The sequence below is a fragment of the Globicephala melas genome, chromosome 7 (genome assembly GCF_963455315.2).
Source record: "Globicephala melas chromosome 7, mGloMel1.2, whole genome shotgun sequence".
Lineage (NCBI taxonomy): Eukaryota > Metazoa > Chordata > Mammalia > Artiodactyla > Delphinidae > Globicephala > Globicephala melas.
Genome location: NC_083320.1, coordinates 27822436 through 28110793, shown reverse-complemented (window position 1 = coordinate 28110793; position 288358 = coordinate 27822436). Strand labels below are relative to the sequence as shown.

Here is a 288358-nt window from a genome sequence, read left to right as displayed (position 1 = left end):
TCTTTTGGTTGATGTTTAGAGTTTAAATGTTTGTTTGAAAACTTATACTGCAATTCGAGATACATCTCTTGTTCCTTAAACATGCAGTGTTCTCTTTTGCCTCAGGACTTTTGACACTGGGTTTCCTCTGATGAGAGCTGTCACCCCTGCCCCATCCCTTTAGCCTGGCCAACTTCTTGCTTTTTAAGAAGCAAGTGGCATCACACCTCTCCTGGAAATCTCTGACAGAGAAACCGGATCCTTTAAACATGCCCAGAGGAACTCACATGTTCCTCTATAAATGCACTCATCACATTGTGCCAAATTCATCTATATACTCATTAGTCTTCCCAGGCCACTGATTCTCAAACTTCAGCATGTAATAGAATCTTCTAGAATAGTGCTTCTCAAACTTTAATGTGTGGGGATCCTGTTAAAATGCAGATCATGATTCAAGGGGTCTATGGTGGGGCCTTTGCACCTCTAGTGAACTCCCAGGTGATGCCACATTTTGAGAGTCAAGGCTCTTGGACGCATGTTAAAAATTCAAATTCTTGGGTCATGCACCCAGTCTGGGGTGGGGGGGCGGCCCGAGGGTGGGGGGAGATTGCCAATTATAGGGGAAATTGACGTCAGGTTGGCTCATGGGTTACCAGAGAAACCAGCAGAGGGGCACGCCCCTCACCACCCCTCGGATCAGAACAATCACCAGCTGGGACCTGGGGCAAGTGCACAGGAAGGTCAGTCATGTGAGCAGGGTGTAGGTGCAGCAGGCACTGGTCGAGCAGAGGGTATACAGAGAGCAAGAGAACAGCCATCTTGAGTGGCCCGACCAGACACCCGTAGATTCTCATTCTGGAGGTCTACAAAAAGTCCTGAATTCTGTTATTTTAGCAAGTGCCTCAAAGTGCTCCTTATTGGACTATTCTTTGAGAAAAACTATACCAGTCTATGGAGTTGGAGGGCAGGGCCAATGCTTTGTGATTTATTTCCCACCATGCATTAAGCACAGGGTCTGGCACATTAAACAGCCACATTTACAGAATGACTGGATTTACTCATTATCACTAATATAGATTCTCAGTGCGATCCCAGAAAAGGGATGAAAAGTCAAAGGCTGAGAACGATCTCAGCTGGGCAGTTGCTGGCTCTCAGGCCTCCATTTGGTCAGCAGGGGTCATTTTGCTCCTCTGAATTTAAATATTTAAATTCACATCTCTATTCAAAAGCCCCAGCTGCTTTTTTTTTTTTTATATAGACTTTATTTTGTAGAGAATGAGCAGAGAAGTACAGAGTTCCCAGATACCCGCTGCCCCAAAACACGCACAACCTCTCCCACTATCAACATCTTGCACTACGGTAATACATTTGTTACAGCTGATGACCCTATCTTGACACATCATTATTACCCCACATAGGTATACATAGGGCCACCTATGTATACCTTCTAGACCTTGCAGTTATACTGCCAATTAAATCCCTGTTTGCTAAAGGTGGTTTGCATTGGTCTCCGTCATTTACAACTGAAAGCATCCTAATACTCCACCATTCCAGACTTATCTCCAGAATACTTCTTTTCTCCCACTCTATACTCCAGACTTACATTTTTTTACCACTCCTGGATACTCTTCCATTCATTCCCATTATCCTGCTTTAGGATCCCCCATTATATCCCCTCTGCATCCCCTGAAGGGCAGGGAGCTTGCCTTATTCATCTTTGTATTCTCCACACCACTTACGGTACCTAGGAAATGATCTTAATAAATGTGCATTAAAACAAAGTGAAATACCAAATGACATGTAAGGAGATTTTATTATTGTATCTCTTCATTAAAATTTTTTCAACTTAGCTTTCCTTTATAAAATAATGGTCAAGTCCAGATCAATAAAGCAATACTGTCTTCCAAGAAATAAAACAAAAGTTGCATCAAAAAATATTTTAAACTTAATCAGAAAATGTTGGTTCTATTTATAGCCTAGAATTTGCAAGCCAAGTATACTTCACCCCATGTGCACAGATATGCCCAGGTAAAGATGATTGGGATACTCACTGAGAGCAATATCATAATATTTTTTTGTCTCATTAGGTAAATTAAAAGCGTTTGAGATGTAGAATACTAAAGTCATAAATGGAGCAGCTTAGAAGTACAACTGAGCTTGCTACTCAGCTGGGAGGCACCCGCAAAGGCATCCCATTGCTGAAATATTGAAACAGTTGCATACAAGCTGGTAACTAGCTTCTGTCCCTAAGCTTCCTAAGTGTCCCAAGTCTCTTTCCAAGGAATTCCCTCCTCACCCATCCTAAGATTCAACACCCAAAGGATTGATACCTGACCCTTCTCTTGCATGAGAGGCAGGGTTCTTTCTGATTAGCCAATGATCAGGCCATATAGGTTTTTGAGTCTTTTGCTATCACTTCTACAAGTAGGCAAACAGAAAAAAATAGTGAAAAGCCTTCAACGAAGCAAAATATTCAGTGATTCCCCACCCTATTACCACATACTATGTCTTTTTTAACCAGAAAGATCAAGAATAAGTGATAGACTCTTACCAAAAAAGTCTTTAATTGGGCAATTTGAATGTGCTTCATTTTAGTCATTCAACAAGCACATAGTACAGGAATTCAGTGTTCTCCGGGTAGGTGGTTCATGGGCTCATGGTGGCTTGTATGATGGTTAGTACCAACCAGAGGCCTCCATTAAGAGCTTACCTGTTGATGGAATGGTCCAGAAAGTTAAAACCTTGTAAAAGGAAAACTTCTTCAATCTTGACATGGGACAGAACCTTTTTGTATGATATATTCTAAACTTCCTTCTGGGAAAACCTAGCATTCCTGATAAAATGCCTAAGAAATCTGCAAAGTTAGGTAAACTTTAACAGCATTAGGAGCTGCAGGAGTTGCTGCCCTTCAACACCTGGCCTGAAAGCTATCTGAGAAGTTTTCTCCCTGGCTATAGTCCTCATTTTGCCCCAAATAAAACTTAACTTAACAAAAAAAAAAAAAAAAGAGTTGCAGGTTGAGTTCCCAGGAAGCAAACTCAGAGAGAGTTCAGCATGCAGGGAGTGCCCGTGGGATCAGCACGTGTGTATGGGAGGGGTGAGAGCCAAACTGGGCAGAGGGAAAGGTAGAGTTGTAAGGCCCAACAGCAGCCTTGCCACCCCCATGAAGACCTCTGAGACAGAGGGGCCTGTCAGAGGCTTTAGAATAGTCCTGAATCGGGCCAAGAACAAGTGGTGTGCTGGCAAATTGACTCTGAAAAAACAAAAGGCCTGATTTGTTACTGTCTGCCAATTTCCATGGTGTAAACACCACACAATGCCTAATTTCAAGTTCTGGATGTCGTGTCACTGAACATGGGGTTGGAGATGTGCACAGTCAGGTCTCAAGGGCCAGCAGAAGCTGGCTCCAGCACACCACTGGCCAAGACGGCCAGGTCTTTCCATGTCCACATCCATCAGTCAGTGGATGTGGGCTACTCTGAGAGGGAGCACGGTCTTAGGCAAGGTGGCCCTCTGCAGTTGATACAGTCCTTGGAGGGTTTGACCACTGAAGGCAATCTACTGCCACCACTTCCAGCAGCTGGGGCAATGAGTCCTTTTTTGATAGGGGATCTGGGCAGCCCATCACAGAGTCCACCGTACTTGCTCTGGGAAACAAGTCACCTGCCTACTCAACTGTCAGTCAAGAGTCTAGTCATCTTTAACCTCTAGATGGAAAGATGTCCAGCGGTCCAAAACAGTAAATACCCAACAAGTGATAAAGGCAGAAGAAATTCCAGAAGTTCAGAAGATTAGAGGGAGGATGGAGCCACTCAGACAGGCCTCTACAAAAAACCAAGGGCTTGAGCCTACCTTGAAGGATAAGTAGAATTGGGGTAGAAAAGCAAAGGAGACTGAATGGAAGCCGCCTTGTCTTGTAATTAGAATCCTGGCTCTGGCGCTTATTCATTCTCAGGTCTTCACAAATTATTTTACTTCTCTGTGCCTCAGTTTCCCCATAGGTAAAATGGGGATGGTGACAATAATAATAATGTAATAATAGCAATAATATTATCTACCTCAAAGCGTTTTGAATAAGTTAGTTTACAGTAAAAGTTTGTATTAGTGTTTGGCAATAAGTGAGCTGTTATTTCATGGAGCTAAATGTGAAGATATTACATTGCACAGTAGTGGGAAAAAAAAAAATTACACACACATATACATACATACAAAGTTCATTTCACCAGAACCGGGGAGCTGAGCAGGTATACCCTGATATTTACAAGAGCCAGGGCAAGAAAACAAATGGATGCCTTCAGTTTCCCAGCCCAGACCCTGTCCTGCACCACAAAGCCCCAAATATGTTCATGCAGACATCCCGGCTGCCATGCCTAACTTTATTGACAGCTTTCCCAGCCATAGTCACTCCTCAGGCTTTTGAGAACACCCTGGCAGCTGGATTAGCACCCAGGAAGCCCTGGGGAAAAAGCCTGTACAGCTCTAGAGATAGACTCTTGGCTTTGGTACAGGGAATTCTGATGCCCCGGCAACCTGGTCTAGAAGGAGGAAGCTCTAGGTAGTCACCTTCTTGTCCAGAAAGAGATGTAGCCAGAGGAGGACCTAAAGCACAGAGCCCAGGTCAGTAGCCCAGTTGCCCAGATCTAAGGGTAGTACTTGGTAGTTCTACTGGGGATCAACCCTTATAATGCAATATTCCATCTTTAGTACTTATGCAATTATGATAAAGTAATCATGTCGTAAAAGAGGCTTTGCTATACTAGAAAAGGCACTGGATTGGGGATCAGGACCTCTGAATTATGACCTAGCCACAAAGTCTAGGATGATGGATTATGTTTATTATACTCGTTATAACTCACAGCACCAAACACCATGATAGTGCACAGTAAGATCTAATGACAAATTTATATTTGTAATGTCGAAGACTATTGAGTTCCAGAATTCAATTTGGTTTTAAGAGTAATTTTTAAGGTTGTTTTTTGTTTGTTTGATAAATTTATTTATTTATGTTTGTCTGCGTTGCGTCTTAGTAGCTGCGCCCAGGCTTTCTTTAGTTATGTTAAGCGCAGGCGGATTCTTAACCACTGCACCACCAGGGAAGCCCAAGCTTGTTTTTTTAAAAAAACTCTAACCCAAGGTTCAAGCCTATCCCTAAGAGCTGGATCCCCTTTTCCTTTCTTATCTGTTCTAAAAGTTCTCTCTCCTTCCCCACACACCCACATGAACTTTCACACTATTCAGTCCTTTTCACCAGAATGGGAATCACTGATACAAAAGAGCCCCAAGGCCCAAAACGCTTTCTTCAGTTCCTGCAGGAGGAGTCCTTATTTCACACATTTTAACGAATTGTAATGCAAATGAAGCCATTACCCAACAGGTAGATTGTTAATGGTGCATGTACTAGAAACCAACATCTCTCAGATAGATATCACTTTGTAAATTCATGCTTTTGAAACTAAATAACATCAGAAATTAAATTATTCAGAAGGAACCCTACACATAAGCTGTTCACAGTCACTAAAATGAAAGGTAGATGTTAAAATGAATGAGAATGGAATGGAACATCCTCTTACTTTTTCCAAGCAGAATATTTCCTGGCCTGTGGTGCCTTTCTAGAACCCAGAATGAGAAAATAGCTTTTACCCTGTTGGCTGCAGTGTAATTGTTCTTTCCAGAAGTTGTCAAACAGGGTGTGTGTGTGTGTGTGTGTGTGTGTGTGCTGGGGACGCTTTGTGAGACTCGCTGAGCTGCGCATAACTCACTCCCATGTATTTGTGTAACTGGAGTCATCCCACTTTGTTATGCTGGCCTGTTTTCACACTCTGTTCAAAAACTTGAATTAGACCATTCTGGAACCCCTGAAAAAGTCCTGTAGGCAAAGAGCAGGTTCCAGCCAGAGTTGACTCACTTCTGTGTATCTGAATGCTGTTGTACACATTTTTATTACAAAGTTGCTCATGACTGAACTTCTTTATACTTTCACGTGGGAGCATTTGACCCTTCCCAAATAAATGAAACTTGCCCTTTTTCCACATGCTCTGCCCAGGACATAATTTGTTTTTAAATATAACTACATGGTTGTGAAATAAAATTCATATTTTATGGCAAGACAAGAAAAATTTAAACAAAAAAAATTCTTCTCTGCCTTTTGGCCTCCCCTCTCCCCCACTGTGCATTATGTATCCGCATCACGCATCGACCAAACCTCCCCCATGGGCAGGAATACCTGCTCAACCATAAAGAGCAACATTCTGCCAGCATCAACAAGACAACTCCTGAAAGAGAACATTCCTTCCTGATCTTGTAAGTGGTCACATGACCCCCCACAATGATGCTTAAATCTAGATTATGTGAACTGTCAATAACACGCCTTTTGATGTACAGCCCTCTGTCTCAAAAATCTTACTGTGCCTTTACTTCTAACGGGGGTGGGGAACAGTTCTCGGAGATATCGGAGATGCTCTTCTTGGGTTATAATCCTCAAATTTGGCTTGAATAAAATTTTCCATTTCTTTCTTAGATCGACTGATTAATTTTTTTCAACATTGTTAGAAAAAAGAGTTGCAAGCATCAGGAGAGAGGGCCCTCCTATTAGTTTTGTCTTCTACTCTTTTTCTTCCACAATTATAAAGCTTTTCAGCTTTGAACAGTAGACGTGTATTGGGGTGACTATATTCTTTGCATGATTGTGGTTCAGGACTTGAAGTTTTTAGAGGGCAGAGATAAGTTGAAAATCACATCCCACAGAGAAGTGCTTAGTAAATAAGAATGACAGGCATCTTCTGCAACCATTTGAGGGGGTCCCTTGCCATTTTCAGGAATAGATTTTCACCCAGTAGATGACCTAGTAAACACAGTGATACCTTTGATTCCTGGGAGGGATGGGTTTATAAAGGAAGGGAGGAAAAGAGGAAGGAAGCAACATTTAAACCTGATCTCTACCCTGAGCTCCTCAACACACACACTCACACATACACACTCACTCACTCATTGGCACACAGAGTTTGCTATTCTTCAGCTAATGGGATTGGCACCGCTTAAAGCAGATTGCTAGGTCATTGTCTGCGACCACCGCAAGAGAAACATTATTTAAAGGCCATTCAGACCCTAAAAGAAGCGGCTGAGCAGAGCAATTATCGGAGACTCTCCATTAACTAGGGCATCCTTGCTCTTTGTCTGAGTTGGTTTAATAAGGCCCGCTAATGGAGCTGTGCGGGAGGGGGCCTGCTAATGGTTCTAGAAAAGCCCCTTCTTGGCCCCTTTATTTCTGGGGACCGTCTTTAGAGATGCTGACAGTAAAGCCATACTGCAAAATGACCTTCGCAAAAACTTGGTGTGGACCCCTCCTGCTCAGGACTCCGGTTTTCAAAACGAGGAAACATCTTTGTCTTTTTCTTTTTTATTCCAAGGTGATTTTCCCTCATTTCCTCTTACTGGTTTGTGGCCGTTTGGGTTTTGGGAAACTTGTCATTGAAAACAGCAGCACTCAGTGAGAATAAAGCAGAATGACACCCCAAGCAATTCCCCCTTTAGCTCTCCGCTTCTACTCATCTTCCAGGGGTCTACTTCTCCAGAAAAATCACTTATCCTATTACTCCTTTTAAGTCTGTCGGGCACTTACATTTCAAACTTAGGATGGCCCCCTGGATTCAAACTGCCGTATTATAATTAGCCAGCTTTATCAGCCTCCCAATTCTTTCTCCCTACAGCGGCCAGAGCAACTCTTTCAAAACAGAAATCTAAACACCTCAGTGGCTTCCTATTATGCGTAAGAATTCTTGATATTATCTATGAGACTCAGCATGGTTTGGACCTTTCTTCCTCTCTAGCAACGTCTTGCATCATGCTTCTTTCAGCTATTCGATCCGGCCACTGGGATCTTTTCCAGTGATTATGTCCTGCTCATTCCTGCCACAGGTCCTTTGTACCTCTTTCTGCCCAGTGAACTTTTTGCCTCTTATCCTCCATTCATCCTTCAGCTCTCAGCTCAGTAGTCAGATCTTCAGGAAAGTCTTCCCTTACTACCCTTTCTAGGTCGACAACTTTTTTTTAAACGCTTATTAATTTATTTATTTTGGCTGCGCCGAGTCTTAGTTGCAGCACGCGGCATCTTCGTTGAGGCATGCGGGATCTTTTTAGTTGTGACATGTGGGCTTCTTAGTTGCAACATGCGAACTCTTAGTTGCGGCATGCATGTGGGATCTAGCTCCCGACCAGGGACCAAACCTGGGCCCCCTGCATTGGGAGCGTGGAGTCTTACCCACTGGACCACCAGGGAAGTCCTGACAACTTCTATTTAATGCATTTATAACAACATATACTACTCCTTCACAGCACTTACTGTAATTAAACTTTTACATTTATTTGAATGGCTTACGTTATTTATAGTTACCTCCTCATGAGACTGTAAATGTCATGAGAATAATAAGCTCTATAAGCAATAACTATGTCTGGTTTTGTATATCATTATATCCTCAGTGCTGAGAACAATGTCTATGACCTGAGTGCCTGCCTATTTTCAATTTTTCAAACAAAGTTTGTTGCCTTAGAGGTTCCCATGACTATTATCTTTGAGAATTACCAATATCCCATATTTTCCCATATCAGTATAGAGGCCTGTGCTCCTTTCCTATGAGATTAAAGACTAATTTTCCAGTTTCAGGGGTAGAACTAAAAGCACATTCTTATTCCCCTAATGAGTGGATCTTTATGCAGTAGCATAGATTCACAAGGCACAGATAAACACACACAAGATTTAATGATGCCTCCTGTCTCATCAAGACCCAGTGGGAAAGAGAATACGGTGTATAGCCAAAGAGGGGAGTCAAGGATTAGAGATTCTCAGCACTCCAGACATACTGGGACAGAGATGGGATGGGTGGGTAGGATTGTTCCAATTGTCTTTGGTCCCCATGAAAACTGGGGACTTTCTCTACTGGTTGGAGAAAGAAGGGTGGACCTCGGCAGATGCAGAGTAGCAGCACGGATTGGGTGTGTATTCTGTTGCTTGGGCTGTTCTGCAGAGATGGCCACCAAGGCTGCCCTATATGGGGCCAGCTGAGTGTCCCTTGACTTGCACTGAGTGGCATCAGACATTCAAAGAGTGGGCTGACCAAGCCCATCAGTCCTTTTAAAAACTTAGGCTAGAAGTCAATCTCACACTTGCATTTTTCACACTTAGTTCTAGCCACCTAAATTCAGACTGCTCTATTATATTCAAGTTGCATCAGCCAGACTTGGGATTCCACTAATTAAGAACAGTTTGGTAATTAAAGAAAGAAAGTCATACTATAAAGTTGTGTTTTCAGAGAATCTGAGGCTCCCTAAAGAAACTGTCCCCTTGAGGATGGCATGTCTGTTGTCCCTTAACCTATGTAAATTCACATGGTCACATGCATGGATCCCAGATGCATTCAAGTTCAGAACCAGGATCAGAAAGTTTTCTGGACCTGGTAATAGTGCAAATTGTTACATAATCTCTACCCCTGACTAAATTACTGAGAAAACCTGCAGACCTCCAAGCCTCAGTTAACATGTATCCTATGAACAGCTCTTGGCTCTCAAGCTGCAGAGGACACAGAAGAGAGTAACACAAGGTGCCCCCTATTACAGAGAACTGACAATCTATAGAAAAAGGTACATGCTCTATAAAATAAATGGGGCAAGAGATATAATGAGTCCTAAGTTGTTGGGTTCTAGTCTAGTGTCTCTATAAATGTGGTCCACAACCTGTAGCATCAACATCACTTGGGAGTATCGTTAGAAATGCAGACTTGGGGGCCCTACCACGGTCCCACTGACTTGGAATCTCTGGGGGTGGGGAAACAGCAGGTTGACAATCTCTCCAGCGGATTCTTAAACACACTGAAATTTGAAAGGCATTATAAAAGTTGGGGAAAGTAGTCTGAATGAACTGAGAGCTGGGGGAAGAGTTTCAAGGAAACCCTTGAATTCAAGGGCCATCCTTGAAGGTCAGGTGAGTAGAATTTGGAATAATTAAGGGCTCAGGGGAGGGCATTCCAGGCAGAAGGAGGGGAAAATGAGCATGGCATGGAAGGGGTTGATTGAAGCCGAAGGTCTGGGGGTGGTATGGAGGCAAAGCCAGATCTTGTAAGGAAGTGAGTTTTAGAAAACATGTTACGCATAAAATACGAATATATGTATGCATATATATTCACATCTAGTTTTTTTCTCATTTCAAAGGTAATATATATTTTTTGAATAAAACGTAAGACATTAGAGAAGCATGTAACATAGAAAAAATAGAATGTTTCCCCATGACCTCTTCAAAAGGAAAAAAAAGGTAACATTTTGATGTAGATTCCCTTAGAATTTTTTCTATGCATACTCTAATCATCTCTCCCCCACACAAAAAACAACAAAGTCTCCTCTGTTCACAGCTATGCAACTTCCTTTGCTCACTTCACAACACAATTCTCCATATCTGTGTCAGTCTTTCTCTGTTAGTCCTAAAGATCTACCTCATTCTTTCAAATGGTCCCATAGTATTCACTGTATAATGAGGTAGCAATGAAGCACCATGCTTTGTCACTGTTGGTTCTTATGCTGGGAATAATCTGATGAGGGGGTGTTTTAGAATATAGTTGTGAAGATGGCTATGCTATGTGATGTGCTCAAGCTTTTAGAAGATCAGCTGGCGTGGAGGCCTGGGTGTCCAAAGCCAGCTCTTTACTGGAGTAATCATAGTCTACTATATCTATATATCTACATCTATATCTGTTTGTATATGTATGTATATACCTTATACATATATGTACATGATATTTATATCTATTCTGTATCAATATATGTATATCTTATATATATGTACATCTATGTATCCATGTATATCTTATATGTATGTGTATACATATACGTATTGTATATGTATATCTATCTAGCGTTAAATTCCACATAAAAGCAAAATGGGGACCCTTACCCAGGGTTTTTTTTCATTTCTTTTTATGGCTGAGTAATATTCCATTGTATATATGTGCTACATCTTCTTTATCCATTCATCTGTTGATGGACACTTAGGTTGCTTCCATGTCCTGGCTATTGTAAATAGAGCTGCAATGAACATTGTGGTACATGGCTCTTTTTGAATTACGGTTTTCTCAGGGTATATGCCCAGTAGTAGTGGGATTGCTGGGTTGTATGGTAGTTCTATTTTTAGTTTTTTAAAGAACCTTCATACTGTTCTCCAGAGTGGCTGTATCAATTTACATTCCTACCAACAGTGCAAGAGGGCTCCCTTTTCTCCACACCCTCTCCAGCATTTATTGTTTGTAGATTTTTTGGTGATGGCCATTCTGACTGGTGTGAGGTGATACCTCATTGTAGTTTTGATTTGCATTTCTCTAATGATTAGTGATGTTGAGCATTCTTTCATGTGTTTGTTGGCAATCTCTATATCTTCTTGGGAGAAATGTCTATTTAGGTCTTTTGCCCATTTTGGATTGGGTTGTTTGTTTTTTTGATATTGAGCTGCATGAGCTGCTTGTATATTTTGGAGATTAATCCTTTGTCAGTTGCTTCATTTGCAAATATTTTCTCCCATTCTGAGGGTTGCCTTTTCATCTTGTTTATGGTTTCCTTTGCTCTACAAAAGCTTTTGTTTCATTAGGTCCCGTTTGTTTATTTTTGTTTTTGTTTCCACCTCTCTAGGAAGTGGGTCAAAAAGGATCTTGCTGTGATTTATGTCATACAGTGTTCTGCCCATGTTTTCCTCTAAGAGTTTGATAGTGTTTGGCCTTACATTTAGGTCTTTAATCCATTTTGAGTTTATTTTTGTGTTTGGTGTTAGGGAGTGTGCTAATTTCATTCTTTTACATGTAGCTGTCCAGTTTTCCCAGTACCACTTATTGAAGAGGCTGTCTTTTCTCCATGATATATTCTTGCCTCCTTTATCAAAGATAAGGTGCCTGTATGTGTGTGGGTTTATCTCTGGGCTTTGTATCCTGTTCCATTGATCTATATTTCTGTTTTTTTGTGCCAGTACCATACTGTCTTGATTACTGTAGCTTTGTAGTATGAAGTCAGAGGGCCTGATTCCTCCAGCTCCGTTTTTCTTTCTCAAGATTGTTTTGGCTATTTGGGGTCTTTTGTGTTTCCATACAAATTGAGAAATTTTTTGTTCTAGTTCTGTGAAAAATGCCATTGGTAGTTTGATAAGGATTGCATTGAATCTGTAGATCACCCAGAGTTTTTGAGAAGGGTCTTTTTAAGAAAGACCATTCTCAGCTCCACAAATTTGTCTCCAACAAGTGGTGGTTTCTTTAGCTTGGCGGTGGAGACTTTTTGCCCCCGCCCGCTCCCCCCCTAGAAGTTTGGAAGTCTTTACAATCAGAAACTTCTTTCACTCTTTATTGCTGCAGCATGTGAGACTTTTCTTCTAGCATCTTTTTTCCTGAGTTCATCCTTCATGCCATTTTCCGAGGTGGGAGACATTAAGAAAACATATCTGATCATGCAAATTTTCACCAAAAAATATGTTCTTCACTTCACAACAAGAAAACAAGGGCAAAACAAGAAAACAAGGGCCTAATACTGAAAGGGAAAGCCCTAGACTGGATGAAATGAAGAACTTCCTCAATGTTAGGGAGCTCTAGCATTAAAAACACCATCCAAAGAATGACCATTGCTTCTCTCCTTCCTCCCACAAGTTGCTTTGCAGGTGGGACCAATGACTCATAAGTGAATGGCAAGTAATAAATAGTGCTACCGGGGCCACAGCTGCTTTTAACTCTAGGCAAATTCAAGAACTTGAAAGACAGGTGGACAGAAAAAGGGATGTCAGTATTTACCTTTGCAGCAGACTGCTTCTGGATTTAATAGTCTTTAGAACTTATACTCATGGTGATTGAATAAGGTAATATACTGCTTTATTTTTTCTTGGTCACAGAAAAGGAAAGTAACAAGGGGAAAAATACTAAAATACAAAATATATTAAATTTTTTTTAAAGTAGAAACATGAAGTATTGTGACCCAGAGCAATTCTAATTTCTACTACAACAGAATTAAGCATCTTTCAAAAAATGGTTTGTTTATGAATATGCTGGGAAGAATCTGATGAGGGGGTGTTTTAGAATATAGTTGTGAAGATGGCTATGGTTGTTTTTTTTGTGGGGGAGAGATGATTAGAGTATGCATAGAAAAAATTCTAAGGGAATCTACATCAAAATGTTACCTTTTTTTTCCTTTTGAAGAGGTCATGGGGAAACATTCTATTTTTTCTATGTTACATGCTTCTCTAAAAATGGATGGTCCATTCAGATTATTATAACAAAATGTCACAGAGTAAGTAGCTTTCAAACAACAGAAATTTGTTTCTTACCATTCTGGAGGCTGGGAAGTCCAAGATCTTGGCACCCTCAGATTTGGAGTCTGGTTAGGTCCACTTCCTCATAGAAGGCAACTTCTCCCTGTGTCCTCACATGGTGGAAGGGGCAAGGGAGCTCTCTCGGGTCTCTTTTATAAGGGCACTAATCCCCTCACTCATGGAAGCTCCACCCTCATGACCTAATTACCTCCCAAAGGCCCCACCTCATAAGACCTTCATCTTTGAGGTTAGGATTTCAACATATGAACTTTAGGGGACGTACACATTCAGAACATAGCATGGATTTTTCTCCTGTTATAGCACTGGAACTATGTATTAAAATTATAGTGATTCTTAACCACAGGTTTCTCCTTTTGGGAAATTCAACTATACCCCAAGTTTGTTTATTTCAGTACTTTTATAGCAACAAAAGAATTTAATAGCTAGCCCTTAATCTCCAGAGGGTTTACCTAAATGATATCCATTCTTCCCTGTCAAAAAAAAGCCCAGTTTTATTTGGGATGGCAATGAGCCCAGTTAAAAACAAAAACAAAACCAAACACTTTATTTCCCACTCTTTCTTGCAATTAGGATAACGAGTTCTGGCCAATGAGATGTAAGCAGAAATCTGACGAATGAGGCTTCTAGGAAAGCTACTGTTTTCCTCATTAAAAAAAAAAAGACAGATTGGCTTGTTATGAGCATTTTGCCTGTGCTTTTCCTGCTGCACATTGAGGGGAATGTCAGCGCAGGATCTTGAGGTTTAGAAGCTACTTGTTGAACTTAAGGGAAAAAGACAGAAGTGAAGGATGTTGACACAAAAAACTAGAGGGAGCATGCATCACTGATGGCAACACGGAGATACTCTACAGCCGTGCACTGTCCATTACGAGAAAAAAATATTCCCCTCACTTGCTTAAACCACTGTACTGGCTTCCTGATACATGGAGTGAGGGCATAATGCTAACTGATTAAACCACAGTCCTTTCTTTGGAGGATAATTTGGAAAAGAGAGACCTAGGGCCTGGCATTCAGTTTTACCCCCAGATTTACAGAATTATTAAAACCAGCGGTCGCCCAAGGGCAGAGCAGTGGGAGCATAATGAAACCAACAAAAAGTTGTCTGCTTTTTATTATCACCATGTTCCAGCAAATGTTACAGCCAGTGATAAAATACTCCTCCCTGAAAAATATCTTCGGCCTAAATCCTAAACAATTGCTGAGGTTCCTGAATTTTAATAAGACACATATAGACATCAACTTAGCACATTTTATGACTTGTCCTTTAGTAAACGTTGTATTCTACATGGGCAACAATTACAAGAATTCTTAGTTATATACTGGGCTTCCAACACACGGACACACACAAGCTCATTGAAAGGTAACTTTATAACGGTTCAGGATTTTTCCAACTCACTTTAGGGACCGAGTTTGTGTTTCCAACCCCTGTGGTACCACAAATGCCTGTGTTTAAGCAGTACATTTGACATAAGTATCACGGTGATTGCAAAGACGAAGAATCAGAACATGGGTTGACTTCTGTCATTCTTTGTGACTATTTGAACTTTTGGTATTTAAAATAGAAAGGAGTGAAACAGTGCAAACTGCAAGGTGAATATTTCTGATTGGCAAGTGCAAAATTTAGTTTATACATGAAATGTTTTACTGAATTCTAATATTATCTTTAAAATAAAACTTTCTTCTTGTTTTTAACCTTGTTAGTCTTTTGCAATTATTATTAAATTGTAATGGGTTTTTTGTCTTCATTATATATATTTTATTCATAATTTTGTTTATGCGTTTATTTTAGTATCTTTTATGGTTCTGGTAGTATAAGTTATATCCTTTATAAAAGCCTTGCAATATTCTTACTAGAAGTCAAGATAAAACAATACCAAATCAAACTAGCCAAGGATCTAAGTTATCCATCTACTGAGTTTTAGTAAAAATACAGGATTAGGATTATTTTCCTTTGGAGAGTCAAACCTGAGACACTTGCCATCAGACTGACATTAAATTGTAATGTTTTAATTCATTACTGTGACTCACCAATATGTAGGTACAAGTTATTTCCTTTTTTGACCAAAAACACACATCATTGTAATTTAAAAATATTAATCCATATTTCTCTTTTTTTGTAATGTAATTTTTTTTTTTTTCTTTTTTTTTGCGGTACGCGGGCCTTTCAGTGTTGTGGCCTCTCCCGTTGCGGAGCACGGGCTCCGGACGCGCAGGCTCAGCGGCCATGGCTCACGGGCCCAGCTGCTTCGCGGGATATGGGATCTTCCCGGATCGGGGCACGAACCTGTGTCCTCTGCATCGGCAAGCAGACTCTCAACCACTGTGCCACCAGGGAAGCCCGCTATTCCCTTTTTCTAATGACTCATAACCTTTCCCTTTTAAAAAGTCCATTTGGGACCTACTAAGGCTATCAGTTCCCTGAAGTTTTCAGTAGTCTACAGTGGATCAATTCCTGGAGCAAGCTCTTCTCAGGAGGCTCCTAGAAGTTGCTTCCTTTCTCCTATTCTGCAAAAGGTTTTTCCTAGGCTGTTGTGTTTTATTCTCCTTACTCGTCCTTGAATAAGGTAAGCTATGCTCAGACTGAAGCTTTATCACCAGACATGTTTTTGAATTAATTCCTTGTCAAGCGGAATAAAGCTGAATCCTCTTCTCAGACACATCTGGGGCAGAGGTCTCACTCACAGCTCTCACATTAGTTCCAGGGTTTTGCCTGCTTCCACCTGTGCTCTCCTGCAGCAACATCTCTCACTGGTGCTCCCTTCTTCTTCTTCTTTTTTCTTTTTGGCCACCCGGTGCAGCCTGTGGAACTTCCCTGACCGGGGAGGGAACCCGTGCCCCCTGCAGTGGAAGCACGGACTCTTAACCAGTGGACAGCCAGGGAAGTCAGTGCTGCCCTCTTTTTTTTTTTTTTTTTTTTCGGTACGCGGGCCTCTCACTGCCGTGGCCTCTCCCGTTGCGGAGCACAGGCTCCGGACGCGCAGGCCCAGCGGTCATGGCTCACGGGCCCAGCCGCGCCGCGGCATGTGGGATCTTCCCGGACCGGGGCACGAACCCGCGTCCCCTGCATCGGCAGTCGGACTCTCAATCACTGCGCCACCAGGGAAGCCCTGTGCTGCCTTCTTGATTGTGCCTCAGCTCATCCCATCTCTTCCTTCCCTCTAAGAACTAACACTGTGCCAACACTTGTCATAATCATTTCCTTGCTTTTATTTTATAATTTTATTACCTATGTGGCAATGCATTCCGAAATAAGTTAATTAGTATTGACTTTTATTAACCACATTTAAAAGGAAGTTTATATCTTTTCGTGACTTGCTTCTTTCACTTAATTTTAAGCATCAGTGCCCTCCACTCAAACAGGCATATGCTCCCGCAGTTGAGGAAGTCGGATTTATTCCTGGTTGCGGTGAGGGAGAACGCACAGCATGAGGAAGCAGGGGACATCTCAGTAAGAAGATGACCAGATTTATTATAGGATTTCGTCTTGTGTTAGGTGATTCGAGACAGAGAGTTTAAGGAAGCAGAGCTTTGCTCTGGTTTGAATCCCCCTGGCAAGGAAATGGGGGTGATTCTGTGACTGGGTATTACACCACATCTTACCTAGAAGAAAGGAAGACTTGGGAGAGATTGAAGGCTTTTGCCCAAGGAAGTGAGGCGACATGACGAAACAAACCAATATTTAATGAATATTGAACCAACAGTGTTTCAAGCTAAACTGCAGTAAGGCCTGGGCATGAGCAAGCCATGCATAGCTGAGTTAGAAAGAAAAAGAAGGGTCAGGTCTTAGACACCCTAAGACAGGAAAATTAGATCTGTAAACTGGCTATTTCGTTTAAGGAAGAGACCAAAAGAAGGAAGGTCAGTCATTCAGTCAGATATGCTGAGTTGACCTTTGATTTATCATATCTAAAAATGTCAGACAAGTCCTGTTTGTGTTTTACTGGATTATGGCTTTGGCAAAGTGGTTCAAATCAGTAATGGAGACATGGAACCATAAGTCATAGAAACTAACTAAACATTAACTCCCCTCCTTTTCCCCCCAAAACTATCTCATTCTCTAGGAGTTTTTGTCAATTTGCCTTCTTGTAACCAATCAAGAGGCAGTTTAGTGTGGTGCAAAGATCATTTATTTTTTTCAGAAAAATTAAAACCTTCAAACATGTGGGAAAAAATACAAGAATTAATATAACAAATTTATGTGTACCCACTATCAGAATTAACAAATGTTAATATTTTGTGATATTTGCCTTTGATATTTTATTAAGAAAAAATTATGGATTCAACCCAGTTCCATTCTCCTTCCTCCATTCTTAGAGGCAGCCATGATCACACACTTGATGTTTACTCTTTGCTGTCTGTAAGTTTTGTTTTTTCTTTTTCTTTTGAACAGTGTTTCTCCCCATTTTAAAAAAAATTATTTATTTATTTATTTTATTTTTGCCTGTGTTGTGTCTTCATTGCTGCATGCGGGCTTTCTCTAGTTGCGGCGAGCGGGGGCTACTCTTCATTGTGGTGCGTGGGCTTCTCATTGTGGTGGCTTCTCTTGTTGTGGAGCATGGGCTCTAGGTATGCAGGCTTCAGTAGCTGTGACACGTGGGCTCAGTAGTTGTGGCTCGCGGGCTCTAGAGTGCAGGCTCAGTAGTTGTGGCACAAGGGCTTAGTTGCTCTGCAGCATGTGGGATCTTCCTGGACCAGGGCTCAAACCCATGTTCCCTGCGTTGGCAGGTGGACTCTCAACCACTGTGCCACCAGGGAAGCCCTCTATAAGTTTTAAAAATTAACAATTGTATGTATTTAAGGTGTACCACATGATGATTTGATGTTCATATATCCATAATAAAATGATTACTAGAGTCAGGTTAATTAACATATTATTTCTTCACATAGTTACCATTTTTTGGTGTGTGATAAGAGCACCTGAAATATACTTTCTTTGCAAACTTCTAGTATTCAATACAGTATTATTAATTATAGTTATCATGCTATACATTCTATGATTTTTATACTGCTACCATATATATGGGTCCCTATCCAATATACAATATTATTCAGTATGTTTTAAAAGTTTACAGGAGGGAGGTCCCTGGTGGGCCAGTCGTTAGGACTCAGCACTTTCACTGCTGTGGCCCTGGGTTCAATCCCTGGTCAGGGAACGAAGATCCCACAAGCTGTGCGATATGGCCAAAAAAAAGTTTACAGGAATGTAACTTATGTAAAATGCATATTGTTGTTGCTACATATATTATATAATTAATGTCATTACAATTTCTCAATTTTATGTTTTTATTATTATCCATGTTGTTACGTATAAATTTGGTTCATTTGTTTTAATTTTTATGATGTTAATTTTTATAGAAGTATAATATACAGAAAAGTATACAAATTTTAAACATACCACTTGATGAATTTTCACAAAGTGAAAATACCTTGTAACAAGAAGCTAGATCAAGGAAAAGAACATTAACAGTGCTCAAAATACCCTTGTGTGAATGACATAATGCCATTTGCAGCAACATGGATGGATGTAGAGATTATCATACTAAGAGAAGTCAGTCAGAAGGAGAAAGATAAGTATCAAATGATATCACTTACATGTGGAATATAAAATATGACAAAAATGAACCTATATATGAACCAGAAACAGACTCACAGACATAAAGAACAGACTTGTGGTTGCCAAGGGAAAGGTGGGGTGGGGGAGAGATGTATTGAGAGTCTGGGATTAGCAGATGCAAACTATTATATATAGAATGGATAAACAACAAAGTCTTACAGTATAGCACAAGGAACTATATTCAATATCCTGTGATAAACCATAATGGGAAGGAATATGGAAAGGAATATATATATGTATAACTGAATCACAGTGTTGTACAACAGAAACTAACACAACATTGTAAATCAACTATACTTCAATTAAAAAATTAAAAAAACCAAAAACCAGAAGTGTACACTTCTGTTCATTATGTTCCTCCCCCAGAGTAATCACCCCATCAACATAGATTTGTTTTATCTCTGTTTAAACTTTTTAGGAATGTAATCAAAACAGAGTACTTTTTCTGTATCTGACTTCTTTTGCTCAACATTACGTTTGTAGGATTCATCTATATTGGTATTTGTAGGTATAGTTCATATCTTTCCATTGCTTTATGAATAAACTGTGTATCATTGCTTTATCTATTGTTTGAATACACCACATTTCATTTATCTGTTTTACTGTTGATGGGTATTTGAGTTGTTTGAAAATTTGTGCCATTATAAATAATGCTGCTATGAACGTGTATTTTGGTGACTAGATGCATGCATTTCTGTTGGGTATATAGAATTAGAATTGCTGAGTCCAGCTTTTTTTTTTTTTAATAAATTTATTTATTTTATTTATTTATTTTTGGCTGCATTGGGTCTTTGTTGCTGCGCGTGGGCTTTCTCTAGTTGCAGTGAGTGGGGGCTACTCTTCCTTGTGGTACGTGGGCTTCTCATTGCAGTGGCTTCTCTTTTTGCAGAGCACGGGCTCTAGGCACGTGGGCTTCAGTAGTTGTGGCTCACGGGGTCTAGAGCACAGGCTCAGTAGTTGTGGAGCACGGGCTTAGTTGTTCCGTGGCATGTGGGATCTTCCCGGACCAGGGCTTGAACCCATGTCTCCTGCATTGGCAGGTGGATTCCTACCTGCTGTGCCACCAGAGAAGCCCACTGAGTCCAGCTTTAACAGATATTGCCAAACAGTTCTCTAAAGTGGATGTACCAATTTACAATCAGCACAATCCTAACAGTCATATATGAGAGTTCCAGTTGCTCCATATTTTCACCAATACATGGCATTGTCAGTCCTTTTCTTTTTAGTTACTCTGGTAATAGGTAGGGGTGTCTTGTTCTAATTTGTATTTGCTTGTTGACTGGTGAGTTTTAATACATTTTCCTGTGTTTATTGTACCTCTGGATTCCTCCTTTGAGAAGTTCCTGTTCAAATCTTTTGTCTGTTTTGTATTTTGTTGTGTTTTTTAAAGAATCGATTTGTAGGATAAATGCATTGCTGATAATTTCATTTATCTGTGGTTTACCTTTTCATTTTCCTAGGGATGTCTTTTAATGAATAGCAGTTCTTAATTTTAATATAGCCCTATTTATTAGGCTTTTTCCTCTTTATGGTTAATTTTTTGTGTGTGCTATTTAAGAAATCTTTTCTTATCTCAAGGTCATAACGAAGCTTTATTTTAAAATTTTTTAAAATAAATGTATTTGTTTATTTATTTATTTATTTATGGCTGCATTGGGTCTTGGTTGCTGTGAGCAGGCTTTCTCTAGTTGTGGTGAGCGGGGGGCTACTCTTCATTGCAGTGCATTGGCTTCTCATTGCGGTGGCTTCTCCTGCTGTGGAGCATGTGCTCTAGGCATGTGGGCTTCAGAAGTTGTGGTCTGCGGGCTCCACAGCACAGCTCAGTAGTTGTGGCACAAGGGCTTAGTTGCTCTGCGGCATGTGGGATCTTCCCGGACCAGGGCTCGAACCCGTGTTCCCTGCATTGACAGGTGGATTCTTAACCACTGTGCCACTAGGGAAGTCCCAGAAGCTTTATTTTTAAACCAGGGTTATTTTTTTAAACTGATGTATAATATTTCATCTGCTGATGGATATTTACATTGTATCCAATTTCTTGCTGGGGTATATATATTTGTAAGAGCATAGGCTTTGGACTCAGATTTGGGTTTAGATCCCACAGTGTCATTTCACTGCTCTGTAATATTAGGCAATTCACTTAAACTTTCTGATTTATTTTACCTCATCCGAAAAATGGAGATAAAAATGGAGGTAACAGGGGCTTCCCTGGTGCAGGGAAGACATGGGTTCTAGCCCTGGTCCGGGAAGATCCCACACGCCACGGAGCAACTAAGCCCGTGTGCCACAACTACTGAGCCCATGCGCCACAATAACTGAAGCCCGCGTGCCTAGAGCCCATGCTCTGCAACAAAAGAAGCCACCGCAATGCGAAGCCCGCACACCACAAGGAAGAGTCGCCCCCGCTTGCCACAACTAAAAAAAGAAAGTCTGCTTGCAGCCACGAGGACGCAATGCAGCCAAAAATAAATAAATTTATTTTTTTTAAAAATGGAGGTAACAGAGCCTATTGCTTGTTGTAGGCAAATCATATTACTTTTTCAAAGCAGAAATAGCCCCCTTTCTATAGCCCAGAATCTTTAGATATTAGAATACAAATTTGGGGGACTTGAGGTTTTAAAATCTCTTTATTGAAATAAAGTAAATATCACATGATAAATTATTTAAGCAATACAAAAATATATAAAATACAGAGCAAAAACTTTCTCTTTGCTATTCAGTCCTTCTCTCTTCAATAGTTACTTATGTATGCTTCTAGAATGAGAAATTAACTATAAATCCATATTGACAGATCTATAGATAGCTACCTTAAAATTGTATGCAAATGAGTTTGAATTCTTTTCTACCACGGTGGAGCTCTGTAATCTTGGGCAAGTTACTTAAACCCACCTGTGCTTTTCTAGTGTTGTCATCTATAAAATGGAGGTAATAATAATATTAAGAATATAGGATTGCAAAAAGGATTCGGTGGGTCATTGCAGGTAAAGCACTTAGAAGAGAATTTGGCACATAGCTAGCGCTCAATAAATAATAGTTACTTTTATTGTTTTCTTGGAGATATTTCCATGCTAGTCCATATAACTTCATGATCTTTTTTTTTTTTTTTTTTTTTTTATTTATTTTTGGCTGTGTTGGGTCTTCGTTTCTGTGCGAGGGCTTTCTCCAATTGCGGCGAGCGGGGGCCACTCTTCATCGCGGTGCGCGGGCCTCTCACTGTCGCGGCCTCTCTTGTTGAGGAGCACAGGCTCCAGATGTGCAGGCTCAGTAGTTGTGGCTCACGGGCCTAGTTGCTCCGCGGCATGTGGGGTCTTCCCAGACCAGGGCTCGAACCCGTGTCCCCTGCATCGGCAGGCAGATTCTCAACCACTGCGCCACCAGGGAAGCCCCATGATCTTTTTTAAAGGCCGTATGTACAAAACTTAAATGGGTACCTCCAGATTTTCAGATTTTCCTATTACACACGATTTCCTTCTATACACAGCTTGGCAAGTTTTTGCAACTATATCAGTAGAGTAATTATTTGAGTTTGAATTGCAGAATCAAAAGATGTGGTGTATTTAAATTTTGAAAGATACTGCTAAATTGTCCTCAAAAAAGGGTACCAATTTGTACTTCCACCAATTGAGTACAAGAATGCCTGTGTCCTATACTATTAACAATATTCATTATTTATTGAGTTTTGTAATGTGATGAACAAATTCAATATACCTCATTTAAAAAAATAAGATTAAAAAAATAACAGCTTTATTGAGATATGTCACATATCAGACAATCTGCATATTTAAAGTACACATTTCAATGGTTTTAGTATATTCACAGAAATGTGTAATCATGATCACAATTTTCATGACCTCAATAAAAACTCTGTAACCATTAGTAGTCACTCCCATTTTCCCCCAACTTCCACTCCCCTAGCCCTAGGCAATTATTATTCTACATTTTATCTCTCCAGGTTTGCCTATTCTGGGGATTTCATGTAATTAGAGTCACACAGCATGTTCTTTTGTGTCTGCCATCTTTCATTTAGCATAATGTTTTCAAGGTTCATTCATGTTGTAGCAGTTATCAGTACTTCGTTCTTCTTTATGGCTGAATAATATTCTGTTGTATGGATATACCACATTTTGTTTATCCATTTATCTGTTGACAAGTACTTGGGTTGTTTAGTCTTTTTGGCTATTATAAATTATGCTACATTTTATTGCTAAAAATATTTCATTGTATGGATATACTCTTGTTTTAATATGTAATTATTTAATTGTGAAAGAGATGATTTTAATATATTTGACCATTTTCCATTTGATTTGCTTTTACTCATTGAGTTGTACAAAGTGTTGTATATTAATGACTGTATCTCTTTGTTTGCCAACTATATTGCAATAGCTTTTTCCAGTCTGTATATGTTCAGGTTTATTTTTCTCTTCCTATAAGACTTTAGGATTATGTGTCTTACTTAGAAAGTCTTTTTATATGCCAATATTATTCAGCAAAGAAATTCATCAAAGTTCTGAACTCTTTCAAAGACTATTATAATTTTATTTTTTTAACACTTACAGTCTTTAAATCTTCTGGAAATTTTTGGGTTATAAAGAGTGTGATAAAGGACCTATTTTATTTTACTTTTTATTCCTAGCCTGTTTACCTGTCACTATTTATTAACGAATGCATCTTCCCTTCTTTTCATCTACCCCAAATTTGACACATCTACCTTTTCATATATTAAATTCACATATGTATTTAGATTTATTTCTGATCTTTCTATTCTAGTCTATTGAGCTATCTATTTCTTCTCTAGAATATTTTGATTATTATAATGTTATCATATATTTTAATATATGGTTGTATTAATTACTTCCCCATTATTCTTATTTTTCAGAATTTTTCTAATTCTCCATTAACATTCTTGATGAACTTTAGTATTAGTCACGTTCAAAAAAATCATCTTGATGCTTTATTTGTCTTTGCATTGAATTTATAGATCAGTTAAAGAAATTAATGCTTTATAATAGCAAATAGTCTTCTCTCTTAATCCTGCAAGCAAAGAAGGAAAATCTGAAGTGGAAAAGGAAAAGGAAGATAAGGAAGAAGAGACCATTTTTCTCATAAATCACATCATAAAATGTAATGTAAAGTGCATTTTCCCTCTGAATAGTGCAAAACACTTTAAAAATATTACCTCAATCTCTAAAACATCCCAACATTATGCAATCACTATTTCTGTCTTTCTTTTTTCTGGCCTTGCTGCATGGCTTGTGGGACCTTAATTCCGCAGCCAGGGATTGAACCTGGGCCCCGGCATTGAAAGCGCCAGGTCCTGACCACTGGACTGCCGGAGAATTCCCTGCAATTACTATTTGTAATTTATAGACTGAAAGTGCAAGGCAGAATCTTGACCAAGTTCTTTAACTTTTATATATTTATTCTTAAATGATTTCCTTTCTTTTTTTTAGTATATATGAAGAACTGAAGGTAAATGTTTCCTGCCTTGAGGCTTTTGGCAGCTTCTGCCAGAGTAAAATGAAATAATAGATGGAGTTAAGAGAAAAGCTACCTGGGCTTCCCTGGTGGCTCAGTGGTTAAGAATCTGCCTGCCAATGCAGGGCATACATGTTCGAGCCCTGGTCTGGGAAGATCCCACATGCTGCAGAACAACTAAGCCCATGTGTCACAACTACTGAGCCCGTGTGCCACAACTACTGAGCCTGCACTCTAGAGCCCGCGAGCCACAACTACTGAGCCTGCGTACCACAACTACTGAACCCCGTGCTCCTAGAGCCCGTGCTCCACAAGAGAAGCCACCGCAATGAGAAACCCACGCACCACAACGAAGAGTAGCCGCCGCTCGCCACAACTAGAGAAAGCCTGCATGCAGCAACGAAGACCCAACACAGCCAAAAATAAAAACAAATAAACAAATTTATAAAAAAAAGAGAAAAGCTATCTATCTATCAATACAGATGGAGGTGGAGTTAATAGTGATTTTATTCTGATACAAGCCACTTTATGTAAATTTGACTCTTATCACAACTTTGACTCTTATGCCACTGTCAAAATTATTTCCAGGTTATCCAAAGTGATGTGTAATAAACAGAAAAATAAATTAGCTCTTTCTTAGCTTCTCATACCTCTTAATTTTGAACAGTTTCTTTTGGAGTATCATGAAATTAAAGGTTATTTTCCTGCAATTTTTTTCCTCCTAAATATTTGGATAACATACTGGGGTGACTAAATAGATAGTTCACATCTACCATGAAGACAGCCAATCTGTAAAGAAAAGCTAAGAGAACAGGGAGTCCAAATGCACTTGGAGTACCTGGAAATTACACCTGGCAGCCAGCAACCTTTTGTGCTTCTTTGTTGTACTGTATTTTCTGGCAGCGGGCTTTCAAGGGAACCTTTATTTCACTGATTACTAAATTAGTGTTGGATTTAATGAGAGAGATCTGTCCTTTTATTTGTGCCTTTTTTCCTTCTTCTTCTTACTTAAAAAAAAAAAAAAAGGATCAGCATCACAAAAGCTTTGTACATTTCTAGTTTGCTTTTGATGATGTGACCATTTGCTCCCATCTATCTCCATGGTAATAAGCTTCTTCCAACCCCACTTTTCGAAGCCTCGGATACTTAGGAAGCTTCGGTACTGGAATAGAGTTGCATGCTAAAATAATACTGAGAAACAAATTGGTCTCTGTAAATAGGCCCCATCTTCAAAGCATTCAAATATTCTTCAAAATGTGATCCATTTTTCTTTGCTTGAAAACAGGTATATTTTAGATAAAATATTGGAAAGTAAAATTTGGCATCTCAGGAAATACATCTTAGTAAGTGCCCATAGTCCAAAACCAGACTTAGACAGAACTTCAAAATTAGAAGAGGCCTCAGCCTTCATCTAGTCCAAGATTTTTACTGCACGCTTGAGGAAACTGAGGCTTAACAAAGTTCATTGTCTTTTTCTAATCATAACTTGGGACTGTCTCCCAGCAAGGTATTCTCTCCTCTGTTACCAGTATTTCGACAATAGTAATAATTATTATTAATGTTATTAATAACAATCATTATTATTAGTAGTAATAAAAGAGATAATGCACAGAAAATGTTCTATGTTCTATAAAGTGCAAATAACTATTATTATGTCTATGCTAGGCAAATTTTCACTATAACTTTAAGTTCTTTAGAAGTTGATCTTTCAGCTTTCAAATCATATTCTTTTTTAAAATAAATTTATTTATTTTATTTATTTATTTTTCACTGCACTGGGTCTTCGTTGCTACACACGGGCTTTCTCTAGTTGCGGTGAGCAGGGTCCACTCTTTGTTGCAGTGCGCGGACCTCTCGTTGCGGTGGTATCTCTTGTTGCAGAGCACGGGCTCTAAAGTGCAGGCTGTGGTGCACGGGCCCAGTTGCTCTGGGGCATGTGGGATCTTCCCGGACCAGGGCTCGAACCCATGTCCCCTGCATTGGCAGGCAGATTCCCAACCACTGTGCCACCAGGGAAGCCCCTATATTCTCTTTTCTTTAATTTTAATTTATTTATTTTTGGCCGCACAGCACGGGCTTGCGGGATCTTAGTTCCCTGACCAGGGATCGAACTCGTGCTCCCTGCAATGGAAGTGTGGATTCTTAACCACTGGACCACCAGGGAAGCCCCTCAAATCATATTCTCTTAAAGAATATACTCATAGGGACTTCCCTGGTGACGCAGTAGGTAAGAATCCTGCCAACGTGGGGGACACGGGTTCGAGCCCTGGTCCAGGAAGATCCCACATGCCGTGGAGAAACTAAGCCCATGCACCACAACTACTGAGCCTGCACTCTAGAGCCATGAGCCACAACTACTGAGCCCATGTGCCACAACTACTGAAGCCCGCGCACCTAGAGCCCGTGCTCTGCAACAAGAGAAGCCACTGCAATGAGAAGCCCACGCACTACAGTGAAGAGTAGCCCCTGCTTGTGACAACTAGAGAAAGCCCGTGCACAGCAATGAAGACTCAATGCAGCCAAAAATAAATAAATACATAAATTTATTTTAAAAAAAGAATATACTCATAGAAGCCAATATTCCAAATATATATACACACACGCACATATATATACACACATATATAGTTGTAGCATATAAATAAAATATAACAGTGGTAATCTCTGAGTAGTGGTTATGATTGTTTTCTTTTTTATAATTTTCTGTATTAAAATACATTTCTTATAAGAAAAAAAGTTTTTTAATTTTAGAAAAATTTGCACATTTGTTGCTTAAGATGTAAATCATTCATGTTTGGCCCATGCCACTGTTCTTTTCCCACAAAAACCAAAATAATTTATGGTTCACAATAGATACAGATATTCTGCTCTGCTTTACCTACTAAGACTCAGTGCTGGGGCCTGCAATGACTGTGCTTCTTCAGAATTCACAAAATATCAAGGATTCTCACTTAGCAAGGAAAGAATCGACAGCAAACCCAAGGTCTTCATAAAGAATATCCTCTTCACGTTTTTTTTTTTTTTTTTTACCCACGTTTGGCTTATTGTTTTGTTGAAGAGCTACTTTTAAGGTAAAGATAACATTAAATAGTACTCCTATGAGCTGTTTAACCCCTCAAAGTACTTCACATACCTTAACCCATTTATGGTTTCATTAACGGATGTGTTTGATCTTGGAGACTCATCACAGTTCCACAGACAAAATGCAATGATTAATTGTATCTTGGAAATCATGGGAAACTCTCTGGGAACAAAGAGATGTCCAAGAATAACAACAGATGGGCCACGGTATCTGACATGGCGACTGTCTCCAGCACAGCATCCTACCTATGGCAGATGCTGAGAAAGTGTTCCATGACTAAGAGACTCCAAATTAGAGATCACATCAGGTCTTGGTTATCATTTAAAGCATCTGCTTCCCAGTTAACTAACACCCATGGGCCTGAGCCAGTTGCAAGCTATAAGTTCATCTCTGCTCTTGGCCACGTATAACATTGCAAACAACCGAGATTAACTTCCATTAATTTTTCCCTGCTTGATTGCAAGTGAAATCAACTAGATCCAAAGAGCTTTTATTAAGTTAACAGTAAGAGTGATTTAATTCTCTTTATAGAAGGATAATGCTTGAGACCTTGAGAAATGATCAAATGGTCATTTACCCTCCCTTCTTTTACACCTGGCTTTAACATCTTTCTGGGAACAACTCTAACTGGAGACTACAGAAGAATAGAAAAGGAACATGCAGTTTATGCTGGGATGTTAAAAACTAATGGGGAGTAATCACGTATCTTGAAACAATGTGTCTAATATAGATCTCTAGATTTTTGCCCTTTTCCATCTATGGTACTTCTATTCACTGGGTTAAGTCCAAAATCACAGTCATCCTCAGCTCCTGTCCTTCCTTCACCCCTAAATTCAGTCCATCAGCAAGTCCTGTTGGCTCCACTTCCAAAAAAATTCCCCACATTCCTCTACTCCACTTCTCTTCCTCTTCACAGCTGTCCCCTAGTTCATGCTCCTGTCATCTGTCACAGGAACAACACCATGACTCCTAACCAGTCCCCCGTTTCAACTCTCACTGTGATCTGGTCTCCCCATAGCAGGCAAATTCAGCACATAAATCAGATCATGCATGTCATGCCTCTGCCAAAAGCATCCCGTCTCACGGAACAAAATCCAAACTCCTTTTTGCCTAGAGCTCCTACCTGATCTAAGCACTGCCCACCTCATACTTTTTCTCCTAGTCTCTCCCTTGCTCTCTCCTCTGGCTGTGTTGGCCCCCATGATGTCCCTAGCTCTGCAGTTGCTCCCATGTGCCCAGAAGGCTCATCTCCAAGGACCTTCACGTGATTTCCCCATTCATGTCATTCAAGACTCTGCCCAGTTGCTTTCTCCTCCCAAGGAGGGCTTTCCCTCACTATCCTATCTAAGATGGTACTTTTGCTCTTCATCTCCTTGACTTGCCTTACTCTTCCTCATAGCTCCTATCACTACTTGACATTATATCTTAAGTGTTTGTTTTTTGCCTCTGCCTCTAGGATGAAATCATCACAAGAGGGATGTGGTCTTTCTTGCTCTCTACTATGATCTCAGCTCCAAGAGCAGTTCCTCACATATAGAAGGCACTCAGTAAGTATCTTTAGAATGAATAAATGGTCTCATCTTAATTCTTCTCCTGCGAAAGAGACCACTATGGGGATGAAGATCAATGTTAGAGGGGATCAGGATACCTGGAGAATATGGAATCAGCATGCAGTGTATACACGAGCAAACAAAATGCGTTTCTACCATGGATCACCATGGATATATGTAAGCACTTAACATGGGTATTTGCGCTGTAGATTTCTGTGGCTACACAGAGAGGTGCTAACCCAACAGATACACTGTATTAAATGCTATGTAAGGCTCACTGCTGTCTTTTATATGTGTTTATCGCCCCCTTCAGGTGGTTTTGTTCCTAAGGGTAGAGACGGTGGCTTGCTCATCTCCCTATATTTTATTGCAAATAGTAGGTAATATGTAAATACTTGCTGATCTGAATGAAGTCCTTTCCACATCTGGCATAAATTTTTAGAGAACTGCATATCTCCCAAGTCTGATCACTTTTTAGATTCTGGTGTGTGTGTGTGCGTGTATATATGTGTGTGTGTGTACCCATTCAAAACAAAAACACCTATTCTGAAGTGATCAGACTTTTTAATAAATGGTGCTGGGACTAGTTGGAGAAAGATAAAATTAAACCCATACCTCACACCAGAGTCAAGAATCATTTCAAAATGGTCAGGGATCTAAACATAGAATACTAAATCATACAAGTACTAGAAGACAATAGGAGTGAATTCTTTAACCTTGGTGCAGGAAAAGACTCAAAAGCTAAAAGCAATGAAAGAATACATTTAAATATATCTGAATATATAAAACATTAAAAAAATTGTTTTTGCATGGCTTAAACAGCTAACAAATTGGGAGAAAATATTTGTAAGATATATTACAGATAATGAGCTAATGTTCTTAATACATAAGGAACTCTAAAAGGTGAGGGACAAGGACGAAAAACATGATAGGAAAATGGGAAAAATACATTGATAGACAATTCTGGTAAGAAAAGAGGGGGAAGTTTTAGTCTATTCATTTTATAAGAAATAGACCATCTATACCAATCTCCATCAGCAAACAGAAGACCCAAATAGAATAACTGAGGAGAATTTAATAAAGAGTCAGGGTGAAGGGAAACTAAAACCTTATGGTGCAGCACCCTGGAGCTAGCAAGAGCTAGGGAGCCATTACTACCCTAGGTCAGCTGAATGGAGGAGGCTGCCTGGGGAGCCACGGAGTCAAACCACAATGACTCAGCGGGGAGGGAGCTCGAGGAGTAAATACTGTGACTTCATTCACTACCCCCACCCCAGCCATGGATCTCTTGCTGCTATCGCCTAGTGGCTTGACCCAACCAGAAGTCTCCTGGGGCACAGAGCAGGAGAAGAAAGGTGAAGATATTATATGGAGAGATGAATGGGGAATGTTCAGAACACCAATTATTTCAAGCACAGTGTGTACCACATTCAGAACTAAGGGTCTCAAATGCTCCCAGGATGACCCTCTGTAGAATGTAAGAACCTGAGGCTACTCCCCTTTAAGAACATGGACTAGGCAGGAGTTAAGTTACACTTGAATTTCTGTTATCATGAAGTTTTTACTATATTATTATCACCCTAGGAATAAAAGTGTGGTAGATGGAAGATAACTAGAGATTTTTGACACTATTCTCATTGAGAAATGGAACCTATGTCTGCTCCCCTTGATTTCAGGTGAGTTCTGACTGCTTTGATCAGAAGAGTATTCTGGAAATGGCAGTTTCCAGGTGTGCCCTTCAGAGACTGACAACTTCCATTCCTGTCTCTTGGGACATTGACTGGAGCCCTGAGCTGCCATGTAAGAAGACTAACTGTCCAGAGGCTGCCATCAAATAAGGAAGCCTAAGCTAGCCACATGAAGAAACCCCCTGCAGAAGGAAAGAGGGATCCAGAGAGAAAAAGAGATACCTGACCAGCTTCCAGTTGCTCTAGCCTCCCAGATATTCAACTCACTGCAGGTGAGGTTCCAGGCATTCTGGAGTAAAAATGGGCTGTCCCTTACTGTGCCCTGTTCAAATATAGTAATAATAAGTTGTTGTTTCAAGCCACTAAGTTTACTGTGCAGCAATAGATAACTTGAACAGAATTTGGTCCTTGGGGGAATTTCCTGGTGGTCTGGTGGTTAGGACTCTGTGCTTCCACTGCCTGGGGCCCAGGTTTGATCCCTGGTTGGGGAACTAAGATCCCACAAGCCATGTGGCACAGCCAAAAAAAAAAAAGAAGAAGAAGAAGAAAAGAATTCCCTCCTTGGAAGTGGATGCTGTCCTAACAAATACCTAAACCATATGACACTGGCTTTGGGACAGGGTGTCAGGAAGAAGAAGAAAAGGGCATGAGGAGACTCTGGTGAGGGGGTGAAGGACGATGGAGGCTGGAAAACAGAGGACCCTTTAAATGTAGTGGCACAAAGTGTGGCAACACTGTCACCTGTAGGAAGGTGAAAAATACAAAGGCTGCTTAATTAACTCATGGGGTCGGTGGGGGAGATGTCCGAGTGGAATGTAGAAAGTGCCAACTGGCTTTTCCTGGTGGCCTATGATAAAATACAAGATGGGAGAGATGATCTAATGAAGAAATCATTCACGTTTTTGGCAGAATTGGAAGGAAACACAAAGAAACTAAGATTCACTGGGTTCTGAAATAAAACTGTCTTTCATCCCCAGTCACTCCCATTAAAAGATTCTTAAACAAGAAATGCCTTCAGGGCTAAGATCAAATCCAGAGTGTGCCTATAAGATGCTCTGTCAGAGAAATTCAGGGCAGGCCTGGGAGTACTTCTAAGAATCTTAAAAGCATGTCTCATAGGCCATCTCAGTAAACCATGGAGCTTTCAGGAATTTTAAAGGCCTCAAAGAAGGCCCATACCAGCCTCAAAGAAGACCCTGGATTTCTTAAGTGTAAATGGACAACATTTTACCTCACAGGACTGCTGGGACTATTGAACAAAATAACATTAATTCATTTGAAATATATGCTGAGTGTCTACTCTGTGCCAGGTACTGTACCAGGGTTTGCAAATTCCTGATACATACTAATCTTCAGGATTCTGGAAGAAGAAATTGGAATTCCCAGGAATTCTTGGGAATCAAAATCATAAATTATTCTGTATTTTTCCATAATACCTTCTTTACATGTTTTTAAATAATGAATGACTCTATAGTAAACAGTACACCATTTTTCTGTGAAAGGGTTATACTAAAAGTTTCTGAAGTTTTCTGCAAAAAAGAAAAAGGTAATAATAAATGCATGGTTTATTATTATGGACATATATATTGATGCAAGATTATACTACATTTTGTAAAAAAAATTAATAAACAGAAACCTCAATTAAAATAGAGTCAGGGGGCTTCCCTGGTGGCGCAGTGGTTGAGGGTCCGCCTGCTGATGCAGGGGACACGGGTTCGTGCCCCGGTCCGGGAAGATGCCACATGCCGCGGAGCGGCTGGGCCCGTGAGCCGTGGCCGCTGAGCCTGCGTGTCCGGAGCCTGTGCTCCGCAACGGGAGAGGCCACAACAGTGAGAGGCCCGCGTACCACAAAACAAACAAACAAACAAAAACAAAACAAAACAAAAATAGAGTCAGGAGACCAGAAGGGAGAGCTGTCATGCCATAGATGATAGCTGAGCCCAACAAGAGGAAGAAAGACTCCTCTCTTTTTCCTGGCAAGAGCTCAGCCAGTGAGAGACTGTCACAACTCAGCCAATGAAAAGCCACTAGACTTCAAACTCTCAATTCCTCCAATGAACTCTTTGTTTACTATCACCCCTTCCCCCTTCCCACCAGCTTCCTTTTCCCTCTTTAAAACAGTTCTCCACTCCACTTTTGCTGGGGACCGGTATGTGCACCGTGGTTGCAGACCCCAAATTACAATTCTTTGCTGACTTCAAATAAACCTATTTTTGTTGGAGGTATAACTGCAGTCTATTTGTTTTAAGTCAACAATTTTAGTGACATGTAAAAATGATCTCTACCTGATATAGACATTTGATAATAGAAAACATTAAAAGAAGGGAATATCACCACAAAACAAATGCCAAATAAAGTGATTTTCGAATTTGAAAAATAATACCACAAACATTTAAATTTTAAGAATTATCATTCTTCTTTTAATTTTTAAAAAAATTATATTTATTTATTTATTTTTGGCTGTGTTGGGTCTTCGTTGCTGCCCATGTACTTTCTCTAGTTGTGGCGAGTGGGGGCTACTCTTCCTTGCGGTGCATAGGCTTCTCATTGCGGTGGCTCCTTTTGTTGCAGAGCACGGGCTCTAGGCGCACAGGCTCGGTAGTTGTGGCTTGCAGGCTCTAGAGCGCAGGCTCAGTAGCTGTGGCGCATGGGCTTAGTTGCTCCGCGGCATGTGGGATCTTCCCGGACCAGGGCTTGAACCCGTGTCCCCTGCATTGGCAGAAGGATTCTTAACCACTGGACCACCAGGGAAGTCCCATCCTTCTTTTAAATTGAAGTATAGTTGATTTACAATGTTGTGTTAGTTTGTGGTGTACAGCAAAGTGATTCAGTTATACATGTATATATATTCTTTTTCATATTCTTTTCCATTATGGTTTATGAAAGATATTGAGTATACTTCCCTGTGCTATACAGTAGGACCTTGATGTTTATCTATTTTGTATATAGTAGTATGTATCCCCCATCCCCTTTGGTAACAATAAGTTTGTTTTCTATGTCTGTGAGACTGTTTCTGTTAAAAATTATCATTCTTAAAATGAAATTTTAAAAACACATAAAGCATGAATTGCCCTGATTGTCTTGGTCTTTGTTTTATGACAAATATTCCAGATATTGAATGTTCTTTCATTTTGTGTTGACAGTTGAATTGCTGAGAGTATGTTTAGAAGCGTCTTCAAGTTGGTTGTTAAGGTACATGTTGTTTGTTTATTATAAATTCATTCCCTTTTTTAAATGATTAAAATATTCTTTCTCTGATTTTGATTTTTGCCCTTGAAGTTCATATTATTCTTGCTAATTCAGATTTTAGACCAGTTTCAGACTTCATGATGGTTAGTCCACAAAAATATATACTCTTCTTTGCATTTCTTCTGATAAGGCATATTCTCCTTCACAAAAGTCTTTCCAGTAATGATTTTGCTAATTGAGCGATTTTGTTCTTGTTTGCCAAAGCAAAAATCTGTCCACTTAATATAAACTACTAACATTGCTTAAATGTTTAATGAGGGGTATTAGATCTCTTTTTCTGAATTAAGCAATTTGATTCTAATTTTTTTTTAAGCAGAATTCTGTTTTTGCTTAGAAGAGTTGCACCATGGTTACTTAATGCTTCAACTGCTAATCAAGCCAGTTTCAAGCAATTTAATATCTCTCTCACAATTTCATAATATTTCTCTTTGCAAATAAGTATTCTAACTTCAGTGGGCCTAAAATCATTTTTCTGATTTAGGGCTTTTAAAAATCTCTTGATTGTTATTTTTGTGTGTGTGTGTTCCAGAGTGTTTTGCAGTCCAAAATGACCTGTAAGTTGTTTTTTTTTTTTTTCCCCACTCTTGTTGCAAAAGAGAATTTCTCACTGGAGAAAATGTAAACAGTATTATAATTTTTCTTATTCTAAAAACTGTCAGAAGGACATCAGCTTGCAGATCATACTGATTAGCTCCAGCTACATCATCTGGATCTGTGCTAATTGCTTTCATCTTTCTCATGTTCAGAATCTGCATTGTGTATGCTTCCTCTGCTAGTTGTTTTTGATGCTTTCACCTTTCAAGGCTTTAACTAAAACACTTTTGTTACAACCAAGTGAAGTAGCACAATTGCTGGAAACTTTCCAGATTTTTCCATTACTGCCACGGCATCACTAGTTTTTGATATTGGTGGATTCCTTCAAACCAGTAACATCTCCATGCACATTATTAAACTTTATTTCTTGTAGGAAGAATTATAATATTTTCCCCTCATTTCTCAATGGATTTTTCTCAGAATTCAGAAAAATATCAATGCTCCAAGAATTTCTGGAAAAGAATGGAAATACTACACTGCTCCAGGTGCTGGGGTTACTGCAGTGAACAAGACTGACCAGGTCCCTGCTCTCATGTAAACACAAACGAATGAGCTATTTCAGGTAGTAAAAGGGCACTGAAGACAATAGGGTGGTGTGTCTGGGGGTGGGTGTGGTATGTTAGTATTGAGGTGTGGCGCTATGTAATCGTAAAACTACAAGGAGCAGTGGTGCAAATAAGTTTATTTCTCTCTCATATAAAAGATACCTAGGGGACTTCCCTGGTGGTGCAGTGGTTGAGAGTCCGCCTGCCAATGCGGGGGACACAGGTTCGGGCCCTGGTCCAGGAGGGTCCCACATGCTGCGGAGAGGTTAGGCCCATGTGCCACAAATGCTGGGCCTGCGCTCTGGATCCCGTGAACCACGATTGCTGAGCCAGAAGTGCCACAACTGCTCAGGCCTGCGTGCCTAGAGCCCACGAGAGGCCCCCCTCTCACTGCAACTGGAGAGGGCCCGCGCGCAGCAGGGGGGACCCAGGAAAGAAAGAAAGAAAGAAAGGAAGGAAGGAAGGAAGGAAGGAGAGGGAGGGAGGGAGGGAGGGAGGGAGGGAGGGAGGAAGAAAGAACATCTTAAAAAAAAAAAGATACCTAGAGGCTGGTACTGCACGCCCCTTTCCCACCCCACAGCACCATTCGCTTTCCAGGCCCCTATCTGCCCTGCTTCCCATCCTCACTGCCATCTCAACATCCAAGATGTTTCCAGAAGCTGCAGTTATTACATCTGCATTCCAGACAGTAGGAGAGGAGAAAATAAGAAGGGCTTCTTTGCTTCCCCTTGCTTCTAGGAAGTCTCACTCAACATTTCCACTTACAACCCATTAACAAGACACATCCAGCTGCCAGCACTGGCTAGGAAATATGGACCAGTATATTGGGCATCAAAGGGCCCAGCTAAAGATTGGGGTTCTGTGGGGAAGGGCAGCCAGGAGTGCCAGGTTCAGGAAGTCTTCTCCTAGGAAGTGCCAATTCATTTGGAACTTGAAGGATAAAAAGCCTCTTGTTAGAGGATGGAGCAGGACATCTCAGGCAAGGGAAACAGCAAATGAAAAAATGAAGTTATGGGAAATGCACAATGTTTGGTGACTTCATGGAAACGAGTAGAGTGAGACTGGAGAACAGTAAGGAAAGGAGGAGAGGAGTCCCAGAGACAGACAATGGCTGGACCATACAGGCCTTCACCTGTTGCCAGGAGAGATTTGCTTTCATTTAAAAAAAAATTTAAAAGATTTTAATTGCCCTGGAAATTAGTTTTAAAGGCAAGGAGTGCCATGCCTTAAATGCTTACTGGAATGCTTGGGTGCTAAAGAAATCTTACTCATTAATACACTGGAAATGTCTTGGTTCTGATTTCATCACTGATCATTTAATAGGATATGACAAATTATTGCTTATTCTGCCTTTGTGTGTTGGAAGGCAACAGGTAAACTTCTTTTTGCTTATTAGCTGCCTCAGTGAGAAACAGGCAATATCATGTAGCAGATCCTCAGTGGAGTACTTACTGTAGGGGCCTGAGGTACAGCAGATGTGAGGGACTTGGGTGTGGAAGGTACTAATGAATAAGCAATAGTAATAGCATATCTGTGACTTGTGGGCAGCTCTTTCAGGATATGTAAAAGCTGAGAAGGATTCTTTTAACCATTGCTTTTCGACTTTTTATCTTTTTTCTTTTTAAGGCCATTAGACATTTGGTAGGAATCTGCTTATACTGTTAGGCAAGACTACACAGCAACATTTACATATGTAAATTGACACTTGATTGTTAGCTTCTGTTAGATATTTTGTGTTCCCCTAACACTGTAGGAGTTAAAGTTGAGCAAAAGCTATGAGAACTTTTCAGCCTCGGTTCTGGAATTGCCGCAGATGCCTGTCTGTGGTCGCCCTCTAGTGGCCCAGTTAAGCCTAACATTTAAACGCCACCTGACAATCAATCTTTTCTAATATCCTCATCTACCAACAGCTACTCACCCCTCCGGTCTCAGAGAGGCCTTTGCCAGCGTTACCCCTCCCTCCTCACCGTCTCTTATAAATTGATTTGTGTGATTATTTGATTGACATCCATCTCCTCCCCCCTCTAACTAGACTTTAGTGCCTGACCCCATTCTTCAATAAACATGTGTAAATTGAACGAATAACTGAGCAGGGCTTGAATGTCAAGAGCCTTTCATACGTCTTCACTCCAGCCGGCTGCAGTCATTATGAGAAAATAGAAGTTCAAGGTTTCTGTGCTGGACATTTACCTAAAGCACCTGATGTTATTTAAATGTTTTTAAAAATTAAAGTATAACATATATACCAAACAGTGCACAAATTGTAAGTATACAGTTCAATGATTTTTCACAAACTGATCATACCCATGTAACCAGTCCCTGGATCAAGAAACAGAACATTACCAGAAACCCAGAGACACACCTGTGCCTCTTCTCATCGCTACCCTACCCAACGTATAGGGTAACATCATCGAATCATTTTGCCTGTTTTCCTAGTTTATAAAAATGGAATCATACACTATGGACATTTTGTATCTGGCTTCTTTTGCACCATATTACATTTGTGAGTTTCATCCATGTTACTTTTTGAAAATACACTCCAAAGATCAAAAATGACACTTCCGAAAAAATTCCAAAAGACTGCTTAAATGACCCTAAGTGACACAGCCATGTCTCTTAAGCTGAGCACAGTCCCCCCAAACACTTGGGCAGCCAAAGAAACAAGCGATAAAAATGAGATCCAGGTTTTTAAAGCAATGACTCAGAACCCTCTGTTCCTCCCCTCAATCCATTTTATTCCAACTTTTAAGGCAATTTTTCTCCTAGTTCAAATGTTTGGACTAATGTCCACACCCTTCTCTGAGTCCCCTGAATTTTTTTCCTTTCTTCCTGTTTTTTGACCTGTATGCTTCTTCTCATGTGTGTGTGTGTGTGTGTGTGTGTGTGTGTGTGTGTGTCCCATTTCCTGCTTGATGGTGGATGGAGGATTGAAGTGGGAACTGTGAACCTTAGTGTTGGACATAAAGAAGTGAAAAGGGATCCAGGATGGAAAAAATGGAAGCCAGAAATGACATACAGATGAAACAAATATTGTCTCAGGAAATACTTCCATAATCTGAAGATGAAGCAAATATTTTCTCAAGAAATACTTCCATAATCTGAAGGAAAAATAGATTAATTACAAAGGAATAAAAATCCACGAAATAAGCCATAACTATTAAAGGAAAAAATAAGATTTCGTTTCTCTCAAAGGAAGGCAGCCTAAGCCTTCAATGAACGAACTTCTATCCACATTTATGAAAATATTCAAATACGAATAGCTGCCACTTGGGGGAGAGTCTAGGAATGTGTTTGAAGTTGAGTGGCTCTGTAAGCAGCAGTGTTATTATAGAATAACTCCATGTGTCTACCTTACAATAAAGTAGAACACTTGATAGTTTAAATATTGGCTTCCTGAACATGCTCATATTTGCGTCTCACAAAAGTCTGGTGAGGTAGATAGGGCAGGAATTCTTATAGGTATTTGAGAGAAAAGGAAACAGGTTCACAGAGCATAAAGCCATGCAACTAACAAGAAGCACATTGGATGGGGAGGTAATGGACAGCACGGTGACTACAGATAATAACACCATATTGTGTATTTGAAAGGTGCTAAGAGAGTAGACCTTAAGAGTTCTCACCACAATAAAAAAAAACAACGTTGTAACTGTGTGTGGTGATGGACTAGATTTGTGGTGATCATTTCACAATATATACAAATATCAAATAATTACGTTGTGCACCTGAAACTAACATAATGGTCTATGTCAATTATATCTCAATAAAAATTAAAATAAAGCACATATGAGACCAAAAAAAAAAAAAAGGACACTGGAAGTTTGAATTCAAAGATCTTGACCCCAAATCTAAACCTTTTCTTGCTGCACAATCCTACTGTTACAAGCAGGAGCTTTACAAAGCTTTGGTTTAAGAAATTTACAGAAGTCCAAAGTCTGGTTTTCAAAATGACGTAATAGACTAAAGGACCATATTAGGTGTTATGGTTATGGGGAGACCTGGCCAGTCAAAGGAATGCGATTATTTGGCAGCTCACTCTAAGACTTGCCCTTAGGAGATCAGCAAGTTCATTGCCCCTATTTTTTAGACAATTCATGGTACAACAATCTTAACTTTACCCAATAATTCCATTCCAGGGTCTACTCACTTTTATCAACAGGATAGTTTGTACCTAATCCTAAATCCTCCCAATAGCAAGTTCAAAAAAAAAAAAAAAGCATTCTAAGTTCCAAGGAAGAAAAAAAATCACATTTTGCTTCATAAAGTCAAAGTGGACAATGCTGACCTGAGAAAGCAAAGGTGCCAGCAATAGACTCCACTCTCAGCTTGTCTTCCTAGTAATGATGGAGCTGGCAGCTAGTTTGCGCATTTGTTAGCAGGGCTGTTTGCTACATGCTGTGCCACAAATTAAGTTACCAGTTTTCTCTGAATTTTGTAGTGGGTGGCACGGGCCCCTGGGGGGCAGGCATCTGTGTTTTTTTTCCTGCTTGGAATCCATTCCACTTTCCAGTATCCCTCTTTCCTTAGGTGAGCACTTCCTCATTCTCAAACCTTGTGGTCTTGCTCATTCTATCCCTAACTCCAGGGATACGCTCGGGCTTCATTTCAGCCACTTAGAATATTCTATTCTACGGGCCACAGTGACCAGGTCAGGAAGAGGGAAATTAAATCAAACCTGGCCAGTGAGACGCAAAGCAAAGACTTTGTAAGAACTCCCCTTCGGGATTCTGAGCTACAGTATGCTGTGTGCCTGGAGCTGTGCAGGTCCACCACGTGGAAAGAGCCTGTTGAGAGCAAAGCCAACACAGAGGAAAACAGAGCTGAGGAAGACAGAAGGCTACAAAGAATGACTTCTGATGATCTCACTTGAACCCCTGCATGCAGTCATGCCCAAGGCTTGTCGATCACGTGCACCCACACATCCTTTTTGTTAAAGCTTGTGTGGGTGAGTTTGCAGTCACTTGCAATTGGAAGAGTCCTGCCCAGTGCAATATAAGTGATCTCAGTTCAGAGTTATCTGCATTCTGACCCCATGTAGGCTGATCTTTCCTTTCCTATTTTGCAAGAAGACAGAAATATAACCCAAGTATCAGTCAGACATAACAGCTGCTGCTAATCTTTTTTTTTTTTTTAAAGAATTTATGTATTTAGAGCCTACCTGGCTCTTTGGTGGGGCTGGTGGCGGACTCTGGGAGGACTCACACCAAGGAGTACTTCCCGGAACTTCTGCTGCCGGTGTCCTTGTCCCCATGGTGAGCCACAGCGGCCCCCCGCCTCTGCAGGAGACCCTCCAACATTAGCAGCTTCTACTTTGTCTTTGGATATGGGGTATCTTTTTTGGTATTTTCTTGGATGGGAGGGGAAATGAAAAATCTGATAGAGAGAATGGTTCTTCTTCTTGGCTACTGTTGGAAGCTGTGGGTCCTTGAGCTTCTGCAGACTTTGGAAGAGGGAATCCTTAGCTGAAACTTTCAAGAACCAGGGGGCGTCCCAGAGAGCCCACAGAACGATTAGAAGAATCTTTGCCGACCCACCAGAGATCCCTGGATTCCACATGGAGAACCATCGATCTAAAAAGCGACATCTTGATTTCAGAATCCTTCTTTTTTATAAATAAATAAATAATTTACTTATTTTTGGCTGCGGTGGGTCTTCGTTGTGGTGCGCAGGCTTCTCATTGCGGTGGCTTCTCTTGCTGTGGAGCACGGACTCTAGGCGCGCAGACTTCAGTATTTGTGGCACGTGGGCTCAGTAGTTGTGGCTCGCAGGCTCTAGAGTGCAGGCTCAGTAGCTGTGGCGCACGGGCTTAGTTGCTCCGTGGTATGTGGGGTCTTCCCAGACCAGAACTCGAACCCGTGTCTCCTGCGTTGGGGGTCGGATTCTTAACTGCTATGCCACCAGGGAAGCCCTGCTGCTAATCTTCTACTGAAGGCTCTCTGAGCAAAGTTGGATCCAGGATATTTGGGAGATTAAGTGTAAATCATTAAACACTTATCTTTAGCAAGTGAGATATTTGTTCATACAGGCTTCTTTAAACAGTCAGCTTTATCTCTAATTTTAAGTTTAGGTTAGGTTTTTTAAATGTCTACAAATCTCCATTGTTGAAAATGTAGGCTTGAAAACGTCTGCTAAGTTAAAAACTTATTTGCAAGACTTTAAAGGAAGGGAAAGAAATGCAGCTCATTAAAAAATGAGCCTTCTATTCTTGAGGAAAAGGTTCGATGAATTTCAGGTCCATATTTTCTGGTTTGAGGATAAATAATGCCGTTAATTTTTTTCTTTTCTTACTACTATGGGTATCAAAACTAGAGAAATATGAGTTAATTTTTTTAATTTAAAAATAATTTTTAATTAAAAATTTTTAATTAAAATATTTTTTAATTAAAGGAAAAATTTTTAATTAAAAATAATTTTTTTAATTAACAATAAAAAATTTTTTAAATTTGGCAGCACTGCACGGCATGCAGGATCTTAGTTCCCCAACCAGGGATCGAACATGGGCCCCGACAGTGAAAGCTCTGAGTCCTAACCACTGCATTGCCAGGGAATTCCCAAGTTAATCTTTTTATTTTATTTATTTATTTTATTTATTTATATTTTTTGCGGTACGCGGGCCTCTCACTGTTGTGGCCTCTCTCTTTGCGGAGCACAGGCTCCTGATGCGCAGGCCCAGCGGCCATGGCTCACGGGCGCAGCCGCTCCGCGGCATGTGGGATCCTCCCGGACCGGGGCACAAACCCGTATTCCCAGCATCGGCAGGCGGACTCTCAACCACTGCGCCACCAGGGAAGCCCCCAAGTTAACCTTTTTAAAGATTATAGTGGTTATTTGTGGTGCTTTGAATCTTAAAGAAACTCAACTTATGAAAATGCGAGTAACAGCATTAACCACACAATAACACAATATACAATAATGATAATACAATAGATATAACAGCAATAGAAGCTTACATATGTTGAACATTTATTATATGCCCAGTCCTGTGCTAAAGGCTCAACATGCATTATTTAATTTATGCCTCACAACAACCCCATTAACCATCTTGTGTAATGAGGCACAGAGTGGCTAAATATTCAGTAACTTAGCCCTGGCCTCCTGGTTGCTTATTGGGAAAACCTGAATTCAAACCCAGGGCTGTCTGACTGCAGGGCTTAATTACCAAACTATACTACCTGGATTTCCAATCCTTCCTTTGTTCCTAAATGTGCATAAATTTAACTGAGGGTGTTTTGCTTGCCTGATTGTCATGATTTATAAAATTTTAAATCAGTATTACAGATTGTGTGGTGGGTGCACTGTGAACATCAGAATGCACAGTTTTAGATTTTCATGAAAACTTGGAAGTTCTGGCCACCCGGCCCCTCCTTTTCCCAAGGAGGGAGGCAGGGATTATGTCCAGCTGCCCCCTGTTGATGGGGCAGTTCCACTCCAAGCTGGCCCAGTTCTCTGTAAATGCTCTTGCCGCTCCCCGGCTTTCCTGCTTCCATCCCTCCTCCCAACTGCCTGTCCTTTGTCTTTAAGGAAATGCAGGTCCAATTGCATGAAGCCTGCTGAATGCCTTCCAGGGTCTCCAATTACCTGAAAGCACTTCATACCCTGCTCCACCCCACCGTTTTTTTTTTTTTTTTTAACATCTTTATTGGGGTATAATTGCTTTACAATGGTGTGTTAGTGTCTGCTTTATAACAAAGTGAATCAGTTATACATATACATATGTTCCCATTTCTCTTCCCTCTTGCGTCTCCCTCCCTCCCACCCTCCCTATCACACCCCTCCAGAAGACCAAAAGACAACCCTCAGAATGGGAGAAAATATTTGCGAATGAAGCAACTGACAAAGGATTAATTTCCAAAATTTACAAGCAGCTCATGCAGCTCAATAACAAAAAAACAAACAACACAATCCAAAAATGGGCAGAAGACCTAAATAGACATTTCTCCAAAGAAGATATACAGACTGCCAACAAACACATGAAAGAATGCTCAACATCATTAATCATTAGGGAAATGCAAATCAAAACTACAATGAGAAAAAAAAAAAAACTACAATGAGGTATCATCTCACACCAGTCAGAATGACCATCATCAAAAAATCTAGAAACAATAAATGCTGGAGAGGGTGTGAAGAAAAGGGAACACTCCTGCACTGCTGGTGGGAATGTGAATTGGTACAGCCACTATGGAGAACAGTATGGAGGTTCCTTAAAAAACTACAAATAGAACTACCATATGACCCAGCAATCCCACTCCACCGTTTTAGTGTCTTGTCTGGCCTTTGTCTCCACCCACTCCTTATATTCTGTCCTCTGGCCATGCTGGGTTTCTCACTGTCCACCCAACGCACCGTGCCCTGTCATGCCTCTGTGTGTTCACGCCTTTCTCGTGCTGTTCTGCTGCTATCATGTCCGTCTGCTCTTTCTCAATGGTTAAATTCTTATAATTTAAAACCCATCTCCAATGTTATCTCCTCAGGAGACAGAGAATCCTCCTCGGGAATTCTCCTTACTTACCCAGGAAGAACTCACAAATTTCTTCTTCTGTGCCTCTGTAGCCCTTCACATCCTCAGCTCCTACCCAGTTAACCACATTTTACTGCATCAAATTAATTGTGGGTCTGGCTTTCCTACTAGACTCTGAGCTCCTGAAGGGGAAAGGCCCCGTCTTGGTCCTCTGTATTCCCAGAACCTGATACAGTGATTGGCACAGAGTGGGGACTCCAGCAATCTTAGCTCCTTCCCGCCATCTCCTTGATGGCTGTCTTACCATCTCCAAAATTTCTCTGCTTAACTCAGCAGCACTGGGACCCGGGACATAAAAAGCGCTCAATTAACCTGTTTTGAACTATCCATTAACTCTGTGGCTGGCACAGCAGGTCTCAACCTGTGTCTGACCCCATATTGACCTTAGCCTTCTCAGTATCCCTCTTAGTTAATTTCCCCAGCTGCCAGCAATACCTGTGACCTGCAGGCTCTGCCCTTCTAATCATTAAGCCAATGAGGAGGTCGGCAAGCTAAGACGTTAGGAAGCTTGACTACTCAGGAGCCAACATGTGTTATGGCCAGTAGTTTCAGAAGCAATAGTGGTGAACAAAATCCCAGCTTTCCACCCGACCTCAGGCTACTTCTGCCCACCAGTCTGTCTGTCCCTCTAGTGGGAAGTAGGGCTTGACTGGCCTCACTTCTTGTCTGAGTTTCCTACCAGGACAGAAACCCGGATCGAAGCAGCATCCTCGGGGCTGTGGGTTCCTGGCACCTAGCCGAATTCTCAGCGTCCATCTTCTTGGCTCCCATCGTCCCTTTTATTGACGCAGCATCAGGCACTGCTCCGAAAGTTCTGCCTCCATGCTCTTGTCTGGTTTCCGGGAACACAGATGAGAACCCACTAGCATTTGTTCTTCCCTCTGGAACCTGGTGGCATATGCAGTAAACCTTCCCTTGGAGTAGGGCACCCTTCCCTGCTCCTGTCCTCGTGACTGCGGCCAGCTCCAGGCTACCTGCTCCAGCCTGAGCTCAGCCGGCCCTCCAGAGTGGTGTCAGCTCTGCCCCTGGGTCTTCTCAGCCTCTACTTCCAAGTCGATCTTTTTCCTTTTGTTTTCTGTCTGCTAAAGATTGATCTTGGATTTCCTAGTCCTTCCTGCACCTATCTAGGTACACTTGCCCTTCTATTAAAAAGCAAAAAAAAAAGGCCTTCTTATTTTCAACTCAAGGGAATGAATAATAATCATATGCTAACTGTACGGGTTTTCAGTCCTGGGCTGATAAGATTTCTTTTCTTTTCCTTTTTTTTTTTTTAAAGTTTCACAGGGAAACCACCCCCATCTCTAAATCTCTGTATTGCAGAAGGGGTCTATGGCCACTTTCACAGATATGAGCTAGTCCCGTTGCTTCTAAAGCGGTAAAGTGACTCAAGTCTCTTGTTACTAATAGGATGCTTGACCGAAGCGCCATCCTGCATTCGTTTTCCTTTTCTGATCAGCAGCCCAGGGAGACAGGTTTCCTCTGCTCCCTAATAGGAACACTGGGAAGCACCCTTAGGTGCTCTGTGAGAATTATTCCACACGTACTTTTTTTTTTTTTTTTTTTGCGGTACGTGGGCCTCTCACTGTTGCGGCCTCTCCCGTTGCGGAGCACAGGCTCCGGACGCGCAGGCTCAGCGGCCATGGCTCACGGGCCCAGCCGCTCCGAGGCGTGTGGGATCCTCCCAGATCGGGGCACGAACCCGCGTCCCCTGCAGGTGGACTCTCAACCACTGCGCCACCAGGGAAGCCCGTAGATGTATTTTTGATCCTTTTGTGGGAGGAGGTAAGTTTCACATTCTTCTATTCTGCCATCTTGATCTCCCTCCTGGAGAGCGTCCTTCATGTTTCCTGATGGAGAGCCACTTACCGGCATGTTGCAGCATTTTCCATGCTTTCATTCTCTTCCTTGTTTAACTTGTACAAATAGTCTTTTTTGAGAAGAGCCTGCCAGTGACTTATGGTATCGTGCCCTAGATCTGTGGTGGTTTATCGAACCCCTTCCTCCCCAAATGAAGGCAGGATTGTCATGGAGGACAAACCACTGTTGTAACTGGAAGTGGGGGTCTGGCAGCTCGCTGCTCAAAAGCCAATAAAGAGGCAAGATTGGTGGAAAGGAAAGTTTGCTTTGTTTTGGATGCCGGCAACCGCGGGGGAGGGCGGACTCTTGTCCAAAGGCCGACTCCCCACCGCGTCCCCCCAGACAAGCAGGGGCAAGAGCCTTTATAGACGGAGGGAGGAGGCTACATGTAGAAACAGCACAGTCAGCTCTGACCGTCATGTCGAAGTTGGAAATGCAGTGGTCTGACCAGCATCATCTTGATTGTTTTAAGTACAGTTAATCTCCAGTTCCAGGGTTGGTTTGTTCCCATTTTCTTGAGGTTAATTCTCAGAATTGTGGCAGTTTATGTCATGACTACAATCTGGTCATCACGTAGTTAACTTCTTCCACCTGGTGGGGCTTTTAGTATCTATAAGAGCTCACAAGCTCACAGGATATGGCTCAGAATATTCTCTATAGCCCTTGAGGAGGAGCTGAAGGTCCTTGACTGTGTTTGCTGACTGAACTATGATTATTCAGTCTTGTTGGACTGTTTTCCTTTGTTTCTGTACTTTCTCATTTCTCTGATTAAACTTATTCATTGGCTGAAGTTTTTCCACAGACAAAAGGCAGGCTGAGGACACGGGGGGCTAGACCACAGGGTCCTGCTCCCTTTCACTATGAGGCCGGCAAACTCCCTTTCACTGTGGGACCTGTTGGCAGCAGGGAGCCCCCCCAGTCACACCCTCCTTTATGGTCTTGCTGGCGACCTTGTCTAAAATGACGGAAGCTACTATAGCCAGTCTGGTTTCATGAGTGTTGCTTTTGAGTTTCAAGATCCCTTTTTCCTGTTTCCAGCCGTCTAGGTGGGACCCTTTTCCCGCCTCTCCCTCTGCCTCTTTTCTCCTCATTTAGGATGAGATTACAACCTTTAAGTAAATTATTGCTACAAATGGCACGTCCAGGCAATAGTATACAGTTGCCCCTTGACCGACACAGTTTTGAACTGCTTGAGTCCACTTCTACATCAATGTTTTTCCATAAACATACAGTTGGCCATCTACATCCACAGGTTCTGCATCCAGGGCATCCAATTTCAACCAGCAGCTGGTTGAATCTTCAGATGCCAAACCCGCGGATGAGGTCGGTCGACCGTGCCAGCCTTTTTATAGGAGGGACTTGGGCATCTTGGTATCCCCAGGGACTCCTGCAACCCATCCCCTGCAGATACTGAGGATCAACTGTACATGTTTCTGACCCTTCCAACCACCCCCCCACCCAAGTCTTCCTTTGTCAAAGCGTGTCCTTATCCTGCCAGAGGCAGAGCCGTATAACCTAATGGTGAACCGCGAGGATTCCGGAGTCAGAGAAATCTGGCTTCAAATCCTGGCTCTGCTCCTTCCATTTGTATGTGGCGCTGGATTAATCATTTAACTGTTATGAACTGGTATCCTTGTTAAATGCAGATACTGCCAGTACCTAACTCATATGGCTGTTGTGAAAAGATTGGAACAAGCAAATGGATGTGACGTGATTGGCACTGTGCCTGCCACACTGGAAACGCTGTAAATGTTGTCAATTATTATTGGCTACATGGCAGAGAGAAACATTGTCAAAGTAGCAGGACAGCCTTCCAACGCTGTTGTCCTTTCAGCAGCTGCTTGATCCCTGGTCACTGATGCGGGAGTTATATTACACAGTGCCACCAAGTCAGCTTTCCATGTCTGGATGTATATTCCAGATGTTTAAAGAATTTCAATATCTTCCTGTCATAAAGCATCAGCGGAGACTCGTCTGAACAGTGCCAATTAAGTCTTATCTCTAAAATTATAATAATGTGTATTATACCTCATGGGGAATTTTTTTGTTTGCTTCTGAGCTAATGAAGATATTAAAACTGATAGGTCCAATGAGGAAGTGGGTAGAGAAGAGGCTGCTTCCCACCATGTCGCCATGTTAAAAAGCTCCCTGTAGGGCAGCAGTTACAATGAATCCTCACTAGCCCAGGACAAGCTGAGACATAACGGTTTAAATGGTTCCAGCTTCTGTCATTAGGATCACCATTGGGTTGGCACCTGTGTCTCTCCCTTTGATTTTTTTAGTATTTTCTTATTTTCTCATACCACAAAATGTTCCATACTCACATTTATTTTCCCTGCTCCTGTCTTGGAATTAACCACTTGTCCTAGGAGCCCTGGTTCCCTTTATTGGAGAAGGGTGCTTAGATATAAAGAAAAAACATGCTATTGTTTTCCCTACACCACACACAATACTCCAAAAGCTCTGTACTCTGGTCCCCAAATGTGTGGAGGTTCCCCCCCATCCTCTGCATCAAGCAATTCTGCAGCACCAACTGGGTTTCATACAATATAACTCAATTTTGACACTACCCAGAGATAGCATCAGATCCCGTGGGTTAAGGGCTCAGTCTTTTAAGACTGCCTGCATCCTCTTCAGATGCCAATCGCACCCAGGTTATCAACTGTGCTTCTGACCTACTGGCTATAAATTGGAGGTTCCCACAACCTCCTCCCTGAATTTCGTTAATTTGCTAGACTGGCTCAGAGAACTCAGAGAAACAGTTTATTTACTAGATTACAGGTTTATTAGGAAAGGATATTTTTTAATAAAAGGACTTTTAAGAGGTTTTAGTCTTAATTTGTTTAAGGAGTATAAGTAGTGGTTTAAAGAAAAGACTTTTGCTAAAAATAGCTGGTGATAAGATCATGGCTATTAAACTCGTTTCTTTCACAGGAAGTGGCTACTCTTTTGTTTCTGAAAATTTGTTAGGACAGATTTAGTATTCTAAAGAGTCTAAAGTTATATATATGTCATTGTTGTCACTTAAAAATCTTGGGCAGAACAGCCAGATGGAAGAGCTGCATAGGGCAAGGTGTGGGGAAAGGGGCTCAGAGTATCCATGCCCTTGCCTGGTGCATAACCCTCCCAGCACCTCCATATGTTCACCAACCTGGAAGCTCTCCAAACCTCATCCTTTTGGGTGTTAAGTAGGCTTCATTACACAGACATGGTTGGTGATATTACTGACCACCTCTCCCTTCCCCACAGGTGGCTGGTGGCAGTGGGGCTGGATGTTTCAAACTTCTAATTACAGGTTGGTCCCCCTGGCTATCAGTCCCCATCATTATGGACTTTCCAAAAGTCACCAAAGTTCCCAGGACACAAAATGAGACAAACAGGAAAGCAATAGTTGTTCCTGGGAAGGAAAGAATCAATAACCAATGGGTAGCCCCAAACCAAATGCACGACAGTCACAATTCAAAGAACTAATTCTTACAAATGGTTTTCTCCACTCATCTGAATTTGTAAAGAAAGGTCAGATTAAGCCTATGTAAACTCATATTTCCATCTGCGGTTCATCTGCACCAAACTGAACCCAACTGACTCCTACTTTCCACTAGTTATTCCTAGAAAGAATTTCTAGATTACTTTGATAATTATAGTCATCTATTCTTATAAACCTCTTAGAGAAGAAAAATATGGACCTATAAAGAAAAACGTTTACAAAAGGGAAAATAAGGTTTTGTCCATACTTTACCTCTGTGAATAATGGATAATACCTTACAGAAGAAGAGGATTTCTTGGGGTCATCCAGGGACTTTGCAGGCATAATTGTTCACATCTACGTATTCAAGCCTCCCCTTGTAGCAGATATCTGTTATTTTTGTCAGCCCTACATCTCTTCTCTTTGAGAACTGCTCCTCCACAGGTAGAGCTAGTAATCCCAAGGTCCTATCTCCCCAACACATGGTGGTCATGTGACCAAGGCTGGCTAATTAGAATATGCCACCCTCTAGGAAGCACTCATGGTTCAGGGCTGGCAACTCACCCCTGCAGGACTAACAGGAATCCTTTTAAGAGACCAGATCTAAATGTTCAGGGAGAGAGATGGGGATTTTGAACACTAGTGATCTGGTAATCCTGGATTCCTGTGGACTGTCTCATGGGAAAGCCTGTTTAAGGATGAAGCCCACATGAAGGAAAGGATATCATTGTTTGAACCCTTGAATACATTTCGGCACGACAACAGCTGTGACTTCCTAGTTCTAATCCTGTTTCAGTTTAAACTCTTTTTTTTTTGCGGTACGCGGGCCTCTCACCGCCGCGGCCTCTCCCGTTGCGGAGCACAAGCTCCGGACGCGCAGGCTCAGCGGCCATGGCTCACGGGCCCAGCCGCTCCGCGGCATGTGGGATCCTCGCGGACCGGGGCACGAACCCGTGTCCCCTGCATCGGCAGGCGAACTCTCAACCACTGCGCCACCAGGGAAGCCCAGTTTAAACTCTTTTGAGTTGACGATCTGTCACTTGCAACAGAAGGCATCTACTCCACCTCCCTAGAATTGGATAAATAAACTCCCATGAGTAAGAAGGGATGCTCAGGGTTAAGTTCAATTCCCACCTGCACAGAAACACTATTATTCGGTGGATGCCTGAGCCCCTCAAAGAACAGGATGGTCACTACCCTGTGCCTATTACATTGCCGCTATTTCTACCTACTTTAAAGTCTTTTTTGTGTTGAGCTGATAGCAGTCTCCCCATAAATCATACCCATTGGTGTTGCTTCTGTACTGGACTCAGAACATTAGTCTGGGCTCTTTTTCACATGGGATCCTTTTAAATATCTGAAAATACTTTTTCTCTACAGTTTCAGTAGTCCCAGTTTCTTTACTCTTAGGAGATGGTTTTTAGACTCTTCACAATTCTGGTATCCTCTTTAGAAAATGTGACGTTAGTAATGATACCTTTACAATGTATTGCCTAGAAATGAGAAATTTATTTGACTAGTTTGGAGAACAGTAGATCTATTATTTCCTGTATTCTAGGTACTATAGCTCCCTTACATATTCTTATAATTACATTATTTTTAGCCAAGCTTTGGGCTTCTTGATAATTTTTAAAAGTCCACAACAAGTACAAAATACAATACTTAGGACAATAAAAAGATAAATAAAATGTAACAACAATAGTTAACATTTAATGAGTTACTATATGTCAGGCATTTTATAGCATTATGTTATTATTCACATCTTACAAATGCCCCATGATCTGGCTTCTATGATTAGCCCCATTACAGTTGAGAGGTTAAGTGCTTGCTTGATGTCTCACAACTAGTGGATGGTAATGTTAGTATCTAAGTCTGATTCCCAAAATTAGCTCTTGAGAATTCAGGAGCAATGCTTCTAACAGAAAACCAGCTAGAGGGTTATGGTAAACTGTTAACTGTGAAACCTGAAGCATTTTAAAAGTTGTAATGATTATTAGTTAATTTAAATTTGTTGAGTTGAAATCTGTCGCTGCTGCCGCTTTTTTTTTTTTTTTCTACTGCTGATGCTTCTTAGAGGCAAAATTGAGTACTGTGAATCCTTGAATGGAGGATTATAATGGAGGATGAAGGGGGAAAAGAAACATTTTAAATAAAGCCTGATTAAGGGACTTGCCTGGTGGTCCAGTGGTTAAGACTCTGCCCTTCCAGTGCAGGGGGTACGGGTTCGATCCCCGGTTGGGAACTAATATCCCACATGTCATGTGGTGCGACCAAAAAAATAAAAATAAATAAAAGGGAAGTTCTTTAAAAAAAAAAATAAAGCCAGATTAAGTAAGTATTAAAGAGGAAGAGTTTTCAAGAACAAAAGAGGTGCAAAAAGTGAGTTGTAGGACCTGGAAACCATGGTGAAGAATCTGGTGAGACTTAGTTTAGAATGGACTAGTCTGATTTCAAGGAAAGAAAAGATGATGAGGTACAACAGGGTTTATCTTATTTTCCAAGCCAGGACCCTGAGAGGGTGAGGCAGGTGGCCACAAAGTCTGAGTCAGTGGGAACAGGGAAGTTTCCAAGTGGGAGTGTGGTAGACCCTGGTGGGTCTCTGGGATCTGGGCTGATTTGCAGCGGTCCCCTTTCATGTGGTACGTGTGGTGAAAGTTTTCTGGAACTCTTAACAAAGCCCAAAGGCTATGAGAACAGGAGCTATATTTATGCACTCTATCAACAGTTCCCAATTCCCACCTTTGAGACCAGCATAAGCTGGCAGTGGGATGATTCAGGCAGAAAGACAAACATCGTTTGGAGGATACTGCTCAAAGCAGCCTCAAGATGCGAGCTTGGGTGTTATTCTAAAGAGCCAAGGTCGTGGCTTTCAAATGCAAGGATGGGCAGAGGAGCTGCCCTACACACTGTTCATCATCTCTGAATACACCTAGATTGATCTGAGACATTTTAAGACCAGTGGGTTATGAACAACCATATATGTCTGTAGACACTGAGAGAGGGATAGAGACACAGAGGAAGTCAGCCAATGACATGTGGCATAGCTGTCCCTGTTTTCTAAAAGAGATGAATCAATATTCTGGTAAAAGAACTACTCATATACAATGGTAAGAAAAAATGTAAAAAAGAGTTGGTTGAGAAATCATAAGTAAATAGGTGTTGAGCTTGAAGGTGAAAGTGAAGGAAGTATTTGAACAAGGGTATGGGATCTATCTTACCCATGAACTCAAAGTTTCATAAATTAGAAATGGATCTGTCAGATGTTGGGAGATGGAGGAGAAGACATAGGCTCTGTGAAAAGGCACAAACAAATGCTGGATTCCCTTCTCCGAAGGGCCACAGCCGCTCCGGTGAACACAGACCAACCAACATGCCTTTCTTCACCTTCTCTTAGGAAATACCTATGCTGTGTCACAAAGCTCTCAAACACTGCTATTTGAGTACAATTTACACTTACTTAATAAGCTCTTCGGCTAAGTTATAAGTTTATCTTGCCTACACGGCATAACAGTATATTTAAAAGGTGCAAAATAATCTCTTAGTAATTGTGATGTTGGGACAAACTTTTAAACCATAACTGCCTTCCTTCTGGTGAGCACTGGGTGGTGCTCTCATCTAAGAGGAAGTAAATCTAGGCAGTTGTGCACCAGGCCTCTGTCGCTCTGCCTACCACAGCTTCGAAGTCCTTAATCTCTCTCTCTTAGTAATTCTAAATGTGGGTGCATAGGCACCCTGGTATTTTTTGTTTGTTTGTTTATAACAGCTTTATTCATAATCACATTTATGTTCAAACTGAAGGAGATTTATAGATGTATACAGGGCATCCTGGTATTTTTAAGTATTCATTACAATTTTCCAAATTTCCTTGAAGAATCTGTATGTAGTGCTTTTTAATATAATGGGCAAAAAATTAAAAGTGATATAAAACAATTAGATTCCACTTCTCTAATTATATTGGCATTGTTCCTGCTGACTTCAATGTTTCTGGATGTATCTGTTCTGAAGAACTAGCTAAAAAGTCATTATGTTAAAAACAAAACCAAAAAACCTCTGTTTATTGTTTAACATTTTATTTTATTATTTTTTTAAATGAAAGATAAAACTTTTATTGTGTAAGTCACTGAACTGTTGGTGCTCTTTGTTACAGCATTTAGCTTTCCCTGACCCATACATTCTTCTTTGTCTTGTGCTCTTAAAGCTGGAGTGCACCCCAGGCTTCTCACCTACACACACTCCCTTGGGCATCCTGTTCAGGCTTATAACTTTCAATACCATCTACCCACCAATGACTTACAAAAGTAGATCTCCAGCCCAGCCTCTCTCCTGAACTCCAGGTTAGTATAACCAGTTGCCTGGTTAACAATTCTGCTTAGATGTTCACAGACACCTCAAACTCATCTTGTCCAAAATGGGACCTCCTGGTTTTCCTCCACAAACCTGCTCCTCAGCAGTTCTCCCTGTTTGGGTTGACTGCAACTCCTTCCTTCCAGTTGCTCAGACCAAACCTCTCTCTCACCTCCACATTGAATCCAGCAAGACTTTTTGTTGGCTCCACCTTCAGAATATGTTCAGAATCTCACCACTTTTCACCTCCATAAATGCCACACCCTGTCCTGAGACACCATTCTCTCACCGCTAGTATCTCTCTGTTTTCTTCCTCTCCCCTTCCTCTTTCTTTTTATTTTCAAGTTTCTTCAAATAACCTTAGCAATTAATCCTAACAGAAGCAACGCATATGCCCAAACAATGTATTCAATATTCTAGTTTTGTTCTTAGAGAAAAAAAGTTGTTTTTTAACGAGAGCTGGAAGGGCCGAGGAGAAAGTAACTAAGTTAAGAAGTTATTGGAATAGTTTTGATGAAAGGTAATGTGAGAAGGAGTGGCAGTGAAAATGTAAAGGTTTTAAATAGCTTGTGTTGATTATTACACAACCACCTTTTCTTTTTTTAAAAAAATTTATTTTATTTATTTTTGGCTGCGTTGGGTCTTCGTTGCTGTGTGTGGACTTTCTCTAGTTGCGGCGAGTGGAGGCTACACTTTGTTGTGCGGTGTGGGCTTCTCATTGCGGTGGCTTCTCTTGTTGCGGAGCATGGGCTCTAGGCGTGTGGGCTTCAGTAGTTGTAGCACACGGGCTCAGTAGTTGTGGCTCATGGGCTCTAGAGCGCAGGCTCAGTAGTTGTGGCGCATGGGCTTAGTTGCTCTGCGGCACGTGGGATCTTCTCTGACCAGGGCTCAAACACGTGCTCCCTGTGCCACCAGGGAAGCCCCTACACAATCACATTTTCCAGTTCACAGGTCTGAGTAGGCAGCTAGCTTCGGCCTCTTGGAGGAGAATGGGGTCACGTTGCTTGTGGAGGAAGAAGCAGTGTTAGTGTTCTGTACTAATGCTTCTCCTTTACTGGTTTTTGCTTATGTGGATTTGAAATAATTTTGCTTGTTCCATTGCTCTCCTTTTATTTTTTAAAATGCTTTTGACTTTAGAGCTCAGGTTCTAGATGCTGGTTCTGAGCCTACTGACAATATCACTTCTGTCTCAGCCAAGGTCTGATGACTAATGCTGTTTCCCTCCCAGATCTGGTCTTAACTATCAGACCACCTTCTCTCTTACTTCTCTGGGCTCTTCATACTTTGGTCAACTCAAATTACTCATTGTTTCCCTCGTATGTGCCATGCTTTCTTCCCTGTGGGACAAGATTAGTTCATGGTGTTTCCACAACATTTATATCCATTTCTCCCAAATCCATAGAACTTAATAATAATGATGATGATGATAATAATAATTGTAGACAGTTGGTGAGCACTTACCATGTGCCAGGCACTGTACTTAGTGTTTACAGGCTTTATATCATTTTAACCTCACACCATGCAAGGGAGGGACTTTTACTATCCCTATTATACTGACGAGGTACACTCTGCCCAGATCCTTTCAGGCCTTCTTTCCAGCTCTGAGTGCCCAGCTTCGGCAGGCTTTGCTGCTAACGCTTGCCCTGCAACCTTCTGACGATTGCCCCTCACCAGCCAGTGAGGAGAGTCCAAAGGCTCTGGGAGTTTTGTGTCTCCCTTGCCCTGTGATCAATGGCAAAGGGGACTGTTGTCAGATAACCAGCCCCCAGATCCTTTGCCTCCAGGCGGGAGAAACTCGGAGGTATGGTCCGTGCTTTGAGGCTCTCCAAGGGATCCGGCTAAGTTGGCATTTTCTTCCCCATCTTGCTTCTTCAACTCCCTCACCTTTCCTTGTGGGAGCACTTCCCCATAAGTCACTTTTCCTGAATTCTTGGTTCATGATCTGTGTCTGGGGGAACCCGATCTGAGACTCTTGCCTGGCTCGTACAAGATACAGTTGAGATTCAAACTAATGCAGTCTAAGTGCAGTCATATTTTAGAGTTCTAATCCCTTTGTTATATTGCTTGTCATGTCGGTATGATCATCTGTTTCAATCTCTTTCTCCTAGCATTCTGTTAGAAATTTTACCAGAAGGATTTTGGAGCCGGGTCTTTGATAGTTCTCGGTGTGGTGGTGGGAATTCAAAGTCCTTCCTAGGGATGGATGAAGTTGCAGTAGGAGCGTCTCAGATACTCTGACAAGTATCTTGGGCTTCTTCCTCAATGCTCCCACAGTCGTGTAGACATACATGCAACAACCATGCTGCTGGGATGATTATTTTAAAAATTCTGTTGGATATTCTGCTCCCTCACTAGACTGTAAGCTCTTGGGGACAAGGACCCACTTCTGCTCATTGTTGTTTCCTGGTACAGAGCCCAGTGTCTAAAAATGGAGGTGTTCAATCTTTTCAGATGTAATTCTGTAGTACAGGAAACTAGATTTAGAACTGCAGTTCTTAAATTTCATTTGCATATGAATCACCTGTGGGGTGGGGTTTAGGATTCTGTCTTTTAACTGGTGTCGCAGGTGATCCTCAACCCATTACTGATACTTTGAAAACACTGATGTACAAGGTCCAGATACTCAGTAATAACTAAGGAACACTTACGTTGTAAGTTCTTATTATATATCAGTTGCTTTGTGCCTGGCATCCTTGTAAGAGAATTATGGCTCTTAACTTAATTAAGCCACATTTAACTTCTATGAAGAGAAAAGTATTATTACCCCCTTTTTTTACAAATTAGAAAACTGAGACACAAAAATGTTAAAAGTGCTAACTTGCTCCATTGCCTATAGCTAGTAAGTGGATGTGGACCCAGGCATTCTGGCTCCAGAGCCTGTCCTCTTAACTGCTTCCCCACACTACCCTTTCCGCTGATACATGTAAGAAAATCCACGTTATCCCCAGCTTTATTTTTGCTGAGCCTTTCTTTCCAAGGAATCTGAAAGGAAAAGAAAGCTACGTAACTGCAGGAGACACACAGGAAATATTTTATTAGCTTCCAGATGGAGAAAACAGTAGAGTAAAAGTATTTCAGTAGAAATCCACGGCCCTCCTCAGGGAGCCCACTCTGGCATCCAGGGCCCCCCAGTCGTGGTAGTGCCTGTAGTCCCCCGGCCTCACCAGGTACTGCCGCCCGCGGTAGTTGGGCATCTCATAGAGGACCCACCAGCCCTCCAGCACGTGAAGGGAGCGGATCTCATTGAAGTGGAAGCGGTCGCGGAGCGAGGAGCAGTCTTCCGTGAGCTCCGCCACCTGGCCTCGGTAGTCCTCTCGTTCGTACATCCTCAGCCGGTGGGAGCTGGTCTGGGTTCAGCAATCAGCAGATGGGAAGGGTCAGAAAACCTAGCCTTTAGCAACCAATCACTCACACTGCTGGGGGAATGGGCATTTTTTTAATCTTTTCTATATCAAAGATGACAAATTAAAAAGACAACCAACACCAGGGCCATTGGGTATAGTTGGGTAGATTGCACACTGCAAAACTGAAGAGGGGGCCATTCACACAGATCAAGACATTTATGGTGCTCCATAGTTTTCTAGGGCCACAACCTACACGAATCATATTTAGTACCTACTTAGTACCATTCTTAAGTGACAATTTTTATATATAATTTTTGCTCTCTCCTTTATAGACTTAAACAGTGGTCTGGAGCTCTCCTTGGAGGATATAAAAATAATTAGATATTAAAATAAAAAGACAAATATATCCCTGGCAAAAGGCATTATTTTCAATCTCGATAGCATTAGAAGAGGCTGGGAAGAGAGGAAGTCGAATTGCTTTCCCCAAAGTGAAGCACAGGAGGTGGCAGTCCAGCCCAGGCAACTCCTTAATCCCTTCCTTTCTGCTTTGAGTCCTGCTATTCTAAAATCCCGAGAAGCAAGAGCCATCGTAACGATTAGGTTTCAGTTCTCACCTCTAATATATGGTCTGGCAAAACACTTTTAGGTAATTAATAAAAATAGAAGCTCAAGATCATGAAGGAGGCCTGTCTAGATCAATAGATTATAAAACCTTTAGAAAAATGTAAGGGCAGGCTGTCAGTCCTGGGCAAATCCTGTCTGTCTCTTCCTGAGCACTTGTTCTTTTATCTGCTTGTTCCTTCCCAGCAGGTACCCACTCAATTCCTTCTTCCTTCTTCCACCATTAAATCCTCGTTAGGAAAGGTTCTCATAAGCAGTTCATTCTGAGGTATAAAAAACTGCTAATAAGGTATCTTCCATGGTTTGCAAAAGACTCACGTGTGCGTTGTCTAATTTGATCTTCACAACAGCCTGACACACGTGGAGCAACCATTCTTAGTCTTTTCTTCTTTTAAGTGAAACTAATGACTAGAGCTTTCAGGCTGTAATCAAAGGGTCAGGGCTGGAAAGTAAAAGTCCAGATTTCCAGGCTCCTAATGCCAGTCTGGGTCCTATCAAGGCTTTCAACCCTCTGAGGGGATTTCAAATTTCCCCAGAGTGGTACATTTTCCATAGGACTCTGTCATAGGCAAATAAAAGCCTCCCTAACTGTAGAATTCCAGGCTGCTCAGGCTTTACTTGGGTAGCAGTGGGCTTTGCAGGTGCTACTAGAATCACATTGTTGGTTATTTGTTTTGCCTAATCAAAAAACAGAACTTGAGGGACCCTTGATATTCATAATGGTTAATATTTGGAGGAGGGGTTAGTTTGCCAGGTGCTGGGCAATCTCCTTTTGACCTCATCACAGCTCGATGAACCAACTGCCCTTATTAACCCCGCTTTACAGATGAGGAAGGAGAGAAGTAGCCCAGTAACTAGCCTAAGGGCACCTGGGTGTGAGGAGTTCACCTGTTGCTTATTCCTCAGCGGTGGCACAGACGCTCTAAACTAATGCCGTGCACCACTTTTGCCCAGTAGAGGTGAGCTTAATTTTAGCAAAGGAGAATACAATTTCAATTAAGAGCATTGCATCACTCAATTTTTCGGTGGAAAGAAACCTTAAAGACATTAATAAAGGGAAAGAGAACCCGGTTAGAGCCAGCAAAAGAAGGCCACCGTCCTGCAACCTGACCACTGTGTCTGGAGCACTGGTGTGACCCGAGGGCACGGCAGGCCGAGGGGAACCGGACTCACGTGGGGGATGAGGCGGCAGGAGCGGACGGAGTCGTTGAGGCCCATCCACTGCTGGTAGTCAGGGTAGTCGCCGCGCCGCAGGAAGTACTGGTGGCCCTGGTAGTCGGGCTGCTCGTAGAGCATCCAACAGCCGCTGTCCACCCGGATGGAGTTGCAGCGGCCGAAGCAGGGCTGCAGGTTGGAGTGGTCGCTGCTGCACTCGTAGTGGCGGCCCTGGAAGCCCCGGTCCTCGTAGAAGGTGATCTGCAGGGAAGGGAAGGACAGGGCTCAGAGGCCTGGGCTCCAGCCCGGCTGCGGGCCCCTCCCGCCGGCGCGGGGCTCACCTTCCCCATGGCTGCTGGATGCGGGGATGCGAGTTCAGTGCGGTGGGGCGGGCGCGCGGGTCTATATAGCAGGAGGGCTGCTGCGTTGGCAGGAACGACACAAAAGGGGCCCCCGCGTGAGGAGGATTTCCTCTCTCTCTTCTATATAATGACGGCGGGGGTGGGCGGGGGACTTATTGTATGTTTTCTCTTAGACTCTCCAGAGCTTTCGAACTGATGACCCGCGTAAAACTGTCACTTGGTGCCTCTGGGGCCTTTAAATGAAGCCTATTCAGGAGATTGGAAGCGAGCAAAAGTGCCTAACGGGGTTAATGCTTGTAATGAAACATTTTTTAACCTTTTTGAATTTCGAAATGATCTCTTTTTGAGGAACAACACCGGGTAGTGACCGGGTCAGAGGTCAGGATGGGCTCCAGCGGGAGGCGTTTAGATGAGAGAGCGTTTCCTTGGTGTGAGGATGTGGGACGTGGGATGCACCTGCCTTCTCCGCAGGATGTTTGAAGGAGGATGGGATTCTCCTCTAAGAGAACCTCCTACCAGCCTCCCCGCTGATGAGCGGGTGCAGCAGACAACACACCGGAGGAAAGGTGATGGGGGTTGGACTCCGAGGAAACCCTCTTTAAGCACCTGGCTCGGCTCTGCTCCCTGGAGACTGGACCAGGGCCGCCTCCAGACTCAGCTGCTGCCTCCGGCCCACCAGCAGGAAGCCCGCAACTTTGGAGTTCATGAGGGGACTAACGGGTGGTTATTACTCACACTGTAACTTTTTATTTAACCAATAATTTTGCAAACCAGGTGCTAAAGTTAATTAGTTCTAGCTGCTGAAAATTCAAGTTAACATGCAAATGTAACAGATTTAAAATCCTACAATCTTGGGAAGATTCTGCTTTCTGTACCTTCCCCAGCCCTGAACAAGCCTGGTTGCTCCCTAGTTAATGCTCTGGTTCCAGGCGCTAGAGTCTTCCTTCCTTACCACCCACCCCCCATCCCCCCAGCAGCTTCTGGGGCTCCACTCTTTAGAACAGGATTTCACAACCTCATACTATTTGCATTACTCTCAAGGTTGTGACAACCAAAAAATATTTCCAGACATTGCCAAATGTCCCCTGGGGGAGTGAAATCAACCCTGGCTGCAAACCACTGCTTTAGAAGGAGCTGGTCCTCAAACAGATGTAACCGTGATACACCTGTCTCATTCCTTAGTGTGGATTCTTGCTATTTAAGTCTAATGCTAATAAATTGTTTGCCCTGAACAATTTTATTTGAAACACATAAATTTAATAAGCCTGATTCACATTTTTTCTTTTAAAAATTCTAATTTTATAGAAAATTGGAAACTACAGAGAAGTAGAAAGGAGGAAAAAATTCAAACCATAGTACCGTATTTTAAAGATCACTGTGGATGAATATTTTAAAACCTCCTTTCAGTTCTGCAAGATGAAAAAGTTCTAGAGATCTTTGCACAAGGACATCCACGTAGTTAACACTACTGTACTGTGGTTACAAAAATGGTTAAGATGGTAAATTTAATGTTATGTGGGTTTTTTTGTTTGTTTTGTTTTGTTTTGTGGTACGTGGGCCTCTCACTGCTGCGGCCTCTCCCGCTGCGGAGCACAGGCCCCGGATGCGCAGGCCCAGCGGCCACGGCCCACGGGCCCAGCTGCTCCGCGGCATGCGGGATCTTCCCGGACCGGGGCACAAACCCGCGTCCCCCGCATCGGCAGGCGGACTCTCAGCCACTGCGCCATCAGGGAAGCCCTGTTATGTGTTTTTTGTCACAATAAAAAAGACACCTCATTCCTCCCCTGCAAAAAAAACCTTCTTAATTTTCATTTCTTTGATCTAATACTTTCATTTCTAAGAATTTGTCCAAAGGAAATAGCTAAAGGTACATGAAAATATTATGCACAGTGGCATTTTATCAGACCACTGTTTATAATATAAAAAACTAGATACAAATAAAATGTCCACATAAGGCATTAATTAGGTAAGTTACAGAACATCTCTTTGATGAGATGCTACACAGCTACCAAAAATCATGTTCTCAAAGAATTTATTTAATGATATGGAAAATGCTCACCATATGTTAAAATTTAAACATGAGTATATTATACACTGAAAACTACAAAACATTGCTGAAGAAAAGAAGATATAGGGGCTTCCCTAGTGACGCAGTGGTTGAGAGTCTGCCTGCCGATGCGGGGGACACGGGTTCGTGCCCCGGTCCGGGAAGATCCCACATGCCGCGGAGCGGCTGGGCCCGTGAGCCGTGGCCGCTGAGCCTGTGCGTCCGTAGCCTGTGCTCCGCAACGGGAGAGGCCACAACAGTGAGAGGCCCACGTACCGCCAAAAAACAAAAAACAAAAAAAAAAAACAACAAAAAAAAGAAAAGAAGATATAAATAAATGGAAAAACATCTTGTGTTCATGGATTGGAAGATTTAATATTGTTCAGATATGAATACTTCCCAAAGTGGTCTACAGATATAATGCAATCCCCATAAAATTCTAATGTTATTTTCTGTGGCAGTAGAAAAACCCACTCTAAAATTTATATAGAATCTCAAAGGATCCCAAATACCTCAAACAATCTATTTTTGTGTGTGTGAAGCCATTTTTAATTTTTATTTATTTATTTAATTTTGGCCTCACCGAGAGGTTTGCAGGATCTCATTTCCTGGACCAGGGATTGAACCCGGACCACCACAGTGAAAGCACTGAAGCCTAACCACTAGACCACCAGTGGACTCCCCCAAAACAATCTTGAAAAAGAAGAACAAAGCTGGAGAACTCACACTTTCTCATTTCAAAACTTACTACAAAATTTACAGTAATCAAAACAGTGTGGTACTGGCATAAAAATAGACATACAGACAAATGGAATAGAATAGAGAACACAGACACAAACCCTTACACATATGGTCAAATGATTTTTGAGAAGGTTGTCAAGACCATTCAATGGAGAAAAGACAGTCTTTTCAACAATGGTACTGGGAAAACTGGATATCCACATGCAGAAGAATGATGTTGGACCCTTACCTTACACCACATACAAAAACTGACTCAAAATGGGTTAAAGAACTAAAACTATAAAACTCTTAGAAGAAAACGTAGAGGAAAATCTTCATGAGATTAGAATTGGCAGTGATTTCTTGGATATAACACCAAAGCATAGGCAATAGATAAATTGGAGTTCATCAAAATGAAAACTTTTGTGCATCAAAGGAGACTATCAACAGAGTGAAGGGGACACCAATAGGATGTGAGAAAGTATTTGCAAATCATATATGATAAAGGATTGATATTCAAAATGTATAAAGAACTGCTGTAACTCAACAACAATAAAACACCCACCTCCAAAAAAAAAAAAACCCAATTGAAAAACAAGGCTTGAATAGACACTTCTCCAAAGAAAATAATACAATGGCCAATAAGCACATGGAAAGATGCTCAACATCACTAATCATTAGGGATATGCAATCAAAACTACAATGAGATACTACTCCACAACCATTAGGATGGCTAGTATAAAAAGCAAAATCAAAACAGAAAACAAGTCTTAGAGAGGATGTGGAGAAATTGGAAAGCTTGTGCATTGCTGATGGGCATGTAAATTGGTACAGCCACTGTGGAAGACTGTATGGTAGTTCGTTAAAGATTAAACATCAAATTACCATATGATTTAGCAATTCCACTTCTAGGCATATACCCGAAAGAATTGGTAGCAGGGACTTGAACAGCTCTTTGTACCCCAATGATCATAGCAGCATTCTTTATTACACCCAAAAGGAAGAAACAATTCAAATGCCCATTTAAGAACAGTTGGGTACACAAAATGTGGTATAGGCATAGAATGGAATATTAATCAGCATTAAAAAGGAATGAAATTTTGATAAATGCCACAACGTGAACAAATCTTGAAAACACTATGCTAAGTGAAATGAGCCAGACACAGGACAAATATTATATGATTCAATGCATTTGAGATACCTAGAATAGTCAGATTTATAAAGAAAGAAAGTAGAAGGGTGGTTACCAGGGGTTGGGGGAAGGTGGGAATGGGGAGTTATTGTTTAATGAATACAGAGTTTCAGTTTGGGATGATGAAAAATTTCTGAAGATGAATAGTGCTGGTGGTTGCACAATGATGTGAACGTGCTTTATGCCACTGAATTGTACACTTAAAACGGTTATAATGGTAAATTTTATGTTATGTATATTTTACTACAATTTAAAGCATCTTCCGTGAGCAACAAGAAAAGGGAATCAATATGAATTTTTTCAATATTAATTTCTTGATTTCAATAATGCTACTGTGGGTTAGGACTCCACGCTCTCACTGCCAAGAGCCCAGGTTCAATCCCTGGTTGGGGAAGTAAGATCTCACAAGCCGCACAGTGCAGCACACACACACACACACACACACACACACACACACACACACACAAAATCTACTGTGGTTGTAAGAAAACATTAAAATCGGATAACTCCTAGTGGTTGAAAGGGAATTAAAAAGCATTTAAAACAGAGTTTATTTTAACTGACTTATAGTCCTCTTACTTTATAAGAAGGGAATAATTAATATAATTAATGTCTTAAAATTTTTTTTACATTTCCCTTCTTGGGCTTTCTTCCTCTTTCTCCCTTTATTCATTCCATTCTGACTATCTTACACCACCAAAGCTTACATTCAAGAACTGATAATATTTCAAGGTCCTCTTTAATCTTGGGAATTAGTGCTCTGGGCACAGTTGTGCTGTAGGCAAAGCTTGTTGGTTGATTTCCTTCACCCAACCTTCCTTGTGTATTGCCCTGCTTGCAGCTAGCAGCTATGGTTTCCAGGGACACCAGCTTCAGGTTGATGATATGGTGGGAGATGGACAAAACTTGGAGCCCTGACGATATTGTTGAGCTGCTGAACTAACCATTCCTAAATTCCGTGCTACCCTAGGACTTCCTATCATGTGAGCTAATAGATTTCCACATTGTTTATCCATTGCTATGGTGTTTTGGCTACTTTCGGTCTAATGTATGCTAACTGATTCAGATCCATTTTTGGCCAAGGGATTGGGGTGAATTCTGATCAAACTTTGGAGATGAGTAGCTTACTGGGTAGAAGGTGGGGAAAAGTAATCCGGATGAGGAAAAGATGTGAGCAAACTCAGAGATTGGATGTGATTGGATGACTTGGATGAGATTGGATGTGATTGGATGACTTAACGTGATTGGATGACTTGGATGAGATGGAGTAAAGGACAACTGGGGTCGGGTAATAAGAGAGGAAGTAGGTAGGCTGGGGCCAGTTTCTTGAAAAAGGTAGAATTTTTCCCTGTGGTCAGTGGAGCAATATCAAAGGTTTTTAATCAGGGAACTGACTTGATCAGATCAGTCTTTGAGTACAAACGTAGTCGCCACTCCTTTCTAAGATTCTAGCAATGAGGGTGCAAGTAAGAAAACAAGCAGTAGAAGAACTAATGTAAGTGAATATAGTGTTATACTTCCCTATAACCTTACACAGGCAATATACTAACACACACAGATACACACACATATGGAGAGTGTATGTATACAGTTATATAAATATATATTACTGTGTGTGTATCATGTGTGCATTTATATGGACAGAGAATGCAGCTTTGGATTATCCTATATATTTAATTCAGTTCCTTGTTGGTTGGTTGCTTACCTCATGGTAAGAATCTGTAAGCTGGTGCTGTCGTTATTTTGACAAGCATCTTCCTGATTCCACAATGGAAAAGCACTGATTTTCTGAGCTGTGAGTTCTGAATTCTGATGCCACTTCTATTATTAACTGTTTGAAATTAGAATTGAACCTTAGTTTACCTTACATAAAATGAGTGATCTAGGTTAGATGACCTCCAGGTCTGAAATATGTTAAACACCACATTACTTCGTTGTGCTGCAGTGACTTGCTTTCCTCCCTCCCTCCCTCTCTTCCTTCTTCTTGGCGGGGGGGATTTTCCATTAGGAATTTCTTTGAGACTCTGAATAAAGTTCTAAACAGTCACCTCGGAAAAAGTCACATTTGCTCTGTGTCAGCTAGACATGTGTATTGAACTACAAATAAAAGAACACCCAATGGTGGTGCTGTAATCAAATGTGGGTTTATTTTACTCCCATTACAAGAAGTCTCAAGGTAAAGTGTTGCTGGCATTGTGTGATGGTTAATTTTATGTCAGCTTGACTGGGCTAAGGGACGCCCAGATAGCTGGTAAAACATTATTTCTAGGTGTGTCTGGGAGGGTATTTCCGGGAGAGATTAGGATTTGGGTCAGTATACTGAGTAGAGAAGACCATCCAATCTGCTGAGGGCCTGAATAGAACAAAAAGGAGAAGGAAGGATGAACTCCCTCTTCCTTCTGCCCTCAGACATCAGCATTCCTGGCTCTCAGGCCTCTGGACTCAGACTGATTTATTCCACCAGCTTTCCTGATTCTCTAGCTTGCAGATAATGGGACTTCTCAATTTCTATAATCACATGAGCCAATTCCTATAATAAATCTCCTCATCTATATCTATATAGATCCTATGGGTTCTGTTTCTCTGGAGAGCCCTGACTAATAAACATTGATTCAGGGGCTTGACCACATCAAGGCCAGCATTTCTGAAACTGTGACATTTCCCTCGTACTTGTCAGCTCTTGAGTGTAAATGTCTGAAATAAGAGGGAATTGTGGCACCAGGGCAGCTGCTCCCTTTCATTAGGAAGGCAAACATTTTTCCAGAACCATCTCCTCTCTCCCCATCAGCATTCCTCCACTGAATGTTTCAATGTCCAGAGAGTGTCATGAGACCAGTTCAGCATCAAAATCAAACGGGAAAGAAAAAAAAAAAAAGGCAAAATAATGAAAGGAGAAAAAAAAAAAAAGAGTCCGCCTTCCAGAGATTTGTGAACTCAATTTTGCATACAATTTAGGGAATTAAAAAATCTTCTGAAGCCCATTGTAGCCAGCTTCAGAATCCCTGATTTAAGAAGTGGGTCACGCTATCTCTGAACCTCAGCTTTCAGATCCTCACTCCTCAAAGAAAAACTGAAGAGATATCTCACTATCTGGTTTGAAGAAGCAACGTGTTTAAAGGCCAGAGAATCAAGTAAGATAATGTATTATGAAGTGTTTTGTAAACTGTAAAGCTCTGCTTCATTTGAAAGCATAGTTCTATTGTGAGAATTTTCTTTGTTACCCGTAGATCATACACCTTGATTTCCACGTGCATCTCGTACGTATGTGCGTGTGTGTGTGTGTGAGTGTATAAATAAAATAATAAATGTAGGACAAAAGGAAAAACACAAGCAAACCATTGCCAGGAAAACAGAAAATATTTTATTACTTTCCAGATTGAGAAATGATGCACGTATTTCAGTAGAAATCTATGACTCTCCTCAAGGAGCCCACTTTAGCATTCACAGCCCCCCAGTCATGGTAGCGCCTGTGGTCCCCCGGCCTCAGCAGATACTGCCTTCCCCGGTAGCTGGGCAACTCATAGAGGACCCAGGAGCCCTCCAGCACATTGAGAGAGTAAATCTCATTGAAGTGGAAGCGGTCCTGAAGAGAGGAGCAGTCCTCAGTGATCTCTATCATCTGGCCTCTGTAATCTTCCCTCTCATAAAGTCTGATCCTGTGAGAGCCAGCCTGGCCCATCCGGAGGTGGAAAGAGGAGAAAAGCAAACCATGAAATGATTCCAACACATTCATACCATTCAGTTTGGTGAGGACCAGCTCAAGCCATTTTCAAATATATGGTAAAAATGAATTATTTCTGAATCTTTGTATACTCTTCATTTTCCAAAGGTGGAGATTCAGTACCTTTCCAAGATCATAAAGTGTGACTAAAAATTAAGAAGGAAATCTCACTCTTTAATATATTCAAATATTTCCCAGGATGAACTGTTAATCACACTCAGGACACTGTACCATAGAGAAACCCAAATCCTTAACAGCTTATGACTATTTTTGCCATTTTGAAGAATTATTTTAAATTTTCAAGCATGTGTCTTTGAACAGTAAAGTCAGTTTATGAAATGAATTACTCTACATTGAGTTTAAAATAAATCTTGGAAAAATCACCAAGGGCTTAGATGCTTTTGTTTCTGTGGAAAGCAAAGTGAAACATCTGAAATCTCTCAGTTACATACTTGATTTTCATTTAGTAATTTATGAATAGAATGAGGAAAAATGGGAAAGAAAAATGAGTAAGCCCAAGGACTAATTTTTAAAAAACTTAGTGTTTTAAGACACATATGAATTATTTGTAGCCTGTGTATAAAATCTCTGCATTGCTCTCTACTGAGAAAAAGTACTTTTATTTGTACAGGTGGGGAAAACCAAAACATGCAATTGGGAGGCAAAAAGGGGAAAGAGTCTTACAAGAATGAACCCTTGTAAAATTTTCCTTTTCAACTCCTGTCAGCTCAGAAACTCACTAGCACCTAATTATTTTTCTGTTGGATATTAGTGTTTTTTCTACAACTCCATTGTAAATGATTCCAGGTCAGGACCTCTATTTTATACATGCCCGGGGCAGCGGATACATTCTTACTCAATAAATATTTGTTGATTAACTGGTACCTGGGCAACAATTTACTTCTGTTCAAGGCAAATTATATTGAACTAATATACCACAGCTTGCCTTTTCCCCAAACTCTCAATTATTCTAAATGATCACTACTCCAAATGTTTAACCTTTGCTTGAAACTATCCATTCTGGGTCCAAAGTGAACCAGAATGATATGGAACTGGACTCACGTGGGGGATGAGGCGGCAGGAGCGGACGGAGTCGTTGAGGCCCATCCACTGCTGGTAGTCGGGGTAGTCGCCGCGCCGCAGGAAGTACTGGCAGCCCAGGTAGTTGGGCTGCTCATAGATCATCCAGCTGCCGCTGTCCACACGCACTGAGTTGCAGCGGCCCAAGTAAGGCTGCAGGTTGGAGTGGTCGCTGCTGCACTCGTAGTGGCGGCCCTGGAAGCCCCGGTCCTCGTAGAAGGTGATCTGCAGGGAAGGGAAGGACAGGGCTCAGAGCCCTGGGCTCCAGCCCGGCTGCGGGCCCCTCCCGCCGGCGTGGGGCTCACCTTCCCCATGGCTGCTGGATGCGGGGATGCGAGTTCAGTGCGGTGGGGCGGGCGCGCGGGTCTATATAGCAGGAGGGCTGCTGCGTTGGCAGGAACGACACAAAAGGGGCCCCCGGGTGAGGAGGGGATTTTCGTGTACTCTTTTTTCTCTTTGCTGTCAGAATCCATGGGGCTCATTGTGGGTTTTGGTCCCATTCTCTCTGGAGTTTCTATCACTAGCTGATGCTATTGAGACAGTTTGGAGAAAAAAAAAAAAAGTAATTTGGGACATTGTCTATTTAATAATAGAAGTAGAACTTCAGCCATTTCATATATAGTCCACTCTTTTATTTGTATGGGTTGGGGAAAAACAAAACAAAACAAAAAGCGGTGGAGCAAAAAAGTCAGAGTCTTAATACGGCGAATATAAACTGACCTGTACGAAGTATGTGCCATAATATTGAATACGAAGGTTAATAAGAAGGAAATGACCTGCACTGAATACTGAAAATTTCAAATTAGTCTTTTAAGAGAGCTTCCTCATTAAAGGGTGCAAGAAATTGGAATGTTTTACCAAGAAGGTTCACAAAATTTCAAACTTTCAGTGTGGTTAAAAAAAAAACAAAAACAGCAAATGCAGATCTTTATTATTTGGTCTGATTTTGTTGCAGTCATACGTGGAAGTAGACTGAAGATTGGAGGTTTTATCTTGGTTACTTGTAATTCAAAAGGGAGAATAGTTTTAAGATGATTAATCTCAGAAAGAAGAACGAAAAGGGAAATTTCTAAAAGCTTAAGGAAATAAGAAAAAGTAATGCTTTTAAAATACAAAATCAGATTACCTCTTAGGTTATTTATAAAAGAAAACCAAATTCCTAAGAAACCCATTTCTGGTAGGATCTAGATACACGTTTGTTCTATGGGGAACAAGAGTACACAAAGCTTTTGACTTAGAGGAAATTAACTGCACGAACACAAAGAGGAGCTATAGCTGGAATGGTGTAGCGAGAGGGAGGAATAAACATCTAGAAGGTTGGACTCTAGGAAGGCTTTAGAAAATATCAGCCTGGAAGAGGATAGTCTGATGGACTGGAAAGAGCGCTGGAGGGGAAGATGACCTATGCCTTTAGCCTCTTTGATGTTCAAAGAATTAGTCACAGTCCTATGTTGACTCATTGAAATACTTTGTCTTTCCTTTGGGTCATAAATCTTTGTAAGTTGATATTTATCAATTAGACACCAACTATGTATAATATGGTGTTTCAGTTCTTGTTATCCAGTATGTAAAGGCATGTATTTGCAGAGTTACTTATGTTAGCCTAGTGGAATATATGCAGCCAGAATCTAAAGAATAAAAATCATTTTAATTAAAAATGAAAAAAATAAGAATGAAAAATAATAATAAATTAAAAAAAACCCCATCATTTTGCTCAGAGCTGTTTCTCTGGGGAGTGTGTTCATGGGTGAAAGCAGTAGAACATGAGAACCCTAATGCAGAGTCCCAGAGAGCGTCTAGAGGAGCAGCATGGGGGTGTCAGTGGGGACCACCACTTCAGCTGACATGCAGCTACAGCCGAAATTTAGGATCCAACTGGAGGACCAAAACAAGGGCACTTTGGGCTTGGCTTTTTCATTAACTGGGAAGACGGAAGGCTTTATTTCAGCCTGGGGAAAGAAATCGGGAAAACCCCCTACTCTTCTCATAGAATTGAAATGTGAATGCTGTGGGCCAAAATGTGGCTTAATTTCAGTGCTCTACAGAAAATTCTGGGAGTGACAGTTGTGTATAAAACCTAAGTCCCAAATTGTACTTAGTGTGCTAAGTGAACATAGGTTGAGACCTGACACTCCTTGCACCTGTGGCACAGAAGCAGCGCTCTACACCAGTTTCCTGGAATGAATGATGGCAACTGTCTTTGCAGGGAGAACAAGAGAGAAGAAACACCCTGTTGTCCTGAGCTCTGGTCCAGGAAGTAACCCTTTGTCACTCTATAAATATTCACATGGTTTCAAACAAAAGTGAAGAAAAAAGAGACTAGTTCAGGTTCAGATTTTGCTGCATGCAGGGTTAATGATTTGTGTAGCTAGTGTAAATAGTCTACAAAATGAAGTGTATAAGAAATACCACTTTCCTTATTTTCTGTAACTCAGAATATTTTATGAATCTAAGTCTCATTCCACTGGGATGGAGAGAAAATTTAACTTCACTCATTGTTGGGATTTCCTCTCCTCACTTACCCAGGCTCTATGGTTGGGTTTCGAGGGCTTACATGGTACCAAGGCGTTTCATGGTGGGGGAGGATTCACTGGAAACTACTGTGATGTCCATTGTTGGTGGATCTTCCCAGTTTTCACACCAATGTGGAAATAAGAACAGCCTTGAGGGCTGTGGACTTGGAGATGTATTTCGCTTGGCTGACACAGTGTTTAGATGTTTTTGGTAATGCTTTAGGTTGGTTCATTCTTTCCACAGTTCACCATACTACCCATTACTCCTTGTCATCTTTTTTTTTCCATCTTTATTGGAGTATAATTGCTTTACAATGGTGTGTTAGTTTCTGCTTTATAACAAAGTGAATAAGCTATACATATACATATGTTCCCATATCTCTTCCCTCTTGCTTCTCCCTCCCTCCCACCCTCCCTATCCCACCCCTCCAGGCGGTCACAAAGAACCAAGCTGATCTCCCTGTGCTATGCGGCTGCTTCCCACTAGCTATCTACCTTACGTTTGGTAGTGTATATATGTCCATGCCTCTCTCTCGCTTTGTCACAGCTTACCCTTCCCCCTCCCCATATCCTCAAGTCTCTAGTAGGTCTGTCTTACCCCTAGGTTCTTCATGACATTTTTTTTTCTTAACTTCCATATATATGTGTTAGCATACGCTATTTGTCTTGCTCTTTCTGACTTACTTCACTCTGTATGACAGACTCTAGGTCTATCCACCTCATTACAAATAGCTCAATTTCGTTTCTTTTTATGGCTGAGTAATATTCCATTGTATATATGTGCCACATCTTTATCCATTCATCCGATGATGAACACTTAGGTTGTTTCCATCTCCGGGCTATTATAAATAGAGCTGCAATGAACATTTTGGTACATGACTCTTTTTGAATTATGGTTTTCTCCGGGTATATGCCCAGTAGTGGGATTGCTGGGTCATATGGTAGTTCTATTTGTAGTTTTTTAAGGAACCTCCATACTGTTCTCCACAGTGGCTGTATCAATTTACATTCCCACCAACAGTGCAAGAGGGTTCCCTTTTCTCCACACCCTCTCCAGCATTTACTGTTTGTAGATTTTTTGATGATGGCCATCTGACTGGTGTGAGATGATATCTCATTGTAGTTTTGATTTCCATTTCTCTAATGATTAATGATGTTGAGCATTCTTTCATGTGTTTGTTGGCAGTCTGTATTTCTTCTTGTGAGAAATGTCTATTTAGGTCTTCTGCCCATTTTTGGATTGGGTTGTTTGTTTTTTTGTTATTGAGCTGTATGAGCTGCTTATAAATTTTGGAGATTAATCCTTTGTCAGCTGCTTCATTTGCAAATATTTTCTCCCATTCTGAGGGTTGTCTTTTGGTCTTATTTATGGTTTCCTTTGCTGTACGAAAGCTTTGAAGTTTCATTAGGTCCCATTTGTTTATTTTTGTTTTTATTTCCATTTCTCTAGGAGGTGGGTCAAAAAGGATCTTGCTGTGATTTATGTCATAGAGTGTTCTGCCTATGTTTTCCTCTAAGAGTTTGATAGTTTCTGGCCTTACATTTAGGTCTTTAGGTCATTTAGGTCATCGACTTAGGTCATTTAGGTCAATGACTTAGGTCATTTAGGTCATTTTGAGCTTATTTTTGTGTATGGTGTTAGGGAGTGATCTAATCTCATACTTTTACATGTACCTGTCCAGTTTTCCCAGCACCACTTATTGAAGAGGCTGTCCTTTCTCCACTGTGCATTCCTGCCTCCTTTATCAAAGATAAGGTGACCATATGTGCGTGGGTTTATCTCTGGGCTTTCTATCCTGTTCCATTGATCTATCTTTCTGTTTTTGTGCCAGTACCATACTGTCTTGATTACTGTAGCTTTCTAGTATAGTCTGAAGTCAGGGAGCCTGATTCCTCCAGCTCCGTTTTTCGTTCTCAAGATTGCTTTGGCTATTCGGGATCTTTTGTGTTTCCATACAAATTGTGAAATTTTTTGTTCTAGTTCTGTGAAAAATACCAGTGGTAGTTTCATAGGGATTGCATTGAATCTGTAGATTGCTTTGGGTAGTATAGTCATTTTCACAATGTTGATTCTTCCAATCCAAGAACATGGTATATCTCTCCATCTATTTGTATCATCTTTAATTTCTTTCATCAGTGTCTTATAATTTTCTGCATACAGGTCTTTTGTCTCCTTAGGTAGGTTTATTCCTAGATATTTTATTCTTTTTGTTGCAGTGGTAAATGGAGTGTTTTCTTGATTTCACTTTCAGATTTTTCATCATTAGTGTATAGGAATGCCAGGAATTTCCGTGCATTAATTTTGAATCCTGCTACTTTACCAAATTCATTGATTAGCTCTAGTAGTTTTCTGGTAGCATCTTTAGGATTCTCTATGTATAGTATCATGTCATCTGCAAAGTGACAGCTTTACTTCTTCTTTTCCGATTTGGATTCCTTTTATTTCCTTTTCTTCTCTGATTGCTGTGGCTAAAACTTCCAAAACTATGTTGAATAAGAGTGGTGAGAGTGGGCAACCTCATCTTGTTCCTGATCTTAGTGGAAATGTTTTCAGTTTTTCACCATTGAGGACGATGTTGGCTGTGGGTTTGTCATATATGGCCTTTATTATGTTGAGGAAAGTTCCCTCTATGCCTAGTTTCTGGAGGGTTTTTATCATAAATGGGTGTTGAATTTTGTCGAAAGATTTCTCTGCATCTATTGAGATAATCATATGGTTTTTCTCCTTCAATTGTTAATATGGTGTATCACATTCATTGATTTGTGTATATTGAAGAATCCTTGCATTCCTGGAATAAACCCCACTTGATCATGGTGTATGATCTGTTTAACGTGCTGTTGGATTCTGTTTGCTAGTATTTTGTTGAGGATTTTTGCATCTATGTTCATCAGTGATATTGGCCTGTAGTTTTCTTTCTTTGTGACATCCTTGTCTGGTGTTGGTATCAGGGTAATGGTGGCCTCGTAGAATGAGTTTGGGAGTGTTCCTCCCTTTGCTATATTTTGGAAGAGTTTGAGAAGGATAGGTGTTAGCTCTTCTCTAAATATTTGATAGAATTCGCCTGTGAAGCCATCTGGTCCTGGGCTTTTGTTTGTTGGAAGATTTTTAATCACAGTTTCAATTTCAGTGCTTATGATTGGTCTGTTCATATTTTCTATTTCTTCCTGATTCAGTCTTGGCAGCTTGTGCATTTCTAAGAATTTGTCCATTTCTTCCAGGTTGTCCATTTTATTGGCATAGAGTTGCTTGTAGTAATCTCTCATGATCTTTTGTATTTCTGCAGTGTCAGTTGTTACTTCTCCTTTTTCATTTCTAATTCTATTGATTTGAGTCTTCTCCCTTTTTTTCTTGATAAGGCTGGCTAATGGTTTATCAATTTTGTTTATCTTCTCAAAGAACCAACTTTTATTGATCTTTGCTATTGTTTCCTTCATTTCTTTTTCATTTATTTCTGATCTGATTTTTATGATTTCTTTCCTTCTGCTTAACTTAGGGGTTTTTTTGTTCTTCTTTCTCTAATTGCTTTAGGTGCAAGGTTTTGTTTTTTATTCGAGATATTTCCTGTTTCTTAAGGTAGGATTGTATTGCTATAAAGTTCCCTCTTAGAACTGCTTTTGCTGCATCCCATAGATTTTGGGTAGTTGTGTCTCCATTGTCATTTGTTTCTAGGTATTTTTTAATTTCCTCTTTGATTTCTTCAGTGATTACTTCGTTATTAAGTATTATATTGTTTAGCCTCCATGGGTTTGTATTTTTTACAGATCTTTTCCTGTAATTGATATCTAGTCTCATAGCATTGTGGTCGGAAAAGATACTTGATACAATTTCAATTTTCTTAAATTTACCAAGGCTTGATTTGTCACCCAAGATATGGTCTATCCTGGAGAATGTTCCATGAGCACTTGAGAAAAATGTGTATTCTGTTGTTTTTGGATGGAGTGTCCTATAAATATCAATTAAGTCCATCTTGTTTAAGGTATCATTTAGAGCTTGTGTTTCCTTATTTATTTTCATTTTGGATGATCTGTCCATTGGTGAAAGTGGGGTGTTAAAGTCCCCTACTATGAATGTGTTACTGTCGATTTCCCCTTTTATGGCTGTTAGTATTTGCCTTATGTATTGAGGTGCTCCTATGTTGGGTGCAAAAATATTTACAATTGTTATATCTTCTTCTTGGATCGATCCCTTGATCATTATGTAGTGTCCTTCTTTGTCTCTTCTAATAGACTTTATTTTAAAGTCTATTTTGTCTGATATGAGAATTGCTACTCCAGCTTTCTTTTGGTTTCCATTTCTATGAAATATCTTTTTCCATCCCCATACTTTCAGTCTGTATGTGTCTCTAGGTCTGAAGTGGGTCTCTTTTAGACAGCAAATATATGGGTCTTGTTTTTGTATCCATTCAGCCAATCTGTGTCTTTTGGTGGGAGCATTTAGTCCATTTACATTTAAGGTAATTATCGATATGTATGTTCCTATTCCCATTTTCTTCATTGTTTTGGGTTTGTTATTGTAGGTCTTTTCCTTCTCTAGTGTTTCTTGCCTAGAGAAATTCCTTTAGCAGTTGTTGTAAAGCTGGTTTGGTGGTGCTGAACTCTCTCAGCTTTTGCTTGTCTGTAAAGGTTTTAATTTCTCCATTGAATCTGAATGAGATCCTTGCTGGGTAGAGTAATCTTGGTTGCAGGTTTTTCTCCTTCATCACTTTAAGTATGTCCTGCCAGTCCCTTCTGGCTTGCAGAGTTTCTGCTGAAAGATCAGCTATTAACCTGATGGGGATTCCCTTGTGTTTTATTTGTTGTTTTTCCCTTGCTGCTTTTAATATGTTTTCTTTGTATTTAATTTTTGACAGTTTGATTAATATGTGTCTTGGCGTATTTCTCCTTGCATTTATCCTGTATGGGACTCTCTGTGCTTTCTGGACTTGATTAACTGTTTCCTTTCCCACATTAGGGAAGTTTTCAACTATAATCTCTTCAAATATTTTCTCAGTCCCTTTCTTTTTCTCTTCTTCTTCTGGAACCCCTATAATTCGAATGTTGGTGCTTGTAATATTGTCCCAGAGGTCTCTGAGACTGTCCTCAGTTCTTTTCATTCTTTTTTCTTTATTATGCTCTGCAGTAGTTATTTCCACTATTTTATCTTCCAGGTCACTTATCCGTTCTTCTGCCTCAGTTATTCTGCTATTGATCCCATCTAGAGTATTTTTAATTTCATTTATTGTGTTGTTCATCGTTGCTTGTTTCATCTTTAGTTCTTCTAGCTCCTTGTTAAATGTTTCTTGCATTTTGTCCATTCTATTTCCAAGATTTTGGATCATCTTTACTATCATTATTCTGAATTCTTTTTCAGGTAGACTGCCTATTTCCTCTTCATTTGTTAGGTCTGGTGGGTTTTTATCTTGCTCCTTCATCTGCTGTGTGTTTTTCTGTCTTCTCATTTTGCTTATCTTACTGTGTTTGGGATCTCGTTATTGCAGGCTGCAGGTTCGTAGTTCCCATTGTTTTTGGTGTCTGTCCCCAGTGGCTAAGGTTAGTTCAGTGGGTTGTGTAGGCTTCCTGGTGGAGGGGCTAGTGCCTGTGTTCTGGTGGATGAGGCTGGATCTTGTCTTTCTGGTGGGCAGGTCCACGTCTGGTGGTGTGTTTTGGGGTGTCTGTGGACTTATTATGATTTTAGGCGGCCTCTCTGCTAATGGGTGGGGTTGTGTTCCTGTCTTGCTAGTTGTTTGGCATAGGATGTCCAGCACTGTAGCTTGAGTGAAGCTGGGTGTTGGTGTTGAGATGGAGATCTCTGGGAGATTTTTGCCGTTTGATATTATGTGGAGCTGGGAGGTCCCTTGTGGACCAGTGTCCTGAAGTTGGCTCTCCCACCTCAGAGGCACAGCACTGACTCCTGGCTGCAGCACCAAGAGCCTTTCATCCACACGGCTCAGAATAAAAGGGAGAAAAAGTAGACAGAATTAGTAGAAGTAGAAAGAAAGAAAGAAAGAAGGGAGGGAGGGAGGGAGGAAGGAAGGAAGGAGGGAAGGAAGGATAAAAAGAAAGAAGATAAAGTAAAATAAAATAAAGTAAGATAAAATATAATAAAGTTATTAAAATAAACAAATAATTATTAAGAAAGAAAAAAAAATAAAACGGACGGATAGAACCCTAGGACAAATGGTGGAAGCAAAGCTATACAGACATAATCTCACACAGAAGCATACTCTTACACACTCACAAAAAGAGGAAAAGGGGAAAAAATCATAAATCTTGCTCTCAAAGTCCACCTCAATTTGGGATGATTCATTGTCTATTCATGTATCCCACAGATGCAGGGTACATCAAGTTGACTGTGGAGATTTAATCCGCTGCTCCTGAGGCTGCTGGGAGAAATTTCCCTTTCTCTTCTTTGTTCTCACAGCTCCCAGGGGCTCAGCTTTGGATTTGGCCCCACCTCTGCGTGTAGGTCGCCTGAGGGCGTCTGTTCTTCGCTCAGACCGGACGGAGTTAAAGGAGCCGCTCACTCGGGGGCTCTGGCGCACTCAGGCTGGGGGGAGGGAGGGGCACGGAGTGCGGGGCGGAGCCTGAGGTGGCAGAGGCCGGCGTGACGTTGCACCAGCCTGAGGCGCGCCGTGCGTTCTCCCCGGGGAGTTGTCCGTGGAGCATGGGACCCTGGCAGTGGCGGGCTGCACAGGCTCCCCGGAAGCGGGGTGTGGATAGTGACCTGTGCTCACACACAGCCTTCTTGGTGGCGGCAGCAGCAGCCTTAGCGTCTCATGCCCGTCTCTGGGGTCCGCGCTGATAGCCGCGGCTCGTGCCCGTCTCTGGAGCTCCTTTAAGCAGCGCTCTTAATCCCCTCCCCTCGCGCACCAGGAAACAAAGAGGGAAGAAAAAGTCTCTTGCCTCTTCGGCAGGTCCAGACTTTTCCCCGGACTCCCTCCCGGCCAGCTGTGGCGCACTAGCCCCTTCAGGCTGTGTTCACGCCGCCAACCCCAGTCCTCTCCCTGCGCTCCGACCGAAGCCGGAGCCTCAGCTCGCAGCCTTGCCCGCCCCGGCGGGGGAGCAGACAAGCCTCTCGCGCTGGTGAGTGCCGGTCGGCCCTGATCCTCTGTGCGGGAATCTCTCTGCTTTGCCCCCCGCACCCCTGTTGCTGTGCTCTCCCCCGCGGCTCTTAAGCTTTCCGCCTCCGCCACCCGCAGTCTCCACCCGAGAAGGGGCTTCCTAGTGTGTGGAAACATTTCCTCCTTCACGGCTCCCTCCCACTGCTGCAGGTCCCGTCCCTATTCTTTTGTCTCTGTTTTTTCTTTTGCCCTACCCAGGTACGTGGGGGGTTTCTTGCCTTTTGGGAGGTCTGAGGTCTTCTGCCAGCGTTCAGTAGGTGTTCTGTAGGAGTTGTTCCACGTGTAGATGTATTTCTGGTGTATCTGTGGGGAGGAAGGTGATCTCCGCGTCTTACTCTTCCGCCATCTTCCCGGAAGCCTTACTCCTTGTCGTCTTAAAGAAGGTGTTTCGCTTACAGGCATACCTCATTTTTTTGTGCTTTGCTTTGATGAGTTATGCAGATACTGTGTTTTTTACAAATTGAACATTTGTGGCAGCCCTGCATTGAGCAAGTCTAGCAGGGTCATTTTTCCAACGGCATTTGTTCATTTAAAGTGTCTGTATCACATTTTGGTAATTCTCACAATATTTCAAACTTTTTCATCATTATTATATTTGTTATGGTGAACTGTGATCAGTGATCTTTGATGTTATTATTGTAATTGGGGGCACCATGAACTGCACCTATATAAGACAGAGAACTTAATCCATAAATGTTGTGTGTCCTGACTGCTCCACCGACAGACTGTTCCCCATCTCTCTCCCCGCCTTGGGCCTCCTTATTCCCTGAGACACAGTAGTATTGAAATTAGGTCAGTTAATAACCCTACAATAGTCTCTAAGTCGTCAAGTGAAAGGAAGAGTCACGTGTATCTCACTTTTAATCAAAAGCTAGAAATGATTATGCTTAGTGAGGAAGGCATACGCTGGTTGAAAGGTAAGACAGGCTGAAAGCTAGGCCTCTTGCCCCAAACAGTTAGCCAAGTTGTGAATGTAGCGGGAAAATTACTGAAGGAAATTAAAAGTGCTACTCCAGTGAACACACTAATGAAGAAACTGAAACAGCCTTATTGCCTATATGGATAAAGTTTGAGTGGTCTGGATAGAAGATCAGACCAACCACTACATTCTCTTAAGCCAAAGCCTAAACCAGAGCAAGGAGAACCTAACTCTCTTCAATGCTATGAAGATTGAGAGAGGCGAGGAAACTGCAGAAGAAAAGTTTGAAGTTAGCAGAGGTGGTTCATGAGGCTTAAGGAAAGAAGCTGTCTCCATAACATAAAAGTACAAGGTGAAACAGCAAGTGCTGTTGTAAAAATTGCAGCAAGTTATCCAGAAGATCTAGCTCAGATAATTAATGAAGGTGGCTACACTAACCAACAGATTTTCAGTGTAGATGAAACAACCTTATATTGGAAGAAGATGCCATCTAGCACTTTTATAGCTAGAGAAGAGAAGTCAATGTCTGGCTTCAAAGCTTCAAAGGACAGGATGAGTTTCTTTATAGGAGCTAATGCAGCTGGTGACTTTAAATTGAAGCCAGTTCTCCTTTGCCGTTTTGAAAATCATAGTCTTTTATAATTATGCTAAATTTACTCTGCCTGTGTTCTATAAATGGAACAACAAAGCCTGGGTGACAGAACATCTTTTTACAACATGGTTTACTGAATACTTTAAGCTCACAGTTGAGACCTACTGCTCCATGAAAAGATTCTTTTCAAAATATTACTGTCAATAACAGTGCACCTGGTCACCCTGGAGCTCTGATAGAGATGTACAATGAAATTAATGTTATTCTCATGCCTGTTCATACGACATCCATTCTGCAGCCCATGGATCAAGGAGTAATTTCGACTTTAAAGTCATATTATTTAGGAAATATATATCATAAGGCTATAGCTACCATAAATAGTGATTCCACGGATGGATCTGGGCAAAGTCAATTAAAAACCTTCTGGAAAGAATTTACCATTCTAGATGCCATGAAGAGCATTCATGATCCGTGGGAAAAAATCAAAATATCAACAATAACAGGAGTTTGGAAGAAGTTGATTCCAACCCTCCTGGATGACTTTGAGGGATTCAAGACTTCAGTGGAGGAAGTAACCACAGATATGGTGGAAATAGCAAAAGAACTAGAATTAGAAGTGGGCCTGAGGATGGGACTGAATTGCTGCAATCTCATGATAAAACTTTAATGGATGAGGAGTTGTTTCCTATGGATGAGCAAAGAAAGTGATTTCTTGAGATGGAATCTATTCCTGGTGAAAATGCTGTGAAGATTGTTGAAATGACAACAAAGGATTTAGAATATTACATGAACTTGGTAACATGAACTTGATAAAGCAGTGGTAGGGGTTGAGAGGATTGACTCCAATTTTGAAAGAAGCTCTACTGTAGGTAAAATGCTATCAAAGAGCATTGCATGCTACAGAGAAATTGTTTGTTAAAGGAGGAGCCGTCAATCCATATGACAAACTTCATTGTTGTCTTATTTTAAGAAACTGCCACAGCCAGCCCAGCCTTTAGCAACCATCACCCTGATCAGTCAGCAGCCATCAGCACGAGGCAAGACCCTCCACAGGCAAAAAGATTATGGCTTGCTAAAGGCTCAGATGATGGTTAGCCTCTTTTAGCAATAAAGTATTTTTCATTTTATTTATTTATTTTTTTGCGGTACGCGGGCCTCTCACTGTTGTGGCCTCTCCCGTTGCGGAGCACAGGCTCTGGACGCGCAGGCTCAGCGGCCATGGCTCACGGGCCTAGCCGCTCCGCGGCATGTGGGATCTTCCCGGACGGGGGCACAAACCCGTGTCCCCTGCATCGGCAGGCAGACTCTCAACCACTGCGCCACCAGGGAAGCCCAGCAATAAAGTATTTTTAATTAAGATATGTACATTGGTTTTTTTTTAGACACAATGCTGTTGTACTCTTAATGGATTATAGTATAGTGTAAACATAACTTTTTTTTTTTTTCGGTACGCGGGCCACTCACTGTTGTGGCCTCTCCCGTTGCGGAGCACAGGCTCCGGACGCGCAGGCTCAGCGGCCATGGCTCACGGGCCCAGCCGCTCCGCGGCATGTGGGATCTTCCCGGACCGGGGCACGAACCCGTGTCCCCTGCATCGGCAGGCGGACTCTCAACCATTGCGCCACCAGGGAATCCCTAAACATAACTTTTATATGCACTGGGAAACCAAAATTTCATGTAACCCATTTTATTGCGATATTTGCATTATTGTCATGGTCTGGAACTGAACCCACAGTGTTTGTGAGGTATGCCTGTATTTACATCATCTCCCTGACCCTTGAAGGTATTGAGTTGCAACCTCAGACAAGAGTCTTCAAACTCTGCTCAGTTTCTACTAGTTTTTGCCAAATAAAAAAGCCTATGAATCAAAGCAATATTCTCAAGCATTCTTTCTTGCTCTGAACCACACTTTATTAGAAACTTGTGTATTTGAGAGGATTGAAATATTCTTTTTTAAATGTATTTTTTAAAAATATAAAATGATGTAATAATGGATAGTGCTTAGTTTTGAATTTTTGTTTTGTTTTTAATTTCAAATGTCCTTGCTTGGCAAAATAAAAATCTGCAGTCCTATTTAAAGAAAATTGGTCTGGGAAATCTAAATTATTAAGAACCCCTCGATTTTAAAAATGTGAAAATATAATGAGCAAGTTTTGGGGGGGTCTTGTTTTTTTATGATATTGATACTTCAAAATCTTGTCCTAGAGTTATTCCAGAAATTATCCCTCCAAGGGAGGTGGGACAAATTTAATCCCTCCAAGGGAGGAGGGATTAAAAGATACAAACTACTATGTATAAAATAGATAAGAAACAAGGATATATTGTACGACACAGGGAATTATAGACATTATCTTGTAATAAGTTTTCAAGGCCTATAATCTGTAAAAATACTGAATCACTATGTCGTACACCTAAAACTAATATGGTAAATCAACAATTCTTCAGTAAAATAGATCTAACAAAAAAAGAAAGAAAGGAAGGAAGAAAGAAAGAAAGATAGAAAGAAAGTTATCCCTGCGTAGAACTCCCCACATTAGGATAAGCATAGCAGTAAAGGACATGCTACAGTCCCATCCTTGCTTCTTACTGTGGGACACTGGATGTGGGCTTTTTTAAAATAAATTTTTATTGGAGTATAGTTGCTTTACAAGGTTGTGTTAGTTTCTACCATACAGCAAAGTGAATCAGCTATATGTACACATATGTGCCTCTTTTTTTGGATTTCCTTCCCATTTAGGTCACCACAGAGCATTGAGTAGAGTTCCCTGAGCTATACAGTAGGTTCTCATTGGCTATCTATTTTATACATAGTATCAATTGTGTATATATGTCAATCCCAATCTCCCAATTCATCCCACCCCCCTGGATGTGTTACTAAGTTTAATTTAGCCCCCATTTTTTAATAAGTGTTGTAAATAAAAGGCTTAATTTGTCCAATATATAAGCTTTTTATGTGATTGAGCTAATTTTTTTTCAACTTCAAGATAATGTCCATCAAATGGAGCTTATACTAGAAAACTATCATACTCTTCTTGTGTCACATGACATTTTCATTTTAAATAAAGTAGAGTTACTCAAGCATTTTCATCCCTGTCTGCTACCACTATCATTAACCATAATGAATCTTTATTCTTCTCAGAATCCTTTACTAAAGATGTATGATTCACCAGTAAAGGCACAAAACCGACTGTAAAAGTGATTGGAACCTGGTTCCTCAATATTTCTCTTTTGGAATTCTAAAGAAGAAAAAGTCCACTTCTTTTTGGGTTGCAAGCTCCCTGTGATTTTGTGTGAGAGAAAAAGAGAGAAAATAAGACATTTATAAAATGTTTGGATTGTTATTAGAATTGCTATATGTGCATCTTAAGCGTGTTTAGCATAAGAAAAAGGCAGATTTTGTAGTTCTGGATTGTTAAAATTTCTCCTGCAGGACAGGAGAGACGTTGGAGGATTCCAATGGAGGCTTGTACCTCAAGACCAGTGGGCTCGAGAAAGGAATAAAGGGGCAGAAATTTAGGGGGTGGAGGTTGGGGTGAGGTGGGAGGAGGGGCGAGAAAAAAGGAGGTCAGCTGGAGAAGGTCATGGTAGAGAAACAGTGACCTGTGCCTTCCTGGTCTCCCATTCCCCAGCCAAAAGGCCAGAGGCTGGAACTGGCTACTCCTGCGATGCAACATTTTGTCTGCTGTGTCAAAAACAGTTTTTTTCCTATTCACAGGAAACTGTTTTCATTGGCGGTGTTGTTCCAAAACAGGAAAAAAAAAAAAGTGTCACAGAAAGGTAAGGTATGTAATTAAGTTCTAAATGTGTATGTCATGCCAAGAAAACACTTTCCCTCCCCAAATGTTAAGGAATAAAAACACATCTCACGAGAAATATATAAATAAATATTGCTCCATTTTTCCCCCTAGAAATGCGTCATGGGATGCCTTAAAACTTCTTAGCAACAGTACTTGATAAGCAAGTGATTACATATGTATTATTTAGCACTTGGGAAGTACTTGACCAAAAAAAGTGATTATGTATTTATTGTTTAGTGTCAGTATTTAGTATTATTTCTGTGTAGAGTTCTGTGGCGGTAGGGACAATGCCTTCTGTTTGTTTGTTTTGTTTGTTTTTTCATCCCCAGTGCTGTACATGGCAAGCCTATGGTAGGTGCTCAGTAAATGGTGATGCCCCTAACTCAAAGAAGGTAGGCTCCTTGGTGGCTAATAATTGGGCAGTCCATTAAAAGAAAAAATAACTTGCACTATGAGTGGGCAGTCTCACTTCTAGGTCTCTATCCTCCAGAAACTATGGCGTGTGTCGATAAAGGTATATGTATGACAATATTCGTTGCAGCCTTGTTTGGAAAAGCAAAATTGGAAAAGCCCAATCACCAGTGAATAAATGGTTAAATAATCTAGGGAACCTCCAACAATGGAACACAATGCAGCCATTAACAGAATAAGGTACTGACCTAGATAGATGTCCATACCACATTACATTTTATTGATAAAAGCAAGTTGAAGACTAATATGTACAGCATGATTTCATTTTTGTAAAGAAATAAAAATATGTGTTTCATGAGATATCTATATAAATGAGGGAAAATTCAAGAAGGGTACCCACCAAATGTGCAGAAGGGCTAGCGATGAAGTGGGGGATCAGAGGGACCCCTCCACTTCTTTCTTGATAGGATGTGTAAAGTAGTAAGATTATGGGCGACTATCACTTTGGAGGGAACACTTCAAGTTAAAAATAAACTAATTTTCTACTGATGAAAGAATTTTCAATTTTTTTTTAATGTGCAGGGCTTCCCTTGTGAGCAAGCAGAGTTTACTTCAATCAGAGGGCTTTAGAAATTATTTCTTTCTTCAGTGTGCCTTTAAATTTGAGCCTGCTTTTTTGTAGCAAAGAACTTTTTATTGTTTGTGGTACACTATATCAGGCAAATCTATTTAAAATATTAATGTGTATCTCATTAATTTATTTGCATTAGCTGAGCACTGTGAAGAGCTGTGCAGTTTCTAAAATTCACTCAGTGTTTGGTCCAGCAGCTGTACTGGCCAAGAGGTGCACCCTGGTCGGGAGCTGTTTTAGAATAAGAAGGAGGGTCTTCAGCTGAGTCCAAAAGTATGGCAATGGCTGATGGCAGCCCTGGCATTAGTTATATATTACTGTGCTTGAAAGAAAACAAAAGTATAATTCCTTATAGAGTCTAATCAGGCTTTTTCCAAATGAGCTGTCCTCACCACTCATCTGTGACTCTGTGGCTTACAGCTACTTCTTGGGTCCGATGGAAACTCCTGGAATGCTCTTCCTTAGGCCCTCAGCTGAATGCCTCCCTTCTCACCAGTCACCCTCTCCCATTTCTCTCGCTTTGATCTGCCTTTATTTCTCAGACAGGCTCTCTCCTTTCTCCACCCCCACTTCTGAGCCTTGTTCAAAACTCATTCTACCTTGATGCTCTTCTGGAACAGACCCCACCTCCTCTTATCCACCCCTCAACCTTTAAGAGGGAGTATTTACAGGTGAATTAATTGGCACACAATGAAAGAAAAACAGAAGCCAGCGATTGCCAACAATACAGACTAAATACTTTATTAGGTTCCAAATGAGAAAATGGTAGTGTGAAACTATTTTAGTATAAATCCACCACCCTCCGCAAAGAGCCGGCCTTAGCATCCATGGCCCCCCAGTCGTGGTAGCGCCTGTACTCTTGGGGTCGCAGTAGGTACTGCCGGCCGCAGTAGTTCGGCATCTCATAGAGGACCCAGCAGCCCTCCAGCACGTGGAGGGAGCGGACCTCATTCAGGTGGAAGCGGTCCTGGATACAGGAGCAGTCCTCGCTCAGCTCCACCATGAGGCCTTTGTGATCCTCTCTCTCATACAGCCGCAGCCTGTGGGAGCTTGTCTGCTTGGTCCACAAAGAGAAAGAGCAGAAAAAGCAACCAAACAAGAGATGAACTTGGCAGGTTGGGGCATGAGGTTGTCAGTGTCAAAACTGAGACTCTGAAATTGCTGTGAACGCTTCATGTGGATCTGTGTTCCACTAGCATTTAACAAATGCTCATTTTCTACTTCTTGTGTGAGAGATGGAATTTTTAAGAAGTTCAAGGTCTGGGTTAGAATCCATCACAAGCTCAAATATCTTGATTCCTAATTCTTAATTCCATAATTTCTTGATTCCTAGGTGATAAACCTACATTTTGGGGGAAAACGATAAGTATTTTGCCTATATTTTAATATGAGTGTTATCTCCAAAAGTTATATACATATACATTTACCACTAAAACAGGATTTTAAAAAATCACATCCTTTGGTGGAAAATTTGTGTAAATAGTTGAAACGAGAATTCAACTGATTTTCCAAATTAAAAAAAATTACCTTTTCCAAAATTGGAAGATAGCTTTGAATAGCCTATATTAACAACAGAGTTTTCCATTTTTACTAGTCTGCAGTGGAAAATATCTAATTTGTTCATTATCAATTCCTTTACTATAGGTAAAAGTTAATTTGTTAGAAATACTGCCTTCTTATGCCTAAACAGCTTCCCACTTGCAAGTTTGTTTTATATCCCATTGTGATATTACATTTGTCACAGACAAGCTTTGACTGACCTAATGGCAGCAAAGATTAAAAACAAAATTCTTTCCCTAAGTGAATTCTTCCTTATATTCTCAGCTGTTTTTGTGCCGGGATCTACCTGGGCTTTGGCAGATACCCAAAGCCCACTTAACCTTAAGGTGTATTTAAAGGAAAACTTCCCTCGCCCTAACACCCATCACTAACAGAGTGAGGACACTCAGGTGGCATGATTGAAATCAAGCTGAACTCACTTGGGGGATGAGACAGCAGGAGCGGATGGAGTCGTTGAAGCCCATCCACTGCTGGTAGTCGGGGTAGTCGCCGCGCCGCAGGAAGTACTGGTGGCCCTGGTAGTTGGGGCGCTCATAGAGCATCCAGCAGCCGCTGTCCACCCGGATGGAGTTGCAGCGGCTGAAGTAGGGCTGCAGGTTGGGGCAGTCGCTGCTGCACTCGTAGCAGCGGCCCTGGAAGCCCCGGTCCTCGTAGAAGGTGATCTGCAAAGGAAGTATAATTCAAAATGAAATCATTTGCTCCCCGTAATAGATCTTGTATAGAGGCATTTTTCCCCGCTCCATTTTATTTCACTTGTGTTCCGTTTACCTTCCCCATGGCTGGTTGACACGATGATGTGAGTTCAGTGTGATGGGGCCCCGGCAGCACAGCGGGTCTATATAGCAGGACGGCTGCTGTGTTGGCAAGAACAACACAAAAGGGGCCCCGGGGGTGAGTAAGGGGGTTTTATGGATCCCTTTTGCATGCTGCATTCAGTGGAAATGCCTGTCTAGTCTGCCCTCATTCTCTGGTATATTCTAACGCTGTCTGTTCAGGCTCTGGATGAGTCCCTAGAGTTGCTTTTATTTGGATTCTTAGTGTTTTATAAATTTATCAGCACATCAGTCTGAACTTTTGACCTGAAACTCACGTCTCTATACATATGATTCGTTTATGCCCTGTGAATTTTGGGGGAAAAAAAATCCATGTCTTTATGGAAGTGCCCCAGAATTCCAGAGAGGCTGTGGGTGAAGCAGAATGCCACAAGCACTGATTTTCCTGGACCACGCAGACCCCTCTATCTTAAAACTGTTTTCTTCATAGGACTTGTCAATCCAGTACAGGACACAAATCTGGATTCTCATTTTTGCTGGTTTTGACAACGCTTTAAGGCATAGCTTTTAACTTCCTCTTTGGTGAGTACGCTTCATATAACTGGAAACCAGCCCATCGTAGCCGACTTGTGATAAGAACCAAAAGAAAGGTTTTTATGACCACGGGGTTCAAGACTGAGAAGTATATTGCTTTATAGATTGCTTTCCCTTTACCAGGGGAAGGCAGTAAAGCCTCGTGGACTCAGAATGTCCACTTAGTAGCCACATGAACTTGGCAAGCCACACAACCTCTCAGAGCAGGAGTTATTTCATAATACTTATCTCATGGGATATAGTATGTTGTATGAGAGAGAGAAAGAAAGAAAGAAAGAGAGAAAGAAAGAAAGAAAGAAGGAAGGGGCCTGCAGCCTCTGATATTTGAAAGCTGGTCTGGCCCTCAGAGCTAGGCCATATTTCCCTATTAGACATAAACAATCTCACAGAATACCAACTGAGGCAAGGTTACCCTGAGGCCATGATGAAATGAGACAAAATAAGGCGACTTCGTAATTTTGTCTAAGCATAGGCGAAAACAAAGTAAAGGTGCCACCCACAGAACCCCAGACACAGGCCCTCTCTCAGCCAAAATGATTAACTGCTGCTTCTATGTCAATTGCAGCTTAATCCTTGTTCTTTGCTCCCTTCCCCATGAGTAGAACTATTAAGATATCCAATCATAAAATTACCCTTGCTGTCTGACAACATCCAATTTAGTGAACTCCTGCTTTTTATTTTATTGTTTATTTTATGTTTTTTTGGCCGTACCGCGCAGCATGTGGGGTCTTAGCTCCCCGACCAGGGATTGAACCCGTGCCCCCTGCGGTGGAAGTGCGGAGTCCTAACCTCTGTACCACTAGGGAAGCCCAACATCTGCCTTTTTAGGCACTTCCCCGGGTCACCCAACCAAAGTACAAGTCCTATCATAGTTCTTTCTAACCCTCTTACGGAGACAGTCCATGCTTCCCCATGGTGTATGTTCTCTCCGTCACTGTAACCAGTAACAAATCCCTTTGTTTCATAACAGGTGTGTCTGGTAGCTTTTGGCTAAAGGACGTTGACCTGAATAAATGGGGTTATGTGTTTAATGTGTTTGGCACATACTTGGCAGAAATGAGCATTGAATAAACTTTTTTTTTTTTTTTTTGCGGTACGCGGGCCTCTCACTGTTGTGGCCTCTCCCGTTGCGGAGCACAGGCTCCGGACGCGCAGGCTCAGCGGCCATGGCTCACGGGCCCAGCCGCTCCGCGGCATGTGGGATCTTCCCGGACCGGGGCACGAACCCGTGTCCCCTGCATCGGCAGGCGGACTCTCAATCACTGCACCACAAGGGAAGCCCTGAATAAACATTTGATATTAGTAATAGTGAGACATTATTAAGGATGACTTCAGCCCATTTGTCTCTCTCAAAAATGTTCAATCTTCTCAAAGATGCCTGAAAAATGTCTCCACCACAAAGCTGTTTTGTGGTAAAAATGTAGATTTGGAAGGAACTTAGAAATCATCTAGTGTTCTTCGAACTCCAGGGTGCATTAAGAATCACCTGTGCTTATTAAAAATGCTAATTGCCAGGCTCTACCCTCTTCTGAGACGCTGCATCATTAGATCTGGAAGGGACTCTAGGAATCTGTATATTTAACTGACAGCAGCAGGTTGTTCTTGACCACACTTTGAAAAACACTACTCTGATTTATTCCTTCTTCTTTTCTTTTCCATTCTTTTCCTTGTGTGTGTGTGTGTGTGTGTGTGTGTGGTGGGTGTGTGTGTGTGTGTGTAGCTGATTTACGGTGTTTTGTTAGTTTCAGGTGTAGCGATTCAGTTATACATATATTTATATCTATTCTTTTTCAGATGCTTTTCCCTTATGGGTTATTGAGTATAGTCCCCTGTGCTATATATGAGGTCCTTGTTGTTTACTATTTTATGTATAGTAATGTGTATATGTTAATCCCAAACTCCTAATTTATCTCCCCGCCCCTCCGCCCTGCCATCCATCTTTACTTTTGTATTCTCACTAACTGGAAAAATGAACTGGCCCGTAAAGTTTACTCAATAAATGTCTGGGGGATATGAACGTTATTCCCTCGTCTGAAATTCATCGTTGTAATAGTCCACGGGACCTCTTTCAAAGGCTCAGCACAACAGGCCTACACACTCGCATCAAAGTTCAGCATTTGCAGCTTTCAATGTGTAGGATGACATAAGCACCCTGCATTTGATCTATTTAATGGGCATTTATAATAGGCGAGATGAGTAAGCAAAAGAGAGAAAACAGAACTGTGCTGTCCCCTAAGCCCTCTGCTCCTTCGTAATTCTAATTGTATGTCTCCTGAGATGCCAAGTTACTGTTACAACAGCAGTGTCCAATTCCGGAGTTTTGCTAGTGTCTGAGGTCCAATCAACTGTCCACCTTACTACCCACATGCTTGCTTCCTAGTACTGATAATTAACGTAGCATTTGTATCATATACGTGCTTGGTTAAATGAGAAGAGGTCATTTGGTTGGCGGCCATGTAGACCAAACTCTCCCAAACAAGGAGACTGGGTAAGGACCCGGAGGTCACCATCATAGCACCAGCCTCTGGTTCTGTTTCTCGGCTTGTCTTTCTCGGCCATTCATTAACTGACGTGAAGACAGGAAGCAATCATTGACCCACCTCTGCTTAACTCCTATGGCATTCCTCTTGGAACAAATGAATTTTCATGTTAAAAATGTGAAATAAAATTCATATTTTATGGTAAAGCAAGAAAAATTTCAACATAAAAATTCTTTTCTGCCCTTTGGCCTCCCCTCTCCCCCCCCACATTGTGTATCTGCATTATACATCAACCAGACCTCCCCCATCATCAAGAATGCCTGCTCAACCATAAACAGCAACATTCTCCTAGCGCCAAAAAGGCAACTCCTTAAAAAATAACATTCCTTCTTTTTGGTTTTCATTTTTAAATAAATATTTATTTATTTTTGGCTGTGTTGGGTGTTTCTTGCTGTGCGCAGGCTTTCTCTAGTTGTGGCGAGCGGGGGCTACTCTTCATTACGGTGTGCGGGCTTCTCATCGCTGTGGCCTCTCTTGTTGTGGAGCACGGGCTCTAGGCGTACGGGCTTCAGTAGTTGTGGCTTGTAGGCTTCAGTATTTGTGGCTGGAGGGCTCTAGAGCGTACGCTCAGTAGTTGTAGCACACAGGCTTATTTACTCTGTGCTATGTGGGATATTCCGGGACCAAGGCTCGAACCAGTGTCCCCTGCATTGGCAGGTGGATTCTTAACCACTGTGCCACCAGAGAACTCCAACATTCCTTCTAGAGCTTGTAAAGGGTCATGTGACCCACCACGATGGCGCTTAAATCTGGATTATGTAAACTGTCAATAATATGTCATTTAATGTACATCACTGTGTCTCAGAAAACTTATATATACACTGTGTCTTGACTTCTAACAGGCAGAACAGTTCTCAGAGCTTCCTGAGGTGCTCTTCCCAGGTTATAATACTCAAATTTGGCTCGAATAAAATTTTCCAATTCTTTCTTAAATTGACTGATTAATTTTTCATCAACAAGAACAATACATCTCGGGACTTCCCCCATGGTCCAATGACTAAGACTCCATGCTCCCAATGCAGGGGGCCAGAGTTCCATCCGTGGTCGGGGAACTAGATCCCACATGCACGCTGCAACTAAGAGTTCACATGCTGCAACAAAGAAGTCTGCATGCTGCAGTGAACATCCTGCGTGCCATAACTAAGATCTGGTGCAGTCCAAAATAAATAAACAAAAATAAAATAAATATTTGAAAAAAAGGAGCAAAAACAATATGCCTTCTTGTTTAAGCAACAGGTGGTTGTGACTGTCAGTTTTGCTTTAATAAACCCACAAAGAAGAAAATTTGAACTCCAAAAGTCCAGAGGGAATGGAATAAGACACCTGCTTACATCAGGACCTACGCCTTGAAAATGGGGAAGGGAAACTGGAGAGGGGACCCATAGCGAGGAGAATATTTTGAGGGTGTAGCTCAATAGAGTGGGGTCTTGAAACTTTTATGGAATAGCTAGCTGCTACTTCAGTTTCTGTGCTTGGTGGAACTTTTGTAAGGTTAGTCCAGAAGACACTGTGGATTCAAAGGGAGAAAAGAGGAAAAAAAGGGAAGAAAAAGCTTTAAAATCTGACTTATAACAAGCTAGGATATATAGGAAATACTAGTGTGTGTAGGGCATGTAGGATGATACCAGGGTTATCGAATTGTTGGTTCATCTTCATGGGGAGAAGTTTAGTGGGATCCTGTAGGGTATCCCTTCTCTGCTTTCACCTCAGACACTCATCTCTTCAAGGTCCCAGTGTTTAGAGAGAGGATAGAGAGAATGAGGAAGGGTAGATTAGGAGATAGTTTGGGCATAATGTCTTCCCCCGGCAACTCCCCACTGTTGACCTTTTCTTTAAATTGGGATTAGAGGGTGGATAGCATTCTCTTTGCTTGTGCCCCAGGAAGGGAAGCAACTTGCAAACTTGATCAATGAGATCCAGGGTCTCTAGTTTTATGTGCCTTCAGTTCAGGTGTTTCACATAATTTCCATGTCTGATGCCTGTGAGTTTATGCCTACTAGGCAAATAATGTAAAACTTGGCACTCCAAGAAGTTTTTGGCTTTCTCATTCATGTTTGCTGTATTATTATTGGCAAACAGAGGATGCTGGCTAATGTCTCCAGGAAGCCAACAGTAGTTTTGGGAATTTAAAGGTTAAAGAACTGAGATTTAGGAACAATTAATATCAAATAATACAAGAATCTATTTTCCAGGGAAGGAACCTTTATAAAGAGCCTTACCATGTGCCCCAGTTTGCCTGGAACGGTCCTGCTTCATGCCTCTTGCTCCAGTGTAATCCTTAATAGAACACACTCACTCTCAAAAATGACTCAGGATAAGCAACACATTATATGCTTGTCCTGGTAATAAGCCACTTGGGTGGTGGATATGGAGCCCTTGATGTGTGAGATGGAAGGAGACTCTACAGAGAATGAACAAACATGTGGGTACATCTAAGGACAGAGAAGAGAGGAGCAAGGAAGGGAAAGACCAGGCCGCCCAGCAGCAGGTTGGAGCTTGCAGACCAGAGCAGGGTCATCCAATATTAAACTTGATATTGTTGTGCTATTGTGATCTAAACTTGCATCTCTCCCCTCACAACCTCTGTAACAAAGCTGGCTGCACACATTAATGCTTTATGTGAGAAATGGTTCAGGAGTTCAAGGAAAAGGCACTATGTCTCCACTTTGGGTCAGTGTGGATCCACTCAATGACAAGGCAGGAGTTCAGAGTGGAGAGTAACTGGGAAAAGCATAAACAACTCGTCTCCGCATAAACAACTCGTCTCCTCTCCAGAATTCCAAGAAACATTGGGTATATGTGTGTTGGAAGAAGTGGGTACTAAGTCTCCCACCTGCTGTGAGATGAGCTTTGAGCCATTTATTAGAATCTCAAAGGATGGGGTACTTCAGAAGAATTTTGACCTGAAGCTGTCAGCTTCACTGGGGAACTTTACAAGAAACAGTCCTAAGAGCCATATTTAATTATCGCAGGATGTTATTGAGGACGTTGTTTACTCAGTATCTTCTTTACTAGGACCCACAAGAAAATTTTCTTTTAGGTTTCAGTACTGGGAATGGTTAGGCTAGTCTTGAATAATTAATTTGTCTTATGGACTCTGTCAGTCATGGAACTGATCATGTTTCCTTCTATGTCTTGGCTGCTGGATCCAAATCTGGTTCTAACTTCAGCCACCAAAGTGCCTTTATAGCACCCAGTTTGGGTTCAAACTTCACTCCTGGCTCCATCTCTCCCTCTCACTCACTCTTGTGTTTCTTCCGACCCAATTTTTTCATTCACCTATTTTTAATTTCTTTAATTTATTATGTTGTAATTCTTTATTAGTGACCTTAATCTATGTTTTTAAAATAAAGAAAACAACTGAATCAAACAAGCAAACTTCTCCAGAAAATTTTAGTGCCCTATTTTTGATTTAGTATTATTTTTCTTTTTGCTGCATTGGTCTTCATTGCTGCACATGGGCTTTCTCTAGTTGTGGCCAGCAGGGGCTACTCTTCGTTGTGGTGCCCAGGCTTCTCATTGCGGTGGCTTCTCTTGTTGTGGAGCATGGGCTCTAGGCACATGGGCTTCAGTACTTGTGGCATGCGGGCACTAGAGCTCAGGCTCAGTAGTTATGGTGCACGGGCTTAGTTGCTCCGTGGCACGTGTGATCTTCTCAGCCCAGGGATTGAACCTGTATCCCCTGCATAGGCAGGAGGATTTTTAACCACTGCGCCACCAGGAAAGTCCCTTATTTTTCATGTATGGTCACAGTACTTTACTCCCATTAAAATGATGGGAGGCAGGGACTTCCCTGGCCATCCAGTCGTTAAGACTCCGTGCTTCCACTGTAGGGGGTGTGGGTTCGATCCCTTGAAGGGGACCTAAGGCCCACATAGAGCGTGGCCAGGAAAAAAAAAAAAAGGATAGGAGGCAGAGTTTTCCTATGTGCATATGGTTTTTGGTAAAAATCCTGAAAATTTTGTACAAAGCACGTACAGCAAAGAGACAGGGAATTCTATTGGGAAATCTCATGGAGGTATGAGGTATTGGAAATGGGAGAAAGGGGATGGAGGCTGTTAGAAGGATAAGGAGTGCAGTAGGTGAGAGGACAGGTTCATTTGTTTGTTTGTTTATGGAGCTAAAGTAAGAGTCTAGATGAGAATTGCTTTCCTTATCAATTAAGACTTGGACTATATAGGGAAGATGGTGGGGATAACCTGGAGGGGTAACTTGAGGTGTTTCAATAAGTACTTGTTTATTATTGTAACTGTTTATTTATGTAACTTGTTTATTATTGTAACTTGTAAGATTAACCACAAATGGGTTGAGCCCAGTTGAACTGAACTTTGAGCCCACGTGGCCTAGCCTTTAAAAGAACGCTGGCAATAATATCCTCTACTCACTTCCCCTTATAAGAGGTTGTTCCCCATCTTGAAAGCATATGTTATCATGTCTGGTCAAGTGCCATTATTGCTTTTGAAGGCCTAATAGATTAAAAGAAAGACAGGACTCTGTTAGTGCCAGAAACACAAGCTAAATCTTTTATTAGATTCTAAAGGAGAAAAGTGGAGAATGAAAATACTTCAATAAAAATCTGTCACCCGTCTTAGAGAACCAGCCTTGGCATTCATCGCCCCCCAGTCAAGATATCTCCTGTACTCCCCTGGCCTCAGGAGGTACTGCCTTCCCCTGTAGTTGGGCAGCTCGTAAAGGACCCAGGAGCCCTCCAGCACATTGAGGGAGTGGATCTCATTGAGGTGGAAGCGGTCCTGAAGAGAGAGACAATCGTCTGTGATCTCTGACATTTGTCCTCTGAAGTCATCTCTCTCATAGATTCTCATTCTGAAAGTGCCGGAGTGCTAGGGTGGCAGACAGAGAAGAAAAAGTAAGTGAACACAAATAGAGAGAAATTAAAGTTCCCTTAGTCCAAGTCTGCTTTCACCACAACCATGTCGCAGAGTTAAGGAGCCTTCCTGGTCCCCAACGCCCACCCGTGAATCTCACGGTGGATGGGCTAAGCTAGGAACAGAACTTAGCAGCTCTTCAACTGCTATGCACCAGTCTCTGTCCTTGGGAATTTAGGTTTGTCTAAAATAAAATTGATCATTTTAGTGCTTCTTATTGGAGAACGTCCCTCTCAAAGGAGAAAAGTGAGCATCATTGGAAAGTGAAGCCTCATTTGATATATTACCCTTGTTATAAAGGAATCAACGTTTAGCTATTTTCTGTAGGACTAATGTTTTGGTTTTCATGCATACTATGGATTATTAAGCCCTTGCAAAAAAGTAAGATGACACATCTTCCCTACCTCCGTTTTCATAACTTCATTTTCAGTTCAAATTTCCACCTATGTGACTCTTAAGCTTCCTTTCTGGCCTCCTACCCTTCACTTCCTCATTCCCTCAGCAGCAGGAATGGTCTTCTTGCAGCTCTGTTTGGATGACACCATATCTCATGCTCCTGCACTTCTACACATTCTTCTAAGAACTCTGCCATCACTCTCTAGGAAAGACTGAATCTCAAACTGTAGTTTTGGATGTGGCCTTTCCTCTAATTTCTACCTCTAGGTGAGCTAATAGGTACTGCCTACAAAATCAGAATAGAAGCCAGGATGCCTGTCTTCTCTAGGAGGATAATCAATTAGAAAAGTAAGCCAAAGCAAGCAAAAGTATTTTTATCAACTAAACGGAACCAGATTGTATTTATAAGTTGTGATATATTGGATTTCTGCGTTGATATGGCTTGCAATGACCACTTTAAGAAATTATATGTTGGAGTGGGAGTTTAGGGTTAGCAGAGGCAAACTGTTATATATAGGATGGATAAACAACAAGGTCCTACTGTACAGCCCAGAGACCATAATCACTGTCTGGTGAAAAACCGTAATGGAAAAGAATATAAAAAAAAGAATGTCTGTATGTATGACTGAATCACTTTGCTGTACAGCAGACATTAACAGAACATTGTAACTCAACTATACTTCAATACAAAAAAAAGAAATTATACCTCGAACAGATGATAACTTCAGTCTCTTCTATGTTCTGCCTTTTGTTAATGAGTCTTTTCATTTTTGATTCCATTTAAAACATGAAAAACTGGGAATATGTGATTTTAAAAAAAACACCAGAGTTCATGAAGAATGGCTTGCTATCTGGGACACCCTTCTAGAATGGACTGCATGCACTGGGCTCACTCCCCCTTTCTGCTCTCCAGTTGGAACCGTTTGGTTGAAGGATGACAGTTTTTAATGGCTTTGATTTCCAAAGAGAGGAAGGCAAAGACAGAACCATACTCACTGTGGGGATGAGGCGGCAGGAGCGGACGGAGTCGTTGAAGCCCATCCACTGCTGGTAGTCGGGGTAGTCGCCACGCCGCAGGAAGTACTGGTGGCCCTGGTAGTTGGGGCGCTCATAGAGCATCCAGCAGCCGCTGTCCACCCGGATGGAGTTGCAGCGGCTGAAGTAGGGCTGCAGGTTGGGGCAGTCGCTGCTGCACTCGTAGCAGCGGCCCTGGAAGCCCCGGTCCTCATAGAAGGTGATCTGCAAAGGAAGTATAATTCAAAATGAAATTATTTGCTCCCCATAATAGATCTTGTATAGAGGCATTTTTCCCCGCTCCATTTTATTTCACTTGTGTTCCGTTTACCTTCCCCATGGCTGGTTGACACGATGATGTGAGTTCAGTGTGATGGGGCCCCGGCAGCGCAGCGGGTCTATATAGCAGGACGGCTGCTGTGTTGGCAAGAACAACACAAAAGGGGCCCCGGGGGTGCGTAAGGGGGTTTTATGGATCCCTTTTGCATGCTGCATTCAGTGGAAATGCCTGTCTAGTCTGCCCTCATTCTCTGGTATATTCTAACGCTGTCTGTTCGGGCTCTGGATGAGTCCCTAGAGTTGCTTTTATTTGGATTCTTAGTGTTTTATAAATTTATCAGCACATCAGTCTGAACTTTTGACCTGAAACTCACGTCTCTATACATATGATTCGTTTATGCCCTGTGTATTTTGGGGGAAGAAATCCATGTCTTTATGGAAGTGCCCCAGAATTCCAGAGAGGCTGTGGGTGAAGCAGAATGCCACAAGCACTGATTTTCCTGGACCACGGAGACCCCTCTATCTTAAAACTGCTTTCTTCATAGGACTTGTCAATCTAGTACAGGACACAAATCTGGATTCTGATTCTTGCTAGTTTTGACAACGCTTTAAGGCATAGCTTTTAACTTCCTCTTTGGTGAGTACGCTTCATATAACTGGAAACCAGCCCATCGTAGCCGACTTGTGATAAGAACCAAAAGAAAGGTTTTTATGACCATTGGGTTCAAGACTGAGAAGTATATTGCTTTATAGATTGCTTTCCCTTTACCAGGGGAAGGCAGTAAAGCCTCGTGGACTCAGAATGTCCACTTAGTAGCCACATGAACGTGGCAAGCCACACAACCTCTCAGAGCAGGAGTTATTTCATAATACTTATCTCATGAGATATAGTATGTTGAATGAGAGAGAGAGAAAGAGAGAGAGAGAGAGAAAAGAAAGACAAAGAAAGAGAAAGAAAGAAAGAAAGGAAGGAAGGAAGGAAAGAAAAGAAAGAAAGGAGAGAGGGAGGGAGGGAGGAAGGGAGGAAGGAAGGAAGGAAGGAAAAAGGAAGGGGCCTGCAGCCTCTGATATTTGAAAGCTGGTCTGGCCCTCAGAGCTAGGCCATATTTCCCTATTAGACATAAACAATCTCACGAAATACCAACTGAGGCCAGGTTACCCTGAGACCATGATGAAATGAGACAAAATAAGGCGACTTCGTAATTTTGTCTAAGCATAGGCGAAAACAAAGCGAATGTGCCACCCACAGAACCCCAGACACAGGCCCTCTCTCAGCCAAAATGATTAACTGCTGCTTCTATATGAATTGCAGCTTAATCCTTGTTCTTTGCTCCCTTCCCCATGAGTAGAACTATTAAGATATCCAATCATAAAATTACCCTTGCTGTCTGACAACATCCAATTTAGTGAGCTCCTGCTTTTTATTTTATTGTTTATTTTATGTTTTTTTGGCCGCACCGCGCAGCATGTGGGGTCTTAGTTCCCCGACCAGGGATTGAACCCGTGCCCCCTGCGGTGGAAGTGCGGAGTCCTAACCCCTGTACCACCAGGGAAGCCCAACATCTGCCTTTTTAGGCACTTCCCCAAGTCACCCAACCAAAGTACAAGTCCTATCATAGTTCTTTCTAACCCTCTTACGGAGACAGTCCATGCTTCCCCATGGTGTATGTTCTCTCCGTCACTGTAACCAGTAACAAACCCCTTTGTTTCACAACAGGTGTGTCTGGTGGCTTTTGGCTAAAGGACATTGACCTGAATAAATGGGATTATGTGTTTAATGTGTTTGGCACATACCTGGCACAAATGAGCACTGAATAAACGTTTGATATTAGTAATAGTGAGACATTATTAAGGATGACTTCAGCCCAATTGTCTCTCTCAAAAATGTTCAGTTCTCTCAAAGATGCCTGAAAAGTGTCTCCACCACAAAGCCATTTTGTGGTAAAAATGTAGATTTGGAAGGAACTTTAGAAATCATCTAGTGTTCTTCAAACTCCAGGGAGCATTAAGAATCACCTGTGCTTATTAAAAATGCTAATTGCCAGGCTCTACGCTCTTCTGAGACGCAGCATCATTAGATCTGGAAGGGACTCTAGGAATCTGTATTTTTAACTGGCAGCAGCAGGTTGTTCTTAACCAAACTTTGAAAAACACTACTCTGATTTATTCCTTCTTCTTTTCTTTTCCATTCTTTTCCTTGTGTGTGTGTGTGTGTGTGTGTGTGGTGGGTGTGTGTGTGTGTGTGTAGCTGATTTACGGTGTTTTGTTAGTTTCAGGTGTAGCGATTCAGTTATACATATATTTATATCTATTCTTTTTCAGATGCTTTTCCCTTATGGGTTATTGAGTATAGTCCCCTGTGCTATATATGAGGTCCTTGTTGTTTACTATTTTATGTATAATAATGTGTATATGTTAATCCCAAACTCCTAATTTATCTCCCCGCCCCTCCGCCCTGCCATCCATCTTTACTTTTGTATTCTCACTAACTGGAAAAATGAACTGGCCCGTAAAGTTTACTCAATAAATGTCTGGGGGATATGAACGTTATTCCCTCGTCTGAAATTCATCATGTAATAGTCCACGGGACCTCTTTCAAAGGCTCAGCACAACAGGCCTACACACTCGCATCAAAGTTCAGCATTTGCAGCTTTCAATGTGTAGGATGACATAAGCACCCTGCATTTGATCTATTTAATGGGCATTTATAATAGGCGAGATGAGTAAGCAAAAGAGAGAAAACAGAACTGTGCTGTCCCCTAAGCCCTCTGCTCCTTCGTAATTCTAATTGTATGTCTCCTGAGATGCCAAGTTACTGTTACAACAGCAGTGTCCAATTCCGGAGTTTTGCTAGTGTCTGAGGTCCAATCAACTGTCCACCTTACTACCCACATGCTTGCTTCCTAGTACTGATAATTAACGTAGCATTTGTATCATATACGTGCTTGGTTAAATGAGAAGAGGTCATTTGGTTGGCGGCCATGTAGACCAAACTCTCCCAAACAAGGAGACTGGGTAAGGACCCGGAGGTCACCATCATAGCACCAGCCTCTGGTTCTGTTTCTCGGCTTGTCTTTCTCGGCCATTCATTAACTGACGTGAAGACAGGAAGCAATCATTGACCCACCTCTGCTTAACTCCTATGGCATTCCTCTTGGAACAAATGAATTTTCATGTTAAAAATGTGAAATAAAATTCATATTTTATGGTAAAGCAAGAAAAATATCAACATAAAAATTCTTTTCTGCCCTTTGGCCTCCCCTCTCCCCCCCGCATTGTGTATCTGCATTATACATCAACCAGACCTCTCCCATCATCAAGAATGCCTGCTCGGGCTTCCCTGGTGGCGCAGTGGTTGGGAGTCTGCCTGCCGATGCAGAGGACACGGGTTCATGTCCCGGTCTGGGGGGATCCCACGTGCCGTGGAGCGGCTGGGCCCCTGAGCCATGGCCGCTGAGCCTGCGCGTCTGGAGCCTGTGCTCCGCAACGGGAGAAGCCACAACAGTGAGAGGCCCGCATACCGCAAAAAAAAAAAAAAAAAGAATGCCTGCTCAACCATAAACAGCAACATTCTCCTAGCACCAAAAAGGCAACTCCTTAAAAGATAACATTCCCTCTTTTTGGTTTTCCATTTTAAATTTTTATTTATTTATTTATTTATTTATTTATTTTTGGCTGTGTTGGGTCTTTCTTGCTGTGCACAGGCTTTCTCTAGTTGTGGCGAGCGGTGTCTATTCTTTGTTACAGTGTGCGGGCTTCTCATCGCTGTGGCCTCTCTTGTTGTGGAGCACGGACTCTAGGCGCACGGGCTTCAGTAGTTGTGGCTTGTGGGCTTCAGTAGTTGTGGCTCGAGGGCTCTAGAGCGTACGCTCATTAGTTGTGGCACACAGGCTTATTTACTCTGCGCCATGTGGGATCTTCCCGGACCAGGGCTCGAACCTGTGTCCCCTGCATTGGCAGGTGGATTCTTAACCACTGTGCCACTAGAGAAGTCCAACACTCCTTCTAGAGCTTGTAAAGGGTCACGTGACCCACCACGATGGCGCTTAAATCTGGATTATGTAAACTGTCAATAATATGTCATTTAATGTGCATCCCTGTGTCTCAGAAAACTTATATATACACGGTGTCTTGACTTCTAACAGGCAGAACAGTTCTCAGAGCTTCCTGAGGTGCTCTTCCCAGGTTATAATCCTCAAATTTGGCTCGAATAAAATTTTCCAATTCTTTCTTAAATTGACTGATTAATTTTTCGTCAACAAGAACAGTACATCTCAGGACTTCCCTGGTGGTCCAATGGCTAAGACCCCACGCTCCCAATGTCGGGGGCCAGAGCTTGATCCGTCGTCGGGGAACTAGATCCCACATGCATGTTGCAACTAAGAGTTCGTATGCTGCTACAAAGAAGTCTGCATGCTGCAACAAACATCCCACGTGCTGTAACTAAGACCCCGCACAACCCAAAATAAATAAACAAAAATAAAATAAATATTTTAAGAAAACAGAACAAAAACAATACGCTTTCTTGTTTAAGCAACAGGTGGTTGTGATTGTCAGTTTTGTTTTAACAAACCCACAAAGAAGAAAATTTGAACTCCAAATGTCCAGAGGGAATGGAATAAGACACCTGCTTACATCAGGACCTACCCCTTGAAAATGGGGAAGGGAAACTGGAGAGGGGACCCATAGCGAGGAGAACATTTTGAGGGTGTAGCTCAATAGAGTGGGATCTTGAAACTTTTATGGAATAGCTAGCTGCTACTTCAGTTTCTGTGCTTGGTGGAACTTTTGTAAGGTTAGTCCAGAAGACACTGTGGATTCAAAGGGAGAAAAGAGGGAAAAAAGGGAAGAAAAAGCTTTAAAATCTGGACTTATAACAAGCTAGGATATATAGGAAATACTAGCGTGTGTAGGGCATGTAGGATGATACCAGGGTTATCTTGAATTGTTGGTTCATCTTCATGGGGAGAAGTTTAGTGGGATCCTGTAGGGTATCCCTTCTCTGCTTTCACCTCAGACACTCATCTCTTCAAGGTCCCAGTGTTTAGAGAGAGGATAGAGAGAAGGAGGAAGGGTAGATTAGGAGTTAGTTTGGGCATAATGTCTTCCCCCGGCAACTCCCCACTGTTGACCTTTTCTTTAAATTGGGATTAGTGGGTGGATTGCATTCTCTTTGCCTGTGCCCCAGGAAGGGAAGCAACTTGCAAGCTTGATCAATGAGATCCAGGGTCTCTAGTTTTATGTGCCTTCAGTTCAGGTGTTTCACATAATTTCCATGTCTGATGCCTGTGAGTTTATGCCTACTAGGCAAATAATGTAAAACTTGGCACTCCAAGAAGTTTTTGGCTTTCTCATTCATGTTTGCTGTATTATTATTGGCAAACAGAGGATGCTGGCTAATGTCTCCAGGAAGCCAACAGTAGTTTTGGGAATTTAAAGGTTAAAGAACTGAGATTTAGGAACAGTTAATATCAAATATTACAAGAATCTATTTTCCAGGGAAGGAGCCTTTATAAAGAGCCTTACCACGTGCCCCAGTTTGCCTGGAACGGTCCTGCTTCATGCCTCTTGCTCCAGTGTAATCCTTAATAGAACACACTCACTCTCAAAAATGACTCAGGATAAGCAACACATTATATGCTTGTCCTGGTAATAAGCCACTTGGGTGGTGGATATGGAGCCCTTGATGTGTGAGATGGAAGGAGACTCTACAGAGAATGAACAAACATGTGGGTACATCTAAGGACAGAGAAGAGAGGAGCAAGGAAGGGAAAGACAGGCCGCCCAGCAGCAGGTTGGAGCTTGCAGACCAGAGCAGGGTCATCCAATATTAAACTTGATATTGTTGTGCTATTGTGATCTAAACTTGCATCTCTCCCCTCACAACCTCTGTAACAAAGCTGGCTGCACACATTAATGCTTTATGTGAGAAATGGTTCAGGAGTTCAAGGAAAAGGCACTATGTCTCCACTTTGGGTCAGTGTGGATCCACTCAATGACAAGGCAGGAGTTCAGAGTGGAGAGTAACTGGGAAAAGCATAAACAACTCGTCTCCGCATAAACAACTCGTCTCCTCTCCAGAATTCCAAGAAACATTGGGTATATGTGTGTTGGAAGAAGTGGGTACTAAGTCTCCCACCTGCTGTGAGATGAGCTTTGAGCCATTTATTAGAATCTCAAAGGATGGGGTACTTCAGAAGAATTTTGACCTGAAGCTGTCAGCTTCACTGGGGAACTTTACAAGAAACAGTCCTAAGAACCATATGTAATTATCGCAGGATGTTATTGAGGACGTTGTTTACTCAGTATCTTCTTTACTAGGACCCACAAGAAAATTTTCTTTTAGGTTTCAGTACTGGGAATGGTTAGGCTAGTCTTGAATAATTAATTTATTTGTCTTATGGACTCTGTCAGTCATGGAACTGATCATGTTTCCTTCTATGTCTTGGCTGCTGGATCCAAATCTGGTTCTAACTTCAGCCACCAAAGTGCCTTTATAGCACCCAGTTTGGGCTCAAACGTCACTCCTGGCTCCACCACTTTCTCTCTCTCTCTCTCTCTCGTTTTTCTTCTGACCCAATTTTTTCATTCACCTATTTTTAATTTCTTTAATTTATTATGTTGTAATTTTTTATTAGTGACCTTAATCTATGTTTATTTAAAAAAGAAAACAACTGAATCAAACAAGCAAACTTCTCCAGAAAATTTTAATGCCCTTTTTTTGATTTAGTATTATTTTTCTTTATTATTATTTTTATTTTGGCTGCATTGGGTCTTCATTGCTGCATGCGGGCTTTCCCTAGTTGTGGCCAGCAGGGGCTACTTCTCATTGTGGTGCCCAGGATTCTCATTGCGGTGGCTTCTCTTGTTGCAGAACACGTTCTCTAGGCGCATGGGCTTCAGTAGTTGCAGCACACAGGCTCAGTAGTTGCATGATGCGAGCCCTAGAGCGTGCAAGTTTCAGTACTTGTGGCATGCGGGCTCTAGAGCTCAGGCTCAATAATTGTGGTGCACAGGTTTAGTTACTCCGTGGCACGTGTGATCTTCTCAGCCCAGGGATTGAACCCTTATCCCCTGCATTGGCAGGAGGATTCTTCACCACTGCACCACCAGGGAAGTCCCTTATTTTTCATATATGGTCACAGTACTTTACTCCTATTAAAATGATGGGAGGCAGGGACTTCCCTGACATTCTAGGAGTTAAGACACCATGCTGCCACTGCAGGGGGTGTGGTTTCGATCCTTGGTAGGGGAACTAAGGCCCACATGCAGCGTGGCCAGAAAAAAAAAAAAAAATGATAGGAGGCAGAGTTTTCCTATGTGCATATGGTTTTTCGTAAAAATCCTGAAAATTTTGTACAAAGCACATACAGCAAAGAGACAGTGAATTCTATTGGAAAATCTCATGGAGGTATGAGGTATTGGAAATGGGAGAAAAGGGATGGAGGCTGTTAGAAGGATAAGGAGTGCAGTAGGTGAGAGGACAGGTTCATTTATTTGTTTGTTTATGGAGCTAAAGTAAGAGTCTAGATGAGAATTGCTTTCCTTATCAATTAAGACTTGGACTATATAGGGAAGATGGTGGGGATAACCTGGAGGGGTAACTTGAGGTGTTTCAATAAGTACTTGTTTATTATTGTAACTGTTTATTTATGTAACTTGTTTATTATTGTAACTTGTAAGATTAACCACAAATGGGTTGAGCCCAGTTGAACTGAACTTTGAGCCCACATGGCCTAGCCTTTAAAAGAACGCTGGCAATAATATCCTCTACTCACTTCCCCTTATAAGAGGTTGTTCCCCATCTTGAAAGCATATGTTATCATGTCTGGTCAAGTGCCATTATTGCTTTTGAAGGCCTAATAGATTAAAAGAAAGACAGGACTCTGTTAGTGCCAGAAACACAAGCTAAATCTTTTATTAGATTCTAAAGGAGAAAAGTGGAGAATGAAAATACTTCAATAAAAATCTGTCACCCGTCTTAGAGAACCAGCCTTGGCATTCATCGCCCCCCAGTCAAGATATCTCCTGTACTCCCCTGGCCTCAGGAGGTACTGCCTTCCCCTGTAGTTGGGCAGCTCGTAAAGGACCCAGGAGCCCTCCAGCACATTGAGGGAGTGGATCTCATTGAGGTGGAAGCGGTCCTGAAGAGACAGACAATCATCTGTGATCTCTGACATTTGTCCTCTGAAGTCATCTCTCTCATAGATTCTCATTCTGAAAGTGCCGGAGTGCTAGGGTGGCAGACAGAGAAGAAAAAGTAAGTGAACACAAATAGAGAGAAATTAAAGTTCCCTTAGTCCAAGTCTGCTTTCACCACAACCATGTCGCAGAGTTAAGGAGCCTTCCTGGTCCCCAACGCCCACCCGTGAATCTCACGGTGGATGGGCTAAGCTAGGAACAGAACTTAGCAGCTCTTCAACTGCTATGCACCAGTCTCTGTCCTTGGGAATTTAGGTTTGTCTAAAATAAAATTGATCATTTTAGTGCTTCTTATTGGAGAACGTCCCTCTCAAAGGAGAAAAGTGAGCATCATTGGAAAGTGAAGCCTCATTTGATATATTACCCTTGTTATAAAGGAATCAACGTTTAGCTATTTTCTGTAGGACTAATGTTTTGGTTTTCATGCATACTATGGATTATTAAGCCCTTGCAAAAAAGTAAGACGACACATCTTCCCTACCTCCGTTTTCATAACTTCATTTTCAGTTCAAATTTCCACCTATGTGACTCTTAAGCTTCCTTTCTGGCCTCCTACCCTTCACTTCCTCATTCCCTCAGCAGCAGGAATGGTCTTCTTGCAGCTCTGTTTGGATGACACCATATCTCATGCTCCTGCACTTCTACACATTCTTCTAAGAACTCTGCCATCACTCTCTAGGAAAGACTGAATCTCAAACTGTAGTTTTGGATGTGGCCTTTCCTCTAATTTCTACCTCTAGGTGTGCTAATAGGTACTGCCTACAAAATCAGAATAGAAGCCAGGGTGCCTGTCTTCTCTAGGAGGATAATCAATTAGAAAAGTAAGCCAAAGCAAGCAAAAGTATTTTTATCAACTAAACGGAACCAGATTGTATTTATAAGTTGTGATATATTGGATTTCTGCGTTGATATGGCTTGCAATGACCACTTTAAGAAATTATATGTTGGAGTGGGAGTTTAGGGTTAGCAGAGGCAAACTGTTATATATAGGATGGATAAACAACAAGGTCCTACTGTACAGACCAGAGAACCATATTCAGTGTCTGGTGAAAAACCATAATGGAAAAGAATATAAAAAAACAATGTCTGTATGTATGACTGAATCACTTTGCTGTACAGCAGACATTAACAGAACATTGTAACTCAACTATACTTCAATACAAAAAAAGGAAATTATATCTCGAACAGATAACTTCAGTCTCTTCTATGTTCTGCTTTTTGTTAATGAGTCTTTTCATTTTTGATTCCATTTAAAGCATGAAAAACTGGGAATATGTGATTTTAAAAAAAACACCAGAGTTCATGAAGAATGGCTTGCTATCTGGGACACCCTTCTAGAATGGACTGCATGCACTGGGCTCACTCCCCCTTTCTGCTCTCCAGTTGGAACCGTTGGTTGAAGGATGACAGTTTTTAATGGCTTAGATTTCCAAAGAGAGGAAGGCAAAGACAGAGCCACACTCACAGTGGGGATGAGGCGGCAGGAGCGGACGGAGTCATTGAAGCCCATCCACTGCTGGTAGTCGGGGTAGTCGCCGCGCCGCAGGAAGTACTGGTGGCCCTGGTAGTTGGGGCGCTCATAGAGCATCCAGCAGCCGCTGTCCACCCGGATGGAGTTGCAGCGGCTGACGTAGGGCTGCAGGTTGGGGCAGTCGCTGCTGCACTCGTAGCAGCGGCCCTGGAAGCCCCGGTCCTCGTAGAAGGTGATCTGCAAAATGGAAGATGTGGAAGCATGAAGCGATTTGCAGCCCCGCTGAAGATGCCGCGACCCGGCAAAGGTTGAGCATCAGGTACCCAGCACTTACCTTTCCCATTCTGGAGAGAGGAAGCAGGAGGTGTTCGCTGGATGTTGTGTGCGACTAGGGGGAGGGCCGCTGTATAAATAGCAGCCCTGACTGCTGCCTCCGCAGGAAATCACACAAAAGGAGCCCATTTCGGTGAGTAAGGGGATTTGCAAGCTCTCCGCCCTCCCTCCCCCTGGTCACTGCGGTTAGCTGAATGTTTACTCTTATTCTTTCTGGTAGGTTCGGGTTGTTCTAATTCACAAAAGCTGTTGTTGCCACCAAAATGAAAAGTCTTTAACGTAGAAGGATGAGCGGAATTCTATCCCCATGCTTTTATTTTATAGCCTAGTCTGCTTAATTGACTCCTTAAAGGTAATTAAACTAAACCATGTGTTCTGCTCAGGGACTGGTGTTTAAAAACAAAACAGAACAAAAATACTTCTTGAAAACCAGAATTTAAATAATAAGAAATCTTAAGGAAGAGGGAATCAAGTAATCTGTGAAAATGCTTTGAAAAGCATAAAGCGTAATTCAAATTCAAGATTCTGTGATTGAAAGCAGATTGTTGTGGCCTTCCTTTCTCACATCTCCCTTGGAGCCTACATCCTTCCTTCTGCTGGCGGCTGCCCAGAGACTTGCTCGCTCTTTGGGGTCCCTGGCCTCCTTCAAATGTCCTAAGATCTATCTTTTCTCTTCACCCTGATAAACTCTTGTTCACTTGGTAAGGGTGATTTGAGTTAGTGTAAGGAGTAATGTAGAAACCCTCAAGGTACAACACCCTCTACTTCCTCAGACTTTTGAGATGCTAGACAGCACCAGACAACAGAGCATCTTGATACCAGGCCAGACAACAGGGTATCTTTTTTTTTTTTTTTTTGCGGTGTGCGGGCCTCTCACTGTTGTGGCCTCTCCCGTTGCAGAGCACAGGCTCAGGACGCGCAGGCTCAGTGGCCATGGCTCACGGGCCTAGCCGCTCCGCGGCATGTGGGATCTTCCCAGACCGGGGCACGAACCCGTGTCCCCTGCATCGGCAGGCGGACTCTCAACCACTGTGCCACCAGGGAAGCCCCAACAGGGTATCTTGATAGTATGGATTTCACAGTGTGATATGGGGACCTCTAAGGTCCCCAAGACACTTTCAAGGGGTTCATATGGTCAGAACAGTTTTCATAACAATACCAAGATGTTATTTGCCCTTTTCACTCTTATTCCTTCACAAGTGTACAGTGGAGTTTTTCCAGAGGCTATATGACATTAAAGAGATTTGGTAAAATGTAAAGCAATTGCAGTCTTTTCATTGTTTTTGCTTTGGAAAGTATGGTTATTATTCATAAAATATGTTATTTATGTTAACATGTAATAGGTTTACTAAGGCTCTTCCTATAAAAAGTGAGTAGGAGTCCCTCTATTGGAATAGAACCAACACAGTATCCAGCAGATACCCAGGCCCTGACATGACCCTCCATGGGACGATAAAGAGTATAGGTGGCTACAGGCTGGCCCCAGTCTATTTCATAGCCTATGTCATATGACATTGTAGAATTCATCCTGACCTCTTGCAAAACTGGTGGCAGCACTAACAGAGCCCTGAGGCAAACAATTATATTAACACATTTTAGGGATCAAATAAAATACTAGAAATAGAGCAGGCCGTCCCTCGGTATCCGTGGGATTGCTTCCAGAACTCCTGTGGATACCAAAATCTGCAGATGCTCAAGTCCCTTATACAAAATGGAGTAGTATTTGCATATAACCTACACAATCTTCCCATATACTTTAAATCATCTCTAGATTACTTATAATACCTACTACAATGTAAATGCTGTGTAAGTAGTTGTGAATACAGTGTAAATGATATGTAAATAGTTGCCACCCTCTAGGTGGTCACAAAGCACTGAGCTGATCTCCCTGTGCTATGCGGCTGCTTCCCACAAGCTATGTATTTTACATTTGGTAGTGTGTATATGTCCATGCCACTCTCTCACTTCGTCCCAGCTTACCCTTCCCCCTCCCCGTGTCCTCAAGTCATTCTCTATGTTTGCGTCTTTATTCCCGTCCTGCTCCTAGGTTCTTCAGAACCTTTTTTTTTTTCCAGATTCCATATATATGTGTTAGCATACGTATTTGTTTTTCTCCTTCTGACTTACTTCACTCTTTACGACAGACTCTAGGTCCATCCACCTCACTACAAATAACTCAATTTCGTTTCTTTTTATGGCTGAGTAATATTCCATTGTATATATGTGCCACATCTTCTTTATCCATTCATCTGTCGATGGACACTTAGGTTGCTTCCATGTCCTACCTATTGTAAATAGTGCTGCAATGAACATTGTGGTACATGACTCTTTTGGAATTATGGTTTTCTCAGGGTATGTACCCAGTAGTGGGATTGCTGGGTCGTATGGTAGTTCTATGTTTAGTTTTTTAAGGAACCTCCATACTGTTCTCCAGATTGGCTGTATCAAGTTACATTCTCACCAACAGTGCAAGAGGGTTCCCTTTTCTCTACACCCTCTCCAACATTTACTGTTTGTAGATATTTTTTTTTTTTTTTTTTGCAGTACGTGGGCCTCTCACTGTTGTGGCCTCTCCCATTGCGGAGCACAGGCTCCGGACGCGCAGGCTCAGTGGCCATGGCTCACAGGCCCAGCCGCTCCGCAGCATGTGGGATCTTCCCATACCGGGGCATGAACCCGTGTCCCCTGCATCGGCAGGCGGACTCTCAACCACTGCGCCACCAGGAAGCCCTGTTTGTAGATATTTTGATGATGGCCATTTTGACCGGTGTGAGGTGATACCTCATTGTAGTTTTGATTTGCATTTCTCTAATGATTAGTGATGTTGAGCATTCTTTCATGTGTTTGTTGGCAATCTGTATATCTTCTTCGGAGAAATGTCGATTTAGGTCTTCTGCCCATTTTTGGACTGGGTTGTTTGTTTTTTTGATATTGAGGTGCATGAGCTGCTTGTATACTTTGGAGTTAATCCTTTGTCAGTTGCTTCATTTGCAAATATTTTCTCCCATTCTGAGGGTTGCCTTTTCGTCTTGTTTGTGGTTTCCTTTGCTGTGCAAAAGCTTTGAAGTTTCATTAGGTCCCATTTGTTTATTTTTGGTTTTATTTCCATTTCTCTAGGAGGTGGGTCAAAAAGGATCTTGCTGTGATTTATGTCATAGAGTGTTCTGCCTATGTTTTCCTCTAAGAGTTTGATAGTGTCTGGCCTTACATTTAGGTCTGTAATCCATTTTGAGTTTATTTTTTGTGTATGGTGTTAGGGAGTGTTCTAATTTCATTCGTTTATATGTAGCTGTCCAGTTTTCCCAGCCTGGTTTAGTGTCTTCAACAAGGTAATAACCTTAAGGGTAAGGGCCATGTCACACTTCTCTATCCCCCATGATTATTTACTAATTAATTATATGGATAGAGTCCTGGAAACAAGAAAAACAGTTAAGCAAGTGATGCCCATTTTATTGCAAATGATTCTGATTTTATTTTGGAGAACAATAACTCACCCACATGAGGTCACCTATGTGGATGTTCAGAGACACAGCCATCATTCTCTCCCACTCAGTCCTCTACCACGTCCCCTGGTTCTGATAGCCTCCACTCCTGTCTGGTCCTTGGTGACCTGGGAAAACTTGAAGGGAGGTAAAAATGGCCCAGAAATTGGGCAGGCTGGTGTAGGCTGGCAGCAGGGAGGCCTTCCTGAGGGGAGGGGAGGTGTTAGAGCACCACTAGAGCTCTCCCGTGAAGGTCTCAGAACTTACCTTTAACTGCTAAAGGAGAGATGGCCTGAGAAAGAGAACAAAAATGAAAGAAAAGGTGATGAGCAACATTTTTGTGAAGAAAAATAATGAGATCCCCAGTCACTTCCTTGCATTTTAGAAGATGGATGAGTCAATGGAATAAGTCATTGGGTCCCGGATGCTGCAAGACATGCTTTGTTCTGTCTCTTTGTAGTATCAGCCAACACCCCAGTCTAAAATATGTGGGAGATTAAGGGACTGAGCCAATGAGCCTTTTAGCACAAATATTTGAATACCAAGTTTAAAGTTACATACAAGTTTTTTCTTTTTCCTTTAAAAAGAAGTGCAAAACTTGTTTTAAAAAAGACAGGTCTCATTTAAATTTTAAAAAATTAAAAAAAAAATTAAAAACCATTTAAAGTTCTTTAGGAACTCATGGTTAAACAAACTCGTATATCAAAATACATAGACTTGCATGTCAAAATATTTGAATGGATCTGATATAACCCTGGTTTCTTCCCAAAAAAAATAGTTCATTTAAGAGCCATTAAGGGACTTCCCTGGTGGTCCATTGGTAAAGAATCCGCCTTACAGTGCAGGGGACGTGGGTTTGATCCCTGGTCAGGGAACTAAGGTCCCACATGCCGCGGGGCAACAAAGCCCACGTGCCACAACTACTGAGCTTGTGTGCCTCAACTAGAGAGCTCATGTGCCACAGCTACAGAGCCCATGTGCCCTGGAGCCTGTGTGCCACAACTAGAGAGAGAAAAACCCACAACTAGAGAGAAGCCCGCGTGCTGCAACGAACAGCTCTCTCGCCTCAACTAAGACCCAACAGAGCCAAAAATAAATAAATCTTTAAAAAAAAAAAAGAGCCATTAAAGTTACCTGGGGCCTGTTAGAAGGCTCTGTGGAAATAGTTCATTACCCTCCCTGCCTCCCTTCCCCCATGCCAATGTTTTAGTTTGTCAGCTGGGTTTTCCTGAAGTGTTTGCAGACTTCTTTCTCTGATAACCACTTATGTGTCTCCCAGATGAAACCTCTTGAGTTCATCAGCACATCATTGACATGACCCTGCTGAAGGAAGCCACATCTGCTCTCACTTAAGTAGGTAGGATTGAACCTGTAGCAAACTTTACAGCACTCACTTGGCTCATGATGATGGAAATAATAATAGTTAATAATGACAGCCTACTGTATGAAGAGTGTTTAGTGTGTTCTAGACATTGTACCAGGAATCTTATATAGAGTACGTCATGTAGCTAACACAGCACAATTATTATCAGTACTTCCCCAAATATTTGAGAGATCCAGGGCAAGAGCATAAATAGAGGCCCCCTCTACCACCCCATGGACCGCCCTCCTCACTTCTCACTCCCTCACATGTCCAAGCTCCACCCCCGCATCCCGACCATGCCCCCAAACAGCTGCCCTTTGAGTACCAGTGTCCTTGGGTGGGTGAGTGAAGACTCTCTCTTAGATTTTGGAAGCAAGGGTGTAAATGGAGGAAATTCTGGAGCTCCAGGTATAAGGAGTGTGGTCTAGAAGACGTGTGGGCATGTCCCTGTTGTTCCACACATTCCTGTCCTGTGGGGAAGATTGTATCTGGAGGAGGCCAGAGGAGGCTCTCTGAACACCCATTCCAAGCCAGGGTCCCCAGCTGACCAAGTCTAATCACGTACTGATCACTATGAGAAACAAATTCAAAAAGGTACACACAGCTAGTAAGTAGAGGCACTGGGAACTGAACTCAGGTCTGTCAGTCTTGAAGGCCTAAACTGATTGTTTCTGCATATAACAATGACTTGTTTTAGAGGTTATGTTTCCAGATATGCATAGCTTATATTCTCCCTAATTATACACTTCTCATAGTAGGTTCAATGTCGTTCTTTTTTTTTTTTTTTTTACCTTGCAAAGGGCCTAGCACCAAAGTAGCCTGTTCTCCCTACCAACCTTGAAAATATTTGGCTTTAACAGGAATTCTGGTAAATTCTAGTGAATTCTTCAATTGACTGATTGCTGCCAGGCTGATTTCTTCAGCCTGGCTCTAGGATCTCAGCATTAACTGACTGCAAAGGGTTCCTAAATCCCTGTGTCACTGATTTATATGTAGCCTTCTAAGACAGCAGTAATGGGTGACTATTAAAAGGACATTGAGGATTTTCACATTTCCTTGAATTAGAGAATTTTTTTTAGAAAATAGCTAATTTACTTTGCCCCCCTCCCTTTTTTTATGAAGTCCATATATATAGCATAACAAGGTAAAACTGATGGAGGGATGACTGCTGCTTATTGAGCTTCTTTACAGGAGGCATCTCATTTATTCCTCATAAGAACATGCAAGTGGGAAAACTGAGGCTTAGGGAGCATAAGTAACTTGCTCAAGGTCACACAGCCATTAGGTGGCCAAGCCAGAAACCATGTCCATGGACCTCAAGGCCTACATTGGTAACCATTGAGATGCTCTACGTTGAAACCTAATACAGTCTTAAAGAATCAGAGCTGGAAGGAAACATGGAGCTCCTCTTGTCCACACCCCTTATTTTATAGAGAAGAAAACTTGTGGCACACCGAGCTTTCTTAGATAAAAGGCTGTTCTCTAAACCCTTAAGTTCACTAGATTAAAGCAAAACAAAACAAAACCTCAGTTTAAAATTGTTTTCAGTGAGACATCTCACCTGGGTTTTACTTTTTTTTAAAAAAAAGCAGAGCTCATATTTCATTAGTCACCCAACAAAGGACAACACACCATGGTTTAACTAAGCTAGCGGCAAAACAAATCTTTCTGTATATTTGGTATTGGTAAGAGCCACAGCAGTTTAGTAATATGTGTATCTTCATATTTATAATTTATACCATATGTTCCTTCAGCAAGAAGGAATCTTATTCTAAAAGATTATTTATTACTTAAGGTTCTGTGCCGGGCATTATTATTTTTAAACAGCTTTGTTGAGATATAATTTACATACCATATAGTTTACCCATTTAAAGTGTATAATTCAGTGGTTTTAGTATATTCACAGTTATGTGCAACCATCACCACAGTGAATTTTAGAGCATCCTCATCCCACAGTGAGAAGTCCTGTACCCTTTAGTTTTCATTCCTTTATCCACCCATCCCCCATACTTAAGCAACCCATGAATCCACTTACTGTCTCTAGATTTGCCTATTCAGGTTATTTCATATAAATGAATCCTATAATATGTGGTATTATGTGACTGGCTTCTTTCACTTAGCCTAATGTTTTCAAGGTTCATCCATGTTGTAGCATGTATCAGTACATCATTCCTTTCTATGGCCAAATAATATTCCATTGTTTGGATATATCACATTTCATTTGTCCAATCATCCACTGATAGACATTTGGGTTGTTTTCACCTTCTGGCTACCGTGGATAGTGCTGCTATGAACATTCATGTATACTTTTTTTAAAAATATATTTATTTATTTATTGGCTGCTTTGGGTTTTCATTGCTGGGCACGGGCTTTCTCTAGTTGCAGCGAGCAGGGGCTAATCTTCGTTGCAGTGCGCACGCTTCTCGTTGTGGTGGCTTCTCTTGTTGCAGAGCATGAGCTCGAGGCACGCGGGCTTCAGTAGTTGTGGCACACGGACTCAGTAGTTGTGGCTCGTCGGCTCTAGAGTGCAGGCTCAGTAGTGGTGGCGCACGGGCTTAGTTGCTCCACGGCAAGTGGGATCTTCCTGAATCAGGGCTTGAACCCGTGTCCCCTGCATTGGCAGGCAGATTCTTAACCATTGCACCACTAGGGAAGTCCCCATGTATACGTTTTTGTTTGAACACCCATTTTCAATTCTTTGGAGTATAAACATCAGAGTGGAATTGCTGAGTCATATAACTCTATTTAACTATTTGAGGAAATACCAAACCGTTTTCCACGGTGGCTGCAACATTTTCCATTCCCACCAGCTATTTATGAGAGTTCCAATCTCTCCACGTCCTTACTAACATTTGTTATTTTCTGGTTTTTTTTCCCTAAAATTATTATAACCATCCTAGTGGGTATTAAGTGCTACCCTACTGTGGTTTGATTTGAATTTCCCTAATGACTAACAATGCTGAACATCTTCAGTAGCTTCTTGGCTATTTGTATATCTTCTTCATAAAGATGTATATTCAAATCTTTTGCCCATTTTTAAATTATGTTGTTTATCTTTCTGTTGTTGTTTTAAGAGTTTTTATATATTCTGGTTACTAGACTTTTACCAGATAAAAAGTTTGTAAATATTTTCTCCCATTCAGTGGGCTGTCTTTTCACTTTCTTGATAGTATCCTTTGATTCATAAAAGGTTTTAATTTTGATGAAGTCCAATTTATTTTTTTATTGTTGTTGCTTGTGCTTTTGGTCATATTTAACATATCATTGCCTAATAAAAGATCACAGAGATGGGGCTTCCCTGGTGGAGCAGTGGTTGAGAGTCTGCTTGCTGATGCAGGGGACGTGGGTTTGTGCCCCGGTCCGGGAAGATCCCACTTGCCGCGGAGTGGCTGGGCCTGTGAGCCATGGCCGATGGGCCTGCGCATCCGGAGCCTGTGCTCCGCAATGGGAGAGGCCACAACGGTGAGAGGCCCGCATACCGCCAAAAGAAAAAAAGAAAAAGATGTATGTCTCTGTTTTCTTCTAAGAGTTTTATAGTTTGAGTTCTTTGATTTATTTTGAGTTAATTTTTATATGTGGTATGAAATGGAGGTCTAACTTTATTCTTTTGCATTTGGATATCCAGTAGTCCCAGCACCATTTGTTGAAAAGCTATTCTTTCCCCATTGAATGGTCTTAGCACCCTTGGCAAAAATCAGTTGAGCATAGACATATGGGTTTATTTCTAGACCCTCAAGTCTATTCCATTCATCTCTATGTCTACCCTGTGCCAGTACCCTGCTGTCTTGATTACTGTTGCTTTGTTGTAAGTTTTGAAATTAGGAAGTGTGAGTTCTCCTACTCTGTTCTTTTTTCAAGAATGTTTCGGCTATTCTGGGTCCCTTGCAATTCCATATGAATTTTAAAATTAGCTTCTCAATTTCTATAAAGAAGTTAACTGGGACAGAGCACTATTTTTGCTTATGTAAATTTGTGAAAAGAATTAGCATTCTGGGAGAGCAGCTCTACTCTAGTGGAAAGAAATGTCAGAGGTATGCAGGATAATAAATATTCTTACTTCACTCTGCATAGTTGAGTCTTCCATAATTGAATCTTGATAAAAGTTCATACTGGAGTCCAAAATAAAGATGATTATACTGTACTGTTGAATTTGAGGAAACCCTGAGAATACATTAATTTCTTACATTTATATTTGTACAAACATTTAAAGATAACAAAGTGTGTTCACAATCTTTCCCCAGCTTTTCATCATAGTTATCCTGGAAATTAGTGAGACAGGAATTTATTATTGCCTGTAGTTTTCAATAAGGCAATTTAGGCACAGTGAATAAGAAATGACTTGCTCGAAGAGATAAGCTAGGAAGTGGAGTAACCAACCGTCCTAGTTTACCTGAGACTGAGGGGCATTTTATTAGTAAGTAGCAGAGGCAGGATAACAACTCAGGCCCTTTAACTCTTTTTTTAAAAAATTAATTAATTAATTAATTAATTAATTTTTGGCTGAGTTGGGTCTTTGTTGCTGTGCACGGGCTTTCTCTGGTTGCGACGAGCCCCGGGTCCTTTAACTCTTAATTTAACACTTCTCCTCCCAGATGACCTCATCATGTGTACTTGACCTTCTCTGCTTCGGGAATTCCGCTTAAAACTTCTCTTTTCACTCAGCTTTTCTTGACTAATCTTATCTGAAACTTCAGCTGCCCTAACCTCTCCAGCAATCCTTTGTCTTTGGTATCCCAACCACAACTGGTTCTATATTTTCTCCTGTATATGGGTTTCATAGTTTTTCATTATGTTTCTTTCCTCTCTCCCTCAGATCGTGGGTCATAGAGGCAGACAGTGTTTCTCCCTCCTTCCCATGACATGAGTGGGGACTTCATAATTACTGCTGCCTGACCAGCAGGAAGTAAGTAGACATTCAAGACACTTGACCTTCAGGGTCAGATAAGTTGCCAAGGGTCACCATTTATTAAAATTCAGTTATCATTTAAGATGAACAAGAATCACTTAGTGCCAGGAACACAATCTGTATATTTAGTGCAACTCTATGTGGATTATAATAAGGAAAACACAGCCTCGTACAAATCGATGATGCATCTCAGAGAGCCGACTTTGGCATCCAGGCCTCCCCGGTCATGGTAGCTCCTTTAGTCCCCTGGCCTCAGCAAGTACTACCACCCCTGGTAGTTGGGCATCTCGCAGAGGACCCACCAGCCCTCCAGCATGTGGAGTGAGTGGAGCTCATTGAGCTGGAAGTGGTCATGCATGCAGGAGCAGTCCTCTGTGAGCTCGGACACCAGGCCTCCGTAGCCATGTCTCTCATACAGCTTTATCCTGTGAGAGCTAGTCTGTTGTGACAATAAACCAAAGATGAAAAATAAGTTGTGGGCATCCTTGATGTCAGTAAAAGTGACTCAATCAGCCTGCAGCTTCATGAAGCAGGGTTTTCAAACCATCCTGTCATATATGTATCCTTTCCTTACATGGTTGTTCTAACAAATTAGGGAGAGTATTAAAATAAAACTGACCTGACCAGGGGTCTATCCTGTGGAAGAAACAAGAATTGAAATAAAGTCAATAAAAGGGATTCCTTTCTAAAAAAAAAACAACTGTCACAACTGTATTTAGTTCAGTCTGCAGAGAGGATTTTAACTCCGTTTACCATTATGACTGTGTATCACTGAATCCTATCAAGCTTGGTTTTGGTTTTTTTGTATTTTTTTTGATTGGAGTATAATTGCTTTACAACGTTGTGTTAGTTTCTGCTGTAGAAAAAAGTGAATCAACTATATGTATACATATATCCCCTCCCTCCTGAGCCTCTCTCCTCCCGCCATCCCACCCCTCTAGGTCATCACAGAGCACTGAGCTGAGCTCCTCAAGCTTGTTTTTAAATATTTTTATTTTGGAATTTATTTATTTTTGGCTGTGTTGGGTCTTCATTGCTGTGCGAGGGCTTTCTCTAGTTGCGGTGAGCAGGGGCACCTCTAGGCATGCGGGCTTCAGTAGTTGTGGCATGTGGGCTCAGCAGTTGTGGCTCAAGGGCTCTAGAGCGCAGCCTCAGTAGTTGGGTTTAATGGCTCTGCAGCATGTGGGATCTTCCCGGACCAGGGCTAGAACCCATGTCCCCTGCATTGGCAGGCAGATTCTCAACCACTGTGCCACCAGGGAAGCCCCTCAAGCTTGTTTTTAAGTCACTTTTGTACTCATCATGTACAACAATTCATATTTACTCTGAGTCCACATGTCCAACATTTTGCCAAGTCACTTGTAAGTTGAGTTTCTTGCCTCAAAGAAATTTCTGTCTTATTTGTACCTCTTTTTGCATCTGCAAATTTCTGCAGCCGAATTTTGGTTTCACTTCTTGAATCTGCTTGTCATGACACATAATTTGGTGTCATCAGAATGTAGAAATACAAATTCCACATGATTGAAAAACATTAAGCAGCATTTTGGTGAGGACCATGTCCCATGAAATCCTAATTAATGATCTTTTTCTGACCCTTGTAAAAAACTAGTTGATAATGACTGCTGAATACAAGGAGCCACCTGCAAGCGAACTGTTCTAGTTTCTAGATCCGTAGGTCATAAAGAAGGTATTGAAAATAATCGCCAGTACAGTCAGAATACATTATACTTATGTTGTTCTCCCATAGTCTGTCAGTGTTCATTAAGAAATAATGATCTAGATAGATTTTTTTCTTTACTGAACAAGGTAGTTTTTATTTAGAAATTAGGGATCAGCTAGATACTTCCAAATTCAACTTTAGAAGCTATATTGTTGTGATTTCTTGTGCCTAAAAACAATCTGCCCATTTTTAATGCTTTATTGAAATGAGTTTTAATGTTTCCATATGAGAGCGTAGTAAAGGCAATCAATTTTTTGTTAAATGCTTGAGAGTTGGGCTTTGCTATTTCACCGTGAACACTAGTCCTGAGTTGAAACAAACTGACTTTTATGAACAGGAATTTATGGCCATGGATCAGTGATGCTTTCACATGAGTCGTGTTGAACTAAGACTCACGTAAGGAATTGTGTGGCAGGGGCGGACGGAGTCGTTGAGGCCCATCCACTGCTGGTAGTCGGGGTAGTCGCCGCGCCGCAGGAAGCACTGGTGGCCCTGGTAGTTGGGGCGCTCGTAGAGCATCCAGCAGCTGCTGTCCACCCGGATGGAGTTGCAGCGGCTGAAGTAGGGCTGCAGGTTGGGGCAGTCGCTGCTGCACTCGTAGCGGCGGCCCTGGAAGCCCCAGTCCTCGTAGATGGTGATCTGCAGGTGGAAAGCAAGGTGACAGCAGGGAGTCAGCTGGGAGGTACATCCCCCCCACCCCACAGTAGATACCCAGCAGACACGCTGTGGCGTATGTTTATGTAGGAAAAAAAAGATTATAACAGTGTATGTATAAGCCCAAATGTCAATCTTGGTTATCAATGAACGGCAAGATTATAGGTCTTAATTTTATGTTTTTATTTCTCCTTTTTGTTGTTTTCAATTGCTTTAATTTGTTGTTACATAAATATATATTACTTTCATGAGATGAAAAAATAAAATCAATTTGTAAATGTATAACTTTGAGTTACTGGTGAAAAGCAGCAAATTTTGTAAATAGCCACATTTTGTCTTGAGATTAAACACTTCTCCTTGGGCTAAAAAGCAAGAGGTCTCCCAAGACTCTCTGAGACGCTCCAGGAGTAGGAAAATATACAGAATCCTCCCATTCCCCTCTCCCCTCAACCCAGCTTCTAGGGATGCTTTTTGTTTTCAAAACTAGCATCATGTGGACCTAGAGTCTGTCATACAGAGTGAGGTAAGTCAGAAAGAGAAAAACAAATACCGTATGCTAACACATATATATGGAATCTAAAAAAAAAAAAAAGAAAAGAAAAAAATCGTTCTGAAGAACCTAGGGGCAGGACAGGAATAAAGACGCAGACATAGAGAATGGACTTGAGGACACGGTGGTGGGGGGAAGGGTAAACTGGGACAAAGTGAGAGAGAGGCATGAACATATATACACTACCAAATGTAAAACAGATAGCTAGTGGGAAGCAGCCACATATCACAGGGAGATCAGCTCGGTGCTTTGTGACCACCTAGAGGGGTGGGGTAGGGAGGGTGGGAGGGAGACACAAGAGGGAGGGGGTATGGGGATATATGTATGTGTATAGCTGATTCACTTTGTTATACAGCAGAAACTAACACACCATTGTAAAGCGATTATGCTTCAATAAAGATGTTAAAAAAAAAAAAGCTAGCATCGTGATTTTCCTGAGTTTTCCCTCCCTGAAGCAACACTGTTTCATAGGACCCAGGTGACTGCTTGAAAGCTTTTCCCATCGCTGCCAACCTATTGATTTAGAAGCACTCTCAGATATTCAGCGGTAGAGGGTGACCCCAATCCCCAACTCATCCCGTGTGTATGTAGAAAGATGAAATCAAACACCTTCATGGTTCATGACCCAGGGAGGGACATCCACCTACAGCTGGCAATATGTCCACAATGCATTTGTAAAAGTCCTCAGGCAGCATGTAAAGAACATGTGCAGATGCTAAGAGGAGAGAAATTAATAGCCACAAAGAAAAAGTGTTCCCCTGCAAGTAGCAGAGCTAGACAAAAGAAAACTGGGCAGAGTCCTATGAAGTTAGACAGTATACCCAGGGACCAGAGGATATACCTAATGTGGCAGGTGTACTGGTAAACTTCAGTTACAGCTGTAATTGAACCAGTGTGGGAAAGGCTGCATTGGTCTCCCCAGCTACAAAACCACATCGGAATACACCACCATTTTCAGCAAAAGTCAACAAATCACACACCAGTTTTGGCACATGTTAAAGAAAACTGTTCTGCAGAAAGGTGACACATCAAAACCATAAGGTGGTATAATTTATACTTACATTCACTTGGTCAAATTGTTACTACATGTATTTATAAGCTCAACTATGTGCCTAATCAGAATTTTGGAAATGTGTTGAAAGACCAGATCATTTTCATTTCCTAGTAGTCCTTATATTCTACTGAAAGAAAGCCCGGACCTGTTTTTCTTTTAAGGCTTTATTGAAATGAGTTTAAATATTTCCATGTGAGAACATAGTAAGGGCAATCGATGACAGGTTAATTTAATTCGGATTGAAACTTTGGAAAATTGCCTCCTACTCCACCATTCTGAAATGTTCAGTGCTAAACATTTGTAAAATGTCCTACAAAGCCAGTCTGCTCTGACACAGAAATAGTATATATTCTCCAAATCCTCCAACCAACAATCTTCTAGTCATAATGAAGTAGCATAAGATACATACTTGTTTTTTTAACCACAATATGGCCAAACAATGTGATTCTAAGAAAGCTCAACACCTGAAAAAACACTTCAATGCACTTTGTATCAAAAGCTAATTGCAAAGAAAAATATGCCAGCAAGAGTTGGAATTTTAAGATGATGCAGAAACTTTTCTTCTCCCAGAGACTTTATTACGAACTCCCATGGTGCAATTCCAAGTTTCTAAGTGACCTGTAGAATAAAAAGATAATTTTTGTATCAAGCACATCAATTTAACATGGACACAGATATTAGCTTTCAATCTATAGGGAGTTAAGGTCAAATATCAGATACCAAATTACTGACAAAGATGAATTAAAATAAAAGTGGGTGCAAAAGAATTTCCATGGAATTTTTCTCAGACATTTGGAAATTGAGTTATATTTCTCAATTAAATACAATATATGATCCCACACAGGGAAAAATATATAAAAAAGGACAGTATTGGTCAATTGACAAAATTGATACCTATATGGTAAAGTATCAATGTTAAATTTTCTGAAGTTGATAAGCATCCTGTAGTTATTTAAGAGAGTGACTTTATTCTTAGGAAATACACTCTGAAGTATATAGGGGTAAAGTGATATGGTGTATATAACTTCAGATGGCTTAGAAAAAGTTTTATATACTCAGTATAAAATGTATACTGAGGGGCTTCCCTGGTGGCACAGTGGTTGAGAGTCGGCCTGCCGATGCAGGGAACATGGGTTCATGCCCCGGTCCGGGAAGATCCCACATGCCGCAGAGCAGCTGGGCCCGTGAGCCATAGCCACTAAGCCTGCACGTCCGGAGCCTGTGCTCCGCAATGGAAGAGGCCACAACAGTGAGAGACCCGCGTACCGCAATAAATAAATAAATAAATAAATAAAATATATACTGAGAGAGAAACAAAGAGAGAAGAGAATAAAAGAGTGGGACAGAGACAGAGAGAGAAAAATGGTAAAGATAATGAAGCAAAATGTTATGGTAACAATTAGCAAAGGTGAGTAAAATGTATATGAGAGCTCTTTGTACTATTTTTGCAACTTTTCTCTAAGCTTGCAATTATTTCCAAATTAAAAAAATAATAAAAATAATACTTCTTTTCACTAACCATGACCAAAGCAAATCATTTCTTTGCCCCGCAGCAGTTGTGTATTGTGCCTGCACTATACTATTTTGAATTTCTTATATATTGCTTTGAATTTAAACTTATATTGCCCTCTTTCCATTTCTGATAGAGAAGTGTTAGTCTCCAACTATGAAAATGGAATCATTGATTTCTCTCTGCAATTCTAATAGTTTTTACCTCACATAGTTGGATGTTCTGTTGTTTGATGCGCACATGTTAAGGATTGTTACGTCTTCTTGGAGAATTGACCCCTTTATCATTATGTAATGCCCTTCTTTATCCCTAATAACTTTCCTTGCTTCTAAGTCAGCTTTGTCTGAAACTAATATAGCTAATTTTCTTTTTTAAATTAGTTCTAGCGTGATTTATTGTTCTCCATCCATTTACTTTTTTTTTTTTTTTTGCTGTGCTGTGTAGCTCGCAAGATCTTAGTTCCCTGACCAGGGATTGAACCCAGGCCACCTCAGTCAAAGCACCAAATCCTAACCACTGGACTGCCAGGGAATTCCCTACATCCATTTACTTTTAATCTATATATGTCTTTATGTTAAGAGGGTGCCTTATAGGCACCATATAATTGGGTCTTGTTTTTTGATCCACTCTGACAATTTCTGTCTTTGTTTTCTTCTTCATAATTGTATTATAAAAATTTTCATACAGAAACGTTGAAAGAATTGTACAATGAAGATACATATGCCCACCACCTGGATTCTGCAGTTAAGAGTTTGCTACATATATGTCTAACTGAATCTCTTTGCTGTACACTAACACAACATTGTAAATCAGCTGTACTTCAATTTAAAAGTTTGCCATATTTGCTATATTTTCTTTAACATACATCTTTAACACATCTGCAGTGATGGGAATGCTCTGTGCTGTCCAGATACAGTAGTCTGTGGCTATTGAGTTCTGTCTTTTAATTGGTGCATTTAGACCTTTGATGATCAAAATGATTATTGATATAGTAGAATTAATATCTATCTTAATTGTTAATGTTTTCTATTTTTTGCCCTTGTTCTTATTTGTCTTTCACTCTTTTTCTGCCTTTCCAAGGATATGGCGTTGCTCATACCCATTTTGACTAATAAATGAGCTACTAATACCAATACAGTACAAAAGAAATCTTGAAAATTGTTTTCTAGAATACCTGGATTGTTAAAAAATAATTTCTCTTTTTCCCTTATTGAAGAAATTCAGTGACTGGAATCGAAATTTCTGAATAAGGCATTGATATCTTGCAGTTAAAAAAAATGTTCATCAGCTAAAAGACATGATACAGTATCCATAAGCCACAAAAGAAAAGACTAAGAAGCTTAAACATATAAATGAAAAATTTCTTCAAACAATAAACTGTGAAAGTGTATTTTTCATACATTTAATAAACTATTTAATTTATTTATTTGTTATTTCTAACAAACTAGATAGATGTGCGTGTATGTATATGTACATGTATGGCAAATATTTGAATTGAAAATTATTAATAGTTGTTATTTCTGAGGAGTAGGACAAGGATATGGGAAAGTGAGGATTCTTTTACTTTTCATTATCTATATTTTGTACTTTTGAAATTTTTACTGTAAGCATGTATTACTATTATAGTTGAAAAACTACTTTACAACCCGATCAAAAAATGGGCGGAAGAACTAAATAGACATTTCTCCAAAGAAGACATACAGATGGCCAAGAGGCACATGAAAAGCTGCTCAACATCACTAATTATTAGAGAAATGCAAATCAAAACTACAACGAGGTATCACCTCACACCGGTCAGAATGGCCATCATCAAAAAATCTACAAACAATAAATGCTGGAGAGGGTGCAAAGAAAAGGGAACCCTCTTGCACTGTTGATAGGAATGTAAATTGATACAGTTCTATGGAGAACAGTATGGAGGTTCCTTAAAAAAACTAAAAATAGAATTACCAAATAACCCAGCAATCCCACTACTGGGCATATACCTGGAGAAAACCATAATTCAAAAAGACACATGCACCCCAATGTTCATTGCAGCACTATTTACAATAGCCAGGTCATGGAAGCAACCTAAGTGTCCGTAGATTGATGAATGGATAAAGAAGATGTGGTACATATATACAATGGCATGTTACTCAGCCATAAAAAGGAATGAAATTGGGTCATTTGGAGAGATGTGGATGGACCTAGAGATTGTCATACAGAGTGAAGTAAGTCAGAAAGAGAAAGACAAATACCATATATTAACGCATATATGTGGAATCTAGAAAAATGGTACAGATGAACCGGTTTGCAAGGCAGAAATAGAGACACAGACATAGAGAACAAACGTATGGACACCAAGCGGGGAAAGGAGGTATGGGATGAATTGGGAGATTGGGATTGACATATACATACTAATATGTATATAATAGATAGTTAATGAGAACCTGCTGTGTAGCGCAGGGAACTCTATTTAGTGCCCTTTGGTGACCTAAATGGGAAGGAAATCCAAAAAAGAGGGGATATATGTATACATATGGCTGATTCACTTTGCTGTACAATAGAAACTAACACAACATTGTAAAGCAACTATACCCCAATAAAAATTTTAAAAAAAGAAAAAGAAAAACTACTTTATTAAGTACATTCCTCAAGAGTTGGAAGAGATGCCTAAAGTACACAAATAATAAAGCATGAAAAACCCTCACGAATGTGGTTTCTGCTGTTTGATTGTCAAGAAGGGGCCTTATGAGAGGGATTCATGTCAGGATCTGATCCTATTGCAAAATGGGCACTTATTCTTTTGACACTCCTGGGCTTACAAGTATCGATTAGCCTATAGAAATGGTTGGTCCCTAAAATGAGCCTCTCAGGCAGTATGGGTAGGGCACAGTGGTTTGAAAGCACTCACCTAAGGACCATTCACTTACTGCCAATTCACTAATCAGTAATAATTACTGAATATTACTGCCTGCAAAGCATTTTATACACATGTAGGAAATAATAAGGAAATAAAAGATCTGCTTCCATCAAGAAGCCAACAGTCTTCAACGGTTATGGAAAAAAACATACAAGGAATGAAATTATACGTTCAAAATAACATACCAATGAGCAATCTTGAGAGCCAGATTTTCAGTACATAGGTGCATAGATGAGCCTCAAGGGGCTATGAACCTCTGTCTCAGAGATCTATTTTTTCATGATTAAGGTGTAGATTATCAGTGTATGTGTGTATGTGTGTGGATGTACGTATATGTTATTTCTGGAGTTATTACTGTTTTTTGATTTTCTGCTGTCTATTTTACTTTCTAAAGCTTGCTATCCCCAGACTGACATCTTAAAAATTAACATCATCTTACTCAAAAGGATCTTAAGTAACAAAGATATAGTTCTAGAAAAGCTATACCTTCAAATCTCATTATAACAAAGACCTTTAAAAGAAAACTCAATATCATAAATATTTCCTAATAGCATGAGTTTTGTTACTAGAATAACACGTATTAAAGCCCTGATGTGACTAAAGATTTCAGGCAGTTCTTAAAGCATTTGCTATGATAAAGTTACATTTCTAATCAGTCAGTAGTTTGCCTCAGAAAATCTGAATAAACCCTGAGCCCTGTGTGACCCAGTCTATTCAGAGATTCACATTTTAAAAATGCATAGTATAGCAACCGAACTACATAAAAAGGAATTTCAGTTTTCACTTGTGTTTCTTGAAGCAAACCCAATTCATAACCCAGTGGTTCTGTTTTCAAAATTCCCCTTTCCCTTTCCTACCTTACAACCCTCCAGCTGACCCAGAGTCTCTCATTCAACAAAACCCTAAAACATCCCAGCCAGCCAGTCTGTACCACTTTTCTGATTCTTTCCCTGCTCAGCTTTGGTCTCTCTGACTTTTAAAATTTCCTTTTCACTTTGCACATTGCAATTGAGAATGCAGAGCTGGAACGGCAAAGAACCCTCCTTTCTTTCTCCTTACTTTCCAGCCCTGTCCATCTCTGACCATTCTCTGAATTCTGAAGCATAAATGTCAAAGGAATTAGATGGGCAGGGCAGAAGCAACAGAGATGCAAAACAGACAAAGATAAAATTTTCATTAGTGAGAAAGGGACCGAGAATAGGAACGTTTGACACAGATATTAATACAAATCCTCTCCTCAACACACTTATTTGAATCAACAGAATAATAGCTGATTAACTGTAGATAGTATTTCTCAAATGCTATAAAGATAATAATGGTCAATATTTATTTAGGATTTACTCTGTTCTCATCTCTCTCTCTCTTTTTTTTTCTTTTTTTTTTTTGCTGTACGCTGGCCTCTCACTGTTGTGGCCTCTCCCGTTGCAGAGCACAGGCTCTCGACGCACAGGCTCTGCGGCCATGGCTCACGGGCCCAGCCGCTCCGTGGCATGTGGGATCTTCCCGGACCGGGACACGAATCCGTGTCCCCTGCATCGGCAGACAGACTCTCAACCACTGCGCCACCAGGGAAGCCCTCTTTTATTTTTGTTCTAATCTCTTAACATGCATAATATCAGTTAATCATTTCAACGACCTTAAGAGATAAGTACCATTATTCTTCCCATTTTGCAGAGGAGGAGAGGTTAAGCAACTTGCCCAAAGTCATACAGCTGGTATATTATACAGCGGGCTTTAGTTTCAAACCCAGAGTATCTAACTCCCAAAGGCTAGACTTTTAGCCACAATATAAGTAAAGTACTCCCCAAACACCTGGTATCAGTTGGGTTCAGTTTGCATTTTTAGACTTACTTTGTTCTTTGGCTGTGTGTCCAAAGATAAATTATTTTATGGTTTCCATTCTGTGACATTTGCTTCCTTTGTAGAGCTGCTGGTGGCATTTTGATTCGTTGCTCCCCTTCTTAACTTGACACCTAGAGACACATGTAGTCATCATGTCTGTATAAAAAGCATTTTTTAAAATGAGTCCACCTCAGTTTTACATCCTTCCCTTCTAGGGTGCTTTGCTTCCATCACCAAAATTTCTGAGAAATGACTTCCCTGATTTCAATGATGGAGGGAAATCAAGTCATAAATGCTCCTGATTCTTTTAAATTCCACCAGACAGAAAGATGTTACCATAACAACTTTGACCTTACTTTGTAAGTACATCTCCTAGTTTTACTTAAATTTTTCTAAGCAATGGAAGTAAACAGGCTTACTCTGTTTGCGGGCATATTCTGCTGCTTTGGGTGCTGTTAACATGGCAAAAGGGTGCAAGGAGAGGTGGAAGGGTGGAGCTCTGGGAACCTGAAAAAAAAAACAGTTCTACTTTTAAAAGCTGCACCCACTTCGTGCTGTCCACAGCTGCTGGTTATAGCACTTGTTTCAGGGCTCGGCCTGTTTCCCCAACCTGCCGTCCTGACGCGTTACTAGCAGTTGAGGATCATGTTTCATGGGTCATGCACTTTCCCACGCTGCCTTTTGTTGCCGTTCTTTGCCTAGAATGTTCTTTCACACAATGATGCTCTTCACATGGTTCCCTTTACCTGGAATAGCTTTTTCCTCCTCTTCTGCCTAGAGGCTCCTACTTTTCCTTTAAGATGTGGCTCATACATCACCTTTTCTGAGAAACTGACCCCGATGTCTCCCCACCTCCCCTCTCGGGCGCTGGCACCCCACCCCCCAATCCCATCCTAAGGCCAAATTATTGACTCACTCCTCTGTGAACTCAAAACACGTCGTCACGTAGAACACCCCCAGTGTGCAATAGTTATAACCCGCTGTCTGCTGCATTGCACCGGAAACTTCCTCAAGGTTAGGACTGTCTGTCTCTTCAACCTTTCATTCATTCAACAAGTTTCCAGTGAGCACTACTGTGGGTCAGGCCCTGTTTTAGGAGCTGTGGTTGGTAAGACAGACAAGGTTCCTGCCTTTCCAGTGCTGAGTGAGGAGAAAAAACCAATAAACTATTAGGCAATCAGGGTACCCACACACTGTGATAAGTTTAATCAATTAAACCAGAGAACGTGCTAGCAAGTTACTGGGCAACCGCCACCTCACACAGAAAGGACAGAAAATTTGGATTAAACAATAAATGAAGTCGTGCTGTCTTTATAGACAGGACAGCTTATAGCCACCTCAGCAGGGCACGTCTAGATTTGACCTCAGCCTTTTATTCAAATGGCAAACATATTTATTGAGAGTTTGTGTCATATCCAGCATTGTAAAGAATTAAACATAAGCATGAATGGCGGCTTCTGACCTCAAGAAGCACGTAATCTATTCAGAAAGATGACCCTAAAACACAGAAAGTAATTACAAGGAGGCTTTGTATCTGTGTGGAGCAAGGGTGGCTATGATAACAGCCCTGCAGCGTGATACGTGCCACGTGTAAGAAAGAGAACCAGCTCGTATGGCATCCCTGATGCATTTTCTACCCTTAGAAGACTCAAGACAGGCTTTTGCAGTGGAATTCCCTGGTGGTCCAGTGGTTAGGACTTGGCACTTTCACTGCTGTGGCCTGGATTCCAGGGAACTAAGATCCCACAAGCCGCGTGGCATGGCCAAAAAGAAAAGAAAAAAAAAAAAGACAGGCTTTTCCCTGTCCACTGGAGAAGAGAGAACCCGAGGAGTTTAAAGTCACTTCCAGCTCACATGTTCTATGACTCCTGATAATCTGATGATTCATGCAAGCAATTAATATGGCTTCCTGCGTGGTTTACAAGAAAAATTATTTTTCAAGTAGGATGACATTGAAATCCTAAAGCTAGAGTTAATCACGTGCTCTTTTTTTACTTCAAAGTTCCTTACTGAGATCTTCAGTGTACCACACAGCTAGCAAGTGACAGAGCTGGGACTAGACACCAGTCTGTTGGCCTCTGAAGAGTTTGCTTTGGATGTAAGTCTGGATAGAGTGAAATGATGGATGGTCAGACACTAGGGTGTGGAAAGAAGAGATTCTGATGTTCTCTAGTTACCTGCCTTGGTCTTTTTCCTCTCTCTGTTACACCAGTTTTCACTCTCTCTGCCCCCCTTTCCTTTTCCCCTCTTTCTCTGTCAAAGGGAGCTGAAGAATATTTTTATTGTTTGCTTTATTTGTTGAAGGAAGATTTATGCTCCTTTTACTTCACTTATGCTCCTTTTACCCTCACTTGTGTGAAGTTCTTAGTTACATTTTTTTTCCCTATGGGTCCATGTTCCTCAGCAGAAAAATGGCTCCCTGTCAGCCCAAACCAGCTCCCTTATCGGGAGTAGAACGCGAAGCGTAACAGACTTGAACAATTCTGAGTCCAGGAGGCCTTTCTGTCACTAGGTGGCAGCAAATAGCCCTGAGGAAAGCCATCAAGCCCACACACAGTACCCATGTGGTACCAAAGTGGCCAATTCCAGCGGCCAGAAATGCTACATAATCTGATTAGTATTCAACAGCGCTTTAAGCTCTTGTGTGGGAAGGATTTTAGCTGTTGCTTAGGAGACATTTTATCCGAAGGAAGCAAAAGTGATTCATATACACGCAGCAGTTAGAGAGGAACCTTTGTCAATAATTTTTTTTTTGAACAACCACACCTCCTAGTTAAAACCATTTTTTTGAAGTTATGTTAAATCCCAAAGGACTGTTTTAAAATAGCTCTTACAATTTAATCTTTGAAATGCTCCGTTTCCATTAAGAGGTCCTGCTAAGTTAAGATGTGGAGGGGGTACCTGAGTAGAGCCGACGTGTAGCCACAAGAGAAAGGCCTGAGCTGGCATCCTTGAGTCAGTGAGGAGCTTGTGAGGGCCACAGGGGTAGATGATCCTCAGATGCTTATGTCTGTATCTCACATCATCTCATACCCTTTGTGAGAATTTGCTATCTAAAATAGGCAAGGTTTATAATGTATTAATAATACAACGGATGCTTGATGAGCTATTTAATTTTTGAATATTTAGAGAAGTGGTTCTTAACTAGCTGTGATTTTGCCTCTTAGTGGACATTTGGCAACGTTGAAAGACATTTTTAGTTGGCACATCACGGGGCAGGAGTGGGAAGCTATTGGCATCTAATGGGTAGAGGCCAGGGATGCTGCTAAACATCCCACAATGCACTGGACAGCCCCGACTCCACCCCCTACACACACAACAAAGAATTATCTGACCCAAAATGCTGAGAAGCCCTGATTTAGAGGAATATAGAGGAAATCAGATACACCCCCTTCCCCCTGGGTACCAGAACCTTAACCATAGCTATTATTTTGAGGTTACCATGTGCCAAGCACGAAGGGCTTTATTGATATAACTCACCTCATTTCCCACAGAAACTCATCTTCTGGTCCCTGTTTTTACAAATGAAATCAAGGCTGATAGAGCTTAGATTAATCCTTGCCCAGGATTAATCTGCTGATAGCTGGTAGAGCTGGGGTTCGAACCCAGGCTACCTGGCTCTAGGATTCTCATGCTTAACCCTTACACAAATGGCCTGTCAAGTACAGGACACTCATATTCTGTAACAATAAACAAACTCAGGTCTTTGAAGGAAAGCCCCTGAAACCCAGTCCCCCTAAAACCAAGTTCCTCTGCTGAGTTATGATTAACCTCTCTATCCAAAACATTATTCTGTTTCTTGTCCAACACCTGTTCCCCTCAAGATTGAGGAGTATCAAAGAAAAGGGGGGACTGAAACCGAGCAGGACCCTGTGGAGCCCTCCTGGACACCAAAGCCTTTCCATGTCCCCCATTTTTTGTTTGTAGAAAAAAAGCATCAGACATTCCCTGAGTTCCAAAGGGCAGATTCAAACAGTTACCAATTAGGGGAGTGACTGAACGCAGAGAGAGAGCAGTAGTGCAGAGATGGGGGCTGGTCCTGGTTCCTCTTCAGGGGACGTGCATGGCAATCTGATGCGTATCTCTGAGTTCTTCTATGGGAACTAAGGCTCCCACCCTGGTGGAGGAGGTCACTTCAGGCTGAGCACAAGCACACGGACCCCAGACTGGTTGGAACCAGAAGGCTGATGAATGAGATTCCCAGAACACCACCCAGTTACCTCATCACCAACCAATCAGAGGAGGGTTACATACTCTGCAGCCCTCCCCCCAAATTTTGCCTATAAAAACGTCTTCCCTGAAACCCATCAGGGAGCTCGGGTCTTTTGAGCCTAAGCTGCCCTATTCTCTTTGCTCAGCCCTGCAATAAACTTTGCTCTGCTCCAAACTTAGACGTTTTGGTCGTTTGGTCTCACTGTGCATCAGGCATGTGAACTTGAGTTCGAGAACACCCCCTCTCTGAGGGTACGATTTATTTCCCTGCAGAACTGGTCATTATGTAGTCTACCTGTACATCTGGACTTTCTGTTATTGGTAACTGATTGTGAAGACAGAGACTGTGAAGAACAGAGAAGGTGCTGAATAAAGGCTCTTTAATGAATGAAGGAAAGGCTGGATGGATGGATAGAGACTGGCCAGCCCGCTCTAAACAGTGCGGCTTCCTGTTCTGGCCCCTTTAATGAACCTGGCTCATCTGAGCTACTCTGACACCCATGTTTGCAAACCTTCTTGATGGATAACCTAGCTAAGACTGGAGGGGTTCACAGTGCCGTTCCCTCTAGGATGTGATTTTCTGTATTTGCTCTCTGGCCGCTTGAGCTGAGACCAACCAACCAGAGGTGCCTACGGCCTGCTCTAGACCTCTCCCAGGCACAGAAGATGAAGGGGGAGAAAACACAATGTCTGAAGTGGAGGAGCTTGGGCTCAGATATTTATATGTATGTGTTGGCGGGGAGGGTTTGAGGAAAGGGGAGAAGAGGGCAGCCTGGAAGGGAGAAAGCTGCAGAAAAAATGAACAGGAATGAAGCAGCATGGTTTGCTTGTCTCTGTAAGAACACAGAAGAGCTGGGCTTTCTTTAAAAGCCAAGAACAGCTTGGGTCTCTGAGGAGCGCTGAGTCTGGTGTGGCTTATACCTCAGCTAAGGTAGAATGTCAGCTCCAAGATATGAGATCCATGAGAAAGTCATCTTTTCTGACTCACCCACCCTTGTATCCCTGCACCTACAACTATATTGAATGAATGAGTGAGTGAATGAATGAATGGATAGAGTTGAAACCAGAGTGATCAGAGAGGAGGTGCTGATTTCCTCTGTAATCAAGGGAACTTGAGTCTCAGGACCAGGCCAGCTTACATACGGATTAAGGTGAGAGGGCCATTGGATTCAGTTACAACACTTCTGAGGAAATGCTCGACTCCTAAGCTGGCCCTGGTGGACTTTTTACTTTATAGGATCCCACTGTCTGCAGTATGGTCTGCAGGTAAGAGAACAAAGGATGCAGGCATTCCTGTGGCCGTAGCCCTGCCCCTGACCTCGCCTCCCTTCCAAATCCTGGTGGGGGGCATTGAAAGCAGCTGTGTGAGTAGAAGTCCTCATGTGAGGGTGTGGGTTCTCCCTGCTTCCCTCCCTGACTCCCTCCCAGTACACATCCCTGCCAACCCCACCCCATCTGCCCTTTCTTCTTCCCTTTTCTAGAAGTATCTAAAGGGATCGGTAGTTCACCTCTCAATAGAAGCCCATGTGTTAAATGTTTACTAAAGGTTCATACATTCATAAACAGCAAAACCTGAACTGACGTAAAGATCATTCAGAATACTCCGTTTCTGTTTTTGTTTTTTTAAGATTAGTATATGGAAGCCCAAAGAGGGAAAGGGACCCAGTCAGAACTCACCCTGGGTCTCTGGACTCCCAGATCGTTAGTGCTTCTATTAGACTGACTTCCAAGTAGTCTTGTGGGCAGGAGAAATGTGGCAGCAGTAAACTAGATAATTTCTCATGAGAATGAATGTTGTAGATCCTGTCCTAGTCCTAGAAGTTATAGTACATCATACAAGAGGAGCGCTTGGACTTACCAGATCCACATTATGAAAGGTGTAAGTGAGAAATTCTGTTAGTCAGAGACAGAGGCAGAATCTAGACTCTAAGCCTGGTGCTCTATTGGCTGCCTCTGTTTGGCCTTCCATAAAATGCATTTGGTATTGTGAATATAGTCCTCTACCTAAGGAAAGCATCTTACATTTATTACCCAAGTAAGATATGGCTACATCTGGTTTTATCCATCATGATATAAAACTGTTATTTCATGCCTGGAGATGCAACATTATGAATTCATAAAATAAAGAAATTCTCTCTAAAAATCCCTTATATCGATAGTCTCAGGTCGTCCCTACCTTGGTAGCACCAGAATTGGTAGAAGAATCAGCCCCATAAATTTTAAAGACTTCCTCAATTGGGATGCTGTTCTGTTAAACAACAACGACAATAACAAAGATGTATTATCATACCATGGCTTTTCTTTTATTACAAAACAAAGCTATTGTAGCTCCCATATATCCAGTACCATGCCTGGAGACCGTGGGCACCAAATAAATGTCTTCTAAACAAATGGATAAATCAGAGTATCCTAACACCAATTATCTATGTGTTATTTTTTCCCCTTAAATAAATGTTTTCACAATACAATATAGAAGTCAACCTTTTTATTAATCTTTAAAAATAAAAATTTAATATTAGTAAATTCTACATATTTAGAAACATTGGTTGAAAAAGTAAAATAAATATTCATTAATATGAAAATGCACATTGTAGATACAAAACCTCCATGTATGCCAATAATGTTCTTTTCCTTACCATTAAGATTCCAGCATAAGACGATAAAATCATTGCTTCTCGTTCTCTGTGGTTTGGATATATGGGTCTACCCCGAAATGGCATTTTCCTAAGGGGGAATATGAATGAATAAGAATGGAGGGTTTATTCTTGTTTTGTTTGACACCTGCTAAGGTTGTGACAATAAGTAATAAGTAATTACCAATGGCTGTGTGCTTTGCTATTCACAAAATTGATATGATTAATCCATCATCAGTAAAGTGTACACTTTGAATTTTGAATCATCCAACAGTGGTGACGAATTTGCCCTCATCTATCCACATTTCCGCAGCTATCAAATCCTGGCGGACTGGCCACTATGGTGGAAAATTGTGGTTTCACCAACCTATATCCTTTCCCCTTCTTGTGGCAGTTTGCTTGGGGGTAACTGCCTTAACCCCCTGTAAGCCTGTAACTTCCAGGGAAGCTGATGACACCCCTAGATTCCAAGGATGGAAAACACACTGTGGCCTAAATTAGCTAGCACCCCCAGATAAGTCAGAGCAAACAGAGCCATTGAGACACAATTCTGTGATTTTTAAAAAGTCCATTCTCCCCTGGCCTGAATGTTGTGATAAAGTGGGCTGAAACTAGGCATAGCGTCCATGCAGAGGAAATAGCCAAGAGGTAGATCCTGATGACCTGGTTTGAGTTTTGAATTAAGCCATGCCTAATGAGGACCTAGCCGTGGACTTTCCAGATACAGAGGCAATAAATCTCTCCTCCCTCTCTCCTTTTTAAAATTTATTTATTTTTTTGCTTAAGTCCGTTTAAACCGGATTTTCTGCTTATTACAACTAAATACTGATATAACCATTCAGCACCAGGTGTGTGTTCTAAAGTCACAGAGCAGAAGAAACAGCTGGCCTCCAGGACACGCGGTTCAATCCTGGCCTCATTAGCTGCATGTTCTTCCTAACTGAGTGGGTCTGCTCGGCACACATGGGAGAAGATGCCAGTAATCCCGGCAAGGATTCAAACTGTGGTGATTCAAGCCGCTCAGCTCAGGTGCACATCTGGTTAAATGCTTAAGAAGTTGCGTTTAATAGTTCTTAGGAAAAGATTGCAGCCTTACCCACAGAACTGATCTTTTTTTTAAAAAAGTCAAGGCATGTACACAATAAAGCACAGTTTTATTTCTAAGGCAGAACGTTCTATGCAAGAAAGATCTGCATCAGACAGAAACCAACTCACAGAGATGCAAAATATGTAAGCATGTATATGACTTCCTCGAATCGACAACTGTCAGGGTTTCTTCAGGTTTCTAGTTGGAGGGGGATACGTACCCCATAGTATTTTCAAATCTGAGTGCCTTGTGGTGAACTTCCTCTGTCATTACTCACAGTTAAAAAAAAAAGAAAGAAAAAAAACTATTCAACTTACACTTTCTCCCACTTCAGCCAAGTTAAGTCTTCTGAGTGATCCAGCCACTGCAGAGCAACATTGATGGCCAAGTCGTAGTGTGCCTGGAAGCAGGAAGCACAGACAGCAAAGGAATCGGCTGAGACATTGGCCGAAGCACATGCTAGGCACAATGACAATGGCACTGCTAAGCCTATTCTACTCGTTTGTCATGTCCACAAAGGTGACGATCACCAGCTGTGTCCAGTAACCTGATGCTTAGGCAGAAATAACTAGTGTTCTTCAGGCATTACATTTACCTCACACTAGAGCAGTGTGTGTGTGTGTGCGCACATGCGCACACGCGTGCGAGCCAGAAATGATAGATTCATGGAATACTAAACTGGAAATCAGGGAATCTGGGTTCAAATCTAGGTATTGCCAACAACTCATGGTACCATATCCTTGGGTGAGCAATTGCTGTTCTCTGGGCCACAGTTTCCTTGAATTTTAAAATAGAAAAAGGGGAAGATAGATAGAGGAAGAGGGACACAGAGAACAATTTCTAATTCTGTGGAACATCAGAACTGAGTGCCCAGGGTCACAGGGGAGGTGGTGTGTCCATCTGAGGAGCTGGGGGAATCCCGGGAGGCTTCAGAGAGGAGGCATCAGTGGAGCTGGGGCTTGAGGAATGAGGAGAATGTCTACAGGTGGAGAAGCACCTCCCAGGAGGAGGGTCCAGCAGAAGCAGAGAACTGGAGGTAGACCAAGTGACTTTCTAAGAGTCTTAAATGCAGTAAAAAGCTGAGGACCAATTCCATGTTCATTCCTATCCTCCCCACTACCTTTTCCTGATAATTTCTAAGTGTCTTTGCCATTTGTCTATCAAAACATTCCTTTTCTCCTCCCCACCTCCAGCCCCAGTAAAAGGAAGGTCAGTTTTGTTTCTGTGTTTGTAGATGCGTTCCAAGGCTCTATGTAACTCTAACATTGTGTAAACAATGTAATTATAACAATGTAATTATTTCTTTCAGGGACTGACCCAAAGTGAAAAGGAAGGAAGGAAGGAAGGGAGGGAGGGAGGGAGGAAAGAAAGAAAGAAAGAAAGAAAGAAAGAAAGAAAGAAAGAAAGAAAGAAAGAAAGAAGAAAGAAAAGAAAGAAGGAAGGAAGGAAAGAGAAGGAAAGAAAGGAGGAAGGAAAGGAGGAAAGAAAGAAAGAAAGGAGGAAAGAAAGAAGGAAGGTAGGAAGGAAGGAAGGAAGGACCATGCTTACTTGTTGAAACCTAGTACAAAGATTGATGCCTGGACCAGCAGCACTGACATCACCTGTTTGTTCATTAGAAATGCAAATTTCCAACCCCACCCCTGAACTCCTTAATCAAAACGGTCTTGTAATAAGACCTCATTAAAGTTTGAGAAGCACTTATCTAATTGATTTAATTTCTCCATTTAATACGTGCACAGAGAAGTAGTTTAGAACACCAAGCCTTAACTGCTCATTCAGCTCCAGAGAAATCAGCCAGGGAAGGGGAGGGGGCGGGGAGGGACAGGTAATTTCTTCTTCCTCATTAGTGCAAGAATAGTAAATGGGTAGCATAAAAAGCTGAGGGTCTACTAATCTCTTTTGGATTAGATCTTTACATAGCTTCCTTAATTTATGTGAAGTGAACTTTGATTACATAGTATGAATCTGAGTTTCAACATGTATAATATAATAAAAAAGGATTTTAGGATTATTCAATTATTTGGTTTTCTCCATAAATGGTAAAAAATTATATTTGAGAACTACACGACAGTTAATCTCGTCAACAAGCTTTTAACATCATGTCTGTCACATTTAATCTTGTACTCGTTTTGCTTTTAAATCTTTTCTCTCCTAATAGTAAATAAAGAGCAAAAGTCTCATGACTTTAATTTTCTCATTCTTCTTGCTTTCAGTTTAATGAGTTGAAGAGACCACATGGAGAATCCTAGGTTGAGAAGATGAGGAAGAGGACATTCTGGGGGGATCAAGATTAGCCTTGCTTGCGATAGATATTAGATCCCCGTTCTGTCCCCATAATACACGTATGACACAGATGTGACTCGTGGCAGCATGCCTTTCTTTACCATATCATCTAGAAAGGTGAGTTGCCTTCTTCCTTTGGGGTCAAATTCATTTTCCCGAAGTCTGATGCCAATATAATCTCCCCTTAAAAGCAAGAGAGCAGGATTGAACCAGCGGGAAAGACATGGGAGCACGGTCTGCAGAAGAACATTCCTTCACCATCCCTCCCTCCTCCACCAAATACAAGCGAAGTCACCGATGGCTCTGGTAGCTGAGTTAATATTCATTTTGATTTAAACAGACATTCTGCTACCTTGCAGGTTTAAAGTGTCTAACCATCATGAACAAATCACATTTATTGTAAAATTAAACTCACATAGAACCGAATTTCTAGGAAAGCAGGGAGTATGATAAATCCCCAAGGCAGAACAGATATTACAAAACCGAAAGGATTGAGACCCACTATTTAAAATAAAGATTCCCTTGCTGCCCTTGCTAAATTCAGGCAGGATGTCCAAAGTTGATAACTTCCATATATATGATATTCCATACAGATGTGTTCTTTTGCCTGAAGGCTTTTTGCCCATTAGAATGCAAATACCGTTAGGAGGAGTTATGTGTAAAAACATATTAGTGATTCCACTTTAGTGTATCCTTATCAGATCCTTTCCTAACGGACTTTTAATAAGGGGAGGGTAGAATAAGTGCCCTGGGAGGTGAATAGAAAGGAGTACTACCCTGGGAAAGTCAAGAAGAGGGAATGGATATAGGAAAAAGGACTCTGGGGTCTCCAAGGTCGATCTCACAATGTTACATAAGGACAGTTCTGTTTGTCAAGGTCTTTACCAAACACTTTGGGCAAGTTCCTATGCTGGGGATAAATTTGCTTTAGGGTTCTAAAAGCCCTTCTTCTGAGTCATTAAGCTATTCTAGATTGATAAAAGTTCTTGAAATTTTGCTTTGTAATTCCAAGACACTTTATTTAAAGTAGCCTAAATAGATTCTTTGGGTAAAATTAAACTATATATACATAAAAAATTATATTTATTTCAGTTTTGAAATTACAGTTCTTTCGATGAGATATGTAGAGGAACTGGCATTCCTAATCATGGCTTGTTCTTTATTATGTTGACCTCTAAGCACATGCATGTAAACATGTGTGAATTCATACATAGTTTATTGCAGCATTTCTTTTTTTTTTTTTTTTTGCGGTACGCGGGCCTCTCACTGTTGTGGCCTCTCCCGTTGTGGAGCACAGGCTCCGGACGCACAGGCTCAGCGGCCATGGCTCACGGGCCCAGCCGTTCCGCGGCATGTGGGATCCTCCCAGACCAGGGCACGAATCCGTGTCCCCTGCATCGGCAGGCAGACTCTCAACCACTGCATCACCAGGGAAGCCCCTACTGCAGCATTTCTTAAAGAACTTGTTAAAAGATAATTATCTTAGTAGGCAGAGAAAGGACATTTAATGGAGACTATGATAAGATCTCTAATAAAAGGGTATTATTGTTGTGCCTATAATCATGAAATAGAACATAATAACCTTTTTCTCCTCTTTTTATATGGTCTGTGATTTTCACCAACCTCTTAACAAAGTACCAAGTCAAAGAAAAGCTACCACAGGAGGAAAAAAATTTCCATGGGAAAACTTAATGTTTTCTTTATGTGTTTAAAACAAAGTTCAGAGGGCAGAAAATGGAGATAAATTATTTAATCAATAAGCCTGACAACAGAAGAAGCAGAGTCTGCAATTTAAATGCTGGGCCCTTGGGTACATTTTTCCAGAAATCTCTCCTATATCTTTTACCAGTCGGGCCCTTTCAAAGGCATACCCTGCCCAGCACAGGCTGGGACTGTGGGCTCAGATCTTAGACTCTAGAATGCGAATGCCTCGGATGTGCACGCTGCTGGCAGAAGCATCCTCCCAAGAGGTTCAGCATCCTGCTTTGCACCACATGTGAGGCCTCTTGGGCAGGAGACAGAGGCCAGATCATCCGGCTTTCTCCTATAGCCCAGGAACAGATTCTTCCTTAGGTTTTTACCCCACTGCCAATATCCAGACCATCTATGACATAAACCCCGCCAAATGCTCAGTGCAGTAAATGTAAGTTATTCTCAATCAGACTTACAGGAGTTTTCTCATTTCCTTCTTTAGTAGCCTTCTTTCCATGATTAAAGGCTTATCCAGCTGAGCAGGTATCTGCAGCTACACTGCACCTGTTTTCCTTTGGAAAGACCCAGCCTCTCTGAACCTAGAAGCTACAGCAGCAAATCAGAGAGAATTTGAGTTAGGGATGCTATCACTCCTAATACCAGTCATGGAGTCCTAGGCTCTGGAAGGGATCCGAGAGTGTGCAGGCCTCTTATCCAGCAGGTTCCAGGTCAGAAAGCTGTGTGGAGGCCAGCGCACTGTACCTTGAGTTGATCTGACACCTCTTGTTCCTTCCACACTTTTCCAATATTCATCATTTACTTATTCTTGCCATAACCTTGCAAGTATCGATACAACAGACACAGCTCATGTAATCGTGGATGAGACTAGCTAGACAGAAAAATCCAAGCAAAGATGGCTTGTGATCTGATTATGTTTGAGTTCTGTGTGCATTCAACATAGTGACTCTCCGTGAACCTACCTGGTTCCTGGCTCATGATGGAGGTTTCTATAGAACCCAGGTACAACTTGCTATGGCCAGCAGGTCCCAGTAAGAACGTGTGGTGATGGCAAAGGTGAGGCCATACCTTCAATTCTCAACCCCACATTGAACCAGAAATTGAAGCTCAGGTGATGGGGTCAAAGGGGGCCTGGAGTCACAAAAAGGACTTAATTTTAGAAATCATCACTATTGAATGGAGTGCCCAGGGAGAGGTATAAACGGGATATCAACTTTACCTGCAATGTTTTGTTTCTTAAAAAAGATTTAAAGCAAGTTGTAATGGTTAATTAATTTTATGTGTCAACTTGGCTGGGCTACTGTGCCCAGATATTTGGTCCAACATTATTCTGATTCTTTTTGTGAAGGTGTTTTCTGGATGAGATCAGCATTTAAATCAGTAGACTCTGAGTAAAGCAGATTACTCTCCATTATGTGGGTGGACCTCATCCAATCAGTTGAAGGCCTTAAAAGAACAAAGGCTGACCTTTCCTGAGCAAGAAGGAATTCTGCCAGCAGACTGCCTTCAGACTTGAATTGCAACTCTTTTCTTTTTTCTTTTTTTTTTTTTTTTTTTGCGGTATGCGGGCCTCTCACTGCTGTGGCCTCTCCCGTTGCGGAGCACAGGCTCCGGACACGCAGGCTCAGTAGCCATGGCTCACGGGCCCAGCTGCTCCGCGGCATGTGGGATCTTCCCGGACCGGGGCACGAACCCGTGTCCCCTGCATCAGCAGGCGGACTCTCCACCCCTGTGCCACCAGGGAAGCCCTAGAAACTTTTTTTTAATTGTAACATATAAACATTAAACTTTATTCGATTCAGCTCTCCAACAATAATCGGAGAGGAAACAGGATGCCACTGATTTAAATAAATTCTTCACCGAATTGGTTTAATTATTTTGGACCATTCTTGCTGTGGCTGCATCTGCTAAAGCCTTGGATGGGACGTAAAAATGGGAATAAAGTCAGAGCATTCCATAGGAATGGATTAACTATAAAGAGAGTAATGTTGTGCCCTACGGGAGAATCAGTTGGGAGAGGACACTGCAAGCCAGAAAGGTTGCCTGGTGGCCTAGACAAGGAAGAGTGCTGCACCTGGGGAGGCCAGACGCCAGAATGTGGAGTCCATTCCACTACTGACTGCTGTGGCCATGGCCGTGGCCAAGCCTCCTGGCTCTTCTGCACCCCAGTCTCAGGTGTGATCTAAAATGTGAAGAGCCTGGTTAACAGCACCCAGAGCACCTTTCACCCTAACATTCCACAACTCCATAAAGGCTGGCATGTGTTATCATTCTTCTAACTCAAAAATTTAAAAAACATTTGTTGGTAGAACATCTGTCCTACCTCAGTTCCTTGACTGGGGTGGGGGAGTGGCACTTCCTTAGCTTAGATGACTTTTTTTTTTTTTGTGGTACGCGGGCCTCTCACTGTTGTGGCCTCTCCCATTGTGGAGCACAGGCTCCGGACGCGCAGGCTCAGCGGCCATGGCTCACGGGCCCAGCCGCTCCGCGGCACGTGGGATCTTCCTGGACCGGGACACAAACCCGTGTCCCCTGCATCGGCAGGCGGACTCTCAACCACTGCGCCACCAGGGAAGCCCAAGATTCCTTTTTAAAAAGCAAAAGATTTAGCGTTTGCTCTAACCTATTCTTGTTTTGTAATTCTGAACCAGTCTTTTGAATTTCAGAAACACCAATTATAAAATGTGAGTCTCTTGGTTGTTGGGACAGCTTCCTCTTAGACCCATTCTTCCTCCCCCTTACCACTCAATGTGGCATAATATGCAAAGATTTTTTTTTTTCCGGCCATACCACACGGCTTGCGGGATCTTAGTTCCCTGACCAGCGAATGAACCCGCACCCTCAGCAGTGAAAGCACAGAGTCCTAACCACGGGACCGCCAGGGAATTCTCATAAAGATTTTTAAAATATGAGCATCTTCCATTCCCACTAGGCTGGAGGTTAGGAGACCCTGTTGAGGCTACCTTGGACGAGTTCATTTTCCTCTCTGTGTTTTCGTGTTTCCTCCTCTGTAAAAAAAAGCACTGAATGATTGAAGAGGTTTCTGCCAGCTGTCCAGTTCAGTGACTTCCATGCATTGAGTCTCTGTGCCTGGTTGAAAGAGGACCATTTGCACAGACTCTGTTCAGCTTAGATTTGAATTCAGCCAGTTGCCCCTCTTTTCTGTCTATAGAATTTTAATGAAAACAAGACTCTGGCTGGAAATACACATAAAAGAGCTGCTGGAAAGATGTCAGCTGCCTCATGCATTAGCTGTTTCATAGAAACCAACCCCCCCCAGAAGTCACAGCCCCCATTTTCTATAGGAATATCATGCCCTGAAGAAAATCTGTACACTCCCTGCAGGTCCCCGCTCTGCACCCCGGCATCTATGGTACAGGTCCTTCAGACCGTGTTCTATTAACAGATTCCCCTTTCAGAATCTCTCACCAACCGAGTGATCGCAATGCTTCTGTTCTCTCCGTGCTTCTGGAGGCGTGCTTGAGCATCCACTGGGCTGGGGCTCACAGGCATCCGGAAAATAGATGCTTTTTTTTTTGGTTGCTAGGAAACGGTGACTGAATGAAAATAGTTTGTTTTTTAAATACACCCACACTCCCTGAAGGGGGAGAAAAAGTCATACATTTGGGACAGGAGTATGATCCCGACCTGAAGTTCACAGACCTTTTTTATCTGAGCAGGCTTCAGTTTCCCATCTAAATGATTCATGGAAAGCTGAGAGCGTGTGAGCCGTCCACCTCCCCCAGGGGTTTTTGTAGCGCTCGGCTGCAGACTCAGGAGTCAACTGGCCAAGCGAGGATTTCTGGGGGAGCCAGTGAACCTCGGGCTCCTCACAGGTAGACTGATTCTACTTGGTGACCGTAGACATGGGGCAGGGGAAATCCTGAACAACTGTCACCATTTATCTCCTGCTAAGTGGTCTCCCTGCTCACACACTTAACACTTCCTCCCTTGCTTAAAGCTTGCTGATGATTTCCCATTGCTCTTAGAGTAAGATCTAAACTCCTAACCGTGGCCTGTGAGTGAGTGTCCTCTATGCCCTTGGACAGGGGCAGACTGTCGCTCTGCCCCATCTAGTCCTGGGTGTCTGTTATCATTACCACTTAACTCTCTTTTCCACCCCTCTCCACCATCCAAGTCTCTCATCTACCTGATATCTCAGGTGTTCTATGAGTGACAGTAACACTCTAGATTTGGATTTTTATAGGCTAGCTGTTCACTCCATATTGAATTTATATTGTACTCAGAACGTTCCAGGTTTTGTGAGCTTGAAGTTTATACAATTTGGGGACGCTTTTTAAGACAAGGAATGCAAAAATGTGAATACAAGATTGAATGTTTATTTAGGACTATTAATCACCACAAGTTACACATTTGAAAGAGGTAACAAATACCACAAACATTAAAAATAAAGAAAAAACTCAGTATTAATATTATCTTTATTAGCTCACCAACATACCCTAAAATCTTTTTTTCTTGCATACTCTTTGATTACCTCTTGAGGTGACAAAGATTTTGTAATAATTATTTTCTATAGAGAGATTGGAAAGAAAATTGTCTTTCCTCTAGTGTAGTTGTTTACAACTTATTTGAAATTATAAAGTATTAGAATAGACTAAAAGTTCTTTTTCAGCTTATTGATTCCATGTTGGTAATGTCTCCTTCATTACGTTTTCCACAATTTCCTTCTCAGGAGATGCTCCTTCCTCAGGGCAACTCCTGGAAGACTTTAGCCTTGACCTTGCTAGGCTTCTTCACCCCTGCCCTCCCCCTCCCCTCAACCCCACACCCACACCCACCTCCATCCCCCCCACCAGCTGAGGTTGCTGAAGCTTGTCCAACTCAGCCAAGTACTCGTCAACTTCAGTGTTCCCCTCCCCAGCTCTGATCCTTGGAGACAGAGAGAAGGTTCGGGTGCTCAGTGGTCCGTCAGGGGCTGCTTGTTGCCCAGACTCATTGGTGGGACTTCCCTGGTGGCACAGTGGTTAAGAATCTGCCTGCCAATGCACGGGACACACATTCGATCCCTGGCCCAGGATGATTCCACATGCCGCGAAGCAACTAAACCTGTGAGCCACAACTACTGCGCCCTCGTGCCACAACTACTGAAGCTCACGTGCCTAGAGCCCGTGCTCTGCAACAAGAGAAGCCACCGCAATGAGAAACCCAGACACTGCAGTGAAGAGTAGCCCCTGCTCGCTGCAACTAGAGAAAGCCCGTGCACAGCAACAAAGACCCAACGCAGCCAAAAATAAAGAGATAAAATAAATAATAATTTTAAAAAGCCCAGACATTCTTTACTTCTAAAAAAAAAAAGACTCATTGGTGAAGGCAATGCTAGCAGTGTGCCTGTCCTGCCACAGTGCCAGGACCACCTGCCGGGCACAGAGGGTGACCTCTGGCTGGGGCCAGCCTGCTGCCTCCTCCTCGCAACCCCCATGGAGGACACATTCAGCCTTGGAAGAACCCAGGAAAATGTGAGACCCTCCACCTTGGCTGCTTTAGCTTTGGGAGAAAACCCACCTCTCAAACTTCTTCATCTCAGGACATTAAAATCAAAACAAAACCACTCTTACACCTCAGTGAGGAAATTCTCTGTTCTCATGGCATGTCCTTGAGGCAGGTGTAAAAATAGTATCCATGTTTTATACATAAGGAAACCACGGATGGAAAGGGGGATGGTTTGCTGGGGGAAGTCATTTTATCAGCTCTGACTTCCCAAGCACTGCATCTTCACTAGACATTTTTTTTTTCTTCACTAGACATTTTAATGTCTTCTTTAAACTTTCTAAAATCCCTAAAATAGTCATGATAGCTGCATGTAATATATTGACTTGATACCGTGGAAATGGAATTACATTTTCACAGAATGTTGGTATGAATTTTTTGTCTTCATCAAAATGTATATTTAAATTACTGAAGAATAATACTACTACATAGTATGATAATGGAATAGTAACTCTGTCATTTGGGGTAAATTACTTAACTTCTGCACTTTATTTCTCTGTTCTTTAAAGCACAGGGAGAATCTACCTCACAGGTTGTTCCAAACATTAGAAAAACTTTCTATATATAAAATATATTTTGACCTGAGACACTTACAGGTCTTTCACAGATGGTAGTCGTTAATATCGTAATGTTTGCATCTTAATTGTATTTATTCATCCTTTGCTCTTTAAAAGTACTCTCTTAGTGGTTTATGTTGAATCTCCTTATTTCAGTGGTAAGCTCCTACAGTGTAAACATCGTGTTTTCTATCAATATCTTTGTGCTTCTCAAATAAGATGCATAATAACGCTTTGTGCTTATCATGCATTCACTAAACATTATCTGGAATGGGAAATTGTTTTATGTTCTGAAGGTAATGAGAACTCTGAACACATTTAACAGATAAAATCTCTGCTCTCATTTTTAGGAATGTTCTTGCCCTTATTGGTTGAACAATTAGGGGTCAGCAGGGGTTGACCAGATGGTAGTGTTTTTAGCATTTGCATTTGGTAGGGGGAAAAAACCCTGCGTGCACACATAGATAGTGTATGGTAAGCCAGCATATGTGAGCATAGCTCACAGGTTTTACACGAAAAAAAAAAAAAGAAAAGGCACTTTCCTGGTGGTCGGTCCAGTGGCTAAGGCACTGCGCTCCCAAAGCAGGGGGCCTGGGTTAGGGAACAAGATCCTACACGCTGCAACTAAGAGTCCGCATGCCTCCACTAAGAAGAGTTCGCATGCCACAACTACAGATCCCACATGCTGCAACGAAGCTCCAACGTGCTGCAACTAAGACCCGGTGCAGCCAAATAAATAAAATAAATAAATAAGATGAGATTTAGTAATCCTCTCTGTGAACACAAGAGACCAGACATTGAAGGGTAACAAAGCTATGACTATGCTCACCCTAGGATTTTGACAAGTCTGAGCATATCTGGGCAAGTCTGGAGGACCAGGGATTGCAGAGTTAGACCAAGATTCTATTTGCATCAGTGGTTCTCAACATTGGCTGTACTTTAGAATCACCTGAGGTGCCTCTAAAACTCCCCAGAACAATTAACTCAGAATCTTTGAGAGTAGAACTCAGCCATCCATATTCTTTACATTTCTCCAGGGGTTCCTGTAATATGCAGATGAGGTTGGGAAACACATGTGAAAGACCTAGGAACATCCTAGGTAATGCTCCATTATTGCAGTTACACTAACCTTCAATCTGAGGGAAACTTTTTTTTTTTTTTTGCGGTATGCGGGCCTCTCACTGTTGTGGCCTCTCCTGTTGCGGAGCACAGGCTCCGGACGCGCAGGCTCAGCGGCCATGGCTCACGGGCCCAGCCACTACGCGGCATGTGGGATCTTCCCGGACCGGGGCACGAACCCGTGTCCCCTGCATTGGCAGACGGACTCTCAACCACTGCACCACCAGGGAAGCCCTGGTTAGTGTTTTAAACAGCCTTCTTCCTCTACGACTTTGTTATAATTCCCTGTGTTTGAGGGCAATCTGAGGAGCCCCGTGATTATCCATGTGTACTCACAAACGACCCCTCTCCTCTTTTTGGATGGTTCTGCAGAATCCTTGAGCAAAGCCTGAGTATTTTTACTTGATCCAGGGTGTGAATTCTTTCTCTGAGTCTCCTCCACCTCTGGAGCAATTAAATGCCAGAATCCTGGGCGAATATGCTCAGAAAATCCTAGATACATGTGAATTTGCCGCAGGTACACAATTTAGATTTTCTCTGTGATTCGTTTCAAAAAGTAGAGCTTTTAGGTAAGTAAATAAGATTTGGGGAGAATATTCAAAGTAGTTAATTTAATTTTTTTACGTTTCTTTTTAAGAGTGAGTAGTTAAAATGATACAACTAATTCTCATATACACCTTGTTAAAAACTCAAATGGTACAGAGGTATACTGAATCAATGTGTGGGGACGTCCCTCCATTTCCCCCAGTAATCTTTTTTCTCTAGTTGTAAGTGCTATCACATCACTCAAGACACTACACTAAACATTTACATACACAGGTAAATACAGAAACACTTGTTTATTTTAATATAATTGGATTATACTGATATTTTTTGCAGTTCTCCCGCCTTCTTAAAATATGTCTTAGAAAGCTCTCTTTATTAGGATATATAAACATATCTCATTCTTTTTAACTGTGGTGTATATTTCACAGTAAAACTACACTGTCATACATTCACTTGTTCCTCTACTGAGAGACATTTAGGATATTTCTAATTGTTTGCTACAATAAGCAATTTCGCAGTGACAGTTTTCTAAAAATACATATTTAACTTTGTGAATAAGCATGTCCTTAAGAGAGATCTTTCAGAGTGGAATTGTTGAATTAAGGGACAGGTGCATTTAAATATTGACAGAAGCTGATAGAATGGCTGTCTCCATTTACTTTCCCCCTAACATTGTGTGGAGTCATCAGTCTCACTGTCAGCTGAGTCTCCCTGTATGATGGGGCATCACCAGGATTTTGTGTGAGCAGACAAAGAGAGATTTTGGAAAATTTTCCAGAGTACATTGGACCCCTCAGCTATTGAAAGCAGTCCTTCAATTCCTGGGTTGTAGAGTTTGCTCCAGTAGGTGATGGAGGACAGGATTTGTACGCTTGTGGTTTCTGAAGTAAGCATTTCTTTTCATGTCTGTGAGGTTTCTTTCATAATGCTATGCTTTATTAATAAAACTTTCCAAGCACATTTCCTCCCCTCTGCAGCAGTTTGTGTTCTAAGTGTGGTTACAGCTGTCAGTAGGTCAGTTGTAATTATCTGATCTGGATTGCAACCCTGTCTCTCCTCCTAAACGACTCAGCGGGGAGAAGCCAAAACCATTTTTTAACCCTAAAAATCATTCCCTTTGGCTTTTCCAGAGCTTACGTAGGAAGAGAGACCTACTAAACTCTTAGCTTCTCTCCAGTGAATAGCTTCATTTATTGTTCAGTGGTTAAGGAATAACACTGATAGCTGGTATTCTGTGCTGTAACCCCCTCTAATCACACTGTGCTCTCTTGTCCCTGCAATAGTCCCAGCTCTCAACTTTGCAGGACCCTCCAGGCCTATCTTGAGCCAGGGAATTAAAATGCCATAGTTGTCTTTTTTTTTTAGTTTATTTTATTGAGGTACAGTCGATTTACAATGTTGTGTTCATTTCTGCTGTACAGCGAAGAGATTCTGTTACACATAAATATACATTATTTTTCATATTCTTTTCCATTATGGTTTATCCCAGGATACTGAATATAGTTCCCTATAGGACCTTGTTGCTTATCCATTCTGTATATAAGAGTTTGCATCTGCTAACCCCGAAATCCCACTCCTTCCCTCCCCCACCTCCCTCCCCCTTGGCAACCACAAGTCGTTCTCTATGTCTGTGAGTCTGTTTCGTAGATAAGTTCATTTTTGTCATATTTTAGATTCCACATATAAGTGATATCATATGGTATTTGTCTTTCTCTGTCTGACTTACTTCACTTAGTATGATAATCTCTGGGCCCATCCATGTTGCTGCAAATGAAAATGCCATAGTTTTATGACACTTTATGGCTCCTATGACAATAAATTATCTGTAGTGGGGGAAAAAGCTGTGGAAAATTAATATGTGTTCTCCATATTACATGAAGTGGAGTGGTAATGGGTGGGGGGAGAAGAAGGCTGTAAAAATATTTGGATTTTAGATGTATTTTAGATCAGAAGTAGAAAGAAGAATGAAGCAGAAAGTATAACAACAATTTAAGAGGATTAACCAGAGGACATCATCTTGTTGAGCACTCGCTAGCTGCAGCATTTGCTTATTTCTAATCCCCATGACAACTCTATGAAGTAATGTCATTTCTTCGTCTGAAGATGTGGAGACTGAGGCTCAAAGTAGCTACATGACATGGCCAGAGGCTCATGAATAATAAGCAATTTTGCAGGATTTAAATCTATGTTCGCCTTGTTTCAGAATCTTTGCTGTTCTCACCATAGTACAGTTTGCTCCAGTCAAATGTGAATTTCAGTTAGAGTAAATAATTTTTTTTAGAATAAGTATGTCCCATATATTCCACAGGGTTATACTTATACTATAAAATTATTCATCATTTATCTGAAATTTAACTAGACAGACTGTATTTTTTTTGTTGTTGTTTGTTTGTTTTTTGTTTTTTTCGGTACGCGGGCCTCTCACTGTTGTGGCCTCTCCCGTTGCGGAGCACAGGCTCCGGACGCACAGGCCCAGCAGCCATGGCTCACGGGCCCAGCCGCTTCACGGCATGTGGGATCTTCCCGGACCGGGGCACGAACCCGCGTCCCCTGCATGGGCAGGCGGACTCTCAACCACTGAGCCACCAGGGAAGCCCCAGACTGTATTTTTATTTATTAAATCTGGCAACAGAAGACTCCCTAACCTACTAGAGCCAAGAGCAGGGGTGGAGGAGAGGAAAAGGTGAAAATCTCTCTCCCTCTTACCATTGTTCGTTTCCTTGTTTCTGGGTTCTCTTTATAGCTCTTTCCCTGCTTCTCTCAAGGCAGCATGACCCACACCTGGTGATATTCTCACATATGCCCTAGATTTTGATAGTAGTTTCTAGAGAGAATGTGACTGTTTTTGATGACCTGTGTCCTAAATCAATGGGCCAATTTGGACACCAAGGTTAAAGATTGCCAATCTTGTTTTACATAATGCAAAGAAGATGTTCCTTAGTTTTAAAGTTGTCAGATGTTAGCTTGGAAGATACAAAAATTATTCTAAAGGAAGGATATGCAAGGTGGTGGGGAGGCAATCGTGCCCAACCGTGATTAGATATAGAATTTGTTCTGCCGGGGTTGTAAATCAGCCAAAACTTGCTACCTCATAACAAGCACTGTTTGGTTCTCTGCAGAATTCAAAGATAACCTCCTATTCTTGAGGATAAGATAAAGGCACTAATAGAGAAATATGTTTGGAGATGGTGCTTTTACAAAGTTTGAGAACATCTGTAAAGCAACTATACTCCAATAAAAATTAAGAAAAGAAAAAAAGGGCTTCCCTGGTGGCTCAGTGGTTGAGAGTCCGCCTGCCCATGCAGGGGACGCGGGTTCGTGCCCCGGTCCGGGAAGATCCCACATGCCGTGAAGCGGCTGGGCCCGTGAGCCATGGCCGCTGGGCCTGCGCGTCCGGAGCCTGTGCTCCGCAACGGGAGAGGCCACAACAGTGAGAGGCCCACGTACCACAAAAAAAAAAAAAAAAGTTTGAGGACATCTGTGGACACCCAGCTGTATGCCACTGGCACACCATCAAGACTGGGACATTTTAAAATGGCGGCTCTGGATGTATAGAAGTGGTGATGCCACAGACTCACGGGGTCAGGCCAGGAATGTCATATGGGTGTCAAACAGAGCTGTTATGGAAGGTGTTCCTCTTTAGCATTCACCTCTGCATAAAAGAAACCTCTGTGATTGCCTGGCCAGGTTTATTTCTGGCTGCTCTTAGCCTGGTAGCACCCAAGGTCCAGGAGGGCCCAGGGACTCTGCATCTACTCGCTGTAACTCAGGGGTGATTGGGAGTGTTGCTGTAGCCTTGTCTAGCTTGGTGGAGTGGGGCACTGGGTGCCCAGACACCCTGCCAGTGCTGAGAATGTTCTTCAGCGTGGGATTTGTTAGAGTAAATGACTGGACACGGGCTCTAGGTTTTGAGTGACAATAGTTGCTTAAACAAGTCTTTCTATATAATGAGGAGTCCTATCCCAGTCTATTCCTGCCTCCTCAATTTCTTTTAGAATTTATGCTACATTCTAAAGGCATGTACTGTGCTGAGAAATGCTCTGAAAGGGGGTTCTATGAAGAACGTCATTCAGAAAGATGACAAAGATGACAAATACTGTACTGTAAACTCTTCATCTCGGAATTTGGAATAAATGAACCCACTATGGTAATCAGTATAACATAGTAGTATGCAAGTGACAATCTGAGGGGAAATCCAAAAAAATCAGTGAAAGGCTTTTTTCTCGAACTTTCCTTTTCACTTCTAATTCCTTACTTTCTCTGATTTATTTGATTAAATCCAACTTTTTTGTTACCATATTTGAACAGAGCTTAGTCTCATTCCTTCCAAGGTTCTAACTTAGAGTGAAAAGTTGGTAGGTTCTGTAGATTGTTTTTAAGAGTACTTTCTTAAATTTAATTTTTTTTATGTTAAAGTATAGTTGATTTACAATGTTGTGTTTGTTTCAGGTGTACAGCAAAGTGATTCAGTTATACATATACATATATCCATTCTTTTCAGATTCTTTTCCCATATAGGTTATTAAAGATTATTGAGTAGAGTTTCCTGTGCTATACAGTAGGTCCTTGTTGATTATCTATTTTATATATAGTAGTGTGTGTATGTTAATCCCCAAACTCCTAATTTATCCCTCTCCTGCCTCCTTTCCCCTTTGGTAACCATAAATTTGTTATTGAAGTCTCTGAGTCTTTCTGTTTTGTAAATAACTTCATTTGTATCATTTTTTTAGATTCCACATATAAACGATATCATATGATATTTGTCTTTCTCTGTCTGACTTAATTTAGTATGATAATCTCTAGGTCAATCCATGTTGCTGCAAATGGGATATATCCAGAGAAAACCATAATTGGAAAAGATATTGATACATGCAACCTAATGTTCACTACAGTACTATTTACAATTACCAAGACATGGAAGCAACATGAATGTCCATCAACAGAGGAATGGATGAAGAACATGTGGTACATATATACAATGGAATATTACTTAGCCATAAAAATGAGAGTACTTTTATTTGTCTTTTGGAGAGAGAAATGGATGCAGCTTAGTGATGAACCCAAACCCTGGAATAACAGAGATTTGAATTATCATCCTAGGTTTACCCTTTACCACTGCAGGGCAGGAGGTAGAGCTCAACTGATTGCTATGTTTATTCAGAGCATAAAAGTGCCAACTGGGGATTTTTATGGAAGTTTCATCACATAGGCATGATTGAACATTAACTGAATTTCCAGCCTCTCTTCAGAGAACTGGGTGGGTGGGTGGAGGTGAAAGTTTCAAGCTTCTAATCATGGCTTGGTCTTTCTGATGACCAGTCCCATCCAGCAGCCCACCAAGAGTCACCTCATTAGAACAAAATACATTCCTGTTATCCAGGAAATTCCAAGGGATTTAGGAGCTTCGTGTCAGGATGCAGGGTCAAAGACCCATATTAGAATAAAAGATGCTCCTGGTGTATCTATTTAGGAAATTACAAGGGTTTTAGGAGCTCTGTGCCAGGAACTGGGAGCAGAGATGAATATATACATTTTCTATTATCTCACAGCAACAAAGGCTAAGCTATGAGAGTTGGTGCCAGGCTGCATCTGCCCAGAGGAAGGGGTGTCTTCTCCTAATTCACTCAGAGGTGCCTATGGGCTAGTGATAGTCCTAGAGAGGACAGAAGATTAACTTATTTGGGGCAGTAACTGTGCTGTGGTTCCAGAATTCTTTCCTCTCAGAAAAGTATTCTGGACAGTCTACCTCTAAGATAGGGCTTTTTAGGTCCCAACTTCTGTTAGAGATCTTCCTAAGTAGTAAACATTCATGGAGTATTTCCAGTCAACAGAAAGCTAGGAGATCAGAAGTTCTGTAAAATGAAAAAGGAATTATAATATCTGTCTTTTTACTTCCAGGATGCTTACCTAAATGTTTCTTATCATCATTTTTTTTTCAGCGGACATATAGGATTCTAATGTCGCTAAGCCTTTCCTAATTGTCTCCGAATTCTTTAAATTAAATATAACAAATGTTGCATATTTAAAATATGCTTATCAGCCTGTTCTTCAATTAAGTTTGTAATGATTTCATTCCCTTTGTTGCGGCAAGAATGGCCATGTTGTCACCCTAAAAATATGGGACCTGGAGTCAAACTACCCGGGTTTGAATCCCATCTTTGCCACTTACCATCTGTGGCAGGTTACATTTTCCCAGATGGACACACAGTCCTCCTGTTCCTCTTGCTCTTCTTCTTTTATTTTTTTTTCCCTTATAAATTTATTTATTTTTGGCTGTGTTGGGTCTTGTTGCTGCGCCCGGGCTTTCTCTAGTTGCGGAGAGCAGGGGCAACTCTTCATTGCGGTGCACAGGCTTCTCATTGCAGTGGCTTCTCTTGTTGCGGAGCACCGGCTCTAGGTGCACAGGCTTCAGTAGTTGTGGCACGCGGGCTCAGTAGTTGTGGCTCACGGACTCTAGAGCCCAGGCTCAGTAGTTGTAGCACACGGGCTTAGTTGCTCCATGGCATGTGGGATCTTCCCAGACCAGGGCTCGAACCTGTGTCCCCTGCTTTGGCAGGTGGATTCTTAACCACTGCGCCACCAGGGAAGCCCCCTTATGCTCTTCTTATAAGGGGATATTGACTCCACTTTTATCAAGGTAGGGGGCAGATTTATCCACTTGAATCTGGACAGGTCTCTAATTGTCATAGAAGTAAAACTATGTGACTTTCAAGACTAGGTCTTAAAAGGCATATGTGGACCATTACACAGCAACACAAGGAACTAACAATTGATACATGCACAAGTGGATGGATCTGAAGGGCATTATGTGTAGTGAAAAAAAAGCCAATCTTAAAAGGTTATGTACTGTGCGATTCCATTTATGTAACATTCTTGAAATGATAAAGCTATAGAGTTGAAGAACAGGTGTGCTGTTGCCAAGGGACAGGTATCAGGGTGGGGAGGAGTGGGCGTGACTATAAAGAAATAGCACAAGGGAGTTCCTGGATGGAACAGTTTTGTATGTTGATTGTGGTGGCAATTACATGCATCTTAACGTGAAATCGAATTGCACAGAACACAGGCGCAGGCACACACATACACAAATAAGGGCATGTAATAACTGGTAAAATGGAGTAAGTTCACAGTCTAGTTAATTGTATGGTTAATTTCCTGGTTATGATATTGGCCTACAGTTACAGAAGATCACTACTGGGGGAAGCTGAGTGATGGGTTCATGGGACTCTATTACTATATTTGCAACTTCCTGTTAGTCTATAATTAACTCAATATAAAAAGTTTTTTTTTGTTTGTTATTTTAGGTCGTACAGGTTTCATTGGTCCTTTCAGGATGCTTGTTTTTGGAGCCCAGCTGTGATGCTATAGGTATGTCCAGGCTACATGGAGAGGTTATTGTGGGGTTCTGCATGACAGCCCCATCTGCGGTCCCAGTCAATAGACACATGAGTGGGGAAACAGCCACAGCTGCCATCTGACTGCAACCGCGTGTGAGACCCCAGGTGAGAATCTCTAAATAAGAACTGCCCAGCTGAGCCTAGTCAACCTCTAGCGAGGTAACAGTAAAGTAATATTATTGCTTTAAGCCACTAGGGTTTGAGATAATTCATTAGGCGACAAAAGATGACCGGAATACCATCAATGTGACCTGGGCACCTCTGTGCCCCAGGTTTTTTATTTACTTATGAAAAAGTAATAGTGCCTGCACGACAGTTTATTGCAAGCACGAAACAAGTAATCGAGTAAAGAATCTAGGGCAGTGCTTAATGAGGTTCATAAATGTTAGCTCCAGTTATTATTACTGTGTATCCAAATTATAACAAAAGGACAAGCAAGATATTAAATAGCCCATTTAGGTCTGGGTCAATTCCAGAATGACACTAAATGACTTGTACCCTCTTATCCCCAGAGATTGAGAGCAAGCCACAAGAACTTGGCAATGGAGTGGCTTCTATCTTGAGCACATCCTGGTATGACCTCTACCCTGTGGTTTGCCTGTGGGGTAAGTGTACATTCTAAAAATAAATAATGGTTCTATTAAGTTACCCCCCTCTACCTCAACCCCAGAGGGAGTAACTTATTTGTTCTATATGGGTTAAAAGTATTTGTGGGTGCTAATCTGCTCCTTGGGACGAAGAACATTCTTTTATGGAAAATGTCTGTTGCTTGAACAACACTTCAGCTAGTTGGAAGCCCACTTTGTAATACACAGCATTAAAAAAGGCCTTCTCGGGCTCCCCTGGTGGCGCAGTGGTTGAGTCCGCCTGCCGATGCAGGGGACACGGGTTCGTGCCCCGGTCCGGGAAGATCCCACATGCTGCGGAGCGGCTGGGCCCGTAAGCCATGGCCGCTGAGCCTCCGCGTCCGGAGCCTGTGCTCCGCAACGGGAGAGGCCACAACAGTGAGAGGCCTGCGTACCGCAAAAACAAAAAAAAGGCCTTCTCCCTTTCCCCAATTTGAGCACAGAGTGTGCTAAATCAAAGCCCTCTTTTCACTGTGCACCATTAAACAAAAAATTATCCTATAATTCCCACCCTACTCCTACCTCCTGACCACACAGTTATTGCACCTTCAGGTCAGGACAGCAGACAACCTTTGGAAGGAAGAATTGACAGAAGGGGAGGCAGAATTGATTCGGAGGAGCATGGTGTCCTGAGGTCACCCCCAAGGAGTCTGAATTTCCCCCCAGAGTTAGTGCCTGGTCGGAAACCAAGGAGGGGCCATTTCACCCAAAAGTGCTGACTACAGCTGCCTGGCAGCGCAGGGATGCACTGCAGCAATAGAAGCCCTTGGGCAGCATCTGGATAAATACTTAGAACTTCAGACTTTGGAAAATGCCGAATCATTAACCCTTAGGTTTTAGTCCTTGCCTGTGATCTGTATGGGTGTTTTTGGAGGTTGCCCTGAAATCTGGATTCACTATGACTAACTCAGCCCAGTCAACCTTGTCTGTAATACTTAATCCCTACACAGAAAGAAAAAACTGAGAGAGGAAAAAAACTTGATGTGTGGGACAGGGGGAGGAGGGTAGGGGTGCTGGGGACACACCCACACCCACACCCACACAGATGATGGAACAGTTTCTGCATCATCAATTTAAACTCTTTATCTGAGTTATCACAAAACACCATTAAAATATAACCTGAGGGCTTCCCTGGTGGCGCAGTGGTTGAGAGTCCGCCTGCGATGCAGGGGACACAGATTCGTGCCCTGGGCCGGGAAGATCCCACATGCCGCGGAGCGGCTGGGCCCGTGAGCCATGGCCACTGAGCCTGCGTGTCCGGAGCCTGTGCTCCGCAACGGGAGAGGCCACAACAGTGAGAGGCCCGCGTAACGCAAAAAAAAAAAAAAAAAAAAAAATATATATATATATATATATATAACCTGAGCTATATTTCCCTGCTGCAGTTGTAACAATGTTGTGATAGCACCTCTCCTGATGTATCGGTGATTAATGGCCTTTATCATTAAGGTTTTCACATCCAAGGTGGCTTTGAATGCAAATGTGCATTTTATCCAGGAGATGTTGGGGAAGATACCATAGAGTTGCCTGAAAACTAGGACAAATATCTCAATAGCTAGAGAATCAAGAACTCCTGCTTTACACATGACCTGTTTTACAAAGTACCACAGCTGGCCCTGACACTCTCCTGACCTCACCACTGGGAGTTCTTAAAAGAATGACAGTGACACCAACCCTAGCTTAAGTATTTGATAAAGCCTATGGGTTCTGAAGTGGAAGAAAGGAAGGAAGTTGAAAACAACAGGTTGGATAGTGAACCTCAGAGAAAGTTTCTATAAATGAAAATTGCCGATGGGGCATAAAGTAAATAACACAAGGGGCGTAAATAATACAAGTAATTCAAGTAAATAATACAAGGGGCATAAAGTAAGTAATACACCTTAAATTGCACCTGTTAGGGATTACTCACAATTCATCATCATCCTCCTCTTTATTTTTTTTAAATTTTTTTTATGAAGGCTTTATTTTATTTATTTATTTATTTTTTGCGGTACGCGGGCCTCTCACTGTTGTGGCCTCTCTCGTTGCGGAGCACAGGCTCCGGACGCACAGGCTCAGCGGCCATGGCTCACAGGCCCAGCCGCTCCGACCAGGGCACGAACCCGTGTCCCCTGCATCGGCAGGCGGACTCTCAACCACTGCGCCACCAGGGAAGCCCAACAGAGACTTTTTAAAATCAAATTCCTATGGCTAGGACCTAGCCTGGCAACTGAAGTATACTTGATAAATAAAAACTCAGAAGACTAGTCATCAGCACTTAATTTTAATTAAAATTGATAGTTTCGATTAAGAACAGGACTAGAATAGTGTTTACAATCAACTTCTGAAAAATCACATATATATAAAGGAAATAAAACAGGTCAGCAGAAGTCCAAGAAAGGTGCAGCTTGTAGTATTGCACGTGGATGAAATATGCTGTTCAGGGTAGCATAATACTTAAGCCACACAAGGCAAGGAGGAGGAGACAAATACAGAGGACAAACCCCTAGTTAGTATTTATTCTGGATTCTTCAGTGAGCTCAGAAATATGTAGTATTTTTGAAACATTCAGCTAGAGCTCTTTACAAGGATTGACTGTGTCTTCAACACCTTTTAGTTACAGCCATGCTTTTCATTCCAAATCATGCACAAGTTTAACGTACAGCTTCTACCTCACATAATGGGACATCTGTTAAATCAAAACCACCCAGTGCCACAGGCCATGAAAAGTGGGAAAGGGAATGAATTTCTACTTTATACAATTTTAGGGAATAGTACTGTGGCTATAGTTTACCCTTTCAAGCACTCTTCATTTTGGTCATTTATATCAGAACATGAAGAAAAGTTGACAGTGAGTACAAATGGACACTAAAAGTAATTCCTAGGCTACTAGTAGAAAGTAAAATAAAATTTAAAAAAAGTCCCCTGCCACGTTCACAAAGGTGGCATAATTGTATGGATAAGAAAAAGGCTGTAAACTTATAGAAAAGATAAACTCTGGCTTCTAAACAAATTACAGAATTGATTTTGCCTTTACTCTTGAGTGTTATAGAGAAAAATGTAAACCAGTGGACCTAGTTACCAAAAACACACATCCTCCAAAGACGAGGGATGACCTTAAAGTTTGGCCTGAGCTAGTTTTGTCTTCAAGTTTTCTCCGAGTTTATCCATGAACTCAAATGTATTCAAGTAGTCAGAACGCTGCACACTAATAGCAGAGGAAAAAGAAAAGAAGGAAATTTAGTTTGTCTTTGATCTGGTGGCAGGTAGAGGAAAAGTCCTAGACATGCTACTTAAAGTAACATTCTATTTATTTCTAGAAGAAAACTGATTAATGTGAACAAGCTATAAGTTTATGGCCGATGACTGCGTTCAAGGTTCAAGGGGCTAACCCAGGTTACAGGCAGTCTGAGCAGAGGCTGGGCCACACACACACTCACAGGAGGTTCCTGGCCATGTAGCTTTGAGGGTGAAACTGCCCCAGAGCTTCATTCAGACTAATGCCTGGGACACTGAAATCATCCCACTTCTTATTCCTCATTCTTAAAAATAATAGAACATATCCAGGTACAGTCATGCTTTTACTCATATCCCCACAAAATGTCACGTCCTCAAAAAAACCTTTAGTAAAAAATTTATTCCTAAGTATTTTATTCTTTTTGATGCTATCATAAATAGAATATTTCAAATATGTTTTTCAAATATTTCAAAAAACATAGTTTTGCTCCCACTGTGAATGTGATGGTTCTTCCATTTCCATTTTTGTTTATTGGTGGTGTAAGGAAAAGCTACTTTGTTGTTGCTTATTTATCTAGTATCCAGCTACCTTAGCCTTTTTTTGTTGAATTGTTTGAATTTTATAGATATATAATTTATAACCTGAAAATAAAGACAATTTCATCACTTCTTTTCACATTAAAAAGAAAAAGAAAAGCTTTAGTGCTATTATTTCTACCTTTGTCTTACTTAAAAAGCAAAAGACAATGGACTGGCTATCTAATCCTGCTAATAGGTGCCTATTCAAATCGGCTTGGAAGTAACACACCCATAGGAACATTTCAAACACTGTATTCTTGCTGGAAATTTAAGATAAGAAAGATGTAGTGATGCGTGTATCCCCATTACTGAGGTATACTGACCCTAACAGAGATCTCTGAGGACACATGGATGGGACACGGGATTAGTGTTAAATTTTAGTATTGTTTCTTGATGTGAGTCATAGTAGCCAACTTTGACTGAGGGAGGAATCCCTGAGCAGCAGCTGATCCAGCTGGGATACAGGCTACCATGTTCTCAAAAAAGTCCTGGGCGATACAGGGGCCCTCAAGTATCTGACTGCTGGTTACAGATACTTAAGGAAGGGACTATGATAAACTGGACATCTTATACCTGCACTGCTTACTTTTCTTACTGTAAATTGAAGAAAATAAAGAGGTAGAATAAAATAGTCTTGGGGGTCCCTTTGTTTCTAAATGCCTATAATTTTCTTGTTAAATTAAGCAGAACCTTGCCACCCACTTGACTGTAACTAGATCAGGGGTGAGCAAACTACAGCTTGGCCCATGAACCCAGTCTGGGCTGCAGCCCAGTTCTGTACACAGGGCTTGATTGGAACACTGCCACACCCATTAGCTTTTGTGTCACCACTGACTGCTTTCCTGCCATGGAGGCAAAGTTTAATAATTGCCGTATGTTCCACAAAGCCTGAAATGTTTATTATCTGACAATTTACAGATGTCTGCTGACTCCTGAACCAGATGACAAATACTAATTCATGCAACTCCAAAAAGCACTTGATATTTTGAGTCCAGTGAGGATAAATGGTAATTTGACCACAGAGCTTAGGGCATCTTATACTTACTTGGGTAAACCTTTAATACAAGCAGCCAAGTCCTTGGTCATGAAGCCAGCCTCAATGGTCTCAATACAGACTTCTTCCAAAACCTTTGCAAAGAAGCTGAGGTCTTTATTGTTATCAAGTTTAGCTCTGTGGGCTAAGCCTCTGGTCCAGGCAAAAATGGAAGCTAAAAGAGAGGGAGAAAAAAAAGGCACACTTCAATCACACTGGTTAGAAATATTCCCAAGTGCCTCAGTTCCCCAAAATAGAACATTTTTTTGTTTGTTTAGGTAACTGACTTCATTGGATGCTATCTGCATGAGCTGTAAGTTTTAGGAAAGTTGGAAACATTTTACCAAATTGAAACTTTTCAAAAAACCTGCACTTTTGTAGAGGAAATGTTTTGGATTTTGTTAGACCTTTAAGAAAGCACATATTCAGGGTAGGAATACATGACGCTTAAGGCATTTATGAATTTGGAAAAGGTCACAATCTCTTCTACCTCTTGTCTATATTGGTCTCTTCTCCTCTTTCCAGGCTATAATCTGTTTTAAAGTGCTATCCCTAAAACCTAGTTAAAAGGATCTAACAATGTGGCTTTAGATTCTTAGCTCCATGTGACATTTCACTGCAGCAGAGGAAAAGGAAAATGCTTGTTGATAACATTCTTCTCTGTAATGAATATTCTCCCACAAACTGGAAAAGCATATACTGTGTGTATTTTAAGAAACATTAAAACAGTTCTTATGAGTAGAGCAAATCAGCTGTTTGGTGATGATTTTATACACAAGGCACTGGGCAGCCAAAGGAACACATCTGAGCCCCTTTGGAGATTTCTACTCTGGTTGGAAATCAATGTAGCAGCAAACAATATCTTACCAATGGGATTGGTGGATGTCTCCTGTCCTTTCTGGTACATTCGGTAGTGACGTGTTACAGTCCCGTGGGCAGCCTCTGCTTCTACTGTCTTGCCATCTGGACAAACCAGCACACTGGTCATCATGCCAAGAGAGCCATAACCTATGAGTGGCAGAACATGAAGTATGGGATTCAACTGCATGAAGAGCACTGGGTCTCCCAGAGATGAGAGAAAATGACTTCGTCTTGACCGGTCTCAGTGAGCAAAATAAACATGAGCACATGGAGTCACCAATAATTCTTCTGCCTTTCAGAAAAGGCTGTGCTTTTACTTCACTTATCTACCTCAGAGGCACCTGCTCCATGATGAAGAACTCATGGTCGGACTGCCTGCATTCCACCCTAGTTCCGTGACTCCCTAACTACTGTGGCTCAGTTTTCTTACCTGTAAAATGGGAATAGTAGAAACACCTATTTCATAGGGTTGCTGTGAGAACGAGATGAATATGCATATGTTCGTGAATATATATGAAAAGAATACATAGTCCTATTCCTTAGACTAGTACCCGCCACAGAGTAAGAGCTCAATATATTACTGTCATGCTTACGTGCAGATACTCTGCTCTTCCAGGAAAATAAAGATTAATGAGTTGTCTCCTGCCATCAAGCTGCTCACAGGCTCATGTGGGACTGGGAAGAGAAAGCTGATTAAAAACAGAATGGGATGGGGCTTCCCTGGTGGCACAGTGGTTAAGAATCCACCTGGCAATGCAGGGGACACGGGTTCAAGCCCTGGTCCAGGAAGATTCCACATGCTGTGGAGCAACTAAGCCCATGTGCCACAACTACTGAGCCTGCGCTCCAGAGCCCGTGAGCCACAACTCCTGAAGCCTGCGCACCTACAGCCTGTGCTCCGCAACAAGAGAAGCCACCGCAATGAGAAGCCTGCACACCGCAACGAAGAGTAGCCCCCGCTTGCCACAGCTAAAGAAAGCCTGCACGCAGCAACAAAGACCCAACGCAGCCAAAAATAAATAAATTTTTAAAAAGCAACAACAAAAAACACAGAATGGGATGGGTCCAAGCACCTCCCACTCGCCCCTGCTCTCTTTCACAGCCTCCCCAGAACGACTCTATTCTGTGGTTTCTTATTCAGAGAACCACATTACAACTTTTAAGTCCATACAACTGATTTTTCTTCTTTTCTTCTTTTTTCTTTTTTTACACTCGAATTCCAAGAACACGTTTCTCCATTTTTGCTACCTCCCAATAACACCTGTGGAGTTAATAATGCAAATTTATAATAGGCTGCTACTTTGTTTGTTTGAGAGTAAGTAAATAAACCCTTTTTAAACTCATCTTTGAGTACAATGGCAATTTCTGTGCTGAATTAGCAGCTCCTTTCCTATCACTGTGTTGGTATGAGGCTTTAGTAGAGTCTCAAATATTCATTGATTGGAGACGTTTAGGGCCATATCCACGGTGAATGTGTCTATCTATTTATATTAGGAGACACTAGTTGGTACCACTGTCAAAACTGAGGACAGGAATAAAATGTTTGGTGTGAGTCTAAAGTAGTTCATGCCTCTAGAGAAGAATGAACGTAAGAACAGCTCGGCTGGGGGCTTCCCTGGTGGCGCAGTGGTTGAGAGTCCGTCTGTCGATGCAGGGGACACGGGTTCGTGACCCGGTCTGGGAGGATCCCACATGCCGCAGAGCGGCTGGGCCCATGAGCCATGGCTGCTGAGCCTGTGCTCCGCAACGAGAGAGGCCACAATAGCGAGAGGCCCGTGTACTGCAAAAAAAAAAAAAAAAAAAAAAAAGAACAGCTTGGCTGCCTTTTAATCTGTTTAGCTACGTTGAGGTCACCTTTATCTACAGGTACTGCTCAGACACAGAGCCTTGGTTCCAGGTATCTTTATCGGTGCACTGCTGGACACTGCAATTCCACATTCCTATTTTGAAATCCTTTGAACCTCCATAACTTGACAATTACATTGGAGATATCCCTCCAGATACCCTCTTCTTTTTTTTTTTTACCCTCTTCTTATTGCCATGAGGACATTTAGAAATGATGGAATCATTTGGGTCCCTTTCTAAGAATTCTGTTTACCAGGAAGCTTTTTTACGCACCACAGAATCACCACAAAGCAACACTCCTTCCTCTGCTGCATTCAATATAAACGATTGTGAGGACGTAAGAGAAACAGAAGGAGGGTAAAGAAGGAGAACTGGGTAACTCATTTATCTGACATAAAAGTTATCTTTAACTAGGCAGATTTACTGATTTTCAAACTGATAGGAGATGATTAACTTTTCATAAGAGAAAGAAAAAGTAGTACTTCCTGGGGAAAAGCAAACATAATTAAAGCTACCACAAATATTCATCGGGGGAAATTCAGTTTACACAGCTACCCTGAGTAACTGAAGTTGGAGGGCAACTTGGTGCTGAGGAAATCAGGGAAGGGAGCAATTTTGCTCATTTGGTCCTTATCTCTGGCATGAAGCTCCTGATTCCTGGAATTTCTATGAAAAGCCCGGGGCTTCTTTGCTCAATTCTGTGTGTTTCAAGCTAAGCAGTAAACACATGTGTCTTACAGGGTGACAGAAGAGCCGTCAAGGCTGGCAAAAGGGGCATGATCTGTAACTGTCTCCAGATGAATGGGCTCTCGGAGGGAGGCCCCTCGCTTAGGAGACAACCCTGGGCCCTCCTTGCCCGAGTCCCCTAGCTTTTCAGGTTCTCATCAAAAGGCAGATAAGGGTGGGGGGTGGTTTTCAGATCGGGCCGCTGGGCTACCATTGGAGGCAGGGAAGCTTCAAGCGGGGAAAGGGCTGAGACATAAGCTATGTCAGCCTCTGAGCCTGGAGCCGGGAGTCTCAAGCCACGAGTTAATTCCTGTGCGTCCCTGCCAGAAGTCGCCTGCCCAGTCTGAGCTTAATCTCCTCATCTGTCAGCTAAGAAGATGGACCTGGACGCCTTGCGGCGTTAACATTTCATGACTTTTAGCAGCAAAGGACTACAGAATCCCCCTTCCTGTACCAGAGAGCTAGCAGGGCACGACCTGTCTGCTGCAGGCCAAGCCCACCTCCACTTGGTTCTCCAGCTCCTTACCTTGGGCCACGGAGTCCGACTGCACATCCCCATCATAGTTTTTACAGGCCCAGATGAAGCCTCCTTCTGATTTCATAGCTTGGGCCACCATGTCGTCGATGAGCCTGTGCTCATACCAGATATTCTGAGCTTCAAACTGAGATTTGTATTGCCTAAGAAACAAGAAAGAAAAGAGCAACAGACAAAGAAAACTGGTTTTGTTGGGATACCATGTGCCTCTCCAAAGGAGTTGGGGTGGGGTTGGAAGCAGCACATTTTAGTTGAAGCAACAAATTTGGGAACCAGACAGACATGGGCTCAAATCTCTGCCCACTCATTTTCTAGTTGTGAAACCCCAATTTCCCCTTCTGTAAGGGTGATTTCATCCACTCTGCAGAGATGTGAGAATTAAACAAGACGGTGGAGTGTTCCAAGTACTACTTTTACAGTTTTCAATACACCACTAATGAGATTCATGAGATTCAGCTTACTCTAAGAATGTAATCGGGGAGAAAAAGACTACTTTACTGCTCAATATCATTCAGGAAACTAGGACAGCTTCTAGGTTTGATATAGATAGATAGTAGAAGGAGGAATTAAAATGTTTCAGGAAAGATACCTAAAATCCTAGCCGTGGCCTGAATGCTCGTATCTAAACGGGAGGGACGCCATCTTAAACGTCAACAAGTGCTCAGGTATTGTTGAACTCAAGGTTGTTATAAATGTAGACTTAAGTTCAAATGACTCCACTAAAGCAGAGTTTTATTTATTTATTTTTAATAAAATCAATCAATTAATTAATTAATTTAAACTTTTTGGCCCACGGCTTATGGGATCTTAACTCCCTGGACCAGGGATTGAACCCATGCCCTAAGCAGTAAAAGCGTGGAGTCCTAACCACTGGACCACCAGGGAATTCCCAAAAGCAGAGTTTTATTTATTTATTTATTTATTTGCTGTACGTGGGCCTCTCACTGTTGTGGCCTCTCCCGTTGCGGAGCACAGGCTCCGGACGCGCAGGCTCAGGGGCCATGGCTCACGGGCCCAGCCGCTCCGCGGCATGTGGGATCTTCCCGGACCGGGGCATGAACCCGTGTCCCCTGCATCGGCAGGCAGACTCTCAACCACTGCGCCACCAGGGAAGCCCCCAAAAGCAGTTTTATATCTTAACAGTGGGCTTCAGAAAGAATGGAAATGGGCCCAAACTCAAACTCACACCCATGAAAAATCAGAACTTTCTATCATTAACAGGGTACCTTTACTCACACATTAAATAACTCTGGCCCTGAAGAAAATAAACATGGGGCCTTTATCTGAGAACACACTTCCCTTCTAAAAGCAATTCAAGAGTTTCGTTTCACTCCTGTTAAATCTCAGTTTTGTCCTTATCTGAATGGGATAGTGATGGTTTTCACTCAATTTGTCCCACAATCAAAGGGATAAGCATACAAATTCTATATTATAAATGCCAGCTTATGTGACAAAAAAGAAAAAGAACTGTAGTTACTTGTCATATATCTCCTGAAAGATGTCTTTAAAACGTCCATCATATTTCTTTAGAATAGTGTTTTTGGTGCTCAGATACAAAGGCCAATTCTTAGACAGAGCCATCAGGAAGGAACTGTGTGCAAAATCTTTGATTGCCTTATCTTGATTGTACATCCCCATGGCAACACCACCACCCTCTGTGGGGGGACAACAATGAGGGAAAAAAGAAAGGTAAACAGGGTATAGTTGTAACAAGTCTATATACACCCACCACCCCCAAAACACCCAATTCCCAGCTCTCATGTCTGAGTCCAGGCTTCAAACTTCAATATTCCATGAGTTCTTGAGACACATAATCAGAGGAAAGTCAGTTCTAGGTAAGGACATTCTAACTTGTTCTGAAAGGGCAACATAAATGAGAAAAACATGGTCTTTAGGATCCTAAAGTTCTTGAAATACCGAAAGCTACTGAAACGAACCAGAAATACACTCAAGAGTTGAATAATTTTTAAAGTCTCTTTTCATACTTTAAAAATTTCAAGCATGTTTTTTAAACTCTAAGTGTGAACTCAATCCTTAGCTACTGAGAAAACTTTGCATTTCAAATAGTGGATGAAAATTCTTGTAATTTCCTGGCGGATACTGAAAGTTCATTCTGTCATTGGTAGAAATAATTACACTCCATGTAATCACTGGTGTTTCACAGCTCTTGTTGTTTGAACTTTGTTATTACTGAAAGCTAGAACTTGAATCTGTGCCACTGCCCAGGGCCAGCTTGGGCTGAGGATGTTAGAGCTGCTGAAACTGGCAGAACTAGAGTCCATTAAAATGATATGATTTAGAGGAGTCAAGGAAAACAACAGCTAGGTAAGTTTTGAAGTTTTGTTTGTGTGAGTGCTTTTAACAACCTTAACAGTGGAGAAAGAGGGTCCTCTGTTCTTTCAACAGCTTTTGGGAGGGATCTGCCATAATGGACCTTAGAAGCAGCAGGACGGGGTGGGGGGGGGGGAAAAGAGGCAAAAAAACCAAACTTTCCACTTTCACAGAACAAATACTCAGAAGGACAAGAAGCAAACTTCAGCAAATAAATAATGCAGCCATTTTCAAATACAAACCCTACCAGAGCCAAAGGGCAGGATTACACGACAGGCGATTTGGGGCTATTAATGTTTAATTTGTGCACAACAGACTCCTGTCAACCTTCCCTCTATGTTTTAAGAGAGACGCATAATTATCTACTTGCATTTCCAATTAAGTGGCTAGTTCTTTTTATGCCTTTAGCAATGCCACAGGAAGCCATGGCATTGATTTTGAGTCCTATGGAAATGTTGTAGATTCAGGTTGTATTTTTAGGCAGCCACACAATTTTCACAGAACTTTAAAAAAAACCAGTAATAACGCTGTCTAAACGATCTGCTAAAAAAATGAAAGATGTAGCTCATGGTGGACTTACACATACCTGTGAAGTTATGTACCAGGAATGTCGTTTTGGGGGATCCATCGCTTGGCGTGTAGGATATCTCTACTTTTCCAGGCCCCGGGACAACAAAATCAGTTGCTTTGTACTGTATGGGGGAAAAAAGGTATATTAAAAAAACAAAAACAAGAAAACCCCCCACAAAAATCCAAAACTGCCCTAGCTAGTTAGTGGTAGTACACATTAGAAATCAATATTTATCAGGGGCCTACCATGCATGGGGCAGACAGATATGGGTATGAGAGAGAATAACAAAGTATTTCCCCTTATGAAGCTTAAGACCTAACAAAGATAAAAGAAGTAACATTAGAGCTTTCAAATGTCAAAAGGGGGCACAGATAAAAAATGCTATTGGAGGGCTTCCCTGGTGGCGAAGTGGTTGAGAGTCCGCCTGCTGATGCAGGGGACGCGGGTTTGTGCCCCAGTCCGGGAAGATCCCACATGCCGCGGAGCGGCTGGGCCCATGAGCCATGGCCGCTGAGCCTGCGTGTCCGGAGCCTGTGCTCCGCAACGGGAGAGGCCACAACAGTGAGAGGCCCGTGTACCACAAAAAAAAAAAAAAAAAAAAAAATGCTATTGGAAGACAGAGGAAGACGAATGACTATCACCTGGAGGTCAAGGAAGTCTTCCTACAGGGAGATGATATACCAGCTGTAGCACTGAAGATGATGATGAGAATGCTAATGCCTGGTTCTCACTATATGACATACTTTAAGTGATTAACTTGTATCCCTTATTACCTCATTTGATTCTTCCATCAATCTTACAAGGGAGGAACTGTGATGTAGTGGAAATAATGCATCTAGGGTCAAGACTCGGGATCTGGTCCTTGGACCTTCAGGACTCGGTCTCTTCATGGTAATCACTGCTACTAATGCCCAGCCCAGCACCTGTCCACATGAAGCAATCATTCTGAAAGCAGCTGCAACAGGCTGACGACCCTTAGGAAAGGGCCTGTGGAGGACTGCTACCTTTGGTATGGAAAATGTGCCCAGCCCACACTAGGCTTATGTCAATCTTTGCTGCCTTGTATCTTTCCATGGCTTAGATTAGAATACTTTCAGGGTCAGGTACCAGCCGATGCCAGCCAAATCTATTTGTCTGTTTTGTGTAGAATAATACTAATAACAGCTGGTAGAAAAGCTGTCAGATAACGATACAGATTAAATATCTACTCTATGCAGAATATTTCTGACATACAAAGTCCTTCACTATGGGTGGTAATTGATTCCCATTTCTCAAAAGGCAGAAACCGAGGCACCAAAGTACAATAAATGCTTTCTAGAGGTTTGGAATTTTCAATCTACACTTTGATAAATAGAATGACCATTCTTCCAGGTGATTGATGCCAAAATAATAATTAAAAAAAAAAAAAGGAAAAGGACATCACTGAACTCGTAAGAACTTAAGAGTGGTGTTCCCAGGGTTAGTGAGCTTGTAGCACTCCCATCTACATCCCGTCTCCTGGGCCTCTGAGAGGTATCTGTGAAGGGACTGGCCAGGATGAAGGGATAGTCTGAGCCACACGGTAGAACAAAGTGAACTACCCCTCAAGGATGACCTGGTGACCCTGCCCCCAGGAACAGAGAGTGGTCTGCTCTACCCATACTGTGTTTAAGGACGGCTACATCAAAGCCTCTGGGTGTCAGCATCAGGGAGACTTGTTTTTAAGGCTCTTTTAAGACATAAGCTGCTTTCTATGAAAGTCTAAAACTTCAGTTTCAACACAGAACTTTTATTTTGTTTAGCTGGCAATTTTTGTTTAATTTGGCAACAAGCCTACTTGTATAGAAGTACAGAAACTGTACTTTTTTGTTCCCAAGCAGGAAGGGAATGTTTTAAAGAGACTGTTTTCAACTACTGAGTCAGTTATTCCTTTTATGCATGAAACGATCATGTTTAACATAATCTTCGGTAGTTCTCAACTCTGCACACTAGAATCTCCTGGGGAGCTTTAAAATGCCATGGAATTCAGATTTAGCTGGTGTAGGGTGGGACTCAGGCACTGGAATTAAAACACACAAAATTTTTTTAAAACGCGAAGCAAAATAAAACAAACACCAAAAAACCTGTAAAGGGACCTTACTGTACAGCCACAGGGTTGGCTGAACCACTGATTTGGCCGAACCACAGGAAATTCTCTAAATAAAAATGTCTAATCATATGGTTTAATCTAATAAAAAGATAAGGAAGAAAAAAACATGCCTGAAAAACATCATTTGTGTGGAGACAGGTACCCATCTGTAAGTTTATCTGTATTTACTTTTATCTAAATGTATACATACATTCATTTCTCATTCTGTACCTCACTTAATGGGAGTAGATAAGATAAATAAAGATAAGAATAAAGCACATATAAATCAGAACTGCTGGGCAGTCAAAGCCCGTGAAAAAATAATATGGATTTTTTGATGATGGCCATTCTGACTGGTGTGAGATGATATCTCATTGTAGTTTTGATTTGCATTTCTCTAATGATTAATGCTTTGTGACCGCCTGGAGGGGTGGGATAGGGAGGGTGGGAGGGAGACGCAAGAGGGAAGAGATATGGGAACATATGTATATGTATAACTGATTCACTTTGTTATAAAGCAGAAACTAACACACCATTGTAAAGCAATTATACTCCAATAAAGATGTAAAAAAAAAAAAGAATATGGAAAATCAAGTTATGCCAACACCACTTACTTGATCGCCATAAGCATGACGACCTATGATGATGGGTTTTACCCATCCACTCACAAGCCGGGGGATATTTTTGCAGATAATAGCTTCTCTGAACACAGTGCCACCCAGAATATTTCGGATGGTACCATTTGGTGATTTCCACATTTGTTTCAACTTGAACTCCTCTACCCTCTTCTCATCGGGGGTGATGGTGGCACACTTGACACCAACGTTGTATTTCTTTATAGCTTCTGCAGCGTCCTTGGTGACCTGGTCATTGGTGGCATCGCGATTCTCTATGCCTAAATCATAGCTGGGAGGGAAAAATTGTAAGCGTAACTTTCCAGGCAAACCGACAGGAGATTGAGGGTACTCCTATTCTATCCCCATGCACCACTCTGTGCATGGTGATGGCATGCAGGGCCTGCCCTGCAGAAAGTGAAAACTCCGTATGTACCCAAATCCGCTAAGTTTTAGCATTAGTGTATCCTAGACACAGAAGATGGCTGCCAACTAAAAAAAAAGCACCCAGAAAGGCTGGACTGCTAGGCCACGCATGCCTCCCTGTGTGTGGGAAGCTGTCTAGAAGGAAACTAAATGGAAACCACTGCGCTCTGCCCTGCTGCCTGCTCTTCACCATAGAGGCAATAATAATAGCACACCAGCAACCTTTCTGTAGACTGCCTTCCGCACGATTAACATAAGAATGCAAGCCCAAACATTAATTTTCCCTTAGTAAATATTGTGCTCTAAAAATAAAGGGGTCAGAGGGTTTCTAGTATTTTGGCACTGAAGTGTTGGAGTTACAGATGAGACGGACACTGCCAAAAAAAGCTAATGACCCCTTCATTAATGACAATTAGTCATATGAAGAAGCTTTCCCTACATCTTGGGCAAATCTCTTTCTTCTGGAAACAAGCCTGCAGTTTATAGAATAAGTAATGGAATCCAGCAGTGGTTTTATAGAACCCAGTGAATTATAGCTTAATACACACCAACACCCAGACTGCAGGTTATTCAGAGCAGGAAAGAATGCTGGTTGTCCATGAAGTATAGAAAAAGACTGTAAAGCTTTATTTAAAGTATGTAATAGTTTGCCAAAAGCAGGAAAAACAAAACAGTAATGAACAGTTTATTTTGTTCTCCAAGGCTTTAAAAGTTTTCCAAATTTTTTCAGCCTTCAAAACTTGCTGAACCATTAAGCCTCTAGATTTCTTGCTTCAGTTCCTGTATTTTCCTTTCCTTAGATATCCCAACTTGTGACGGAAATGCAAAAGGGAATCCAATCTTACAATGTATTTCCAAATAATAATTCCAAACTGCTTTGACTGTTTTGGCTTCCTCCCTCCCCTTGAGGGTGTATCGTGCATTTGCATTAACCAGACCTCCTTAGGAGATATCCTTCCTTCTTAGTCTTGTAAGGGGTCATGATGACCCACTACTTGCTTTGTACGCACAGATGTGGATTGTGTGTAAACTGTCAATACATGATTTGGGTCAATACAACCCTTTACTTAACTGCTCTTTCACCTCTAGCGGGCAGAACAGTCCTCAGAGCTTTCTGAAAAACTGTCTCCTGGGTATAATCCTCAAGTTGGCATGAATAAAATTTTCCATTTCTTTCTTAGATCGATTATTGGTTAATTTTTTTTTCATGGACACTTACAAAGCCACTGACTTTCTTATCTTATGGTTTAGGGAGTGCTCAATATCTATAAATGTCTACTCCTAACTCGAACAAGCAATGTGGTCAGCAGTATTTATGTTCATAGGAAACATTTTTCATCAGAAGAACCTGCCAGCAAATTAGTGGATTTTTTGCTTCTCTTCTTAACATTTCTAAGCGAAAAGAATGAATAAATGGCCTCGATTACTGCCTAGCCAACAGAAAATAAAACAAATGAATCACTCCACTCCCCTCAAAAAGAACCAATCATGTAATAATAATAGCAATTTTGGAACAACTTACACTTGTTTAAGTCTCCAAAAATTCTTTAGTCTTTAGCCAGTGACTCTTTGCCTTCTAGGCATAATAACTGTCCTTTAAACCTCCTTATGCCTCTATACTAAAGCAGCTCAAAAGCACCTTTGCAGCTACTATACTGGGAAGAGCTCTGCAAATTCACCTATTATCATGTAAAGTGTTTGTAAAATGCTTCTTTAACCACTTAGATGATTTTTTTTTTAACTTTAATTAATTAATTAATTAGGGCTGCATTGAGTCTTCGTGGCTGGGCTTTCTCTAGTTCCGCTTAGTTGCAGTGCGGGGGCTTCTCATTGCAGTGGCTTCTCTCGTTGCGAGCACGGGCTCTAGGCACGCAGGCTTCAGTAGTTGTGGCGCACGGGTTTATTTGCTCCGCGGCATGTGGGATCTTCGCAGACCAGGGATCGAACCTGTGTCCCCTGCATTGGCAGGCGGATTCCTAACCACTGCACCACCAGGGAAGTCCCTGGATGATGTTTTTATAGTGTCATTTCCTGTGTGTTTGGTGGACCTCTGCAGATATTTGCTCCCTCCCTCTCATGGCTGCAATATAGATATTATCCACACCTTAGGCTTAGAATAATTAAAAAGGGCATTTAATGACAACATGTGAATTAAATGTCTACACCCAAGCAAATAACAGGTCCTCAGGACAGTCTGAGGAATAATTCTGGGTCAAGGCAAACACGCTTACAGTTGCCAATAGTGTGGCTGAAATGTGTTGTTCAACATATTACCCTGCCAGTCTTCAGCCACTCCACCCCTGTGAAAATTCTGTCTCTACCTAGTCCAATGTACAAAGAGCACGAGCAAATGTATGAAAAACATAGGGGGAAGAAAAATGAAAGAATTCCATAGAGATTTTCATATCTGTCCCCAAATACTTTTTTTTTTTTTTTTTTTGCGGTACCCGGGCCTCTCACTGTTGTGGCCTCTCCCGTTGCGGAGCACAGGCTCCGGACGCGCAGGCTCAGCGGCCGTGGCTCACGGGCCCAGCCGCTCCGCGGCATGTGGGATCTTCCCGGACCGGGGCACGAACCCGTGTCCCCTGCACTGGCAGGCGGACTCTCAACCACTGCGCCACCAGGGAAGCCCCCCAGATACTTTTAATACAGGGTAAAGGCTCCAATCTCCAGGACACAAATGATTTACGGAACTTCTGAAAGGTCGGGGTTGTATTAGATAATGTCAAGAATTCTTTCTGTGCTACAATTGTATGAAAAGGGTAAAAGACAAAGAATGAAAAAGACAAGGAATGAAAAGGAATGTTTCTCCAGGTCAAGATGAGCTAACAGACCCCCAAGCCATGAGCCATCTGGCCAGAGAAGGTAAACAGGACACATCCTGACCCACTGAAACTAACATTTAAGAAATGTCACAGAAATTTCACAAGCTTCTCAGTTCTTCCCCTTTAAAAACAACCCCAACTCAAAGACCAATTTGGAGTGGATCTGAGACTTGTCTCCCACTCCCTTCTTGGCGCCCTGCAAATAACCCCTTACTTTGCTGCAAACACCTACTGTCAGAGTTTGGCTTTCTGCACCAGGGGCACACCAGTTACACATTCATTTGCTCATAAGCTCACCAAAAGCTTTATACACAAGGTACAGTGGTATCTATGTAAAAAAGCGACTTATAACCTGAAACCACACATGCTTTCTGACTTTGCTGCTTGGCAGAGTGATTCATTTACCTGTGCAGGTCCAATTCCACATAGGGAAAAATAAGTTTCTCTTTAATCAACTCCCAAATGATTCGTGTCATTTCATCTCCTTGCATCTCTACTACAGAACCGCCTTGGATTTTTTGAGACATTTTGACTTCAATAAACCTTCAAGAGGAAAAATGATAAGACACATATCTCATCATTTGCCTCATTACCATGTAAAAACAAAATACAATTTGGTGACTTCTAAAAGAACAATTCATAACAGCATGACTGCATAAACAGCTAATAATAACAATTACATTAACCATTAGAATCGAATACGTTTGCTGTATAAAGCATTGTGTTACATGCTTCTTGTGTGGTTTCTGAATCAACACTCACAACAACCCTGTAAGATGGAAATTATTTTTCCATTCTACTTTGCTAAAAGAAAAAAAGCTTTCGCAAGGCCATCCGGCTGGAGGGTCGGCTGGAAGGTCGGGGGAGCCTGAGCCGGTCACATGCCCTTAATAATGTAATCATTATTCTTGACTGTTGGTTTGTCCTATAAAATGAGATTATTTCCACACTATCATGTTTATTTGAAAACCTCTATCCAACTCCTCATTCTACTGGGCCCTCAAGAGGAGCAGAATGATGTGTGCTACTATTTCCCCTCTTTTAAGAGGCTGTTTTGGTTAAAACAACTATCCTTGAGGAGATTCAACAAGTTCCAGTGACCCATTTTAAAGAAACTTTAAGTCCTTTTAAAAGTGAAAGATGAAGAATTCCAGGTGGAACTATATTTTCCTAGAGACAATAACGGATATCGGGGATGTCACACTGAATACAAAGTGATTTCTCAGAGAAATCTGTACGTATAGAGAAGGACTACTGTCCAGGACACGCCCCTGTCCTGTCCTCAGTATCCCAACTCCTGGACTGTTCTTCTGGCGGTTAGTGGGCAAAGCTGCCAGTGGGTGGGACAGGGGATTGGAATTGTTCCAGGAAGAGGTGTCTTCTTGGGATGTGGGGGGATGCCAGATTCAAGTCAATCTGATTCCCAGAGAGGGCAGGGGTACACCCTTTGGATGAGGCTTAAAGAAAGGCGTGTTTCCTGAGAGGCAGAGGAGGCCCTGAGCCTGCTAAAGGTTCCCTTTCATGGTGCTCTAATGGAAACTTTTTTTCTCCCCAGCAACATAACTGCAGATTGCTTTTATTCTTTTAAGTTATGGCTGAGGACTGGAAGTCAGGAGAACTGACTAAAAAAAATATGAAGTAAGAGGCCTGTAAACAGTATTTCTTAAAAAGTTAAGCTAAAGTAACTTGGTCTTTAAATTTTAAAACGTAATGATTAGTAGACTGTGAGCTTCAGTTCCTCACCACAAGCCAGGACATATTCCTAACCCCTAGGCCCATTTTCACTTCCCAATTTCTAACTCTGGGATCCTGCTTACTAGAGGTTCCCTAGACCATCACTGGGGAACCATCTGGAACTCAACTAGAATAAAAAAGTGAACAAACTGGTGTGAATGAGTCAGCTACTTCCCATTTGTAATTTCAAGTATAATTTAAAGTACAGCTTAAAGTGTATGATTTAGTCATGCTGATCCCACTGTCACATCTGTCCTTGTATTTAAAACAAAACAAAAAGAGGCAGCAAACTTATCTTAGTTTTGATACATTCCTGAGGCCATACTCCTACATAGTATTATGCAAAGGCTATGATGGCTAATTTTCTTTGACGGCAAATACAGTTAATAAAAGGTCATACATCATACTTGAAATTTCAATAATGAGTGACAATGTTTTTTAGTTAATTATTTTCTTCTCAATTAAAACAAACACTTTCTGCAGTAATCTTTCTATATTTCATAATGCATAACTGAAACATTTCATGTTTTCTTCACGTTACTTATCCATTACATTTTTACTATCTTTTCACTAAAAAAGTGAAGCTTTATTGTAGACCCTGGCTTACTACAATGTAGGACACTATTTTATTTCTCCTAGATTTGAATTCCATGCAGTGAGCATTAGACACCACTGAATTCACTTTCTACCCTAGTCCCTCAGATTTTCTGTCTCCACCCAAACCCTGACTTCAGAAGGAAGGCCTTTTCCAACAAGCCAGTTCATTTATTCTGAAAGCAGCTGAATTCCAATCTCCTGACACACATGTGCAATGCTAGAAAATAAACCTGGACTAATACAAAGTAGTTTAAGAAAAAAGAGCTGCTCACCCTGTTTAATTTTATTTTCATTATTCCCAAAATTTTAGCCACATTTTTTGGGGGGCTGAGTTCATAAACTACATTAATTTCTGGGAAAACCCCCCAAAAACCAAAGTCTCTTGCAGAGAAGTCTAGACTGAAAGAAACAAGGAAGCAAGTGCAATTTATTGTTGGAAATATTCCTGACTCACTCCCTTGCAGTGGCTGCGACCACTTCCAAGACCTCCAAGACCAATTAAACGCAGTATTGCCATATCAAAGAATGGGAAAAATTGCTAATTCTCACCTTTACAATTTCTAATCACCCAAACTCCTCTCAATCTTGCAGACTCAGCTGAGTGCAGTTTATCTCCTAAAACAAATCAAAAAAGGGAAGAGAAAGGTAAGGTACAAGGCACTCCTGTCAGGAGAATTTAGCTGATTTCAATACGGGCCAGGCAACCCGGTTTGTCTGGTTTAAAGTACAGTGCTGAGTGTACCCAGGCGGGGCAAAGGGCAGTTTCAGGTCCGCAGGCACCTTTCAAATAAAGTAAATATCTTTGCACACACTGGAGGGTGCGTCCGTGGGGAGTCCCGGGTTCGTCGTCCGTTAGCTAGTCTTGTGGTTTGCACGTCCTTAGGGGACGCTGTGACCAGCGGGCTCATGGCCTGCATGCGTCCTTGTGGCCACTGTGCAAGAGGGCTGCAACCGAATCTGGCTCGGTTTCTCCTTCCAGGTCTCCACGTCCGCCCCTTCCCTCCCAGGTGCCGGGACCTTTAAAACCCGGGCGCCAGGAGCAGGCCGAAGGACGCCTTCCCCAGAACTCGAGAAGCCGGCGGCGGCGTGGTTTCCTCCACCCTCACTCCGCCCCCGACCGCCACCAGGTGGCCTAGCGAACGCCCCTCGCCGCCCCCCTTCAGGCTCCCCAGGCGGACGCATCCAGCTCGCCGCACCGCCAGTCCCAGCAGCCCAAGGTCGATGCACACTCCCAAGTCCTCCAGCTCCCGAGGCCGCACGGTTTCTTCCCCGTAAACGCAAGACTTCGACTTCCACGCGTCCCTGCATCCTCCCACCCCGATTTTCCTTTCTGTTGCAGACTTGGCCTTCCGTTTGTCATGGCATGCAACCTTCCGCCGCCCGGTTTTCGTCCTCCCTTGACTAAGAGCGGGCCTTCTACACATCCAGGCATCCAGCACCTTCTTCCTCTCCATTTCCAAAACCACGCCCAATACCTGGATTTCTTTCCCCTGTCTTGCGACCACGACTCGCCGCTAAGTTGCCCCTACCATACCCAAGATCTGAGCTTCCTTCCTTTTTCCCACTCCAGCTATTGACAGAGCCTCCCCACAAAAGCCAGGGGCCGGAGACGCCCTTCGAAGCCTGCGGTTACCTGCAGGAGAAGGTACGCTGGCGATGACCCGGGAATGCCACAGCCCTCACACGGTTAACCCCACAAGCGCACACTCTGGCAATCCCAGCCGTGCTCCAGCTGTTTCGGCTTCTGACACAGCCTCCGCAGAAACCGAGAGCTGGGACGGCCCCGCTTCCAGGCTTTTGTCCCGACCCAGGCCCGGCCCCCTCAGTCCACCTCCCGGAGCTCCGCCCCTGCCCCGCCGCCAATCGCCGCGCGCTGACCCAATGAGATGGGCGGGGCCAGGGGCCAGGGGCGGGTCCCGGAAGGCTAGGTCGAATTCCGCGGCGAATTCCAAGCGCTCAAGGTAGGGAAGGGCTTGCAGCGCCTTTGGAGTCGGCCGCCACTGCTCTACGGCAGAAGGACGAGATTGCCACCTGCAGGCTGGGGAGCAGGGCACGCCTGGGCCGGTCTTCTGAATCCTCCGCCGACAACCTAGGGCCCGGCGGAGTGAGTTTCCACTTCTGCAATAAAGGCAAACCGGGGACGGCGCGGCTCGGACCAATCCCCTTCCCTGCGCGCCCCGGCTGTGTGGTACACTGGAACGCGCTTGGACAGAAGGAAAAGTGCCTTGGGCAAGCGTGACATCGCTTTGGGGGCTTCGCGCAGCTGGAATGCAAAGGGTTGAACAGTTGCACAAGCAGGCATGGTACAGTAAATTTCCGCCACCGCCGATGACTAAGTCTTTAGAGCTTCGGTATCTATAATTTCAATTACTACTGAGTACTATAAATAAACGCAGTCGTCATTTGCATTAGAAGATAAGGATAATGAGATTATTATCTGGGTTCCAGAGAAGTTCAAATAAAGATCGGAAGTCTTAGAGAACAGTGGATTAAAAAAAAATTCTGTCCTCTGCAGGGGATTATTTTTTGTGTATTCTTTATTCTTGAAAACATGCAAGGCAGGGGAGGAGTATTTTAGATCGTGATTTGTAGGATAATCGCATGCTTGGTCCAGGATTCAATACCCCCAAATTTAGTTTTTAAAATTATCTCTAATATCGGGTTATTATTATTACTCTTATGAAGGGTACTATGCGAGGTGCATTTTGGTCACTAGAGGGCACTGGTATTTTTCCCAAGAGAAAAGGAAGAAGGAAAGCATACGCAGCCTCGCGCTTGCTGATTATTGAGATGGATTAACTGAAAGTAGCGGTCACTTCCATTTATTCCTATAGAACTGATTATAGAGGTATATGGTCTTGTATTTTCATCTCTAATTTGAGACTCCAAATCACCTGAGATTGTAAATTTACTCTATATTATATCAGGCTCACGTTATTACCCCTTGTCCACTGCTAAAATTATTTATATTCATTCTTGTTCCAGAAAGGATTTAGAGCAACCTTCAAGATACATACAGTATAGCACGACAAAGGACATTGAATATAGGTGAGGAAAAGATAGAATAAATACAGGAAATTGTACAGAACCAAGGTGAGTTTAATCACAAAATGTATTCCATCAAATCCTAAACAGTGCCGAAAGGGGGGCTACAAATTTGGCTCTAAGCCAATGTGGGAGGAAAGGTAACAGCGTTACCTTTCTAAAAATCTAAAACAGCGTTTCCTAAGTCAGTAATGTAGGAAGTACTTTTCAACTGAAAAGTTTTTTTGTAGATCCCGAGCAGTGACTTATACTAATATATACAGATATATGCTCCTTATGCCGATAGCTCTCATACAACTATAAAATAACAAACTTATAGACAAAATGACTACAAGCAAAACTATAAAAAATATATTACCATTGTCAACATTAATTAAATGTAACAAACGATGTTTGGCTGAAATTAAATTACTGCTTGCAATTTGAATATAAAACTCACTGCTTACATTCTGGTTCTTTTGAATTTAGCTTGGCTTTTCCACTGGATGCCATGTGAGGATTCATTTAGAACACCAGTCTTCCAGACTCACAGACATAGAGAACAGACCTGTGGTTGCCAAGGGGGAGAGCGGGTGGGGTTGGAAGGGATTGGGAATTTTGGGTTAGCACATGCAAACTATCATGTATAGGATGGATAAACAGCCAGGTCCTACTGTATATCTCAGGGAACTATATTCAATATCCTGTGATAAAACAGATTAGAAAAGAATATAAATAAGAATGTATACACCTGTATAACTGAATCACTTTGCTGTACAGTGGGCGATCTTTACTGGGCTATCTATTCTGTTCATGTGATCCCTTGGTCTAATTTATACTTTATTGTATGTTTATGAAATATTAATATCACCAGGCTAACTACAAGAGGGGGGAATTTTTTTGCTTGTCTTTGTTTTTGTTTCTGGAAGGCATAGACTTGAGCACGGTTAAGGGTTAAGGAGGAAGGAGTCATTGGAAAAAGAGGTTGAAGAGACGGCACAAACTTCTGTAATAGGAAAGACACTTTGTACTCTATTATGAGTTAAAGACACTTTGTACTCTATTATGAGTTAATCACTAAAGAAATGTTGCCTGTAAGCTTAAATTATACATAATGGCCCATCTCTGGGAATCCTGCCTCCCAGGTAATGAGCATTAAGCTAAAATACCTTTGTTTAGCTCACAGGAAACATCCTGACCAGGTGGACCTGTGGATGACTGCAGGGAGGAAGAAATTAACACATCTTCTGTGGAGGCTGACTGGAACCAGGAAATGTTTGACTTCACTCCCTCCCCTTTTAGTATAAAAGAAGCCTGAATTCTAACTCAGGCAAGCTGGTTCTTTGGGGGCACGAGTTCACCATCTTCTTGGTTTGCGGGGTTTCTGAATAAACTCGCTTGCCCCAACACCTCATCTCTCAATTTATTGGCCTGTCGCGCTGCCAGCAGTTGGAGCTTGGACTTGGTGACCCTCCCAGGGAAGAGAGGAGAGACTGGATTGAGAGCTGGGAGGATTGAGCAGAAGAGGCTCTTTTCTCCCAGAAATGAGGGCAGGAGTCAGGCCAGGGTGGATGTGAATGCAGGTAAATGTGATTGGGGTGGTTAGGTAGTTAGGGATCGCACCCAACACCTCGGCTATTTCACTCAGGTAGATGAGATTCTCTTGCTGAGAATGATAGTCAAGATGGTGTTGGTGCGGAATAGCAGTAGTGAGGAATGGAAGAGGAAGTTGACTGCTGACTCCTAGGAAGATTGCTGAGGGGCTCAGCTAAGAGTGGTGACTGGCATTGATACTGCTATCAGCCTTCGGGCTTCGATGCTACTCTCCAGTGGCTGAAAAGACTCAGCTCAAGGAGAAATGGGTGGGAACTTGCCAAAACTCTTGGGGGAAATGGGTCTGCAGAATTTAGTTAAAACAGCACCTCACTTTGGGTTTCACTTCCTTTCTGACTGCCCCTGCCAAATCCCACAATCCTGTCAGCAGGTTTTGGTATGTTCTCTTCAGCTAATGGCAAAACACTCTAGCAGGACAAAATGATGGCTGATGCTAGCCAGGCTGAGCAATACGGGGCTTGGTAACTTTATTTGCGCCAGTCTTTGCAGCACAAAACTTGAGTGAAAAAAATAGCTATAGAGCTAACATCACTTATTCCGGATTAGACATTGTGCCAAATGTCTACAAACATTTACGTACAATGTTTTACTTAATCTTCAAAAAACTATCTGTGAAGGGTACTATCATTAGCTCCGTTTTACAGATTAGAGGCCTGGAGCCTAAAGAAATTGGTAATTTAAGGTAACTTGGCTAGTTATTGGCGTAGTCACCCAAGTCTGATAACAATATTCGCTTTAGGCACAAGTGTTATGCAAGTGAGTATCAGTCCGTAAGAACGCTGAGCGCGGTAACATATTATTAGTGCCCATATCATCGGACACATACGGTAACCGCAGTCCAGCCCTCACCCATCCGGTGACCCCCGCACACTTGACGCTCACGCGCGCAGTCGCCGTGGCTTCCTCTAGGAAGGCTGAGGCGGCCTAATCTCGGTCAAGGTGTTGAGCACGACTCTATCTGGGTTGGACTCCTTCTGCCTGAGCGTCTGATCCGAACGTCGTGCGGGCGGAGCAGGGAGGGCGGAGCCGGCGCCCGGGAGAGTTACGGATTGGAGGGGAGGAGGAACAGAGGGCGGAGCCTGGAGGGTGCGGACGAGAGAAGCCGCAGCAACCATGTAAGCAGCTTTGCTTCCTGCCGCAACCGCCGGCTGCCTGAGAATCGCGGCGCTGGGCTCTGAAGCTTCCTTCCTGCGCTTGGGCCCGGTGAAGCGGGGGCTGGGGTGGAGGGTGGCCGGCGGGGCCGCGGCGGGAGGCGCAGGTAAGGGAGGGGGCTGGCGCGCGGCCGGCTGGGCCTGAGAGTGGGGAAGAAGGCGGGTTTAGGAAGGTCTGGGGCCGGAGCGGAGGGGAAGTCTGAAGTGAAGGCGAGAGCTGGGGCTCCGCAACCGCGGCTGCGGCCGAGGCTGGGCAAGGAAGGGCAGAGAACCTGTGCCCGCATTCAGGCGGCTCCCTTGATTCCCCGGCTGCCCCTTGTCTGGCGAGTGGGGAAGGGAGCCGGGTGGGGCTGTTCTGGAAGAGGTTTCCTTGGAAGCATTTGAAGTTCTCTTGCTCCTCTCGTCCCGTATACTTGAACTTATTTCGGAGGTGCATAGTCCAGTTCCTCCTCCCTCTGATGGATAAGCTCCGAGCCTGTGTTTCAGAGGTGTATACATAGACGGGACAAGAAAGTTGCTCATCTACAGAAACGGTACCGGTAGTAGGGTTTATATACTTCCTTAAATGCTTGCCTCTGCTCTTTGAGGCTATTCCATTTGTACCTATGTTTAAGAGTCTCTTGAGAAGACTTGATTTCCCAGTTAGTATTTTCCCCTTGTTTAGAACGTTCCCAACAAAAGGATGAGAGTGGAATATTTTTAGGAATTAGGGGTCTTATGTTCTATGTAGAAGTCACTGTTAAGGCATTCAAGAAATATGAGAAATGCTGGAATTCTGTTTTAGTCAAGTTATTCCTGTTTATTTGGTGTATTTATTATATTATTCCGTACTGATTCAGTGCATCCTTGACAGTAGAGGTGGTCTCTTGGTATATTGTAGTGTCTTATTTCTGATTTATTTGAATCTTGTTTTTTGGCACTCCCACTATCAGGATTATTACAAAAAAGTTCTTAGTTTCTTTCCGTTAGATTCGAGTTTGTGACAGAGAAGGGCAGGTTAAGTTTCTTTTGCAGAGCAAGACTACTTTCCTGTGTCCTCCCTTTTTCTTCTTTCTGGGAAGAATAATATGGATCATATGGTTTTCCTTTAGAAAATCTCCATCTGTTGGTACGTTGATCAAAAATTGAACAAAAAAAGTCTTTGTAGATGGAAACTAACATTTCTACTATTCAGCTGTCCTGCATTGTTAGATATATTTTGAGTATTAAAAAAAAAACACTGTACTTAGAAATGACTGAACTGATACTTGCATTTTTCTGTTTGCTAAAATTTTGGTTTGGCTGGTAGAGCAGGCTTATTTTCTAAATTTCAGTTCCTGACAAGACTTTTGATAGCGCTGAGGGGGTCTGCATATACTAGTCACATTCAAGTGAGAAGAGGCAGAGTGCTGGTGATATATGAGAGGTCTTTGAATGAGTAAGTGAATGCTTCTAATTACCTCTCAGATAGGAAAGAATCTTAGTTTATATCACAGACAGTTAGTTATTAAGCTACCACAGAATAAGAGTTGTAAGATAGTTTTTTCAGGGTCCTGGTATTATTATGTAGTTATTAATATTAACTGTGTGATTGTATTGTTTTAGAAACTACACTGGTGAGTGTTTTCTTGGTAATTTTTATCCTCACATCTTCAAAACCTAATAAAAGTTTCTACATGGGTGACCCTTAGGTGTGATGCTAAGACTCTTTAGGAAGGTTGCTAACTCTCCTCATTTTACTTGCGTCAAAGTATTATGTAGGATGTTCTCTGAGGCCTTCAGGTTGTTACTTGCTATCACATTATTCTTTCTCTCCAGGACCCTCTTTTTTTTTTTTCCTCTTTTTACCTTTTTGAATTTACACTTGATCAATCACCAGCTGATTTCCCAGTCCTTTATGCTGGTATATGGGTTGTCAAGACACTTTAGAAGGACGTGTCCTTTCCCTCTTTCCTTCTTCCTCTTCTCCCCCCCCTTCCTCCTCTTCTTCCTCTGCCCCTTCCTCTTCTTCCTCTTTTTCTTCCCCCTCCCTCCATTCCAATAAACATTTGTTGCCGAAATTCTCCTCATCAGTGGTTTTATTTTTGCTTTGTTTAATTAATAATCAATTAACGTTTTAATTTGGCAGTGTCCTGAGTAGTTAGAATTCAGGTAGACCAGAATTGAAAGTCTGGGAAGAGCTACAAGATGATTTTGCTCTAAAGACTAATTCTGTGCCTCTTACGGGCAAGCACTTTGCTAAAAGTGCTTCACATATACTGTCCCACTTAATCACACTAAGACTCAGTTTCCACTATGTAAAATGAAGATGGTAATACATATCTCACAGGGCTCTTACCCAAATTTACTCAGCGAAGATATTTCAGAGTCAGAATTTGAAACCAAGAGTGTCTGCCTTCAAAACCGATGCAAACTCGAAATATCTCTTTAATTAAAAGAAGAAATAATTAAATAAAATGCTGCCCGCAGGAATAAATAAAGAGTAATTCTGGGGTAAAACTTGACATCTAGTTACAGCTCTACCACCGACTAGCTACGTGACCCTCGAGAAAGTTGTTTTGGGTTCAGTGTACATTGGTTGCTTCAGAGGTAAAATGTAGTAATAAGCCCAGCTCTGTATCTTTCAGGCTTTTAGAAAAATGAAATGAGATGGTAGATAGGATTTTGAAAGTGAAAAAAGCATTTTGTAAGAGTGTAGTGTCCTCCTTGTAAATATAAATTAGATTACAAGCTATAGCATTTTAATGAGTTATGCATAATTCATCGTCTTCTCTTTGAAGTATTAATATGGCAGAAAATAGACATCAGTGCTTTTCTGTTACCTGCATCTGATGATGTGGTTAGCTTTAAAGCTTTGGTTGAATTATAATTTTTGGTTATTAAAAAAAAAAGCCCGTTAAGATCTTCATTTTAATGCCTATATGAATTGAGGCTTAAAAGGAGAAAACCCAGGCTCCTGTGCCTAGGAAGACATATGATGGGGATCAGTCAGCTTGTGGATTTGGATAGTTCTTATAGGTGATGAGGCATAGTTTGAGGTAACTTTTGAGGTTATATAGAAATGTCGTTAAGGGATGACTATTTCGTTTCCTGTTCTTGGAAATATTCGTTTTTTATATTTTTTTGAAAGAAAACATTGAAATAAGTAAAATAAAACTTTGAGGAATTTGTATGCTTGTGTAAAACCAGTTTTCCCCTTTAAAAAGCTATTTTTTCAAAAAAGTCTTAAAATGAAAACTATGTAAATCATGTGAAAATCCTCTTTTTTCCTTTTTGCCTGCTCACATTTATGCCTTACCTTCAAATTTTTAATAATTTTGGTATTTTTCTGTATTTGAATAGTAATTTTGAAAATGAGATTGACTATATGTTCCTAGTTTTAGATAACTGAGACTCTTCCTTATGATCTAGACTTCAGTGTTTTCAAGTCTTAATTTGGAGTGTATGCTGAGCTAGATTTATTTACTCTTTGGTTTGTTTAGGTCTGAATTTTTGAAGTCAGATTTCTAGATATTTGGATGCTGTTTGGAATCAACCTTCGGGCTTCCTGAGGAACTTACTTTTGCTTATTTCTTTTGTTTATTAGACTCATGAAATGGCCACAGATGATAAGACGTCCCCTACATTGGACTCTGCTGATGATTTGCCTCGATCTCCTACTAGTCCTTCTCACCTCACACACTTTAAACCTTTGACTCCTGATCAGGACGAACCTCCTTTTAAATCCGCGTATAGTTCTTTTGTAAATCTCTTTCGATTTAACAAAGGTAAGACTTATTCTTAAAGATCAGAGACCCTACCATCTTGATTCTCTGAAATTCTCTTGTTCAACTTTCATGCTGTGTCTTTGCAAGAAAGTGAAATATTAACAAGGAGGTAGCTTTATAATCATAGGTCACTGGAGTTAACTGCATAAGAAGAGAAAGCTAGAATTTTCACTTTAATCTTATTAATTATTGGCAACTGAAGATCAGAATTGAAAACTAAATATTACAAGGAGGTCTCTTTTTAAAGAGAAGTTAGCATTCTTTTTCTTTTCCTTTCTTAATATATCTCAGTTTTCTTAAGTTCATAGAATGGACTTTTCTCTTTTAGGGGTTAATAGCCAAAAAATTTTTATTTTTTGCAGTATGTGGACCTCTCATTGTTGTGGCCTCTCCCGTTGAGGAGCACAGGCTCCGGACACACAGGCTCAGCAGCCATGGCTCATGGGCCCAGCCACTCCGCGGCATGTGGGATCTTCCCGGACTGGGGCACAAACCCGTGTCCCCTGCATCTACAGGCGGACTCTCAACCACCGCACCACCAGGGAAGCCCCCAAAAGATTTTAATTAAAGCAATGAAACTAAAGGACCAGCACATGGGAGGAAGGGTTCATATTTTTCAAAAATTGAAAGCTGTCAGCAGGCTTGTTGTTGACCTGTTAAGGTATACATTTAATGACACCAAATGAAAAGATATTTTTAAAATGAGCTCTTTTTAAGTAATATATTTTTTACTTGTTAGAAGAATTAAAAAAAAAAACATGGCCTACATCTTTTGCTTTATATTTAGCTGTATTGTTTGAAATGTATTAGAAAGTAATCCCTCTAGTTGTAACGGATTTGGGGGTTAATAGTTTAATTAACTCAGTAGAAATTTTAATAGTATTAACTGACTTTTATTAACAGTCATGTTGAAAGCTCTGTAAAACCTGTTAGTCCATTTTGAAGACAATAATCTTTTTTTTTTTTAAGAAACCACAACAATCTTATTCTTTAGAATAGTTTTGGATTTATGGAAAAATTAGGAAAATAATACAGGAAGTTTTTATATACCCTTACACCCAGTTTCCTGTGTTATTAACATTTTACATTGGTAGAGTACATTTATTACAATTAATGAACTATTATTGATTCATTATTAGTAACTGAAGTAAGTATTTTATTCATATTTCTTCAGTTTTTACCTAATGTCCTTTTTCTGTTCCAGGATCCTGTCTAGGATACGTTACATTTAGCCATTAAATGACAGTAGTTTTTTTATTTAGCATATGTTTATTGAGCACCTACTATCCACTGGGCACTATTTTAATAGTACAAGGAATCTATCCCATAAATAAAGCAGAACAACAAAAAAATCACTGCCTTTGTGTAGAGCTTGCATTCTGTTTCCTTAAATATGCTCAAGAAATTTCTCATGAAAAGTAAAACAGGGACTTCCCTGGTGGTCCAGTGGTTAAGACTCTGTGATCCCAGTGCAGGGGGCCTGGGTTTGATTCCTGGTTAGGGAACTAGATCCCACATGCTGCAACTAAGACCTAGCTCAGCCAAATAAATATTTAAAAAAAAAAAAAAGTGAAACAAACTGAAGGTCACATATACCAAGGATGTAATTTTGCCACCTTCTTTGAATTTCTCTCTCTTTTTTCTTTAAGAAAACCCTAATGTTTACTTAGGCATGTAATATAAGTACACATTCTTTCCTAAAAACTTCTCATCTATTTCCTTCTCTTTGCTGGACTCTGAGTCTTAGTTTTTCCAATAATTCCAAGCTTTTGTTTGCTGCAGAGAGAGGAGAAGGGGGTCAGGGAGAGCAACCATCTCTGAGTGGAAGTTGGACCAGCCCCCAGCTCCCTTCAAGGACACAATCTGTGAGATCACCTACACCTTATAAAAAACAGCTTAATGAGGAGCTCCAGCGGCGATCTTCAGTGTTAGGTATGACACTGTTCTCATTTCATTCCTCTCTGTGTATTAGACTTTTCCCATAGTCATTGTGTTTTGCAGGTTGTTTATTGACTTAACTTTTTTTCTATTTGGAATAGTCAGGTACTCTTGAGAATTAATGAAACTGTTACCTGGATAACTGTTGGTACCTAAACAAGCGTTCTTAAACATTTCATTAAACTTTAGACAAGGCAGAGCTTTCTTTGACTGTTTTTTGATTAATTACTTGCTTGGGTTTCAGCAGAGGACAGTTTGCGACACCCCCAGGAGAACACAGGTTAGTTTCAGCTTTGTGACTGACTGCTGCATCTGTTCTTGGGGTGGCCAGTGTAATGTGATGTGCATGCCTCTGGCTGCAGAAGTCTCTCAGTTCCATTAGCGGGCTGCCACTTGCTCTTGGCCTTCTGTCCTTGTCGGGGTGCAAGCTGTCATTGTGGCTGGATAAGCTGAGCTCCTCTTGCCTGTTTGTTCTCCATCCTGGTCTGCTACATGGTCATGTCCTTCATTTTCATGCTGTAGTGGGATCAGCCTGAATCCACAGACTAGATAAAGTGAGTTGTTTTATGTTTTATTTCTGTTAGATTATTAAACTCAGTGCAGTGGTTTGCCCAACTCAAGGTGACAGGAGAAAGGCAATGAGAGGGGGCATAAGAGAGGGAAAAGGATGTAGCATTGGAAATCAGGTGTCCGTGAATGTCAGATCCTGCCTTGTCTGGCCAGTCTTCCCCATGAGGTCTTCGAGTGAAAAGTAGGCGGGCACAGGTAATGGTTGTTGGCAGAAGGATATTTTATTGCTAGTTGAGACTTGGCTCAGAACCTTCTTCTGGTGGGTCAGAGGAGAAGGAGAAACGAAGCAGAAGAAGAGTTTCACCCTAAGGACTGGAGCGGAGCTGGCTGTATCACCTCTGTAGGTTTCCCAGGGCAAAGGGACTCAGCCTGCGTCATATCAGCTGTTTGGAAGGAAGAATCAGAAGGTAGGAAGAGAGAAATGAGCTCTTTACTCCAAATGGATGGAAGGAAGAGACCATCCCCACTTTTAACCTTAAACTCTCCTTAGCTCTTGAACCTGGCCCGTGGCAACACTCCTATTTTTGTTAAGGGAGCTCTTTTGAGTAAATCCTATACTGAGTCAAGCATAGGATTTATTTGTTTATAAAATTGAGGAGTTGGACTAGAGTCTAATCATTTAGCGGTTAGAAACTGACAGCCTACCAAACCTTGGCTTGATGTTTTGATAAACTTTAATTTAAATATCACTAGGTGGAGCTTGTAATGTCTAGTTTGCTGCAATCCCCACCATTCCTTACTATCTTTTATCAAGTCCACTTGATTCTTTGATTTTGCCTTAGCTTCTAGAGGCATTTGAGTTTCACAAGCCTGGGACTGTTTTACCAATCTTTTCCTACTAAAAGGCTGTGATTCCACAGTCTACTAGCTCTGTGACCTTGGGAAGTTATTTAATTTTCTAATATTCATTTTACAAGAGAAGCAACTAAGATGATTTGCTTGAGGGCAGAGTGCTAGACCAGACTTTCTCTCATGTTTCTTTCATCTTCATCCATGATGAAACCATCATCTGTTGGTTCCAGGAACAGTCTTGCTCCTGCTTTTTCTGTGGATGATGCTGTTTTTACTTTCTCATACTCCTAAGTGGCTAAATGCAAGGGGCTTCACAACTAATTGTTGCCTGTGCATGGGAGCACAGCCTTACTGTTCTAACAGCTTCATCTGTCTCCTTTTTCAATTCGTAAATCATGGAGAGTTGGTTTATCACAGAGACTCAAGAACAATTTGCTCATTCTAATACACATACATTTTTATTCTAGTAATAACACATGAGGTATCTGCTGAAATTAAAATATTATTTATAGAAATAAAGTTTTCTAACATAGGTGCTGTTTAGATAATTATTTCCGTAATTAATATCTTGGAAAATTCTTCGTCAATTTATACCAACTTCACATTTTTTTGTAATCTTTTCTTTCCCACTCAACCAAAACAAAGAACAGCTAAATCTAATCTAGCAAACAAGTGAGTTTGGGAAGGATATAGAGAGAGCTGTTTTCCATCTTGCTTTACCGTAGGTTATTAGGGTAATGAGTTTAAGCTAATAAGGATGTTCATCCTTTTTGTCAAGCCACCTCTACTTCATCCTTAGGTTTAATAACTGCTGGAGCCAGGAATAGGTAGAAACTTCAGTTGTAATCTTGCTCTAAAATAAGGAAATGATACATGACAGCTTTGGTGGACACAAAGCTGGAACATGGGTGTGTTTTATTATTGACAGGACTGGCTTCAGTATTGCTGTTTCAAGAGCAAGTGATCCCGTCTAGTTTGGAACTGTAAGAGTAGGGAGGTGGCAGGGGAGGGTTGCATTGGGGTTCTAGCAATTCTTTGGGGAAGAGAAGTCTGCTTGGACATCGGTGAAGGGAAGTTTGTGGATAAATTACCATCCTGGATGTTCTGAAGTCTGTCAGACTCTGTGGGGTTGGCTATTAAATTTCTTTCTGATGATCTACTCCACGAGCCTTTGGGTTTGTGGTCTGCAGACTGAACTGAACTGTTCAACCCTGTCGCTGACCTGTTTGACTGTAGAGACTGGGCTAGGTAACACGCAAGCATTGCTTTTCCTTCTGTTAAATTTCTCGCAGGAATTTCTAGCAGAACCGAAGGGCCCAAGAAATCATTAATGAATTTTGGGCCATGTTAAGTGATGCTCCCATCCAGGCCTTAAAATCATCAGTGGTCACAGACAGTGTTTGTCTCAGGTAGCCCTCATTTGCTTGTGAAGCAGTGTTTCACATGGTAATAAGAAACACTTTCAACAGCCTCTTACCCTTATAAAGGCTAGTTTTAACTCTCAGTCTGTGTCACTGGCTGGGAGAATGTAAGTACTGATATATGCTAAAAATAAGAGGAACTTTGCATTGATACTAGAGACTATTAAGGTAGTGTTTTTTGTTTTTTGTTTTGTAAATCTGACTCAGATACCAGAAGGAAGGCAGAACCTGCCTTTGGAGGTCATGACCCTCGTACAGCTGTTCAGCTCCGAAGCCTCAGCACAGTATTAAAACGCCTCAAGGAAATCATGGAGGGGAAGAGCCAGGTACTGTCTAGAGGCTTTAGAAGATTACTTATTAAGCACTTACCTGGGGACCATGTGGTACTCACTAAAAATGGTACAATGCCACTTGAAAGAAAGTTCAGTTAATACTAACTTCACCTGTGGACACCATATTTTTTACTCATAAGTTCCTAATTTTAGTTTATCAATTTTTTTCATTTTATGGATTGTGCTTTTTGTGTTCTGTTTAAGAAATGTTTTTCTAGCCCGGGGTAGTAAATATTCTCCCATGGTTTCTTTAAGAAGCTTTATTATTTGTGTGAAGTATATGGATAAAGATTCACTTTTTTCCCCATGGATGTCCAGTTGGACCCAGTATCATTTTTTAAATTTTTAAAATTTATTTATTTATTTATTTATTGGCTGTGCCACATGGCATGCGGGTTCTTAGTTCCTGGACCACGGATCGAACCCGTGCCCCCTGCAGCGGAAGCTCAGAGTCTTAACCACTGTACCACTGGGGAAATCCCAGCACCATTTTTTTTTAAAGACAACCCTTCACTGACTGCATTACAGATCTTGTCAGAAATCCATTTATATGTGTGAGGGTGAGTCCATATATGTCCAGGGCTCTCCTTTTTCTTCCACAGCTCCGTTTTTTCCTCCCACTAATACTCTGTCTAAAATTACTGTAGCTTTGGAATAAATCTTAATGGCTGACATTATACGTCCTTCAGTTTATTCTGCTTCAAGATTGTCTTGGTCATTTTGACCTTTTGCGTTCCCATATAAATTTTAGAAATAGCTTGTTAATTTCTGCAAAAGAAATTTTCTAGGATTTTGATTAGCATTGCATTTGCCATTGCATTTTAATAATCAATAGTTTCAAGAAGTCTTCACACATTTTTATTGTTACAGGATAGTGACCTGAAGCAATATTGGATGCCAGATAGCCAGTGTAAAGAGTGCTATGACTGTAATGAGAAATTTACCACTTTTAGACGCAGACACCACTGCCGACTGTGTGGGCAGATTTTCTGCAGTCGTTGCTGCAATCAAGAAATCCCTGGAAAATTTATGGGTTATACAGGTAAATGGGCTGTATTGACACGTTTACAATTTTTAAAGATCATAACAATAAGATAGTTATAATACAGGACCCATGTTAAGTCATTTTTTAATTTTGGACATCATGTGTGAATTATGGGGTGCACAAACATGAGGGAGACATGGCTTTGTTTTTAAGGACCTTATAGTCAAATAATAAAGTAGATGGGGATATTCATAAATAACATGAGTAAAAGACAGTGTATCATAGATTCTACCAAAAAACCATGGGACCGTTAATGTTTTTTTTGTTGTTGTTTTTTTCTTTAAATTTTTTAAAACATAAATTTATTTATTTATTTATTTTTGGCTATGTTGGGTTTTCGTTGCTGTGCGCGGGCTTTCTCTAGTTGCAGTGAGTGGGGGCTACTGTTTGTTGCGGTGCACAGGCTTCTCATTGTCGTGGCTTCTCTTATTGTGGAGCACAGGCTCTTGGCGTGCAGGCTTCAGTAGTTGTGGCACGTGGGCTCAGTAGTTGTGGCTCGTGGGCTCTAGAGCGCAAGCTCAGTAGTTGTGACGCATGGGCTTAGTTGCTCCGCAGCATGTGGGATCTTCCCGGGCCAGGGCTCGAACCCGTGTCCTCTGCATTGACAGGCAGATTCTTAACCACTGCACCACCAGGTAAGCCCCATTAATGTTTATTAGACAAGTTGGTTGGAGTGATCACTAATTTATATTATTATGAGAGTTTTTTTTTTTTTTTTTTTTTTTTTTTGCGGTACACGGGCCTCTCACTGCTGTGGCCTCTCCCGTTGCGGAGCACAGGCTCCGGACCCGCAGGCTCAGTGGCCATGGCTCACGGGCCCAGCCGCTCCACGGCATGTGGGATCTTCCCAGACTGGGGCACGAACCCATGTCCCCTGCATTGGCAGGCGGACTCTCAACCACTGTGCCACCAGGGAAACCCTATGAGAGTTTTTATTTTACAAAATACAGATATCCCTTGAGTTATATGACAGTGTGCTTTAGCAAATTGCATTTACTCATATTCTTCCCTAAATTTTAGTAATACAGAGATTTAAAATTATTTGTTGAAGCAGAAAAAAACTAAATGGTGTGTGTAGTGATTAGGGAGTGGAAGTGGAAGGTGGGCAGAAGTTACCAAAAAGAGAACACTTCTGTTTTGTTAAAGTGTGTGTGTGTGTGTGTGTGTGTGTGTGTGTGTGTGTGTATGTATAATTTAAAAAAATTTTTTATTTATTTATGTTGGCTGCACCAGGTCTTTAGTTGCAGCATGTGGGAATCTTTTAGTTGCGGCATGTGGGATCTTTAGCTGTGGCATGTGAACTCTTAGTTGCAGCACGTGGAATCTAGCTCCCTGACCAGGGATTGAACCCAGGCCCCCTGCATTGGGAGCACGGAGTCTTAGCCACTGAACTACCAGGGAAGTCTGAGAACACTGTTAGTATCTCTCTCATGTTATTTTTATTATCATGTAGATCTTCCTTTTGGCCTTACTCACTTTAAAAAAAAAGATTTTTTTTTTAACCTAAACTGCTTCAGAGTTCAGACCCCAGTTATCTTTCATCCAGATTATGGCTGCAGCTTTTAAAAGATTTTTTTACCTTTAGTTTTTCCCTATCTCAAATTCATTTTTCATACTCTAGTCAGTATCCTATTAAATGCTAATTTGATCATGTCAAATTCCCGTGCATAAAACCCTTTCAGAGTTCTCATTACCTATAGGATAAAATCCTATCTTGTTAATATGGTTGGTGTATGGATTCCCTAGGGCTTTCTTAACAAAATACCACAAACTGAATGGGTTAGGACAAACAAATTTGTTGTCTCACAGTTCTGGAGGCCAGAAGTACCATAATAGCCCTCATTCCACTGGTCAGGAACAAATGTAGGGATTTGTCATTTGCTGAGTATGTTTATTCCAGTTATATATTCTAGAACTGAGGGATAACCACAGATGGGTTCGGGGACTCACTGAACCCACTGTAAGATGGACCTAAGCTGGAACTCTGTTGATCACCTGACCTCTGTAAGCCCCTGCTCTGACTTAAAACCATAGTAACATTTTGTGCCTCTTGGAATTAGTGTTAATTCAGTGCCAAAGTCCAGTCATCTCCTAAAAGTTTGACTATTACCTTTTTCTCAATGCACTGTCACTCTGGTGAAAGGCTCTAGGTCCTTTGGGGAAGCCTTTTAGGAAGATAAACAGTATACATTTTTTGGCAGTGTAGTGGGGCCCTTCCTCAAGGTGACGCAGCCTCCCTTCATTCAAGGAATTCTGGGTCTGTAAATGGCTTAAGTCTGAGAATTGGTTGAGGGGTCATGACTCTTTTTGATTCAAGTTTGAGTTTTGTTCACTTGATCTAGAACTCTTTTTCTTATACAAATCCAGTAAGAGTTTAGAAGACTGCCCATTTACTTTTAGGAACACCATGATCAGATGTGTCATAGATCTCTGTATATGTTACACTATTCTGCTTACAGCTTTGTCTCTGATGTCTCTTCTGGTAACATGCCTACCTTGTCTTTGTCGATTAAATGCCACCACTCTGCCCCTGCCAACCTGGGATCCAGTGGTCCCCAGTGCATTTAGATTTCCCAGTTTAGCACCAGCAGTTCCCACTATAATGGGTGACTGCAAAGCTCTACAGGGATGCTGGGGCTCCCCTCACAAATTTTTTTTCTCATAGTCATGGTGAAAGGTATGTCCCCTGGATCCTCCTGGGGCAAGCGAGCAGATCTTACTTGGTAAATCTGCTCTTAACAGTCTCCCTAAGCTTTTGGATCCCTTCCTTTATAGCATTCCAGGGTAATTCTGGCATTTCAACTTCATTTAGTATAGGACACTTTTGGTCCATGTTTTAGCCAACCAACCAATTAACCAGACTGTTAGAGCCCCTTTGAACACCTTGAGCTATAACATTAAATCCAGAATCTCTGCTTAGTGGGTCCATATCAATAGATCCAGTTTGATCTGACTTTATGTTCTTTCCAGTATTATTCTATACCCTTGGTAGCCATTCCCACACATATTCCCTGGATTTCTGTTTGTCTAAATTGGAAAAATCATGTAGTTCTTTTGGAGTGTAGTGTACTTCCTCATGGGTCACACTTTATAACTCTCCTTTCAGGGGACCTGAGTCTTATTATAGGCCTAGAAGCAAAGAGGGTAGTGGGAGTGGGTCCTGAGGAGAATAAGCAGGGTCTTGCAAGGCAGCTAACTCATGGGAGGCCGTTGTGAATTTTTCAGGCAAAGCAGGGTTAATCTCAGACAGGGTGGAAAGGCTACTTCTACTCGCAAAGAAGACTAAGTAGAAGTTGGCAGTTCAGTGTTCCCAGCTTCCCCAAATATCCCCTTCCAGTTTTCAGGATTTCATTCCTTTCTAATCAATGCCCTAACTTTAATAGACACACCGTAAGGTTAAGTGATTCAGTGTGTGTTGTGGTTCAGTCACTTGCATGATGAGACTCTTGGTTTGATTTTCAGCAGTCTCAGTTCTGCAGCTGTGTATGGTTCTTTCAGGGAAGACATAGACACTTTGAGGTACATTGTACAGTTCTTGAGCTGGGAATTTGAATTTCTGATGTCATTCTTTTCCCTTTTTGTCCAGTGCAATTAGGAGCAGCTAATCTCATACTCATTAGTTTGACAAAAATGTTCTAAGATGTGCAGTACATGGTAAGTCAGGTCTTTGCCTCTTATAAGTATTTGATTAGGAGTATCCATAGGTGATACTTACGTGACTCTGTTGCCCCATCACACCGTGGACTATCAGCATTCTCTTTACCACTGGAAATAGAGTCCTTATTGCCTTTAAATCTAATTAGAGAACCAATTCCAGAAACCCAAAAACGAATTCAGAAAATTCAACCTTAAGATTTTGTTGCTCTAGAACTTCTCTTGGTACCAAAATTTGTATTAGGGTTCTCCAGAGAAACAGAACTAATAGGGTATTTACGCCCCTCCCCGCCACCCCCCCAGCACACACACATTTATATAGAAAGAAAGATTTATTTTAAGGAACTGGCTCAAGTGATTAAGGGAGCTGGCAAGTCTGAAATTCTTAGGATAGGCCAGCGGGCTGGAAACTCAGGCAGAATTTCTGTCTTAAAGACTCGAGACAGGACTTCCCTGGTGGCGCAGTGGTTAAGAATCCTCTTGCCAGTTCAGGGGACACGGGTTCGATCCCTGGTCCGGGAAGGTCCCACATGCCATGGAGCAACTAAGCCCGTGCGCCACAACTACTGAGCCTGCGCGCCACAGCTACTGAAGCCCACGTGCCTAGAGCCCGTGCTCCACAACAAGAGAAGCCACCGCAACGAGAAGCCCGTGCACCGCAACAAAGAGTAGCCCCTGCTCGCCACAACTAGAGAAAGCCCGTGCACAGCAACGAAGACCCAACGCAGCCAAAAATAAATAAATAAATAAGACTTGAGACAGAATTTTTTCCTTTTTTTAAGAATCCTCAGTCTTTGATCATAAGGCCTTCAAATGATTGGATGAGATCCATCCACATTATGGAGGGTAATCTGGTTAAAGTCAGCAGATGGTAAATATTAATCATGTCTTAAAAAAAAACCCTTCACAGTAACAACTAGACCATTGTTGGACCAAATAATCAGTCTTGCCAAGTTGACACATAAAATTAACCGTTGCAGATGGGACAATGAATTCTGGGCACAATTGTATATCCAGGCTGCGAATAAATACCTAGAATACCTAGGCACATAGAAACAGATCAATGAATGTTAAGTTATAGTGGTGTAGCAGTGCTATCTCTGTATCTGCTGTGCAACTTTCTGATTATATGTGTCTCTTGTCCCCAGTGGACTGAGTTCTTTGATGGCAGGACTGTATCTCATCGACCTTTTTACCACATCCTTTAATTTAGGCATGCGCTCAGTAGGCCCTTGCTGGTGAGGATTCTTCAGGAAATGAGAACTTTTCTGGTCTGGGTTGGCTCCCTTTATTGATCTGATCATTTTCATTCTAACAGCTGAACGATGAAGGGAGATTTCCTTTACAGTGTAAGAACCAAGCCTTTGTTATGGCAACTTAAGAACCTTTCTGCAGGAAGTAATTTCATCTCCTTACTACAATTCTACTTTGGTCAGCCGGTGGTAGTATGTCCTAGCACTCTCATTTATCCTGGACTGGAATTCAATTTTTTTGGGGGGGCTCTTGATTGGAGATATCGTTCTTTAGATTCATCTGTTGAATCATGGTGTTAAAAATGAGTAACACAACAAGTGATATGTAACTTTGCTTAAAATACATGCATAATTTAATAAAGCTGAGTACTATGTAATAGTTTTCTTAAAATGAGAAATAAAAGACCCTTTATTGTACTTGGTAGTAATTATGGTAAAAACACAGTACAGTTGACTTTCAGAAGTCTTTTGTTCATGTCACTTCAGTTCTCTAAATGTTAATGGTAAAAAGAATTATGGTAGAATTGTTACGTAACATGTTATTAGTAAAGTTTAATTATCTTACCTCCTTTTTTAGTACACTAAATTGTTATAGAATCACACAAAAATTGTAACAGAAAAAGGGTAGAGATGAAAACTTACATTTGGGCAGGACTGCATCCTGAAAAAAGATGCATTTAAAATTATTAAATAGCCTTATTGTTTGTCTTCCCAAGAATATTTCATTTCCACCCTTACTTTCACTATAAGAATTTCCTTTATACTTCCCCCCCTATATTTCATATTGCTTGTAAGCCAATTTTGTTAGTTTGTTTTTAAAACTGTGCCCCCTTGTGGAGACCACTCTTCATGGCTTCATATAGATAGCTAAATAACATTTTCCTCCTTACTTGTTATTTAGGGAAAAAGTGTTACTTCTATTTGTATTGGTTTATATACTCAATAAAAAAAATTTTTTTTCTTGAACATTCTGTCTCTGATAGATCCCTTACTTCATTTTTAGAACCTTGAGGAATATTCTTTTAGCAGAGTTTTCTAGTACCTTGAGTCATATTTTCTTGTTATAAATATTTGAGATAATTTGGATACCTCGATGGATTTTGCATAATGATGGTTTTTAAAATATATAACAGAGCTAACAAAGTTACTTTACTTTTAAAAGATGTCTTTTTTGGTAGTCTTTACTTGAGGATGGTTCCTGTTATTAGATTAACTAGTAACCCAAGGGTTTAATGTGTTCTGGTAAGTAATATGTTAGTTATCTTTTACTTAATTTTCTTTTTTTTTTTCCTCCTAGGGGACCTCCGAGCCTGTACATACTGTAGAAAAATAGCCTTAAGTTATGCTCATTCCACAGACAGTAATTCCATTGGTGAAGACTTGAATGCTCTTTCAGATTCTCCTTCCTCTGTGTCTGTACTTGATCCGAGTGAACCCCGAACACCTGTAGGGAGTAGAAAAGCCAGCCGCAACATATTTTTAGAGGATGATTTTGCCTGGCAAAGGTACTGTCACTTACATGTAATTTTATTTATATTTGATAAATACTGATAGTCTTGTGACCTAAGGGTGCTTTAAGTTAACATTTAACTTCTTTGAATTGTTTCCTGAAAATACACCGTTTTCTCCTTTTTTCTCAGCTTGCCTTAGGAAGGATCACAGAAGATGTTTATGGATAGTGATAATGTTGACTAATTAGAATGTTAGCTCCACAAGAGGAGAGACTTTTTCTTGTTTGCTCTTCTACACCTGGCACCAAGAACAGTGTGTGGCGTATATATGATCCTGATAATATTTGTTGAATAAACAACAGAAGTTATTTCCATTAATAATTTCTAACGTAGCCTTCTTTGAGAAGGAGGATGCTCATAAGATTTGTGTTCATAATATTTGCAAATGAAATTAGATTTTTTTCCTTCCTGAGGAACATTTCATCTCTTCTTGTATGTCTAAATATGCTACACTGTCTGGTTGTGGAGGATGTTACTCTTTCTTTACCTGGAACTGTTTGAATTAGAATCCTAGATTCATCAGTTTCTGGTTGTTTTTCGTTAGCTAAATAATTTTCTCATGCATCGTACCAAATATGGCCACGTCAGAGTGCTTGAAGTTTTAAGTAGCATCTTTCTGTTATTTTCTCAGTTACCTCTTAATGGAGTGAGGAATTAATAGGTAACCAATGAATTTAGACAAAAGTAAAAAATGAATGAATTATACCTACATTCAACATGTATGAATCTCGGGGATATAATGTGGAGGAGAAAAGAAAGTCACATATGATATAGCCAGTGATTATTTATAGAAAGTTCAAAAATATACAAATGAATACACTGTCTAGGGATACAAACATGGTAAACTTAAAGAAAAGGAGGAGAATGATAAATATAAAATTTACAACAGTAGTTTCATTGAGGGCAGGGAAGGGAATGGGATTGGGTCAGGGGAACAAGCACTTCAAAGTCGATGGTAATGTTCTTTTTCTTAAATTGCTCCATGGGTGCATTGGTGTTTGTGGCATCCTGATTCTTTATACCTTACATATATTTTATAAGTTTTAAAGATTGACTCTGTATTTAATGAACAAGAAAGAAAGGAGAGGGATTCTTCATTTCTTACTTCAGTAAGCAATGCCATGTGGATGCCTGGCCCTGTTGTGTGAGCCCAGAATTGGCAAGTGTGATTTAATAAAACAAACCAGGTTTGAAAGCTTCCTGGGAGATGCCGGATAGATGTCAAAGGCAGAATAACTTTAGGTTCTGTGCTAATAGTTTAATGTTCATTCTCTTTTAGCCATCATATCTCTGTGGTAGGCACTACTTTCTCCTTTTGACAGATGTGGGTGCTGAAGTTCAGAGAGATTAAGTAACGTGCCCAAGGTCACACAACTAGTAAGAGGTAGAGCCTGCACTTGGACCTAGGTTTGTGTGACTCTGCAGTGCTATTCCACCTAGTTATGGGGACTGAGAATAACGTATTTGAACTCAGGATTCCGGCCCCCCTCAAAGCACTTCAATTTTGTATATGTGATGTGAGAAGGAGTTCTACAAGTCACTCATCCAGCCAATTTTATTATTTTATTGACACCCATTATACTTAATATAACTCTCTTTATCGCTTTTTTGGTATTTGATATCCTTAAGACAAAAACCATCCTATTTCCACTTCAACTAAAAGAAGAGAACAAAAATGACCCATAAGCTCATTATTGCAGAAAAACAACCTGCTTTTAAATGTTAAAGCATTTTATTGAAATTGGATTTGCCTGTAACTCTCTTAAATCATCTCAGTATTTTCTTATTTTCTTTATAGTTTGATTCATCCAGACTCCTCAAATAATGCTCTTTCAACAAGACTTGTATCTGTTCAAGAGGACGCTGGGAAATCTCCTGCTCGAAATAGGTAAACTGCCAAATGAAAACACTGTTCTGTGTCTGGTTTTTCTTTTTTATAGTAATGAGAAGAACAGACATAAAATGGAGGGGATTGATTGTTATACACTTTCTTAGCTCTAAAAGCTGAACTAAACTATCGTTTCCTTTTTGCTAGTTAGCTGTCACTTACATTCTCTCAGTGGCCATTTCTACTACTCTCTATTGGCTTCAGATCTCGGAAACTTCATTCCTTCTTTCTTCACGCTTAACAGGTGACCTCTCTTTCAGTTACACAGCAAAGAGGGGAGATAACAGACGAGGATGTCCTCAACTCTTAACATCACTTACCAACTTGATTACAGTTGCAGCTCATGCTTTCTCTTTACTTCTGGTTCTCCACTTGTGTTCTGGTTCTCATCCCTTACTAGTTTTTATTAGTTTCTCTATTAGTGTTCCTTATCTTTCACTTCTCTCTGCTGACTCCTTACTGTCTGCATTTAAACAAACTCATGTCTTACCTATTAAAAACAAACAAACAAAACCCCTCCTTTGTGTTTTACCTCTAGTTATCTGTAGTCTCAATTTATTTTCTTAGGCAAATTCCTTGAAATAATAGCCCATAACTGTTCTATACCTGCACACTTCCTTCTCCTTTTCAACTTACTAGAGTGTTACTAACATCCACACCTCCCCACCAAAAATAGTCATTACAAAATCAATTGGTAAGTGGTTATAAACCTAAAGAACTAGATATCTGACTCACCATGGTTTAACATACTTTCAGTTTATTCTTCAACAAGTAATTAATAGGTACTTGTATAACAGTGAATCAAATAAACAAAAATTTAAAGCATATGAAAACATAAGGAATAGGGGAGGAGGTTGGAATTTTTGTGGTTTTTTTTAGATTTTTTTTTTTGATGTGGACCATTTTTAAAGTCTTTGAATTTGTTACAATATTGCTTCTGTTTTATGTTTTGGATTTTTGGTGGTGAGGTGTGTGGGATCTTAGCTCCTCGACCAGGGGTTGAACTCCCCCCCCCCCCCGCACCGCCACCTGGCATTAGAAGGTGACGTCTTAACCATTGGACCACCAGGGAAGTCCCAAGGTTGGAATTTTGAATAGTGTGGTCAGTGAAGACCTCAGAGATGGTGATGTTTAAGCAAAGACTTGAGGAAGTGAGGGAGTAAGCCATGTGGAAATTTTGTAGAAGAGTTTACCAAGCAAACAGGGAATCACTAATTTCTGAGAGGGAACATGCCTGGCAGGGAATAACAAAGAGTCCTGTGTGCCAGGAGTAGAACCTTCTTACAATTCATTGTAAGGGCTTTGTCGTTTAATGAGTGAGATGGGAAGCCGTTGGCGAGTTTCATTTTTTATTTATTTTGAAAATATTTTATACTTGCAAAAAAGTCGCAAGTAATAGGGTTAAATAAGTTTTCACATATTCTTCATTAAGGTTCACTAATTTACATTTTGCCCATTTGCTTTGTTACTTTTTTTTTCTAGACTATTTGAGAGTAAGTTGCAGACATCATCCTTTACTTCAAAAAAAACTTATAAACTTCACTTTGTAGAGCAGTTTTAGGTTCACAGCAGGATTGACGGGAAAGTACAGAGAGTTCCCATATCCCCCTGCTCCCCACAGCCTCCCTCACTATAACCATCTCACACTAGAGAGGCATGTTGTTAAAGCTGACGAACCTGCAATGACACAGCATTGTCACCCAAGTCTGTAGCTTACATTAGGGTTCACTCTTGGTGTTGTACATTTTGTGGGTTTAAACAAATATATAAGGACATATATTCACCATTATAGTAAAGTACAGAATAGTTTCCATGTTTTAAAAATCCTCTGTGCTCTGCTTATTGATCCCTCCCTCCCTGCCTCACCCGTGGCAACCACTGATCTTTTTACTGTCTTCATAGTTTTGCCTTTTCCAGAATGTTATATAGTTGGAGTCATACAGTATATAATCTTTTCAGGTTGATTCCTTTCACTTAGTAATATGCATTTTAGTTTCCTTCTTGTGTTTTTATGGCTCGATAACTCATTTCTTTTTAGCAATGAAGAATATTCCATTGTCTGGAAGTACCACGGTTATATTTATCCACTCACCTATTGAAGAACATCTTGGTTGCTCCCAAGTTTTGGCAACTATGAATAAGGCTTCATAAACATCCATGTGCGGGTTTTCGTATGGATATGTTTTTTATTCATTTGGGTAAATACCAAGGATTGTGATCACTGGATCCTGTGGTTAAGAGTATGTTTAGTTTTGTGAGAAACTGCCAAACTCTCTTCTAAAATGGCTGTACTATTTTGCATTCCCACCAACAATGAATGGGAGTTCTGTTGTTACATATCCTTGGCAGTATTTGGTGTCATCTGTATTCTGGATTTTGGCCATTCTAATAGGTGTATGATGCTGTCTCATAATTTGCGTTTACCTAACGATGTGATGTTGAACATCTTTTCATATGCTTCCATCCTTTCCATCTGTATACATTCTTTGGTGACGTGTCTGTCTAGGCTTTGGCCCATTTTTTAACTGAGTTTCCTTATTGTTGAGTTTTAAGAGTTCTTTGTATATTTTGGATAACCGTCCTTCGTCAAATGGGTCTTTCGCAGATATTTTCTCCCAGTCTCTGGCTTGTCTGCTGACTCTCTTGCTGTTGTCTTTTGCAGAGCATAAGTTTTTAATTTTAATGAAGTACAGCTTATCAATTTTTCATGGATTATGCTTTCGTGTTGTATCCAAAAAGTCATCTCCATACCCTAGGTCATCTAGATTTTCTCCTATGTAATTTTCTGGAGTTAGTTTTACGTTTTACATTTAGGTCTGTGATTCATTTGGAGTTAATTTTTTAGAAAGGTAGAAGGTATGTGTCTAGGTTAATTTTTTTGCATGTGTATGTCCAGTTGTTCCAGCACCATTTGTTGAAAAGACTGTCTTTGCTCCATTGTATTGCCTTTTCTCCTTCATCAAAGATTAGTGACTATATTTATGTGGATCTGTTTCTGGGCTCCCTGTTTTGTTCCATTGATCTATTTGTTCTTTTACCAGTACCACATTGTCTTGGTTACTGTAGCTTTATGGTAAGTCTTAAAGTTGGATTGTGTCAGTCCTCCGACTTTGTTCTTCTCCTTCAGTATTATGCTGGCTATTCTGGGTCTTTTGCCTCAACATATAAACCTTAGAATCAGTTTGTCAGCATCCACAGAATAACTTGCTGGGATTTTGATTGAGATTGTATTGAATCTGTAGATCAGGTTGAGAAGAACTGACACCTTCACAATATTGAGTCTTCCTATCCATGAACAATGACTATTTCTCCATTAATTTAGTTCTTTGATATCTTTCATCAGAGTTTTGTGGTTTTCCTCATTCAGATCTTGTATATATTTTGTGAGATTTATACCTAAGTATTTCATTTTTTTGGGTGCTGATGTAAATGGTAATGTGTTTTAATTTTTTTTTTTTTTTTTTTTGCGGTACGCGGGCCTCTCACTGCTGCAGCCTCTCCCGCCACAGAGCACAGGCTCTGGACGCGCAGGCCCAGCGGCCATGGCTCACGGGCCCAGCTGCTCTGCGGCATGTGGGATCCTCCCGGACCGGGGCACAAACCCGCGTCCCCTGCATCAGCAGGCGGACTCTCAACCACTGCGCCACCAGGGAAGCCCTGTGTTTTAATTTTTAACTTCACTTATTCATTGCTGTTATATAGGGAAGTGACTGACTTTTGTATATTAACTTTGCATCATGCAACCTTGCTATAGTTCTGGGAGTTTTTTTGGTTGATTCTTTCAGATTTTTACACAGATGACCATGCCGTCTGTGAAGAAAGACAGTTTTAATTCTTCCTTCCCATTCTGTATTCCTTTTATTTCCTTTTCTTATTACATTAGCTAGTGCTTCCAGTATGATTTTGAAAATAAGTGTTAAGAGAGGACATCCTTGCCTTGTTCCTGCCTGAGCAGTTGACAGAGTTGCCATTTATTGATATGGGGAAGAGGGGAGGAACATTTAGACATGTTGAATTTGAGATACCTTCTAGACATGCAACTGAGATATCAAATAGTTGGAGGTATACATCTAGAGTTCAGGAGAGGAGTATAAGTCGGAGATATAAACTTGGGTGTTGTTATCATGTGGATGGTATTTAAAACTATGAACCTGTGTGGAGATAATCAAAAGAGTGAGTGTGGAAAGTGAGGAAGTGCAGACCAGGGACTGAGACTGGGGAAATGAGGAGGAACCAGAAAAGGAGACTGAGAAGGAGAGACTAGTGATAAGGTGAAAGGGAGTCAGGAGAGTGTGTTGTCTTAGTAGCCAAGTGAAGAAAGTATTGTATTTCAGGGAAGAGGGAGTTATCCTGCTGATATGTCAAATGAGATGAGGAGTAAAAACTGATTATGGGATTTAACAATAACAGTGGTATAGGCCATTTCAGTGGGTTGTTCGGGGATCTGGCGAAAGTGGAAGAAGAATTGGAGACGAGTTTTGTTATACTGAAGCAGGGGAATGCACTAGAAGAATGTGAAGTCAAGACAGTTTTTTAAAAGATGGGACAATTTCCAAGATTCCTGTTGGCACATATACAAATGTAGAGATAGCTCTGCTAGTTTACAGTGTATCTCTGTGTGTTTTGAATTAGTGCTAATATTGATGTATGTCTTTAGGAAAGATGTAATTTAGTCAGTGAGTACTGTCTCTAAATAAAATTTTAGCTAGCATTCTTACCACTAGGCTACTTATTTGAATATTTGACAACAAAATTGACTAATTTTCTTTTACTTTCATTGCCACTATATCAGAATATGTGTAGGGATGATGGACTTTTAGAGAAGAAGAATGCATGGATAAAGCACATATTGGACAAGAGACTTTAATTGGTTGAATAAGACATAGTGGCAACTTTTCACTAAAAGAACATGCCAAGTCATGAAGAAGAAAAAAAAAAAGGAAAAAAAACCCATGAAGAACTGGTTATTTAAAAAGTCTTGTTTATAGACTATGTTTATTTGATATCAGGGTTTCTTATTAAGAATGATTTTTTTGCCTAAACCTGTTACAGACCTGTGGATAATTTCTTAAATTATTTTACGAGTATCTTTATGCTAGGAGAACATAGGTTTTCAATTGAGACCTGGTTTGAATGGCAGTCCTGTTATTTATTAGCTGAGTTAGACAAATTCCTTAATCTCTGACTCTTGATTTCTTTATCTGTAGAATGGATGTAGTTGTACATATTCAGTAGGATTCTGTGAGACCAAATGAGGGAAAATACATCCTGGGAGGGACTTGAACACATTGTAGATGCTTCTGCCTTTTATCCTTTATATAGAAGCTAAATTGGGTTTCATTTTCTCTGTGTAGAAGCTAACTAAATTTCTAGTTAAAATTTATTTATAAGTAAATGCTTGCTGCTGTTGATATTTCATTTGCAAGTCACTTATCTGGTAACTTATTGATATTACACTTACCTAATGATTGACTGTAAACTTTAGAAATACAATTTTTTCCTGTGTTAAAAAAAAAAGGATATTTTGTAAGTACTTATATACCAAGAGAGGAAATAAATTTTCACTACTTTTTCTATTGATCAAATTCAAAATAATAATTGAGGACAATATTTTTAACATAGGTCTACTAATGAGAAGAAAGGAATTCTTTTTCGGGGGATGATTTTGCTGAGTTGGGGTTCAAAATTAGGGGGTTTCTTGTCATCAGAATATTATAGATGTTCAACTAAAAAAAAACTCGTTAGTTCAGTGGTTATGCAAAAAGTTTTTGGATTGTGGGCCATAATTTCCCATGCCTGATCTGCAAGATTTTTTCTGCATTTAGACTGTGATGCTTTGTATTTGTCAATTAAAAAAAAGAAAACACCCTAATTTTCAGCATTTTAAGAAGAGTTTGTATTTATTCCTTTGAGATATTACTGCTGTATGAACTAAATCTATAATTTTTTTTCTGTAGTTTTTTCATGATGACTTTTTTTTAAACATCTTTATTGGGATATAATTGCTTTAGAGTGATGTGTTAGTTTCTGCTTTATAACAAAGTGAATCAGCTGTACATATACATATATCCCTATATTTCTTCCCTCTTGCATCTCCCTCCCACCCTCCTTATCCCACCCCTCTAGGTGGTCACAAAGCACTGAGCTGATCTCCCTGTGCTATGCAGCTGCTTCCCACTAGCTAGCTATTTTACATTTGGTAGTGTATATATGTCCATGCCACTCTCTCACTTCGTCCCAGCTTACCCTTCCCCCTCCCCGTGTCCTCAAGTCCATCCTCTACGTCTGCGTCTTTATTCTGTCCTGCCTGTAGATTCTTCAGAACCATTTTTTTTTTTTTTTTAGATTCCATATATATGTGTTAGCATATGGTATTTGTTTTTCTCTTTCTGACTTACTTTACTCTGTATGACAGACTCTAGGTCCATCCACCTCACTACAGATAACTCAATTTCGTTTCTTTTTGTGGCTCAGTAATATTCCATTGTATATATATGCCATATCTTCTTTATCCATTCATCTCTCTATGGACACTTAGGTCCATAATGACTTTCTTTTAAACTTAATTTGAAATAATTACAGACTAACATAGAAGTTGGAAATAATAGTGCAGAGAATTTCTGGATACTCTTGTCCCAACTTCCCCAATGATAGTATCATACATAACCATCATAACTACTTTTAAAAGTGCCCTTAACATTGGCAAGTAACCATTTATTTAAAAATGAACTTTCATTGTAATCCTGTTTATTGATGAAGAACTTACAACTGTGTTTTCACTTTCTGTTTTTATTTCCAGATCAGCCAGCATTACTAACCTGTCACTGGATCGATCTGGGTCTCCCATGGTACCATCATATGAGACATCTGTCAGTCCCCAGGCTAACCGAACATATGTTAGGACAGAGACCACTGAGGATGAACGCAAAATTCTTCTGGTACCGGTCTAGTGTCTTTGACCCATTGCAACTTTTGAGCATAAAGAATGTTTATCTCACTAATTATTTTTTTAAGACAAATACAAATGAAATAGCCAGTTATCATATAAATTAAATAGAGGAAATAATTTGCTTAAGTTTTTCTTAGGATGACCTGAAATTGGTCAAGCATTCCATGCTCATATGCTACATTAATATTTTCTTGACTGCTTTCATCTGGCAAAATCAGAATTCAGATGCTTACATAATACTAGAGCTTAACTTTGAGTTAGGTCCCAGATCGCTGTTTAAACTTTGGAACATGTTTCTTATATACATGGAATACTTTTCAGAGATTTAATATTATATGTTTAAATAGGTAGTAATCAGTTGTTTATTGAATTTATCTTTGTAAAATACTGTGTTCAATCATAAGAGTGACTCAAAGAAATGGAAGATATGGCTTCTGTCCTCAGGTTTATAATTCAGAAGGTATAGAGATGAGAATAAGCATGGCATTTTTTGTGGACTGAAGTGAGGTCTGTTAATTGGGAGATGTTGGGAGGGATATTAAGTTCAATTCTGTGGGCAATGAGAATGGAAAGTTATTTGGGGCTACTTGGTGGAAGGTGGTGAATTCAGTCTCTGTAAGTTTTAGATTTGAACCTGTAGGTGCTGAGCAGTGTTGAGGTTTTTTTGAGCAGGGAGTAATTCCTTGATGGCCTTTCTCTAGGAAATTCACCTGGCAGTTGGGTATATGAGAGAATGGTAAGAATCTGGGTGGGGTAAAAGCTACAGAAAGTTACTTTAGATTAATGTGATTCACTGTTCCCGCCTTCTCTTTTGTTCTGTCTCCAAAGAGGGGTGTGACATTCTGTTTTTAGATAATCAGGAGACTGTAGTATGTGCCATTGACTGAAAAAAAAAATTATTTGGGATAGTTTTGTTTTTTTTTTCCTCAAGAGAAAAAGTTGTGTTTGCAATTAGATGAGCTGAGTTCAAGCTGTTCCCCATGCATGTGTCATTTCTATTAAATCATGTCAGTTAGCTATGACAAAAAAATCTGAATTGAGTTTCCTTTTATGAATCTAAAAATCACAAGAAGCAGTCTGAAAAGGTATATAGCATCCTCTCAGGAGTAATTACTTCCTCATAATGTGATTTCAGGACAGTGTTCAGTTAAAAGACCTGTGGAAAAAAATCTGCCATCACAGTAGCGGAATGGAGTTTCAGGATCACCGCTACTGGCTGAGAACTCATCCCAACTGCATTGTAGGAAAGGAGTTAGTCAACTGGTTAATCCGAAATGGACACATTGCTACAAGGTAATGGAGCTTAAGAAAGACTTTTTGATATTATTTATGAATTTATTTTTAATGACATATCATGTAGATATAAAGGGAGCAAATTTCTTTGTGAGTGGGGTGCTGCTTGTTTTCTGCATTTGGTGTTTGGGGTGCTAATTACTCAACCCTCCTCCCTTCTGAGTTGTAATGAGTAAAGAATAGATGCAAGGAGCCAAATGGGGTCACAGTTCACATTATTTATTAAAAGCAGAAATGTGCAGTTAATTCCCAAAGCCCAGAGCTCTCTAGTTAAGCCGGATTGGGGAATGCAGCTAGATCCTAAGGCCACAGTAGATTCTCCTGCTACTGCTCCCTAATCTGAACTTTCAACCTGTCTTGAGAATTGGGTCCATTAACCACACCTGGAGTGTCCTACCCTGCCTCACAAATCATTTGTGAGAAAGAGACAGACAGGTCTTGTTGCCTTTCAGGGTAATGCGTCACCTGGCTTTTCTGCTTGCTTAGAAGAAACAAGTATGTAGGAAGAGAAGAAACAGCTGTAAGCAGTGAAGCCCTGGGTTCCAGTTTGGGTTGTATCTCTTTTTAGTTTTGTGCCCTTCGTCAAGTTATTCAATCTCTTAGAGACTTGACCTCTCAGCTCTAATATGAGGACAATTTGTGATCCTATGAAGAAGCTGTGAGAATGAAATAATATGGGCTAATGTGTTTGGTACATTGCCATATAAATGTAATGTGTTAATAAGTGTCTATTTCGTGTATATATATAGATATACATTTTATATCTATATTTATAATATTTGGTATTGTCTTCTCATCAAAGACTGTAAGCTCCTTGAGGACAGGAGCCATGCTATTCTCAACACTTTTTACTCCTAGTAAGTACAGGGGTATGCATGCACTGAGTACTTGTAAATGTTTGTGTAATTGAAATTAGGTTTTCTTGGGACTGGTTCTCCTTTACTATGGTACATGGGAAGATCTTTTAATTTAGCTTAAGTCTCTCTTGTTTTATCCCTCACCTATCCAAGGACCATTTGAAATTCCAACTCTGATTAGAATGGAAAAAAAATTCAGTTTGTGTCTCATCTTGTACTTGTAAAATTATTCTGACTGACTTTTAAAAGTTTTCTTTTCTCTTGGTCTTGATTCAGGGCACAAGCTATAGCAATTGGACAGGCGATGGTGGATGGACGTTGGCTGGATTGTGTCAGTCATCATGACCAGCTCTTCAGGGATGAGTATGCGCTGTACAGACCACTGCAGGTAGTGTTCAGTGGTACCGCCAGTGAGAGTATAGTGAGCTTTGTTGCCAAGTCTTCTTCATCAGTGGGAATAAAAACTAGTTGAATTACCCAAAGATACACTTTTCTAACATGTTTTCCCTGCCATTTGAGGAAAGTTAAACATTTTTACTTGATAGGTAGTGGTGATTAAAAAACCCATTGGAATCAAACACTATTCAGTTGGTGTGGCTTCTCTTAGGCTTGGCTTTGTGATATTGTAGTTGCTTGTCATTTATCTTCAGTGGTTTTCAGTTTTACTATGTCTGTAGTTTTAGGACTAAGAGGGAGTATATATAGTAAAATAATTGAAAAAACTTAATGGTACCATTGCAGTAGATTTTGATTCTATAGCAGTATTCAAATGTATAGTAATGGTAAAACGGTGAATATTCTCTTTTCTGGTTTTTATTTTTTTACTTTAATTAGGAAATTGGAAATTACTTAAAGATAGAACTTTTAAAAAAGATATACTTTCACTTTTGGTTTATGTTAATTTGATATAAATAATATTCAGTAACACCTTTGTGAACTAAAACTGAAAAATCAGTGATTGATTAGAAAAGACAAATGACCCAAAACACTAGTGTGGTGTTATGTGTTAAAATCTAACAGTTGTTTTCCAGGATGTTGGCACAGGGTTAGGATAAATTCTAAGCTGTCTTTACTCTCAGGAATAAAAGATGAAATGAAACACTATAAAATCTGTATATTATGTTTTGTTCGTAATATGCTGCCTTTAAGCTTACTGATTCATAAATATTATAATTGTAAGAGTGGAGTTGCCAGCATGATGCTGGTTTACAACTTAGCTTTTATTAATTTGCTTATTTTTACATAAATTTATTTAGTGGTTAGCCTTGTACAAATATTGGGCTAGAATTTATTTGTAGTGTGACAGCTTCAACATGGTTGCCATTGAGGGTCAATTGCTTGGATCCTGTCTTGACCCTTTCAGAGTACAGAATTTTCCGAGACCCCTTCTCCGGACAGTGACTCAGTGAACTCTGTGGAAGGACACTCTGAGCCATCCTGGTTTAAAGACATAAAGTTTGATGACAGCGACACAGAGCAGATAGCTGAAGAAGGTGACGATAATTTGACCAGTGAGTTTCACTTTCTGACATTTTAGTTTTTATGAATCATTACTGTGTACGTATGATAAAATGAGTGTTTTGTTTATGTAGTTGAAACAGTCCTACTTTTAAGATTTATGGCTCCAACTAAATGTAACAACATCTGATAGCAATCCTTGTCCTAGATACAGTATTTTCTTAAACCAACTTGTTAGGCTACTGGTGTTTTCAGATTTTGCCGTAGTCTTTAGTTTGCAGCAGCTTAAAAATAACTCCAAGCTAATATTGCAGTAGACAACTTTCTTACCTCTTCACTATGATATCAGACCTTCTCTCTGCAGAACCTCCAACATATTTCTTCATTTTAAAAATTCATTTTATATTTAACTTGCTCAAATTTTATTAAGTCTACACAGAAGTACATGAAAATACTGTATCCATTTTGGTATTGCACATTGGGCTTGTATATTAAAAAAAACATTTTTCTCCTTTCCTCCAATACCCTGATGAAACCCATTTTTACTCCCCTCCTCTCCCTATATTTCTTTCCCCTCCCCAACACTAAAAGATTCTGCCAGTCCTAGCAAGCGCACATCAGTAAGCAGTTTCCAGTCCACAGTGGACAGTGACTCAGCCGCTTCTATCAGCCTGAACGTGGAGCTGGACAACGTGAACTTCCATATCAAGAAGCCCTCCAAGTACCCACATGTGCCCCCTCACCCTGCTGACCAAAAAGGTAGGAGGTAGTCACCATCTGCAATCCAAACACAGGCTGGAGAGATCTCAAGCCAGCTTGTCCTTCTGGCTTCCTCTGACCCCTATGGCTGAGGGGATTTGGTATGGGTTTTGGTCCACTCCTTCTCATTTTCCCCACACCTCTTCCCCACATGTTTGGTTTTTTTTTTGGTTGGTTCTGTTTCCTTTTATTTCTTGTTTTCTACCTCAGTACCACCACACCCAGTTTAAAGCTTGTAGTCTTTAAAAGGAAACTACATCTGACTGCTTTTCCCTTAGCATAATGTGCAACTTCCAAGGTGGCATTTCTTTGCATTTATAACATGGATGTTCTGCTCTATTCATTTCTCTTTCTTCATTTAATATTTTAAAGCTTATTTGCTTATGCTATTACCCAGTAGCATAGTATTCCACTAAACCTTTCCAGATGCTTGAACTAGATTGGTGAAAAACATTCACACATTCCAAAACATCTTTCTACTCTAATTTAAAATGCTTATTGTGCATATGCTATATTTATAAAAAAGGTTTCTTCTTTAATACAAAACAAATTCATTCTTTTAGCTGTCTTATTTGAGGCTTTAGTCTACTGAAAAATAATAATTCAAAGACATTCGGTATAAAAGGAAAAATAAGGTAAACCATTACTAAAATCTAACATAGCAGTACATAGAAATGAAATGCTTTCTTTAAAAATGGATGATGATGTTTACTTTGTTGGATATAATTAAAAGGAAATTTAAATTTTAGCTCTAAAGTGGCATTAGTAAAGGTAAATAAATAAAAAATACATAATTGGGAATTCCTTGGCGATCCAGTGGTTAGGACCCTGCACTTCACCGCAGGTGGCACGGGTTCGATCCCTGGTCAGGGAACTAAGGTCCCACATGCTGTGCGGCCAAAAACAGGAAAAAAACATAAGTAATAAGTAACTGTGGCATTTCATTATGTTACAGTAACTGAAAAAACATTATTCTACAGATAAAGCAATTTATTCCATGATTTCACCTGTACTTTGAATTTTTAATATTTAGCCCTCTAAATTTGAATTGTCTCCTTACTTAGATCTGAAATTCCTGCCTAATTCTTTGCTGCTGCCTACTTTGAGCCTCAGAATATTATCAGAAGATAGAAGCTTTTGAATGTAAACTTCTATGCTAAAATAATTGGAAACAAATTCACATTTCTACAACAGATTTCTCATAATTGTTGATATTAGCCACTATCATCAAGATGTGGTAAAATGGCATTTAAGGGTTATAGTAATAAAAAGGTATATCTTATTTAAGAATAGAAACTTAGAGAGGGTGTGAGAAAAGAGGAGACCTGACTAGCATTGAGCACAAGTAAGATACACATCTTTATGGGAATCCTCAAAGCAGAAATTGGAAAAATGATGGCAGACATTTGGGTGAGTATGAAAGGACAGTGAAGCAGACGTGGCACTTGTGGGAGAATTAACTGTAGACTGTGGTCACATGGAGGATATTGGATTTTTGTAATATAAATGACATGTGGTTCAGAGGTGGGATGATCTGTGGAGGATATCTGTTCTCTGGACACTTCTGTTGGCAATTTCATTGTGCTGAAAGAAGAGTGTGAAATACATTTTTGACTTGCTGGTGATTTCATCTCTTGTAAAGTTAAGGAACTTTTGAAAATCATGAAGAAAGTGACCTGTCATCACGCAGCTGATAATAGCAAAAGGTGGACTGCTGAGCACAGTCAGGCACTTGCTTTAGGAAACCTAACTTCATAATGTTGGGGGAAGAATGGGAATAGAAGGCTCCGATAATGACGTTTTTACAGTACAACCTCAAACTGCATTTATAAGGAAAATTAAAGGGGCAGCACCTGCAGTTGAAAAAAAACCCATCATGACTCCTCTGGCAACTTTCTGATCTCAACCTTTAAAAATTTTTTTCTAGAAAAATTGTGAGAGGAAACCTTCATATGAGGATCAGTCTGAAAGAGGGCCCAGTGCTTTTAGAAAAGTGGCAGGATAGCAGAAGTCCAGACTGCACTGAAGATTGGAGGAAATGCCAAGGATATCTTGGGAAAGATTTTTAAAATTGTGATGCAAAGAAAGAAAAATTAGGCCAGTTATTTGGAGAAGTTGATACAATATTAATTGACCTTTTTTTTTTTAACCTCTATCAAGATAATCTTAACCAGGAAAGAACACTCTCTGTTAAGAGGACGTGAAGTCCAAAATAATGAAGAGTTAGAGAATGCCTTGTTGTTGTTTTTTTTCCCTTCTAGTTTTACTGAGATATAATTGACATAAAGCACTGTGTAAGTTTAACGTGTGCAGCATAAGTTTAGTGAACATCCATCATCTCATATAGATAGAAAATTAAAGAAATAGGAAAAATTCTTTTCTTTGTGATGAGAACTCTTAGAATTTACTCTCTTGACAACTTTCATATATGACATACAGCAGTGTTAATTGTATTTATTGTGTTGTACATCCGTCCCTAGTACTGGAAGTTTCTACCTTTTGACTGCCTTCGTCTAATTTCCCCTTCCCCACCCCCTTCCTCTAGTAACTGCCAATCTGATCTCTTTTTCTGAGTTTGTTTTTGAAGTATAATTGACCTCCAACTGTTACACATCATAGTGATTCCATATTTCTATACATTTTGAAATGATCACCAGTTAAGTCTAGTTACAGTATGTCACCGTACAAAGATATTACATAGTTATTGACTATATGCCCCACCTTGTATATTTTACACCCATGACTTAGTTATTTTGCAACTGAAAGTTTGTACCCCTAATCTTCCTTACCTATTTCTTTTCTCCTTCCACCCCCCTCCCCTCTGGCAACCCTTGTTTGTTCTCTGTATCTGTAACTCTCTTTCTTTTCTGTTCTGTTTCTTCATTTGTTTTGTTTTTGAGATTGCACAAATAAGTGAAATCATACAGAATTTGTCTTTCTCTGACTCATTTCACCTAACATAATACCCTCTAGTTCCACCCATGTTTTCAGAAATGGCAAGATTTTATTCTTTCTTGTTGCTGAGTACTATTACGTTGTATATGTGTACACACACACACACACACACACACACTCACACTCACACTCACATACCCACCTACCCCAGAAAGAAGGTAATTATTAGATTGACCTCTTAGGTCATTTGCAACCTTGAGAGCCTGTATTTGAGGACCGTATAAATCCCTTAATAAACATTTCTGGCTTTCACAGTTCTCTCTTGTTAGTTTTTAGCATACTAACAGGAATTTTTCTTGTGAAGTTGAGATACAATAAATTATTTTTTTCTTCACTGTAATTACAAGGAACACTGGTTGCCAGAAAATAAAGGTCATCAGAGTGACCTAGTTAGGGAAGTGAAAGACTTCCTCTGCTTCTGGTTTTCATTTCTCTTAAATAAAAATGAGAATGGGTGCTTTTTATCTTTCCATTAAAGTTAAAGGTATTATTAAATCTTTTCTTTGGGATCATCTGCTAGCTTTTAAGGCTGAGGAAATTTGAATTTATAAAATTGATTGTAATAGCTATACTTAAAAAAAAAACTGGTCGGGCTTCCCTGGTGGTGCAGTGGTTGGGAGTCCGCCTGCCGATGCAGGGGACACGGGTTCGTGCCCCGGTCCAGGAGGATCCCACATGCCGCGGAGTGGCTGGGCCCGTGAGCCATGGCCGCTGGGCCTGTGCGTCCGGAGCCTGTGCTCCACGGTGGGAGGGGCCGCAGCAGTGAGAGTCCCGCGTACCGCAAAAACAAACAAAAAACCGGTCATGTTTTTTATGTTACATAAGCAAACCCCTCATTTTCAGAAACTTGTAAAACTGAGACAGTGCGATCTTCTGGTTTGATTAATTTTTCATTATTGTCTTGGAGAGTTATGCAATTAAAATATATTTTATTCTGTGTTGGATGCAGGATTCTGAACCATTCTTGGAAAGTTAGCAAGTAGAACCTAGAGAAGAAGGTGAAAATCGTGGCTTCCGCAAACCTCTAGACCTAATTTCCGATTTATAGGGAAACAGGGGGTATAAGCAATTTAAACAGCACCATGAGGAAACAATCCATCAAATCCAGAATGTGGGATGTTCACCAGGACATTTGGCCTGGGTTCTTTCAAAATTCAATATCATGAAAAAAAAAAAAGTAGGAAGTCTACTTTGGACTAAAAGAGAATAAAGAGAATGTAATGTTTGAACCTTAATGGATCCAGGTTTGAGGGGGAAAAAAAACATTTATTAAAGCATTTTGGGAACAGTTAGATAAATTTGAATATGGACTAACTCAATGATATTAAGAAATTGTCAGTTTTCTTAAGTGTGTAAATGTTACGGCTATAGAGGAGAATGCCCTTATTTTTAAGAGATGCATGCTGAAGTATTAGTGGTAAAATGTCATGATATGTATAATTTCAAATGGTCTGGAAAAAAGCACACATATAGAGAGAAATCAGCTGTGGCAAATCATTAACAATTGTTCAGTCTAGGTGGAGGGTATACAGGATTTTCTGTATGTTTGAAATTTTTTCATAATAAAATGGGGAAAATCCATCGCTTCTGGAATTTTATATATATATATCTATATATATATCTATATATCCTTTAGTATGAAGAGTAAAGCTTGTAAAGCCTCTACATTAGTTGAACATTAATTTCTGTGCGGGAGGTATAGGAATAAAGTATAACATCTGTTTTCACTGGTCCATATAATACTTGATTTTATTGTATTTGACATGGCACACTTCAACTTTCTAAATTTTTTCCTCCACTTTCTTGTTTGAAGAATGAGCATATTGGCTTATAGACACATTGACTTTTGAAGCCTATTTGTTTGTAAATAAACTCTACCTGCAAAGAATTTTGTGGAGCACCTTTACCTTAAAGGGCTTAAAATGCATTGTGGTTAAATTTGCACGGTAGAAAGAACCTCATTTGAGCTATGCTTGGTCACAGACCTAGAGGAAAGGTCATGGGGAAGTAAAGAGTAAGTTTCACTTGTAAGAAATATATTTACTATTCTAAAAGTTCTAAAAGAACACATTCACAGTGTGTTCAGAAGTTACCTTTCAGCAACTATTTGGAAGTATTTGGTTAGAATTTTTGAAAATTAAAACTCTAAAAACTAATATAAATCCTTACGAGTTACATCTTTATTCCCTGCCATTGTCACTTTTGTATTAATTTATTTTATAGCTTATATTCTGAAATTTAAAAAACCCCACCTTATATTGTGTTATGAGGTGGCTTCTCTATCTGAACTCATTGTTAAATAATACAGTTGTACATGAGAAAAAGTAACTTTTTAGGCTTGTCATGAAAATTACTGACAATCTCAGTTTTCATAAACAAGTTCAGTTTTGATAAGGGAAAAATGATATGTTAAAGATTATCTGTCATTACTGTTTCAAGGTTCTGTTGAGTTATTAATTTAAGTCTACCAAGTTTAGTATGAAGTGTGCAGAACAAGTTATAAAGCATCATTTTAGCCCAAAGTTTTCGTGACTTGGCTGTGTACTGATGGGTTTAGTATGGGTAATACTTCGTGTGTGGGTGTGTTTTCTGTATAATTATGCTGGCATGTTATAGTCATAAGCTTCTCCTTTCCTTCCTCCTCTCTCTCCTCTCTCCGTGCTATGCAGAGTATTTGATTTCTGACAACGGAGGACAACAGCTCTCAATAAGTGACGCCTTCATCAAAGGTAATTTTATCAAAAGCTATACATGGGATGGTGTCTCTTTGTTCATGGGGATATACTTGAGGCTTAGCACATTGATAGGTGCAGACTAGGTACTGACAATGTATTTGATTATTTTAGTATCATGGGAACACAGGTTTTAATATGTGTAGTAACTTTGAGAGTGTTGAGGACCAAAAATGTAAACTTGGACTTGGTTTGAAAGAAGGTCTCTGATCTGAAAAGTAATTGTTTAAAAGCTTTTAAATAGATTTTGAATTTTATTCATTTAAAGGCATGAATAGCTTATGCTTTCCTATATCATGAGTATAGTATTAAGTATTGATATACGTATCATCAGTGATTGTCAAGCTTATCAAAAAGCCTACAGGCAGATCTCATCCAACTGAGGATGCTGCTTGCCCTGGGGAGTTGGGAAGACAAGTAGACAGAAGAGATAAAGAGATAAAGAACTAATTCTGCTGATCATTTCCCTGGAGACAAGAGAAAGTACAAGCCTTTTCTAACCGTGACCCTACTTAGCTTGCTGTGGAGTGAAGACACACTTACTTAATTGGTCCATAACACTCTACAGCTTAGGCCTCAGATAATGGGAGGGTTTCACATAAAAGAGAGAAGGTAGGGCAAACTGGTACAAAGGCAGCCACTTGCAGCTGTCATAACTTAGCAGTGTTTCTAAATCCACCTCCAAGCATCTGATTCAACTAGATGTTTATAGACCAGGGGTTTAAATAATTGAAATGTGCCATTTTTGTACTTCACTTGTCATGGACACTTGCTTTACTGTGTAAGCTGCTGGAATGTTTAGTTGAAAGTTTTTTTGTTTGTTTAATTTGCTTTAAGAGGGGAAAGATTTGACAATTTTTGTAAGCATTTCTCACCTCTTTTCTTTCCATTTATTCAATCACATTTTTCAACATTTAGTGAGCATCTTTTTTTGCAAAGCATGTAGTATTATCTATTATTTTTTTGGTCTCGATCCATTAACAAAATTTTACATAAATTGTTATTTACCGTGTTTTAGTTTCTTTACAGTTAATTTTTAGGTCTGACTTGTAAAAGTTTTGCCAATTAAAAAGAAAGCCTTTTGTTCCTGTATTGAAAAAGAAACACTAAAAGGATTGTCTGAGTAGACTTTCTATACTGTCATGTACTGGTTCAGACATATAAGGGCTGAGCTTTTCTCTTTAAAGTTCAGCACCCACACTATCACATGTTCTGCTTGCATTCCGACTTCTATTGAATGCAGTTTTCAGTTTGTGATTTTATAGGAAAAATAAACCACCTCGTTTTGTTAATGTCCCCAAATAAATAAAAAGAGTGTAAAAAAAATCTCATTTGCTTTTCAGAAGCTGTATTTATAATTATTTTCTTGAGAGTCCTGGTTGCTTATGTAAATTTACTTTTCACACTTCTGTCTCTGATTTTGTCTGTTGAGAATATTGATGATCTAACTCAGAGTTCATTTTTTTATTTACGAATTTAAACATGTCCTTGCTTTTTTTACACCAACAATTGAATTGGCTAACTTAAAAAATGTAAAAACGTTAAGTTGGCAATTTCTAAATCTACGAGTAGATGGTATAAAACGTGACAATGAAGTATAATTTCTTATTTTACACTTAGAATCCTTATTTAACCGTCGAGTTGAGGAAAAATCCAAAGAGCTGCCTTTCACACCTTTGGGTTGGCATCATAACAACCTGGAGCTGCTGAGGGAGGAGAATGGAGAGAAACAAGCCATGGAGAGGTTGCTGTAAGGCAGTGAGCTTTTTAATTTTAATTCTCCATTTTTATAATCTTCAATGACTTGATAGGCATGTGCATAGTTCTTCCTTAGAAAGTCAAAAATACTAACATTACTTAGGAAATAAAGCCTGTTCTGATGAAATTTCTTATAAAACAAAGTGTCCTAAATTGTCCTTGTCTGTCCCCATTGTCATTTATGTGTTAAAGTTTAATCAAATTAAATGGGTCATCTTAGTTGAGAATATTCACAGATTTTCTTTATGTGAAAAATCCTTAAGGTGCAGATATGCAGAAAGAATAAAATTGACCAAGAAAATCTCATCTGTGAGCCATAATTAGTGTGCTTATTTCTTTGTAGACTGTGTTGTATCTTCAAAACTGTTGTCTCTGGCAGTATTAACTATGCAGACTTCTTTCCTGTAACATTTTTGTAGCTCAGCTAATCACAACCACATGATGGCACTACTTCAGCAGTTGCTCCATAGCGAGTCATTGTCACCATCTTGGAGGGACATCATTGTATCACTAGTCTGCCAGGTTGTTCAGACAGTCCGACCTGATGTCAAGAACCGGGATGATGACATGGATGTCCGTCAGTTTGTCCACATCAAAAAAGTGAGCTCTGCTAATGCTTTCCTAATGCTAGGAATTGATGAGATGGGCCTGATAATAATTTGTCTCTTAATGGTAATCTGAAAGGGTCATTACCAGGAGGGGTGCTAGGTGAGGAGGGGGAAGTTTTTCTGCCTGCTCTATTTGTTAGCAGTGCACTTAAGGGTCATAGAAGCCACTGTTAGGAAGTGAGAGGTGAATGGGGGTGGGGGGTAAGTTGGGCTTGCAATGAGTTGGGAACCCAAACTTTCGTGCTTCCTCTTCTTGATGTGTCATCTATGAGAAGTCCTCTTCCTACAGATTACTGTCAGTGTTCTGAGTAAAAGCAGTGGGTAATTGCTTTATTTAGAGTGTAGTGGAGTTTTGCCTGTATTTTTTGCCTATGATATGTAACTTAATAGTGGTCTTAATTGACATCTGGCATCAAGTACCAGGTAGTATGTTAGAGTGTTGATGATCATGCTAAGAGGCCTTTGATTATTGGTTGAAAGGAAGAAATGCATCCTGGAACTTTTTGTACTTATTTGGAAATAAATAATAAATAATAGAATTCATTTGACTGGATTCTAAGGATGTATTATTGAATTTTGTTGTTTTCTTAATTGTTTCATTAGATCCCAGGTGGAAAGAAGTTTGATTCTGTGGTTGTCAATGGGTTTGTTTGTACCAAGAATATTGCACATAAAAAGGTAATGTGATTCAGTTCAACAGTGAAGTTCAGCAAACTATGACTGTGTGCCAAGCTAACAAGCTGGGGGTACCTTAATCATGGAAGAAAAGGAGATTGGACATTGAGGGGTGACTAGCAGTGTGTCCCATAGGGGTGAAATTTTGGGGGTTGAGGGAGAGTCTCCCAGAGCCGATGATGATTGGGACTTGTACAGTGGGAACTCATCAGAGAGAAGAAGGCTTCCCAACCAGCAGGCTGACAGGACACTGATATCATTTCTCCCTTCATCCCACCGCATCTCAGGGAGACAGGATTTTCTAACAGACTGGAGTCCTTCCAGAGGCCTACCATTTGACAACTTTGTTCTTCCTCATAGGGCTGAGCTCAGAATTATCACTGGAATTCTGTTATCCTTCTCCCCTTTTATCTCTACCTTCAACCTTGAGGCTCTTTCTAGCACTAGCACAGAGAGTAGGGTGAAATAACCTGGTGGACTAAGGAAACTCTGAGATCCTAAGGTGCAAGATGGGAAATGGCAGGAGATGGGGCTCGAGGAAGCAGGCAGAGGCTTTGTATCTCACTTTATTCTGAAGGCTACTGATTAGCGAAGTGTAGTGTGCATCAGGATCACCTGTGGACCTTGTTAAAAATGTAGATCCCCAAGTCCAAACCCTGGAAATTCTCATTCAGTAGGTTTAGCGGGGTGGGAATTGGGGGGTGAGTACGGGAAGGGTGGGACTACTTAAAAAAATTTTTTTTAAGGAAGTTTAGTTAATTTACAATGTTATGTTAGTTTCCAGTGTACAGCAAAGTGATTCAGTTTTTTATACACATATATATATATTTTTCATATTCTTTTCCATTATAGTTTATTATAGGATATTGAATATAGTTCCCTGTGCTGTACAGTAGGACCTTGTTGTTCGTTTATTTTATACACAGTGGCTTGCATCTACCATTCCCAAACTCCCAATTTATCCCTCCCTGCACTGCTTTCCCCTTTGGTAACCATAAGTTTGTTTTCTATGTCTGTGAGCCTGTTTCTGTTTTGTATATAAGTTCATTTGTGTCATATTTTAGATTCCACATATAAGTGATATTATGTAATATTTGTCTTTCTCTGTCTGACTTCACTTAGTATGGTAATCTCTAGATCCATCCTCGTTGTTGCAAATGGCATTATTTCATTCCTTTTTATGGCTGAGTAGTACTCCATTGTGTATATATGTACCACATTTTCTTTATCCATTCATCTGTCAATAGACGTTTAGTTTGCTTCTGTGTCTTGGCTATTGTAAATAGTGCTGCTATGAACATTGGGGTGCATGTATCTTTTCAAATTAGAGTTTTCTCTGGAAGTATCCTCAGGAGTGGGATTGCGGGTCATGTGGTAACTCTGTTTTTAGTTTTTTAAGGAACCTCCATACTGCTTTCCATAGTGGCTGCCCCAATTCACATTTGGCTGGGACTGCTTTTAATGGAGGCACTCTGGGTGTTTCCAGTGTCGTTTATGGGTTCTCACATTTTGAGAAACCATTGATCTGTACAGTGTTCTCAAACCTTGCTGTGCTTCAGAATCACTAAGGGAACTTATTAAACATAGAGACACCCTGGCCCCACCTGATTTGGTTACAGTGAGACCTCAGGCAGATCTCAAGCCTGAACAACTAGATGGAGAAAATGCAGTCCTGTTTTCACTCTTTTCTAAGCAGAGTCTAATAATTTTTTTTGTAAGTCATTAAGCCTCCTGAAAGTTGTTAGTGACCAAAGAGAAATAAAAGTATGTTTGGATTTGATATTATAGCAATGATCCAGAGTTCATATTTCTACATAGAGTCTTATTAAAACATTTTACCCATCAAAGTAGTACTTTATTTTTTTAAAGATTTATTTATTTTTTATTTTATTTATATTTTTTAAAAAAGTTTTTTTTTATTTTTGGCTGTGTCGGGTCTTAGTTGCAGCACACGGGATCTTTGTTGTGTCATGCAGGTTTTCTCTTCTCCAGTTGTGGTGCATGGGCTCCAGAGCATATGGGCTCTGTAGTTTGCGGCACTCGGGCTCTAGTTGAGGCAGCAAACTCAGTAGTTGTGGCGCACGGGCTTAGTTGCCCTGTGGCACGTGGGATCTTAGTTCCCTGACCAGGGATCAAGTTCCCTGTATTGCAAGGTGGATTCTTTACCACTGGACCACCAGGGAAGTCCCCAAAGTAGTACTTTAAATCAAATTAAATGGTCTTTGTTGAATTCAGAGGTAGGTATGTTGTGCTCATCTCCGGAATTAAAAACTTATGTGGGTGTGGTAGACACATATGCATGAATGACTGTCTTGCTCCACTGACCATATTTAGAGGTAGTCTTTAATTTGTAGTTGCTAAAAGAGCCCTGAATGTAGTTTCCCAGCTGATGAGTCACTGTTTTCAGGACCATTTACCGGTTTGGCCCTGATAAGCTTGGTCAGTCGGAAACTTCGATTGCAAGACCCTGGCTGTTCTGCTTGTGGCTTTAGCTGCATGGTTAGGATATATTATTTGAGTCACTGCTTCAGGATATGCTTTAAGGTTTTCTGTTTTAACTTCTTATTACCCAATTTGGCTTGCAAATTTATGACTGTTTGGAAATTTATTCCATTAAAAATATATTCAGCAGGTGTTTTAAATCTTTTCTCCCTCATCTACCCTTCTTGAATTTCAGAAAAGTTAAATTCTGCCTTCAGAGTTGCTGATTTGTGGGAGTTTGTGGAGTAGACTGTCTTTAAGCCCCTCTCTGCCCTACCCAGGGCTGGATAGCTTTTCTTGCAACATTAGAAATTAAAAAAAAAAAATAGTTAAGAGTATAGAAGATTAGGTAAAATAGCATTAGTAGAAAAGAAGCCAATTTTTGAAGAATTTTGCATAGCCCTAAACTACTAATTTGCTTTGAAAAAAAGTAAGAGAATACCACAAAAGAACTAAATGAGAGTATTTTAATATGAATGTAATGAGATCATCTATTTAAGAGGAATTATGAACAGTGTGAATTTAAAGTTGTGCTTAAAGGAGGACTATAAGGTGCAAACTTCAGAGTTTTAACAAACTGTTCATTTATTTTTTAGATGAATTCTTCTATTAAAAACCCCAAAATTCTTCTGTTGAAGTGTTCCATTGAGTATCTCTACAGAGAAGAAACTAAATTTACTTGCATCGATCCTATTGTGCTTCAGGTAAGAACTTACTGAAACAGTAATCTGGAGGGATGTTTGTGTACTATGATGCTTGCCAGCTCTTATAACGCATTCCAGCTGCTTAAATTTGACAGACAAACTTAATTGCTGTTGTTTCATTTAAAAAATTTATTATAAAAGGTGCTTTTATGTATCACACTTTAGAAGCTTACCAAAACCTCTGTCACTAGTTTTAGTTTCAAAGTGTTAAAGGCAACACATGACTTTTTGGGAATATATGAAGAAAATGTGACAATCCAAATCCTGTTTTTCCTTCCCATCTGGGTCATGGATTTACTTTAAGGATTTCTCTAACTTTATCAGGTTCACAATGATAATACCTGATTTTTTAATACGGTCTGTTCTACTAAAACACGTGTTTCTAGAACACTGAGTAGCTTACACACAGTTGGTAAAAGACAATAACATCCTATGGAAGTTGTGTCAGTTTCTGTCTGGTTTTGCTTAAGTGAGGAGGCCCAGAATAACTGTGGTAGGATTATAACCCTCAGCTGGAAAGAAAATCAGCCTCAGCTCAGCTCCTATAAAGGCAGGAACCCTTTTAGTTCTATTTTAAGAAATTAGAAGTGAGCTCCTCTTCGAAGAGTTCTCTCCCTAGAGAGATGCAACCCCTGGTCCTGGATGGCTCTTAGGCGTTCACTGTTCAGAGTTCCATTTCCAATTGTACTGTTGCACTTGCTTTTGTACATTTTAAATTTCCCTTGAGGCCACCTCCAGCTACACTGAGCTGCCTGTCTGGGCTGTCCCAAGTTCTCTGTCAAGGTACCAATTTTTATTCTTGTTAGTGCTCTGACTATGAAGTTACATAGGTTTTAAGTTGTCTGCCCCAACCTCTTTTCTCCCATAAATGCTATTAATTAATTTGTAGTTGTTCAAAATGCGAAGTTTTCAGGAATGTGTATTCCTATTATAGCAGAAACACATTCAGTTCCAGAAACATTTAGGAAAAGCATTGCTTGAAAATTCATAGGTGATAGGTACATTTTCTCAAGAGTGGTAAGAGCAATCACTTTTGTTCTGAATTCATAGACAGCAACAGAAAAAACTTAATTGTGGTGAAAGGCACCACGGGTCATGAAACTCTGCTCTATTGCTTAAGGAACTCTGTTAACTAGGACTGTTTTCTTTTTGGAATTCAGCTATGTATCAGTAAAAGTGAGGGGTTTCAGCTAGATTTATACCATTCCTTCTAGCTTTTATTTACTATGACTTTTCAGTGACAACTAAAATAAGGAAAAAGGGGAAACACAATTATCGTTCGTGGAATCTAAGGTACTGTGATGCTGGGACTTTTCTTGATCTCACCGAAGGTGTCAGTGAAAGACTTTTCTAGGTTTAGATCACAACCACGTGGATTGCAAGATGCATCCTAATTGCAGAGATGTTAAAATGTGTACAATTTCATGTCTTGGAGTTGATGAACTAGTAATCAGAATCCATAGATACTTAGTTACAAAAAAGTTATACTTAAGTTTATCTGCTTTATTTTAACTCCATCCTTACAACCAGGTTAACAGACTAAAAACTTTATGTTAGAGAAGTATGCTCTGGGCAATGTATATTAGTAAACATTAAATTTAATTCATATAATGTAAAGCATCTGGTTCATCAGTGCTATAAAACATAGTTTATTATATCTTTAAGTGACGTATTAAAGTTTTTAGTTTGAATTGATAGAAAGTATCAATTGATATGACTTTTTTTTTTTAATCCTTTTTTTTTTGGTCCACTCATTGTGGAATAACCAATCAAAGAACAAGCTGAAAGGTAAATAAAAAAGGAGGATGAGAAACAGTGGGCAAAGAGATCATTAGCCTGTGGTGCCATACTGTCTTCGCAAGGTCAGCCCTCAAGATCTGTTGGTCTGCCACTGCTCCATTGTGTTCCTGGCCTACCTTCTGATACTCTTTCCTTGCTGAGCCTCTCTCAGGACCCCTTTTTAGCATGGTGCTTCATGTATAATCATAATAGTTGACTGGAGCTGGAACTGAGAGGAAATGTATTTGCTATCCCTATATCAGAGGCCAGAAACTTAAAAAAAAATCAACTTATTTTAGTTATTCTTTCTTTTTTGCATTACTTGGGCCTCTCACTGTTGTGGCTTCTTCTGTTGCGGAGCACAGGCTCTGGACGCGCAGGCTTAGCGGCCGTGGCTTACGGGCTCAGCCGCTCCGTGGCATGTGGGATCTTCCCGGACAGGGGCACGAAACCGTGTCCCCTGCATCGGCAGGCGGACTCTCAACCACTGCGCCACCAGGGAAGCCCTATTTTAGTTATTCTTTATTAGAGCTGCACAAATAAAATCATTTAAAATGTCATTAAATAACAATTTATTAAGCAGAGAAGGAAATTAACACGTTTCAAGGAAAAAAATTCCATTTTGTTAATAATGGGAGAATTTGAAAATGTACAATTTCTATCAGTAAAACAGAGAAGGGTGAGAAGAAATATACTCCATCTAACAGGGCAGGTTCATTGCAGGGGATAGGCTCGTCCATTGCTGGTGGCACTGACCATGAATACAGTCTTACTCAGAAAGCACTGGGCATAGGGAGCAGAAGTGACAGACGTGCTCCCGCATTCCATTGTCACCTCTCTGAGCCCAGAAATTTTATGAAACAATTAATGAATTATATTGTTTTAACTCTGGTTGTTATTTACAATATTCATTTGCTTTGAAAGTAAGCCTTTGTCATGAAATTGTATTAAAAATGATTTAATTTTTAACTATAGCTGTTCTAGATAGAATATTATCTGTTCGGAGATTGAAATTAGGAAGTAGCTGAAATAGCATCTGTTAAAGAGTTATTTATTCAGATACCCAAAAGAAGAGATATTCTGGTTAGTTTCAGAATGTAAAAGGGGGAATTCATAACTATATTAAAAATGTTTAGAAATTGCCTTCATTTAGGGTTAGGGTTTTTATTTATTTATAACCTTTGAGAGCTAGCTAATTGGATTCTTGGCTTTTATGTCATAGGTTATTAAGAATTCAAAATCCTTCAAAGTAAAGGTAGTGAGTTGGAGAATGAAATTTCTCCTGAAACTCTTTTCAGCATAATCGGCAGATTAGAGTGATGAAAAATATTCTTGGTTGTGTTTGAGTTAATTTGCTTATAGCAATGGTAAGTGATCTTTAGCATAGTTTCACCTGAGATTGGCGACCTGAGAAATGAGTTAACACATCAGTACTGCAGTGTTTACTTAGTAGGAAATATTTATTAGTAGTGGTTTGTGGGCAAAGAAAACTTAGGCTGAGTTTGATATTAATAGTCAAACTATCCTGATATTTTTACATGTCTAGATCTTGAATTGTACCACACATAATATTTTTGATTTATCTTACTTAGGAAAGGGAATTCTTGAAGAACTACGTTCAGCGAATAGTTGATGTTCGGCCCACATTGGTTTTAGTGGAGAAAACGGTATCTCGAATTGCCCAGGATATGTTACTGGAACATGGCATTACTTTGGTCATTAATGTAAAATCAGTGAGTGTTCTTATTTTTCTATTTTTATATCATTTAAAAATAATCACGGCTTGTAAATTTATATGCATGTGTGGTAGATATGCAGGGATCTTTAATTATTTATTTCTTTGCTGTGCCATATATATTGAAAGTAGGACAGGCATGGCAGTGATTTCATTATTTATAAGACTGGAGGAACTCAGGCTGGAAGAAAGTACGATTCATATAGCACTCATACGAGTTATATAATGCTCATCATAGGTTCTACAAGACCAAAGGTGTAATAGACATTAGTTAATAAGTAGTATTTGTGGAGACTTCATTTTGTAGTAGAAAATGTTCTCTCCCTTGAAAAGTTACCCTCTTCAGAATAGAGGTCAGTTCTGGAGGTTTCCCACCCTCCTGGAAGCTTCCCACCCTCCGCTCCTGAATCAGTACCTTTTGCCAGTGCATGATGCTTAAATGTGTTTTGATAATGTCATTAATATGAGTATGGTTTATTTTAGTAGGCTTATATTGATTTCTAAGTGTAGACTAATCTAGAGTCAGTAAAAGTCATTTAATTATTAAAATCAAGGAAATTCATTGCAAGGGCATTTTCATATGTTCCTATTATTTTTTCGTATTAAATTTTCTAAGAATTTTATTCTTCTCTGTCAAATTTTGTAATATAATGTTGTTCTGTGTTCTAGCAAGTTTTAGAACGAATCAGTCGGATGACCCAAGGTGATTTGGTGATGTCGATGGACCAGCTGCTTACAAAACCTCACCTGGGCACCTGTCACAAATTTTACATGCAGATGTTTCAGTTGCCTAATGGTGAGTGATCTCTAGTATAGACTTACCTGGAATTGGGGACCTGAGGACATGAGTAAATTCATCAGTACTACAAGGGTGACTTAGTAGGAAATAGCTATTAGCAGTGGTTAAATGAGGACAGGCAACTGTTGTTTTACTTAAGGGTTTTTCTCTGGTAGATGTTAAGATGGTGAATTCTGTCTGGACTTCTGGATTGCCACCTAAGCCTTCTTAACCTTGTGTTTGTTTATTTGTAGAACAAACCAAAACACTGATGTTTTTTGAAGGCTGTCCACAGCACTTGGGCTGTACAATCAAGCTTAGAGGAGGCTCTGATTACGAGCTGGCTCGAGTTAAGGAGATCCTAATATTTATGATCTGTGTAGCTTATCATTCTCAACTAGAAATCTCCTTCCTCATGGATGAATTTGCTATGCCTCCTACATTAACACCAAACCCCTCCTTCCATTCTCTGATTGAGGGACAGGAGGATGAAGGGGCTGCACAAGAGCCATTCAGCGGAAGTCCCCTCCCCCGGGAGCCTGACTTCCCTCCGGACTTTCTGCCCTCTGATGATAGCAGTTTGCTAGAATCAAGGATTCTGTTTGAGAAGGGTGATCAGGAAACTAAAAGTGTGCCACAGGATGTTGCCTCTTCGAAGCATCAAGAGCATGCCACAGCAGCTTGCCCAGCAGGTGCCCCCTGTGCTCTCTTTCCATCGGTACCGGAATCATTGCTGCCGCTCCATATAGATGACCAACAGGATGCCATAGGCAGTGAGCAGCCAGAGGCTTTGCAGCAAGCAGAGGAGCTACAGGATCCCAAAAGCCAGATGAGAGCCTTTAGAGACCCTCTACAGGATGACACTGGCCTGTATATTACTGAGGAAGTTACCTCCTCTGAAGATAAACGAAAGACTTATTCTTTGACCTTTAAACAGGAATTGAAAGATGTGATCCTCTGTATCTCCCCAGTAATCACATTCAGGGAGCCCTTCCTTTTAACTGAAAAGGGGATGAGATGCTCTACCCGAGATTATTTTGCGGAGCAGGTTTACTGGTCTCCTCTCCTCAATAAAGAGTTCAAAGAAATGGAGAGCAGGCGGAAGAAACAGATGCTCAGGGATCTCTCTGGCCTTCAGGGCATGAATGGAAGTGTTCAGGCCAAGTCTATTCAAGTCCTGCCCTCACACGAGCTAGTGAGCACCAGAATTGCCGAGCACCTGGGTGATAGCCAGAGCCTGGGGAGAATGCTGGCCGATTATCGGGCCAGAGGAGGAAGAATTCAGCAAAAAAATTCAGACCCTTTCGCTTATTCTAAGGATGCATCAGGTACTTCAAGTGGCAAATCCGGAAGCAAAAGTGAAGGTGACGAAGAGAAAGGGTTGATTACAAGTGACGCAGTGTGGTCAACAAAGGTGAGCAAGTCCACTTTGTGTGCTTGTGTAAATTTAAAATGTGTTGGGGACTTTCCTGGCCGTCCAGTGGTTAAGACTTCGCGCTCCCACTGCAGGGGGCGCAGGTTCTATCCCTGGTCGGGTAACTTAAGATCTCACATGCCTTGAGGTGCGGCCAAATAAATAAATAAATCTACGTAACATACATGTCTTTAAAAAAAATGTGTTGAAAATCTCTGCTATGGCGGGGTAAAAATAATCAAATATGACAAATTGCATGCAGATTTATTAAATATTTCCTCTATGCTTTTTTTGTCTAGGTCTTTCAGCTTATGTGTTGCTTTAAAATGTATGAAATAGGAGTGTAATGTAATGAAACTGGATTTTGAGGGTTTCAGGCTAAGTTCACAGTAAACTCAGGAGGAGCTCTGAGGTAGGACGGCGGCGTGGAGCTGCTTAAAATTTCTGGCATGATGACTCGGGTTTAGTGTGATGTGTCCTTGATCCTTTTAATGGCAGTGAGCAGGACAGTAAGGGTTGGAAGTTTATTGTAGGAAACGGATGTGTTTTAAAAAAATAAGGAAGCTTTATTCATGGATACATTATTGATAATGGTGGTAATAAAACTAATGAACAAATTTATCTCTAGATGAGGAAATACAGTTTTTTAATAAAACAAAAAGATGTTTGCTTTCACAAGTCTGGGAATGATTAATAATGGTACACCGTTTTTAATACATGAAATTGGCAAAAAAGAATGTGATAAGAGACATGGCTAATGAGGTATGGAAAAATACTTATAATAAACTAAATAAATTTATGTTTATATACATTTATGTAAACTTATTAAAAGTGATAGGGTGGTCTTTTAAATTTACATGAGTACATATATATTTTTGATTTAGGATTCCCATCTTTTATAACTTATTTCTGCAGATAAGTAAGCATTTGGTATAAGGATGCTTACATTTTATTATAATATATGTACAAGGGTGTTTACTGAAGCATTATTTCTAATTGTTTGCTGTTAAAAGGATGAGTTGGATCTCGTTTAATGACCCAGAGAGAACCCATGATATATTTTCTAGTGTTAAAAAGCAAATTGGGGCTTTCCTGGTGGCGCAGTGGTTGGGAGTCCGCCTGCCGATGCAGGGGACACGGGTTCATGCACCGGTCCGGGAGGATCCCGCATGCCATGGCCACTGGGCCTGCGCGTCCGGAGCCTGTGCTCCTTACAGGAGAGGCCACAAGAGTGAGAGGCCCGCGCACCACAAAAAAAAAAAAGAAAAAGCAAATTGTGTTTTAATATATGTAGCATCAAACCATTTTTGTAAAAAACCAAAATCACCTGTGTATACTTAAGTGAGTGTTTTTGTGTGTTTATGTGTATGAGCTAGCGAAAGTACATGGTTTTTAAACATACAGTCAAATTTGTCAATTTGGGAGGTAGGGCAGCATCAAAGGAGGAGAGGCTTTAAGTACTTCATGAACTTCTTCATATACCTCTGTACTGTTTGAATTTCAGCAGAGACAGGTGTTACCTTTGTTATGATCAAAAACAGGTATAAAGTACAAATAAATAAATACCTCAGGATTTAGATTTCTGTGTATCACAGGTTGATGTTATATCCAGCTATCAATTCAGACTATTTCATATTTAATTAACTATTTACTTCCAAGATAATTTAATGTAGTTTTGTAAAAATAAGAGTATTTAAGAAAACAAGCTATTTAGACATCTATTGGTATTTTTACGTTTCACTTAAACTTTTTGGATTGTTTTACCTCAAAAACTAACTGCTCTTCTTCCTTATATTTAGTGTCTTGTAGTTTTGAATCTTCACTGAAACCCCTGTAGTGATGACGGAGGCTTTACAGATCGAGTGGAGTGTGTTGGATGTTGGAGCCAGGCCTGGGGTTGGAGTGCGTTATGACTTGCGGTGCTCATCTGGATGTTCCTTCTCTTCCAGGTGGACTGTCTGAACCCTGCCAACCACCAGAGACTGTGCGTGCTCTTCAGCAGCTCTTCTGCCCAGTCCAGCAACGCTCCCAGTGCCTGTGTCAGTCCGTGGTAGGATTCCTTGCCCACCCCCCCGCACCCTCCCACTATTGTACTTGAGGATAGAATTCCAGCAAGTCTGAAAACAATTCAGCCATTAGGCTCTGTTTTTAGGTGCATGGCATGCTGCTGGTCATATGTGAATTGATGGAACTTTTGAACTTGTGAATTACGTATGAAATTTGTATTTGTTCATGGGTAGAAGTAAATGAAAGTACCTTTAGTGAGAGTGAAAATGGATGTGAGGGATGGAAGAGAAATTTGTAGTTATAAAAGTGAGAAAGTTGATACATAAAAGCTAGATTTAAGCATTTTGATAACATGTACAAATCAGGCAGGTTTTCTTTAGGCATCGCTTTCATAAAAGCGGTCAGTCTTTTGTCTTAAGTTTTATTCTAAAACTTAATTCGAAGTAGATTGATAGAAACACATTTTATAATGTTATAATTTATTTCCAGTGATAGTCACAAAAGCCTAGTTATTACATAGTTTAGTTTTAAAAGTACTAAAGAACATAACTGCTTGTTTTTGGAGTACTTTCCATGACAAAATGTGTTCCGTATTTTAATTTTGGACACCAGAAACACTTATTTCTACCAGTGAGATCAGGGATTCTTCCAGCACCAGTAGAGCTCTAGCAGTCTGACTTGGGGCTGGGTGAGCCCATGGGGATTTTCTCTGGGAGTTTAGGTCAAGGCTTGATATAAGATGTGGGTTTCAACAGGGTATGTATAGCTGAACTCTCTTATTTGTGGGCATTTTTAAGTTGGGTATAAAGTTAAGAATTGGCTTTCCTGGAGGAATGTGAGCTGCTGCTCTTTGTGCTCAGTAATGGTGTGGACTAGAGAGCAGAGACAGGAGTCCCATTTTATACTGACCGGGCTTACGGCTTTGTAAAGGAAACTTCTACTTCTTCCTAACTCAAATCAGTTTTACTCATTTAATATTACAGTTTGTGCATCCTGATTAAATAGTTTCATAGGATACTAATGGACTGGGAATGGATATGATGCTGTAGTGTGGCTAGTACAAACCTGTTTTATCAGATGAGGTAAAACCTGTTCTGTAACAACAAAAGCATAGTACCTGTTTTAATACTGTATTATAAGCAGATCTAACAGGTATCAGTTTGGAGTCTCATGAAATATCTTTTGCTGGGTGGTAATTCATATGATATGTTTCTAAGAAATCTTTTCTTTTAGGATTGTAACAATGGAATTTTATGGAAAAAATGATCTTACATTAGGAATATTTTTAGAGAGATACTGTTTCCGGTAAGAACCAATTTTCTCCTTATGTTCCATTTATGCTTTTTTGATGCCCAGAATTTCAACCTAAATATAAACATGAGTTGGAGCACTGTTGTGTGACCTTCCTGTTCATGCCACATGCCAGGGTTTACTATACAGAGAAGTAATTCTTTCATATTTCAACCCAGCATGTCTTCTCCAGTTCATTCCTCAGATCTTTGCCCATCTAATTGCCCTGCAATCCCACAGACTTTTTTTTCGGATGTCTGTTTTTACAGTGATTCAACTGGGAGGCAAGAGAAGCTAAGGACCTCAGTTTAAGTCTTAGAGCTATCACCTGCCACTTAATATGACAAAGAACAAGTAGTTTAATCTTTACCAGCCCCCTTTATAGGTATTAACAAACTCCACAAATGTCAGGAGTTTTAATAGGTAAAATGAGATGATGTTTTAGAAATACTTGGCAAATAGAAGGTGCTTAACAAGTGGAACCTATCACTGTGATGTGGTTGAAGGCAGGATGTTCAGCTGCAGGCTCTGAGCAGGATGAGTGGTACCCCGAGCAGATCATCCACCAGTCGTCCTTACTCTTGACAGGATGCTGCACTTTCTCTACAGTGGTCCTGATTAGCCAGGATTCACTATACACTGCTCTTCGGTTTCGTGGTTAATGTGAGGACTTTCTTTTTGTCAAAGGCCTTCCTATCAGTGTCCTAGCATGTTCTGTGATACCCCCATGGTGCATCACATTCGACGCTTTGTCCATGGCCAAGGCTGTGTGCAGATAATCCTGAAGGAGTTGGATTCTCCAGTACCTGGATATCAGCATACAATTCTCACCTATTCCTGGTGCAGAATCTGCAAACAGGTAAGTGTACCCTGTTGCTATAATATATCACATAGTATCTTTTATTTCTGTATTTATATAGTTCTTTTTTGGGGGGGAGGGTGGCCTCTGTTTTTTTGGATTTAGTATTTGTCTTTGGGCTCTTATTTATTTTACCTTCTAGTGCTGTATGTTCCCTTTAATGTTTGTTTCCTAAAGATTCCATTTTAGGATTTATCAGTCATTATATAAAACATAGGGTACCATGCCCAGTAAAATAGATCTTGACAGTTCTCCATTATGTTTGTTTATTCATTCAGTAAATGCTTATTGAGCACCACCTAGGTGCCAGGTACTGTGCTAGGCCCTAGGAAAGAAGGAAGAAGAAGGTCAGGCTCCTGTCCTCTAGCGGGGGAGACAGACTTACAGTGATTACAGTATGCTAGAATGCTTGTGTAAGTTTAAGTCTATGTCAACATTTCTATCTTAAGACATACAGATGTGAGACCATGTTTAATTGATCTCTGCTGGTTTTCATATACATTCTTGAGGAAAGAACCATGTGTTTTACTTCTTCTGTGTGTTTTTCTAACTCTGCAGAGAATATTTGGTGCCAATATTATGTTTTTAATATATACTTTTTATTCAAATTGTTAACAGTGAGCATATGCCAAATTTAACTTCATTGTTATCTTAATTGGCTTATTTTGGAGTGTATGTTTGGAGGCACATATGGGAATTATAGATAAAATAATAGTGCAACCCATTTCAGTATCAGGGGTTGAGGAGGGCAAAGTCAAAGGTAGTGCCTTCTTCGGTAGGAACAAAGAGCCATGAGATCATTTCTTGCAATGATTGGTCTTTTTAGACTTGTTCTTCTAGGCCTTTAGTTTGCTGTTAGACAGCTGGCAATATTTTGTTGTAGAAGATGTGAACTTCTGTAGATTGACCAGTGAACTAAATGAATAACTTAATTCGATCCTTATATCTTGCATGTTTGGTGTATGCACTTTATTTTAAAACAAAAACTTCTGCCTTTGGGGTTATGTTAGAAAGGAAAAGGTAAACAGTTTTTGTTACACAGAAATGAAAACTTTTAGGTGTCCAAAAAAGTTATATATGACCAAATATTAGTATACTTACTATTAAATTTCTGTAAGCCATGATAATAGAAAAATGGGCAAGGGGTGTGACAAAGCAATTTAATACAAATGGCCAGTAGACATGTGCAAATACATTTTACTCATTAGTAATAATCAAAGAAGTATAAATAAATAAAATAAATGGAATGGGTTTTTATTTAGTTAGTTTTTAAAGAAGGTACATTTCAAAGATTTATAATTCCTGAGATTGGTAAGAAAGTAGGGAAATTGATATTCTCAGATACTGTTGGAGATTGTCTCCCAAAACAGGTGTACTGGTTTACACAATGTGGCAGAAAGTATCAAAGACCATATAAATGTCCATGCCCTTTGACCTACCGATTTCCATTTTCGTTAATTTATTCCAAGGAAATAATTATTATGCATATTTATAAGTATATATATATACATATATATGTATATATATACATACACACACAATAGGGAAGTTCATCAAAATAGTGAAAAACTTGTAATGTCTTAAATGCACATCAATAGGGATTGGTTAAATAATTCCATATTATGGGATACTCTGCAGCCATTAAAAATCAAATTGTATAAGAATATTCTATGTGGGAAAATATGACATATTGCTAATAAAAAAAAGGTTATGAAGCTAATTATAGGGAACAGTTTTTATTTATAAACATCCCAGCTAAGCATATGTGTATTCATGTATAGAAAGAAAGCAAACATACCAGCATATTGATGGTGGTAGTGGGATTACTGGCAAGAGAGTTTTCCCCAGCCATCCCTAACTCCACCCACCTTGAAGCATTTTTTACTTCTTCTAGTTTTCTGTAGTCAGAATATACTAGATTTGTACTAGAGAAGAAAATACATTGTTTTTTAAAAAAGAGATTCTCAATATGTGATTAGATAACAATTTATGCTGAATTTCAGGTAACACCAGTTGTTGCTCTTTCCAATGAGTCCTGGTCCATGTCATTTGCAAAATACCTTGAACTTAGGTTTTATGGGCACCAGTACACCCGTAGAGCCAATGCTGAGCCGTGTGGTCACTCCATCCACCATGATTATCACCAGTATTTCTCCTATAACCAGATGGTGGCATCTTTCAGGTAAGAAGTCTGAGCGACCTTGTCACAATCACATACTCCCTGGAAGGCTTTATAACATTTCCAGTATTACTAGATTGAATTAATTTTTGGTGTGTGTTGTTCCCCATTCCCACTCTTGCAAAGGCAGAGGGCCATACTCTGTGAAGAGCTTTCAGTGTTATTATTTTATTTAATCCTTTAAGAAATATGTATTATTATCACCCTAACTTAGCTTATAGCTGACAGATAGAGCTAGCAAGTCATGATCCATGATTCTTGCTACTGCAGTTGTTACTCTTAACCATTGTTTTTGCATCTGAGAGCTTATCAGAATTTTGCTAAGACATTACTTAGCCATAAGGGTAATCGGATATTCCGGACAGAGCTAAAATCACTAGTTCAAAGAATGGGTGTTTACACTTGTTCTTAAATGATTTGAGAAAGCCTTCGGGCTGTGCCTTCAGAATATACCCAGAACATGTGTCACCACCTCCACCACTACCACTCTGGACTGAACCTCTGTTGTCTTTTACTAGATTATTGCACTAACCTCAATCAGTTTCCTTTTGGCCTTACCCGCTGCAGCCTGTTCTCAACACAGCAGTCAGAGTGGTCCTGTTATATGAAAATCAACTCAGGCCACTCATGTGCTCTAGAGCCTCCAGTGGGTGTCTGTTTCACCCTGAGTGAAGGCCAGAGTCCATTTACGAGCCTGTGAGCCCCTACATGCTCTGGCTTCTCACCCCCTACTACAGCCCCCCTCGCTCACCATACTTTAGCCTCACTGGCCTCCTGGCTGGACCTCAGCTATGTCAGGTAGGCTCCTACCTGGGAGCCCTGCACTTGCTCTTCCGTCTCTGAGCTGCCTGCTCCCAGATATCTGCCTACTTTTCCTTATTTCCTGCAGGTCTTTGTTCAGATTTCACCTGCCCTGACTCCCTCTCACTCCTGGCACTCCTTGCTTCCCTTTCCTGCTTTATTTCGCCCTGTAGCACCTACTATCTGGCGTAAGATATGTTTTAAGTATTTGTTTTTGTTTATCGCCCAAGCCTTATTATTCCTGAATCATGAGAGCAAGAATTTTGGCCCTTACTCCATGCTGTATCTCAGCACCGAAAACAACATCTGACACATAATAGGCACAAATAGGTACACAAATAGGAAATACTTGTAATTGAACCCTATTTCCTTTTTTAAGCAAGAGCTATTAACCATGAACCTAGGGCCTAGGTGAGATATAGCATTTACTAGACATCATGAACTTCAGGTGGAAAGGAAACTCACAAAGAATCCTTGGGAACTGAGAAGGTAGTGAATACCTGTGTGTCTAAGCTAATTGTAGGAAGGAGTCCCTCTGCTCATTCATGGAGGTTTATATCCCAGTCATTTGTTTTTAAAGCACATGAGGATGGCCTCGGGGGATAAAAGATGACATCACAATGCAGGGGAAAAATAAAACAAAATCTTTTTAAAACTGGGGAGGGTATTTGTAATGGCTGAAAGTTGCCTTCAGTATTTTTGATTGTTTTAAAAATGCCATTTCATAGAAACTTTATGATCTCTTGCACCTCATAGGACTTAGTTGGCATCTCTACTCAAAATATTAAAATATTTTTCACTTTTCTACTATTACTTGTATTTTTTCCTCTCAGTTATTCTCCCATTCGGCTTCTTGAAGTGTGTGTTCCACTTCCCAAAATATTCATTAAACGTCAGGTCCCACTAAAAGTGGCCCTTCTTCAGGATCTGAAGGACTTCTTTCAAAAGTAAGTTTTATTTTCTTTGGTCATCTGTTTTTGTTTCGTACTGCCTGAAATCTAAACTATTTTAAATATCATGTTTGTTCCTTTAGCTTTCTTCGAAAACAGAAATAACCTGTTTTTCTAATTGTATGTTATATATGCCTGATGTAAAAAAGGAAAAGTGTAGACGGTTCATAAAAGTACTAACAAAGAAGTCAAACGCTCTCAGGCATAACAACTATTAAAATTTTGATATACGTCCTTTTTTGTTCTGCAAAATTGTATGTGATTCTTAATTAGATAAGACCTAGTTAAAGTTTTGTGTGTACATCTTTTTTCTACTTGTGTGAGATTAGACAATTTGATTCTGACTTTTCTAAAGTGTTCAATATTGTTTATGTTTATATTGTTAGAGTTTCACAGGTATATCTTGCTGTGGATGAAAGACTCGCATCTTTGAAAACTGATACATTTAGCAAAACAAGAGAGGAGAAAATGGAAGATATCTTTGCACAAAAAGAGGTAATTCATTTTTCTGACAGAAACCCAAATGTTAGCTGTGAACTTGTTAGAGGTTCCTTTTGGGGTGTGTCTCAGATTGCTGGAGTGGTTTCTGTTCCTCGTAGATGGAAGAAAGCGAGTTCAAGAGCTGGACTGAGAAGATGCAAGCACGGCTCCTGTCTTCCTCTGTGGAGACCCCTCAGCAACTGCAGTCGGTCTTTGAGTCACTCATCGCCAAGAAACAAAGCCTCTGCGAAGTGCTGCAGGCTTGGAATAACAGGTGTGACTTTGCGGTCCGGTGTTTCTTTTACATTATTGCAAAATTTGCTCTGCTATCATGTTTTTGATGTAAATGTCCTTATTAATTTGGATGTTTCCTTTTACTCTCAAGTTGTAGGAGCTTTATTTTTATTGCCACTACCACCCTTCACCTCTTTCATCCTTTAAAGTGTAGGTTGTGAAGTTAAAAAAAACAAAGATGAGAATAGCCTTCATTGCTGTTGCAAATACAGTGTGTGTGCTTAATGAACCTAATTTATCTGTATTAGTATGTCATGGAGTGATTATTGGGTTTTAGGCCATTACTTTCAACTCTATTATTTTGTGTATCTTGTACCTTTATTTAAATATTTATTTGGGGAAATATTTCCCTTTAATGCTTATTGAAAAGTTCAGTTAGATTATTATAGCATTTATTGAGCACTTGGACCATGCTAGGCACTAAGTAAGGCAGTAGATGGACATGCACTCTTTTATTTGATTTTGAGTCCTACAATGTATGTATACTGATTGCATTTTACAGAGGAAACTGTGGCTGTACGAGACTAAGGGATTTGCCCAAGTTATATAGCTGTTAATTGTCAGAGCTCGGCTTTGAGCCCAGGTCTGTTGGTCTTTACCACCCGTATTTTTTACGTTATGTTGTATTGTCTCATTATAACTTGCTATTCTTTTATTACTATAGTCATATCAGTAACAAGTAATTAACTGATTAGAAAGAAAACAAAAATTTAGTCTTAGTTATGTACAGCTTTAAAATCTATTGCATTCGAATAGGAAAATCTAATTCTTGTGGTTTCAAAGCTATAAGGAGAATATGTGTAAACATTATTCAGGATATTAGAAGGAAAATCATATTCTTCTTTTCTCTTTTCCTTTTTTTCATTAACTATAGGTTGCAGGACCTTTTCCAGCAAGAAAAGGGTAGAAAGCGGCCTTCAGTTCCTCCAAGTCCTGGAAGACTGAGGCAAGGGGAAGAAAGCAAGGTAATGAAATGTAGTTTTGTCTTTGAGCCTATGTATATTGGTATAGATATAATTAATTTCTCTTATGACACTTAGAAGTGGTAGTTTAGGGACTTCCCTGATGGTGCATTGGTTAAGAATCCACCTGCCAACGCAAGGGACACGGGTTCGATCCCTGGTCCGGGAAGATCCCACATGCCACGGAGCAACTAAGCCCGTGTGCCACAACTACTGAGCCTGTGCTCTAGAGCCCACGAGCCACAACTACTGAAGCCCGCGCACCTAGAGCCTGTGCTCCACAACAAGAGAAGCCATCACAGTGAGAAGCCCGCGCACCACAACGAAGAGTAGCCGCCGCTCGTTGCAACTAGAAAAGCCCACGTGCAGCAATGAAGACCCAATGCAGCCAAAAAAAAATAAAGTGGTAGCTTAATATATACTTTATTAATAATAGTAGGAGTTTTTAGTTTTGAAGTTATGAGGTTTCTTGGTGATGTGACCTGGATTAATTTTTTTTATCTTAGCCTGAAATAAAATACATTATAATTCATTTATTGGAAACATTTATCAAAAGCTACTGTCTACTGGCATCACTGAGGATAGTATCACAGAGGCAGTAAATGCTATAAAGGAGAAGGTGTGGATGTGCTGAGTGTATAATAGAGTCCTAATTTACTTTACTGTGAGTTTTGGGTGTTCTTATCTCTGTGCTTAAGTGAGAAGCTTTTCTTAAGGGGTCTGCACCAGGTTAGTTCTACATGTTGATTTAATTAACCTTTTCTAACTGTATTAGTTTTCTCTTGCTGCACAGCACATTACCCCAAACTTAGTGACCTAAAACATAAATTTATTATCTCACAGTGTGTCAGGACTCTGGCACAGTGTGGCTGGGTTCTCTGCTCACAGAACTGAGATGAAGGTTTTGGCCAGGGCTGTTACCTGAGGCTCAGGATCTTCTTCCAAGCTCATCTAGGTTGTTGGCAGAGTTGAATTCCTAGTGGTTATAGGACTGAGGTCCCCCATTTGTTGCTGGCAGTTGACTAGAGGCGATTCTCAACTCCTAGAGGCTGCCTGATTCCTTGCATGTGGCTCTGTTCATCTTCAAAGCGAACAGCAGTGGATTGAATCCTTTTCATGTTTCAAATCTCTGAATTCTTCTGCTGTGTCTGACCTCTGGACACAGATTTAAAGGACACATGTGATTAGGTCAGGCCTACCTGGTTAATCTCTGTAGTTTAAGGTTAACTGATTTTGGGACCTTACATACGTGGTAAAATCCCTTCACAACAGTATCTGGATTAATGTTTGGTTGAATAACTGTGTGTGTGTATGCCAGGGGGTGGAGTTCTTGGGGGCCATCACAGAATTCTACTTACCATGCTAACCATGAACAGATGAATTAATGTCAGTATATTATAAGGGCTTAATATTCTGTTATCATGAGGGCTTTTGAGAAAATATCTTTTTGTACAAGTATGTAGTATTTGTAGCAGAGTATTTTCATGGAATGATGGGTTCAAGTGCCTTGGATCTTTGTGTTATTTAGTAACACTGTGTAACTGAATTCCTCCTTTTTGTCTCATGAATAACTGTGTAGGAATCACTTTTCCTTAAAGTTTAGGTGAGAGTAAGAATAAGAATTACTGAAGATGATTTATTAGTATTTGCCAAGTAGTTAAGGACAATTAACGGCTATTACAAACTGCTAGTGGCCTGTTTGCCTACTGATGAAACAGTGAAGCTAGTGGTGTAAGACCTCTAATTATAATATTGAGACATAGAATTGAAAATACAAAATCAGCCAGTAGATGATTATCTTTTTTTTCTTGTGCGATACGCGGGCCTCTCACTGTTGTGGCCTCTCCCGTTGCGGAGCACAGGGTCCAGACGCGCAGGCTCAGCGGCCATGGCTCACGGGCCCAGCCGCTCCGTGGCATGTGGGATCTTCCCGGACCGGGGCACGAACCCATGTCCCCTGCATCAGCAGGCAGACCCTCAACCACTGCGCCACCAGGGAAGCCCCGATGATTATCTTTTTGAAAGATCAAAAGTTGAATTGAAAATCTGTAGCACTGCCTTTGTATTCATTCATTTGATAAATAGTTCTTGAGTGCTTTTAGGCACTGTTCTGAGTGCAAGGAATTCACGTTTGTGAATGAAGGCCATGGTTATTGTCCCTATGGAACGTTTGTCTAATGAGACTGACAATAAACAGATGAACCAATAAACATTTAAAAAACAAATGGAAACAAGGCTATGAAGAAAAAAATTGAAAGAAATGGAGAGTATTGCTAGGGGAGTAGGTGATGGTGAGTTATTTTACATACGGAGCCCAGGGAGGTCTCTCTGGTATGGTGAACAAATCAAAGAACATTTTAAGTAGCAGTCTAAGACATGACTTTGTAATGAAATTGTACTCAGGGCTGATAGTCATTTAAAATGTATCTTATCTATGGATAATGGGACTTGTGAAAGTCCAGTGGGTAATCAAAGATTACTAGGCTTAATGGATAATCATAAGTAGTTCCTAGATGCTTTAATGGGTCTGTGAGCTATTGTTTAGAACAGTATTCTCAAAGTATGGTTCAAGGATCCTGGGGGTCCAAGACCCTTTCAAGGGCTCCACAAGGTTTCTCTTTTTCTTTTTTAATTAATTAATTAATTAATTAATTTATGGCTGTGTTGGGTCTTCGTTGCTGCGCACTGGCTTTCTCTAGTTGTGGCGAGCAGGGGCTTCTCTTTGCTGCGGTGCATGGGCTTCTCATTCCTGTGGCTTCTTGTTGCGGAGCATGGGCTTTGGGCGCACGGGCTTCAGTAGTTGTGGCACGCGGGCTCAGTAGTTGTGGCTCATGGGCTTAGTTGCTCCGCAGCATGTGGGATCTTCCCGGACCAGGGATCGAACCCGTGTCCCCTGCATTGGCAGGAGGATTCTTAACCACTGTGCCACCGGGGAAGCCTTCCCTTTTTCAACTATATATCTGTGTGAGGCTAGATTTTCTTTATATACTTCAATCATAATAATATAGCTCAACAGGTTAAATGCAGAAGTCGGAGAGGAATTTAACTGTCTTCTATTAAGCTAGGCATTAAAGTAATTGTAAAAGTGTAAAACAATGCCACTCTTAATTTTTTTTTAAAAAATCTATTTTTAATTAAAATATGTTTTTTATGTTAATATGTAATGGGTTTATTATTGTTATTTTTAAATAAATTAATAAACGTACGTTCTATAACTTTTTCAGTTTTGATTTTCTAATAAGGAAAAATTGGAAGATATAACCCACATAAACAAAAGCTATCTGAGTGTCTTAATGATTCTTAAGAGGTTGAAAGGGTCTTGAGGACAAAATGGTTAAGATTCACTGGGTTAAAAAAATTTTTTTTAAATTTAAAATTTTAAATTTAATGTTTCCTTAAGAATAAAGTATTTTGTTCTCTACAGATAAGTGCAATGGATGCATCTCCACGGAATGCTTCTCCAGGACTTCAAAATGGGGAAAAAGGTTGGTCCTTGAGTCTGGTGATCACCTGTCATTGAATTTAAGACATTTCTTAGTCTATAAGTTGTTTTTAACTACTAAATATTGAGAATTTTTTTCTGATGCAATTGGACATAGACTTTTTTTTCCTTCCTGTAAAACGTTTGTAGCACTCTAAGTTTAAGATTATCATAAAGTACATTGCATAAGATAAGTTAGGATATAGAAATACATGATAAATAGAGAAGATTGCTTTTAGGGAAAGAACAAAAAGACAAAAGGAAACTGAATTTCTGTCTGGATTGTTATAAAGTCAACTGCCAGGTTTCATGGAAAAAAAACTTATAAAGTTTAATTTATATTTTTGTATCACTAAAATCCTTTCCAGACTTAATTTTTCCTCAGTATTTCGTAGAGTAACTTTTCTAGGTGCTATCCTAGAAAATTGGTAGGGAAATTTACTTAGACTATCTTTGTAGAACAAGAGCTCAACTCAGAATTCTTGGCATTTTTCTATCATAAGTAAGTGAATTTCCCCCCGAGAATAAGCATGTGATTTTTCCCCCCAGTAGTGTCATAATTGCATTCTCTATTAAATTGAATGAACTAATATTTAGGTAGGCATTATGGTCTAGTGCAAAGAATATGGCATAGGAGCCAGAAATGGTTACCAGTCACAGTGCTGTCACTAAGATCTGATTGGGTTCAAGTCATATAACCTGTCTGGATTTTTGTATCCATTTCTAAAATACGCACTGAAATGGCCTATGTAACTTTTAAGAAGCTAAAATTCTTTGGTTTATGAAGTAGAAATAGGAGTTGGCATTTTAAAAACATTGCTGTTAGATAGAAATGGACATAATGTTTTAAAGTGACTCATTTGCACTCTGTTTTTCTTTAGAGGACCGCTTCTTAGCTACCCTGTCCAGTCAGAGCTCCACCAGTTCCCCCCACCTCCAGCTGCCCACTCCTCCCGAAGGCGTGCCTGAGCAGGCCGTGGGAGGGCCCCCAGAACTTGATACCACCAGCAGTTCCGAAGGTACAGGTCAAGTCACTTTTACTGCACTTCGTCCAATAGAGACAAACACTCTGAGTGCTGTGACACAATTCTTTCTTAGCCCTTTAGGATTTAAAGTTTTTACTATTGAAAGGGCTCTTTCAGATGTAGCTTTTTACCATATCCCTTCTTCAGTTGCACTGCTTGACATGTAAATATCTCAGTAACAAAATGTTATTTCAGCTGCATCTACTTTCTGGGGATATTACTTTCTTAAGTCTCATTAAAGCCCATGATTTTTGCCTTGTAAGAAGGAAAGAGAAATTGCAGCCTTTTTCTAACAACAAATATTTGTTTCACTAATAGCAAATTTATACCTTTTTTCTTTCTTTCCTTGCTTTCTCTTTAAGCACCAACTACTTAATTGTAGCGTAAACTTTAAAAATATCTTTTAAATTGCAATTAAACTCAGATGTAATAGCCACAGTGTGCATAACTGATTTGAAGTGGCAACAGGAACAGCTGTGACTGAGTCCATGCATGCTCGGCCAGTAATTATGTCATGGCTGCCGCCTGGCCCTGTGATGATAAGAGGCCATCGGTTGCAGGATGATCTCAACTTCAAACATGTTGAAACGTAAAAAAAAAAAAAACAAGCCACTTGGGGTCAGTGCTATGTATGCTTCACTATTGCTTCCTGTTTGATAGTCATTATTCCTAGATCAAAAATTTTACACCATAATTGGTAATTATGGCGTGCACGTCTGTGTTCCAAAGAGGAAATGAAATATAGTTGACGCTTTATACTTTCTTTTACTCTTTCTGAATATTAATGTATAAGTAGAATATTTTTCATTCTAGATGTATTTGATGGACATTTGCTGGGATCCGCAGACAGCCAGGTGAAGGAAAAATCAACCATGAAAGCCATCTTTGCAAATTTGCTTCCAGGAAACAGCTATAACCCTATTCCGTTTCCTTTGTAAGTATTATAAAAGCCAGTGGCTGTTGGGTGGTTTTATTTTTACTTCATTTAAAAAATCTCTCGATAGATATACTCTCTGCATATTTAAATATGTTTATTTAACTGCACATATGTATTTCTCAATCCAAAATTATACTTCATCATAGTAAAAAAGATGTCTTTTGGTATAATATAATTTGTAGAACATGTAATCATTATATAGTAAATGAGTGGATTAAAAAAGCATTAACTAATATTACTTAATGCTTAAGAGTACTGATTCTGAAAAGAATTGCTTATATATATATATATTATTAAGATATACTGCTATATCCATTGATCTCATAAAAACATTGCTGATTGTATATGAGGATATTACTGACCCAGTAATTTACCGGGACGTGATGCTTTTTTAATAGTGATGATGAGTTGCAATGGCTATACAAGTTTTCGTGTGATTTTGTTTGTACTGGACTTACTCAGAGTGGGGAAAAACATAGGGCTGGCTTTCTACACTGCCAGTGTGGAAAGCTTTGTTTGGAGTGATGATTCCAGAACTCTCTCATTTGAAAAAGAATTCTGATAATTTTCAGTTGTCTTCAAAAACTTTCTGTTGATGTATTTTCCTTGGCTGTTTGTTCAAGTTCTGCATACATTTTGGCTTAATTATATTCTTGTAATTGTGCATTATTTAGTTAACTTAAAATTGTCCTGAGATTTACTTGTAGTAGTGCTAATGGTTTGTATATGTGATTTTCTGCTAATTTTGTTCTGATTTATGTATTTAAAAATTTTGAACAGTGATCCAGATAAACACTACTTAATGTATGAACATGAACGAGTGCCCATTGCAGTCTGTGAGAAGGAGCCCAGCTCCATCATTGCTTTTGCTCTCAGGTATTATTCATGGGGCTTTTTCACCTATGGTTGTATCTTTATATTTTATGTGTATTTATTAATCGCTGTATTTTGAGTTCTGTTACATAGAGTAGAGCAAAATATAAGTAAATGTAAAATATTAAATATAAGTAAAAGAATGTATTCTTTGGATGTGACAGCTTGTTCTTTTTGTATCTGATAATGTACGCTTTACCCAAATAATACCAGGATGATTCTTAAGCTCCTAATAATTAGATTAACTAGGCAAGTTATTTACTAATCCTTAATATCCTTTAACCATTCTCTGTATTATAATATGTATCCATTGTATCCATCCTTTCCTTTGCTTTATTTATTGACATAATACTTGGAACATACCTGCCTTATATCATCTGAATGTCTTTTTTGTATTCTTCATTCATTTCCGTCCTGCTTCTCACACATAGCAGGTAAAGTTTCCTTACTTAGAGTAATGCTGTTCCTATGCCTTAACCCATTTACATGCCCACAGTTATCATGTGTCTTAAAGAAGGACCCCTCTTTAAAAATATTTATATATCATGTCTAAAAGAATAAAGCTTTTTAATCTTAATGGTATCTTGGTAGTGGTAGAACCTAGTTTAAGTAGAATCTAAGATGTTTAATAAAAATATTTTTCCTCTTGGAAGACATTGAAATTAAAATTTTATTTTTAATATTGGTTACAAGTTGTCCATTTATCAACAAATATTTGAATGTCTGCAATGTGTGGTATACTAGGTACTGGGTATACAGGGGTAAACAAGATAGATTTATAGGCTTCAGCATTTATGTAGTTTAGAGTTACTATTTGGATAATGAAGAATTTTTTTCCTTTAGAAGATTCCATATGGTAAATTTTTTATCTTTGCCTTTTGCCGTTTATGAAGATAGTATTTGCTTCTCCTTTTATTGGTTAGACATACTACATTAATAGATAAGAAAGGCAAGAAAGTCAACCAAGAAAAACATATATTTTGTACTATGAGGAAGCAAGTTTTCTAGCTGAGCTCACCTTTTTCTAATGTCTTGGAAAAATAATACATGCTAAGATGCTTCCCTTGTTCCCTAACATCTGATTTATCTAAATCAGTGCTTCCAGACTGCTAGTCCAAGAGTTGGATGTTTTTGGCCAATGCAAACTAAAAAAATATGCTTTTTCTTAAAGTTCAATACCTTTAAGTTGAAAAGTACTCTAAGTTCCTTTCCTCTCTATTATACTAAACAGTGAAGTTTCATGCTCTTCAGTTAGCTGTTCAGCCCCTGAAGGCATTTGATCTAAATGTTAGTGTGGAGGCCTTGACAATCATATTTAGGATATTGAGCCTGGTTGGTGTGTTGGGTCATATTTTGTATTATTTTTTGTGAAGACATTGACCTTCTTCATGAAGCTTGTACTTGATAACTTTTGTTAGTTAACTTGTGTTTGTTTAATTATGGATGCTTACAATGATTGTGTTTCTACAATGCAAAGCTTATTCTAAAGCATATGATTTACTTTAAAAGAAGAACATAATGTGTAACATTTTTCAACCTATTTCTACCCTAAGTTGTAAAGAATACCGGAATGCCTTAGAGGAATTGTCCAAAGTGACTCTGCGGAACAGTGCTGAAGAAGGGCTTTCAACAAACAGGTGATCTGCGATTGATTAAAATCTATTTTCATTGAGCTACGTCATTATTTTCTAGGTGCTCCTACTCCAATTTTATTTTAGCTTATTGTCAATATAAAAGTTTCTAGAATATAGTCAGTGGCACTCATCCTTTAGCCAATAGTTGATAGAACAAAATTCAGGTATAGCAAAAGACCTTAAGAAGTCTCTTAGGATACAGTTTTCTGATAATTTGTCATAGAAGTTCATTGTGTATTGCAGATTTAAACTTTTAACATTTTAAGTTCTCTTTATTGTTTTCATTTAAAAAATAATAACTCTGAAATTAGTAAACTACTGCTTGATTTTGTAATTTAAAGTATTCATGAATTTTCCATAATAATTAAAGATCTTAACAGTTAAAAAATAAAACAGCCCCCCACCAAACCAGTTCTTTAAGTGTGTTCAGTATTTTAGACATTTGAGACAGAAATTGTCGTCATTGTTGGACTTATGGATGCTAATATAGCTCTGATAGACTTGTGAAAAATATTATAAGAGCCTATATACTTTCATATATTTTTCCATACGCTTTTATAACTTTATCATTTTGCTTTTTCTTAAGCCCAGTAGACATTTCAAGCCTTTTTCTTCCATGCTAACCTGCGTTTATATAAATTATGAATCAGATTTCTGATATTGTGGGTGGGGTTAGGTGGGGGGTAGATTAATACAGGAATTAGAGTACTTGCTATTTTGTGTCTGAATCATATAAAACCAACTTTCCTTTTGTTTTTCATTTTAGTACTTTAGACAGCAGACCAAAGAGTAGCAGCCCTATTAGATTACCTGAGATCAGTGGAGGACAGACAAACCGTACAGCAGAAGTAGAACCACAACCAAGTAAGATTACAAATGGAGAAGTAATTCCTAGTTTTGTTTGTAATTGTGGTTTGAAGAAGAAAACACATTAAATAAGAAATGCCATCTGGCAAGGATATATTACTTCTGGTCTTTGAAATACAGTATGGATGTAAAATTTTTTGTATATCTTCTTTTGTACATATTTCACTTTTCTTTGACTCTTACCTTAAGTTTATTGAGTTTGAAACTCCTAGAAACTCATAGGTCTATGCAAAAATCTGCCTTCCTGGCTAGAGCTTTCAGTTTAAAGCATATAACTGAAGAAATATAACAGCAGTTTTTGCTTGTTTGTTTTTGCAACTTTGTTGGCATTGTGAAAAGAACTTTTCATGTATTGTCTCCTTTAATTCCCATAATAACCCCATAAGAGTTATTTGACATATCTCCATTTTTCAGAAGTAAGTTAAGACTTAGATAATGCAATTTGCTGAAGGTTACACAAGTAATGGGGAGCTGCGATTTGAACTTGGATCTCTCTGACTTTGTCAGTCAGGAATATTCATTACGAGTAGCAGAAAACTCAAGTGACTGTTGGGTCTTGAATGACAGTTTATTTTTCTAAGATAGCAACTGCAGGTAGACAGTTGCTAGCATTGGTTCAGCCACTCAGCATTGTAATGACAACATAGGGGTAGTTTCTCTTTGATTCTCTTGTTTTACTCATGGTCAAAAATGTCCCACTTAATGTCTGCATTTGAGGCAGAAGGAAGGGAGGTACAAGCTGCAACTGTTCTCTTTTATTGGGAAATTCCCTTCCCCCTTCAATCTCATTGGTTAGAAGTGAGTCTCATGGCCACCCTTTCCTGCAAAGGAGACTTATAAAGTGGTAAGCAGCATTGTCCTGGTTGGCTTACATAAATCATGATTCATTTCCTGGGACTCTACACATTGCTGCCTCAAACAAAATTGGAGTTCTGTTAGCAAGGAACAAGGTGGGATTGGATATTAAGGATATTAAGGCCATAATGGTGTCTGCTGCCCTAAGTAAGCACTTCATGATCGACATTTGATGTGGGTTTTGTTAATGGTAAATGTACAAGATTAGGATCATATGCATTAGTGATATGATGAAGCTCAAAACTAAGAATAAAAGTATAGATCAAGCTTTAGTGATAGTTTTGGTCATCCTGTACTACTTATTTTTGAAAAATGCGAAAACTAAAATTGTATATTTTGCTCTGTTGAAGTGTAGGAAGACAGATGATATAAAAACCTTTAACTTTGACGCATTGTAGCTTGGAATACTGTTTTGTATTAGTTTAATTAAGTATACTGTGATACTGTAAGAACCCAGCCTTAACTTAATCTTGTTGCTTAAGATATTCTGACAGCCTTGGAAAGATATTTTTAAAAGACTTTCTATATAATTTCTCACATTTTGATATATAGCTATCTGAACATTGCTCTTCTTTCATGTTTCTGATAATAAGAGTGCTTGACTGCCCCCCTAAAGATCCCATAAAACATGTGGAATAATAATCTGTGCAAATAAGACTATCAGTGTTACTCATATTTATTACTCTCATATAATGGTTACTGCTAACAAAGGAATGAGTTGAAAATTTTTATTTTTCTACTTGCAGTGACCTGTACTTAATATGTTACCTCTTATTTTTAGCCAAAAAGGCTTCTGGAATGTTGTCCTTCTTCCGAGGGACAGCAGGGAAAAGCCCTGATCTCTCTTCCCAGAAGAGAGAGACCTTACGTGGAGCAGATAGTGCTTACTACCAGGTTGGGCAGACGGGCAAGGAGGGAACGGAGAATCAAGGCATTGAGCCTCAAGGTGTGTTAAAGGAGACCAAATGTGCTTATTCTAGGTTTCGATTTACTTATTTCAGTTGGTTATGTTCCTTATAGCTTGAAGTAGATGCTTCTGTTGCTGAGACCAGGGCATTCCCTCTCTTCTCACACCTTGGTGGGGGTAGAGTGGGAAAAGCATGGCGCTCGGAGGATCCAACTGGTTTCAGATGTCATTGCTATCACTTACTGTGTGGTGGAATTAGAAATCCTTACTTTCTGTACTCGTAAACTGGAAAAGCAGTGTCTTCCAAGGTTTACTGGGTTTACTGAGGACTAAGGTTTACTGAGGACTAAGTGACATTATACATGTAAAACATCTGTCTCACTATGTAGCTCACAGTATATATTCAAATGTTTTCATCCCACTACCCCCTCAGACGTTTCCTTTCTTTTCCAGTCTCTGTAAGGTGGAAGCTGTTGATACCCACCTTCATTTGGATATTTAAAAAATATATCTACCTGATTGTGTTTGAATACGGGGTTAGTAGACCAGGAGTTGGCAAACTATGCTTGACCTGTCTTTGTTAATAAAGTTTTGTTGGAACACAGGCACACCCTTTCATTTACTTACTGTCTGGCTGGTTTTGCATTATATTGGCAAGTTGAGTAGTTGCAACTGAGTAAAATACTTACCATCTGGCCCTTTACAGGAATAGTTTGGCAACCCCTGGGTTAGATCATGAATTATTAGTTTAAAAAATAGGAACTGCATGGTAAGTTTTCATCAGTGATTAAGAATGCGTTAAGTATTCTATAGGCTGCTATTGGGCTGTGATCCTTGGAAGGCATTGGTGCTTTGAAAAAAATAATTTTGAAATGTGAAACTTAGTGGATGACTTGTTCTTCTAGATATTAAAATGTATCACAACTCCGCAATAATTAGAGTGGATCTGGCAGTAGGTTTGCCAGACAAATCAGTCAAATAAAAAAAATAGCTCTGAAGTAGACACTAGTATATTTTCTATATTGTACATATATCTTAGTATATGATAAAGAAAGCATCTCAGACTATTGGGGAAGCATTATTCCATACACAGGGAAAACCGGTCATAAACTCTGATAAAGAAGCCACAGAAAGTCGTGATGTTAGAGCTGAGTTATTTTATTGCTATCATAGAGATTACTTAACTATAAGAAAAATTGTTCTTCAATCTGAATTCTCTGATTTTAATCTAAAAATTGATCTTTCAAAAGGTACATAGATTTTTATTGTAATTTACACAGTTAATTGTATACATGATGCTTGCTTGAGAGTGACTTGACTAGGATAACATGAATTGACTTGTTTTTAGTATTATATCAGGGGAAAAAGAACAGACAAAATGACCTGATAACTATCTAAAACTTTGGCTTTACTAATGATGTTAAATCTTTTAGATGAAGTAGATGGAGGAGATACACAGAAGAAACAACTCACAAATCCTCATGTGGAGCTCCGTAAGTATGAGATAAATACCTTTGGTTTGGGGACCAGGACTATAATTGAGCAAACTCCATTATTTGAAGCTTCTAGCTTCTCACTAGATAAATATTCTACTTCTTGAAATGAATATTAAGTCTGTGTACTGATGAACATTTGTTTAGTCTAAATTTAGTTTATAAAATACACATTTTTTAATTTAGAAGGAAATTTATAAATTTAATTAAAATTATAATTTAATGCAATGTCTGATGTTTAAATAATTACTTTTTGTGTAGTCTAGAGCCACAGAGCCTTAGTAAGGCATCTAGAATTGTGTGTGTACATGTGAGTGCCAAAAATTTATTATCCAGCATTATAACACTATAGAAAAATTTAAGATGTAAAAGTACAATGATGAAAATACAGTGACCAGCATAAAATTAGAAATGGGTCTTATTTTCTGTTTGATTTTTCTAGAAATATGAAGGGTGGTCATAAGATGCTCTTTAATCCTTCCTGAAGATAACTTTAACTGAATTGTGATAAACAGGGATGTAGTAGACTTAATGTGAAAAATTGCTATCGTGGAGAAACTTAAATGATTGCATTTGATGGGGGTGGGGAGTGAGCAAGAAGGAAAAGGAAAAGGTATTTCTGATCCAGAGGAGCTTTTTTTTAAAAAAACACTTCTGTTTATAGAATTTTCCGATGCCAACGCCAAGTTTTACTGTCGTCTCTACTATGCGGGAGAGTTTCATAAGATGCGAGAAGTGATTCTGGGCAGCAGCGAAGAAGATTTTATTCGTTCCCTTTCTCACTCTTCTCCGTGGCAGGCCCGAGGAGGCAAATCAGGAGCTGCCTTTTACGCGACTGAAGGTAAGTCTTTTTAATCATTTACTAATTAAGCGGTATCCATCTTTTTCCTTCGGATAATTTATGAATCCCTTGAACTGAGGTAATACGATACTGTCTTTTTGCAAACATGTTTTTCTTTTTATGCTTGAGAGGATGAAAGAAGCATATTTAAAAGAATATATGGTGTACGGTGTGTAATGAGAGACAAATATTGATCAAATCCTTATTAAATTCTTTCTAGTCCTGAGTTTTCCAAATGTAAATAATAACAGAACTTCTAGAAGACTCAAAAGGTACCTCAGAGCTCATGAGAGAAAGATAAAAATAGAAACATTTGACCTGAAAACCAGAAGGCCAAGTTCTTAACCTACAAAGTTTTACAGAAGATCATGAGCATTTTTATTTCACATTCCATTTTCCATATTCACTGAAAGCGAAATTATTTGAGAAAATGCATCAGGAAAGACGTGCTAGATAAGAACTTTCATAACTTACTTATTGGATTGTTAACAAAGGAATTTATAACATTTTACTTGGTAGTTAAAAAAAAATAGATCATTTAGCTATGACTTCAGGTGTGGTACTGTCGAAAGTAGAGGTTTCTTGACTATATAAATCCTCAGAAGCCCTTCCAAACCTTCAATTACTTGAGAACTGTGTTCTGATCAAAATCTTCTCAGTGATGTCAGAAAATATCCCTTAAAAATGTGAAGCAAACAGATCATTTGGGATTTTTAGAATGATTTATTTTGGAATACCTCAGTAAATATTGCAATTGAATAAACATGAAATTTTTGCCTTTTAGATGATAGATTCATTTTGAAGCAAATGCCTCGTCTGGAAGTCCAGTCTTTCCTTGACTTTGCACCACACTACTTCAATTATATTACAAATGCCGTTCAACAAAAGGTAGAAACCCAAACCTTGATCTGTAAGTTTACTGGGCTTTTTCACATCCTGAGTGTCCTAATGGCAGTTTTCTCCGTGGTAATATGTGAACAGAACATGACTAGATCTCTGCTGTGCTATTGAGGTGTGGTAGAATGCAGGGATTTCAAACTCTTTTTCCTACATATATATAGAGAGATTACCCACTTGTCATGAAGCAGTGAGCCTCCCGTGAGTATGAAAGAGTCACATAGATTTTTTTTCCATTTATGGGTTTATTGCCTATTATTGGAGGAATTATGTCATAATAAAATTTGTGAGTTTGAGAAATTGAGAACGATTACCCCTTGGGAGAATGTTAAAGATCTAATAATTTTGTTGGCATTGCTGCTTTACTTCATAGATTCAAAGGTTTGAGTTTGTTTTAAGGTCCTCTGACTGATCATATTAATAGAAAATCATGTTTGGGTAATACATGAATAATCCAGATATTGGTATTAAATTATAAATAATCCTTTTGAAAAATTGAAGTATAGTTGATTTACAATATTAGTTTCAAGTGTACAGCATAGTGATTTGGTATTTTTGCAGATTATACTTCATTGTAAGTTGTTACAAGATAATGGCTATAATTCCCTGTGTATATAATATATCCTTATTGCTTATCTGTTTGATACAGAGTAGTTTATTAATCTCATATAAAAAATTTGTCCCTCCCCCATTCCCTTTCCCTTTTGGTAACCACAAGCTTGTTTTCTATATCTAAGTCTGTTTCTGTTTTGCATGTACATTCATTTGTATTACTTTTAGATTCCACATATAAGTGATATCATACAGTATTTATCTTTCACTGACTTATTTCACTAAGCATAATATTCATACATAGTCCTTTTTGATAAGAGTTTACTTTTTTCTTGATTAGAGGCCCACTGCATTGGCCAAGATTCTTGGAGTGTACAGAATTGGTTATAAGAATTCCCAGAACAACACTGAGAAGAAGCTAGATCTCCTTGTCATGGAAAATCTTTTCTATGGGAGAAAGATGGCACAGGTAAGGATACTGGACTATGCAAAGCATTTAGCTAGCATTTACCCTTTGTATTTCTGCTTCCTGAACATAATGAGTCAGAGAGTAACATGATACTTGAGAGTAAATATTAAACTTTGGTTACTAGGCAAAATTTAACTTTTGAGTTATTGAACCCTGTAGGAAAGAATAAAGAGGAATATTGTGGACTGGTCCTAAAATTTAACATATCCAACATCCTAGAAACACAGAATTATAGAAAAAGAAGGCAGATGCAACATAACAGTTTTAAAGATGAAGAAACGGAGGCTCAGAGACTTTGAGTACTTTATCAAAGTCACACAGCTATGCCTAGAACTCAGGTTGGTCTAGATTCTAGAACAGTACTCTTCAGTGTGCTGGTCCTTGAACTGTTTCCAGTCCGTGGTGAGATAAGAGCTTGTACTAATCAATAGAATGTAATTTAATGCACTGCTTTCTTCATCGAGAATGTCTTGCTATGGCAGAAGCATCTGCTGTACTAAATTGTGGGTTTAATGATGTAATTGATTTACATTCTGGCGCTAGCCTCTCTGTCATCATGAACCAGGAAAGCCTGTCTAGCAGTGGTCTGTTGAATAACACTTCAGGTCGCACTGGTCTAGTACCCAGGTCCCTGACCTTTGAGTGCGTTGCTTTTCCTAATGCCCAGAAATTCGTAGAGATACGCTGTTGCTTCTACATTGTCCTAAGTAATTGCACAGTTTTGGTATCAGTACTTAAAAGTTTCCTCTGAATGTTTGCATCTGTTTTTTAAACTGCTTTATGATTCAACAATATATTTTTGGAGTTACTTGTTAATGTTTCTTAGAGTTGATTAAATGAGTCAGTATATTTCTGAAATATTTCAATAAATGAGTACCTAGCTATTAATTTCATGATACAATTACATCACCATGTGTTTTATGTATTATACAATTACAGTGTATGCATTTAGTGACATATAAGTTATTAGGTTTTAAAATTAAATTTTAAAGTGTTTATAACTGTAGTGGCTACAAGGAAGCTTTCTGCCTTTTTAATTTAATTAACCATTTGTAACAGCTCACACATAAATGACAGAGAGTTTTCTTTCTGCTAGGTTTTTGATTTGAAGGGTTCACTTAGGAATCGAAATGTAAAAACAGATACCGGGAAAGAGAGTTGTGATGTAGTCCTGCTGGATGAAAATCTCTTAAAAATGGTTCGAGACAACCCTCTGTATATCCGTTCTCATTCCAAAGCTGTGCTGAGAGCCTCAATCCGTAGCGACTCCCACTTCCTTTCTAGCCACCTCATTATAGATTATTCTCTGCTGGTTGGGCGAGATGATACCAGCAATGAGCTGGTAGTTGGAATTATAGGTAAGTTGATGAGCATGCCTTATGTATAGTTCATGATTTAAGCCAGAGTGAAATTTGAAGACTATCTGGTGTAGTAATAGCTTATTGAATAATTTCACAAACTTTCATTTGAAATTTTAAAAATAATAGTTTTTCTGTTCTGGTACCTTTTATTCAGGTTCCTCATTTCCATTTTCATTATTTTTACCAAAAATATCTGTATTCAAAAGTCACTTGAAGATGAAGCCCTATGAGGTTGTTATGAGGATTAAATGAATTAATATGGTAAAAACCCTTAGGACAGTCCCTGGCATATTGTCCGCACCTGCAGTATTGCCAGCACTCAATAGCTATTGTAGAAGTAATAGTAATGGTAATTGCGGTTGTCATCTGCTTATATTTATTAAGAGAACCTTTACTGCTAATCTCGCCCCCTGCAACAGATTATATCCGAACATTTACATGGGACAAAAAGCTTGAGATGGTTGTGAAATCAACAGGAATTTTAGGAGGACAAGGTGAGCAGAATTTTTGTTCTGTTTACTCTTTAAACTGTTCTCATTATCTTCCTCATCAGTTAACATATACTAAATGGATACTTTAAAAAAAATTCTAAAACATAAGTGGTTGTCTTTGATTTTATCATCATTTCCAAGGTGATCAAATAATAAGGGGAATTGTTTAGGTGGGGAAATATGGGGTTTTAAATTTGTGTTAAGATGCCAGAGGTTCTCAAAATGGTAAGTTAAAAAGGCCAGAAGTTCTGAACAGGAGGTTGTCCTGAATTAACACTTGAAATCCTCTAAGTTCTCTGAGAGCTGTCAGCGCCATTTGTGCTTTTAGACTTCTCTCATCTCTAAGCAAGAGCGTCTTTTAAAATAAAAAAAAAAACCCTCCTACCAAGAAGGACCTGTCCCTTGTCATGTGGCACAGTGAACACCCTCCCTCCTTTCTGAGCCCGCCGTGGTGTGTTTGCTTACAGACCACGGCATTTTATGTCTGTTGACATGAAAGAACATAGCCGTTGAAGTCAGTTGTCTTATCAATTATGTAACGGCTTCCTTTTCCCTCTTCGCTTTCATAATCCTAGGTAAAATGCCGACTGTGGTCTCTCCAGAGTTGTATAGGACCAGATTTTGTGAAGCAATGGACAAGTATTTCCTGATGGTACCAGACCACTGGACAGGCTTGGGTCTGAACTGCTGAAACAAAGCACATATTTTGAAATGGACCAGGAAGAAAAGGGGCCTGGAACCAAGGACCAAAAATAAGCTACATGTTTTATTCCTTCATCACATTCACCACTGTATGCAAAGCCCTTTCAGTTCTGCGGCTGTGGAGGCCATCTGTAGCCGGAAGGGTTAAAACTCTGTGGATTTGCACTTTGGTTTTTGAAACCTACAAATGAGCTATCCGTAGGCTGGGACATTGCATGAACATTTTGTTCACTTAAGCTGAAATCTAGGCACATTTCAAAGGGCTGAGGACAAATGTATGGTTAGAGATGAGATACGGTGAAAAAATCGGTTGTCATATTGGCTAACAATCCTGTTGAGAAAACAGTGTCTCATAGATTATGACTCTCCTGGCATCATATTGGACAGATTCTTTACCTAGAAAGCATTTGTAGAGCTGGTGAATTTGTTTTGTGTTTCTTATGTAACAATTTAATGTTACCTCTTATCAGAATTTCTGAAACCTTAAAAAAATTCTGAATTATTTTATTAATGGCCAGTTAAACAGATTGATACAATCTATTCTTGTTTTGCTGAGGAATTTGACTTAAATTGAGAATCGTGTCATGTTCTGTATCTTTCCCTGTTTTCAAGTGTGTTTGATATTTTTCAAGTTCTGTCTCTACTTGTCTGTGGGTGACAGGAGGCTACAGCCATTAACTTTAAGCCTTTTCCTGGAGCTGTTTTTTTAAGCTTATTTACAGCTTTTGAGCAAGTAATATGCTGAACTGCACTTGTCTACACATGCTCATACTCTAGGTTTTTCTCCCACTTTCAGGGAAACATTAGTAAATTAGTCTACGGTGACTAAATCCCCAAAGGGATAATTATTAATAAAGGTTTTTTTTTAAATATAAAAAATAAATTAGGCCTGATCCAATAAATTGGGTGAGGGAAGCACTTGCTTTATTTTTTATAAAGGTAAAGTATCCTTTTCAATATAACTAGCAATTTATGTGGCATCTATAAAATTAAGAAGTTTCCAGTGTGGACATCCCTGTTTTCTAACTTTCTGTACCAGTTTCTAGGCCAGTTCTGACTATTGAGAAATGTTAACAGTTAAGATATTCTTAGTGAGAAACTTATTGTTTACTAGAGTTTTTGTTTAGTTAAAAAGTGATCAGAAGTATACTAAACTGTCTTTGAGGAAATAACACAACCCCGAATATTTTCTCTTGGTTTCTTTCCCATAATAAGGATTATTATTACGGATAATACCCCAAATAAGGATAATTTGGGGTTTGTAAAATTTTAAGGGTTCCACTCTTTTCAGGCTTCCTATAGTAGCACGTTTCTATTGCACCTTTCACATAATAAGAAAAAAATCTGGTTACATTCCAATTACAGAGACTTAAGTATGTAAAATAGGAACATTTTGGAAAGTTTGCTCGAGAAAACAAAAGCATTAGTTTGGTGTTTGGTGCTTATTAGAAACATGATTTGTTCTGTACTAGAAACAAACTGACCAAGGACTTACTACTGATCTAATGATAAGCACTTTTTTCTTTTTTAACATTTGATGTGCCTTTTGAAAACGTACAAAACAATGACGATTTTAGTTTTGATATCAAAGGCCAGTAAAGGAGTTGTACAGGGCTGAAAGATGTGGAACATTATTCACTTCTCATGTGTCAGGAACATGGATTTTGCATCTCATATTGAATGCAAACATATTTTGCATCTGTTTATTTTTTCTGTCAGGAGGCTTGGGGTTATTTATCCTGTCCATTTCCCTCACCCCAGTCAGGAGCACTTCCAGGGGCAGGGGTCTTCCCGCAGCTGTAATCACGTTGTTTCTTTGTTTCAGTCTCAGTACCACGTGTATAGCTTGAATGCTCCATTGGAATAGCTCTTGACAATAATGTGTCATGTTGATTTTATTTTCCTTGCCCATGACTTGAAGAACCGATTTTTTTTTAAAGCACTGCTGCTGCTTAGGTAATTTTGTGGCTAAAAAAAATTCCAATATGATATAATCTGAAACAATACTTGTTGCCTTGCAAGGGTGATCTGTCCTTTTAAAACTGTCTTAATGGAGGGGAAATATAAAATTTAATTTGTTTTGAGTGGTAGAACTATATACCCGGCCTCTTGCTGCTCTTGTTTAGGCCACTACCAGATACATAAGGCTTTTCAAATACTGTGTACTCAGTGTCAGGCACTGAATGGCTGTTTACCTCTCTTGAATTCCCCATTGAGGCCTGGAGAACCTTGATGGTGATAAGTTAAGAACAAGGAAGAAATCTTAATACTTTCTTCTTTAGAATAAAAAAATGAATTCTGAGAATAATTGATAGCACAAGAAAGCTATGTGAACATGTTGCATTGTATAAAAATCTTATTTATAAATGTGAAGTGTTTTGATGCCATCAAAACTTTATTTAAAAATAAAAAAGATTCACTTTTTTCTTACCCAAGCCTAAGAAAAATAAGGGGAATAAGCTGTTGCAAGCCCTTTTGTAGTCTATTGAATATTTTAAATTTATAGATATTCAAATTTTCCTACAGAATGTCCTACTTATAATTTTTTCCTTGATCCAGCAGTGAGTGGTTTTCTAGCTTTGGCCTTTATTGGGTATTGTAAATAGTAGGGTTGTATTGTTTTTTGTGGCATCAGCTTCTCCTTGGCTTTTTACCCATTAGTGTCGTGGGCTTGTATAAAACTGCTGAGGAAAATAATCTACCTGTATAGAAAGTTTGCTTAGCTGGCGGAGTGAAAACCCTTGCAAATGAGCCTGGTGGTGAAACAGATCAGGCGATTCATTATTCCTCAAGTGTTAACATACTGACTTAAGCAGTATTCAAACCATCTAGTGCAATGCCTTTTTTGTTTGTTTTTGTAACACGGGTGCAGTTGTATTATAGAAAAATAAAAATTACAATCATGAGCAGTTTTATTAATGCTGCTCTGCTTGTTTTGTAAGAAATGTATATTACGTCTTTGACAGGTTTAATTTTAACTAGAGAAATGACATTGTAAATCAAAATAGCCTCTTTTAATTTAATATGAAAAATTCAATTAACAATACTGAAAATACTTAATGTATTATATTGTATATATTTCTCTACTTTGGTTCCAGCTGTTTTATATGATTGACATGTTATTTATGAGATAAAACTGCCTTGACCTTTTGGAGACTTATACTGTAAAAAGAGGACTTACAATAAACTGAGAATCAACTTCACTTTGTTTTGAATCTGCTTGAGGAAATTAAGAGGAGATGGAGTTGGTGCCCCCGGCCCAGCAGTGTTGTCTTCTGTTCATTCTCTCCCCCTTCCGACGGGAGAATTGAAGTCTTTCTTCAGTAAATAACTCTCCTCTTTAGGTCTCAGAAAGGGGGTGCTAAATCCTTGGGTTCACTTTGCCCCATATGGACCTGGCCTTTTCTGTCCTCCCGCCTCTCTTCAATTCTGTTTCTGGTTTCCTTATGGGGCGCTCTAGAAAGCTTGGCCTTGCCCATCAGGGAATGGCTGAGTCCACCTGGAGGGCAGCCTCCACTGTTAGTTGTTCCCACCCTTCACAGGATCCCTGAAGTGGATCCAATGTGCTGCAACCCGCAGCTGTAAGCACAGCGACTCCCACTCACCATGCCCAGACTCACAGGGCGAAAGTGAGAACCGCTGGACAGAGGGGATGGCCCCTGTGCCCAGGGATGCCCAGGCGGCCTGGCTCTGCTCCCTCTCAACCCCCAACAGTGGTGGAAAAGGCGTATGCATAGTACCAGTTTTCTGTCCCCACTATCTTGACGTCTTGTGTCAGAAATTAATTACTTATAAAATTCCTGGGTTAACGCTAAAAGAGACTTTTTAAAACTATTTTTTTAAATTAATTTATTTATTTTTGGCTGCGTTGGGTCTTCGTTGCTGCACGCAGGCTTTCTCTAGTTGCGGCGAGTGGGGGCTACTCTTCATTGCGGTGCTAAGGCTTCTCATTGCGGTGGCTTCTCTTGTTGCAGAGCGCGGGCTCTAGGTGCGCGGGCTCAGTAGTTGTGGCATGCGGGGTCAGTAGTTGTGGCGCACGGGCTTAGTTGCTCCGCAGCATGTGGGATCCTCCCGAACCAGGGCTTGAACATCCCTTGCGTTGGCAGGTGGATTCTTAACCACTGTGCCACCAGGGAAGTCCCTAAACCTATTTTTTTTAATTACAGAAAAGAAATTAAAAATTATCATCTTAATTGTTTTTAAGCATATACTTCAGAACTGTTACATGGCACAATACATCTCCAGAACTTTTTCTTCTGGCAAACACTGAAACTATACCCATTAACTCTTTTTTCCCCCTCACCCTAGCTCGTGGTAACCACCACAGTCTACTTTCCATTACCATGAATTTGACTACTTTAGATTCGTCCTTATAAGTGAAATCATGCAGTATTTGTCTTTTTGTAACTGGATTTGGCCCCTTAGCATAATGTCCTCAACGTTCATCCATGTTGTAGCATTTCCTTACTTTTTTTTAAGGTTGAAAGGTATTCCGTTGTGTGTATGTTGCTACATTTTCTTTATTTATTCATCAATGGACATTTAGATTACTTCCACCTCCTGGCTATTACGAATAATGCTTCTATGAACATGGTAGTGCAAATATGTCTTCAAATTCCTTTAAAAATTCTTTTGGGTAAATACAGAGAAGTGGGATTGCTGGATCATATGGTGGTTCTATTTTTTAACGTTTTGAGGAAACTTCATACTGTTTTCCACAGTAGTTGCACTATTTTACAATCCCATCAACAGTGCACAAGTGTTCCAATTTCTCCACATCCTCTCCAATGCTTATCTATTTATTTATTTATTTTGATGGTAGGCATCCTGATGAGCATGACATAATATTGTGGTATTGATTTGCATTTCTCTGATGACTAGTGACGTTGAGTGTATTTTCATATGCTTGTTGGTCATTTAAATATTATCTTTGGAGAAATATCCAAATGTTTCGGCCACTTTTTAATCGGGTTACTTGATTTTTTTGTTGTTGAATTGTAGGAGTTCTTTATATATTCTTGATATTAACACCTTATCAGGTATATGATTTGCTGATATTTTCTCTCATTCCATTGGTTGCCTTTTGATTCTATTGATTGTATCTTCTGATGCACAAACGTTTTTAAGTTTGATGTAGTGCCATTGGTCTACTTTTATTTTTGTTGCCTGTGCTTTTGGTGTCATATCCAGAAATCATTGCCAAATCTCATGTTTTGAAACTTTTCCCCTGTTTTCTTCTAGGAATTTTATAGTTTTAGGTCTTACATTTAGGTCTTTATCCCATTTTGAGCTAATTTTTGTATGTGGTATAAAATAAGGGTCCAACTTCATTCTTTGGCACTTGGATATCCAGTTTTCCTAACACCATTTGGTAAAGATACTGTCCTTTCCCAGTTGAGTGGTCCTTATCAAAGATCATTTGACTATAAACAAGGGTTTATTTCTGAGCTCTGTATTCTATCCCATTGGTCTATATATCTGTCTTTATGCCAGTACCATTGTTATTTTGATTATTATAGCTTTGTAGTATGTTTTAAAATAAGTATGAGATCTCTCTCCAACTTCATTTTTCTTTTGCAAAATTGTTTTGGCTATTTTGGGTCCTTTGAGATTCTAGAGGTGTTTTAGGGTGAATTTTTCTATCTCTGCAAAAAATGCCTTTGGCATGTTGATAGGGATTGTGTTTAATCTGTAGATTGTGTTGAGTAATATGGACATACTAACAATATTAAATTTTCCAATTCATGAACACAAGATGCTTTTCCATTTTTGCTCTTTCTTTAATTTCTTTCAGCAATGTTTTGTAGTTTTCAGAGTACAAGTCTTTCACCTTTTGGTTAGGTTTATTCCTAAGTATTTTATTCTTTTTGATGCTATTATAAATTGAATTGTTTTGTTAATTTTCTTTTTGGATTGTTCATTATTAGTGTATAGAAACACAACTGATTTTTCTGTGTTGATTCTGTATCTGCAACTTTGCTGAATTTATTACTTCTAACTATTTTGTGTGTACTCTTTAAGGTTTTTTGTATACATTTCATTTGCAAACAGAGATCATTTTACTTCTTCCTTTTCAATTTTTGTGCCTTTTGTTTTCTTGCCTAATTGTTCTGGCGAGGACTTCTAATACTATTTTGAATGGAGGTGACAAGTGTGGGCATTCTTGCCTTGTTCCTGTCTTTAGAGCAAAAGCTCTGTTTTCACCATTGAGACTGATGTTAGCTGTGGACTTTCCATATATGACCTTTATTACGTTGAAGTAGTTTTCATGTATTCCCAGTTTATTGAGTATTTTTATCATGAAGCTGTATTCACTATTGTCAGGTGCTTTTTCTGCATTGATTGAGATGATCAAGTGTTTTTTGTCCTTCAGTTAATGTGGTATATTTCACTGATTGATTTTCATATGTTGAACCATCCTTGCATCTAAGGGGTAAATCCCACTTCATCATGGTTGTCTGATCCTTTTAACATGCTGTTGAATTCAGTTTGCTAGTATTTTGCTGTGGATTTTTTTTTTTTTTTTTTTTTTTTGCAGTATGCGGGCCTCTCACTGTTGTGGCCTTTCCCGTTGCAGAGCACAGGCTCCGGACGCGCAGGCTCAGCGGCCATGGCTCATGGGCCTAGCCGCTCCGCGGCATGTGGGACCCACCCGGACCGGGGCACGAGCCCGTGTCCCCTGCATCGGCAGGCGGACTCTCAACCACTGCGCTGTGGATTTTTGCATCTATATACGTTAGGAATATTTGCCTATAATTTTCTTTTCTTGTAGTGTCTTTCTCTAGCTTTGAGGTCAGGGTAATGCTGCCTTCATAAAATGAGTTTGGGAGTATTTCCATCTCTTCAATTTTTTTGTGGGATTGGCATTAATTCTTCTTTTGGTAGAATTCACCAGTTAAGCCATCTGGTCCTGATTTTTCTTTGTTGGGAGGTTTTCAATTACTGATTCAATCTCCTTACTAGTTATAGATCTGTTCAGACTTTCTATTACTTCATGATTCAGTCTTGGTAGGTTGTATGTTTCTAGGAATTTATCCATTTCTTCCAGGTTATCCAATTTGTTGGCCTATAGTTGTTTGTAGTATTCTCTTAATGATCCTTTTTATTTCTGTGGCATCAGTTGTAATGTCCCCTCTTTCATTTGTGATTGTACTTATTTGAGTCTTCTCTTTTCTTTTTCTTAGTTAATCTAGCTAAGGGATTGTTAATTTTGTTGATCTTTCCAAAAAACCAACTGTTAGTTTCTTGGATTTTTTTTCCTATTGTGTTTCTATTCTCTATTTTGTTTATCTCTGCTCTAATCTTTATTATTTCATTCCATCTGCTAACTTTGGGTTTAGTTTGTTCTCCTTTTTCTAGTTCCTTGAGGTATAAAGTTAGGTTATTGATTTCTTTCTTTTTTAATGTACATATTTACACCTGTGAACTTCCCTCTTAGTTCTTCTTTTACTGCATCCCTTAAGTTTTGGTATGTTGTGTTTACATTTTCACTTATCTTGAGATTTTTTTCTAATCTCTTGTGATTTCTTCTTTGATCTTTTGGTTGGTCAAGAATGTGTTGTTTAATTTTCATATATTTGTGAAATTTCTAGTTTTCCTACTGTTACTGGTTTGTCATTTCATTCCATTGTGGTTGGTAAAGATACTTGGTATGATTTCATTCTTGTTAACAATTTATGCCCCCGAAGAAAATTTTTGTTCCAGAACATCTATACTGATGTCTTAGGCCAAAACAAAAGAGAAGAAAGATGAGGCAGAGATCAAAGTAAAGTGATTTGAAACTGATAGTCATGAGTGAGATATATGAGCAAATCACCAGTTGCTGCCCTAGGAATTTTTTCTGATGTCTTCACCTTACTGAAAGAAGTTAACATTTTTTTTAATTAAGAAATTTTTTAAACTTTATATCTTCTCCTGATTTGTTAAATTGAAAATAAAATTTATGAAAAGATAATTTTACTGCAGTCAATGTCCTTTAATGCATCTTTGGAGTTAGGTGTCTTGAATTTGGCCCTGATTGGTTGTTGTTTGCTGACTATTACTTTAAAAGTTTTCAAATTTGCCACAATATGTGTGGCAGGGTGTAAACTTTTAACTGTATAAATTTTCACCTTTAAGACATTGTTTGCACTTATGTGGCTTTTAGCAAGGTGCCTTAAAAGCTGACCTCGCTCATGTTGGTGGAGGAGGATATTTTCAGGGAGATCACTAGGGTCAAGAATGGACCAAAATGAGGTTGCAGTAGTGAGCAGTGGCCAGTGGAGGGCTCTGAAGTATCACTACTTGATTTTAAGATTTACACATCTGCTTGGCAGAGCAGTATGAAGCCGTTAGAGGGACCAGTGGGACTGGGGGAACCCAAGTCCCCCAAATCTTTGCCAGAGTCCTAAGTTATTCTTTTATAAGAGTGCGTTAAATCTTAGAATATGTAGTTTTCATATGGAGGTTTAAGTTGGAAATAGCTTAATATTTTTTACTGAGTGTAATTCTTTTTTCAGATGAAGGTAACACTAAAAGCTTTTCATTTGACAGAGCACATGCTTGATAAATTTTTTGTCCACGCATCCCTGAAATAGTAGAGTCAAGGCTGTACAAATGAGTGACTATCAGAAAAAGGACATTAGGAAAAACTAGAGAAATCTCAATAAAGTGTGGACTTGAATTAATGTTTCAACATTGATTCATTAATTGTGACAATTGTACTTTACTAAATGTAAGACATCAATAGTAGGAGAAATGGTACAGGAGAAACAGGGTACAGAAATAGTAGTAGATGGAAGCTGTCTATACTATCTTTGCTATTCTTCTGAAACCAACAAACAAAACAAAAACAACAAAACGAGTGATTCTACAGTGGATAGGAAGAGCCCTACCTTAGAGACGTTGATTTTAGTGAGATTAAGTTAGAAGGTCTTTTTTGTTCTTACTGTCCTATTAAAATATTTTCTCTTTCCCCAATCCAAAGAACCAATTGCTCTACATTTTGAAGCTAAGCAAGTGAAATGAAGATACACAGTTGGGTTCTGCATCTGTGGATATGGATGGCCATCTGCAAGGGACTTGAGCAACTGTGGCTTTTGGTATCTGTGGGGGGCCTGGAACCAATTCCTCACAGATAATGAGGGATGACTGTAGAGCCATTTCTGATGGCTCTCTCCCTGGCCTTGGGTAGTTTCTTCATATATGTCAGATCAGTGCCCTGCTGGATACCCATCCTCTGCAGATCTCTGAGGCTCGCTCTCTCTGCAACTCTCTCCTCTAGTAGTCTGCCCTTCAAACTCAGGGTCTTGGTCTCTCCCTGGATTCTCAGCTCTGTCTCCTGACCCCAGGGAGTAGAACAGGATCCTTCCAGGCATAACTGGGGACAAACAGGGCTCACCTGACTTGTTTCCTCTCTCTCCAGGATTACTGTCCTTTATTGGCTAATATCTGCTGCCGTCTCGAAAACTGCTGTTTTGTATATTTTGCCTGGTTTTCTTGATTGTTTCAAGCAGGAGGGTAAATCTGGTCCCTATTATCTCACCTTGCCCAGAAGCAGAAGGCCAAGTCAGACGAAATTTTATAACGATTATATCTAAATGCTGTGTTGGATCATTGATACAATGTTTTCTCTGTCCAAAGTAAAAGGTAGTTCTCTATTCATTACTGTTTTAAAAATGTTTTTTTAAAAATCCAGTCTCTTCTCCTAATTGAAGTCCTGTTATCTGCAACAAATCAGAATAGGCAATGGCATACCAGGAAGAGAAATTTTCTTTTTTTTTTTTTTAGGAAGAGAAATTTTTAATTAGCTCAATATGGGAAAATATGCCATGAGCATAATTGTGACCCTGTCCACAGACACATGTCATCTCCTGGACAGAGCACACTCCAGGGAGATACAACGCCTGAGCCAGACTCCTGGTGTTGCCACCATCTTTGCCTTTTAGCTTCTCATCTTGAGAGCGCTGCTGCACATCGAGATTGCTCAAGAATGTCTAGGTATAATTAATTGTCCTTTAGCTTATCGGCAGCAGAACTTGGCAGCTTCTTCTAGACTTTTCCACATAGAATTTGATTGTCATTTCTGCTGCTAACTTGCCACTTCATCCAGGAAAAACCCATCTGGCAGCTGCAGCCCCCCAGACTGACAGTCATCATCCCCTCCAGTAATATCACTTAAAGGGCCAAACGGCAACATGATATCACTAAAGAGCTACTCCTTAGGGGAATGCAGTTCAAGCTGCTTCCAGAAGCGTACACCTCAGCATTCTGGAAATGATTCCTTTAGTAAATTCTATATTTTGACTGTTCTCGTCTCTACTGCACAGGGCTCCTGTTGTTTCTTTTCTGTGTCCATCTATAAATGCCCAGAGGTGGAAATGACAAGGACTTTTCATACTTTAAGAGGATTGTGCTTCTCTTCTGTCCATTAGAAGTGAATATAATTATCAGTGACACTGGAGAAACTGGATGAGATGACTGAGAAATCCAAGCTCTTTGGTTATGTTGGAAGGTGGATACTCACTGCCTTAATCCAAGTTGGGAAGATGCTATCTGGCACATTCAGTCTGGCTGCCACAGGAGTGGGATTTTTGTCTGCTACTTCTCAGCAACATGGCATGTGCTATTCTTCATACTATATCAGCAGCACTTTATGCTCTATCCTGGTGGTAATAAACCACTGAGTGAATAGAGGGTTTCCCTGGAATAAATCAACCCATGGCTATTTTGCTTCATGTTATTTTGGTTCTCAATTCTTGTGTGATTTTGCAACATTTTCCCAAATTGCTGTGTGTATGTATACTCTAATTCACAGGGGAAATGATCAACATGAAATCCCACCTAAAAACATATTAATAGTTTGAAACTGCCCTAGGAAGGCAGGGACCTCTCCTTACTCACTTTTGTGTCCTTGGTAACAGTTCTTTGCATAGTTGAACTAGAGACAAGGCCACGGCACTCTAGGGACAGAGTGCTACTATGTTTAGCTGTAGTTTCTTCAGTTTTTTTGTCATGTGACTTGGTTATCATGACCCTTACTGATGGATCGAACCCTTCTTTACGCCCAAAGCAACTCGCCACATAGGTTAGAAGCATAGAGCCCACCAGCCAATGAGGTGATCTGATTTGAGGACTCAGTCCAATAGAGACGCTCCATGTTGGATAGTGTCTAATGGATCCAGCCAAATTCTCTCTCTTGGTCGTTTGGATGTCCCGGGGAAGGCAGTAGAACATGGGACTGCGTGTGTCAGCCGGGATGGGACGTCAGAGGGAGAAACTGAGAGGGAAGCTGAGTCGTGAGTGTTGTGGGCTCAGTAGAAGGAGTTAGAGAGAGCTGGCTTCTGATGGGATGACTAGACGTTCGTGTCTCCGGCACACCTTTGAGTTGTGAAAGTTGACAGTTCCTCGTGAATAAGAATGACTTTTCTAGCTCTCCGTGAAGCCCAAATAGGTCCGAGCGTTTCCCGCTTTTTTCCTGCGCATATGTAATAAATGCCTGTTGGGTGACCTGGGAATAGCCGGCTCCTTACAGCTTGTGAGAGTCTAATGCCTAATTATTAGGCGCTAATAATTCTAGAAGGAATTATTAATACCTCCATTGCCATATCACACATTGTAGCAGCATGCCAAATTCACCATGTTGTTTTATGTTTTTCAGTCAGTAATGCTTGCATTTTTGCCAAAATAATATAGTGTTAAATGGCATAACTTGAACTACTATGCTTTTTAATGTAAATGAGCACTCTAAGAAGTAGTACAAAGAAAACCAACCCGGCAAGCTTGAGAAGAAATTTTATTATCCATATTATTTTAGACTAGTTCTTATTTAAACCCCTGCTGTTAGATTTTAACGTATTTTGTACATACAAATAAAATTAGGACTCCAAATATGTGATTTTCATCAGATAGGTTTTGTTTGATTGAAGATTAAATATGGTTGTAAAACTTGTCCTTGTTTGAAGTCGAAATTTCATGTTATGACGAGAATTGATCAGCAGAAGCTCATTTACAGTCTGTAAATTGATTCGTAAGAGGACCCACAGGGTTTTGCTATTATTTTTGGACTTGCTCCCCAGCCCACACAGGCAATTAAGTAAGAATAAGAAAAAAGAAATCTGAATCATCAATTAAAATCTAGGTTCCACTCAGTGACATAGCATTTTATTTCTTCATTCATAATATTTAGCACATGCCTTGGTCATATTCACATATACGAGCTCTGTTCTCTGCGGTACCCAGTCCCCCTTCCATCTTTCCTTATTATGTGCTCCCATTCCCACCCCTGTAATGGAAAATGCCTCTTTCAAGTGTCTAAGGTACATTTGACAGATGATTGTCTTCAGCACCTAATGCCTCCCCTTTCCTCAGGGGCTTGAGAACATGTGCTTTTTTTTATTCCTTTTTTTAAAAAATGGTCTGTCTGTACACATAAAACCAGGAATTCAGATTCAAATGGGGGAAAAACTGTTATTCAGACATGTTTGGTCTCATAGGCATAGCTGGTATCCTTCCTTAGTGCCTAAGACTTACTTGAGCTCTTAACAGAATCCAGATCTGTTTTGGTTTAATTTAATTAAGTTATCAAGCCAACTCAGTGGGCCATTCAGGAGTTTCCAGGTGGCACTGAATTTACGGGGCACCTGACAATATGGGTTTTCTCCCAGTTCCTATTTAAAAGCATTTAGTAAATATTTTTAAATGATTAACCCAGACCTTTCATATGAATAAATGTTATAACTAGTAAAAAACTATAAGTATACATGCGGGAAATATAATGGCCTCTTCATGAAAGCTCAAGAATTTCATAAGGACATGGAAAAATACAGGAAGGCAAGAAAGTAGCCAGATTATTTAAGGATTGTTGCTGGATTTGTATTAGGCTCTTATGAATTTAATTTAAGCCTGAATTCACAGGCAAGCATTTATTGCTAAATTAAGGTCATGGAAGTTCTAAACAGAGCCTGACCTATGATTCTATAAATTTTGGTAGTTTTTCTTTGTTAGTTTTCTTTCTTGACTCATTTTACTGGCAGATCTTCACTTACTGAAAATAATAACTCACATATAAAGAATAACTTTTATTTCGGTGAAAAGTTATTTCTGTTTCAATAAAATTCAATAATAGCTACTTCCTCTCTAACAGGAGTATTGCCAGCAGTACCTTACAGCTCTCAGAGGTACCTTACAGTACCTCTCAGCTATGCTCTTTGGAGTCTAACTAGTTGTTACTACAAAGGATATAAAAAAGTTTCTTTGGTGCAGTAATGATTTTTATTCTGATACACTGCCAGCCCTCACAAGCCCTGTGTGGTTCTGTCTTACATTAGAGGTAAAATTCTGGCCTATTTATATTAATCAAAGTGTATAATCATTTTGTTTTTTCCCCCAGAAAAACAAATTTTATATTCATTTCCAATTTGTTTGCTGCATAATATTATAGATCCATAGAACCTATCTTTAGTAATTTCTTTATTCTTTATTTATTCTTTATTCTATTTAGGTTTCTTTATTCTCTAATCAGGTTTATGTTTATATCCAGAGAATAGAGAAATTACTAAAGATAAGTTCTACAGACCTATATTCTATGCTAGTAAACAAATTGGATATGAATGTAAAATTGTTTTCCAGGAAAATAATAGTCTTGTTTAACTCATGACATTTAACCAAGTGAGCATGTTTCATTCTTTCCCAAATCAGCCTTGAAATGAGAAATTGATTTCCGTAAAAACTCTAGCGAACTATTTAGTAATAATCATACAGGCCCCATTTTTATGAAGTCAGCACCATAAACAATTGATTGGACATATTAAATATTCATATATATATATATATATATATTTTTTTTTTTTTGCGGTACGCAGGCCTCTCACTGCCGTGGCCTCTCCCGTTGCGGAGCACAGGCTCCGGATGCGCAGGCTTAGCGGCCATGGCTCACGGGCCCAGCCGCTCCACGGCACGTGGGATCTTCCCGGACCGGGGCACGAACCCGTGTCCCCTGCATCGGCAGGCGGACTCTTAACCACTGCGCCACCAGGGAAGCCGTAAATATTCATATATTTTAATAAAACAAGAAACATGTGAATGGTATTATTAAAATCACTATGATGGAAATATTCAGAAAAATACAGTTTTCTTAATAATGAGTTATTTTTTAAAAAGTGTTTCATTTTTTGACTACTTTTCTCCTAAACCAAACTTGGAATAAAAATCTTTCTTTCTTTTTTTTGAGGAGGTGCCATGTGTAATGGAATGCCAGGCTTGGTAGAGGGAACATGCCCCTAAATACCAATTTCAGCTCCCATCACTCATTAACTCTGTGACTTTGGGCAAATCACTTACCCTTCATGGAGGCTTGTTTATAAAATGGGGGTGATAATAGCTACCTTATTAACTAAATACATCGTCGTAGAATTGCTAGGTCCTATGATAAGCATATGTTTAAGATGATAAATTGCCCAACTGTTTTCCAAAATGCTTTTACCATACTTGATTTTTAAAAGAAGAAATAGGCTAGCTCTTTGGATGCTATATATCCACCAGCTTGGAGAATCAAAAAGCTTCCCCATCAATGTAGGAATTGTCCAGGTAATACACGGAGAGTGTGGATGGAGCAGGTACATGGGAAACTTGGCTTGGAAAACTGCCCATCCCATCTCACTGTTGAGTCTGATCTCCTGAACGCCTCACCTTTAGAGGCAGTCTTCAGGCTTTAGGCCCTTTTCCGCTCTAGTTACTGAACCATCAGACAGAGGCGGGAAGAACTTAAGCTATTTCAAGGAAATTTTGATATTACTCTGGACTTACAGATCTCTGGTTGGCCATACAGGTCACCCCCAGCTGCCAACTCCTCCTGGGGTTTATCAGCCCAGCATTGACCAGTACGCTCTGTTATTCTCTGAGGTTCATTCTGTGCTGTTAGTGTGCCCTGGACCCTAAAGCTGGGCCTTCAGCATCGATTCCACTCTAAGCTCCTTGCTCTGCCTTCCCATTGCTGTCCCCTTGGGAGACCTGGGGCTCTGACTTATCATTATTATTAGTCTAGTCTGCCTAAGAACTGCACCTGGGCACTAACCAGTTTACTCTTTCTGTTTCACACTAACGGGTAGATGTAGGGCTGGCCCAAACCCTCAATTCCTGTGCCAAGACTGTTTTACAGTCACGCTGTTATGTTCTCTAGGAATTCATCAGTGAGAAAACTACTCCAGGGGAAGTAGTTAGAGATTGTAAGGTGCTAAATATTTTTCTTTTTTTTTAAGTGTAATTTGGATATAAAGCAAGGATGATTTTCCTTTTATTATTTGTACAGCATATACCAATTGATACTTAAAGTTTGGGCAGAAATTTTTTAAAGATCGTGGATATGAAGTAAGGGTGTATCTGTGTTGTTTCAGAACCTTAGGCGCTCCCTGGGTGAAATCTGAAACTGGCCCGTGGACATGGAGGGCAACGAGAGACCAAAGATTGGTAGGTGGCCGGTTTAATTAGCAAAGGAACTTACATATGAAGCTTGTCTTGGGCGGCCACAAGAAGTAGATCTCTGCACCTGCCTGCCGGAATCTTAAAAGTTGATATAGAGGTTTTATCTGAGTTCAGTGTCCAGATGGTCTCAATAACACGTTGCTCTCTCAAGGTTGTGTCCTTGAAAATGGCTCCGGCTATGGGAACGGAGGATGGGGAGCCTCCGATTGTCCAGGTGCAGCTCATATGTCAGGTATCGGTCACGTCCTCTTGATGACCTCCTCCAGCAATCGGGCATCTCTGCTTAACTGCTCTCGTGTAGCTACAAGGCAGAGGTTTACAATGGGAGCGGTATATACGGCCAAGGAGAAATAATAACATTGTCAGGGACCCCAAGGCACTTTAGAAGATGTAAGGAATTCCTTAAATTTCCTGGTAGAATTGTTGCAAAAGGTAGAATTGCTTAAATGTTGAAATGTCCTTGTGAAACTCAGACACTATTCAGTGAACACTAACAACTCTCTAAAATGTTATATATTCTGGCCATATTGTGCAGCATAGAAAAATGTGATTATTTTTGGCCTCTTTATCTAAATTTCTTCTAGACTGTAAACGGTCCCAGGAAAACAGTCTAGAAATACAACATTTGGTTGAAGTAATGAATGGGGAACATGTCGATAGCTAATAGCTTGAACTTAAAGTCTGGGTGTGAGGGATGGTGGTAATGATCCACAATGAAAACATTTCACTATCAATTTTGTGCTGAGACTCAGGGAATCATCCCATCCTGCACTCCCTTCTTAGAAAAGAAATAAAAGCCTTTGCTTTAAAATATTGGATAGAGAAATTTTATGTGTACTTGTCATTCTCCAAGTTACAATTGTTAACCTGATAGTGATAATAATGCTTTCATTTAATACCTTTCTTTAAAAAATACAGAGAAACAATCTATTCCAAGAAACCATGTTCTTTATTTGGACATGTGCTATGATTATTTTCAGATGGCCTGTTAGGTAAAGGACATGAACAGGTCATTTAAAAACCAAGCAGTGAAAGTTGTTAATAAACACGTCAAAAATGTTCCCTCATTAATATTCAAAGAAATGCAAGTTAAAATGCGATTTTGCCTCTCAAATTAATATTTTTAAAATTGTTGCGTACATTTTATGGATAGGGTTGGAAATCAACACACATTTTGGGAGCACAAATTGATGCACATAATAGAAACTTTTAAAATATTTTTATTTATTTATTTATTTTTTTGCGGCATGCGGGGCTCTCACTGTTGTGGCCTCTCCCGTTGCGGAGCACAGGCTCCGGACGCGCAGGCTCAGCGGCCATGGCTCACGGGCCCAGCCACTCCGTGACATGTGGGATCTTCCCGGACCGGGGCATGAACCCGTGTCCCCTGCATCGGCAGGCGGACTCTCAAGCACTGCACCACCAGGGAAGCCCTATTTTTATGTTTTGACCCAGCATTTCCACTTCTAGGCTTTGCTACATAAGCTCTGTGGTCACTGAAAGAAACCCTGGTGAGGTTAAGAGGTGTCAGGGTAATGTAAAGATCGGGAAACACTGCAACTCTCTCCTGGGCTGTAGTGTTTTTTGCAGTGGTTCATTCTCTAATTTTCAACCACATATTACCAATCAATCTCCAGGGTCAAATTTATACGTAGGGCTCTGGATTTGAAATGGAATCAGGCTTTCAGCCTTGATGTGAATTCTCCCAGCTTCATAGTGAAAGACCTGTGAAGACCTAGACCCGGAAGATAAAGAAACAAATTTGACCGATAACTTACTGCCAAAATTACCAACTACCAGGACCATAGAGTTAAACTGAGAAAAAAGTTCTTCTGTAAGAAAAAGAAGTTTTTTTCATATTAAACCAAGCAACTCTTCCCTCCTGAAACACACATATGAAAAAACTCACCATGCCTACACTGACTCAGAGACCCAGAAATCTGGGCATTCATTTCTACCATGTTCTGTTGTAATCAGTTTAAGTAGCTAGATTACTGTTCTCCACTCTTGATTTTACTATGTACTGTTCTCCACTCTTGATTTTACTATGTCTCTTCAAATGCAGAATCCTTGAAAAGATCTGAATCATCAAATCTTTCATTTGTTTCATATATCTGGCAAAGAAGGTGTCCCAGTTACCTTATTTAAGAGAAAGTGAGATTTAGACTTATATCCTTCATCATATTCATCTTCTGGACATCACAGGTTAATCCCTGATGAGTTGTGCTCATATAACTCACATGAATGTGTGTATACATTGTGTATGTGTTACACATTGAGTCTGTGTTGTGATCCATGGATTTAAGTGTAGATACACCCAGATGCTACAGATGGCTGTAGATACAGTATTGACATAGATACAGACAACTGTATAATTACATCTATATTTCATATACATCTGGACTGTATCTATATCAATACAATAATGAGTTGTGAGGCTTAAATAAATTGATACTTGTGAAGCTCTGAGCACTTGGCACACTGCCATCAATCAATAATTAGTGAGACAGTTGGAGAGAGACAAGCAGAGAGAGTCACAGAAAAAGAGAACCTGCTAAGAAGCATAACAATTTATTTGTATAATGTTTTAGTTCAGGCTGCTGTAACAAAATACCACAGGCTGGGTTGCTTACATAACAGACATTTATTTCTCACAGTTCTGGAGGCTGGGAAGTTCAAGGTTAGGGTTCTTGCAGTACCCTCACATGGCAGAAAGAGGGCTCCAAACTCCACCTCCAAATACCATTACATTGGGGGTTAGGACTTCAACATATGAATTTTGGGGGTACACAAACATTCAGCCCATAACAAGTAAAGTAAAAATTTTAAGAATTTATATTCTATATTTAAAACCTAATTAATAATTGGTAGAATTTTAAGTTAAAACGTTAATCCAACAAACAGTTCCTGACTTACAACACTACCCACCCTCCTAAAAGTCTCCCTCCAGTACATTCTCTGTCCCTGCCTTCCCAATCGCCGGAGCTCCTGACTCTGCTGCTTTGAGTCCTATAGGACAAATGCCTGGGGCTTCAGAAATGAGAGCCACTTAATCATATTAGAATTTTATCCCCTTTTAAAAGTGTGGCTCTGTTCTTTGCAATTAGATCATTTTCCATAATGAAAATGACCGAGTCAAAATGACATTGGGGAGATTTTGCTTTTTTATTCTACCATCATACTAGTATACTTAGAGGTATTGTAATCTTTTTACTTGACTATTCTCCGAAGGGGAGTGACCACATCCGTCTCAGTCACGGATTCCATCATTGCAACAAATCTCTGATATAGGTATCGTTCTCCTCTGCTTTGCTTTACAAAAAGCAGGAAACTGATGCTTAAGGGTTAAATAACTTATTCTAGGATCACAGATGATTCTGGCACTGACAGAACCTGGATTTGGGTGCAGGGCTCTTGCACTCAAAGCCAGTTCACAAACTCCTTGGGGAGATAGGCTACATAGTAGTAGATGAGGTCAGGATGAACTTGCAACAGCTTAAGACCAATTGCATTGGACCTAACACCACTAAAGTTAGAATTTCACACATACTTTCAGGAAGGTCTCATCTTGGGTAACATTTCATGCCATCCCTTAACACTGCCATGAGATCTCTTTCTTCTGTTGTGTCCACTCATGAGTCCCATTCCATCAAGACTTGGGGTAAACTGTTAGGTTATATTTATCTATCTACCTACTCTGTGTTGGTATCTAGCTATTGCAACTCCTGAAATCCTCTATCTTTGAATGAAATACATGTTTATGGATTGTGTGATTTGAAATATCAAGTAAGAGTAACTGCTCTGGTATAGACAAAGTAGAAGTGGTGAAATAAACACGACTTTAGAAAGAAAACTGTCAAAAATGATGGCCAAACAATTAGGATACGACACACGCAAATTTACTGCCCAAATCCCTGAAACTCTGCTTCTTCTGGTGTTTGGTTATCATTCTACTCACCCAGGGTCTGATACCTGGTAAGAACTCATGGATGTAAGAAGTGAATATCCTGTAGCCCAGGTTCCTTGCAGCATAGCACACACATAATAAGAAAGCAACGAAAGAATGTTTGAACCTTTAATGAATATGTTGAATTGAATAAAGTAACCTTAGCATCAACATCTTTGCCCCCTTTATCTTAGAATCAAAAGATGATGATTATGTACTTCCCTGGTGGCACAGTGGTTAAGAATCCACCTGCCAATGCAGGGGACACAGGTTTGAGCCCTGGTCTGGGAAGATCCCACATGCCGTGGAGCAACTAAGCCTGTGTGCCACAACTACTGAGCATGTGCTCTAGAGCCCTCGAACCACAACTACTGAGCCTGCGTGCCACAACTACTGAAGCCCACACACTTAGAGCGTGTGCTCCGCAACAAGAGAAGTCACCGCAACGAGAAGCAGGGACACCGCAATGAAGAGTAGTCCCCCACTCGCCGCAGCTAGAGAAAGCCTGCACGTAGCAATGAAGACCCAATGCAGCCAAAAATAAATAACTAAATAAATAAATTTTAAAAAGATTATGATTAATAATAAATGGGCATTCATCATGAGAAGATGCTTTCATTATATCAGAATTTAAACATCAGAAAGTATTATACAGTCAAGCTATTGGAAAACACTGAATTTCTAAAAATTTATTTTTCATTACTCTGAATGTTAGGAATATGCTATACTTTATAGAATGATACATTAAAAACAAGCACACACACGCGCAGTTTATTAGGGAAAATTTGCAAATAAACTGTCTACACCCTTTTGTGCAGCTCTATAGCATTATGCACCGTTTCATTAAAATTCTTCCTTCACATTATTTTTAGCTCTTGACAACTGTTCTGCATAATTAACTCAATCAATTGTGGATTACTGCCAGTTGTATTTGCAGAAACCATGGCAGTTTATTAACTCTCATAAATGTCAAAAGATAACAGAAGCACTGGAGGACTGATGATGAAAGGCATCTTTTAATTTCTAGCATGCAAATAGGATTTAGCTCCTGTTAGTTTGCAGGTTGCTGTGGGTATGTAGACATGGAATAGCACCTTCTTGCCAAGTCTAGGCTGTACATGACCCAGAAGGGGAAGTCGTGAATCACGGTTAAACTGGCTCTGCTATTACCTCTAACACAGTGCGCCAAACACTGATGTTTTATTGCAGACTATCAATGAGCAAAATTTTAAGATCCTTGAAGAAAGATTTTTTCCTGATTCTAAAAAACTGTGGGTGGCATGGACATATATACACTACCAAATGTAAAATAGATAGCTAGTGGGAAGCAGCCGCATAGCACAGGGAGATCAGCTCGGTGCTTTGTGTCCACCTAGAGGGGTGGGATAGGGAGGGTGGGAGGGAGACGCAAGAGGGAGGAGATATGGGGATATATGTATACGTATAGCTGATTCACTTTGTTATAAAGCAGAAACTAATATACCATTGTAAAGCAATTATACTCCAATAAAGATGTTAAAAAACAAAAACCAAAACCCAAAAAACTATGGTATTGCCACAACCTAAAAGCATCTGGCACACAGTAGATGTTCAATAAATATTTTTTGGAAAGATAAACAATGTGCTTTTAGTCCTGTCTTTGAGAGTGTAGTCATATTTTTCTTGGTTTCCAAATACCACATATCAGAAGATATTAATTGAAAGTATTTATTATTCAATGAATAATAGTAGTAATAATACATGTGATTTATTACTAGAAAGGAATTTATCATCCAGCCTAAAAATAAAGTCAAAGAATAGAAAATTAGTTTTTTGGATTTTTAATATTCTGTAAGCCACAGAAATCATGGCCAAAAATGAATTTACTACCCTAGGCATTTTGTTCAAAAATACTAGTTTCTTTTTCTCTCAGAATGAAATATTTTAAATCTCATAACAGATATGTCTTCATTATCTATAACAAAATAGTGATGTTTCTTAATTTTCAATATACAGAGTCCACGTCACACTTAGTACTCTTTGGAATTCTCTTCAAGGATCTGATGCCAGAATGGCCGTGAAAGGCACACACATGTTTTATGCAAGAAATGGAACAACAAGCTCACCGTGGACTCATAGTGATGGTTGGTTGGAAGTGTTTAGTTTTTTGTAGCAGCTGCCGTCAGTGCTTCACCCATTTCCAATTACCATTGTGATTTAGTGGAGGAGTTAAATGTGTGTCCTTAGACATAGAATCTTAGGCACAGAATCTTAGACACAAAAAAAGGGAGAAGGAAGACAATCACACTCTTGGGTTCAAAAGGAAAAGCTTCTTTAGGGACATATTTTTATTTAGAGAGAGTCATTTTAGAGCCCATACATTGGGTGTATGGATGTGGTTTGGGAATGCGATGAGAGCATTCCGCTAACAGTATTTAAAGGGACTTCTGTCTTTCCCAAAGTTGTTATATTACCAATTTATTTGCTATTTTGATCTTGTGCCATTAGATTCATACCTAGAACAATGTGTCTTAAAGCAGAGAAGAGTTGTCTCATTGACCCATGTCCTGGTGATAACACAGCAGAGGCTTGAATTTTCAAATTAGACTCTCTTGAATTCTAGCTCTTAACCAGCACCAAACTTGGCTAATGGTTCAAAAGATCAGGCAAACACCAGGCACAAATAAAATAGTCTTTTCTTGGAGAAGTCTGATACCTCTCAGCAAATGTCCTTCTGAAAATGTCCCTAATCTCCTGAAGTAGAATGAGCTTTGGTTTTAGATTAAACAGACGGGTTTCTTTCTAAGCAATGTATGCAGAGACATTGTTCAAACAAAGGGTGTAATTCTGGTTATGAAACATCTCTTCTTCACACCCTGTTGATTAACTTTGCATGGTCATCTCATTTTGTAGCAAACTATATCACCCATAAATCTGTAAATTCTAAGTTTATTTATAATAAACAACATAACATAGTCAAGATATATCCTCCTAACAACATTTTACAGATATAGATCTCTCCCCATTATCTTTCCATTCCTAGTAAATACCATTTGTATCTTTATTGGGAAGTCTGGTCATTAACACGTGTGCAGGATTAGCTCAGCAGGCCTGGGTGGATCTCTTCCTTCACATTCCCGCAAAAGGCCAAGTCTTCAGGATTGGCCCTTGGGTGACTCATGAGAGATAAGCTCTAAGCCCTGGCAATATTCTGCTGGATGAAAGTATTTTTGTATGCCTGAGACCTTGCTGACTTGACCAGATAGTTTATGCTAAAAAAAAGGATCTATGTTTGAGCATCTGTTTTGGCTTGAGTTAGGGGGAGGATGGAGTAGGTGAGGTCAGTAAAAACCCTGGACACTAATGCTTGGGTGAGCTTCCCTGGTCGGCAGTGCTTTGCATGCATCACTGCTGAGAGAATTAAAGTCTGTGCAGCTCCACTGGGAGAAGACACCTGGAAGCTTGTGCTTGGCTTCTCCTGAATTTTACCCCATGTGCCTTTTCCCTATGTTGAATTTAATCTGTATGCTTTCTTTGTAATGAATTGTAACCACACATATAATAGCTTCTGTGTCCTAGGAGTCCTTCTAGCAATTCATCCAGAGTGAAGATTGTGGGATTCCCCGCCACCCCCAATACAGCATCTTCACAAAGAGATTTGAGGTTTTTTCTCCCTCTGACAGAGAAAAGTTCGTAGGCTTGCTGCTTACCTTTTCCTTTCCAGCATCTGAAGTAGAGATGCAAACCTCTATGTTAATATTCCTCCAGCCCTTTATAATGACACTCACTTTTTCTGGAGCCTTAAACCTTCATTAACTACCTCATAGAAAATAAAACTTTATTTCAACAGGTCTTCAGTTAAATCATCTGGAAAATTAATCTCTTTCTAAATCTCAGACTGCTTCCTTTTATTTAACCTATTTTGTCTTTGCAGATAATGCTGCTTTTTTTTTTTTTTTTTTTTTTTTCGGTACGCGGGCCTCTCACTGCTGTGGCCTCTCCCGTTGCGGAGCACAGGCTCTGGACATGCAGGCTCAGCAGCCATGGCTCACGGGCCCAGCCGCTCCGTGGCATGTGGGATCTTCCTGGACCGGGACTTGAACCCGTATCCCCTGCATCGGCAGGAGGATTCTCAACCACTGCGCCACCAGGGAAGCCCAATGTTGCTTTTTATAGCTTACAAAAATAAATATTGTATTATAGTAGTTGTATGTCCAGAGGCTAGTACAGTACTTGTTTATTGCAAATAAAACAAAATATGAATTCTAACTAGTGAGGTCCAAATTCCTTAAAAGGTAAGTGGTAGAATTGACTTTAGTAGACGTTTCTCTTTTGTAATATTATAATATCCTGAGAAGTACCTGCCAAAAAAATCTGCCCAGTTATTGGGTTAGTCATCAGTACCTATCCTTGGGACCACCTAAAGTGAAAGGCTATGGCTATTTACTCTGTGAAGAGATATTCTTTTACTTTCAGGAATGGCAAGAGCAATTTGAATTTCTCATTAAAGCCTCCTTATTTTTTAGATGTCTAGTTTAACCTGGTAACCTATTAAAGATAGCATTACCCAGGTCACTAATGGATGGTTCAGAATAACTTATGTTAGTGATTATTTTGGTATTAGGTTTATTACATTATCTATAACTTTTTATACAGATCCCATTGATTTATTTTAATTTAGGGAAAATTATTAGATCTGAAAAGATTAGACAATAACTTAACTTTAAACATTTTTCAAATCAGGTCAGCTAGAGTTCTGTATATAATGGCTCTATTAAGTTTCTTTAATTTCTAAAGCCTATTTATGTCTTATTGGAAATACAGTGTATGCGTATTATAATTCAACTAATCAAGATAGTCTTTTATCAAAAGATATTTGACGTCTACACAGATATTTGTATCTCTTGAACTTTTCCGTACAAGAAAAAAGTTTTGTGGAGAGAATAAACGCACATTTCATAGTGCATCTTAATAAGTGTTTGACAAGTGTTGACCTCATAGTTCCAGATTAGAAACTAACTGGATATTGATACGTGAGAGTCAGTAGAGCTAGTTTACCAACATCCTGCTCATTTGTTAATTATACTCCAAACGTCTGAAGGAGGCATACAACAGGATTATGTTATACTCTATGTATTAGATGTGTGTGTACAAGTTCTATGAGAAAATAATTTATATTCTCATTACTTTGAGTTTCTTCAAGTAATTCCTGCACAGGTGGTCTCGGCTTCCACCTGTATCTGGACGATTCCTAAATGTGGCTCTAGCGCTCATCTTAGCCCCACTCTCCAATTTCATATTCTCTTCAATCCCCAAATTCTTCCCCACCTGCCACCTCTATTTCTAATATTACCTGAAATTTAATACGAGGAAAGTCAAGATTAGCTTCTCTTCCCTCTCAAAACAGTACCCTTCCTACCTTTCCATTACAGCCAACACTATGCCCATTCTTTACGTCCCTAAGACTTGCAAAACTTGGGACTTTTTAAAACCCCATCATCCCTTTTATCTTCCAGTGCCAGTCGGTGACCAAGTCCTGTTAATATTTTCTTTCAAGTTTTCTCTCAGCTCTGCCCTTTCTTCTGTATTTTCCTGCTTGTCATTTTCATCCTCAGGACTTGCAGCTGTACTTCCCCTTCCTTCTCACACTCATGTTCCATCATGCTCTCCCCGATCTCCTTCCCTTTAAGCAGACTTTGCTCCCTGCCTTGAATGTCCTCTTCAGCATCCCTCCCCTGTGTTGACTCACATGTAGCCGTTCTTCACACTCAGTTCCCATGTTTCCCCTAGAAACCTTCTCTCACCCACACAGGGTGCAGTGGGCTTCCACTGCGTCCACTGCTCCCTCTTGGGACCACATCAGAGACAGGATGAGATTGTTCTGTCTGAAGCTCTAGTACTTAACACAGTGCTTGGTGTGTTGTTATTATTGCACGTGGACCTCTTACACAATACCCTGGCTACTCCTCAGTGCTCTACACAGAGCGAACAGAATGCTTTTCCTATAAAGACATTTTCATGTCTCAACTTTCCCTTGGTGTATGACTGGCTGCCATGCCATTCCACATTCCATATCTTAGCCCAGAAGGAGGGACTCCCAGCCCCTGCTGCTTCTCACCTTCCCATTCTTACCAACAAGGCAGTTTTCTTCGTGGTTTCTTATACAGATTAGAAATTTATAATATATAATATGTAATACATCCAGCTTCTTGGTAAGCTCATGCCATACAAAACACATAAAACACCTTCTCCATCCGTCATATCACCTAAGGAGCTTGGCATATCTTCCCGCCTCCTAGAACCTTTAAAGTAACCTCAGCCTTTTAAACCTCAGAGTGATCATTCCCTCACTCCGCCGCCTGTGGCTACTTTTATAATACCTTATTTTGTCTATGTTGATATTTTTGTTTTGTCATATAAATTCTTTAGGACACAAACCATATGTCCTCCTTCTTTGTTTTTATCAACATTTACTTCTTACAGTGAGCTTCTGTGTCTAGAAAGTACTGAGTATAAACTGCTAACAAACTGTTATGCTCCCCAAGTCTTAAAAATCTTAGCCAAATTATCTTTTTCAAGGGTTCTTGCACCTTTTTTTTTTTAAGAACTAGAGGAATAACTAGTTGGAAATTTTCAATGTTCTTTCCTAATCTATCCCCAAGTTATCATTCCTTTTCTTATCTAGGTTAAATTTCTCTTTTTAGTGGTATTTGGTACATTCTTGGGAGCATATGGCCCCCTGTGTTGAAAGACTGAAAATAAATCAGTCAGAGATATGTCATACTGTCTGAGATGTGACTAATCCTGCAGTTTAAGAAGAATAGCTTTAAAAATGTGATCCTAATAGGAAATTATCTTTGTGGGAGAAATGAGAAAATGAAGGAGAAGGCACTTAGTAGATCTGCGAAGTTCTATACGAATGCTAAATGGTGCGTCATATAAAGGTAGAATAGGATAGTACGAAAAGTGATAAATGTGAAAATAGAAGACCAAAGCTTAAGTCCTTACTTGCTGCTGTGTATTCTTCTGCAAGTCACTTAGCTTCTTTCGCGTTGCAGTTTCCTCATCTAAATGGCTACCATCATTAAAATGGGCCCCTTAGTTTACCTAACTATTTGCTTGTTTGAAGGACCAGGATATTTTGCTGACACAAATATTTTGCAAGGTATGAATTTTTGAAGGGAATTTGTAAAGTTTGTAAACATTTTATACAACACTATAAAAATGAGTTATTGTTATAGTCAGCCAGCTGTAGCCATTTAATCCATGGTATTGGCTAGTCCAATCAGTTGTTTTCCGTGTAAATCTCACTACCTACTGAATTAGTAAGATTTTCATCACTTGAATTATTCTTATTGAGGAAATACAGCTTTAGATTTGTAGGGGCAATTTAAGTATTGGGAAGAAGTTGAAAGGTTTTTCAAATTCCAATATTCTGTGTCATTTCTAGAGAAGAATCATAGTTCTTATAAATTCTGGACAGAAGACAACTCTAAGAAAGCCAGTAGATTTTGGAAAGACAAAAATAGAGTTAAAAGGACAGAGGAGGTCACCTGTCCAGTCAATACTTGGTCAGGATTGAATTCTGGTCACGAGTGAACTAACAATGGAACCAAATTATTCTCATATCTTATGCCATCAGCTAGATAAGATTTTTTTCAAGATTTAATTTTGTAAAGAGTAGTTTTAGGTATACAACAAACTTGAGAAAAAGGTATGGAGATTTCTCTTATACCTCCTGTCCCACACATGCATGGCTTCAATTTTGTGTTCCAGATTTTGGCCATTCTAGAGGTATGCAGTGGCATCTCTTTGTTCCTTTAATTTGCATTTCCTTAATGATGCTGTGGAGCACCTTCTCATTTGCTTATTTGCCATTGTGAGGTAACTGTCAAGGTCTTTGGCCCATTTTTAAATTGGGTTGTTTGTTCTTTATTGCTGAGTTTTAAGACTTCTTTGTATATTTTGGATAACAGTCCTGCATCAAATGTGTCTTTTGAAATATTTTTTCCCTCTTCTAATTCTCTTGATATTGTCTTTTGCAGCGCAGAGTTTTTAAATTTTAATAAAGTCCAGCTTACCCATTATTTCTTTCATGGATGTTTGGTGTTGTATCTAAAAAGATATCACCATACCCAAGGTCATCAGGTTTTCTCCTATGTTGTCTTCTAGGAGTTCTATAGTTTTGCATTTTACATTTAGGACTGTAATCCATTTTGAGTTAATTTTTGTAAAGGGTATAAAGCCTGTGTCTAGATTCATTTTTTTTCTGCGTGTGGATGTCTCATTGTTTCAGCATCATTTGTTGAAGACACTGTCTCTGCTCTATTGTATTGTCTTTACTCCTTTGTCAAAGATCAGTTGACTGTATTTATGTGGGTCTGTTTCTGGGCTCTCTATTCTGTTCTGTTGATATATTTGTCTGTTCTTTCACCATTACCACACTGTCTTGATTACTATAGCTTTTTAGTAAGTTTTAAAATCAGATAGCATCAGTCCTCCAGCTTTTTTCCTCCTTCAATATTGTGTAGGCTATTCTGGGTCTTTTGCCTTCCATATAAACTTTGGTAGGTGAGCTTGTGAGGCCACAGGAGTAGCAGTTAGATGGCATGGTAGTGTTTGGTTATGACTACGGCATAACCTGCCAACCCCAAATGCAATGACTTAAAGTAACTATAACCATTCATTAGCTCAGAAATCTGTAACTTGGGCAGGGCTCATCTCTGCTCCCCACAGCATTAGCTGAGGAACCTCAACTTGGGCTAGAGGATCCATTTCTGACATGGCTCACTCATATGGCTGCCTTGGCATTGGCTGTTGCCTGGAATATCAGTTAGGGTTGAGAGCTAAGATCCTTAGTTGTCTCCATGTGAGTTTCTCTGTGGGCTTCTTGGACTTCCACAGAGCATGGAGGCTAAATTCCAAGAGTGAAATTGAGTCCTTAGAAGTGGAAGCTGCCAGTTTCTTAAAGCTAAGGTTTACTTCCACTGTATTTTATAGGTTGAGCAGTCACAGAATCAAGGGGAGGAGACAGAGACTATCCCTCACTTCCTGCAAGAAGGGAAGAGTTTCAAAGAATTTTGGGGACAAGTTTTAAAACCTCTATAGATAGAGAATATAAAGAGGGAACAGAGGGCAGAAGTCTTGGAGGGAAGGTTGAGCTGAGCCATTAGTTAGCTTTTGGGAAAGACATTCTCATCTAATTATTCAAGAAATGAAAGAAAAATATTGGGTATTTAACAAGCCAGGGCAAATGTAGATTTAACAGAGAGGAAGTGGTATTTGTCTGTCTCTTTCTGACCTACTTTGCTTAGTATGATAATCTCTAGGTTCACGCATGTTGCTGGAAAGGGCATTATTTCATTCTTTTTGATGGCTGAGTAATATTCCACTACATATATGTACCACATCTTTTTTTTCTTTTTTACAGTACGCAGGCCTCTCACTGCTGTGGCCTCTCCCGTTGCGGAGCACAGGCTCCGGACATGCAGGCTCAGCGGCCATGGCTCACCGGCCCAGCTGCTCTGCGGCATGTGGGATCTTCCCAGACTGGGGCACGAACCCGCATCCCCTGCATCGGCAGGCGGACTCCCAACCACTGTGCCACCAGGGAAGCCCGTACCACATCTTCTTTATCCACTCATCTGTCAATGGACATTTAGGTTGTTTCTATGTCTTGGCTATTGTAAATAGTGCTGCTATGAACATAGGAGTGCATATATCTTTTCAAATTAGGGTTTTGTCTGGATATATACGCAGCAGTAGGATTGCTGGATCATATGGCAACTCTATTCTTAGTTTTTTGAGAAAAATCCACACTGTTTTTCCATAGTGGCTGCACAAATTTACATTCCCACCAACAGTATAAGAGGGTTCTCTTTTCTCCACACTCTCTCCAGCATTTGTTATTTGTAGACTTTTTAACGATGGCCATTCTGATATCTCTTATCTGTGGAATCTAAAATATGACATAAATCAACATATCTATGAAGCAAAAACAGACTCACAGGTATAGAGAACAGACTTGTGGTTGCCAAGGGGGAGGGGGTTGGGGAGGGAAGGACTGGGAGCTTTGGATTAGCAGATGCAGACTATTATATATAGGACAGATAAACAGCAAGGTCTTACTGTACAGCACAGGGAACTATATTCAATATCCTGTGATAAACCATAATGGAAAAGAATATGAAAAAGAATACCTATATATAACTGAGTCACTTTGCTGTACAGCAGAAATTAACACAACATTGTAAATCAACTATACGTCAATAAAATTTTAAAAAATTAAAAGAAAAGAGAGAGGAAGTGGACAGGCACATAAGTGTTCAAATTCTTAATTTTCTCTGGCTTTATCTTGACTAAGGTAGGCTCTGAATTAATTAATTGTTTTCTTTAATTCTCAGTAGGAATATTTTAGGATTTGCTGTTGCTTCCTTTTCATTATTTTCTCTTAAGCTACCAATTAATTACGAAGTATTTTATAATAGGCTTTGCATATTAACAATTACAAGTTGAGTGTGACAGTGTACATGAAAGTATTCTGTAAATACCAAACTTACTATCATATGTGTAATTCTGTGCAACTTGTAAAACTTTCTTGACGTTGTCATTATCTCATTTAATTCTCACACAAACATTGTAAGGCTAGTCGTTATTACTAATAACAACCTTTCCAGATGAAACACACAGGTAACCACTTGCATACGAACCACTGAACAACATTCTGGGGTCCAGACAGAAGTCCTTTCCTTGTGGAGCACCTTTTCTCTTCTGGGGTAACTGACCAATAACTGTGTTTAAATGGCCAGGCTTTTTCCTGCTGCTATCTGCCTGCTTCCTGAGTTCCAGCCAGAAAGCCTTCAAGACTGGGCCTTCAGAGGGCCAATTTCTTACAGCTCTCCAAATCTAACATTCAGATACTCAGAAGAAACATTGCCAACTGTTTGTTAGAGGCTTTTGACATCTGGATTTGATGAATGGGATTCCACCCTGGATAAAATGGACAGATGCTCTATCAAACCTTGCTGTAATTTCTAAACGTCTTCTAGCATAGCGGCCTTATGTGGAGCCGAAGTTGTGATTTTAGAGCCGTCAGCAAAGTTCATTCTCCACCTTTCTTCAAAATATCTTCCTCATTAAATGGATGGATTCTTTAATAAAAGATGCTGTGTTAACTGGTTAGGTACTTGGGAAAATGGTTAAATCACTATTTTAAAAAAGTCAATACTTTAAAATGTTAAATGTAAAATTACGAAATAGCAAAAAAACAGAAAAATATCTGGTGAAAAGATGTTCTAATTTTTAGAATGCAATTTCTTTCTTGGCTTAAAAACTAAGAAAGAAACTATAAAAGATTGATAGATTTAGATCCATAAAATTAAAAAAAAAACTTCTGCACTGATTAAGACGTTTTAAATTAAGCCAGAAACAAAATTGAAAAGATATTTTGGTATTTATAACAGAAAAAGACTTAATATTCTAAATAGAGATAATACTTTTCTACATAAGTAAGAATCATTCAAACTCACCACAGTCCTTTGCCCATTCACACAGTATGGTCACAAGACTAAAATCATTAATAATAGTAATAGTAAATAAAACAATACTAATTACAATAGCTAACATTTATTGAGCATTTCCGCTGAAACAGATATGTTCTTAGTGCTTATGTTTGTTAACTCACTTAACTTTTCCAACAAACTTTTGAGGGAGGTACTCTTATTTTCTCCATTTTACAATTGAGGAGATTAAGAAAAAGGAAGGACATTATGTACTTTCCCCAGGGTTACACAGCTAGGAAGTGGCAGAGATAGAATTCAAACCCAGGCTTTCTGCCTTCAAGCTGTGTGCCACTTCATTTCTTCCCTCAAGAGGCAAGAATAAGTTTTGAAAAGGAGTGACACAATTGGCCAATAAATGTATGCAATACTCAACCTTATTAATAAACTAAAAAATGAAAGTAAAACAATAAGGACACGTCGGGAATTCCCTGGTGGTGCAGTGGTTAAGAATCTGCCTACCGATACAGGGGACATGGGTTCAAGCCCTGGTCGGGGAGATCTCACATGCTGTGGAGCAACTAAGCCCATGTGCCACAACTACTGAGCCTGTGCTCTAGAGCCCGTGAACCACAACTACTGAGCCTGCGTGCCACAACTACTGAAGCCCATGCACCTAGAACCCATGCTCCGCAACACGAGAAGCCACAAAAATGAGAAACCCACGCACCACAACGAAGAGCATCCCCCGCTCACTGCAACTAGAGAAAGCCTGCGTGCAGCAACAAAGACCCAACACAGCCAAAAATAAATAAGTAAATAAATTTATTAAAAAAAAATAAGGACATGTCATCTTTGCGAAATGGACAAGATTCTAAAAAAAATGATACCAGTGAAAGAAAGAAAGTAAGGAAATGCTTCACAATGACCATAAACAAGTTCAGTTTATAAATATCTACAATAAGCCTTAAAGTTGAGCATATCTTTTTACAAAATTTTTGATTTAAAAATTTAAGACAATATTCAATGAGTTACATAAAAATACATGTTCAAGGATAGTCATCCCAGTTGTTTTGTTGTTTCTAGAATATTTAATAACTTTTTGTTTCCAGAATGCTTTATCATATAATACACAGAAAGTATAGAAAATTAAATAACAAAAGCCACCCAACTGAACATTCTTATTGAGTCTGTTTTTCATTCTTTAAAAGATGTTATGTACAAGGAGTCAAGATGGTGGTGTGGAAAGATGCAGAGTTAGTGTCTCCCCACAGCTAGGGCACCTGCCGGCCATTGGTGGGGGACTCTGATGCCCAAGGAGATGGGAGGAACCCCAAAGTGAACAGGTAAGATGTGGGGGGACAGAGAGGGGAGGAGAAGTGGAGGTCAGACAGGATTGGCACCACTGAGGCTGGAGAGATCAGGAGAGGCAGGCGGGAGGGACTCTCTGGTAAAAGCTGGAGAGGAGCAGAGGGCGTTTGCCCTGCCCACTCCAGCACGGGGAGCCTGATGAGCTCCCAGGCCGGTCCCCTGCCCTCCAAGGCCGCCCCTCCTCCCTGGCCGCATTGGTCCTGGGGGTATAGGAGGGAGCCCGGGGAGATCAGGAGAGGCAGGTGGAAAGCGCCCTCTGGGAGGAGCAGGAGAGGAGAGGAGGGCATTTTCCCTGCCCACTTGAGCCCAGGAAACCTGCTGGGCTCCCAGGTGAGGTCCCCTGCCCTCTGAGACCAGGGGTAGGGGGCATGCCTGGGCCCCTTCTGTTCCTTGAGCCTAACTCCCCCTCCTCCCAGCCCCCCAGGGCATTTTCCAGCCCTGTGGGTCCTAAGCATAGGCCCTGCCCACCACCCAAACCTCGCCATTGCTTAGGCCTCGCCCTCCACAGCTGAGGCCTTCCCCCCCATTTTTTTCCTTTTCCCTCCTCCTCTTTTTTACTATTGTGGTACTGATGTACCTTCCATTTGTTGATTCATCTATATTTTTATTTTTGTATTCTTTCTAACACATCTGTTAGTTTCCTAGTCTAATTTTATTTTTTACTTTGTTATTGTTCTCTCTCTTTTTTTTTTTTTTTTTTTTGCAGCCCCATGCAGCTGCAGGATCTTGGATTTTGAGCTGGGGGTTAGGCTGAAGCTCCTGTGGTGGGAGCTCTGAGTCTGAACTGCTGGAGCCTTAGACAGAGAACCTCAGACCCCAGGGAATATGCATTGGAGTGAGGTCTCATGGAGTTCCTCATCTCAGCACCAAGACCTAACTCTACCCAACAGCCTACAAACTCCAGTGTTGGAAGCCTCAAGCCAAACAACAAGTAAGGCAGGAAGAAAATCCCACTCATTAAATAAATAAATAAATAAAATGAGAAAAAAATATGTCACAGATGAAGGAGTAAGGTAACCTACAAGACCAAATAAATGAAGAGGAAATAGGCAATTTACCTGAAAAAGAATTCAGAGTAATGATAGTAAAGATGATCCAGAATCATGGAAATAGAATGGAGGCATGGACTGAGAAAATACAAGAAGTGTTTAACAAAGATCTAGAAGAACTAAAGAACAAACAAACAGAGATGAACAAAACAACAACTGAAATGAAAAATACACTAGAAGGAATCAATAACAGAATAACTGAGGCAGAAGAATGAATAAGTGAGCTGGAAGACAAAATGGTGGAAATAACTGCCAAGGAGCAGAATAAAGAATGAAACGAATTGAAGACAATCTCAGAGACTGCTGGGACAACACTAAATGCACCAACATTCAAATTATAGGGGTCGCACAGGAAGAAGTGAAAAAGAAAGGGTCTAAGAAAATATTTGAAGAGATTATAGTTGAAAATTCCCTAACATGGGAAAGGAAATAGTCACCCAAGTCCAGGAAGCACAGAGAGTCCAATACAGGATAAACCCTAGGAAAAACACACCAAGATACATATTAATCAAACTAACAAAAATTAAATTCAAAGAAAAAATATTAAAAGAAGGAAGGGAAAACCAAAAAATAACATACAAAGGAATCCCCATAAGGTTATCAGCTGATTTTTCAGCTAAAGCTCTGCAGGCCAGAAGGGAGTGGCAGGATATACTTAAAGTGATAAAAGAGAAAAAACCTACAATCAAGATTACTCTACCTAGCAAGGATCTCATTCAGATTTGATGGGGAAGTCAAAAGCTTTTCAGACAAGCAAAAGCTAAGAGAATTCAGCACCACCAAACCAGCTTTACAACAAATGCTAAAGAAACTTCTCTAGGTGGAAAACACAAGAGATGAAAAACACCCACAAAAACAAACCCAAAACAATTAAGAAAATGGTAATAGGAATATACATATCGGTAATAACCTTAAATGTAAATGGATTAAATGACCCAACCAAAAGACACAGACTGGCTAAATGGATACAAAAACAAGACCCATATATATGCTGTCTACAAGAGACCCACTTCAGACCTAGGGACACATACAGACTGAAAGTGAAGGGGTGGAAAAAGATATTCCATGAAAATGGAAATCAAAAGAAAGCTGGAGTAGCAATACTCATATCAGATAAAATAGTCTTTAATGTAAAGACTGTCACAAGAGATAAGGAGGAACACTACATAATAATCAAAAGATCAATCCAAGAAGATACAAAAATTATAAATGTTTATGCACCCAAAAGAGGAGCACCTCAATACGTAAGGCAAATGCTAACAACCATGAAAGGAGAAATCGACAGTAACACAATAATAGTAGGGGACTTTAACACCCCACTTACATCAATAGACAGATCATCCAAACAGAAAATAAGTAAGGAAGCACAAGCTTTAAATGGCACAATAGACCAGATAGATTTAATTGATATTTATAGAACATTTCACCCAAAAGTGGCAGAATACACTTTCTTCTCAAGTGCACCTGGAACATTCTCCAGGATAGATCACATCTTGGGTCACAAATCAAGACTCAGAAAATTTTATCCAAGAGATCACTGAAGAAATCAAAGAAGAAATTAAAAAAATACATAGAAAAAAATGACAATGAAAACAAAATGACCCAAAACCTATGGGATGCAGCAAAAGCAGTTCTAAGAGGGAAGTTTATAGCAATTCAACCTCACCTCAAGAAACAAGAAAAATCTCAAATAAGCAATCTAACCCTACACTTAACACAGCTAGAGAAAGAAGAACAAAGAAAACCCAAAGTCAGGAGAAGGAAAGAAAC

The 288358-nt window shown here is 40.3% G+C and overlaps 9 protein-coding genes across 33 annotated transcripts; 1 reads left to right on the top strand and 8 right to left on the bottom strand.

Annotated features, from left to right (window-relative positions):
* Positions 1–56368: 56368 nt before the first annotated feature.
* LOC115849163 (gamma-crystallin F) lies at positions 56369–58764 on the bottom strand. Its single transcript, XM_030850541.1, has 3 exons — positions 58756–58764; positions 58433–58675; positions 56369–56641 (listed from the first exon to the last, which is right to left on the bottom strand). Exons 1-3 carry the CDS (start codon positions 58762–58764, stop codon positions 56369–56371), a joined length of 525 nt encoding a protein of 174 aa, XP_030706401.1.
* Positions 58765–66132: 7368 nt separating this feature from the next.
* On the bottom strand, positions 66133–67850 carry LOC115848414 (gamma-crystallin D). Its single transcript, XM_030849495.2, has 3 exons — positions 67842–67850; positions 67519–67761; positions 66133–66405 (listed from the first exon to the last, which is right to left on the bottom strand). Exons 1-3 carry the CDS (start codon positions 67848–67850, stop codon positions 66133–66135), a joined length of 525 nt encoding a protein of 174 aa, XP_030705355.1.
* Positions 67851–84280: 16430 nt separating this feature from the next.
* Positions 84281–85836, bottom strand: LOC115847016 (gamma-crystallin C). 2 transcript variants are annotated; one of them, XM_060301461.1, is made up of 3 exons: positions 85828–85836; positions 85479–85721; positions 84281–84556 (listed from the first exon to the last, which is right to left on the bottom strand). In XM_060301461.1, exons 1-3 carry the CDS (start codon positions 85834–85836, stop codon positions 84281–84283), a joined length of 528 nt encoding a protein of 175 aa, XP_060157444.1. The 2 variants fall into 2 exon arrangements, with proteins under 2 accessions (XP_060157444.1, XP_060157445.1); XM_060301462.1 differs by having other exon boundaries at positions 84281–84553.
* A 7657-nt stretch (positions 85837–93493) lies between these two features.
* On the bottom strand, positions 93494–95602 carry LOC115850949 (gamma-crystallin B). 2 transcript variants are annotated; one of them, XM_060301460.1, is made up of 4 exons: positions 95594–95602; positions 95241–95487; positions 94296–94305; positions 93494–93790 (listed from the first exon to the last, which is right to left on the bottom strand). In XM_060301460.1, exons 1-4 carry the CDS (start codon positions 95600–95602, stop codon positions 93532–93534), a joined length of 525 nt encoding a protein of 174 aa, XP_060157443.1. In that variant the 3' UTR covers positions 93494–93531. The 2 variants fall into 2 exon arrangements, with proteins under 2 accessions (XP_060157443.1, XP_060157442.1); XM_060301459.1 differs by lacking the exon at positions 94296–94305 and having other exon boundaries at positions 93494–93807; positions 95245–95487.
* A 7849-nt stretch (positions 95603–103451) lies between these two features.
* On the bottom strand, positions 103452–105724 carry LOC115850572 (gamma-crystallin B-like). Its single transcript, XM_060301946.1, has 3 exons — positions 105549–105724; positions 105209–105451; positions 103452–103775 (listed from the first exon to the last, which is right to left on the bottom strand). Exons 1-3 carry the CDS (start codon positions 105555–105557, stop codon positions 103500–103502), a joined length of 528 nt encoding a protein of 175 aa, XP_060157929.1. The 5' UTR covers positions 105558–105724; the 3' UTR covers positions 103452–103499.
* PIKFYVE (phosphoinositide kinase, FYVE-type zinc finger containing) lies at positions 105240–256483 on the top strand. 18 transcript variants are annotated; one of them, XM_060301933.1, is made up of 49 exons: positions 105240–105680; positions 115206–115295; positions 125117–125889; positions 135676–135862; positions 149989–150150; positions 152487–152550; positions 153092–153184; positions 182560–182740; positions 184523–184672; positions 184923–184958; positions 187669–187787; positions 188664–188835; positions 195043–195250; positions 197055–197144; positions 203944–204082; positions 205229–205386; positions 206520–206631; positions 207607–207754; positions 208293–208460; positions 214085–214144; positions 215768–215897; positions 216325–216505; positions 217117–217191; positions 220266–220373; positions 223745–223885; positions 224557–224683; positions 224920–226079; positions 228029–228129; positions 229320–229391; positions 230064–230235; positions 232239–232417; positions 234049–234162; positions 234552–234660; positions 234765–234919; positions 235814–235904; positions 239326–239386; positions 240264–240401; positions 241221–241341; positions 242125–242220; positions 243771–243854; positions 244618–244715; positions 246355–246519; positions 247914–247973; positions 248638–248814; positions 249599–249702; positions 250604–250732; positions 251829–252090; positions 252513–252587; positions 253160–256483. In XM_060301933.1, the coding sequence occupies exons 7-49, from the start codon at positions 153155–153157 to the stop codon at positions 253273–253275; spliced, it is 6372 nt and encodes a 2123-aa protein (XP_060157916.1). In that variant the 5' UTR covers positions 105240–105680; positions 115206–115295; positions 125117–125889; positions 135676–135862; positions 149989–150150; positions 152487–152550; positions 153092–153154; the 3' UTR covers positions 253276–256483. The 18 variants fall into 18 exon arrangements, with proteins under 18 accessions (XP_060157916.1, XP_060157908.1, XP_060157912.1 ...); XM_060301925.1 differs by having other exon boundaries at positions 152487–152684; XM_060301929.1 differs by lacking the exon at positions 149989–150150 and adding an exon at positions 141136–141291 and having other exon boundaries at positions 152487–152684.
* LOC115846059 (gamma-crystallin A-like) lies at positions 115561–118725 on the bottom strand. The gene is made up of 3 exons (XM_060301947.1): positions 118717–118725; positions 117415–117657; positions 115561–115737 (listed from the first exon to the last, which is right to left on the bottom strand). Exons 1-3 carry the CDS (start codon positions 118723–118725, stop codon positions 115561–115563), a joined length of 429 nt encoding a protein of 142 aa, XP_060157930.1.
* Positions 119434–140962, bottom strand: C7H2orf80 (chromosome 7 C2orf80 homolog). 6 transcript variants are annotated; one of them, XM_060301941.1, is made up of 9 exons: positions 140889–140962; positions 137914–138043; positions 135847–135928; positions 133780–133862; positions 132379–132466; positions 131919–131990; positions 125950–126037; positions 125540–125686; positions 119434–119894 (listed from the first exon to the last, which is right to left on the bottom strand). In XM_060301941.1, the coding sequence occupies exons 2-8, from the start codon at positions 137952–137954 to the stop codon at positions 125571–125573; spliced, it is 570 nt and encodes a 189-aa protein (XP_060157924.1). In that variant the 5' UTR covers positions 137955–138043; positions 140889–140962; the 3' UTR covers positions 119434–119894; positions 125540–125570. The 6 variants fall into 6 exon arrangements, with proteins under 6 accessions (XP_060157924.1, XP_030699647.2, XP_069902018.1 ...); XM_030843787.3 differs by having other exon boundaries at positions 125540–125661; XM_070045917.1 differs by having other exon boundaries at positions 125540–125653.
* On the bottom strand, positions 155453–175037 carry IDH1 (isocitrate dehydrogenase (NADP(+)) 1). The gene is made up of 10 exons (XM_030853417.3): positions 174839–175037; positions 173755–173820; positions 171280–171417; positions 167624–167915; positions 164918–165023; positions 163478–163655; positions 161992–162143; positions 158901–159041; positions 158046–158208; positions 155453–156392 (listed from the first exon to the last, which is right to left on the bottom strand). Exons 3-10 carry the CDS (start codon positions 171399–171401, stop codon positions 156302–156304), a joined length of 1245 nt encoding a protein of 414 aa, XP_030709277.1. The 5' UTR covers positions 171402–171417; positions 173755–173820; positions 174839–175037; the 3' UTR covers positions 155453–156301.
* Positions 256484–288358: the final 31875 nt, after the last annotated feature.

Coding starts and splice junctions, on each gene's coding strand:
- LOC115849163 (XM_030850541.1), bottom strand. Junction 56,642..58,432: donor CCTGCCGCCTCATCCCCCAC/GTGAGTCCGGTT, acceptor TGCTGAACCCAG/ACCAGCTCCCACCGGCTGAG.
- LOC115848414 (XM_030849495.2), bottom strand. Junction 66,406..67,518: donor CCTGCCGCCTCATCCCCCAC/GTGAGTCCAGTT, acceptor CGGATGGGCCAG/GCTGGCTCTCACAGGATCAG.
- LOC115847016 (XM_060301461.1), bottom strand. Junction 84,557..85,478: donor CCTGCTGTCTCATCCCCCAA/GTGAGTTCAGCT, acceptor TTGTGGACCAAG/CAGACAAGCTCCCACAGGCT.
- LOC115850949 (XM_060301459.1), bottom strand. Junction 93,808..95,244: donor CCTGCCGCCTCATCCCCACA/GTGAGTATGGTT, acceptor CTGCCACCCTAG/CACTCCGGCACTTTCAGAAT.
- LOC115850572 (XM_060301946.1), bottom strand. Junction 103,776..105,208: donor CCTGCCGCCTCATCCCCACT/GTGAGTGTGGCT, acceptor CTGCCACCCTAG/CACTCCGGCACTTTCAGAAT.
- LOC115846059 (XM_060301947.1), bottom strand. Junction 115,738..117,414: donor CCTGCCACACAATTCCTTAC/GTGAGTCTTAGT, acceptor TTGTCACAACAG/ACTAGCTCTCACAGGATAAA.
- C7H2orf80 (XM_060301941.1), bottom strand. CDS start 137,954: ATGGAAAGAAGGCTACTAAAGAAGGAAATGAGAAAACTCCT. Junction 126,038..131,918: donor CCAATTCTGGTGCTACCAAG/GTAGGGACGACC, acceptor TTTTTTTTTCAG/GTTCCCAGAGCTCCACCCTT. Junction 125,687..125,949: donor AGAATATGCCCGCAAACAGA/GTAAGCCTGTTT, acceptor CTTTTTATACAG/ACATGATGACTACATGTGTC.
- PIKFYVE (XM_060301934.1), top strand. CDS start 153,155: ATGACCTCTACCCTGTGGTTTGCCTGTGGG. Junction 195,251..197,054: donor GATGATTTTGCCTGGCAAAG/GTACTGTCACTT, acceptor TTTTCTTTATAG/TTTGATTCATCCAGACTCCT. Junction 239,387..240,263: donor ACTTCAAAATGGGGAAAAAG/GTTGGTCCTTGA, acceptor GTTTTTCTTTAG/AGGACCGCTTCTTAGCTACC.
- IDH1 (XM_030853417.3), bottom strand. CDS start 171,401: ATGTCTCAAAAAATCCAAGGCGGTTCTGTAGTAGAGATGCAAGGAGAT. Junction 167,916..171,279: donor GTGGAATTGGACCTGCACAG/GTAAATGAATCA, acceptor TTTCCCTCCCAG/CTATGATTTAGGCATAGAGA. Junction 162,144..163,477: donor TTTCAGGAGATATATGACAA/GTAACTACAGTT, acceptor CTTGTTTCTTAG/GCAATACAAATCTCAGTTTG.